Raw genomic sequence first — 288,358 nt, forward strand, 5'->3', positions numbered from 1 at the left:
AAGGTGTGTCCTTAGATTGTCTATTTGTGCTCTTTCAGACTTTCCAATGTCGGCATTTAATGCTATGAACTTTCCTCTTAGCTTTTGCTGTATCCCAGAAGTTTTGATAGGTTGCGTCACTATTATCTTTCAGTTGAAAGAATTTTTTCAATTCCCATCCTGATTGCATTGTTGACCCAATGATCATTCAGGAGCAGGTTATTTAATTTTCATGGTTTTGAGGGTTCCTTTTGGAGTTGAATTCCAATTTGATTCCACTGTGGTCTGAGAGAGTACTTGATATAATTTCGATTTTCTTAAAATTTTTGAGACTTATTTTGTGGCCTATCATATGGTCTATCTCAGAGAATGTTTCATGTGCTGATGAATAGAATGTATATTCTTTAGTTGTTGGGTAGAATGTTCTGTAAATATCTGTTAAGTCCATTTGTTGTAGGGTATAGTTTAGGTCCATTGTTTCTTTGTTGACTTTCTGAATTGATGACCCCTCCAGTGTTGTCAGTGGAGTATTTAACTTCCCCCCTATTATTGTGCTGACATCTATCTCATTTCTTAGTCCTAGTAGTCATGGTTTTATAAGTTTGGGACCTTCAACGTTAGGGCCATATATATTTAGAATTGTGACATTTTCTTGTTCGACTAGTCCTTTTATCAGTATATAATATCCCTTTTTTTCTTTTTTTCTTTCTTTTTTTTTTTTTTTTAGACAGAGTCTCGCTCTGTTGCCCAGGCTGGAGTGCAGTGGCGTGATCTCAGCTCACTGCAACCTCCGACTCCCAGGTTCACGCCATTCTCCTGCCTCAGCCTCCCAAGTAGCTGGGACTACAGGCACCTGCCACACGCCTGGCTAACTTTTTTGTATTTTTAGTACAGATAGGGTTTCACCGTGTTAGCCATGTTGGTCTTCATCTCCTGACCTCGTGATCTGCCCGCCTCTGCCTCCCGAAGTGCTGGGATTACAGGCATGAGCCACCATGCCCAGCCCCCTCTTTGTCTTTTTAATTGCTGTTGCTTTAAAATTTGTTTGATTTGATGTAAGAATAGCTACTCCTGCTTGCTTTTTGTGTCCATTTGCATGGGATCTCTTTTTCTACCTCTTTTTTTTTTTTTTTTCCAGGTGGAGTCTTGCTTGTCACCAAGCTGGAGTGCAGTGGTGTGATCTCGGCTCACTGCAAACTCCACCTCCCAGCTTCAAGTGATTTTCATGCCTCAGCCTCCTGAGTAGCTGGGATTGCAGGCATGCACCATCACACCCAACTAATTTTTGTATTTTTAGTAGATATGAGGTTTCACTATGTTGGCCAGGATGGTCTCAATCTCCTGACCTTGTGATCTGCCCATCTTGGCCTCCCAAGCGTTGGGATTATAGGTGTGAACCACCATGCCCAGGCTCCACCTCTTTACCTTAAGTTTATGTGAGTCCTTATGTGTTAAGTCTCCTGAAGACAGCAGAAACTTGGCTGTTGAATTCTTATCCATTCTGCCATCCTGTATCTTTTAAGTGGAACATTTAGGCCTTTTACATTCAATGTTAGTGTTGAAATGTGAGGTACTATTGTATTCATCGTGCTATTTGTTGCTTGAATACCTTGGTTTTTTTTCAGTGTGTTATTGTTATATAGGTCCTGTGAGATTAATGCCTTAAGGAGGTTCTATTTTGGCATATTTTAAGGATTTGTTTCAAGATATAGAGCTCCATTTAGCAGTTCTTGTAGTGCTGGCTTGGTAGTGGCAAATTTTCTCAGCATTTTGTCTGGAAAGGACTGTATCTTTCCTTCATTTATGAAGCTTAGTTTCGCTGGGCATGAAATTCTTGGCTGATAATTGTTTTGTTTAAGGAGGCTGAAGATAGGGCCCCAATCCCTTCTAGCTTGTAGGGTTTCTGCTGAGAAATCTGCTGCTAATCTGACAAGTTTTTCTTTATAGGTTATCTAGTGCTTTTGCCTTACAGCTCTTAAGATTCTTTCCATTTTCTTGACTTTAGATAACCTGATGACTATGTGCCTAGATGATGATCTTTTATTATTATTATTATTATTATTATTATACTTTAAGTTCTAGGGTACATGTGCATAACGTGCAGGTTTGTTACATATGTATACTTGTGCCATGTTGCTGTGCTGCACCCATCAACTCGTCAGCACCCATCAACTCGTCATTTACATCAGGTATAACTCCCAATGCAATCCCTCCCCCCTTCCCCCTCCCCCCTCCCCATGATAGGCCCCAGTGTGTGATGTTCCCCTTCCCGAGTCCAAGTGATCTCATTGTTCAGTTCCCACCTATGAGTGAGAACATGCGGTATTTGGTTTTCTGTTCTTGTGATAGTTTGCTAAGAATGATGGTTTCCAGCTGCATCCATGTCCCTACAAAGGACACAAACTCATCCTTTTTTATGGCTGCATAGTATTCATGGTGTATATGTGCCACATTTTCTTCATCCAGTCTGTCACTGATGGACATTTGGGTTGATTCCAAGTCTTTGCTATTGTGAATAGTGCCGCAATAAACATACGTGTGCATGTGTCTTTATAGCAGCATGATTTATAATCCTTTGGGTATATACCCAGTAATGGGATGGCTGGGTCATATGGTACATCTAGTTCTAGATCCTTGAGGAATCGCCATACTGTTTTCCATAATGGTTGAACTAGTTTACAATCCCACCAACAGTGTAAAAGTGTTCCTATTTCTCCACATCCTCTCCAGCACCTGTTGTTTCCTGACTTTTTAATGATTGCCATCCTAACTGGTGTGAGATGGTATCTCATTGTGGTTTTGATTTGCATTTCTCTGATGGCCAGTGATGATGAGCATTTTTTCATGTGTCTGTTGGCTGTATGAATGTCTTCTTTTGAGAAATGTCTGTTCATATCCTTTGCCCACTTTTTGATGGGGTTGTTTGTTTTTTTCTTGTAAATTTGTTTGAGTTCTTTGTAGGTTCTGGATATTAGGCCTTTGTCAGATGAGTAGATTGCAAAAATTTTCTCCCATTCTGTAGGTTGCCTGTTCACTCTGATGGTAGTTTCTTTTACTGTGCAGAAGCTCTTTAGTTTAATGAGATCCCATTTGTCAATTTTGGCTTTGGCTGCCATTGCTTTTGGTGTTTTAGACATGAAGTCTTTGCCCATGCCTATGTCCTGAATGGTACTACCTAGGTTTTCCTCTAGGATTTTTATGGTATTAGGTCTAACATTTAAGTCTCTAATCCATCTTGAATTAATTTTCGTATAAGGAGTAAGGAAAGGATCCAGTTTCAGCTTTCTACTTATGGCTAGCCAATTTTCCCAGCACCATTTATTAAATAGGGAATCCTTTCCCCATTTCTTGTTTCTCTCAGGTTTGTCAAAGATCAGATGGCTGTAGATGTGTGGTATTATTTCGGAGGACTCTGTTCTGTTCCATTGGTCTATATCTCTGTTTTGGTACCAGTACCATGCTGTTTTGGTTACTGTAGCCTTGTAGTATAGTTTGAAGTCAGGTAGCGTGATGCCTCCAGCTTTGTTCTTTTGACTTAGGATTGTCTTGGAGATGCGGGCTCTTTTTTGGTTCCATATGAACTTTAAAGCAGTTTTTTCCAATTCTGTGAAGAAATTCATTGGTAGCTTGATGGGGATGGCATTGAATCTATAAATAACCTTGGGCAGTATGGCCATTTTCACAATATTGATTCTTCCTATCTATGAGCATGGTATGTTCTTCCATTTGTTTGTGTCCTCTTTTATTTCACTGAGCAGTGGTTTGTAGTTCTCCTTGAAGAGGTCCTTTGCATCCCTTGTAAGTTGGATTCCTAGGTATTTTATTCTCTTTGAAGCAATTGTGAATGGAAGTTCATTCCTGATTTGGCTCTCTGTTTGTCTGTTACTGGTGTATAAGAATGCTTGTGATTTTTGCACATTAATTTTGTATCCTGAGACTTTGCTGAAGTTGCTTATCAGCTTAAGGAGATTTTGGGCTGAGACAATGGGATTTTCTAAATATACAATCATGTCATCTGCAAAGAGGGACAATTTGACTTCTTCTTTTCCTAACTGAATACCCTTGATTTCTTTCTCTTGCCTGATTGCCCTAGCCAGAACTTCCAACACTATGTTGAATAGGAGTGGTGAGAGAGGGCATCCCTGTCTTGTGCCAGTTTTCAAAGGGAATTTTTCCAGTTTTTGCCCATTCAGTATGATAATTGAACTCTTCTCTGCAGCAAGCAGACCTAATAGACATCTATAGAACTCTCCACCCCAAATCAACAGAATATACATTCTTCTCAGCACCACATAGCACTTATTCCAAAATTGACCACATAATTGGAAGTAAAGCACTCCTCAGCAAATGTACATGAACAGAAATTATAACAAACTGTCTCTCAGACCACAGTGCAATCATACTAGAACTCAGGACTAAGAAACTCAATCAAAACCGCTCAACTACATGGAAACTGAACAACCTGCTCATGAATGACTACTGGGTACATAACGAAATGAAGGCAGAAATAAAGATGTTCTTTGAAACCAATGAGAACAAAGATACAACATACCAGAATCTCTGGGACACATTTAAAGCAGTGTGTAGAGGGAAATTTATAGCACTAAATGCCCACAAGAGAAAGCAGGAAAGATCTAAAATTGACACTCTAACATCACAATTAAAAGAACTAGAGAAGCAAGAGCAAACGCATTCAAAAGCTAGCAGAAGGCAAGAAATAACTAAGATCAGGGCAGAACTGAAGGAGATAGAGACACAAAAAACCCTCCAAAGTCAATGAATCCAGGAGTTGGTTTTTTGAAAAGATCAACAAAATTGACAGACCGCTAGCCAGACTAATAAAGAAGAAAAGAGAGAAGAATCAAATAGACGCAATAAAAAATGATAAAGGGGATATCACCACTGACCCCACAGAAATACAAACTACCATCAGAGAATACTATAAACACCTCTACGCAAATAAACTAGAAAATCTAGAAGAAATGGATAATTTCCTGGACACTTACACTCTTCCAAGACTAAACCAGGAAGAAGTTGAATCCCTGAATAGACCAATAGCAGGCTCTGAAATTGAGGCAATAATTAATAGCCTACCAACCAAAAAAAGTCCAGGGCCAGATGGATTCACAGCTGAATTCTACCAGAGGTACAAGGAGGAGCTGGTACCGTTCCTTCTGAAACTATTCCAATCAATAGAAAAAGAGGGAATCCTCCCTAACTCATTTTATGAGGCCAACATCATCCTGATACCAAAGCCTGGCAGAGACACAACAAAAAAAGAGAATTTTAGACCAATATCCCTGATGAACATCGATGCAAAAATCCTCAATAAACTACTGGCAAACCGGATTCAGCAGCACATCAAAAAGCTTATCCACCATGATCAAGTGGGCTTCATCCCTGGGATGCAAGGCTGGTTCAACATTCACAAATCAATAAACATAATCCAGCATATAAACAGAACCAAAGACAAAAACCACATGATTATCTCAATAGATGCAGAAAAGGCTTTTGACAAAATTCAACAGCCCTTCATGCTAAAAACGGTCAATAAATTCGGTATTGATAGAACGTACCTCAAAATAATAAGAGCTATTTATGACAAACCCACAGTGATGATCTTTTTGTGATGAATTTCCCAGGTGTTCTTTGAGCTTCTTGTATGTGGATGTTTGGATCTCTAGCAAGGCTGGGAAAGTTTTCCTTGATTATTCCCTCAAATATATTTTTCAAACTTTTAGATTTCTCTTCTTTCTTGGAAACACCAGTTATTCTTAGGTTGACATTTAACATAGTCAAAATCTTCTTAGAGACTTTCTCAGTTTTAAAAATTCTTGTTTCTTTGTCTTTGATGGATTGGGTTAATTCGAAAACCTTGTCTTTGGGCCCTAAGGTTCTTTTTTCTGTTTGTTCAATGCAATTGTTGAGACTTTCCAGTGCATTTTGCATTTCTCTAAGTATGACCCTGATTTCCAGAAGTTGTGATTGTTTTCATTCATGCTATCCATTTCACTGAAGAATTTTTTTTTTTCATATTGGGTAGTATGTTTTTGATTTATTTAAGTTGGACTTCACATTTCTCTTGTGCCTCCTTGATTAGCTAAATAATCAAACTTCTGGATTGTTTTTCTGACAACTCAGAGATTTTGTTTTGGTTTGGATCCATTGCTGGTGAGCTGATATGATCTTTTGTGCATGTTAAAGAACCTTGTTTCATCATATTACCAGAATTGTTTTTTGGGTTCTTTCTCGTTTGAGTTGACTATGTCAGAGGGAAGATCTGGGATTCAAGGGCTGCTGGTCAGATTCTTTTCTCCCATGGGGTGCTCCCTTGATGTGGTGTCCTCTCCTTTCCCCTAGGAATGGGGCTTCCTGAAAGCCAAATGGTAGTAATTGTCTTTGCTCTTCTGGGTCAAGCCACCCAGTGAATCTACTGGGCCCTGAGTTGGTACTGGGAAGTGTCTGCAAAGAGTCCTTTGATATGATCCATCTTCAGTTCTTGAGGCCATAGATACCAGCACCTGCTCTGGTGGAGGTAGCAGGGGAGTGAAGTGCACTCTGTGGGGATCTTTGGTTGTGTTTTTGTTTAGTGCACTGGTTTTGTGTTGGTTGACCCCCAGCCAGGAGGTAGCACTTTCAAGAGTGCCTCAGCTGTGGCCCTATAATGAGGATGCAAACTTGCCATAGCAATACCTAGTTAAGCATTCAGGTTTATCAGGTATTGGGCAGGGCCATAGAGCTCCCAAGAGATTATGACCTTTGTCTTCAGCTACCAGGGCAGGTAGAGAAAGAGCACCATGGGGGGACAGGGATAGGTGTGTTTAAGCTCCACATCTCCTTGGGCAGGGCTTGCTGTGGGTGTTGTGGGGGATGGGGATGTGGTTCCCAGGCCAATGGAGTTATATTCCTCAGGGCATTATTCTGCTACTGCTGAGTCATACAGGTCTCCAGGGAAGTGGGGAAAAGTTGGCAGTCACAGGACTCACCACACTCCCATGGAGCCCATAGTCCTAAAGGCCCCAGTCTCACTCACATCGTGCCCCACCCCCCAACAGGACCGAGTCTATATTTCCAGGCAGCTGGTGACCAGGGCTGAGAACTTGCCCCAGACCACAAGCCTCCTAACTGAGAAAGCAAGCAGACTCAGGTTTTTGGCATCTCGGGGAGCCTCCAGCAGTGATCTAATTCCTTCCTTTGAAGGGTCTGTGGATTCTCTTGGTTTTCTTGGTATGTTCCTGCAGTAGTTCTTGTAACAAAAGTTCACGATTAGGAGTCTCCACATGCTGCTCTGTCTATCCGAGCAGGAACAGCAAGCTAATCCTGCCCTCTCTCTGCCATTTTAATCCCTGTCTTCATATTTCTTTTTAAATTTCTCATGTGAATTAGATTCTCTTTAACAGATGCATTGCAGAAAACAATGTTGCTGAATTGTGGTGAATTTATTCTTTAATATATAGCTAAATATTATTTGTAAATGTATTATTTAGAATTTTAAAATTCATAACCTTTAAGGTAGGCTTATAATTTGTATTTTTGTGCTAATTAATTGTAGTATTTAGTTTTGTTATTTCACAAATAATTGGCACCCACTTTGCTACAGTCATTATGCTGTGTATCAAGAGTACAGCGGTATCAAAACGAATGTGGTTTCTGAGCTCACAGGGTAAGGTACAATTGGAACCATGATACATTTTAAAAAATAGTTTACAATGTCATAAGAGGACACAATAAGAGAATTTGACCTAGTATGGAGTTTCTAAATGTTTAAGATGTCTTTTCTAAGGAAGTGACAATTGAGTGAAAGCTAAAAATTGAGTAGATGTTAATGTGTAAAAGGATTGAAGCGTCAGAAAAAACCTCATGATTACAGAGTCTGTGGCAGGAGATACTAGGACACATAGAATAAGAGAGAAGGTAATGCATCTATAGTGCAAGTGGCAAGCTCTGGCAATTCTTTCAGCCGTTACTTTTGATGTTTGCCTCCATATCTATAGGTCATGCATTTATCTGGCTGCTTCATTATATTTTTGTGTTTTTTTTGTTGTTGTTGTTGTTGTTTTTTTTTTTTTGAGACGGAGTCTTGCTCTGTCGCCCAGGCTGGAATGCAGTGGCCGGATCTCAGCTCACTGCAAGCTCTGCCCCCCGGGTCTACGCCATTCTCCTGCCTCAGCCTCCCGAGTAGCTGGGACTACAAGCGCCCGCCACCTTGCCCGGCTAGTTTTTTGTATTTTTTAGTAGAGACGGGGTTTCACCGGGTTAGCCAGGATGGTCTCGATCTGCTGACCTCGTGATCCGCCCGTCTCGGCCTCCCAAAGTGCTGGGATTACAGGCTTGAGCCACCGCGCCCGGCCCATTATATTTTTGTTATCTATTAACTTTCCACTCTTCAAGATGAGTATTATTATATTCTCTACCGCTCTATTACTCACATGCATAAATCCTGTCTCATGACTCCAAGTTGGTTATATCATAAGACTGTTTGCATTATTTTTATTTTTACATATTTTGACTATGTAGAATGAATTCACAGAAGACCCATGTTGCACAATGTGATATAGTATAGTTTGAAAACTATACTTTTCTCCTGAAGTTAATAATTATCCTCATCTATATCTATGTAGTGTGTCCTTTAAATCTCTTCCACTTGCTTAAATTGCCTCTCAATGTCTTTAAACACAGCAGTATTTTACTAATTTCACTTTCTTCCAGACATCTTTCCCAGGGACTCATGGCCTGATCCAATCAAGACCAGCAGTTTCCTATGACACCTGCAAGGCTATTTATTATCTTCTTTTGCCATTATCCATTTTGTTTGTCTCTTTTAAAGCATAGAGGATCTCTCGTTTTCTGAACTCCATGTCTTCCGCTTTCTTGATCTCTCTCAGTTTCTTCCTTAGAAAGGTTGCATGGAAGATAAGATTTTGGAGGAATTGTGTATCTGAAAGTGTTTTCTATTCTGCTCTGCCATTTTTGTATTAGTTGGGCTGTGATAGAATGCTAGGTTTGAAATATTCATCCCTCTAGATTTTTAAAGGCAATATTATGTTGTCTTTAAGCTTCCAGTGTTGCTGTCGACATTCGGATTCATTATTCTTTGTATCGTACTTTTTAATTTTTCTTCTATGTCTCTTAAATTTTAAAATTTTATGAAGATGTACCTTACATTTTAAATTATTCTGAGAGTGTGTGAATTTATTTTTTCCATTGTGCTTAGTACTCAATGGATCATTTCAAAGTAAAAATTCATAATCCTACTTCTGGGAAATTTCTTTGATGATTCCCTTTCCCAAATTTCTTTATAGAACTCTGATTTGCATATTGGATCTACTGAAGTGAGCTTTAAAAATATTTTTACTACCTTTCTTCATTTTTAAAATTGTTATCTGCTTCCCAGCATATCATCTTAATTTATCTTCCAATCATTCTATTGTTTTCTCATTTCTGCAAACATGTTTATGATTTCTAAACGTTCTTCTTTCTCTAATATTCATTTATTAAGGCACCTTGCTTTTGTTCAACGGGTGCAATATTTTAGAAATATTGTGCAGTCTGTTTTACCAAGTACTGTTTTCCTCTTTGCATATTTGCTTGTTTGTCTTGGTCTCCATTTCTTATATTGGAGGACTACATTCTTGTGTGTGTCTGAGGTAGCTTACTTTTTTTACATTTGAGAGGACATAGAGCTGATTGACACATTCTATGCATAAATGGGCTTTGTAGACTTCATGGTAGGTTCTATCTATCTCATTAGGTTTCTAGTAGAGAAATAAGTGCTACAGAATATTATTTGAGTGACTATTTTTTTTAAATTCTTTCAAAGGAAGCTATACAGCTAGTATCATTCTAAATGGAGAGATGATAGGCTAATTATTTGTGTATGACAGAAACCCTAGAGAATTAATGATTAATTCTCCTATGGAACATACTTTGAGAAGGATTACTTTGACCCCGATGTATCTTTATTAATAGAATGTTTTTCATAGGCTGGTTAGATTTTTCTGAAAAATAATTTTTCAATGAGCTATCTAGAGGTATAAAATGCCAACATTATGGCAGCTGTATGTGTGGAAGTCATGCCAGATGTTTCAATACTTCAGTGAGTAAAGGTTCACTAAGGCCCCTGTTTGCAGTGAGTGCTGGACTCTTACCCTCAACTGTGCTAGTGGTTCCCAGGCCAGAATTCTGTTATTTTTGCTAGAAAAAAATCTTCAATCCATAGTAAAAGAGATGAATGGGAAGGACTATTCTGCTCAGAATCAATGTGAGTACTCAAGAGTGTAACTTATTAGTTGCACTTTTAACTGATCCATTAGCCTAAATTTTATCCGCACTTACAGAGCTGCATGATGCCATCCGTCTTCAGACTTCAGAAATTTCTGCAGTGTAATAGAATTTACTCCAGTGCCTGCTTACAATTCACTTTTATGGGGTCTTCTAAGTTATTTACCACTCATTTGCTGCTAAACATCTCAGATTTTGTTTCTATTTTCTCCTCTTCCAGTCTCTTTTCTTTCTGGAAGTTTGTGACAAAAAAAACCAAAACACAACACAATATATTTTTACTGTTATTTCGAGGAGTTTAGAAAAAACAGAGGAAAATACATATGCTTGGTTCACTATTTATAACCAGAAGCCTGATTACTTTTTCTTTATATTACACTTTAATATTTTGCAGAGATAAGATTGTCTCATTCTTCACTGTTCCAGGAAAAAAAAAAAGTATTTGCTTTTCTGTTTATTCCTTCCTGATAGACTTCAAAGTAATGAAAAGCATGTATCTATAGTAACGCTATTTGCAAGTACATTACATGTTTATAAATATTTGTTAAGAATAATTTTTATAATATCATGATTTTATTTTCAAGAAAATAAGCCTCTGTTCCCCACTTTATATAAGTCTCCTTTTAAGACTTTGTAGTAAATATTTTAGTTATTTATATATGTTTCTTATATTTCTTGTTAAGATGATTACAGATTATTTTAAATAACTTCATAGATTTTTAAAATACAATATTTGGCTGGGTGCAGTGGCTCATGGCTGTAATACCAGCACTTTGGGAGGCGGAGGCAGCTGGATCACTTGAGCCTAGGAGTTTAAGACCAGCCTGGGCAGCATGGCAAAGCCCTATCTCTACAAAAAATAAAAAAATTGTCCAGGCATGGTGGTGCATGCCTGTAGTCCCATCTACTGGGGAGACTGAGATGGGAGGATCCCTGAGCCCAGTGGTGGAGACTGCAATGAGCCGTGATGGAGCTGCTGCACTCTAGCCTGGGTGACAGAGTGAGACCCTGTCTCAAAAAAAAAAAACAAAAAAAACCCAACAAAACAAAAACAAAAAAAACACCCATCCCTTTTACACAATATTTTATTTCTTCCTTAAATTTCCTGAAATTATTCAGTGTATAAATAAATTTTAATTTGTGAACATTTATTTTGTAACCAGGGAGCTACCTGTATTTTTTTCCTTCTAATAAATTTTAGTGAATATTGCTCTTGTACCTTAAAAAGACAAATAGTATTGGGAAATAATTTTCTCACTCTTTACAGTGACTATTCTTATTTTTGAAACTCTAAAGCAATCTCATTAATTTGTGCTTTCTTTTGTTTGTCTGTACTGGAAGCATTAACAGCTTCTTTTCTATTGTCCTACAATATTACTTTAGTTTAAAAGTTTTCTTGTGAAGTAATGCATGCAATTTTATATTTGTGTGCAACCTTGACTTTATAAGAAATATTTCTGTGAATAATATATTTTCATAACTTTATACATCATCTGCAATTATTTGTATTAGTTTTTTTATCCATTATTTATAGGAACAGCGTTTGCTTTTTAAGTAACTGAAATTACTTGCATGAACTTTCATTATTACATTTTTAAATTACTCTGTTCAGTAGGTATCTAACACTGGTGGCCACAAGGCTGCATTCCACCCATGGACATATTTTGTTTAGAAATTTTGTTATGTCTGTGAATAGTCTTTAAGATGCAATGTAACTATATAGGAATTGATTATAACTCTAGAAATTCAGCACTTACTGTTTTATACCTGACCAATTTCACACACCCTATGCAGATAATTGTCCTTTTAAGCTCTAATTTAGGAAATTCAATTTTATTTGTGATTATCTCATACTTAGGCTAATGGTTATTTCATATTTAGAGGAAAGAAAAACAAACTTTAAATTTGTTCATGACAATCAAAGAATAATTTTCAAAAAATTTTATAAGCAGTATGATAAAAGGCAAATTCTATGTACTAAGGGCAAAATAGTTAACCTGATATTGTTTTTTTTTTAATATAACTGCATTGGATCATAATTATGATTGTTACTTTCTTTTTCTTTTTTTTAAATTATACTTTAAGTTCTGGGGTACAAGTGCAGAACGTGCACATGTTACATAGGTATACCTGTGCCATGGTGGTCTGGTGCACCCATCAACCCGTCACCTACATTAGGTATGTCTCCTAGTGTTATCCCTCCCCAGCCCCCCACCCACCGACAGGCCCTGGTGTGTGATGTTCTCCTCCCTGTGTCCATGTATTCTCATTGTTCAACTCCCACTTATCAGTGAGAACATGCGGTGTTTGGTTTTCCATTCTTGTGATAGTTTGCTGAGAATGATGGTTTCCAGCTTCATCCATGTCCCTTCAAAGGACATGAACTTGTCCGTTTTCATGGCTGCATAGTATTCCATGGTGGATATGTGCCACATTTTCTTTATCCGGTCTGCCACTGGTGAACATTTTGGTTGGTTCCGAGTCTTCGCTATTGTGAATAGTGCTGCAATAAACATACATGTTCATGTGTCTTTATAGTAGACTCTGTCTCCAAAAAATAAAAATAAAATAAAATAAAATAATAGCCAAATTCTACCAGGGATATTGTTTTGTTTTATTTTATTTTATTTTTATTTTTTGGAGACAGAGTCTTACTCTGTTGTCCAAGCTGGAGTGCAGTGGTGCGATCTCGGCTCACTGCAACCTCCGCCTCCCGGGTTCAAGCGATTCTTGTCCTTCACCCTCCTGAGTAGCTGGGATTACAGGCACGTGCCACTATGCCTAGGTTTTTTTTTTTTTTTTTTTTTTTTTTGTATTTTTAGTAAAAAAGGGGTTTCACCATGTTGTCCAGGCTGGTCTTGAACTCCTGGCCTCAAGTGATCTGCCTGCCTCAGCCTCCCAAAGTGCTGGGATTATAGGAGTGAGCCACCACGCCTGGCTCTGATATTGTGTTAATACCTCTAAGTTTTGTCTAACTAAGCAAGATGAAAGAATTGAGCTAATAAATTCAGCTGTATCCTAATTAGCAAGCTGTAGAAGTAAAATATATCAATAGAAAATATGCCTTCTACTGCAGAGGTAACTAACATAGGGAGACAGAGGAAGAGCGGCCACACTTTTTCTGTTAAGGACTAGATGCTAAATATTTTAAATTTTGCCGCTTGTGTTGTCTATATTGCAGCTACTCAATTGTGTTGTGGTGTAAAAGAAGCCGTAGACAACATGTAAATTAATGTGTGTGGCTGTGTTCCAATATAACCGTTTTTTTGGTTTGTTTTCTGTTTTTGTTTTTTGGGGGAGAGTTGTTGCTTTGTTTTGTTTTAAAACAAGTGTTAAGCTGGATTTGGCCTATGGGCCATATTTTGCCAACTTTTGGGATACAGCAATTTAGCAGGTCTCACTTATACAGACAGAAGTTGGGGAAAACTCTAAGGATGGCCTGGAAATTATATGGGCAGGAGAAAGGGAAATACTGGGTAGAAGAGGGTGGTTCTCCAGCAAAGGCCCCACTCTCAAGCCTGAAGTTCTGTGGCCCTAAATGAGAACAGGCATTTCTGTTTTCACAGAAGTTGCCTTTTGGCCTGCTACACCCCCATCCTTCCCCCATATAAACCTGAGACCTTAGCGGGCACAAACACAAAGGGCTGAACATTGGCACCAGCAGACCAAGCCACTGCGGAACAATGCAGCAGAAAAAGAGAGAAGAGTAGGGACTGGATGTGAGGGGAGTTCAGCAGCGGACAGGCGGAGAAGAGTCCGGCCGCTGGGCGGCCCAACTCCAGGGAAAGACCACCTTCCCACTCCATCCTCCAATTCCAGCTCCGCATCCATCTCACAGAGAGCCACCTCCACCACTCAATACAACTTTGCATTCATCCTTCCAGCCCACGTGTGATCTGATTCTTCTGGTACACTGGGGAAGGACTCAGGATATAGTATGCTGTCCCACTGGCCCCCTGCCCTTGCGATAAGGCAGAGGGTCCACTGAGCTGATTAATACACAAACCCTCTGCAGACCGCAAGTCTGAAAGAGTTTGGTAACACACACCCACTTGGGCTTGGGGAATCGCAGACACCCACTCTTAGACACTGTCTGGGGTTGGAGCCCAAAAGCGCTCCCACCTCCCACGGGCCTCTGCGCCTGCCAGTCCGCATGCTCCCCCCAGGAGTCTGAGCTGCTGCGCGACCAAGCTGGCCACACCCACCCTTGTCGCACTTCCTGCTAGGGGAATCAGGGAAGTCTCTCGTTTAAGAACCTGGTCATGGGAGTTGCATGATGGTTTTGTCCTTCAGTTTTCCCACTGACAGAGTAACTGAGAATGGGGAGATCAGTCAAGACATGGTCTTTCATATGTACGTGCATTCAGTCTTTTTCTACGTACTACACCCAATTTTTTCTTTATGGTTCTGGTATGAGAGTGACAATGATTTTCATGTAGTTCAATAAGTCTAGCTAAATTAGGAGTAAATTGAAATAATTATGATTAGAGAATGAAGTTCATCTATTTTATTTTCATATTGGAATTTGTTCTTGTGATGCTTGCTATCTGCTGTTTGACCTGACAGATCAGATGTGCACACTTTTCTGCATTACATGTCTCACAGGAGGCTAACTTGTATGGCTATAATCTATGGTCCCCTGAGCCCACTGGCTGCTGACTGTCTTTACCCATAGAGGAGCAAGGAGTAAACTCCTCTGGAGATAAAAGAGAGAGAAGAGGACGATTAAGGTATTTATTCCCTTGGCTCCTTCCCTTTTTTGAAGGTTACAACATTTTCTGGTAGTTCTTTCAGGGTTTTGCAGGCTCCCTTCCCTCACATTTTCAGGAATCTGGAACTAGCTCCTGGATGGTGCATCCTCCCTGTGGTTTCTCTATATCTTGACCTTTTCTTTGTAAATAGCCTGTTTTTAAAACTCCTCTCAAATTAACTATCTTTTGTGTGCAATTTGTTTCCTGCCAAGACTCTGAATGATAGAGTTCACAAAAAAATGATCAATACCTTGGTTGCATAAGGAAATGGAAAATCTCTATTTATAGAAAAAAAATGTACATTATGTTGATTATTTATGTATTTTTTTTCTGAGATGGAGTCGCTCTCTGTCACCAGGGTGTAGTGCAGTAGCATGATCTTGGCTCACTGCAACCTGAGTCCCAGGTTCAAGCAATTCTCCTGCTTTAGCCTCCTGAATAGCTGGGACTACAGTCGTGTGCCACCACGCCCAATTATTTTTGTATTTTTAATAGAGACAGGGTTTCACCATTTTGGCCAGAAAGGTCTCGATCTGTTGACTTCATGCTCCACCCTCCTCAACCTCCCAAAGTGCTGGGATTACAAGTGTGAGCCACCATGCCTGGCCTACATTGCTTAATTATTTTACTTAATTAAATTTTGTCTTATTTAAATTTTTATTTTTGTAATCTATAGAGAGTTATATTAAAGTGTTACCTACAAATATATTTCTATAACTTTCTTATATTTTATGTAATTTTATTTAATTGCCCTTAAAATTTGTAGACTTTAGTTTCATTTAAGTAAAATGACTTTCCCTTTTCCATTCAATAATTTTTCATCTTTAATATCGCACTCTTATTTAAATGTAGCTGATCCAGCATTTGCTTACATTAGATTGATAACATTTTGCCTTTAATTTTTATCACATATAAAATATTTATTCTTATTATTTAAGTAATATAATTTCATAACCAAGTGGAGAAAACACCAAATATAACTTAAAAAGAGATCATTAATAATCTCAACTTCATAGCCAGCTACTGTTAGTATTTTCATATTTGGCATATTCAGGATAAGTAAGATGAAATAGTTGGTAAAAGCTAAATGTAATAAAAGTAAAGTATCCATGTCTAAATTTTCTTTTAACTTAAAACTTATAAAAGTGCATTAAAAGGTAGTAGTTTTGTATGTACACTAAATACTTTTCTGTATGGAACCATAAAAATAGGATGATGATGATGGTACTCCCTTTCTGAACACTTTTCATTTTCTCCTTTTGCCTATGAAATTAAATGTCAAAAAATGTGCTTTCAGGTAGCCTTTGTAATAATCCCCTACCTTCTTTTAAGGGGCCAATTCCCAGGCCCTGTATTTCAGCAATTCTTATTTATTAGGAATGGAGAGGGATTTGGAAGTTTGGTTAGGAATGGAGAGGGATTTGGAAGTTTGGATGTTTAAGAAGAACTCAAGGTGCTTTAGGTACATGAGGCCTTTAGACCACTATCAGAAAAATTGTCTTGATGTGACCAGCAAGGCCCTCATAGCTACTCCTGACTGTCTCTATCACTCACTCTCAAAGGAACTCTCTCTATTGGCTTCCCTTCAGCCATACTTAACTATTTGAAGTCTCTGAATGTTGCCAGGTTTGTTTATGCCCCATAACTTTGTTAGTAGTGCTCTCTTGAGCTTGTCTATCTGTAACACCAGTTTATTTATTGGCTCTTATCTCCCATCCTATTTACAGTCATTGTGAGATACACTGTGTCAGGGAAAGGCTGTCTCATAAGCCATCTTACTGATGCTACCTTACTCTTACTCGTATGAACATCCTGTCCTCTAAGACACTATCAGGACAAACTCCAACCCGTCCCATGCTCATTTAATTTAGACACTGGTACATTTTTGCAGTTCCATAGTCACCATTATCAGTGGAACACCTACCTTTATGGTGCGCTAATCTGTGCACTCCTCCTGTGCTATCCAAGTCTGTGTTCTCAGAATTGCAAATGAATGATCAGCCCTGGATCTTCAGCCTCCTTTCTGAATATCTCTTCTACCTTCAAATCTTAACTAAACTTGGCTATCTCATGAAGACTGCATTCTCAAAATGAAGCATTCTAAGATAACAGCTTGGGTCAACAGCTTCTTTGCAAGCTGAATTTTTTGGAAACTATTATTTTATCTTTCTTTGCTAGAAAGAGCCACTGCTACATTGAGGCTAACACCATCACAATTTACCATCTTGCTATTCCCTCACCACTGCCAGGTGGTTTTCTCCCCATCATTAACTAAAGACATTAGTCTCCTTATCGTAAACCAAAAAGTGACTGAGGCAGATCTCAACCGATGTAGAGGTTTATTTTGCCAATATGAAGGACATGCCCAGGAAAAAGAAACACAAGTCAGTGTAGGATCTGTGTCCTATGCTTTTTCAAAGAAGGTTATGGGACCTTCTATATTTAAAGGTAAAGAACATGTGAGAAAGAAAAAAAAAAAAAGGGAGAGTCGACAATGAGGCAAGTGGTTATTTTCTTGTAAGGCTCTGATTAGTGCTCACTCAATCTACATTTTACAAGCGAAAAGAAGTGGGTAGAGGGAAAGTCAATTATGCATTAATCTTGTTCTCAGTAAATCTAGATTTTTACCAAATACAAGTAACCATGTAAAATTACAGTCATGGCTTTGGGAACAAAAGGAAGGTACTTTTTATGTGACTAAGTTACCAAGATTAACTTTTCCCTTTGGCATAGGTAACTTCAGTGTCCTGAGACTATTTTCCTTTCACATTATCAATCAAGATATCTATTATGCATTATTCTGGCTTCATGAAACTTGTAGGTCTAATACAAACACTTACATATGGCATTTGTTATTATTAGGCATGGTAGGTAACAATCTCTTCATATTAGTAAGAGTACAAAAATGTTCACCTGCATGTTTGTTTCCATTTATCTCAGTACGCTTCTGGAGTTTAGTTCTGCCTAGTCCTTAATATAATTGCAAATTTATAATTAATATAACTGCAAATGTATAATTAATATAATTGCAAATGTATAATTAATATAATTGCAAAATGTTTTATATACTGTGGTTACATAGTGTTCATATTCTGTGGTTACATATTCTCAATATAAAGTATATATATAGTATATATATCATATATGCAAATATATAAATGAATATAAAATATCTATGCATATAATCTATTTATATATCAAGTATTATATATAGGCTATTCCCTATCCTACTTTGTATGTTAAACTGTTTTCAGAAAAAGGGTCATGATATCTATTAAAACTTGTTCCCAGATTTCTTCTTTTCCCACAGAGCCCTGACAGATGAGAAGCAGGAATTTTTTGTTGAAGAGCTTTTATCCTTTAGTCATAGAATCATGAAATTATTCTGGAGCATTTTTTCCTTTTCTTCCAAGTGTTCAAGTAATAAGAAAGACAGCAGGATCTTTTATTTCGGAACAAACATGAAGTTATTTAAGATTATGTTATTGAATAGTCAAAAGATTACTACGGAGACTAAAGAGTGCTTTCAACCTAGAAAAATGACTTTGAATTAAGAAAAAAATACCTTAAACCCCTGTCCTAGATAAGAGCCAGTGTGAATTGCCTAAGCACTGACTATGTGATTTTTCAGCATGTTATTTTGCAAAGTCATCCCACAGCCAGATTTCTAAACATAGACCTTGTAAATCGGAGGGAAAAATTCAGAAGACATTTTTGTACACTAGGGTCAGATGAAACTTTCCACTCTATAGTACTTTGTCCTCTAACAACTTTATCTGCCCTTTATTTTAAATTTTGGAGAATGGGGATAGAGGATTAATTAAGAAAGTCAAATATTTATAGAAACATTAAGTAATCAAATTGTTATTATTTGTCTTGACATCTGGTCTTTCCCATCTTACATCTTCCTAAGATGTACTCTCCTCTCTCTCTCTCTTTTTCTTTTTTTTTTTTTTTAACATTATCGAACATGCTTCATAAGGTCAAGACCATAAAAAGCTTTTCTTCCTTAAGAAAGTGACTATCTAGAAAGCAGCTGAGGTTAGGGGTTGCAGTTAACTATTGCAGTCAATTATGGAATTTTAGGAATAAGAGCAAAAGCATAGAGCATGAGATTAAAGAAAGAATACATTTTTTAAAACACCATAGTATCACTAGCCTATAACACAAGCTGCTCCCACATTGGCTACTGAAAGGCAACACAAACAATTGCTATTATCTGGCAGAAGAAAAATTACTTGCAGCTACTTTCAGCTACGGGCATGTTCTTAGCTAGGCACACTGCACTGGAAATACATGGTGAGTTTTGTCAATCCACGTGTAGTAAAAGCTTAAGCTATTATTAAAGTAGCTGAAGCAAAGGAGTGTAAAATTAGCATTTATTGAATTCAGGATTACAGATTTGGGACAGTGGTGAAACAATAATCAACAAGTTTCCATTCTATAAGAGGGCTCTTGCAGAGCGACACCTAATTCAAAAGAATGCCTCCTACACTGTCCTGCACAGACATAATTATAAAATATTCTTAGTCGTAAAGAACATTTACCAAATAAATATATGTTTAATAACTACTCAGAATAAAATATTTCTGTGATTTTATAGTTCTGATCTGTGATATGCAATTCTAATGATTACTGCTTAAAAGAGTGTTTGCATTTGGGTGAAAAACTATGAATCAATCTATTATTCTGTATTTTAAAATAGACTGAATTTCTGTTTTCAGGAAAGGAAACATTTATGTTCTTATGTGCTAAGTATGCAGGGATTTAAGTTTATATTTACTTTTTTTTTTCAGCATCAATAGTCCATGTTTTGAAGTATTATTTGTGTAACACAGTGTAAAAAACATACTGAATTAAATTCTCCCCTGAGTGAGAAACAATTTAGAATTAGTGGTTATTTCATTTGACAAGTGAAGTCTACATGTAAGCAGAAAAAGAAAATGTTAAAGCAATGTTTAAAAGAATGTTAAAGCAACAACAAACTTACAATTTCCAAAAGAGTACTTTTTAATGAAGTAGATATCTTTATCTGAAAAAGAACAATCAGAACCAATTTTGCAGACCAAATAGTTTTTCATTTTTCATCTGCCATGTTTTTGCCATGTACCTAATTTTTGAGGGGAAGGGATTTTTTTTTTTATATAAAATAGAAAGAATAATATATACCTACATTTTCATGATGGGTGATATTGTATTTGTTGCTTTTTTATTGCATGTATACCAATTTGGAACAGAAAAGGTTTAATAAGTAACATACTCATCAAATGTCAGATACTTTTATGGATAGACTCAATTTTAGGTTCAAGGTTTGGTTTATATACTGAGCTAATAATCAAGAAGCATTTGCACATCACATTTGGTCAAATCTGTTAGAACAGACTTTCTATAATTTGTGAAAAAACTGATGCTTCTTTGTGTTGTCTAATATGCCTTCTTATAAATGGATCACACTGATCTGACAGAAAGTTGATCAGAACACTCTTTTGAAGACTGTACAAAGCGGCATAAATAAGATGCACGCAACAAGTATGACACGTGGATATATATCCGAAACGTCATTCATACATCGGGCTCCATTTATATTATGTTACATTTGTTGTGTCAAGAATATGCATATGTAGGATTCATAATCACTCAAATGTAGATTATTATGTAGTAAAATGTAGATTTATTCAACTGAAAAATAATGAACTATGATAAAAAGCAAAAACAAAACCCAGAACAGGTCAAAGGCAAAAAGGCAATCTTTCCTTCATTATATTTGCAAAGGAAATATCAGTATGACACCTCAACAAATTTTGTCCAGTGTTTTTCTCAAGTGATAAGACACTTAGTCCACTTAATATCAGGGGTCTACAAATTAATAGACTTCAACAGATCTGCAAGAGACTACATGGTTTATATATTCCTCAATTATATTAGCAATAAGAAATATCTCTTGTATCATATTTACTCATTGTAAACATGCAATAAAAAAGTTGATAGTGCCTGTTTGCATCCATATGACCCAAATAATTTGAATATCTTTTTATCTATATGTTCTTCATTTGGTTAATATATTAGAGCTCCTTGAGGATATAAGAGAAACAATAATAATAATATTGCCCTTGTTGCCCATCCTTCATCCGTATAGTGTTATTTTATTTTAGTGATATAAATTTAAACAGGTTAATAAAAAATACTCTCCTGAATATACTTTGAAACAAATATATAACTTTTATACTTTGTTATTGTGAAATTTAACACACATGCCAAAAATGCAACCCCCAACAAATGGTCACATTTATTATTATAAAATGAGCATCTGTGTAGCTACCACTGATGGTATCTACGGCCTGTCTAGGAGCAGGCTGCCATGATGCCGGCTGCAGTCGGGGAGACTCTGCCGGGGCTGCATGATCCAGGGAGCCAGCAGGAGCCGGAAACAGGTGGAAGCCCTGCCCTCTTCCAGGTTGGAGAGGCGGGAGCCCCACCCTCCCAGGCACAACTGCAGCCACCCAGCCATGGCTTCAGACCTAGGCATCTCTACATTCTTGGGGGTCCAGGAAGCCTCCCTGCCCCTGTAGACACAGACGTACCTGCTCCTGCTGCCTGGCCTCTACCCACTCCCAGTGCCCACTCCAGTTTCAGAGCAAAATTGTGACTGAGCCTAGGCACTGTCACAACCCAGCCAGGTGTGCATATGCTGGGGGCAGTGCTGACACGCCAGTCCCCTGCCACCTTGGCTGCCTCCAGACTTTGGGCATCTATGAGCACAAGAGGGACCCCATGGGGGGGCTTAAGAAAGGCTCAGTATGGGGCTGCAGACACCCCTCAACATGGACTAGGTACTGTGGGCACTGTGGATGCCAGGTGAATGGCAACAGGAGGCAGACAGGCTCCTGGGCAGAAAGGGGAAGGTACTCTGTGAAAACCCACCTTCAGGCCAGGATGGCCTGGGGCCTGGGGGCTGGACTGCCAGTTTTGTGGACTGGAGTGAGAACTTAGGGTGCTTTTTCCACTCATGGGCCAATCAGCATGCACTTCCTCCCCTCTGAAGCCCATAAAGACTCCAGAGTCCCCTAGACTTGGGCAGACAATGGGACAAACTGCCTGCAGAGAGGAGGTACCCACTGTGGGTCTCCTCTCTGCTGAGAGCTGCACTTGTTGGGATGACTTGCCTGTGGAGAGGAGCTACCCACTGCAGGTCTGCTCTGTCACTCAATAAAGCGCCTCTTTCCTTGCTCACCCTCCACTTGTCCGGATGTCTCATTTTTCTTGGACCCGGTACAAGAACTCAGGACTCGCTAAATGGTGGGGCTGAAAGAGCTGTAATACAAACAAGGCTGAAACACGTCCCCTAGTTGCCACATTGCAGGTGACGAGAAGAAGAGCTGAGGCCCTCTGGGGAGCCCAGACCTAGGAGCTCCCTGAACGAGGGCTGTGACACCCTCTTTGTGGCTCTGTGGTTCCTGGTGTCCCCAAGCTTCCAGGTGCCACCGCCTTCCCTGGTGCCTGCTGTGAAAGCCACTTGCAGTAGGCCTGGTCCAGCCACAGCCTCACAGGGAGCCAGCACCCATGTCATTACCTGGAGCTGCCTGCCCCACTGCAGCCAACATGCCCAACTCTGTGCAGTGACCAGACCCCATGCTCACTAGCTCACGCACCCCTCACTGTTCCACACCTGGCTCGCCCTTGGCAGGTATGGGATGTGGGCTGGTAGTGCCAGCCTAATGCAGCCTGCCAGGTCGAGTGGGTGGAATGAGCCCAGTGGGCCCAAGTAAAACTTGGGCAAAAGCACCACTGGCCAGGGAGGTTTCTGGCTGAAGAAGTGGCACCCCAAGGATCCCATGACATCACTCTGGTCAAGAGATTGAACATTATCAGTACTCCAGAGGCCAGCTTCTCATATTCCCCATCCCCAATCCTATGTCTCCTTCCTTCCCCTTAATTACTATCCTGATTTTTATATAATCACTTCTTTTATTTTCTTAATTTATAACATGCTCTTTGGAAGAGCTTCTATAGAAATTTAAATTTTGCCAATTTAGGTAGTGTGTATAAATGAAATCATATAGTACATAAATATTATTTTGTATATGGGATCTTTCACTCAATGTTATCTTTATATGATCATATCATTCATGTGGCTGCAGTTCATACTGCATTGTATAAATATATAAATTAATTCACATTTTACTGTTGATTATTTGGGTTGTTTCTATTTTATAACTATTGTGAACAATTTCATTATGAACACTCTTCTAAATAGTTTTTAGTGTCCTGCTGAACAAGGAAATATATAACTTTTATATATGTATACAATGCAGTATAGAAGTGGAATTGCTTGGTCATAGGGAATGCACAGTTTAAACTTTTTAAACTTTAGTAAATAATGCCAAACTGTTTCCCCAATGGTTGTCCCATCATCAGTATATATGAGTTTCTGTAGCTTCAATACTTGACAGCAGTTGGTGGTATTGCTCTTTTGTGTTGTATCTATTTAGTGGGCAGTGGTTGCTTCTCCCTGCGGTTTCAATGTGCATTTTTTAAAATTTCTCTTCAGATGGTTACATTTTCATATTTATGAGCTATTAATATCCCTTTATATAAAGTGCCTGTTCAAGTCTTCTCTTTCTCTCTTCCTCCACCCCGCCATCTCTCTCTTTTATGGCAAATCTGTCTCTTATGTTTTTCTTATTGATTTGTAATTCTTTACAAAATCTGGATACAAACTCCTTGTCAATTACAGGGTTACAAATTTTTCCTGATATGTGGCTTGCCTTTTCATTCCCTCACTGTTGTTCTTTTTAAAAGTTCTTAATTTGAATGTGGCCAAATTGGAAAGGTTTTTCCTTCGATTGTTAGTGTGCTTTGTGTCCTATTTAAGAAATCTTTCTCCAGAATGATGGAATGAAGATATTTGCTTATATTATCTTCTGAAAGCATTATATTCTATGCTTCACATAAGAGTCTATAATGTGTGTGGAATTTATTGTTAAGTGAGTGATGTGATATGGGGTCCAATTCTGTTTTTATCTAGACAGATTTCTAAATGTCCAAGCACAAGTTTTTGAAAACAGTCGACTTGCTCTTCCTCCACTGCTCAGCTGTGCCATCTTTGCTTTGAATCATGTATCATTATATGTGTGGGTATTCTCACTAGGTTTAAAATTTTTGTCTTTTCTTGAATCCATGGCCGTACTTAATTACTCTAGCATTTTTTTGTAAAATTGAATTTAATTTTTACTTTATTTTTGATTCAGGGAGTACATGTACATGTATCTTACATGGATATAGTACGTACTGGTGGAGATTGGGCTTCTAGTGTACCCATTATCCAGAGAGTGAACATTGCACATATTAGATAATTTTCCAGCTCTCACCCCACTTCTACACTCCTTAATTTTGGAGTCCCCAGTTCTATTATTTCCATCTTTATGTCCATATGCACCCATTGGTTAGCTCTTCATTTTTGGTATTTACCCAGTAGGATACTAAGAACTATGTAGAGGAGTGTTCATAATGGAATTTTTCACAAGTCATAAAACAGAAACAACTCAAATAATCAATGGTATAACGTGAAAACAATCTTTATATATTTATAGAATGCAGTATGGATGAACTGCAGCCACATGCATGGTGTGATCATATAAATATAACATTGAGTGAAAGATACTACACAGAAAATAATATGTATGCACTACATGGTTTCATTGATACACACTACACAAATTCTACATTTTTGTTACTAGAATGTGAAACAACATTGACTTTTAATTTATTTCTATGTATTTATTTTTTAATTTTCATGAATTTGGGGTACAAGTGCATTTGTTTTACAAGGATATATTGGGTAGTGGGGAAATCTTGGCTTTTAATGTACTTTGTACCCAACAGGTACAATGGAATAATGTACATTGTACTCAATAGGTAGTATTTCAGTTCTCACCCCATCTCATCCTCCAATCTTTTGGAATCTTCAGCATCTATTATTCCACTCTACATGTTTGTGTGCACCCATTGTTTAGATCCAACTTATAAGTGAGAACAGGCAACTTTTAACTTTCTGCTTCTTAGTCATTTCTCTAAGGATAATTATGCCCAGCTCCATCCATGTTGCTGCAAATGACATGATTTTATTGTTTTTGTTTGTTTGTTTGTTTGTTTGTTTGTTTTAATTTCCAACTTTTAAGTTGTAGGGTACATGTGCAGGATGTGCAGGTTTCTTACATAGGTAAACGTGTGTCATTGTGGTTTGCTGCACAGGTCATTCCACCACCTACATATTAAGTGCAGCTTCCATTAGCTATTTTTCCTGAAGTTCTACCTTCTCCCATTCCCACCCTGCGACAGGCGCCAGTGTGTGTTGTTCCCCCTCTGTGTCCATGTGTTCTCATCATTCAACTCCCATTTATAAGTGAGAACACATGGTATTTGGTTTTCTGTTTCTGCATTTTTTTTGCTGAAGATAATGACTTCCAGCTCCATAAATGTCCCTGAAAAGGACATGATCACGTTCCCTTTTATGGTTCCATAGTATTTCATAGTGTATATGTAGCACATTTTCTTTATCCAGTCTACCATTGATGAGCATTTAAGTTGATTCCATGTCTTTGCTATTGTGAGTATTGCCACAATAAATATATACATGCATGTATCTTTATAATAGAACAATTTATATTCCTTTGGTCATATATCCAGTAATGAAATTGCTGTGTTAAATGGTATTTCTGCCTCTAGGTCTTTGAGAAATCGCAACACTGTCTTCTACAATGGTTGAACTAATTTATACTCCCGCCAACAGTGAAAAAGTGTTCCTTTTCCTCCACAACCTTGCCAGCATCTGTTGTTTTTTAACTTTTTATTATTATTATTTTTTATTATTATTATACTTTAAGTTCTAGGGTACATGTGCATAATGTGCAGGTTTGTTACATATGTATACTTGTGCCACGTTGCTGTGCTGCACCCATCAACTCGTCAGCACCCATCAACTCGTCATTTACATCAGGTATAACTCCCAATGCAATCCCTCCCCTCTCCTCCTCCCCATGATAGGCCCCGGTGTGTGATGTTCCTCTTCCCGAGTCCAAGTGATCTCATTGTTCAGTTCCCACCTATGAGTGAGAACATGCGGTGTTTTGTTTTCTGTTCTTGTGATAGTTTGCTAAGAATGATGGTTTCCAGCTGCATCCATGTCCCTACAAAGGACACAAACTCATCCTTTTTGATGGCTGCATAGTATTCCATGGTGTATATGTGCCACATTTTCTTAATCCAGTCTGTCACTGATGGACATTTGGGTTGATTCCAAGGCTTTGCTATTGTGAATACTGCCGCAATAAACATACGTGTGCATGTGTCTTTATAGCAGCATGATTTATAATCCTTTGGGTATATACCCAGTAATGGGATGGCTGGGTCATATGCTACATCTAGTTCTAGATCCTTGAGGAATCGCCATACTGTTTTCCATAATGGTTGAACTAGTTTACAATCCCACCAACAGTGTAAAAGTGTTCCTATTTCTCCACATCCTCTCCAGCACCTGTTGTTTCCTGACTTTTTAATGATCGCCATTCTAACTGGTGTGAGATGGTATCTCATTGTGGTTTTGATTTGCATTTCTGTGATGGCCAGTGATGATGAGCATTTTTTCATGTGTCTGTTGGCTATATGAATGTCTTCTTTTGAGAAATGTCTGTTCATATCCTTTGCCCACTTTTTGATGGGGTTGTTTGTTTTTTTCTTGTAAATTTGTTTGAGTTCTTTGTAGGTTCTGGATATTAGGCCTTTGTCAGATGAGTAGATTGCAAAAATTTTCTCCCATTCTGTAGGTTGCCTGTTCACTCTGATGGTAGTTTCTTTTGCAGTGCAGAAGCTCTTTAGTTTAATGAGATCCCGTTTGTCAATTTTGGCTTTTGCTGCCGTTGTTTTTGGTGTTTTAGACATGAAGTCTTTGCCCATGCCTATGTCCTGAATGGTACTACCTAGGTTTTCTTCTAGGGTTTTTATGGTATTAGGTCTAACATTTAAGTCTCTAATCCATCTTGAATTAATTTTCGTATAAGGAGTAAGGAAAGGATCCAGTTTCAGCTTTCTACTTATGGCTAGCCAATGTTCCCAGCACCATTTATTAAACAGGGAATCCTTTCCCCATTTCTTGTTTCTCTCAGGTTTGTCAAAGATCAGATGGCTGTAGATGTGTGGTATTATTTCTGAGGACTCTGTTCTGTTCCATTGGTCTATATCTCTGTTTTGGTACCAGTACCATGCTGCTTTGGTTACTGTAGCCTTGTAGTATAGTTTGAAGTCAGGTAGCGTGATGCCTCCAGCTTTGTTCTTTTGACTTATACTGTAGCCTTGTAGTATAGTTTGAAGTCAGGTAGCGTGATGCCTCCAGCTTTGTTCTTTTGACTTAGGATTGTCTTGGAGATGTGGGCTCTCAGCCAATATCATACTGAATGGGCCAAAACTGGAAAAATTCCCTTTGAAAACTGGCACAAGACAGGGATGCCCTCTCTCACCACTCCTATTCAACATAGTGTTGGAAGTTCTGGCTAGGGCAATCAGGCAAGAGAAAGAAATCAAGGGTATTCAGTTAGGAAAAGAAGAAGTCAAATTGTCCCTCTTTGCAGATGACATGATTGTATATTTAGAAAACCCCATTGTCTCAGCCCAAAATCTCCTTAAGCTGATAAGCAACTTCAGCAAAGTCTCAGGATACAAAATTAATGTGCAAAAATCACAAGCATTCTTATACACCAGTAACAGACAAACAGAGAGCCAAATCAGGAATGAACTCCCATTCACAATTGCTTCAAAGAGAATAAAATACCTAGGAATCCAACTTACAAGGGATGTAAAGGACCTCTTCAAGGAGAACTGCAAACCACTGCTCAGTGAAATAAAAGAGGACACAAACAAATGGAAGAACATACCATGCTCATGGATAGGAAGAATCAATATCGTGAAAATGGCCATACTGCCCAAGGTTATTTATAGATTCAATGCCATCCCCATCAAGCTACCAATGAGTTTCTTCACAGAATTGGAAAAAACTGCTTTAACTTTTAAATAATAGTCATTCTGACTGGGAGATGGTATCTCATTGTGGTTTTGGTTTGCATTTCTCTAATGATTAGTGATGTTGAGCTTTTTTTCCCATATGTTTGTTAGCTGCATGAATGTGTTCTTTTGTGAAGTATCTGTTCATGTCCTTTGCCCACTTTTTAATGGGGTTGTTTGCTTTTTCCTTGTAAATTTGTTTAAGTTCTTTACAGAGGCTGGTTATTAGACCTTGGTCGGGTGGGTAAATTGCAAAAATTTTCTCTCATTCTGTAGGTTTTCTGTTTGCTCTGTTGACAGTTTCTTTTGCTGTGCAGAAGCTCTTTAGTTTAATTAGATCTCATTTGTCAATTTTTGCTTTTGTTGCGATTGCTTCCACTGTCTTCACCATGAAATATTTGCCCACCCCTATGCCCTGAATGGTGTTGCCATTTCAACTCATTTCTTCTAGGTTTTGATTTTACATTTAAGTCTTTAATCCATTTTGAGTTTATTTTTATATATGGTATCAGAAAGGGGTCCAGTTTCAGTTTTCTGCATATGGCTAGCCAGTTCTCCCAACACCACATATTAAACAGGGAATCTTTTTCCCATTGCTTGTTTTGTTAGGTTTGTTGAAGATCAGAGAGTTGTAAGTATGCAGTCTTATTTCTGGATTTTCTATTCTGTTCCTGTTGGTCTATGTGTCTGTTTTTGTATGGTTACCATGCTGTTTTGATTACTGCAGCCTTGTAGTGTAGTTTGAAGTTGGGTAGCATGATGCCTCCAGCTTTGTTCTTTTTGCTTGAGATTGCTTTGGCTATTTGGGGTCTTTTTTGGTACCATATGAATTTTAAAATAGTGTGTTTCTAATTCTGTGAAGAATGCCAATTGTAGTTTATTGGGAATAGCATTGAACCTATAAATTTTGGGGGGCTATATGGCCATTTTCACAATGTTGATTCTTCCTATCCATGAGCATGGGATATTTTTTCATTTGTTTGGGTCCTCTCTGATTTCCTTGAGCAGTGGTTTGTAGTTCTCCTTGAAGAGGTCCTTCACTTTCCTTGTTAGCTGTATTCCTAGGTATTTTATTCTTTTTTTGACAGTTGTGAATGGGCGTTCATTCATGATTTGGCTCTCAACTTACCTGTTGTTGGTGTATAGGAAAGCTAGCAATTTTTGCACGTTGATTTTGTATCCTGAAACGTTGCTGAAGTTGCTTACCTGCTTAAGGAGCTTTTGAGAACCTGGTGTGGTAACTTACACCTGTAATCCCAGTAGTTTGGGACGCGGGGGTAGGTGCATCACTTGAGGTCAAAAGTTGGAGATCAGCCGGGCCAACATGATGAAACTGTGTTTCTACAAGAATTGCAAAAATTAGCCAGGTGTGGTGGGTCATGCTTGTAATCCAAGCTACTTGGGAGGCTGATGTGGGAGGATCGCTTGGACCCAGGAGGCAGAGGTTGCACTGAGTCAAGTTCGTGCCACTGCACTTCAGCCTAGGTGACAGAATGAGACTCCCTCTAAAAATAATAATAATAATCATAAAATAAAAAAAATAAAAAATAAAAGAGAGAGAGAGAGAAGCTGTTGGGCTGGGCTGAGATAAAGGGGTTTTCTAGATATAGGATCATGTCATCTGTAGACAAGTATCGTTTGACTCCCTCTATTCCTATTTAAATACACTTCATTTCTTTCTTTCGACTGATTTTCCTGGCCAGAACTTTCAATGCAATGTTGAATAGGAGTGGTGAGAGAGGGCATCCTTGTCTTGTGCTGGTTTTCAAGGGGGAATGCTTCTAGCTTTTGCTCATTCAATATGATATTGGCTGTGAGTTTTTCATACATGGCTCTTATTATTTTGAGGTATGTTTCTTTAGTATCTAGTTTATGGAGAGTTTTTAACATGAAGAGATCTTGAATTTTGTTGAAGGCCTTTTCTGCATCTATTGAGATAATCGTGTGGTTTTGTCTTTAATTCAGTTTATGTGATGAATCACATTTATTGATTTGTGAATGTTGAACCAACTTTGAATAGCGAGGATGAAGCCAACTTGATCGTGGTGGATAAGCTTTTTGATGCGCTGCTGGATTCAGTCTGCCAGTATTTTGTTGAGAATTTTTTCATCAATGTTCATCAAGAATATTGGCCTTAAGTTTTCGTTTTCTGTTGTATCTCTGCCAGGTTTTGGTATCAGGATGATGATGCCCTCATAGAATGAGTTAGCGGGGAGTACCTTCTTTTCAATTGTTTGGATTAGTGTCAGTAGAAATGGTACCAACTCCTCTTTGTACCTCTGGTAGAATTCAACTGTGAATCCATCTGGTCCTGAGCTTTTTTTTCGGTTGGTAGGATATTTCTGCCTCAATTTCAGAGCTCATTATTGGTCTATTCAGGGATATAGTTTCTTCCTTTTTCAGTCTTGGGAGGGTGTAGGTTTGCAGGAATTTATCCATTTCTTCTAGATTTTTCTAGTTTATGTGCATAGAGGTGTTTACAGTATTCTCTTATGGTTGCTTGTATTTCTATGGGGTCAGTGGTGATATTACCCCTATCATTTCTGATTCTTTATTCTTTTTATGACTGATTAGTATTCAACTATACTTACAATTAGTATACATTTATACCACATTTAAAAAACCTATCATCCTCTGATGGGCACTTACTTTGATTCTATAACTTTGCTATTGTGAATAAGTGCTGCGATAAACATATGAGTCCATGTGATTTTTTGATAAAATTCTATTCCTTTGGGAAGACACTCAGTAGTGGAATTGCTGGGTTAAATGGTAGTTATATTTTCATTTCTTTGATAAATATCCAAGCTGTTTACAACAGAGGTTGCACTAGTTTACCTTCTTCCCAGCAGCAGATAAGCCTTCACTTTTTCAACATTCTCTCCAACATCTGTTGTTTTTTGACTTTTTCATAATGGCTATTCCAACTGGGTGTGAGATGGTATCTCATTGTGGTTTTAATTTGAATTATCTGATAATAAGTAATGTTGAGTTTTTTTATGTTTGTCGGCTGCGTGTATGTCTTCTTTGAAAAATGTCTGTTCATGTGTTGTTGTTGTTTCCCCCCCCCACTTTAAAACAGGGTTATTTAGCTTTTGTTGTTGAGTTGTTTGAATTCCTTTTAGATTCTGGATATTATCCCTTTGTCAGATAATAGTTTGCAAATATTTTCTCCCTTTAGATTATTTTCTTTGGTATGTTATCTGTTTACTCTTTTGATTATTTGTTTTGCTATACAGAAGCTTTTTGGTTTAAGTCCTATTTGTCCATTTGTGTTTTTGTTGTGTTTCCTTTTGAGGACTTAGTAATAAATTCTTTCCCTGGGCTAATGTCCAAAAGAGTTTTTCCTTGGCTTTCTTCTAGGATTTTTATAGTTTCAGGTCTTACCTTTAAGTCTTTAATCCATCTTGAGTTAATTTTGGTATATGGTGAGAGATAGAGGTCCAGTTTCATTCTTCTGCATTTGGGTAGCCAGTTTTCCCAGCACCATTCATTGAATAGAATGTCCTTCCCCTATTGTTTCTTTTTGTTGACTTTTTGAAAATCAGTTGGTTGTAGGTATGTGTCTTTATTTCTCAGCTGTCTATTCTGTTCCATTTATCTATGTGTCTATTTTTTGTACCAGTACCATGCTGTTTTTGTTACCATAACCTTATAGTATAGTTTGAAGTCAGGTGATGTGATGCTTCTAGCTTTGTTCTTTTTGCTTAGGATTGCTTTGGCTATTCAAGCTCTTTTTTGGTTCCATATGAATTTTAGAACTTTTTTTTCTAGTTCTGTGAAAAGTTATATGAGTAATTTGATAGGAATTGTGTTGCATCTGTAGATTACTTTGGGCAGTATGGTCATTTTAACAATATTGATTTTTCCTATTTGTGAGCATGGAATATTTTTCCATTTGTTTGTGTCGTCTACAGTTTCTTTCATCAGTGTTTGTTGTTCTCCTTGTAGATATTGTTCACCTACTTAAATGTATTCCTAGGGGGGGGTGTGTGTGTGTGTGTATGTGTGGCTATTTTAAACACAATGAATTCTTGATTTGATTCTCAACTTGAACATTGTCGATGTATAGAAATGCAACTAGTATTTGTGTGGTAGTTTTGTATCCTGAAACTTGACTCTGATGATCTTTTGCATTTCTGTGATATGTGTTGTAATGTCACCTTTATCATTTTTGATTATGCTCACTTGAAACTTCTCTTTTTATCTTGGTTAATCTAGCTACTTGTCCATCATTTATCCTTTCTATTTGAAGCAAGATAATTATTTATATTTTCTCGAAAGATCTTAAAATAGGTTTATTCATTTTGTCAAGAAGTATATTTTGGCTTTATTTATTCTCTAGTGTATATTTATTTTCTATTCATTATGTTCTGTAGTTGTCTTTATTTTTTTCTTCTTTTTTATATTTAATGTGTCTTTTTACTAAATTTTTTGAAGTGAATGACAAGGTCATTAATTTGAAGGCTTTCTTATTTTCTGACACATGTATGTTAAACTACACATTTTTATATAATAACATTTATATAAAATATGTAAAATTATTTTGGTCATTAGATTTAGTTTTTCTAGTTTTCATTATGATTATATCTATGATTCATAATTAAACTATAATTCTCAGTTTTCCAAAATATTGGTATCATCTGATAATTGTATTATTATTAATTTCTAATTTAATTTTATTGTTGTGAGGACATGAACTGGGATTCCAATGCTTTGAGCATTCTCAAAGACTTGCTTTAAGTCTCAACAAATGTTCAACATTTAAATATATTTCATATATGCTTGAAAATAATGCAGATTCTGTAATTTTCCAACTATGTTCTGTATAGCCGTGAAGCAGTTTTGTAAATCTTTTGTTCAAATATTCTAAAGATTTACTGAGTTATAGTCTTTTCATTTTACGAGTTACAAATAGAAGTACATTAAAAATTCCCAATAGGATTGTTGATTTAGTTTTTACCTTACAGTCTGTGAATTTTCAATTGTGAATTACACACCACACATATACACACACACTCACACACATAAAACCATATATATATATTATATTTGTGTCATTTAATTCATGTGTAGAAATTTAGAATTTAAAACTCCTGTATTTTCACTGTGAATGGATTCTGTAATGATTTTAATTGTCTCTATTTACCACTGATACTCCTTTTCCTTAAAGTACCTTTTTTTCCCCAAATACTACTATAGCTGAACTACCTTTATTTTAGTTAATATTTGCATGGTATTTCTTCATTATTCTTCAGTTTACTTATGTTTTACATGTGTTTCTTACACATAGAATGGAGCTTTATTTCCAGAATATAACATTATTTGTAAAATTCACCTAATTGTCCAATTCCTTTCATTGTGATTGCAAATGTTAGTAATTAGTGAAATACTAATGTTCATCGTGTTAGTGAATACTTTCTACTTCTTGTGACAGTTCTATAATCCATGTTCATAATGTTCTTAACTTCCTTTAGGATGATTCTGTATTTTTTATTAATAATTTGATTTGCTTTGTCATTTGTAAACTATAAGTTACTTTATTATTATTTTAGTGCTAATTCAGATTACATGTCCTCGGTTAATTGAAATCTACTGTTCATTGTCAATACTTTCTTCTTTTCAGCCAACACTAAAACCTTATAATGTTTTAGTTTTATTTACTACTTTTATTATTTTTAATTTATTTTTAATAACACTTATGTATACTCTTTGTTGTTAATATGCTATTACAAATATTATGATTATTTTATCTGGTCAGTATTTATTTATGTTTATCACACATTTACCATTTTTTGGTTTCCTTTTATTGTTTCCTGAGTCTTTAAACTTCCATAATATTTATGATTTGTTTCAGATGAAAAATATCTTTATTATAATATTTTTAGTGCAATGTCTGCAGCATAGTATTTGTTTTTGAGTTTTGGAACAGAACATTCTTTCACTTTATTTTTAAAACTTATTTTTATTAGTATAGCATTTTTTTCTGGTAATGTTTTCTTTCACCACTAGGAATGTGTCATACCACTGTCTTTGGCTTCCATTTTTTATATAGAAGTGACTGGTAAGTTACTCTTTGTAGACTATCTCTTTTTTTCTGGTTAGTTTGACTACTTCTTATTTGTCTTTGGTTTTCTGTACTTTTATTATCGTATTTCTAAGTGTGAATTTCTTGAACCTGGAGGTTAACTTGAATTTCTTAAATATGCTTGCCAAATGTGTCGCTTGATGTCTTTTATTAAATTGAGAAAAATTTTAGCCACAACTGTACGTTGATTCTACTCTCTTTCTTTCTTTCCTCTTTTTCTGGGATGCCAATTATATGTATGTTATATCTTTTTACCATGTTCCTCTTTCTTTATTTCATCTTTTCTGCTTCTTTGTGCTTTTACTTCTACTTATTTTCTTCTAACTTCATTTTTTAGTTTCATAAGTAACTCATCAATGCTATGATCTCCCTTACAACCTTCCTAATTTCAGCTACTATAGTTTTCATTTCCATATTTTTGGCTCTTTCCACAGTGCTCTAATTCCAGCTGTGTGCTTTAATTTTCTGTTCTAATTTTTATCTCCCTAATGTAGTGATAACCTTATGTTAAAATCTGTATCTGATTATTTTAATTTCACTCTTAAATAACTTGCTTTGCTTTGTCATTTGTAAACTATAAGTTACTTTATTATTATTTTAGTGCTAATTCAGATTACATGTCCTTGGTTAATTACTCTGTTAGTTGTTTTACTGATTTTATATCACATTGCATATTACATTTATATCTCCTTTAATTTTTCATTTTTTACTGAATAGTTTGTTTGAATAGAATTAGAAAGATATTCTAAATAAAAACAATATCATTTTGCTCCAGGAAGGATTTTGTTTGTTTGGCACTGACACCACTAACAATGTGGTATCATTATAATTCAATTTCAATAATTCACATTTTGGGGGCATATCCAGATGATTTGAAGTTTAGCTATGGTCTGTGCAAGGACTGTTGCATATTAAATTTTTGTTTATTTCCTGAGTGCAGCCTTTTGCCATTCTAACTACACATAGAAGGTGGGTTGCTAGACATTTCACTCTTCATGGGCCCTGTGCTTCAACTTTGTGGCTTAGATCCATGGAAGTCAAAAATGCTGCCCAATTTATTACTTGGTTTCTCATATCAATAAGTAAAAATGTCAGGCCTCTTTCTTGGTCTGCTGTTTCTCGCCACAGTGTCAGTTCTTTGACAATTTCTGGCAGATTCTATTAAATGTCTGGATTCTAATTTTCATTATTAGCTATTTTGGTCCAAATTATCTAAGTTTTCTGTTATCTTAAGTCAGTGTCTTATATATTTTATAATTCAACCTAGATATCTATATGTCCCAATTATCTATTAGAGAAGCTGCATAGAAGTGAAGTTAAGATTATAGCCTGTGGATCTTGATTGCCTGGGTTCAAATCATACTCTGAGACTTCCTGGCTCTTTGGACTTGAGAAATAACTTCATCTCTCTATGCCTTAGTTTCCTCATCTGTAAAGAAGGCACAAAACTGTATTTCATTTATTAATATTTATGAAGCATTGAAAACCATTTGACATATGACTTAAAATACCGCAGAATACTGTAAAGTTAATACTTGATCTGTGATGACTGCAACATGTTATTTTATGTATCTTTCCTTCTTAATATTTCGTTTTGGCCAAACTTTTTTCAAAGTTTTGTAACTAAATCTTGCCTTCCATAACCCAAAAAAAAGAATTACAAGATGTTTTTCTAAAAATCAACAAAATAGCTGGGATTTTTATGGCTGGTACTACATCTGGACATATAGATGTGTATGTTATTAGAGATATATATATATAATAACATATATAATGCTATACATATGTGTGTATATTCTAATATATATCTCATATATACATATGTGTATATATTTGAATATATATGTATATATGCATATATACACATGTATATATTCGAATATATACACATATGTATAGCATTATATATACAGATACACATATGCTTACATTATATATGTATATGTATATATATCAGATATATATACATTGGATGTATATACATTGGAATATATATGTATATAATGTAAACATATGTATATATGTATATATAATGTGTGCATATGTATATATATTCCAATATATACACATATCTATATAGCACATATATACATATTTACACAATATATACACACATATATATGTATATGTGTATCTGTATGTGTATGTGTATTCCAATGGTTTTCCTTTTGTTATATGTAAAATCATATAATGCTAGAGTTAGAGTTAGAGGGGACATTTCAATTCAGTAATTCCAAAACACTTCTTCAGCTATGTCAGGATACTGTGAATGATTTTGTGAAAATCAGTCTGGGAGCAGCTCATTGAGGACATTAAGATGTATTAAATCTGGAAGAGTTTTAGAGAATTGAATGGCGTAAACCCGGGAGGCGGAGCTTGCAGTGAGCTGAGATCCGGCCACTGCACTCCAGCCTGGGCGACAGAGCGAGACTCCGTCTCAAAAAAAAAAAAAAAAAAAAAAAAAAAGAGAATTGAACTCTAATAAATACTGTTTCCATTATACTAAATCAAGCTGCCTTCCCACCTTAATCCATTATGACTTTTATTATTTTAAAGTTTAGATACCAGTTAATTTTAGAAGCAAAATACACGTACTTTTTTGTTGAGAAGATAGTGTATTGTCATTCTCATGCTGTCATAGTTTAGTATTTTAAACCTCTATATTTAAATTATTTTCACTTCAGTGTCAAAATGTGGGAAAAGTGTATTCTGATTTCCCACAAAATTGTGGGAAAAGTTTATTCTATTTAACTTTGTAGCATGAAAAAGGCTTTGAATGAATTATTTACTCTTTCCCTTGCTCTACAAAAATAAAACCCCACAAGGAATTACTTGATCAATTTTGAATTCTATAAACAACATTCCTATGTACACATTTTAAATACAAGAGCATAAAAATGATAGTGTGTTCATTAAGAATGTATTTACTTTTGGCTTAAGTCATACTTCTTATTACCTTAAAAGCTGATCATGGTTTTCTAATCAGGTTTGGGGAAACACAGTAAAAGAACAAAAATAAATGTATGCATTTTACTCACATCGTATGTCAATCCCCTGAAGCCAGGTTAGAGTTACTTAAGACAATGTAGCAGAAGCATTTTTTTTTTCTCCCACACTAAGAATGCATTTAATGAAAGGACAGTCTCAATGGTTTTCCTGACAGGTCTTGTCCTGCCCGACTTGTTCAGTGCTTTCGTATCAGGTAGTATTTATCCTTCAGGGCACTTATCACAGTTGCAGCTGCTCTGCATAATTATTTGCTGTCTTTTCCAAAAGACATTAAACATTAAGAGAATGGAAACCTAATCTTATTTGACCGCCACTTATCCTCAGGACCCGTCAAGTGTCAGCATATGGTATGTGCTCAATAAATAGTAATACAATTATTTTTGAAAGCAAGTGCTTGAATGAATCAATAAATGCACTGGTTCGCCTATATCAGAAAATCTGTATTTGCCTGAAAGAGAGTTATTAGCTAAAGTTCAGGTAAATTATTGTATATCATGTATGTTTTTACTTCCTTATAAACATTTCTAACGAATGAAAGCCAGTATTTAAACTTACCTTTAAATCACAAAGTCTTTGGCCTTCTTGTTTGTTTATTTTTAAAACCAGTGCATATTTGAGATCTTTTCTTGAGATCTTTTACCATGTTGTTGGTGACAATTATAAAGCAGAATTGGAATAAAGACAAAGGTCATAATGATTTAGGCTAAAAAGCATACCACATCATGTATTGAAGAAACATAGCAATTAAACTGATAGATAAATAGGCAGTTCAGTAACATTTATATGCATTGTAACGAACCCAAATTTTTCCTCTCTGTTGATTGTCTCATTTGTCACTTTTGAAATAAAAAATGTAAATTTTGAAGGTTATAATTAGCCATTAAAGTTGAATAATTAAATCCTCTACTATAACGGAGTTTTTCTATGGAGATGGGGTAATGACATTGCTCCATGATTAGAGATTAGAGTTTAATCTAACTTAAGATATTTGTCCTTCCTTTTGAGGCTACTGAATATATCAAGTTTCATTCACTTAATTATATTCACATCTGCAGCAAGAGATAAGTTTCAGAGAATATTTATGCATGCATATACAGAGATATATATATATATACACACATCCATACACACATCTATTAAACATATATTTTGGAAGAGTAAAAACTGTCAATTTACTAAACTCAGTTATATGGCAGATGACAAAGCAACACTTCCAAAGTTCTACTGCTAAAGGGCTAATTATACTTCTTGATGAATTTTTATCCCTCTATGGTGAAAACAGTCATCATGGTCTGTATCAGTGTCCCTTTGTGCTCAGTAAGCTTCTAAGTGTTTCATATTTGTTAACTCATAATTTCACAGCTTGTAAAGTAGGTGTTATCATTATCTCTACTTAACAGCCTGAAGAAAGGCAGGAGTGAAGAGGTGAAATAATTTATCCAAGATCACAAAATAAGAAAGCAGTGAAGCCAAGATTTGAATCCAGGCAGGTGGCTCCAAGTCTATTACTCTTATCTACCAGATCACCGAACATAATTCTGCCATATCCCGCCCTATCAAATGACCTCTTCTTACTGCTTTCCCAACACACTTTGTGACTCTCTCAGATTACTTATCATAACCCTCCCAGTCATCAACGTTACTAGATTGCAATTTCCAGGGAGTAAGAAAGTTCTACATTTTTATGTCTAAAATATTTTTATACATTTAAAAGTAATGGAAATATACAGGCAATAAGATGTTAAACATCCACACCCCTACCACATTTGTCAATTTTAGTGCTGAAGTGTTTAATAAGATAAATTCAATACTACAAATAAATGAAGTTCTTTATTTTCAACTTCCCAGGCTCATTCTCTGGCTTCTTTTCTTCTTCCTTGGAAACAAACACTATTATGAATATCATCTCAATTTTTCAAATCTATTTTTAAAAGTTTTAACACAACTTACATACATATGTATGCATTATGTGTGTATGTGTATACACACACTTGGACTTAGCATTATGTGTATGGTATTTATCTCTTTCTTTAGTATGAAACATTTGTTCTCTCAGTAGCATTTCATTGTATTAATGTATTGCAATTTATTGATCCATTCTATTGCTGGTTATATTTGGGTTATTTCCAGTTTTCTAATATTGATGGGAATGTAAATTGGCATAATTGCTTTGAAAACTGCTGGGCTGTAATATGATCTGCTAAACTAATCTACTAAAGCAAAACACATAATGCCTTCTAAACCAGGAATTTCACTTTCAGGCATTAATGTGTATAGATGAGTACCAAAAGTATATGCACCAGAATGTTCAATAGCAAATTCTTTATAATAGCCAACATATATTTTTTCAGTTCTAGGCTGTTGATACATGGATACAATTCTTTCATTTAAACTGCTTTAGGTATTTTCATTGTGTGACTATTAAGATTTTGTTTTTGTTATTATAAACAATATTGCAATGTCTCATGATACACTTGCCCAAAATTTCTCTAAGGTATACAAATACACAGAAGCTCAATTTCTTGGTGTTTTAAAATTAGCTTATTTGAAATAGTTTTGAATATTCACAAATCACCGTGAAAAACAGTTTATCCTGATTTGTTTTCATCAGACACTGTCAGAATTCTTGTATTCTACATGTTTAATAACATTGGGAATTGTCAAGATTGCTCTTGTAAGTATAATATATTCTGTGAGTGAAATTGACTGTTCTTGCTTTAACTTGTGTTTTCCTAATTATTCGTAAATTTGGGTAGCTGAATATATATGTTATTTTTGGTGAGGGAAGGGGCATGTGGTGTATTTCTGTTAGGAATCACTTAACACATATCTCAATTAGATTGCTGTTTTCTTTTGGATATGAAAAAGTTCTTCATCTATTTTGTATGTACATTCTTCCTATTATACATATTATAAACATATTTTCTAAGACTGTCTTGCCTTTATACTTGGTTTATGGAGTCTTTTATAAGATAGAAAACTTTTGTTCTAATGATGTCATACATATTAATTTTTTTTCTTTCATGTGATTTGTTTGCTATCATCACTAAATATCCCTTTGTATCCCAATATCATAGGATACATTTCTCCTGTATTACAATAACACGGGATAAATTTATCCTGTATTATTTATCATAGTTTATCATAGTTTTAAAGTCTTGTTTTCCAATTTAAGTCTTTAACCTATTTGAATTGTATTTTCCAGGTATAGGGATTTTTTTGTGTGTGTGTATAATTCAGAATGTCATTTGTTCCAAAAACATTTATCAAACATTCCATTTTATCTGATTTGATTCAGATAGTAATCTTGGCTACATGCCAAAATAATACACACAATGTATTTTCCTCTCTTTCTAGAAAATTAAAAACCCCTGTGAGAGGTTTTGCTGTGAAATGGAGCAAAGGAATGAGGAAATAGCTGGACTGAAGTATAGAGCCAAGCCATACCTATTCTGGCTCCAGAAAAATCTTGTCTATTATAACTCCTCCATGGCCACAATGCCAAGACACTCTAGAAAGCATATACACAAATTGAAGGCATGTGTCCATTATCCAAGATATCATCTTCCACATGAACAACTAGCTACCTCACTTGATTGTCTTCCATTTTGCATTTTGACTTGCTTTCTCATTTTCACTCCCACATTCTCTTACACTTATAGTTTTAATATTTATCACATAATAATAAGGTAAACATAATGTTAGATTCAAGGCTGATTGGTCCAGCTGCTAATGAATGCATCAAGAATCCAGTTGATTCAATGTTGCTCTGAAATTCACTGAGTGTCATTTTTAAGGCTAATTCTCTTTGTGGTCATAAGGTGGCTGCCTGTTTTGATCAGGTATGCTCCAATAAAAGAAGCAGCAAATTTATTCTTCGCTTAGTAGCCAGAAGAGTTTTCAGTCACTTAAACTAGTGATATTAAGCAGGACGTTTGTGCTCTTAACCAACAGGGGACATTTGGAAGTGTTTGGAAACATTTTGGTTGTTATAACTGAAGAAGGTGTTAATGACATTTGGTGTATAGAGGCCAGGGGTCCTACTAAAAATCTTAAAATGCAAAGGATATCTCCCTATAATAAAGAATTATCTGATTCAAAATATCAATAGTGCTGAAGCTAAGAAACTAGGTTATACAAATCACATCAGTCTCTCTGTAGAGAGTGCTGATGTTTTCCCATTGTTCATCAAAGTAAATTGTTATTCATGCAATGCAATGTAAGCCACTGCATGACCTAGTCTCTACTGACCTCTCCACTTCATCCTTTGTCACTCTCAACTTTGCTCAGTATTTCAGACACAAAGCCCTTTACAATTTTCTCCTCAGGGACATCTCCTCTAACTACCCTATCCACTGCCACAATTTTCGTATACTTCAGTGCCTTGTTTCCTTAATAGTAAATCACAGTTTGTAACTATATACTTATGTGTTTATGACTTATTAATTTTTCCTCCTTTACATCTAATTATATTTTAAAATTCCAAAGTATGACTGTTTTCTTGGCCTCATAACAACTTTATTGTAACTAAAACATAGATTCATGATAATCTTCTTTTGATATATGCATGTATAGAAGGACACATAAAGATACCTCCACATACTATTTAAATATGCATATATAGGCAAATAATTTTGTAAATATATAAATAATATTTCTGAATAGTGAGATTACTAGCAACTTTTTTTAACTTTTTGCTTATAGGTATTTTCTAATTTTTCTACAACAACTATGTTATTTTTGTCTTGAGAAAAAATAAATGTGAAAAAAAGAACAATTTCTCGAATTATTTTGGCCTTAAGTCTTAAAATAAATATAGTGCATAGTAACTTTACAGATTCAAGAAGCTTTAAAATATCCTCTAATAGGCTGGGCGCGGTGGTTTACACCTGTAATCCCCAGTACTTTGGGAAACCAAGGCGGGTGCATCACGAGGTCAGGAGTTCACGACCAGCCTGGCCAAGATGGTGAAACCCGTCTCTACTAAAAATACAAAAAAATTAGCCGGGCATGGTGGCATGCACCTGTAATCCCAGCTACTGCGGAGGCTGAGACAGAGAATTGCTTAAACACCTGGAGGGGTGGAGGTTGCGGTGAGCCGAGATTGTGACACTGTACTCCAGCCTGGGCGACAGAGCGAGACTCCATCTCAATAAATAAATAAATAAATAAATAAATAAAAATATCCTCAATATATTAATGGAATTGGTTCCATGAAACTGTCTGAAATGGCAGATTATGGAAACATTTGTGGTTGTTTAGTACTCAATGGGAATACTTTTTCTTTTGGCAATGAGCAGACTGCAGTTTTGATGTTGTTTTCATGTACTTTTCATGAAATTATATGTAAGTACATATCAGTACATGTTTTCTCACAATAACACAGTTTATCTTTTAAAATCAGAAAAAGAATGCATTTTTATTATATACATAATTTAATTATGTCACTAAAAATGACTAACACTTCGGTATCAGTTTTAACCAGATTTTAGAAAATTCAATGATTGCTTTTCTAAAGTAAACAGTGTTAGCATAAAACGTCATTGGGAGCAATTTTATATGTTTACTGAAGTGACACTTTTTTAAAAAACACAATTTACAAAGTAAAGCAAAGACAACTGTATGGAGCACAGTGTTAAGAACTAGGGGGACAAAAAGAGGAAAAGTACAAATGTTTGGAAGAGTAAAGGGATTTCTACAGAGCTATACACACTTGATCTGGGACTTACTGAGTCAGGGGTACAGGGTAGGATGAGAGTAGCTGAAACATTGTGAGGGAGGCAGTGGTATTTAAAGCAAACATAGTCTATTTAGAGGCTTGTATTAAAGTAATTATAACCTGGATTCCACCATGACTTATACAAGCTCTTGGATACAGATGTGTTTCAGAATTCAGATCTTTTTTCGATCTCACAAACACAGTAAGGCACACATACTCTATAACACTCAATGGGATCTGATAATGTACCCTATAATCAAATGAATTAATTTTTCCAATAAAATAAATAAATATTTACACTATGTGGAATAAATATAGACTAGATACACTCTAAAGTCAGTCCAAGTCAGGCTTTGCTGTCAAATGTGTTGAGGTCAGGTCAGAGTTTGTTATAAAAGAAACTACAAAGAAACATTCAAATTCGTAGCTTTGGAATTGTAGAGAAAGTGTTGTCAGCCTTATGTAACATTTATTGATAAATTATTATGTGCTACACAAGTGCCTTACATGTTTTAACAATGGACGAATAGTAAGACTGCTAAGACAACACAGCTAGAAGGTCACATAGCTAGAAAGTGATGGGGCAGGGATTTGAATTGAGGCAATTTTTGATATATTACCTCTCTCACAATATACTCCAGCAACTTATCTGTAGCTGCATGAAGGATTGAATGAAGGACAGGTTGGAAATGAGGCCAAAGAGATAGGATGCAGAAAAACTTTATGAGTGAGGGGAGGGACACAGTAGAAATTAAATATCCAATGGTTATCCTCAATGAGATTTTTCTAATCTGTGGATTATCAGTTATTTTCAAACTTTTTTCATTTTTGATGTGCAATGAAAATATTTCCTGGAAGGTATATCTGCAGAACAAATAAGCAAGCAAGCAAGCAGTATTTGACTGTTAATCCTTATTATTCTTAAATGAATTTCACTTAACAATTCTTAAATCCTAATCCTTCCACACCCAAAGGAAGCAGTTTAAATCACCTTCATGAAACTAAAGCTTCCCAGTATCCAAAAACAGTTTTTGAAAACGTAAAATGCGCTTGAACAACCAGTGTACTTTTGCCAAGAATGTAAGGCAACCTTGGAGGCTCAAGGCGCTGGTGCTCCTGCTTGGTTATTTTTCCACACCCAAAAAGCCATCTCAAGCTTCTGGGAGTTGGAAGCTGCTTCTTATCCTACACTACTTGTAAGGAGATGCAACAACAATCAATGCTTGCCTTTGGAAAGCTGTTTTGCTAGCTTCTTCCATAGTTCAGGATGGCAGGCTGTCTGACCCCTCAGGCTAAGACGTGGTATAATGGAAAGATGCAGGATCCACATAGTTCAGGATGGCAGGCTGTCTGACCCCTCAGGCTAAGATGTGGTATAATGGAAAGATGCAGGATCCAGAAAGAGAGGAAGCCTGATTTCTAACCCCAGGGAAGTCCTTACAGAGTGAGAAGACTAAGCTCTCATTTCTCTTCTCTCACCACAAGGTCCTCAGCTTTTGAATGAGAGACTTGTCTAGCGGTATGTTTTGGGTTTTTTGTTTGTAGTGTTTATTATAATCATTTGATCATAGTATCTTCTATATTATAAATATAGAAAATGTAGAAAATCCAGATTTCATCATTGTCAGGAATATAAATATTTATTCACATAAATATTTCTTGAGTAGCTACTTTTAGGCAATCTAGATATTATAAAAAACAGATAAAGATGTACAGAGTTTCTTTCCTTGTGGAAATCTAACCTAGTGAGAGCCATAATGACAATAGAGGGTAATTTGTACTGTGATGACTCCTGTGGGAGTGACGAGGAGGCACCTAACTCAGAATCAGAGCAAGGTTTTTTTTTTTTTTAACAGAGTGAAGAAAACATTATTTAAAACCCAGAATGCCTTTGTTCTCCACTGTCTTCTATTTGAAGCAGGGTAGTTAACATTAGTGGGAAGTTAAATCACTTTAGTATATTATTCTCATCTATCTTGCAACAGAGACTGATAAATATAGAATAAAAGAAAAAGAAAGCTTTGAGTAGGTCTTCTGTGCTAGCAAAGACTTATGTCTGGAGTGGATGGTCCTTTATGTTAGCAGGCAAGAGTGAACCGGGTAGCAGGAGCTAATGTTCTGCATAATAATGTGAAAAGCATTGAAATGCAGAAATTTTGCAGAAGAAAGATTCCTGCACAGCTTGGCAGAAAATGAAAGCTGTATTTTTAAAGAAAGATGGTTAAGTCTTAAAGCCCCATATTTTTAATAACTTTAAAGCTTATCTTTTACTTTAATACTTAATGAAGGCTGCGACATATTCAAAAATAAATACAAATGAAGTCATCTTGGGGTGCTGTGATCTGAACATGTCCCCCAGAATTCATGTGTTGGCAGCTTAATCACCAATGCCAAAGGTGTTGGGAGGTGGTGGGGACTTTAAAGAGATGTTTAGATAATGAGAGCTCTGCCTTCGTTAATAGAGTAATATCAATATAAAAAATGACTTTCAGGAGGGAGTTTTCTCACTCTTCTGCTCCTCTGCCATGCATGGGCATAGCATTTATCCTCTTTTCCCTTTCTGCCTTCTGCCATGTGAGGGCACAGCAAGTATGCCCTCACTAGATGGTGGAGCCTTGGTCCTGGACTTGTCAGCTTCCAGAACTGCAAGAAATCAATTTCTGTTCCTTATAAATTACCCAGTCTTAGGTACTCTGTTATAGTAGCACAAGGCAAACTAAGACATAGGGGAAATCAAAGAAAAGGAATAGGCATAGAAGTTTGTGGTGGCCAGGGAAGAGAAGGGGAGAAACAGCAGTAGGAGTTGAAAAATGATTGAAATCATGGGTTCAGCAAGGGTAGTGGTTCAGGATCAGAAGGCACCTGGTATATTTAAGTGCCTAGTGCATCACAGAAATCTTGATTAGGTCACTGGACTTCCCTTAGAGTGTGGGATAAGAACTTGAACTAATATAATTTAAATTTTTCAGAGAATAGGCAGCCCAGTGTCAGAGTTACAGTGTTATACAGAAATGTGAACACAGAAAACTTGACAGTCAGACATAAGATCCCAGGGGAGGCTGGATTCTGCCTAATGTCAGTCTTCCTTTTCTCTACCTCAAAATGATTCACAGAATAGAAGAAAACAACTGTGTTCACAGAAAAAAAAAATCAAAAGAATAATTCTATTTTTTATCTTCCATAAAATTATAAGTATCAGATTCTTAAACTGACTTAATGTATATTATGTATTGTTTTATATTACATTTATTTTCTTTCAGTTTATATTCTAGAACTCTTGATTTTCCTCATAAGGGAAGTGAGATCATATAAATTAAGTCATTTGTTGGCATAGGCTGAACCAAGATGACTTGGTACTGAAGTCACCTTATGCTGGGGCCCTAGGTTGAGGCTAAGTGCTTGTACTTTCCTCTACATCATGTTCCTTATGGAATGTAGGTCAAGGAGGACAGGCGCAATGTCTAATTGCTTCCCAGCTATGAATATCCTCAATTCTTAGCAGAGTGTCTGTCACATAGTAGAATACTTTTGTTCATGCCTGTATAAAAGTAAGATGGGCATTTATGTAATAATGCTTATGAACTCTCACACATGTATTTGTGGTTATGGTTTTACTATGAGTATGCCCTCTATCTGAGATTTTTTTTCTCTTATAATGATGAAGTTGAATCAATATATTTAATATATATTATTTATCACACAGATTTACTAATATATTGTGAAGGAGTGAGGCTGAGGTCCTACGGTCACCTAAGATAAGGAATTTGAACGAAGCTATCTGACCTTGCTGATCCAGGAACCAATAAGCTTGTTTTTTGAACAAGTGACCTTCGCAGCAATACAATGAAGTATTTTGAACTATATAGCAAGATAAGTTGTAAATTCTGAAATGCAGTGACTTTCAGAATTTCAGTTTAGCAGTTATCAAGTTTTTGATAATGATTCTACTATGCTTTATGCCCCCAATTGAGGCTGCATATAAAAGTACGTGTTAAGACTGAAACTGTCAGTATCTTCACACCTAGTTGTCCAAAAAACTTTTACTGGTTAATATATACCTTAAAACTAAGAGTGTAAACTGTGAGGGGAATAATCTTGCTACTTTTATCTTAAATAATTTAAAAATCCTGATGATAGATTTTTATTTCAGTTTTTAAAGACATGCTTTTCCCCAAGGTCTAAATGTGTATTTACATAATTTACAAATATAAATTATTAAATCATTGCTGGTTATGGATGTTCAGTCAAACATCAATGCATTGCTTTTTGACTTTTCGCAGCAGAACATCTCCATGTGAGTCTTTTCACCTCTTTTTTCCCAGTACATTGGGGTTATAAAGCACCACAGCACCAAATAAGGCCATGATGGAAAGGCATTTTGACATTTAAAAATGTGTTTTGACAGATCAGGTATTGCTTTTGAAGTGAACTTGAGAAACTTATGAATTTTTGATGGTTAACTGCATGCATCATGGTCTGACTATCAAAGATAAACATACTTGTAGAAAAAACACTAGGTAGATGGAAGGGAAACAAAAATAAAATGCATAGATATTTATAATCAGTTCAGAACACTTCAAGTTACTTCCAGTGTCATTGTAGCAGGGCAGATACTTGATAAAAATATATAAGAAATGCAGAATCACCTGGATAATAAAACTGTAAATAATCTAATATGGCTTTCAAATTAGCACCATATTATATAGCCTCCAGCAATTAAATGGATATAAATGTTGCTAGGCATCTCATCTGCTTTAATACTTGATATTGTATGAACATAGCTGCATCCTTATAAATCAAAGTGAATAAATAAATGTAGATAAAATTAAGAAATTACAATTGATGTGACTAGCAAACCTGATGTGTCTAAAGGTGACTACTTGATTATTCTTATTTCTCTGACTCCCATATTTCTGCATCTGCTGGTATTTCTTGGTGAGTGGCTAGTACACATGATGCACATACCTGTTTTTTCTATTGTTCTGTCTCTTCTCTATTTCCAGACATAGCCCCTACAGCAACACATCTTCCTCAGCAGATTCTCAACTATTTTCAGTCAGGACTTGTTTTAACCAATACATGGGAGAACAGAGAAGTGGGTTTGAGATTTTGATTTAAAAGAGCTATCTGAGAATTTTAGGGTAAATAGTTGTTTTCAAAAATGTCACAGAGGAAAACAAACAAACAAAAATGTTATCTTCTATTTTCATAACTCTCACAACCTACCTCTACTTTTTTTAGAATGATAAATTTTCCTAATTAGACAGATTTTCTTTGAGAGAAAAATCCTGTTTCATTCCATTTTGCATCTCATTGCTTAACGAAGAGCCTGCCTCAGAGTAGGAGCTCCCTGCATAACTGTTCATCATAAATGGAAGATGAAAGGATGGATGGATGGATGGATGAGTGGATCCATGTATGGAAAGAGGACTTCAGAGGCATTAAGAGACCCCCTGAGTTTCCACAAAGCAATGTGAAGCTGATCTGAATGTTTTCTTTTGCTTTATTTGCCCTTAGCTAAACAGTTGCATTCCTTCTTCTTTTCTTGTCATGTATTAACAAACACAACCTAGCAACACTAGAGCAAAAACAAAAATGTCATTACTGTTTTAGTTACACATTGCTATATAACACACCACTTTAAAACTTAGTGGCTTACAACAATTTATTAATATTTCTTACTGATATTTGGGTTGGCTTTGGGTCAGGCTCAATTGTGATCTTCCTTGGGATCTCTCCTTCAGCTGCAGTCAGACAAATGGTGGTTAAGGTTTGAGTCATCTGAAGCCTTGGCTTCACTCGGATATTCAAGAGTAGTTTCACACAGCTGGCAATGAACTGGAGCACTTACATGGGGATTCTCCATGAGGTTTACGTGTCTCACTGCACTGAGGTTTGAAAAAAAAGGACAGAAGCAGCTGTCTCAGTTGTTAAGTACTCTGCCTGGAATTGGGTCCAGGGTTCACGTATTTTCAAGGAAGTAAAGACATACACTTCATACATCGCTGTGTGTTGCCTCCTACTGGAGCACATATGATTAGTATTGTCCTTTCACCTACCAGTAGTCTGCCTAAGATTGTAAACTGCTGCTCCCTGTTGATTGCTCAGCTCCTATTAGAATGTCAGGTAGGTAATAGATAATTCATAAATAATTCATTAGATTAAAAAAACTTATTAGAAAAATGATACACAGTAGAAAATATACTAGATGTGGGAGTAATCTGATAGTTCCCCTATTTCCCTGGTATTTCTTGGAGGGTAGCTAAAAGGCATGATGAAAAAGAGGGGAAGAGTCTATTTTGTTGGCACATACAGTCCAATATTGCAAATAGAAAATAACAGAACACAAACAAATACTGAATTTGGAATTGCTAAAGATGAAAATATGCAGGACCAGCTATATAGAGAATAATGGAGGAGGGTCTTATTTCAGATAGTGTGTTCAGAAAAGGCTTCTTTGGGCAGGAGATCTTTAAGTTGAGAGATGAAGCAGGAGAAGAAGTTAGCAATGTGAAAAACTGAAAGCATATGCATCCATTTCAAGTAAATGGAAAGAAACCAAGGCAAGATGGATGGTTCCAAGAAATGCAAGAAGTTAGTGTGACTGGAAAAAGTTTATTAGAAATGGGAAATGAAAGGGTAGCCAGACCATGATCAGATTGTGTCATGCTTTGTAGGATGAAGAGAAATATGAATTTTATTCTAAATGCAATCAGAAGCCAATTAAAAACTTGTAAGTAGGAATAATTTATGCTTTTAAAATGTCATTCTGGCTGTTTTGTGGAGAATGGTTTTGAAAAGACAAGAGAGGAAGTAATGAGAAGAGTTACAGCACTTTTATGATTGCCCATGGGAGAGATGACAGTGATTTGGAGGGAGTGAAAGTAGACGTATTTTTGAGGTAGAATAAAAAGGACTTGAGAATGAATTAGGGAGGAGTAAAGTAATTCCTCAGCTTTTGCCTGAAGCACTAAGATAGACATAGTGACTTTCACTAAGGTGGGACACACCCAGGGAGAAATGCATAGGAGAATAGCAAGGGTTCCTTTTTAATATACAAAATTTGAGGTATTTATGTGATAGCCAAGAGATATCCAGTAATCACTTAGACATACAAACCTTGAATTTGTGAAAGAGGAAACACAAGGAGCCCACAGCATAGGCAAAATATTTAAATCTTATCCATATACATGGATGAGATTCCCTGGGATTAAGATTCTAGATGAAGAGAGAAGAAGGCTTAGGGCTAAGCTTTGAGGCAAAGAGGATTTAGAAGTTAAGACAAAGAGAAGCCAAAACAAACAAACACAACTGAGAAGGAGCAATCAGAAACCTAACAGTGAATCAGAATAGTGTGGTGCCCTAGATGCTGTGAATGGGAGAGCTTCAATAAGGAATATGCTTTTATTTGGTCAAGAGTTGGGGAGAGAGTTCATGGGAGATGCAGACACAGACGTATATACAATTTTGGTGAAATAGAAGTGTCTTTGACAGTAGATGCAATAATGCATTGGAAAATAACAGAGCACAGGTGGGAAAGGGATAGTAGGAGTAGAGAAGGGAGGAAGTGAACACCTATATATAAACATCCTTTTTGTTATTGCTGTCTTCGCTTTTTTTCCAAAGATTTGTTTTTATTTGTTGATGTCGTTTATTGTAATTTCATACAAGAGTCAAAGAAAATTTTTTTTAATATGCTGTAAGATAACTTCAATATTTCAATGAAAAAGGGATTCCAAACAGTTACATTGTTTTAAAATCAGAAAGAATAATGTGGTTTAAAAACTTCGTATTTTTTTTTTCTTTATTATACTTTAAGTTCTGAGGTACATGTGCAGAACGTGCAGTTTTGCTACATAGGTATACATGTGACATGGTGGCTGGCTACACCCATCAACCCACCACCTACATTAGGTATTTCTCCTACTGTTATCCTTCTCCTAGCCCCACACCCCCCAACAAGCCCCAGTGTGTGATGTTCCCCTCCCTATGTCCATGTGTTCTCATATTTCAACTCACACTTATGAGTGAGAATATGCAGTGTTTGGTTTTCTGGTTTTGTGATAGTTTGCTGAGAATGATGGTTTCCAGCTTCATTCATGTCCCTGCAAAGAACAGGAACTCATCCTTTTTTATGGCTGCATAGTATTCCATGGTGTATATGTGTTACATTTTCTTTATCCAGTCTATTATTGATGGACATTTGGATTGATACCAAGTCTCTGCTATTGTGAATAGTGATGCAATAAACATACATGTGCATGTGTCTTTATAGTAGAATGATTTATAATACTTTGGGTATATACCCAGTAATGGGATTGCTGGGTCAAATGGTATTTCTAGCTCTAGATCCTTGAGGAATTGCCACACTGCCTTCCACATGGTTGAACTAATTTACACTCCCACCAACGGTGTAAAAGCTTCCCTATTTCTCCACATCCTCTCTAGCATCTGTTTGTTTCCTGACTTTTTAATGATCACCATTCTAACTGGCATGAGATGGTATCTCATTGTGGTTTTGATTTGCACTTATCTGATGACCAGTGATGACGAGATTTTTTTCATGTGCCTGTTGGTTGCATAAATATCTTCTTTTGAGAAGTGTCTGTTCATATCCTTTGCCCACTTTTTGATGGGGTTGTTTTTTTCTTGAAAATTTGTTTAAGTTCTTTGTAGATTTTGGATATTAGCTCTTTGCCAGATGGGTAGATTGCAAAAATTTTCACCCATTCTGTAGGTTGCCTATTCACTCTGATGATCGTTTCTCTTGCTGTGCAGAAGCTCTTTAGTTTAATTAGATCCCATTTGTCAATTTTCACTTTTGTTGCCATTGCTTTTGGTGTTTTAGACATGAAGTCTTTGCCCGTGCCTATGTTCTGAATGGTATTGCCCAGGTTTTCTTCTAGGATTTCTATGGTCCTGGGTCTTACGTTTAAGTCTTTGATCCATCTTGAGTTGATTTCTGTATAAGGTGTAAGGAAGGGGTCTAGTTTCAGTTTTCTGCATATGGCTAGCCAGTTTTCCCTACCACATTTATTAAATAGGGAATCCTTTCCCCATTGCTTGTTTGTGTCAGGTTTGTCAAAGATCAGATGGCTGTAGAAGTATGGTGTTATTTCTGAGGTCTCTGTTCTGTTCCATTTGTCTATGTATCTGTTTTGGTACCAGTACCATGCTGTTTTGGTTACTGTAGCCTTATAGTATAGTTTGAAGTCACATAGTATTATGCCTTCAGTTTTGTTCTTCTTGCCCAGGATTGTCTTGGCTATGCAGGCTCCTTTTTGGTTCCATATGAAGTTTAAAGTAGCTTTTTTTTTTTTTCCAAATCTGTGAAGAAAGCCATTGGTAGCTTGATGGGGATAGCATTGAATTTATAAATCACTTTGGGCAATATGGCCATTTTCACGATATTGATGCTTCCTATACATGAGCATGGAATGTTTTTCCATTTGTTTGTGTCTTATTGCCTTGAGCAGCAGTTTGTAGTTCTCTTTGAAGAGGTCCTTCACATCCCTTGTAAGTTGAATTCCTAGGTATTTTATTCTCTTTATAGCAATTGTGAATGTGAGTTCACTCGTGATTTAGCTCCTTATTTGTATGTTATTGGTATATAAACATGCGATTTTTGCACATCGATTTTGTATCCTGAGAATGCTGAAGTTGCTTATCAGTGTAAGGAGATTTTGGGCTGAGACGATGGGGTTTTCTAACATACAATCATGTCATCTGCAAACAGAGACAATTTGACTTCCTCTCTTCCTATTTGAATACGCTTTATTTCTTTCTCTTGCCTGATTGTCCTGGCCAGAACTTCCAAGACCACGTTGAATAGGAGTGGTGAAAGAGGGCATCCTTGTCTTGTGCCAGTTTTCAAAGGGAATGCTTCCAGTTTTTGCCCATTCAGTATGATATTGGCTGTGGGTTTGTCATAAATAGCTTGTATTATTTTGACATATATTTCATCAATACCTAGTTTGTTGAGAGTTTTTAGCATGAAGGGCTGTTGAATTTTGTTTAAGGCCTTTTCTGCATCTATTGAGATAATCATGTGGTTTTTGTCGTTGGTTCTGTTTATGTGATGGATTATGTTTATTGTTTTGCATATATTGAACCAGTCTTGCATCCCAGGGATGAAGCCAACTTGATCGTAGTAGATAAGCTTTTTGATGTGCTGCTGGATTTGATTTGCCAGTATTTTATTGAGGATTTTTGCATCAATGTTCATCAGGGATATTGGCCTGAAATTTTCTTTTTTTGTTGTGTCTCTGCCTGGTTTGGTATTGGGATGATGTTGGCCTCATAAAATGAGTTAGGAAGGATTCCCTTTTTTTCTGTTGTTTGGAATAGTTTCAGAAGGAATGGTGCCAGCTGCTCTTCATACCTCTGGTAGAATTCGGCTCTGAATCCATGTGGTCTTGGACTTTTTTTGGTTGGTAGGCTATTAATTGCTGCCTCCATTTCAGAACTTGTTATTGGTTTATTCAGGGATTTTACTTCTTCCTGGTTTAGGCTTGGGAGGGTGTATGTGTCCAGGAATTTATCCATTTCTTTTAGATTTTCTAGTTTATTTACATAGAGGTTCTATAGTATTCTCTGATGGTAGTTTGTCCTTCTGTGGGGTCAGTGGTGATATCCCCTGTATCATTTTTTATTATGTCTATTTGATTCTTCTTTCTTTTCTTCTTATTTGTCTGGCTAGTGGTCTATTTTGTTGATCTTTTCATTTTTTTTTTGAAAGGTTTTTCTTGTCTTTAATTCCTTCAGTTCTGCTCTAATCTTAATTATTTCTAGCCTTCTGCTAGATTTTGAATTCATTTGCTGTTGCTTCTCTAGTTCTTTTAATTTTGAAGTTAGGGTGTCAATTTTAGATCTTTCCTGCTTTCTCTTTTGGGCATTTAGTGCTGTAAATTTCCCTCTACACACTGCTTTAAATGTGTCCCAGAGATTCTGGTACATTGTGTCTTTTTTTCGCTGGTTTCAAAGAACATCTTTATTTCTGCCTTCATTTCATTATTTACCCAGTAGTCATTCAGGAGCAGGTTGTTCAGTTTACATATAGTTGTGCAGCTTTGAGTGAGTTTCTTAATCCTGAGTTCTAATTTGCACTGTGGTCTGAGAGACTGTTTGTTATGATTTCCATTCTTTTACATTTGCTGAGAGTGTTTTACTTCCACTTATGTTGTCAATTTTAGAATAAGTGCAATGAGGTGCTGAGAAGAATATATATTCTGTTGATTTGGGGTGGAGAGTTCTGTAGATGTCTATTATGTCTGTTTGGTCCAGAGCTGACTTCAAGACCTATATATCCTTATTAATCTTCTGTCTTTTTGATCTGTCTAATATTGACAATGAGGTGTTAAAGTCTCCCGCTATTATTGTGTGGGAGTCTAGATCTCTTTATAGGTCTCTAAGAACTTGCTTTATGAATCTGGGTGCTCCTGTATTGGATGCATATATATTTAGGATAGTTAGCTCTTCTTATTGCATTGACCCCTTTACCATTATGTAATGCCCTTCTTTGTCTCTTTTGATCTTTGTTGATTTGAAGTCTGTTTTGTCAGAGATTAGGATTGCAGCTCCTGCTTTTTTGTTTTCCATTTGCTTGGTAAATATTCCTCCATCCCTTTATTTTGAGCCTATGTGTGTCTTTGCACATGAGATGTGTCTCCTGAATACAACGTATTAATGTATCCTTACTCTTTATCCTATTTGCCAGTCTATGTCTTTTAATTGGGACATTTAGTTCTCTTACATTTAAGGTTAATATTGTTATGTGTGAATTTGATCCTGTCATTATGACGCTAGCTGGTTGTTTTGCCCATTAGTTGATGCAGTTTCTTCACAGTGTCGATGTTCTTTACAATTTGGTATATTTTTGCAGTGGCTAGTTCTGGTTGTTCCTTTCCATGTTTAGTGCTTCCTTCATGAGCTCTCGTAAGGCAGGCCTGGTGGTGACAAAATCTCTCAGCATTTGCTTGTCTGGCTAAATATTTTTGATTTCTCTTTTATTGCTTATGAAGAGACTTCAGTTTCCCGGCTGGTCTCTATATGATATCCCAGCTCTGGGTTGAAAAGGCGGAGCTTGCTGAGCTGTCTTTGGGTGACAGAGCAAGAAAAAAAAAAAAAAAAAAAAAAAAAAAAAAGAATATTGAATATTGGCCCCCACTCTCTTCTGGCTTGTAGGGTATCTGCAGAGAGATCTGCTGCTCATCTGATGGGCTTCCCTTTGTGGATAACCCGACCTTTCTCACTGGCTGCCCTTAATATTTTTTCCTTCTTTTCAACCTTGGTGAATCTGACGATTATGTGTCTTGGGGTTCTACTTCTTGACAAATATCTTTGTGGTGTCTTCTGTATTTCCTGAATTTGAATGCTAGCCTGTCTTGCTTGGTTTGGGGAAGTTCTCCTGGATAATATCCTGAAGAGCATTTTCCAACTTGGTTTCATTCTCCTCATCAGTTTCAGGTACACCAATCAAATGTAGATTTGGTGTTTTCACATAGTCTTATATTTCTTGAAGCCTTTATTCCTTCCCTTTTTATTCTTTTTTTCTCTCATCTTGTCTTCTCTCTTTATTTCATTAAGTAGATCTTCAATCACTGATATCTTTTCTTCCACTTGATCCATTCAGCTTTTGAAATTTGTGTATGCTTCCTGAAGTTCTCATGCTGTTTTTTTCAGCTCCACCACATCATTCATGTTCTTCTCTAAACTGGTTATTCTAGTTAGCAATTCGTCTAACCTTTTTCAGGGTCCTTAGCTTCCTTGCATTGGGTTAGAACATGCTCCTTTAGCTTGGAAGAGTTTGTTATTACCCATCTTCTGAAGCCTACTGCTGTGAATTCATCAAACTCATTATCTCTCCAGTTTTGATCCCTTGCTGGTGAGGAGTTGTGATCCTTTGGGGGAGAAGAGGCATTCTGGTTTTAGGAATTTTCAGCCTTTTTATGCTGGTTTCTCCCCAACTTTGTGGATGTATCTACCTTTGGTCTTTGATATTGGTGATCTTCGGATGGGGTCTTTGAGTGGATGTGCTATTGCTTTCTGTTTGTTAGTTTTCCTTCTGACAGACCCCTCTGCTGCAGGTCTGCTGGAGTTTGCTGGAGGTCCACTCCTGACCCTGTTTGCCTGGTATCACCAGTGGAGCCTGCAGAACAGCAAAGATTGCTGCCTGATCTTTCCTCTGGAAGTTTTATCCCAGAGGGGCACCTGCCAGATGCTGGCCAGAGCTCTCCTGTATGACGTGTCTGTCAGTCCCTACTGGAAGCTGTCTCCCAGTCAGGATACTGGGAGTCAGGGACCCACTTGAGGAAGCAGTCTGACCCTTAGCAGACCTCAAACACGGTGCTGAGAGGTCCACTGCTCTCTTCAGAGCTGTCAGGCAGGGACATTTAAGTTTGTTGAAGCTGCACCCACAGCTGTCCCTTTCCCCAAGTGCTCTGTCCCAGGGAGATGGAGGTTTTATCTATAAGTTCCTGACTGGGGCTGCTGCCTTTTTTTCAGAGATGCCCTGCCCATAGAAGAGAAATTTGGCAGTCTGGCCACAGCAGCCTTGCTGAGCTGCAGTGGGCTCCACCTAGTTGGAACTTCCCACCTACTCAATCCTAAGCAATGGCAGACACCCCTCTCCCCACCAAGCTCGAATGTCCTGGGTTGATCTCAGACTGTTGCTGTGCTGGCAGTGAGAATTTCAAGCCGGTGGATCCTAGTTAACTAGGCTGAGTGGGGTTGGGACCTGCCAAGCCAGACCACTTGGCTCCCTGGCTTCAGCACCCCTTTCCAGGGGAGTGAATGGTTCTGTCTCACTGGTGATCCAGGCACCACTCCGGTATGGAAAAAAAGAACTCCAGCATCTAGTTTGGTGTCTACCCAAATGGCCACCCAGTTTTATGCTTGAAACCCAAGGCCCTAGTGGGGTAGGCACCGGAGGGAATCTCCTGGTTTGCACGCTTGCGAAGACCAGGGGATAAGCGCAGTATCTGTGCTAGAGTTCCTCAGGCTCAGTCCCTCATGCCTTCCCTTGGGTAGGGGAGAAAATTCCTCTACCCCTTGAGCTTCCTGGGTGAGGTGACACTATACCCTGCTTCAGCCTGCCCTCGTGGGCTTCACACACTGTCCAACCAGTCCCAATGAGATGAACCGGGTACTTCAGTTGGAAATGCAGACATCACCCGCCTTCTGTGTGGATCTCACTGGGAGCTGCAGACCGGAGCTCTCCCTGTGGCTATCTTGCCACAGGATCATCGAAGATTTTATATGCATATACAAACACAAATGTACAACCTAGTTTCTCTTGTTTTACCTAAGGCACTTGAATTTTGATTATTTTATACTTAGCAACATAACTTGAATTTTTTTTTTTATATTAGCTTATACAGAGTTTCTTTTTTTTTTTTTTCAGCTGCATAGTGGATCAGTCCATTGTGTGATTCTATTATACTTTAGCCATTTGGGGTATATCTTATATTATTATACATGATGCTGCAATTATATTTTGGAGTTGCTATATTAAAATGCATCGCTCCTCCTTGACATTTGTCCTAATCAGCATTTCTAAGAGCAGTGTATAAATATAACTATTTCTTCACAATTTAGTCAACTTTGTTCATTATCAAACTTTTGTATTTTTCAAATCTGATAAATTAAAAATGGTATCCCAGCATAGTTTATATATATGTGTGTGTGTATATATATGTATACACATATATGTATATACATATATACACACATATATACATATCTACACACATATATACATATATTTGTGCATATATGTAATTAAAATTCACATAACATAAAATTAAACATTTTGAGGTGACAAATAAAGTGAAATTTAATACATTTACAATGTTGTGTAATCACTTCTTTTATTAAGTTTCAAACATTTTTATCACCCCAAAAGAAAACTTCATACTTTTTAATCAGTCAACTATCATTTTCCCCTCGCCTCAGCTCCTAGCAATCATCAATCTGCTTTCAGTCTCCATGGATTTATCCAATCTGGATATTTCCTATAAATGGAATTATACAAAATAGCTTTTGTTTGACTTCCTACACTTAGCAAAATGTTTTGAGGTTCATCCACATTGTGGCGTATATCAGTACTTCATTCCTTTTTATGACTGTTTAACATCCCATTTTACATATATACCACAATTTGTTTATGCATTGATCCATTTATGAAAAGTTGGATTTTGTTCACCTTTCGCCTATTATGAACTTTTGCTGCTACAGACATTTGTGTGTAAATATTTGAGTACCTATTTTCAATTTTTAGGGTATATATGTAGGAGTGAAATTGCTGAATCATAAAGTAATTCAATGTTTAGCTTTTTGAGGAAATGCCAGACTGTTTTCCATGACGACTGGATCATTTTGCTTTCCAACAGCAATGTCTGGGGATTCAAAATTCTTCACATCCTTGACAATACGTAGTCCTTTTCCCTCTTTTTTAAAAAAATTATAGTTATTATGGAAAACAGTATGGAGTTTCCTCAAATAATTCAAAATAGAACTTCCAGATAATCCAAAAACTTCACTGCTAAGTATATATCCAAGGGAAATGAAACCAGTATGTTGAAGAGATATCTGCACTCCATGTTTATTGCAGCACTGTAACAATAGTCAAAATATGGACTCGACCTGTGTCCAGAAAGGAATGATTGAAAAAAAGTGGCATATATACAACAGAATACCATTCAGCCTTAAAAAAGAGTAAAATCCTGTCATTTGCAACAACTTAGATAAATCTGAGAATCATTATGTTAAGTAAAATAAGTCAGACACAGAAAGATAATACTGCATGTTCCCACTCACTTGTGGATTCTAAAGGAGTTGATCTCATAGAAGTAGAGAGTAGAAGAGTGATTACCAGAGACTAGAGAGGGGAGGCTGAAGGGGTATATATGAAAAGGATGGTCAAGCAGTAAAAGTTACAATTAGAAAAAAAGAATAAATTCTGGAGTCCTATTGCACAGTTGCATGACTACAGTCATCAGAAAGGTATTGTATATCTCAAAATAACTAGAAAAGAAGATTTTTTTGTGCTCACACCACAAAGAAATAATAAATGTTTGAGGTGAAGGATATGCTAATTATCCTGGTTTGATCATTATACAATATATACATGTGTTGAAACATCATGTTATACCCTATAAATATGTACAATTATGTGTCAATTAAAAAATAAAAATAAGTGAATATATATTATTGAAAGTATGTTGATTAAACTGGCCCCTTTAACAAAATGAATTTCCACCATTTTTTTGTTCAAGCCAGCCAACTTAGATGGCTATAGAAATTATTGCTTCCTCTCGCAGAACACACTTGGCATTTTCCTATCTATTACCATTTCCTTCCTATACTTGCTATTTTGTGCTCAGTGACACCTAGATCTCTTCGTTTTTTCATTCCCTACTATCCTGCCATTTTTTTTCATCCCAAGCATACTGTGCAATTCTATCCAATCATCTGCCCTCACTTTAGAGGGTTCATTCTACTTCCACTTCAGAATATTCATTCTCAAATGTGAAAATTTGAGGACTGTTGAGAAAATAACTATGGTCTATCATAAACTTTAGTCCTTAGGTTGAAATTTTTTTTTTTTTTTTTTTTTTTTTTTTTTTGAGACGGAGTCTCCCTCTGTTGCCCAGGCTGGAGTGCAGTGGAGCCATCTCAGCTCACTGCAAGCTCCGCCTCCCAGGTTCACACCATTCTCCTGCCTCAACCTCCCGAGTAGCTGGGACTACAGGCGCCCACCACCACGCCCGGCTTATTTTTTTGTATTTTCAGTAGAGACGGGGGAAATTTTTTTAATGTAATGGTAAAGTGCAAGTACTCTTAATTTATGTGATCACATCACACTAACGGGACTGTTGCTGAAAAACAGAATGGAAATTATTTGGCCATCCAAAAAAGGTTATGCTATTGGCCGGGCGCAGTGGCTCAAGCCTGTAATCCCAGCACTTTGGGAGGCCGAGACGGGCGGATCACGAGGTCAGGAGATCGAGACCATCCTGGCTAATACGGTGAAACCTTGTCTCTACTAAAAAATACAAAAAACTAGCCGGGCTAGGTGGTGGGCGCCTGTAGTCTCAGCTACTCGGGAGGTTGAGGCAGGAGAATGGCGTGAACCCGGGAGGCGGAGCTTGCAGTGAGCCTCATCCGGCCACTGTACTCCAGCCTGGGCAACAGAGCGAGACTTCGTCTCAAAAAAAAAAAAGATTATGCTATTTAACAATTGAAAAAGTTATTGGTTTACCAGTATTCACAGCCTCTTCTCATTCTTACTTTTGCATGACTCACCAGCTGAGCATTCTCGCTTCTTTTCTTAGTGCTTACCTTACAGATTATAGTGTTTATTTACATGTGTCAAAGTGCTTTCACATTTGATTACTTTGGGGATGTGGGCAAGAGATACTAAATGGGAGGAGGAAGTATTTACCTGTGAAATTGTTAAGATTCAGTTATCTGAAAAAATAAAGGAGAGGAAATAAAGAAGAGAGGAAAGGGAAAGGGGAAAAAAAAAGAATCATTATATGGGCAGGAGCTTAGAGAAGGATTAATAGTAAAAATTTAGAGACAGAGACTGAAGGATGTAAGCAATATTGAAAGCTAGAGAAACAGGAGAGAGAATTTTCAGAATGCATTATTTTGGATTTTAAATGAGATTGATTTCAAGGTCCTTTTGACATGTCAAAAAAGGTTAAATGTATTTTAAATTCTTTCAGTTGCCGTGTTTGTTATGCTAAATGCAACATCCCATGGAAGGTGAAATATAAAAAGTCCCAGCTTATTTTTAGATTGCTTTTATTTTGTTGTCTTTTGGGACTAATTATTGAAATGAAAATACAATATTAACATAAAATTCTGGTAGTAATCTACAAATCCTGAAAATACATTTGCTAACCCCAGTTTGAGAAGTTTATGGACTTTCACACTCAGTGCTCGTGACAAAACTAACTGAGACCCAACTTTGTGAAATATAAAAACTGTTGAAGGAAAAAAGTACAGTTCTCCCATAAAACTTTAATGCATTTTACTGCATTTTTTTGTTGTTGTTATTTAACAAGACACCTTATATTACTCTGTAAAGTCTGCATGAAAAGTAGAAGAGTTAGAGGAGTAGCCTTCCTTAGTGAGTGAGGGTTCTCAGAAACACAGGGGCTCTGAATTCCAAACCTAAGTGGAAGAATGGTTGTAAGATAAGTCTTCAGAAATAAAAGGTCGATATCTATCATGATGAATAAAAATTATCTATTCTTTAGAAAGATTTTTCTCTCTCCTAATATTATGTATTTTTTCTTCTTATATTTTCTCTGCTTCCTATCATTGTAAATATATTTTAAAAACAAAAATTTTAAATACCAAATGATTTCTCTTTATGGTTCATCTTTTTATTTCCGCAAGAACCTCAATTTTGTTTGTTTGTTTTTTGTTTGTGTGCATCTATGTATATATAATATTTTAGTTAAAAACAATCAAATAAAAAACAAGCAAATAAAGTGAACAAAATATGAAAAACTCTTGTCCTACAATGACAAATATTTACCCTTCAAGCCGAAATTGTTTCTTAAAACTTCCTTGCCTTTCAAAAGTTATGAAAATATCCATTCCTGTTTATTTTTAACAGGTGAAAAAAGAATAAAGAAAGATAGTGCTTGCCAATTAGAGTGTATGTTGAATCCAACTTATCAAAAATAGCCACTTGTGACTGCTATATTTTTTCATTAGTCACCTATCTTCTCCTTATAAAAGAAATAGTACTTTAAATTATTTTTCCAATTTGTAAAAGTGTGTTTGTTGCCAAGACTTCTGAACATATGATTAGTTCTAATCCATCAAAAACATAATATCTAGTAGCAAACCATATTATTCATAGCACTAAATCAACTGTCTTTATGACATGAGTTCTACATTCCGAGCATTAATAGACATGCCTGTTTTTGCTTGCCATCAAAGTGCAGATTTGGTATTACCCAAATGAAACAACTTCATAGAGCCATAGAATGTTTTCTCAGTTTGAGAATGCCCTGAAGAATCATTTCCTTCATTCATTTTCTTTGTTCACTCTTTTTAGTATATATTTATTGAATCCTCTGTATTCCACTTGGCAAATAAATAAATACATATAATTTTCTACAGAAAGGTTTGTAAACATTAAGTTTAACAATAACATAACACTTAAATAACAAATATGGCAATTGTCACGTGACAATTTTTTATGAGTGTCTAATACATTTTGGCATATTCTAAGAGGATTGTGAATGAGAATGGTCAAGGAAGCCCTCAAATTTAAGGTACAGCGTGAACTGGAAACTTGTAACAGTGCAAGAAATCAATCTTAAGAGAAAAAAGAATATCCCAAGAAAGGGAAGAGAGAAAAGAACATGCCAAGAATGGGACCTAAGCAAAAATGCCATGGTAGGTAACAGAGGGTAAACGCCTCTTAATGCCCTAATTCAGTTAGTAGTATTAGAGGGATTAAACAGGCAATGCAAGAATGTCACCATAGTAGCTTTAATTTACAAAGTATGAAAGAGCCTAACATTAAAACAATCTACATATATTCCTATTTCTAAATTAATTGAACAGATAAGAAACATTCCTTATTTAAAATAGTGAAATATTTAGTTTCCTTTTGAATGTACTTTGTATTGAAATTCAAATAAAATTTGTTTGATGTGACATTGAGCAGATTGGATTATGGAAGGGCTATGGAGCATTCTCTAACTCTTCGTTCATCTCCATCTAAAAGATGAACAGTACTTCCTAGGTATGAATGTGGCAAAATCTAAATCACATTGTTTCTCTTAAAATTTCTAGAGTAGACATTCTTCTGAAGCTAGAGTACATTAGGCATGTTCCAAGATGGCTATGTCTAAAAACAAGTCCACAAAGAATCCTGTTGCTTACATTGGATGAAAATACATTGGGTAATAAGTTAAAGAAAAAACTTTTCTATAATAAAATTCACTTTAAAATTTTGACAGAAAAAGTAGTTGCTAAATTCATTGGAGTATAATTTATTATTACTAACGTCAAAAATGTTGTGACAAATGTTTGCTTATTTTATAAGTGATTTAATTTCACACTCTTCCACTTACAACTGCAACCTTAAAATAAACTGAGAATACTAACAGCATGTTAATTACTGAAGAATTATATAACTATGGTATCAGTCCATAATGAAGTATAATAATCTTCAGTCAAACCTAACTTTAAAATTTTAAATGACTAAAGACTAAATTAAACATGTTTTTAAAAATTAAACCATTGCATCATTAATTGGATATTAACAGGAACCTAATCTTCAAGGTATTTTAAAATTACTGGCCATGAAATGACATTTGGATTGTATCTTACACAAATTTTATATGCAAAATTAATACAGTTCAGATAATTCAGATCTAAACTTGAAATACATTTCATATCTTAGTTTTCTTTTTCAAATGCACTAGGGCTAATTGTGTGATCTACTGATAGTAATGTTTTTCCTTTAAAATTTAACCAGAATAAGATATTAGAATATACTCAGTAAAATTTATCACCATCAAAACACATTGAGAATCTATCTTCATAACATGCTTTGTTAGTTGTTGTGCACAGCAAGTTAGACAGACATAATCTGTCCTTGAGGAATTTACAATCCAACACTGATAATGCTGACACAGGTGCTGCCAAGGCAATTCAGACAAAGAAATCAGCATTAAACAGATAGATAAATAGGTGAATTCAAATATAGCTAATAATAAATAACTCTAAACACAATAATTTGTGCTCTGATACTTTGAATACGTTTTCTTTCCATAACTCAATAGTCTCTCAATACTTGTGACACAGGAATGTATATGAAGGTACAACGGCATAATAAACACTCGTCAATGAAGTTGCATGCTTGGCTGGAAGAACCACAGAAAAGAGCAAAACAAAACAAAACACACACTGGTGGGAAATTTCAAGAAAGAAAAGGAATTGGCTCAGTATGTCTCAGTGTCAAAAACTGGACTAGGAATGTGAATTTGCTCTTTGGATCCAAATAGAAGGAATATTTAAAGCAAGTATTGATCTTCTCTCAGTTCACTCCTGCATGTCATGTGCTTGAAATAATTCACTAAAATAGTAAAAGAGAAACAAAAACCTCCATGAATTGAATGTAAAAGGGATGAATTACTCCAGCAACCTGATCAATAATTCCTAGTTTCTGTTGCTGGGATCAGAAAAATTTATCATGATCTTAGAGTAAAGGAATATCTGTAATATTTATTTTGTTCTTTGTTGAAAATAGTCTTTATAAGAAAACAACAAGAGTTTATGTGCTTTGCTGTTGTTTGGTTGTGGTACATCTTTTTCCCAAACAACGTATTCTACATGGTTGAGGAAAACAAGCATATGTTCAGACAAAGCTAAATAAGTATATACATTTTGACTGGGGGGAGGACATTTTGGCATGGTACACAGTGTTTAAGGTGACTGAGTTGTGATGACAGTGGGGAGCTATTGAATCTGCTCTACTGTGCCCTATTTTCTTCATGGAAGCCAAATCTGATTCAAGAAGAGAGAAAATGAAGCTAGGTTGCAAGCACTGTTGAAATAACCTGGCAGGATTTTATTCATCCGGTTTAAAGAAAACACTAAAGTCTGAATAAGATTTTTCTTTTTCAGAACAACAAAAAAATTCTCTTTCAAATGTATAAAAGATCAGACTTCTAAAAAATGTACTCAATGTCCTCATTAAATACAGTTAGTTTGGAATCTAAAGTTGACATAGTGGCATATTTAATGTTTTAAAAATATTTAGCAAAAGGTTCAATGTTTCAAAAAGGTTACCACTTTTTTATTTGTATAAATTTATGAGGTACAGGTATAATTTTGTTTCATGAATATGATGTGTAGTGGTACAGTCAGGGATTCAAGTGCATTCATCACCAGAATAACCTACTTTGAATTCATTAGGTAATTTCTCATCATTCAATTCCTCCTATCCTCTCACCCTTTGAGTATTTATTGTTTATCATTCCATACTTTCCATTAATTTGTACATATCATTTAGCTCCTACTTATAAGTGAGAACATGTGGTATTTGTCTTTCTGTGTCTGAGTTGTTTCACTTAAGATAATGGCCTTCAGTTCCATCCATGTTGCTGCAAATGACATTATTTCATTCTTTTTATGGCTGCATAGTATTACATGGTGTATATATACCATATTTTCTTTATCCAATCATCAATTGATGAACACTTAGAGTGATTACATATCTTTGCTATTGTGAACAGTGCTGTGAATAAACATACGAGTGCAGGTATCTTTTCGATATAAGCATTTCTCTTCCTTTGGGTGGATACCCAGTTGTGAGGTTAGTGGATCAAATAATAGCTCTGTTTTTAGTACTTTGAGAAATCTACATCCTGTTTTTCGTAGAGGTTGTACTAATTTATGCTCCCACCAACAGTGTGTAAGCGTTCCTTTTTCTTTGCTTCCTTACCAGCATCTGTTATTTGAATGTGTGTATATTAAGTATACTGTTTTGTATTCTTATATTAATCACAGATTAATAAACATAAAAGAACACAAAATAAAAATTAAGAAAAAAGACAAAAAGTAATCAAGTATATGATGAACACGATCTAAAATTATTTTAGGGGAAGTCTTGAGAAAGAGAGAAACATTTTAATCAATCAAAAGTGACAAAAGGGAAATTCTCACAAACAAATTTTTTAACAATTTGGAGTGCTGTATTTTTCTACATCTTAAAGAGCAGAAGCATTGAACAAATATTTCAAATTATCATCCTCTGGTAGGATTTCTCTAACTTAAAAACAAAAAGCATTCCCACAGAAAGGAAAATATTTTTTCTTTCTTTCTAAATGATATTGGAAATCCCACTTCTCTAAATATGTCAGAGAAAATGTTAAAATAGAAAGAAACCCTTGATTGAAGGAATTTCTTCTAAAATGAAAGCAAGGACATGAAGAAAATCTTCATAGACAGATATGTAGACTAAACGGAATGAAAAAGAAAGATTATAATTATGACTAGTATAAGAGATGGGAAGGTAAGGATAGGACCACTCCAGAAGTTATTTTTTTTTTTTTCTGAAACAAATCGATGGCTTAGAAAAATTAGTGAGAACTGTTACATATTGAAAGACATATAGAGATGTAAGTGTTCCACACAAGTGTCAACAATGTGTGGAAATTTGGAGATCTTGATTCAAACAAACCAAATGGTACAAAAGAGTTTTTTAAAAATCTGGGGAAATTGATTATGTGCTTGATATTATTTGGTATTAAAGAATTATTGCTAATTTTGTTATGAATGATAATAACATTGTTTTTATACAAGAAATCGCTCATACTTTTTGGAGATGCAGACTGAAGTATGTAGAGGCAAATGATGATACTTATGATTTGCTTTAAAATAAATTCAACATTGAAAAAAGAAAATAAAATAAGGGATAGATGAAGCAATCTAGGGAAAATCTTAATTATTAACAGGAACTGGTGTGTGAAGCTTGATTGGACTTTTCTCTTAATGTATGTTTGAAATTTTTCATTACAGAAATGTTAATATTTTATGATGACAAAATAATATACATATGTTTTAGAAATTTTGGAAAATACAGTAAATTATAAATAAAATAAAATTCAGCTATGGTTCTATCATCAGAAATAATTTATCTTAAGGGTTTGAGATATTTATGTTGTAGAAGCTATTGATAGAGAATTTTTATTATTTAGTTTTAATCATAGTAAATATACAGTGAATTATATAATGATGTCTTGATCCTTTCATTTTTCTTTTAGCTCCTTTCTAAAAGAGTCTCATAAAATCCGTTTAATGTTAAGACTAACCATATTATATATAAACATTTTAAATTTCAGGTTTTATAAGTAACATTTTAAAGTTGTTCATGACATTTAAAAATCTACCTATCCTTTTGTTAAGTTTATAAATATTCTGTTTTTAATTCACAACAAGAGCATCTGTTGTATTATTTTGTTCACATCGAGTATATATATTCTACATCAGGAAAAAATGATGAGTTCAGTAAAAAGCTTTTTCTAAATAATTTCTGATATGAAGTTGGTGCGAGGTGAGTCACACGTTGCTGAAAATTCAGTGAACACAGGCTACTCAAATTCTGTCAGTTTTAAGAAGTGAAGACATGTATATGCCAGTCCAGAACTCCTAGGGTGAAATGAAGATGAGACCTTCCCTGACTATCAATAAGTAATTTTTACTTACTGAGAGATGGGGAAAGACTAATTCAGGTAAGGCAAAATGCAGATTATTATTTGACACACATTATTGCCCCTCTCAATAATTATTTGACACACAAAGAATATCCTGGACTGTAAGTTGCCTTTCTCTATCAAAATGGAAACATTGAATGGAATAATATTAATTACCCATCATATTTGCTTATTACTAGATTGTAAGTTTCTTGATGGTAAAGACAGTATCTTTTATTTCTGAAAGACAAATAAATAGGCACTCAGAATGTAATTAAAATATAGATAGAGAAATTGTTTTCCTAAAAGTTTATGATGTGGTCATTAAGAATGTCTAAAATAATCTAGATGCAGACTTAAGATTTCATAAGAATAGAGAAATATAATTCAAAGCAGAAAAAAATTATTAACTACTTTTAAGTAAAAAAGTCAGATGAGAAGATAGATGCTCTGGTGATATCTCCATTCCATCTCATATCCTTTCTGTTTCTGAGGCTTCAATTCCTATCTTTCCTTCAAGAGCCAGGTAAAATTAATCTGCTCCAAATATATACATAATCTCTTTGGTTAAACTATCACTATGTCTTATCTAAACATACTAAGACCTTTTTTGCTTCTCGTCTCAAAACTTAAGCATCTTGATTTTATGGCTATAATTTTATTTATATTTGTTTTACTTAAATTGCTTAAAGTATAATACAAACTATGTATTTATGTGTTGAATACATATATGAGTAAATGGATAAACATCATAATGTACTCTACTATTAATCAAAGCAAGCATAGGATAATAAAAGAGATTCTTATTAAATAAAAAAGGAATGAACTACCTATTGTCATGGCAGCATTATTAAACTCTTTAGGAGACTGGTATAAAATGACCAGTTGGATTTTTCTTTTGCCCTAGAATTATCACCAAGGCCCAAAGCTGGAGACCAAAGGAGGTATTACAATTAGTAGGTTCTGAGAATTACTTGAGATTAGGGCCAGCCACCCCTTCAAAAAGAATTATTGAGAGGGTCAAGCTCAGAGAGTAAATTCAACCATGTATGATATTCAAAATATTTACTAACCAGTTTGGCACAACACTGACTAATTCAACTTGATGCCAATTGTAAACAACCAGTGTGGCTCTAAAAGCTAATACTATTTTCACTTTTACCCTCTGATAATGTCAGAAGACCAGGAGAACAGCTCTGTAAAATGCAGTTCCTTCTCATCAGAGAGGTTGCTTTCACAGATTGAAGACTGGCAATGATATGCCCATTGACTTGGAAACATCATGGTCTTCCCTGGTGCTATTGGAGGAACATCAAAAAGAAAGGTAGACTGCCTGTAGAAAGGGGACAAGTACTGTTCCTCCTTAATTTACAGATTACTAAGAGAAACAGGAGATAGATCTTTCACCTTCTTATATGTCCGAGATCTGCCAAGGGTCTAGCAAGCTTGTCCAACCTGTCACCTGTGGGTCACATGCGGCCCAGGATGGCTTTGAATGGAGCCCAACACAAAACCATAAATTTTCTTAAAACATTAATGAGATTTTTTTTGGTTTTTTGTTTTTTATTTTTTTGTAGCTCATCAGCTATCATTAATGTTAGTGTATTTTATGTGTAGCCCAGGACAATTCTTCTTCCAATGTGGCCCAGGGAAGCTAAAAAATTGGACACCTCTGAGTGGGGGAGGGAGGTGGAAGGGTGGAAGCATGAGGGAGAATACAGTATTACCAGTACTGCCACCATGTGGTTCCAAATAGTCATACACACCAGAAGTAGCCAGTGGGATGCCATCCATTTGAGACCAAGGGAACACCCCGGACTTAAACAAACTACGCATAAATGAACCTCCTTTGCAGTAGGACAAGTTGGCCCTTCACCTGTCCAAGTCAAATACCAGAAAAGTAATGCTAACTTTATTAGAGACCTCTACTTCCTACTGCTTCAACCCTCTTTTAGGCTTTCGGTGTTAACATCTTTACTGTCTCCTATCTTTGCCCCCTCAGTTGACCTTTTTCCCCCCCATCATTACATCTTGCATTTTAGTAGCCTAAGAAATGTTGCCTCTTTATGCTCTTTTACACCTTATTCCCAGTAAAGGATCCTTTTTCTTGTTCTTTCCTCTCAGTGCCTCATACTCTATTAATTCCTTATAGCACATCTTTTTTTTTTAACATTATATTAAATAAATCATCTCTTCTAGTTTGAAAGAGCTCCATCAATTCATAACTTTGCAATCAGAGAATGGATTGAAGTTCAGCAATCATTCTTTCTTCCTGGGAATCTTGCTACTGTAAAATCCCCACACAACCATATGTGGCAGGCAGGTTTAAAATGCTGTAAAAGAAGATAAAATGAAAGTCATTAAAACAACCTTCATAAGAAACTTAAAACCCACAGAAACAGCGTGCAATATGAAGTTGCTGTAGATTTTATGTATAGTTAAAAGAAACAAATAGGCTTTTCATCCAATCAACCATTTGGCAATCTGACCATTAGAATAATTGTTTTTTGGTGAACTGATTTCAGCAAATTAATTTCCATGGAATTGACCTTGAGCACTGCCCCAACTTCAAAGGATAAAGTTAGTAAAAGAGAAAAAGAAAGTGCATGATAGAAGCTCATGTCTCTTTCACTCCATTCCAAGATGGTAAATGAATTTTGGGGAAGGAATAGAAAGCGTGTTAAATCAGACAAGGTAATGAGGTTTAAAATGAGGAGGACCAACTCTAAGCAACTAAAATGAGTTTGTTTAAATACTGAAAGAGATGGAAAAGTCATGAAATACGTTGAGATGCCATTAAAGGAAACATTATTTAGCTGCTTCATGAGGCTCAGAGGGTGCAATTAAAATCAATGATTGAAAAATGATTCAACCTTTTTGTATCCACAAAAGCTAAGATTTCTCTATAATCAAAAGAAGTCATTTGGAAGTGGGAGCAAATGTGATTTGACCAAGTTTAGTAGAGCAAAATTCAATGATTTGTAAAAAAAAAAAAAAAAAAAAGTTCAATTCTTTTATTTTATTTACTAAATTTTGATACCTTAATAAAGTATCATGTTTCATTGCAATTTGAGAATTGTTTAAATGTACTTATTAATTTAAGATATGAAGAAATAGGCTGTTTCTGCTTATTATCCCTTAGAGGTGATGCAGAAAAATCCCTTTTTCCTTGTGCATTCATCTCTGCAAGGCCATTTCTGTGGTACTTCTGCCAGAGTTTTCTAAAAGCAAGATAAAAGGTATTGTTGGACTGCTTCCCCACTGCAGAGATGCACAATGCTCAAGCTGGTGTCAGTACTCGCTGATGTCAGTACTCACTCTTGTCATATATTTCTGCATTACTAAATATGCATAATTGTGGTGATAGGATCATCTATGTATTTAGGTCTGTTTTTAATTGTGTTATAAAATTCAAGTGGGTGGGCATAGTGTCATTATGAATTATTATCTAACATCTAACATATTAGCAGATGTATGTACTTACTTAGCTTTATGTTATCAAACTGCTGTCCCAGAATTTAAAACTTTTAAATGTTATGCTTTGTCCTCATTTCCTTAATACAAGTAATTTAGCCAAGAGAAAAGTTTTATAATTTGACTTGTCATTTGGAAATGTACCCAAGGCCAGGGGATCAGTTTTGGCTTACAGGGTGTCTTTGTAGCTTCCCTGGGGAGTTTTTCTTGGTGTGTGGGAGAGGCAATGATTTTTTGGGGGAAATCTGTAACTTTATCTTTGGTTTATTCTCTTCTCTTAATTGATCTTTTGCCATGCTTTCTCCATTAAAGGATTCTCCATCCTCGACATTGACTGCAAAGGACTGGAGAAAATGCATCCCTCTATTTGCCAGTTATAACCTTGATCACTTTAGTAAATACTCATATACAAATATTTCAAAGAAGTTCTAAGGATCTGTTTATTTTAGGTTTCCAGTAATAAAATTAAAATTGCACTCTGTGAAGGATCTCAGATATGAAAGCCTACTATTGAATAATTATTCTAACCCTCAATCTGTAAATGATTGCATAGCTTCACTGGCTACACTATTATGATGTCTATACACAGATGTTTTCTAGGCCAGGGGAGTGTCTTCCACTTGAATAATTCTTTCTTAGGATTACTTCTGCCTACTACCTCCCATCCCTTGCCTTTGATTTTTTAACTTCCTCTCACATCACAAAATCTCCTGCTTTTCAGGCCCAATATTCTTCCAATTAAGAGTTAACACTATCCAGCCTCTATCTGGAGCCTTTACAGTTTACAACTTGCATCATCCCAGCTTGTGTTGTTAGTCAGAGATATTTTATCTTCTTATGACCTATATCTCTGAGAGAAGGAGTTCATGACAAACTTTGAATGCCAGGAAAGGAGGCAAAGAGAAAAGACAGTGTTTGTAATCCTGCACTATGCACTGCATTTTATGTTCTTTTTAAAAAAATTTTGGTTACCCTGAATGTCTAGATAGATCAAATATATCTTACACAGATCTGATTAGTCTCTACTGGCTTTTCAAATAAGACTCATAATCCCCTTGCTATTATAAAATTGGCCTCATTATGTTCAAAGAGTACTGAAGCCCTTCCCGACCTTGAGCTCTCTTTCGGAGTATTTTCTGTTAACTTGGTATAACAATTTGCTGTGCTCAAATCCTAGTTCCCAAATTTCTGCCCTGCCTACCTGGCAGAGAGTGGGTATGAATGTCCTTCTTAAACAGTCAGCTGAATGTGCTGCATTTAAAAGTCTTCATGTGTTTTTAAGACTTTTTCAAGTTTCTTACATTACTGCAGCCAACAGTTGAGGTCATGTTGAAAGAAATTACAGAGGAGGATGTTTTGATTCTTTTCCATTTCTGTTAGCAGCAGCTACAGCACTGGAACATGAGATAGAAGCTCATTGAACTATGCTAATCAACTGAGGAAGGCTTCTTCTTCTATAATTATCTTTCTTATTGATCAAAATTACCTGCTCTCTATATAAAAGTCCTAGTGTATGAGGAATGGAAAGCCATTCATTTTTAGCAAGAGCATGTTTTATTGTGCTCTTATTTTGAAATATCATCCCTCCTAAAAATAGGTATTGAAATTTTTCTGGTTGAGATGATTTTGTAAGCACAAGTGCTTAATATTCTACCTCCTAGATTCCTATGAAAATTTTTACCAAAATTTGAACAGAAAATATATAAAATGATAATAAATACTCAAAATCTTAAAGAAAGGCATTTATCTCTCTATGGTGAGATTACTATGAGTTTCATCTCCCTTTTATTTTATTTTGAAAATTTTCTACTTTCATAAAAATAAGACAAGTCCTCTTAATGCTAAGACATGGATTTAAGAATCATTAGAAAGTGGAGAAAATAGTTGCCACCAATTAGATAGAACCAATATACTCATATTGTTAATGCATAAAAATATTAGCACAAATCAACAAAATGTATGGATACCTTATTCAAAACTGTATAAAAAATAGGACTTTGTTGCGAAATAATGACTATAAGTGGGTATATTTTCAACCTCAGGTATAATACAGTGCTAATTAAAATGATGTATTATTATTTTTCAAAAATTATTTTCAAAATTTTAAAAATTTGTACCCAGTATTGTGGGGATGCAATGAATTGTCATACTCGAACTGTAACATAAATTGATCATAGTTTTTGGAAGGAAAACTAGGCAAACTACTGAAAGACTTAAAAGTGATCATAAACATTTCCCAATAGATAAAACTCTACGATTTTATTCTAAAAAGGTAATTAGAAAAATATACAAGAATAAACCTAGACACATTTGCATTAAGTACAAAAATGTACCAACTTTCTTGGTTTTTAAGACATGAGTTTTAAATAAAATATAATAATGATTTTATAGATTTATTTAATCAATAAAAATATTGTTTTAAGACATGTGGTATGGAAAATATTCACAATATGATAAAAAATGAAAAAACACAAAAAGTAAACATTTACTATGTATGGTATGATTCAATTTTAGGGGTATTTACTCAAACAGATAGAAAAAGAAAAGACTGAAACATTACATACGGTTTTCTATGAGTGATGACGTGGATTTACGGATAATTTTGTATATACTACAGAGATAATACAAAGAGTTGCATTGTGAAGTCAGATGCACATAAAATCAGAAGTTTTACCCAATGTCAAACTCAAGCGGTTGTGAAGCACAGACCAAGCATGAAGAGTCCAGTGTTGTCAACAGAGATCCCTTTTATCTTGCTGTTCTAGTAGGTGCTGTAATGTAGATTTAATATATGAGGCATTTAAAGGCTATATATGGCCATCACTTACACAAAAAGAAACTGTTTTAATCATGAAAACATCTCCATTTTGTACTCCAATATTTACAAAGCTTATGTGACATTTTCCAGGGAACCATACTTCGTAAGTCAATAGATTCCAGGATTTTTCCTATAAATAATATTACACAGATCTGGCACATCCTGCCGAAACCGTTCCATAAATGTGGACAATCTCCTAGTGACTATGACATTTGTGTGTTTGCCAAAAGATTTTTAGTTGACTTGCTTACAAGGAGATTCTTCTGGTTTTCTTTTATTTGTTTTATGAGACATTCACCAGTAAAAGGCATGAATGGATTGCATGCCTGCAATCCTTTCTACAATACAAATAATTAATTAAAATTTTTTCCAGTGATAGGCACTGTAATAAGTATTTCATATATAGACTCTCATTTACCACTCATAATAATCCTGTGGTGGAGGTACTAGTATTTATCTCTATTGGAGATGAAGAAGCTGATGCTTGTAATGATTCATTACTTCTAACATGATCACAAATCTAAAATGTTTTGGAGCTGGAAGTCAAACAAACACTGTCTTATCCCAAATTGACATTCTTGGCCATTGTGGTCACTGTTCATTTTATTTATTTGAGAAAAGTTCACGGCATATTTCTATTTCTGTGAAGATGAAGTACACATATGTTTCCTTTTCTTCTAGCTAAACACAACTAAAAACTATGGATGTTATATATAAAACAAATGTTAAGAATACTCTGAAATTTGGAGAGAAGGCTGACCAGCTAGGGATCTTTGGATTCAAAGAATGATACGATGGTGAATTTTCTCAGTTTTATGTTTGCCCCATATATCCCAGACTGGGTGCTGGAAAAGCCAGCAACCTACATAGGCCAATGAATACAGACAAAAAAAAGCCCAAACAAAATTTTCCTCTCTAGCTGAGGACCAAAACTTGTAAAAACAGCCTCTCTATTCCAGCCTAACATCACAGGAAAAACTCTAGCCTCATTATCAAACACATTAGTAAAGGCTAAGTGGATAGCCACATTTCTACCAGCATATAAGGTCGTCCAATGACAATATTGGGATGGGGTCAGAGAAGCCTGAATAGAGGGCCTGGATTCATCCTCACAAGGATGAAAACCCTCCTCACTTTGGTGTCAGTGGAGACCACATGGGGTTCTTGAATTTCCATCTCCAAAAGGCAGCAACAACTGCCTCTTTCCCTAATCCCCCACAACACATGCACTGCTGGGATGATGTCTGAGGTGGTCAAATACAGAATCAGGAATCTCTCCACTATTCAATGATAATAAGACTGCCATTCACTCCACTTCCACAGAGTCAGTTGGGGCCACATGAGAAGGAGCAACAAGACACCTCATCTATCCCAACCAGGATGACATTGTGGAAGCCTAGTAGGAAGCTAAAACACGCCCCAGCACTCTTCTCTCTCTCTCTCTCTCTCTCTCTCTCTCTCTCCTGGTAGCAATTTAAAGTCTCCCAACTTGGGTGTAAACAGAGGTCAAGTGTTGAATCTGGACTTCTAACTTCACATGGCAATAACAAGGGGCAACGCCAATCCTCTGCCATAATAGTATCAGAAAAGTCAGTTAAAATAGGTTTCAGAATGACCAAGAGCTTCACAATATGCTACCAATAATGTTGAGGTTACCACTGAAAATCCTTTATTACACTAAGAACCAGGAAGATATAAATCTGAATGAGAAAAAAAATCAATTGACGCTAACATTGAGATGACAAAGACATTAGAATTACCTGAAAAGTATTTTAAAGAAGCTATCATAAAAATGTTTTAATGAGCGACTAATACATTTTAAACAACTGAAAAAATAGAAGGTCACAACAAATATATAAAAAATTGAAAGTCAAATCAAATGGGAAATTTTGCAACTGAAAAATGCAATAAATTAAATTCATAAAGTCAGTGGATGGGCTCACGAGCAGAATAGAGGGAACAAAGGAAAGAATCAGTAAACTTGAAAACCAAATAATACAAATTATCCAATTCGAACAACACAGAAAGTAGACTGGAATAAAAAAATAAAGTCTCAGGGACCTATGGGTATATAGCAAAGATTTAACATTCATGTCAGTGGAATACTAAAATGAAATAAAAAGGAGGTTAAGGCTGAAAAATCATTCAAATAATTAATGGTTTTAAAGTTTTCAAATTTAGCAAAAGAAATAAGCCCACAGATTCAAGAGACTAAGTGAACCTCAAATAATACAAATGCCAGTATTTCACACCCATGCACATAATAGAAAAACTTGTGAAAATAACAAAGAAAAATCTTAAGAACAGCCAAAGAGACACAATCTTACGTATAATAAAAAATGATTTCAATAACGTCAGATTTCCTATCAGAAATCCTGGAGGCCAGAACAAAGTGGCAAAACATTTTGCAAGTGCTGAATGTAAACAACTAATCGAGAATTTTATGTCTAATAAAATTATATTTAGGAATAAAAGGGATATCAAGACATTCTTAGATGAGGAAAACTAGATAATTTGTTATCAATCAGACTTACTATAAAGAAATGATTAAATGAAGTTTTAAAAACGAAAATAACATTATAATAGAAGACATTTTGAAACATTAAGAAAGAAGAGAGACAAATGGAAGGAGAAAAAAATATGAAGAAATACATTACCCTTTTTTTTCTGAGTCTTATAAATATGTTTGACAGTTGAAACAAAATATATAACACTGTCTGATGTGGTTCTAAATGTATGTAGAAAAATATTTAAGCCACTTACATTATAAAGGGTGCAGGGAAAAGAGACGCGAATGGAAATTTATAAAAGGTTAAAGGGCTATAAAAGTTTTTCACAATTCATTTGAACCGACAAAATGATAAAACCAGTCAACAAGAATGTTATGTAATACCCAAAACAGACAAAAATCCCTTAAAAAGAGATAGCTTAAGTGTACTATAAATAAATCAAAATGCAATTCTGAAAAAAAAAAAAAAAAAAAAAGTTCAAGGGATCAATAGGGAGGCAGGGAAAAACAACAACAGAGAAATAAAAACCAGTGAGAACAAACAGAAAACATCCAAAAAAAAAAAAAAGTGACAGGATTAAGCCATAACACGTCAAGAAGTATACGACGTGTCAATAGTCTAAATAACACCAATTAAAAGATGAAGTTGATTATAAAATATGATCTAAATATGTACTGTCTATTAGAAGTTCTGTTGAATATAATGAAATATATAGGTCAAAAGTAAAAGGATAAAACAAGATATATTGCAACCAGGCGGGGTAGCTCTTGCCTGTAATCTCAGTATTTTGGGAGGCCAAAGCAGGAGCATTGCTTGAGGTCAGGAGTTCAAGACCAGCTTGGCCAACATGGTGAAACCCTGTCTTTACTAAAAATATAATAATTAGCTGAGCGTGGTGGCCCATGCCTGTAATCCCAGATACTTGGACGCCTGAGGCACAAGAATCACTTGAACATGGGAGGCAGAGGTTGCAGTGAGCCGAGATCGTACCACTGCACTCCAGTCTGGGTGAGAGAGTCAGACCCTGTCTCAAAAAATGAAAAAAGATATACTGCACAAACATTAAACAAAAAGAGACTATATCAATGTCAGATTAACTAGACTTCAGAACAAAGAAAATAACAAAAGACAGAGAAGGATGTTATATAATTACAAAAGAGTCAGTCCTCCCATAGAAATTCAAAATGTTAATGCACCAATTAACAGAGCTTCAAAATATGTGAAGAAAAAACTGAATGAACTGAAGGAAAAAGTAGAGGAAACCAACAATTACATTTCAAGACTTCAACACCTTACTTTGTAATTGATAGAACTAGTAGACAGTAAATATTACTAATATAGTTTAGTAGATGTAGATATATATTTGTCTTATATATCTCTCATATATAATATATATTTTTCATATAATATATCATATATATCATATATGACATATCTCATAAAATATATATAATATGTCATATATCCCATATATCATGTATGTTTATGATACATACGAGATATATATGACATATAAGATATAGATATAGAAGATATAGATATAAGAGAACTCAACAAGACTATCAACCAACAGGATCTAATTGATATTTATAGAACACTTCACCCAACAACAGCAGAATAGAGCCTTTCTAGTGTCCACACAATGTGTCAGAAGAACCACCACATTCTGGTGTATAAAAAAAGGCTCAAAAAATTTAAAATAATTGAAATCATTTAGAATTGTATTTTTTTCATGTATTTGTGACTAGAATAAAAACAAACTAGATATCAATAGCAATAACAAGAACAACCAAAAAAAAAAAAAAACAGAAAAATCTGTAAAAACTGGAAACTAAACAATACACTTACAAATAATCCACGTCAAAGAAGTCCCAAGGGAAATCAATTTTAAAATACATTGAAACTGAAATTATTAATGCAATATACCAAATTTGTGTGGCAAAGTTAAGGCAGTGCTGAGAGGAAAATGTATAGAATTAAATGCACAGATTAGAAAAAAGAAAAAAAAAACTTAAATAAAGAATCTAAGACTCCATATTAAAAACTTAGAAAAAAAAGATCAAACTAAAGGCAAAGAAAGAAGAAGAAAGGTAATACAAGCAGAAATCAATAAAATTGAAAACAAAAACAATAAAGAAAATCAATAAAACAAGAAGTTGGTTATTTGAAAGTAGAGTAAGGTTGACAACTTCTAGAAAGACTGACAAATAAAAGAGATAAGACACAAATTTGCCAATATTAGAAATGAAAGAGGGGATATCTAGAGTCTGCAGAGATCAGTATGATAAGAAATGATACTACCAAAAAAAAACAAAAAAAAACAAAAAAAAAAAAAAACTCTACACCTGAAATTAGACCACTTAGATAAACATCAATTAGTTCCTTAAAAACACAAATAGCTACAATTCTCCCAATATAGTAATTTGAATAGTTCTAAAACTATTAAAGACACACAAATGTTACATTTCTAATTTAAAATCATTCCAAAAGGAAATATAGCCAAGATATTTCATTGGAAAATTCAACCAACAGCTTAAAGAAGAATTTCTATACAATCTCTTTCAGATAAAAGAAAATGAGGGAGCATTTTCCAATTCATTTTATGAAGCTATTAATGCACTGATTCCAAAGCAGACAAAGTCAGTATGGAAAAATAAAATTGCAGACCAATGTCCTTCATAAATATAGATTCAAAAGTAACAAAAATAGAAGAAATAGAATTCAGCAATATATAAAAAGAGTTATACACCAAGATCGAGTAGATCTTATTTTAGGGATGCAAAAATGCTTCAATATTTTAAAATCAATCAATATAAGCCACTATATTAATAGGCTAAATATTTTTTTGAAAATCACATGATTGTATCAATTCACACAGAAACAATATATTTCACTTAATTCAATACTCTTTTAGAAACAAAATAGAAACAAAACTCTCAGAAAAATAAGAATAGAGAAAACCTCTTCAACTTGATAAAAATATGTAAAAAATATTACAACTAACATTGTATTTAATGGTGAAATAATGTATGCTTTACTTCTAAGATGAGAAGCAAGGAAAAGTATCTGTTCTCACTACCTCATTCAACATAGTACTGGAAATTTGAGCATGGGCAATAAGGCAAGAAAATAAAATAAAATACATATATCAATAGATTAAAAATGAAGAAAAAATGATCTCTACTTGCAGATGACATGATTGTTTAGGTAGAAAATCCCAAGAAGTCTATAAAATATTTCCTAGGGCTAATAACTAGGTTCAGCAAGACTTCAGGAACACAAGGTAAAAATACAAAAGTTAATAATATTTCTATATTCTAGCAATGAACATGTGGACAGTGAATTTAAAAATAAAAATAGCATTTACAATCTTAAAAATTAAATTAAATCCTAAAAATAAATCGAGATTGATATATTTTGAAGAGAGAGATACTTGACCTTAGATTCAATATTCAATATTTTTTTAACTTTTGTTTTAGGTTTCGGGGCACAATTGAAGGTTTGCTACATAGGTAAACATGTGTCATGGGGGCTTTGTACATATTATTTCATCACCCAGGTATAAAACCCAGTACCAAATAGTTATCTTTTCTGCTCCTTTCCCCGCTTCCACCCTCCACCCTCAAGTAGAACCCAGTGTTCATTGTTTCCTTCTTTGTGTTCATAAGTTCTTATTATTTAGCTCCCACTCATAAATGAGAATGTGAGGTGTTTGGTTTTCTGTTCCTGCATTAGTTTGCTGAGCATAATAGCTTCCAGCTCCATCCATGTTCCCACAAAAGATAAGATCTGGTTCTTCTTTTATGGCTGCACAGTATTCCATGGTGTATATGTATATTTTCTTTATCTCATCTGCCATCAATGGACACTTAGGTTGACACCACATCTTTGCTATTGTGAATAGTGCTGCAATGAACATTTGCGTACATGTGTCTTTATGGTAGAATGATTTATATTCCTCTGAGTATATACCCAACAAAGGGACTATTGGGTAAAATGGTGGTTTTGCTTTTAGCTCTTTGAGGAATCATCATACTGCTTTTCAATGGTTGAACTCATTTACACTCTCAGCAATAGTGTGTAAATGTTCCCTTTTCTCAGCAGTCTTGTCAGCATCTGTTATTTTTTGACATTTTAATAGCCATTCTGATTGGCTATTCGAATTCATTTTGAGAAGGTGTTAAACTACTTGTAGATTATCTTCATCTCATCAAGTCTCATTTGTGAGATTTAATAGAGCAGGCCCAGGGTAGCCTTTGCTTTGGGATAGGTTAGCCCTACTTACTAGAGTGCTAACCTCTGGTATTATTGGGTGCTACAAGAATTAAACTACATGTTTCCACCTTGGTTCACTAGAAATTAAATATCCACTAGCCCTGTATGAGCTGTAGGGCCTGTTTAGTTAACAGGTCCCCAGTCACACCTTGCCTGTCCTTATAAACTTTCATTCAATATATATGTGGCTCAGAATCCACAATAGTTTCACTGTAACCCATAGGCAGATTTCTAGAGCTTTTTCTCAGCATATATCCCTCCCTTCTGGTGTTGTGCTACATACATCATCTTAGCCTTCAAACACTTGATCTTTCTCAAATCAGTGAGGCTAGCATTCTCTGCTTAGATTGCCTCTCTCTACGTTGAGACCTGAAAGTGCTTCAAAGGATAAAATCAGTGTTATTTTAGAATTTACATTGTTTTACTTCTCTCAGGTAGGATACTGCAGTGTTGCATGCTGTCCAAAGCCTGAAAAAAATATTTTTATATATTTGGCTTAGTATTCTAGTTGTTTATGGCAGAAGAATCTAATAGCAAATCTAATATTATGGCCATATGCAGACTTTCAGAGGTTGTTTTAAGTAAAATAAAATTAAATGCTAATTATTAAAACGATTAGAAATGTGCTTGCTTCTTATTAGTGTAAAATTACTAATCAGATTTTTTTATGGCAAGAAAAATTGACTCATTTTTTTCAGTATAAATATCTTGAAAAGTGAGAAGAGACTTTATGAAGCCTAATTGGAGAGCCCTGAAATTTTACATGCAATTTTATTTTTATTCCTAATGTGGATATATGTAGATTTAGAGCTGCATATTCTGATATCAGTCTGAGTGCCTTCAGGAGGTAGAATCTCCATAGCAGATTAAACAGGGAAAAGTTAATATAAATAATTATTTAACTATAATAAAAAGTTAACTATATGATATAAGAAAACTCAATATGGTACCCTAGGGATAAGGGAGAGTACCTTAGGAAGGACAAATTTCGAAGATATTCAGTACTTGCTGGAGAAGGCGTGATTCCACGCATTGGGCAGCTAATAGTTTTGCTGGTTTGGCCAAGCTGGAGTTGGTTTCCAGTCATTGGGTGAGCAGAAAGTAAGCGCAGCTAGGGAGAAGAGGGGTTGGAGCCTTTCCAGAACACAGGCAAGATGTGCAGGCTCTACAGAGGGAGCAAAGTCTCATTGGACACCTCTTGGAGGGAAGAAAGGCCGACTGTGAGTAGGATTGCCCTAGGAATATGGGTGCCATCATGGGCGAGATGTCTTTGAGTGTGTAGCGGGGAGTACGTTTGGGTAATTTTTTGGACAGGAAGGCTTTGGGTGATGGTTTTGGAATGAGAGGGCAGCTGAAAGGTTATTGTCAAGTTAAATGTCAGTGTTACTGATGAACCATGCACTTCGGGACGTCGCTCTGGCGTAGAACTCCACTGAATATTCTTACACCCATAGGGCTAACCCATGAAGCAGTAGACAAAAAGAGGAGTGTCACTTCTTCCTGCCATGTCCCACCAGCGACCCCTACTGAGAAAGTTTAACATCGCACTCACTGTAAAGGAGAGATGTTTAAGAGTTTCTTCTATTACAGGACAAATATTGAAAGGTAAATTGATATCTGAGAGTCAATACACTTATAACTGAAATACCTGGTTATTTATTGAATATGTAGGTCAAAAGTACACTCTTTTCATGCCAAAATAAATTGTGAGCTCTGTGGCCTCGACCGGTGGTGTTTAGGCTACACATTAAAAATGAGACCTACATTTATCCACCAGAAAGCTATCATGTCATATTTATCAGGTTTCTATTATAAATTAGGTTATAGCATATGATCTTTTTTACTATATAATCCTTTAAGCAGCAGCTATAAACTTTCAGCACAGATAATTTTTCTGTTAAATTCATTAGAGTCTTTGTGTGTGTGTGTTTTTCAGTTTTTTTGTTTTTTAACTTAAAATTTTCTCACACTGTAGTAAACAAATCAGTTTCCAAAATTTTATATAATTCAATAATTATGTTTGTGGGGCCCCAGATTAATTTGCCTTTTTTAAAAAAATAAGGATCATGAGAAATGAATTTTATTTTTCATGTCGATGCCTCAAGTTTCCTTTTGAGCTTTTGCCCAAGATCCATTTAAGTAGGATTATGCAAAGGCACAGAATAATGTGGTCCAGTTTTGAAACAGGCAATATAAAGAATCATAAGGAACTCCTCAGAGTGGGAAATAATTTTTTATGCAACAGATAAAATAGCTTTAAAAAGAGAAAGGCATTATTTGGTACATTTAAACTGTGAGTCATGTTTAAGCATCTATATCTTCCGTATAAAAACAAATATAATTTTATATTTTGTATAGAATTACTTGAAATGTATATTTCATTTGGCATTGCTTAAAGCTGTGTTCTTTATGTACTATTTCTACCAAGAGTTTAATTCAACATACTGAAGCTTATGTTTGATATATACTATAACCATTGCTCAAATGATATAAAATTCTAGCAAATTAAAAGAAAAATCACTCTTACAGCCTTAAAACTGTCATTCCAGACCGGACTTTTTTACCTTCTGTTTTGGTAGTTACATTTCTCACTTGTAATATAAATCTCCAATTCTTTTAGACAGGTCATTAGCTTCAACACAGATAGCATCATTAGGATAATTTATCAACCATCCAAACCAAAGGGAAGTGAGAATTTGTAAGAAATTGGACTGAGTTAGGGATGAAGAGCAGGTCTGATGAAAATTGATTTGAAGCGTGAAAAACTGCTAGAAATTTTAATTTGTCAAATTAAAATTAGATTTGAAGACTTTTCTTAAACCTAAAGAAAATGAAAGTAAAACAGAATCACTGGCATTACTGGAAATAACTGAAATTACTCATTGTAGTCATAGAATGAAAGTTTCTTAACACTGACCATCTAAAGTAAATTCCTTTCAATGGAAATGTTCATTGAGATGAATGGAATTTTTCAATAGACTATTTCTAGTCTAAATCTAGTAATTCTTCAGGAATGTAAGATCTAGTAAGTAAGTGCTGTTTTCTTATAGCAAATAGTTTTTGTTTGTTCTATTTGTCTGCGTCTGTGTGACAGAGAGAGATTGCATCTTATGTGTAACATTTACTGATGATCCTGCTGTTGTGTGGCTTGTGTGGTTTTGGGCTATGAAATCTGAGCAGGACCATCACTTGTGCATCCTGTGTGCACATCATTTAGAAATCCAGTGCCCTATTGGGCACTCTAATCACATTAGATCACAATTAATTATTTAGCCACGTATGGATAATAAAAAATACTCCTTCAGGCACTTTTTGTGTGTCATTTGCTTATATCACTTAAGATTTGACAATTCAGAAGACACTTGGTTTATGTAATATGAAATCTACTTGGTTTTACTCAAGGAAACAAAAATACTGAGTAATGCAAGGGGCAACTGTTTGGGGGCACCATACCTGGAAACATACGTTTAAAATAAAGGCATAAGCTGGGTCTTGTTTGCTCATTTTGTCCTGCAGTTGACAAAGGAAATGCTAACTTTGCATACCATCAGTTCTTCTGGGAAAGAGCTGCTCTTCCTATCAATGCTTAGTACCTAGATGGACATCAATAAATATGTATGAGTTAGGAATGAATGAATATCTCTTTTGAATCATATTTGATTTTTTTCTCCATAGCAGTAGGGATAATTTTGTACTGATTCATTTACAACGTCACATATATCTTGTGACCAATTGTTTACACTTAAATATACAGCAAGGTTTGAGATTTATTCTATTATCTGGATTGCAGTGAATTCAGTATCTTGGGGGCCATTTGATCTCAGTAACAGACTTAAACAATGTTTTAAGGGCACTTTTTAAACACTCAGGATATCTAAGCATTTCACAAGGATTAATTTCATTAATCCATATAAAAAAACCCATGATATAAGTACTATTATTATTATACACATAAAAACCAATGTACAAAATTGAAGAAGCTTTTGACAACAGCACAGCTGGTATTGTGGTGAATCCTGTGTATGAACTGAATGGTCTGACTCCAGCATCTGCATATTAAATACTCCATGGTATTGCCTTCTTGGAGATTGCTTCAGAGAACAGGCCATGTGCCCTCTTCTGAAAAGAATTGCCTCATAAAGTGCCACATGTAGACATTTGTGGATTTTAATAACAATTAGGTTATATCTCTACCTTTCATCTGTGTTCACTCATCTTTTAAAACTTCAGATTCCATAAATTATAGCTATGTAACACTCTTGTGGACTTTTAGAAACTCAATGTTCTGTGTGAAGCAAGTGTTAAAACCTCTCTATTCCTATCTGGGTGAACTCTATGTAGAAGGTAGAATCTTTGTGACTGGATTATTAGAAGAAACAGTTTGTTGTTGTTGTTGTTGTTGTTTGTTATTTTTTGAGATGGAGTTTTGATCTTGTTGCCTAGGCTGTAGTGCAATGGCATGATCTTGGCTCACCATAACTTCTGCCTCCCGGATTCTAGCGATTCTCCTGCCTCAGGCTCCCGAGTAGCTGGGATTACAGACATGCACCACCATGCCCAGTTAATTTTGTATTTTTAGTAGAGACGGGGTTTCTCCACGTTGGTCAGGCTGGTCTCGAACTCCTGACCTCCAGTGATCTGCCCACCTTGGCTTCCCAAAGTGCTGGGATTATAGGTGTGAGCCACTGCACCCAGCCAGAAGAAACAGTTTTAAGCAACGTCCTGTCTCTGTGATTTAGTGAAATTTGAAATGAATGCAGAGAATATTTCTACACTTAAGTGGAAGAAAGAAAGATACCATTAAAAAACAGAACAACAACCTAAATGGATTCAACTGGATACATAGATAGGTAGGCAGATAGATAAATGGAAGTTGAGAGAGAGAGAGGACCCAAGTTTGATAAGTAGGCACAAAGAAAGGAGAATAGAAGGTGGGGGGTGGTTTATAGCAAGTCAAAAAGGGGAAAAAAGTATTTGTGTTCTAAAATTATTTTCTCTCCAGATTGCTGAACATATTTATTTTCGGTCTTTATTCATGAATTTTAATTCAAGGTGCCCAGATTCCTGGAGACTTTAAAGAGCATAATGTCTATCCTTCAATAAGAGAAAGCATGTGGTTTCTATTTCTGGTTGTGAACCTGAGGAAGTTACATTGCTGGCGTGTTTCCGTGTGAAAACTAGTGATTTAGAAACATTCTGAAAACCTCAGCAAGAGTCATCAGAACAACATTAATTACCAGATTGACCCTTCTTATTTTCTTTTGCCTTAGGATCCAACTTATTGAAGTAGAATAGCCTCCTACTCCCAGCCTCAGGGAGGAGACTGCTTCCCCCAAAACTTTTAGTATGGCTGTGCACAGCAGCTTCTCCACATGGGCGGTCACGCATTTGGAGAATTACCAGGCCCAGGATTTAAGGAAATTTTAAAGTCCCACTGAACCAACTCACTTTTAAGTGCCATACTCGGTCCCTGGCCTATGCTAAGGGCTATCTTAATATGTTGTGGCTGTCTTCCTCACTCCTGAACTGAGGGAGGACTTTTCATCTTTGGGAGAGCTCTGATTTCTTGGAAAGATTTTCTCTCGTTACATGGAAATCTGTACTCCTGTGAGTTTCACTCACCAGTCCTAGTTTAGTCCTCAACTACATAAGGTAATCCTAATTTTTCTTCCATCCACCAGGTGTTCAAATTTTGAAAAGAAGATATTAGTGTCACTTGATAAGCATTAATTGAGAACATTCTATGTGCCAGACACTGCAGTAAGGACTAAGAGCTTAAAAATAAAGAAAACACAATCCCTTTCCTGAAAGGTATCATGGGGTAAGGTAGGAGGGGGAAAAGTGACCCACTATAAAAATACAGCCTGGGCCTGAGCAAGTGTCCTTTGTCAGAGGGCTTCTAAGAAGAAGGAATGCTTGAGCTGAATTGCAGAAAGCAGATGATCTATTTGGACAAAAATTTTAGCATCAAATAAGCTACTCTGAGCAAAAACATGCAGTCGCGAGAACATCTGGATTAAAGTGGTTAATTGTAGCTTTCCTCGTTGAGAGAAAATAAGTTAGGGAAAGGTCTGATTATAGGAGAAAGCAATAAGTTGACTTTGTTCTATAAGCATGAGCAGTCTTTAGATTGTTAAAAGCAGAGAAGTGACACAGTGAAATCTGCCTTTAAGTTTCATTTAATTCCATCACATAGTCATGCCTTATCTTTCTTGGATTAGATATACCCAGTTCTTTAACCACTTCCCAAATGACACAATTTGTCCTCTCACCATTTAGCCACTCTTTTTGGAAAAAAAAAGTCTTTATTTATATAACTAGTCTGGAAAATCAAATCCCTTCAAGGTGTAGGGAAATATAAGAAATGTGTACAATGGTTGTAAATGAGACACTAGAGAGTGGTGAGGTTCACGGGAATTTTAATGCCTGTATTGCCTAAAGGTATGAATGTTTCCACTTTTTCATTACTCTCTTGGCTGAGTAAATCCCGTGTGGGCTGGATTTGACTGGGCCTGCTATCTAATAATAATTTATGATATAATTTTTCTAAAGCAGAAGTATCAGAACTTGACACAGTATTCTTATTATGGTGTGTACAACACAGATTAAAAGCAGATATCACCTCCTTTACACTTATCTATGTTTCTATTAATCTGGCCCACTGTTTAATGAACACTATACTTTCATGTTGTGCCATGCTATTTTTTCATTTCTCTCGCAGCACCGTATCTTCCCATACTCTGCTGGAACAGTTCATTTTCTCAGTTAGAATTCAATAACCCAGTATAATGGGGAAAACATCTAACTTGTAGTAAGAAGACCTGGCCTCTAGTTTTGATTCTGCTGTTTACAGGCTTTTTGATCTTCAAAAAAAAAAAGGGGGGGGGGGGGGGGGGTGGTTGCTCTATGAGATGCCTCATTTTAAAAGATTATCTGGTACCTTCCTTGAGTCACTATATGTAATTGTTGTATGAGTGAAATAACATGTTTCGTATGTGGTTTATAAATTGTGAAGTGGGTCACAAATACTTCTCATTTTACTTATTTTTCTTGGTTAAATCTCCTCTATTTGATTTAGCTAACACTCCAGCTTGCCTTAAACAAACAAACAAAAAAAATCCTCCCTTTCTACCTTTCCTTTAGTGAAACAAAAAGACAAAGTAATTTGCTGACCTTATGAATTGACTTTTTGGCTGTGGCTATTTGAAATCCCTGAGCCTATCATTACATACCACACACATTCTGGATCATCTGGGTATAAAAAGTGATTTTTTAAAAACAAATAAAAAGTGCTATTTGTTCATTTTGTTTTATTTACAAAAATGTTCATAATTCCTTAATACGAAATGTCACAAAACAATTTTGCAGATTCATTTCTGACTTAATTGAAATTCTGTTTTTAATTCACTTTATAATGTAAACCTATATATGTTCGGTGTACAGGATTTGCTTTGTTTTTGTTTTTGTTATTCATAGGAAATATAAGAAACAAAAATCCCTTTTGTCATGCAGATATATGGAGTTAAGTACAATTACAGAATTGTCCAATTTAAGTGAATATGCTAACATTATTATGAAATATTCAGCATTGTCTTAGGGTTCTAGCATAAATTTATTTCTTATATCTTTAAGATGAGTTTTCCATTCTTGTCATATCATAAAGAGAATGCTACTAAAGGAATCTAGAATAAATATGATATTTCTCGACAACATTATTTTATGAATTTTCTATTGTTACAGTTTTATTTCATATTAGAATAAAATGGAAATTTATCAGATAAGACTGTCATAAAGGTTCATTTAACACCCAAAATGATATAACACAGTAAAGGGGAAAATATACATTTGATTATTGATGCTAGTATTTTGGTGTGTTCCCTAGTTTATAAATACAGCAGTTGTCTTTTATATTGTCTTTATTTTAAAATGCCCCATAGGAAATATTGAAGTTGAATCATGAATAATTATGTATTTTAAGCATGCAATGTCTAATTTCAAGTCAATTTGAGAGGATACAAAGTTTAAATCATATAAATAGGTTAAAATGAATGTTATTCTCAATTTTAAACCATTGAGGGTTTAAATAATGCAACTTCCAAGGCCTAAAGAAAGGAATGACTTCCTGGCTACCTTACTAAATTCACACATTTGTTATACATTTAAGGTAAAGGTAAGAAAGAGATTTCCGTGCAATTCCTCCTTTAAAAAAAAAAGCAGCTAGTTCTACATAATGCCTCTCAATTATTTATTTACATACTCATTCAACAAAGAATTAACAAACACCTATTATGTGCCAGGCACTCTGCCAGGCACTGCAGACTTTCTCATGAGGAAGACATACACTTTTTTTCCTCATGAGCTTCTTTTCTGGCTAGCGAGATTGGCATTAAACAAATAATCCTCATTTCATTGTGACTGTGATAATGACATGTAAGAGAATCTAAAGAGTGCTACATAAGTGTAAATTAGGCAGACTTGACCTTGTTTGCATGTTAGAAAGACTTCTTAAGGAAGAGACCTTTGAGCTGGAATTAATGAAGGTGAGAGGTGAAGAAGCAATAGTCTTAATGTGGGGATGAGCATGATAAATACGAAGAACCAAACAAAGCCAGGGTAGCAGAGATCAAAGTCCACATGGGGAGGATGGCATGAAAATGCATTTATTTTGCTAATCTAAGGTTTAACTTAGTTCCACTCTGGGTTAGCTCTGCACAAGGTCCTAGAAATAGACTGATTATTAACATAGTCCATGGGGGAAATATGTCAAAACAGAACCCATTTTTAAGACAGCAATAACTTCTATTTCTGGCAGTTTGGTGGAATACATATATTGAATTACCCTCTTGTGTGAAACAATTAAAATACTGAGCTGACCTGGCACAACAAAATAAGAAAAACTCAAACTTGAAAAAAAATATGAGATTGACAACCTCGGAAGATAAATTAGTCTTTCATTTTGATGGCTTCATGGGGTAAAGATATAAATAAAGACTAGGATGCTGGCATGATTCAGGGTTGGGGATCTAAAAACAAACTCCTGCAATAGGTACTAGCAGGCTGTCCCCCCAGTGTAAGATGATGTAACCCCTGCCAAATGGAGAAATAGAGGCTGATATGGCTTGGAGTTGTGTTGAGGAGATCTATATTGAGAATCAATAACACGGAGTATCTTTCAAGAATTGTGTTCTGAATTCACACACCCAGAGTAGACTGATCAGCCTCAAGCTAATAATTTAATTGCAAACTGCTCTGAATCAGAGGCTGCTCTAGAGACTGACTGAAGAAAGCCCAGAGTCTCTCCCAGGAACTCAACCTCAGCTTAAATCTCAACAAATTCTCATAAACAAGGTTGAAAGAAAAATGCTTCACTTATAGTCAAAAATCACAAAACAGGCTGGGCACCGTGGCTCACACCTGTAATCCCAGCACTTTGGGAGGCCGAGGCGGGTGGATCACCTGAGGTCAGGAGTTCAAGACAAGCCTGACGGACATGGAGAAACCCCATCTCTACTAAAAAATACAAAATTAGCCAGGCATGGTGGCGCATGCCCGTAATCCCAGCTACTAGGGAGCCTGAGGGAGGAGAATCACTTGAACCCAGGAGGCGGAGGTTGCGGTGAGCTGAGATCACACCATTGCACTCCAGCCCGGGCAACAAGAGTGAAATGCCACCTCAAAAAAAAAAAAAAGTCGTAAAACAAGTTCCTAAGAGTGAGAACCAGCAGAAACAACACAGAACTGAAACAGACCCACAGAGACTTCATATATTAGAATTATCAGACATGAAATATAAAATTATTATGCTAAATATTCTTAGAGAACTAAAAAGAATGAAAATGTGACCATAGAACAAGGGACCACAAAAACAAATAAAAATGACCAATCAGATTTGAGAAAGGAACAGCACAACACTACTAGAAATGATGCATATGGTAATTGAAATTAAAAACCACATGGACAAATTAAACCAGCAAATAGACCCACCTAAAGGAGGGAGGAGAGGCAGTCCAAAGTGTTGCTACACAGTTAGACATAGATATATCTGTCTCTCTCCATCTTTACATGTTTGTCTCTCTTGCCCTTGACCTAGTCTTACATGGTTCTATCCTGTTTGGCATTGGCTTTTCTTTGGGCTGAGGAAGCTACTTTTGCACTCAGGCTGAGTTGTTGAAGTAGGGATGGTTCTGCCACAGTTCTGCTCTGCTTTGAGGTGCATGAGTGAGTATTACCAGTCTCTGCTTACCATCAAGAACCTGAGCCATTAGTGTCCTTGGGTGACAACTGAGTAGCAGAACTAAACGAGTCCTGTGGAGAGCTGCCCTCTTCTCCTGCTTAAGTGAGAGAAGAATTTTCATCCTATATAACCTGACAGGAATTTTCCCTCACAGGGTTTTGAACAGACTGATCCATGACCCATGGGACAGAAAACTGTGACTGACGGCTGACTCACTGTGATGTTTTTATGTACACAGTGGCCCAAATGCATTTCATGCTCTATTCTGTGCTGAGCTATTTTGAAAACCTGAATAAATAGGGCCTCTGTGGGAGATTTTAGGATCCTAGAAAATAGCATTTTGAATTATTACCTACTTTTATAATGTTCATGAGTTAATGTTTCTCAAAGGATCTAAATTTTTCTCTATAAGTATTTTCTGCTAAGTCGGAATCTGTTCTTGCATTGTCATATTTTCTTTGGCCAGAAGGATTCTGGGGGCAATTTGAAACCAATGCTTATATTCAGAGACCAGACTAAGACCACCAAGTATTTGAGAAACCTGACTTTAACCAGCAGATGCCCATTTGATCCCTTAAAGATAGTATGGATTTTTTTTCAATTAATTTCTAAGCTAATTTACTAATAATGCTATAATAAAGCCAGCCCATATCCAAAAAGGGTAGAATAATTTGCCAATTTATTTATTCATGTTCTGTATGCAGTTCAACTGACCAGTACAATTATAAGTTGCTTATTTTTCAATGTGGATATTTTTTAATATGTAGAATTATTGATAGACTTGTTTCAAGAGAGCCTGGACTCATGTGATTGTAATCATAAGGGTCTATGCTTCCCTGACTATGGATACTTATGTTTGAAGGTCAAAATGCAGTTAACCATAAGAAATATCATTAAGTGTTACTAAATACAAAGCCTAAATCAGGTACTAGCAGTGACTCAAAGAAACACTCCAGCCTTAAAGTGCTCAAGTACCTGACAATCTAATAATAGAACAATTTAAAATACATGTGATTAGTTGTGGGTTTTAAAATATCGTTTTTAAGATTTTATTCATGTATTTAACTTTGTTATATTTAGTTCATCTTTCCATTCTTCTCCTTTCACCGTGAGTCCATTGAATATCTGGCCACTTCCAGATATTAGCAAGATCACACAAGCAGAAGGTGAGGCAGAATTTCGTGTTATTAGACCAGGAAGAAGTGCATGTGTCTTTACCTGATCTTGTGTTAGGTGCTTCGCCACCCGCCCTCATCCCCAGCCTCCTGATGGAACACATGGGAGACCTGCTTATAGAGAATGCATTCCTTGAAGAGGGGCCAACTGGCAGCTTGTTCAGGGAAAACAGGTGATCTATTCAAGCAGCAAAAAGCTGATTGATCTCCTTGCTATTTACACCCTTTTACCATCTGTCTCTGCCAAGAGATCAAAGAGTCATGAAAAAAGAAGGAGTTGGAGTGTAAAGTTGTCCTTTAAGTATTGGGGAACCTGCTTTCTAAAAGAAGGAATAAGCCTGTTAGACCCACTTATAGAAGACAAGGAGAGCCAAAGAGGAGTTATAAATAGGGAGACCTGAATTTAAAAATAAAAAATAAGACATTTCCCATGATAGAAGCTTTCCTTTTAGCCCGCCAAGAAATTAAGTAAACCACATTTGCCTAGAGGCATTGAACTAGGATCTGAGTTATCATATGATAGGAATACTACAGAAGGCATTCTAATACTAGGTAGAAGATGGAACTGGATAAACTTCTAATTTATTAGGTAGAAGATGGGACTGATAAACTTCTAAATTTAAAGTTCTACAATGTCTTTTTTTAAAAATAATATTTGTATCTCCCATTATCAAAGTCAAAAACAAAAGACAAAGAACAAAATAAAAATGTCCTTAAAAAAATCACATCCCTTAAAAACAGTATTGTTACAATTGCTGTGTATCATTCTACACTTTTTCCCCTGTGCATTTCACTGATGTAGAAACTCCGCATATAAAAATTCTTTTCAATAAAAATGGATTTTTATGACATTAAAGCTAATTTTTTACTTAAAATGTAATGTACATCTTTCTTGATGAACAAATGAGCTCCACATCAAATAATTTAAATAATGCATAGAATTCCATGTGGTGAAACAAACTATTTATTTGCTGTTTTTAAACTTGTTTTCTATCTGCATTTTCCTGGAGTTTACAAATAATAATAGGATCATTTTCTACAATAAAATAATCTTGCACATTCTTTGTAAGTTTTAAGTGGTTTGATTTGTTTTCCCCAAATCATAAAATATAATCTCATGATTTGGTGCTTTTAGAGCAAAATGAAATTCTTCTTTTTTAATGACTAAGGGATACACTTGAAGGCAAATAGTACCAACCCATTTCAGATTGGCAGATGCTATAAAAGGGAAGACTATTTTCTTTGCCTTCTGATTAATTGCCTAAGAGTTATATATTTTTCAGAACTCCATCTTACCTTGTATTTAATAACACCTCTATCCCTTTTAGCTAAATGTACTAAAAAGAGACGATGTAGTGTCTAGGAATTTGATATTATTCTCAAATGGCATTGAATCTAAAATGGAAAGCTTTTTTTGAACAGATATGTTACATTTCTGGACTCTTCACTAAATCCTGGCCAGTCTGGAGGATGTGTAACAGGAAAGTATATATGTAGCACAAAGAAAAATCAATAAGCTGGGGACTTGGAATTGATTTTACTTTGCTACATTTCTAGGAAAAAGCAAAATCATTGGCAGTAGTCCTGAAAGAGAGTGTCTTAGCTGCTTTGCGTTGCTGCAAAAGAATGCCTGAGGCTGGGTAATTTATAAGGAAAAGAGGTTTATTTGGCTTATGATTCTGAAGGCTGTGCAAGAAGCATGGGCCAGCATCCGTTTCTGGTGAGGGTTCAGGCTGCTTCCACTCATGAAGGGAAGCCAGTGCATGCAGAGACCATATAGCAAGAAAGAAAGCCAAGAAGGAGAGAAGGGAGGTGCCACACTCTTTTAAATAAATAGCTCTCGCAAGAACTAAGAGAGTGAGAACTCATTCATTACCATTAGGATGGCACCAACCCATTCATAAGGGATCCACCCCCATGACCAAAACACCTCCCACTGGACCCCACCTCTAACACTAGGGATCCAATTACAACATGAGATTTGGGGGAGTTAAACAAACTATAGCAGAGGGACTTTACATTAAAATATGTATCCTACTAAAATTATATAATATTTGCAATATTCTTAATTCTTGTAAAATAATTCAATGTAAAGGCTTGAAGCAATTTACAAAATCTAAAATCATTCAATGTTTGCTTTGTAAGGATGAACTGAAGAGATATTTGTTATGCTTTCTTTTTTATGCTGCTATATTTTTTCTAAAATTCTCCCTAGAATGCAGCATACTGTTTTTTAAGGATCTTTCGTAGTTTTTCTGTTTTAGTTTTAATTATGTCTTTTATCTATATCTGTATGTTACTTCCCTAAACTGTACCACTCCCTTTTGTTCCTTTCAAAAACTGCTTTTTATCTTTCTATAGTCAATGAATATGATTTTACTTCCCAGGTTGATATATTTCCTCTGGCAACTTTTAATAACCTGGTGAAATAATACCTCTTCATAATTAGGACATAAATAATTTATTTATTTAAAAATTCTGACAAAAATGGATCTACAGTTACACGGTGGACTATGCAAAATGTTGCTAATAAAGACCCAAGAGTGCTTATTTTGGTGACCATAGGCAACTTTTATACTTTTCAAATGTCAAAGGTGTTAATTAATTTTACTCTTTCCAAGATAGAAAATAATGCCTACTGCTTTAGGGTTCATTGCTTGATACAAATCAGTGCAATATCAGGAAAACATGAATACACATAAGGGAAAGAAAATCTTGATTACGCAGATGGATATGTGGAACACAGAGATCAATGAGGGTTTAGGAGTTACCACTGCACTAAGAGTTGCCCTTTCCCCTTATGCTTACAATGTTAGCACAGACAAAGCCTTCTCTTGAATTATTTTACCTTAGCAAATTACTACTTTCACTAGTATATGCAAAACTTGCTTGTTATTTTCTGTTCCTTCTGCACATTTTTGCATTCTGTTCTTGTTCTGTCCCACAGGATTAGTAGCCAGGCTACTCTTTCAGTCAAATCATGCCCCTAGTGTAGGTTTGTTACCATCGTGTTTAACAGCCTTCATGTCATGGTATGAAAAATTCTTGATCCAAACTTTGCTTTTCACTCATGCTAGTTGTCATATGAAAAATACCTTCATCTGCAAATAAGAAAAAAACCTGTAACAGTAGCTTAAACAAATAATGAGTTTGTTGATTTCCACTATTTTGACCATGCATGCTCTTCTTTCACAGGATTGTTGCTTCATAGTCCCAAATGGCTGCTACAGTTTCGGACATCACATCTACATTTTAATCACTAACCCTTATGTAATTACCCACTATCTTTGTACAACTCACCTCATTTCTTTATTTTTAGTTCTAAGCAGTCATTTATTTCATATCATTTATTTCATGTCATTATTTCTGTCATTATGCCAGACCTTACCCTTCTTCTCAGATTAAAGTCATTTCTACATAAACAGGCAAAATATCTGACAATTTTATAACATTTTGTTGTGTATACTTTCTAAATGCCAGACATCATAATTCTAAAGATAGTGCTATTAGTTGATTCTTTTTACATAGATACACCCACAGCTTTTTCGAAGCACCAAAATAGTAAAACAGAAAGGATCCCAAAGTAATTATTTCTTCAAGCATAAAGATACACTTAGACATCTTAAGTGATGTAAGTCTGTGTACATATACAGTTTTAGGCATCACTGTTATTACAGTGCCAATTTCTAGGAGGACAGGTTCTTATCATATTTAACACTTTGTCTTCAACAACTAAAACCTCCTGGCATATTATAGGCCTTATAAAAATGAATAAATGTATCATTTTTCATTTATGCTTTGCATTATCATTTTTTGTTTGTTTGGTTTACAAGTTTATGTATTACAAATAGTTCAAAGGGCCATTTATTTTTACTTCTGAAGTCCTGATATTCATTAATAGACTTATTTCCTAAAGGGATATCTAACCACTGTGGACAAAAAACATTAAATTTCAAGGTTTTCCTGACTTTGAAACATCATGTCTATACATTTGATATATGAAGGCAAAACTATTCCCTGTTATCTGGTGGGCACAGCCCATGGATACTGAATTTATCATCATATATTGAAAATTATTTGAGTTAAAATATAGAAAGGTAAGTATTCATCCTAATTTCAATTGCAAACAAAAGCAGTATGAATATGCTATATGTGAAGAAAGGAAATTATTTTTCACCTACTGCATGGTAGGCTAATTTTCAGATCAAAAAGATCATACATTTAAATATCCTTCCTGAAGAGTACAGGAAATTGTGTACTTAAAGTAGATATAATTTAAAAAATACTGACTGAGCATGTTAAGACTTTATTCTTCATGCCATTTTTATTTTAGCGTTTTCTACTTATATTCAGCTTGTCCCATTTTCTAGCATTTTCTACTTATATTCAGCTTGTCCCAGTTTGACTTAATAAAATTCCAGTGGAAACCATTTTTTCTTCAGAATAGTGCATTGGAACCATCAAGAGATCTACTGAGAATCCCTCTAGAGAGAACACTGAAGAGATTGAGAAAGAACTGGCGATTCACACTTAAATACTTGTACAAAACATATAGAGTTTTTCCTCTCTTACGTGCTGATAAAAGTGACATTCTGCATACTCTCAATGTGTGTTCTCATTTACTGGCAATATCTTCTTATGGAACTATCAAAAGCAAGGCAAAAGAAATAAACAAAAACACTTTTAATAAAAATGCAAGTGAAATATATCTTCAGGCTTGAGATTTCTTCTACTTGAAGATTAACATGATAGTTTCAGCATTTGTTCTCTGCATCAGCATTTGTTTTGCATTGCAAATAATTGGTAGTATATACTTAGGAATTTTGGAAATGAAGTAATTCGAAGGAGGCATTACTACCATCATCATTGTCTGCTTGTCAGTGATGCCCGGGGACTGACCAGCAGAAAGTTTGGTCTTTTCTTTCCATTTCCCACAGCAAAATATACATACACTTTCATGAGTAGAAATTTAAGATATGTTTTAAGAACAATTGCTAATATTTTGTGATGGCTTACTGTGATTCAGGAACTGTCTTAGCAAAGGACTTTCCATATAATTATGCTTGCAAAAATTCTAGTGTAAGTATTGCCTTGTCTATATTGTGTGACTAAGAAAACTGAGCTACAAGATGATAAAACAGCTTGCCTAAGGTCATACAGTCAGTAATCAGAAGAGAACTTTGAATAGAACTCTGGGTTCTTAATTTCTATTCTGCAGGAATGGGTGAACCTCACATAACTACTAATTCCTTTCAGGAAATTTTAAGATCAAAATATTTCTCTGAGGTTAAGCAAAGTAATATATATTTTTAACAGTTTTTTTCATAGTATAGATAAAACTTTATATTTTTATGTATCGTATTAGTTTGTTCTCAAACTGTTATAAAGAACATAACTGAGGTTTGTTCTCAAGTTGCTATAAAGAACATAACTGGGTAATTTATAAAAGAAAGAGGTTTAATTGACTTACAGTTCCACAGGGATGGGGAGGCCTCAGGAAATTTACAATCATGGTGGAAGGGGAAGCAAACACGTTCTTTTATACAAGGCAGCAGGACAGAGAAGAATGAGTGCCCAGTGAAGGGGGAAGACCATTATAAAACCATCAGATCTCATGAGAACTAACTCACTATCACATGAAGAAAATGGGGAAACCACCCCCATAATTTAATTATCTCCACCTGTTCCCTCCCACAACACATGGAGCTTATAGAAACTGCAATTCAAGATGAGATTTGGGTGGGGACACTAAGCTTAACCACTATTCCTCCCCTGTCCCCTCCCAAATGTCATGTGCTCAAAATTCAAAACACAGTCATGCCCTTCCAACAGTCCCCCAAATATCTTAACTCATTCCAGCATTAACTCAAAAGACGAAGTTCAAAGTCTCATCTGAGACAAGGCAAGTTCCTTCCGCCTATGAGCCTGTAAAATCAAAAGCAAGTTAGTTACTTCCTAATACAATGGTATTACAGGCATCAGGTAAATACAACCATTCCAAATAGGAGAAATTGGCAAAAAACTAAGGGCTACAGGGCCCATGCAAGTATGAAATCCAATAGGGTAGTCATTAAAGTTCCAAAATTATCTGCTTTGACTCCATGTCTCACATCCAGGTCATGCTGATGCAAGAGGTGGGCACCCACAGCTTTGGGAAGTTCCACCCCATGACTTTCCTGGTCATAGCCCTCCTTCTGGCTGCTTACATGGGCTGGCATTGAGTGTCTGTGGCTTTTCCAGGCACACGTATAAGTGGTCAGTGAATTTACCGTTCTGGGGTTGGAAGGACAACAGGCCTTTTCTCGTGACTCCACCAGGCAGTGCCCCAGTAGCACCTCTGTATGGGGGCTCCAATCCCATATTTCTCTTCTGCAGTGCCCTCGCAGAGTTTCTGCATGAAGGCTCTACTCCTGTAGCAAATTTCTGCCTGGTCATCCAGGCATTTCCATACATCCTCTGAAATATAGGTGGAGGTTCCTAAGCCTCAATTCTTGACTTCTGTGTGCCCACAGGCCCAACACCACATGTAAGCCACAAAGGCTTGGGGCTTGCACCCACTGAAGCAATGGCCTGAGCTATACATTGGACCCTTTTAGCCAAGACTGGAGCTGAAGCAGCTGGAATGCAGGGCACCATGTCCTGAGTCTGCATAGAGCAGGCGTCTCTGGACCCAGCCCAGGAAACCATTTTTCCTTCCTAGGCCTCCAGGCCTGTGATGAGAAGAGCTACTCTGAAAGTCTCTAACATACCCTGGAGACATTTTCTGTATTGTCTTGGTGATTAACATTTGGTTTCTTTTTACTTCTGCAAATTTCTGCAGCTGGCTGGAATTCTCCCCAGAAAATAGGTTTTTCTTTTCTATGGCATTGTCAGGCTGCAAATTTTCCAAACTTTAATGCTCTTCTTCCCCTTGAACACTTTCCTGCTTAGAAATTTCTTCTGCCACATACTCTAAATAATCTCTCTCAAGTTCAAGGTTCCCCAGGTCTCTAGGGCAGGGGCAAAATGCCACCAGTGTTTTGCATAGCAAGGGTGACCTTTACTCCTGTTCCCAATAAGTCCCTCATCTCCATCTGAGACCACCTCAGCCTGGACTTTATTGTTCATATCACTATCAGCATTTTAGTCAAGCCATTAAAGAAGTCTCTCGGAAGTTCCAAACTTTTCCACATCTTCTGTCTTCTGAGCCCTCCAAGTCTCTAAGAAGATTCAAACTTTTCTACATTCTTCTGTCTTCTTCTGAGCCCCCCAAACTGTTCCAACCTCTGCCTGTTACCCAGTTCCAAAGTTGCTTCCACATTTGTGGGTATCTTTACAACAACACCCCACTCTCTGTGGTACCAATTTACTGTATTAGTCCATTCTCATGCTGCTATAAAGAACATATCTGAGACTGGGTAATTTATAAAGGAAAGATGTTTAATTAACTCACCATTAGCATAGCTGGGGAGGCCTCCAGAAACTTACAATCATGGCAGTTGGGGAAGCAAAGGTGTCCTTCTTCACAAGGCAGCAGAAGAGGGAAGAATGAGTGCCCAGCAAAAGGGGAAACCTTTAAAAGGGTTTTACACAAGAACAGGTTGGGGGAACCACCCCATGATTCAATTATTTCCATCTGGTCCCTCCCACAACACATGGGAATTATGGGAACCACAATTCAGGATGAGATTTGAGTGAGGACACAGCCAAACCATATCAATTATTTATACTAGAAATTATAGTAGAAATTAGGCTGTATAGTTTGAATATTTGTCCTCTCCCATATCTAATGTTGAAATGTCATCCCCAATGTTGGAGGTGGGACCTGGTTGGTCATGGCGGTGGATCCCTCATGGCTTGGTGCTGTCCTCAAGTTAGTGAATGAGGTCTCATGAGATCTGGTTGTTTAAAAGTGTGGCACTTACCCTCTCTGTCTCACTGCTGCTACTTCCATGTGAGATGTCAGCAGCTTCCTCTTCACCTCTGCCATGATTGTAAACTCCCTGAGGCTTCACCAGAAACAGATGCCAGCACCATTCTTTCTACACAGACTGCAGAACCATGAGCCAATTAAAGCTCTTTTCTTTATAATTTACCCAGACTCAGGTATTTTTTATAGTAATGCAACAATGGCCTAACACAAACTGTCAGGCACACTGGAGAAGATAGACATAAAAATGATAGAAATAATGTGGTAGTTAATAATAATGTCAGGAAGCATCAAGGGGTTCAGCATAGCAGCCTTGTGCAAAAACAGATTAGTGTTGTAAAGAGGACTAGGTTGTGATGTAGAAATCATGCAAACTTCTGTTAAGTGCAATTTTGCTAAGACTGATAAAAATATATGTACTTTAGGTTGTGCCATTGTTAGTCTTCCTCATAAAAAGCTGGAGAATTCTCACTTTCAATTCATATCATTTTACAAAAAGATTTCTGCTATTTACAAATTGAGCAACTTGCTATGGCTAAAAGTCAGGTTCATTTTTATAGCAATTTGCTTATTTTAACATTTACTGATTTCTTACATGCATGCAGGGATAAGCTATTTTTTCTTGGAATCTTGTCATATAGTAAAATAATAATGTAGTATCCATGTTACTTTATATTTTACCTTAGAGAAGACATTACCAGAGAAACCTGGAGGTGATTAGAGTTGACGTTATTTCAGTTGATTCAAAGAGAGAACATATAGAATATCTTTAAATTTTCAAGTTTCCTTCCTCACTTATATCAATCAAAGTGAACCCAGTGATAACCCTTTCCTTTTTAAATATTTATACTTCACTTCTAAAGTATCCCAAAGAACAGAGCAAGTTACATGCAAAGTTCAGCATCAGCAGTCTGAAAATACCCAAAAGAGCCTCATTGTCTGCACAGCATGGAGACTTCTGCTGACCTAAATGGATCAAGAAAAACCAAAACTGCAAATATTTTTTCAGAGCCAACTATGTACTGGATTTTGCTAAGAAATTTGATAATTAAAAATATTCTTTAAGCTATAGCCTTTACTTTCAAAGAGCCTGCAATCTAAATACAATCAAAGTTTACTGAAGCGTACACTGACACACATAACACCACTTGTTTTTCTTTTTTAATTTAGTTACATGACACTGACCTCTTCTGGTTTTACTATGAAAAAGGACATCCTTGCTGCCTCTTCATGGTGTAGCTTCTCAAAGACTGGTACTCTCTTTTTCCTGTCTTTCATTCTCCCTTGGTAATGTTTGAGTGTCGCTGTGGTAAGTCTGTGTGTATGAGTGTTAAATGTTAAGTTCAAATCCAGGCCTGTCTGTGAACTTCATTCCTAAATGTCTGAGAGCCTCGTAGACATCACCACACAGGTATCTCATTAGCTTACCACCACCAGTTTACATAAAATGACTTTTTCTCTGCTGTACCTAATTAAATTGTCCTTAACTTTCCCATGTCTGACAATGTTTTCAACTTCTTTCAACCTCTTTAGCTCCATCCTTGATTTTCCCTTTGATTTATCCCTTGACCTCTTCCTCAGATGAAAAATGTACTTTCTATGTGCTTTATTCTCTACTTTCTACCATAGCACCTTAACAAAATCAGGCTATCTTTTACTCAATGTATCATTCTAGTCTCCCATCTGATCCCTCTGTCATTGCTTCTCAGATATTTTCATGGCTCTCTATTTTCTACTTACTTGTTAGTAATTAAATTTAGCTGCTACAACCTAAAGAACAATGTCTTAAACAAGATGAAAAGGTATTTCCTTGTCTCATAAGTCTGGAGGTAGGCAGTTTACAGGGAGAGCAGTGGTTCCATGATGTTGTCACTGATCCAATCTCCTTTGCTCCTCCTGCACCACTAACCTTAGAGCATGATTTTTATCCTCCTCGCAGCAAGATGGTGGCTATAGCTCTAGACATTATATTTGATTTCCAAGAAGAAAGAAGGGGAAATGGGAGAAGATAAACGGCAATATGGGTTAACAAAATTAGTCCATTTCAGGAGCTTTCTTGGAAGCTTCTCTTAATATCTTTACATAACATTGGTCACCCAAATCTTCAAGATAAATGAAAAAATAGTTTTTAGGTGGGTAAATTGGCACACTCAAAACAGATTTCTGTTAGTGAGGTGAGGCAGAGGAATAGATATTGAGTCAGTGACTTACGTATCTGGTTTTTTTTTTTTAGCAAAGATAATTCAAGGTGTTTCATAGAATGTAAGTTTCATGAGTAGGAGAGAAGGATTGAGGCATTCACTCCCTCTTATTCCCCACCTATCTCATACCACCGTTTTTCTTATCTCTGTGGTATCCCCTTTACTTTTTCTATTTTCCTTCCACTTTCCCCCTACCTGTCTGAATTTTATGCATCTTTTAAGATCAGTGCAACCATTTTTTCTCAAAATTTTTCATTTTCTACACTAAATTTGGACTAATCTCTTATAAACCTCTCATTTTATTTTTGATTTTAAGATATCGCTTACAATATTAGAAATATATGATATGTTTTATTGTTTCCACTAGATTATAAGATATTTGAGCAGAAAAATAATGTCTTACTCATCTATTTCCCCAGATCCATAAATGATTTCCAAAAGATAGTGGGTAGTCAATAAATGTTTGCAAATGATTGAAGACAGCATGATTGCATAAGGTGCTATATCAGGGAGCTCTGTTCTAAGATTTAGCTATTGCTGATTCATTTGTTCACTTGTTGACCTTGCCAAACAATTCACCTTCTGGTCAGCAACCTGAGAATATAAGAAGACTGTATTAGTCTGTTTGCACACCGCTGTTAAAGACACACCCAAAACTGGGACAAAAAGGTTTAATTGGACTTGCAGTTCCACATGGCTGGGGAGGCCTCAGAATCATGGTGAGAGGTGAAAGATACCGCTTACATGGTGGCGGTAGAGAAAAATCAGGAAGAAGCAAAAACAGAAACCCCTGATAAACCCAGCAGATCTCATAAGATTTATTCACTATCACAAGAATAGCATGGGAAAGACCAAACCCCATGATTCAGTTGGCTCCCCCTGGGTCCCTCCCACAACATGTGGGAATTCTGGGAGATACAATTCAAGTGGAAATCGTGGGGAAGGGGGGTGGGGAATACTGCCAAACCATATCAAAGACCATGGTGTTCTTTCCTAAATTGATATACCAGATATTTGTTGAACTTCTATGTTTGATTTCAATGTGTCCCCCAAAAGCATGTGTTGGAAACTTAATCTCTAACGCAACAACATCAAGAGGTAGGACCTTTGACAGGTGATTAGGCCATGGGGGCTTCACCTTCATGAATAAATGAATGTCAGTAATAAAAGAGTTTCAGTCACTCAGTTGGATCAGAGGTAGAAGTCTCTTGCTATGGGATGATGCAGCAAGAAGGCCTTCACTAGATGTTGGTACCTTGATATTAGACTTCCCAGCCTCTAGAACTGTGAGAAATAAAATTTTTCTCTTTATAAATTACCCAGTTTGTGACATTCTATTATAGCAATGCAAAACAGATAAAGACAATCCACATATCAATAATTATGCTCAGTTATGGAAAAGCGAACATGAATAAAACATGAATTCCTCCTTAAGAAGAGTTCAATATGTAGTGGAAAATAGAAGTGAAAATGGAGAGAAAGAGACAGAGAGAGAGAAGGAGGAAGAGAGAGAGAGAAAGAAGAAGAGAGAGACAGTGAGAAAGTGGGAGGGTTAGAGTTCAGGACGAGTGGAGTAGAGAAGTTTTTAATAAATTCATGCATCTGAAAAAAAAGTAGGTTTTTGCTAGATATACAAAAGAAAAATACTTTTTCTTTTTGCAGGGAAATCAGCATGAACAAAAAAGTAGAAATATGAAAGAGGATAGCAGTTTACAAGAATCACTGTACTTTTGCCTGGTGCCTGTGATAGACAGAAGATAGTGAAGCAGTTTGTCAGAAGTGGTAGACAAGTAGACTCATGGACAATACTAAGGGAATTAGAGTTTATCTCAGTAGTAACAGGAGATTTTTTTCTATCTGTTTGTATGCTTTCTAGCTGAATTTGAGGTACAGGATGTTGGGATAATTATTCTTCTCAAATCAAGATGCCTTCGTCTTCAGGCAACACTTCTAACTTTCTCCCAGAGCAAGATCCCACCTAAAGATATCAATAGTAATGTAGTATTATTAACTAGAATGTAGCCATATTTTAATTTCTCCAGTTATACTATAAAATCTTGTATAGCTATGTGAATTTGTGTGTGTGTTTTCTGATTCAGTGGCCCTTTAAAGTTCATGCAATGCATCCTCATATTCTACTCTTGAAATCCAGAACTATCTTCACGCTTTAGTTTTGTTTTTTAGAAAATAAAATCTTTGAAGAACATAGGCCAGCTGCCTTCTTGAAAGTTCACATCCTTAATTTTTTAATTGTTTCCTCATGATTAAAGTTAAACAAGAATATTATATAGTTAATATTGTTTTATATGTAATATACATATATACATACATACATACATATTATATATAGTTCTGTTTCTCACTCATCTCTTTCAACATAATATTTATTAAATCTACCATCACCACTCTCTATACCTTAGTTTCCCTATTTCTAACCACAGGACAATAATCTTCAGTGGGCTGTAGCTTTCCACATATCACCTATTCATAGCTCCAGAGATAGAGACGCACACTGCATCAAACTAATGGTGACCAATGACAACATTGTGTGAACATTTGTGCTCGTATGCCAAGAACATAATGTTTGAACAGACTAGTGATGTGATCAGATATGCATTTTTGAAAGATTACATTGTGCTAGTATAGAAGACCAATTAGAGGAGGAGAAAGTGGAGACAGAAAGGCAATTAGAAGATAAATAACAAAATTTAAAAGAGAAATGAGGAAAGGTTGGTTTGGGATACCACTAGTAGTTGTCATAGTAAAGAGCAGGACAGATGGACATGCAAGAGATAGAATCAATAGAATTATACTTAAGGTTATTGGCATTTGTTAAAGAACATTCCCTTTCCCATATCATCCATATCCCTTTGTGATGTTGAAAGGGAAATGAATATTGTTAATAGAATTTCAGGAAAAATGAGAATACCTAGTAAACTTTATTAATTATTTACATAGTTAGACCTATTTTAATTCTAAGAGAAAAGAATGATCATGGCAAGGCAGTAGAGTAGCATGAACAGAGAACTGGGAAATTGAAATCCTTCCTAGGCTAACAGAGCAGCTTGAGTCTTGAGTGTGGGCCACAGAGTCCTTGCTGATCTGATTTATTTTGAAAAGTCCAGACAATATTTTTATCCTGTGTATCTCATATATCCAATTATAAGAAAGCCAACTGGAAAATTTTGTTCAGGAGAGGAAAAAATACATTGATAGGAAATTATGGTGTAGTGGTCAAGAATATATCCTCTAGAGAGTAATTTTAGGGAAGATGGCAAGGTAGGAAGAACCAGGAATCCAACTTCCCATTTAGTCAGCAATTATAATGGCAACATCTCTCCAATATAACAGTATTGGTACTGTGGAGCATATTAAAAGTTTTTGACTTCTAAAGAAAGGCTTGGATGTTAAATTGCAGTTAATGTCAGCCAGGTATAACTCTTAGTGCAGTAGCAGCTACCTATCCTCCATTTTACAGCTTTATGGGAGCTGACTGTGCATATGTTTATGGAAGAACTTACAAGTTACTTGTGGGAGTCAGGATGGGCAATAAAGACCCTACCCTTTAAATATTAGGGACTTGCTTTCTGATAATTTATTGATGGTTCCGATTGTGGAGATGCAGACACAAAAGTGGGCAGCCATCATTGCATCCCCTACCACAAATGTTGGAAGTCACTCTCTTTCTCTTTATGGTTGAAGTGATATCTGGGAGATTTAATGGCCCAGCATATTTTTCCTCCTTCATTTTCTTTTTTTCTCCTTGTGGGAGACAGACAATTAAGGACTAGACTATTCAAAAGCAACCATATATAAAGGATAATTTAGGAAGTCACATCACATGTCTAGGGAGAGACATACAATCAGAAAACTGAGAAGACCATAAGTTTACACTCAGGCTTGGCACCGAGAGCCCCTACAACAAATCAAATGACAACTACCAGTAAGCCCTGGGAAAGGGGGATACTCTCATATCTGAAGTTACTACATTAAAAGATTAATATATCCAATTTTCAACAAAAAATTATCAGTCTTACAAGGAAACATTAAAGTAGACCAATTCAAAAAAGATTTTAAAAGTCTACAAAAATCATCCCTGAGAAATACCAGATGGCAGCCTTACTAGAAAAATATCTATAAACACTCAAGAGTTAAAAGAAGATTTTTAACAAGGTCAAGAAAATAATAGATTGACAAAATAAAAATATAAATAAAAAGAAAACGTAAAAAGGACCTACCATTCCAAATTCTCCAGTTGAAAATTATAACAATGGTTATTAATAATTAACTTAGGAGTCTCAGAAACACAGCAGGCAGGAAAAAGAATCAGTGAATTTGAAGACAGAACATTTAAAATTACCAAGTTTTAGGAACAAATACTTTTTTAACAAATGAAAAGTGAACAAAGCCTAGGGGTCTGTGGGACACTGTCAAGAGAAGCAACATACACATTGTGAGAATGTGTATGGGCAAAGAAAAGAGAAAGGGGCAAAGAGATTATTTCAAGAAATAATGATTGAAAAGTTCCCAAATATAGTAAAAGACAAAATATAAATATCCAATAAGTTCAACAAACTCCAAGTAGGATAAACTCAAAGAACTCCACACCAAGACACATTATAATCAGTCATATCCAATGACAAAGGGAGAACCTTGAAAACGGCAAGAAAGGAGTGACTCATTACATAGAAGGGATCCACAATAATATTATTAGCACGTTTTTAGCAAGAAGCCCTGGAAGCCGGAACACAGTGGGTTGATATATTCAAAGTGCAAAACAAACAAACAAACAAACAAAAAACACCCAAAGAGCGAGAACTCTGTATCTCAAAAAACTGTCTTTTAAAAGTGAGGGAGAAATTAATACTTTTCCAGACAAACAAAAGTTGAGGGAATTCATTAAAACTAGGCATGCCCTTTAAAAAATAATAAGGAATTCTTTCAGGTTGAAATAAAAGGACTGAGACAGTAACTCAAAGCTGTGTGAAAGATGAAGATTTCTGGTAAAAATAAATTCATGGATAATTATAAAGGTAAGTATTGCTTCAACTTAGGTTTATACTTTCATCTTTTTTACATTATTTAAGGTACTAATGCATAAGAACTATTCTAAGTAATTTTATGACATCAGTAACTGAAAAATGTTATAAAGAAGCTATATTGAAACAGAGCATTAGTATTTTATTGAAACTAAGATGGTATGAGTTCAAATTAAATTGTTAAAACTTAAATATCCCCATAGTAACAACAAAGAAAGTAGCTATAGAATATATATAAAGGAAATGAGAATGTAAAAGTTTTAGTACAAAAAGTCAGCTAAATGCAAAAGAAAGTAGTATGCAGAAGAAAGTTGGGTGGGAGGAATCCCAGTAGGGCATATAGAAAACAAATAACAAAATGATAGAAGTAAGGCCCTTCTCATTAGTAATTATTTTACATGTAAATAGATTCAGTTCTCCAATCAAGAGATATTGGAAGAATACATTTTTTTAAAAATGCTTCAATTATATGCTCTCTACTCATTTTAGATCCAAAGACACAAAAGGGTTGAAAGTGAAAGATATAAAAAGACATTCATGCAAATGGTAACCAAAAGACAGCTGGTATGACAGTATTAATATCAGACAAAATAGACTTTAAATCAAAAATGTTTACAATAAAAATGGGCATTACATTTTAACAAAAGGCTCAATGCAACAAGAAATGTTTATAATATAATAATTATAAACATTTATGCACATAATAATAGGCCATCAAAATATTTGAAGCACTGACTAGTCAAAAATTTTCGGAAGCAAAAAAATGATATAATTGAAGGGAGAGATAGGCAGTTATACCATAATAGTATTACAATTCAATACCTCATTCTCATTAATGTATAGGACAGCTACACAGAGGTAAGTAAAAAAAAAGGTAGGGGGAAGCTTGAATAGCACAATAAAATTAACTGTATGTGACAGATATACAGAGAATACTGTACTGAACAACAACAGAACACATTCTTCTCAAGTGTACACGAGATGTTTTTCAGAATAGACATGTTAGGCCACAAATTAAGCCTCAATGGGTATAAAAAGATGTATACTAAGTAAAGTATGTTTTCCAACCACAATTAAATGAAATTATAAATCAATAACTAAGAAAAACTGAAAAAAATTATAAATTTGTGGAAATTAAACAAAGCATGCTTAAATAATAATAGGGCCAAGTAATAAATCACAGTGAAATAAAAACACAATATAACAAAACTTGTGGGATGAAACAACAGTGATACCAAGGAGAAAATTTATAGTAATAAGCATATTTAAAAAGAAAAAAAAATTCCAAATTAACAACCTGACTTTACAACTTAGGGAAATACAAAAGGAATAATTATATTATTAATAATATTAATAATAATGAATAATATAAAATCTACAGCTAGCAGAACGAAGAAAATAATGATTAGAGTTGAGATCTATAAGGAACAGAAAACAATAGAGAAAATTCTAGAAACCCAAATTCGATTCTTTAAAAATGATTAGAAAAATGGAAATTCTTTACCTAGACTGACTAAGAGAAAGAGAGAATATGTAAATTGTCAAAATCAGGAATAAGTGTTGAAACATTACACTTATTCTACAGAGGTAAAAAGGTTTATAAGAGAGCACCATGAATAATTGTATGCCAAAAAATTGCATAACCTAGATAAAATGAACAAATTCTTAGCAATGTTAAACATAAAAATATGAATCATAAAAAAATAGAAAATCTGAATTGATCTAAAATTAGTAAGGCAACAGAATCAATAGTTTAAATATCTGACAAACAAAAACCCCTGGACCTGTTGAATTTGCTGGTAAATTCTAGCAAACGTTTAAGGAAGAACCAACATACTAGTTTTTCTAAAAGTATTCCCAAAAACCTGAAGAGGAGGGGGCATTTTCAGACTCATTAGATGAGGACAGCATTATGCTGATACCAAAGCCAGATAAAGACACTGCAAGAAAAGGATGCCACAGATGAATATTACTGATGAATATTGATGCAAAAATTCTAAAAAAAATACTAGCAAACCAAAATCAACAGCATATTTAAAGGATTATATAACACGACCAACTGGAGTTAGTTCCTGGAATACAAGAATGGTTCAATTTCCAAATTCAATCAATTTAATACACCACATTACCAGAATGAAAAAACTAAAACATAACAATGACGTGATTATCTCAATTGATAACAGAAAAAAAGTGACAAAATTCAACACTTTTTCATGATATGAACACTCAACAAGCTAATAATAAAATGAAACGATCTCAACATAATAGAAGCCATTATGAAAACAAACACACAGATAACATCATTCTCAATGTCAGTATAAGTATGAAAGTTTTTCCTTTAAGATAAGAAAAAACACAAGGATGCCTGCTTTTGCCACTTCTATTCAACACAGTATTGAAAATATTAGCCAGATAAATTAGAAATGAGAAAGAAATTAAATTCATTTAAATTGCAAATGGAATAAAATTATCTATGTTCACAGATAATATATTATACAAAGAAACCCTGAGAAATTCCAGAAAAATAATTGTTACAAATAATAAATTTAGCAAAGTATCAAGATGCAAAATAAACACAGAAAAATCAGCTAATATGTTTCTATACACTAACAAAGAACAATCTGAAAAGAAAATTAGAAGACTGTTCCCCTTACAATAACATCCAAGAGAATAGAAATACCTAAGAATTTACCAGGGAGGTGAGAGCCTTATACATAGGAAACTACAAAACATTTCTGAAAGAAATTAAACAAGACACAAAGAAATGGAAAAATATATCTCCTATTTATGAATAGAAAGACTTAATATTGTTATGATATTAATCCCCTCAATGTTCTACAAATTTATTGGAAGTCCTATCAAATCCCAGTGCTGTTGCTATGATTTAAATATGGTTTGTCTTCTCTGAAACTTATGTTGAAACTCAATTTTCTTTTCTGTTTTCTTTTTTTTTTTTTTTTTTTTTTAATGGTAGACGGGGTCCAGCTCTAATGCCCAAACTGGAGTACAGTGCCTCAATCATGGGTCACAGCAACCTCTGCCTCCCAGGCTCAAGTGATCCTTATGCCTCAGCTCCTCCCAGTAGCAGGGACTCCAGGCATGCACCAGCCTCCCTGGCTTATTTTCGTATTTATTGGTAGAGACAGGGTTTTGCTATATTGTCCAGGCTAATCTCAAACTCCTGAGCTCAAGTGTGTTCTGCCCATCTTGTCCTCCCAAATTGCTGGGATTACAAGCATAAACCACTGTGCCAGGCCTGGTCTCAATTTTCAATAAGGTGTTGGGAGCTGGGGCCTAATGGGAGACATTTTCGTCATGACGGCAGATTTCTAATGAATGGATTAATGCCCTCTTGTGGAATTGAGTTCTCCTTCTCAAGGTACTTGATGAGTTACCCTGGGAGCCAATTGCTATAAAGCAAAGTCCCCCCTAGTGATTTTTCTTTTTGCCTAAGTCTTCCCCTTCTGCTTTCCACCATGAATTTAAGCAACACGAGGCCCTCACCAGATAAGCTTCCCAGTCTTTCAGTCTTCAGAACGTGAGCTAAGTAAACCTCTTTTCTTTATAAACTACCTAGTCTCAAATATTCTGTTTTAGCAACACAAAATGGACTAAGACAGAATGTTTTTGTTTTTGTTTTTAAGAAATAAACAAATCAATCTTAAAGTTCATGTGGAATCTCAGGAAAACCAAAATAGTCAAAACAATCTTGTAAAAGAAGCATAAAGTTCAGGTCTCAGACTTCTTGTTTCAAAACTTACTACAAGGCTACGGTAAACAAAATAATGTAGTACTGGCATAAAGACAGACATATAGACCAATGGAATAGAATGGAAAATCCAGAAATAAATCCTTGTATGTGTGATCAAATTATTTTTGATGAAGGTACCAAGTCCACACAATGGAGAGCAGACAATCTTTTCAACAAATGGTTTTGGGATATCTGGACATCAACATGCAAAAGAATAAAGTTGGTCCGTTACCTAATACCACATACAAAAATTAACTCAAAATTGAACAAAAACCTAAATGTAAGGGCCAAATTTATAACAACTCATAGAAGAAAGGCTTAAGGCAAAATAATAAAAAGTTTCATGACACTGGATCTGGCAATGTTTCTATATATAACACCTAAAACACGGTTTGCAACAAATGGAAAAATAGACAAATTGGACACGAAAATTTAGAGCTTTTGTATGACAAAATACATTATCAACAGAGTAAAAAGACAACCCATAGAATGGGAGAAAATATTTACAAATCACATATCTGATAAGAATTAATATCCACAGTACAAAAAGAATTCATGAAACTCAACAACAAAAAGCAAATCATCCTATTTAAAATGGGCATAGAACTTAAATAGGAGTTTCTCTAATAAAGATATACAAATGGCCATTAAACACAGATGCAAAGCAAATGCATGAACACATCAGATACTTTAAAAAGATACTCAACATCAATAATCATTAGGGAAGTACAATCAAAACCATAATGAGATACCAATTTATATTCATTAGAATGACTGTCAGTTTAAAAAGCAAACAATATATAAGCAGTTTTGGTGAGGATTAGGATAATTTGACAACCTTGGACACTATTGTAGAGATGTCAAATTGTGCATCTGCTATGCTGCTAAAGCTGCATACTGCTAAAACAGTATGGCAGTTCCTCAAAAATTAAAAACAGAATGACCATATGATCCAGCAATTCCACTTCTAATACATACCCAAAAGAACCGAAAGCAGCAATCTTAGATATTTGTACACCCATGTTCATAGAAACATTATTTACAAGAGCCAAAATTGGAAGCAAGTCAAGTATTATTGATGGATAAATAGATAAACAAAATGTGGTATACATATACAATGAATATTGTGCAACCTTGTAAAGGAAGACAGTTCTGAAATATACTACAACATGGATGAACCTCGAAGACATTATGCTGTGTGAAATTAGCTAGTCACAAAAGAACAAATATTGTATAATTCCTCTTACATGAGGTACCTAGAATAATCCAGTTCATAGAGATAGAAAGTAGAATGGTATTTCAGCAGAAAGGGATTGGAGGTAGGCGAGATAAGGAGTTATTTAACAGATAGAGAATTTCAGTTTTGTAAGGTGAAAAGAGTTCTGGAGATAGATGGTTATGGTTGCACAATAATGTGAGTATACTTAATGCCACTGACTGTACACTTCAAAATGGTTAAAACAGTAAATTTTATGTTATGTGGTATATTATCACAATATTTTAAAAAAGAACATAATCTCTAGAGCCTGAGTGTGTGGGTGTGACCCTGGCTCTGCTATTCAGTGGTCGAGTGATCATAAGCACATTAATCTTTCCCCTTCTGTTCTTCTATTTGTCAAATGGAGATAACAGTCTTTGCCTTACAAGTTGTTGTATAGATTAATTGTGATAAAATATGGAAAGCACTTAGAATAGGGCTTCACCCATTGTAAGTGCTCATAAAGGGCTACAAACTATTATTATTCAAAGGTATCTTTCTAATAAAAATGCAGGAAAACAGAAAATTGCTAACAATTTAATTTATTGTAGCAGGGGTTTTAAAATTCTACTTTTCCATTGTGAATATTTACAGACAGGTATCTTACACAAAAATTGACTTTAATTTAGACAAGTCTTTTTCTGAGATAAGATTTAGCTACCATTTGTCTGTAGAATTGATTGCAATGTCAGTTCCAGCACTCCTAATATCTCATGGCTCTGTAATATTGGTTTCCCTATTTAATATTATTTTTCTTAGCATCAGTCATTATGAAAAACAAAGATGTTTCTCTATATTCTCAATCTCTTCAAACTTCCATAGAATGGTATTTTCCAAATTGTAGACCTGAGTCCTTTACAAGTGATTGGTACAATAATTGTTTTTAAATGACAGGATAAGAAAATCATGCTTGTGTTTTTAGTACCACAATTGTTCGTTTTTAAGAGATCTTTGAAAAAAAAACTTAGTCTATTGGGATCTGATTAACAAATATGCAGGATACAGGTTATGAAAATGGGCTATATATATCTTAGACCTGCTCTGAATATAGGCTTTGCCATTTAATAGTTCTATGGTCAATGAGTCTCATTTTTTATCATTTAAATAGGGAGAATAATACTTAACATCAGCATGGCTTTGATACTCATATTAAATTATGTTTGTATGTTAAAGCACTGAGTTAGGCTGCAGCATTTTTCACAAATATTTGTGATTCATCACTGAAGATGAATTATGCTTCCCCAACTCAATAACATCACACTTAGATATGTGGTTTGCTTTGGCTAATGGTATGGAAGTAGAATGATGTGTTTCATTTCTAGACAAAAGACTTAAGTTATCAGCATATAGTCTTTCCATGACCTCTCAATTTTCTGTGTCACAAGAAAGAATGATGTTTAACATAGAACTTATTCCATTAGCTAGGTTCTTATTGAAGACAATATGTAGCAGAGTCACAGCTGACTTAGAATGTACACTTAATGTGAACAAGAATTAAGGTTTTGAAGATATGAAAGAACAATCAAAAAGTAGAATAGAATAGAAAATAATGGAAAACATCAGTTGATGTCAATATGTGGGGCAAATATTGTTCTGGGATGCTTCTGTTTTCATGTCAGCTGTATGTGTGTATTGTATCAGGATGTGATGAAAAATGTATATCTTACTGTGTGTCAGTTTTAAGAAAAGTATAGCGCAAGATGGAGTTTTAGAAGTAAGGAAGAATTGTTTTTATTGCTAATGTTGTTTTAGAAAGCAAACAGAAAGTGTGATTAATTCTCCCAGTATTAAGTATTAAATAGTACATGTATTTCAGGTAAAGCCATATATTTTAATTCATCTATTTTGGTAATTGCCTCAATAATTAAGTTTTGCCTCTGTACATTAAAATGGATTTTTGTCTACCCCTCAATATGTAATGTTAATACACATATGATCTGTTTGGCTTCAGTTATTACACATAGATTTGGTTAGTTATATTCTAAAGATAAGAGATACTACAGCCTGCATTTTCTTCCTTCAATGAACATGCTCCAGAAAGGCCTGGATGGCCTTTTGCTCTGGCAGTGCAGAAGGGATTGTTCTATGGAAACTAGAAGTTACTAGCTGACTTTTGAAGTCCTTTCTACCTGTCGGATCCTAGAATTCTGTAGGTTTGTAGGCTTCTGGCCTTCAGGAGTGAGCACATTTGGGCTTGTTCTCTCGTTGACCTCTAGCTTCCTGTGACTTTATGTTATCCACACCGACTTTCAATTTGGTTTCACAACTTGATGGCACACTGTTTCCAGTCTCTTGGCAGAAAATGCCAATTCCTGTGCATCCATTTTCCACTTCTTAGTTATTTAGGACATGACTAAATTGTGTGAAGCTCAGGGGAGAGAATTTAAGGAAAGCATTCTGTATGAGGCTGACACACAGAAAAACTAGAGGACTGAGAATCAGGAGAGAGTAGCCACTGAATCCACTCCTTATGTGCAACACACTGAGTAGGGTGCTAGAAAGCATCTCACCAAGAGGCAACATTTATTGGTGCTGAGATGCAGGTCTCCCTGTAGATAACCTAAGTGGTTTCTGTGACCTAGTTCCCTCTGTACCATGTAAATCTGGCCATCCACAGCTGGAAATATAAGCAAAGCACTCCGATTTTCTTGGAGGAAAAAAAAAAAAAAAAAATGAGGCAGACACAGGCAGGAAGTATTCTATTATTTATATAAGCATTTGAATGGCAAATCGAGTATGATCACAGCTCCTATCCTGCAGCGTAAGGTGTAATTCAAGGCAGAAAACATATACTAAGGGTCTTACGATGTGCCAGATCCTTTAATGAGTGCAGTATATATAAAGATGAAGGGATACTGCATCTGTCTCCATGAAAGAGTTTATATTCCAGATGGGGAATCGGGCTCAGAAATAGACAATTTCAGTATCATATAGCAAGAATTAAGATACAGATGTACATAAAGTGCTGTTGTAGAATATATAAATCGAATTTGAACATTCTCATGTAAAGCAAGTCTGCTTAACCTCCAATTCAATTTAAAACCAATGTTCCTTTTCCTTTTGAAGGCAAAAGAACATGTTACTACATAAAACACCTAAGAGCTGTAAGGAATTAGAGTTAATCAACTTCTTGGTTAATTCAGGTAAGAATCTTAATCATTATTTGTAAAATATATTTTAGTTATTTCCTGATATATTTCCAGATAAACACAATTGATATTGTTCTCTTAAACACAGTATTTAATGAGCCAAATAATGACATGTGTAGTTCTCTGTAACTAAAAGACATTACAGAAATATAAACAAATTTTGTTAAAATTCTGTGCCTATCACAGACTCAGAAAAACAGAATGTCCAAAGATCAGGTTAAGATATATTCTGAAGCATGAATACTTCTAACTAGTGAAACCGTAAGCTCCAGATGGACGAAAATTGTTGTCTATTTTCTTAGCACAAAGAACTGTGCTTGGCATATGTTGTTGCAGAGTAAATAGTTGAATGAATAAACAGCCTGTAATTACAACTCATAGAGTAGCATCATTTAAAATAGATTAACATAGACAGTTTTACTTCATCCTTGGATACTAAAAGATTGTCTAGAATGATGATATTTAGTGTATATGAATTTCATGTCCAAACTTCAGGTGTTTATCAAGTATAGCATTTAATACTTTTCTAACTACAGCTTATATCACATTATTATTATAAGTATTCTTATTCACATTCTCACTTCCATTACTCTTCTTTCTTCCTCAACTTATTTAATGTACTTCAGTTATAAAGACCAAAGGGAGGAGGAGAGGGAGGACTAAGGAAATATTGTCCATATAAGTTCTTCTGGAAAAGGTTTCAAACAAAATTCAGCTGAACAGATGTTCTGAGGAAACCTCAGCAAAAAATTTAAAAATGCTGCAGAGCATTGAGTATTTAAGCTGAAATACAAGAACAAGTAAAGCTTGATTAAGAGTGACAAAATAAAATAAAAGTAATTGCAAAAACTGCAATTACTTTTGCCCCACCCTAATGTTATATATTTCCACAAAGAAGAAATAAAAACAGAGGAAGACTGGTTAAGTCAAATTGTATAGTTAATTTCTAAATCTTTAATAACAGTCAAACAGCATCAATTAAACCTAATAAATGTAGCAGTAGAAGTTTAGAGTGCAATAAAATGAATAACATTATTGAATAAAATTGGGCAATAAAGAAAGAGGAGATAAAAATTTTATTTTTGCTTGAGTGGGGAATAAATAAGAATTATCTAAACTAAATACCTAATTATCTAAATTAATTGTCTAAATTAAAAAGATGCTTAGGTTACATTCAATAATAATATAATGGTTACCACTAAGAAAGAAGTCAAGCATACACACACACACAGAGCAATGTAAGCAGACAAGGCAATGAAAATCTTAACACTGTAAAAAAATTATAAATTATATAATGTGTGAGAGAGAAAGCCAGTGAAATGTGATTCAATACCTGTAATTAGGTTTAATTAACCTATTAAAATAAAAAATTTCATATTGTATCACAAAGCAAGTGACAACTGTGTTGTTTATATAAATGGCACAGTAAACAAAGTTATTTCAAAATGCTGAAATAAAATTTTGGACAGCTGTATTTCAATAAAATAGAGTAAAACAAAGCAGAAGTCTTTCTCTACCAGACATGGTAAAATTTTGGCTAAAACTCATTACATAAGAAAAACACAAATTATTATGCCAAAAGGTAAGATTCATAATATAAATGTAACATTTGTAATTATCTTTTTGCCAAGCAATATAACAATAATTTTTATTAGGCAGAAATTACAAGAGATAAAAAAATTACACAACACTAATATTAGACGGTCTGAGTCTGTCACATTCCAAGACAGACCAAGTGAACAAAAAAGTAAGATTATCAAAGACTTATATATTCAAATCAATATGATAAATCTAAGGAATATATATTTAATATTTTACCTTAATGGAACCTATACTTTCTTTTTATCTGCCCATAGAATATACACAAAATGGACCAACTATGAAAAAAACACAAAGCCAACTTTAACAGATTCCAAATAAATAAAAATAATAAATACAAGATTCTTGGATCACAGTTTAATTAAAATAGAAATTACAGTTTTAGAAGTTAGAAAAAATAGTTTCCCTGGCTAAAGATTTTAAAACTTTATCTTAAGAAATTCTTGATTCAGGGGAGGTTCAATTAATATCATAAGATTTGCATGTAAGTACAAATGAAAGTACAGATAAAATAATACTAATGGGAACATTCATAATATTAAATTTTGTTATGTATTGTTATGAATTAAACTTGATGTTATCCATACATATATAAACTAAGCATCTGATTTTGAAATGTTAAAAATAAAATAAATGAAACAAAATATTTTATAAAAATAAAATTATTAGAAAAATTATAGAACACATTTTTAAAACTTTATTCTTTGGAAGTCAGTAAAATAGTTAAGTCATTAGCTAATTTAACTAAGGAGTAAATAAAGGAACTCACAGCACAATAGAAGTGACCAATGGGGAAAACAATCACAGAAACTGAGATAAAAATTTAAAATAATAAAATACCACTTTGCACAAATCTGTAAAAAATATCTTGAATGAAATGGATAATTTTTGAGAAAAAATGGAATTCATTAAAACAGACTTTATTTTATAAAACAGATTAAAAGTTATAATTTCTGCAATAGAGAGAGAAAGTTGCAAAGGAGCTAAATCCCTTTCTTCCCAAGAACTGGGTTCTCATGCTTCCACAGCTACCTCTACTAAACTTATAAAGAGAAGATTTTTATGTATGCTAAGTTTTCTCAGAGTGTAAAAAAGTAAAAAAAAAAATTAAAATTCCAACTCCGAGATTGCTTTTATAATACAATTTTGATATCAAAATTTCTAAAATAAATAAACTATAGGTCAATTTATGCAAAAATTCTAAGTTAGATATTTGCATATATTAATATAATTCAACATCACATTGTATAATAAAATACCATGGTATGTGGATTTTTTAGAAATGTGAAGATGTTTCATAATTGAAATACTTAATAATGTTTTTATATTTAATGCAGTGAAATAGAAAATTTTATAATTTGCCTCATATTGAATAAAAATGCACTTAATAAAGTTTCAATACCCACTCTAGAGAAAAAAGCATTTAAAATATTAATAAATATTTCCTTAAAATGTGTACATAAATTACATATGCATTTGTTAACATAATTTTATATAGGTATATATATGAATGTATATGTGTGTGTTTATATAATATACATAATATATATGTGTATATATATATTTGTTTACACTCAAAAACCAGTCAGAAGATACAACAGAAGGCATTCTAATACTTACAATGGCAATCCAAGAAGTCAAAACACGTACGAGTGAATTTACAAGAAATATATAAGACTTCTTTGAAAAAATCTTTATAATATTTATGTTGGACATAATGGTAGATATAAATCAATAGAAAGCTATATCATTACCTTAAGAACAACCAGCTTCTGCAAAGTGCATGTTTTTCCCAAGATAATTTCTTTCTGAAATTCAGTAAAAATGCCAATTTTTTTAAATTATAAAAGCTGATTCTGAAGTTTATATTAAAAGTTAAATAGGAAAACTTGGGAAAAGAACATTAGTGAGAAAAGACTAGCCCTATCAAACACTGACCCATACTTCCAGCCTCAATAAATAAAATGGTAACTGGCCAATGAATACACAGATCAATAGAAAACCAAAGAAAGTTCAGAAATGGACTCAAATCCTACAGAAGTTCAATATATGATAGATAAGTATACCAAACGAGAGAGATAAAAATTTACTTTTTAAAAGTAATGCTGCCACCTCATACCTATTAGAATGACTAGTATTAAACAAAACAAAACAGAATACAATTTTTGGCAAGGATATGGAGAAATTGGAACCATATACATGGCTGGTGGGAATGTAAAATATCGCAGCCACTGTGGAAAACAGTGTGGCAATTCCTTGTAAAATTAAAAATACAATTACCATATAATCTAGGAATTCAACTTTTGGGCATATGCTTTAAGGAATTGAAAGCAGGAATTCAAAGAAGTATCTGTACACTCCTGTTCATAGCAGCATTATTCAGAGTAGCCAAAAAAGGTGGGGAGTCTAGTTCCACAACCACAGCTTAGAAGAAAGCTGGCTGTACTCCCTCACACAGAAATCCAAAACCAAATGTACAGTGAGGGGATTATCACCATCAATATCCCAGAATTCAAATAGGAAAGTGCACAATTTCCCAGAACTACAGAGAAGTAAACAACCTTCAAATAGCTCATTAGAAAACAAGATTTTCCTATCCACAACAACCCTTTTCTCAACCAGCCCGTCACAAAGTACATGGAAAATTTCTCCCAACTCATGGTTTCTGCACTGGAAAAAGCATGATTGAAGTGGGAAACTAGCTTCCCCACCATCATGGGTTCCCTGGCAGGAGCCCTGTTCCTGCCTGACCCTATGGGAAGAATTGCCAGTGACTGAATGGAGTAATGTTCCTGAGAACAGCCTAAGATAAAGGAGGCAAGTGGCACTACCAACCATAGTCCTAGCAACTGTGCTCTGCCACTCTGCCAAAGGAGATGCCAAATTTCATTGACCGTTCAGCAGCTACTTGCTATAGGAGGTATGATCCACAGGTCCTTTCAGCACAAATCTATATCCAGCCTTCCCACACTGCTAGGAATATGCACCTTGGGAATACCGCCAGTCAGTATGAGCAGTACTCTAATCATTTGCTAGAGGCAAGGCTTCAGTAGCCATCTAGTGCCAAAAAGGAGGCAGTGAACCAATGGAATTAAAAAAAAAAAAAAGAAAGAAAGAAAATCAACAGGTAAATTACAAACAATATCTAAGCAAACATACCCAATAAAAACCAAAACAAGACAGAGAAGAATGGAATAAATAACTAATCATTCAATGCAAAGTCATACAGATACATTCATATGAAACAGTAGGGAACAGGGAACCATGACCTCCTCAAATGGACAAAGCAAGAAACTAGTGATAGACTCAAACAAGACAGAGGTATGTAAACTCTCTCACCAAGAATTCAAAATAGAAGTCTTAAGGAAACACAGTATCTCCAAGTAACACAGAAAACCAATTCATAAATTTATCCATGAAATTTAAACAATAGATTAAAATAATTTTAAATATTAAACAAAAATCCCAGAACTGAAAAGTACATTTACTGAATTGAAAAATTTACTACTCTCAATAGCAGAACAAATCAAGCAGAAAGAAGACTCAGTGAGCTTGAAAAACGGCTATTTGAAATTATACAGAGGAGAAAAAAGAAAAAGGAACAGGAATCATCTAAAAGATACAGAAAACTACCTCAAAAGACCAGATCTAAGAATTCTTAGTTTTCAAGATGGACTTGAGCAGGAACAAGGGGTACAAAGCTTATTCACAGATATAATAATAGGAACCTTCTCCAAACTTAAGAAATATAAAAATACCAAGGTAAATGGATATCAGAGATGGATTCAAACCAAATAAGACTACAAAAAGATACATAAATATCAAACTTTCAAAGGTTTTTGAGGATCCAAAGAGAGGATCACTATAAATTGCCCAATCTCAAGTATTTTTTGATAGCAATGAGAGAGCAGACTAATACAGAAAATTGGTACCAGGAATGGGTATCGCTATAAAAATACCTGAAAATGTGGAAGCAACTTTGGAACTGGGTAACATGGGAGGATTGGAAGAGTTTGAAGAGTTTAGAAGACAGGGGAAGATAAGGGAAAATTTGGAACATCCTAGAGACTAGTTAAATGATTATGACCAAAATGATGATAGTGATGTGGAGAGTGAAGTCCAGGCAGAGGAGGTCTCAGAGTGAAATGAGGCAATTATTGAGAATGGCAACAAAGGTCGTCATTTTTGTTATGTTTTAGGAAAGGGCTTAGCTGTATTGTGCCACTACCCTAGGGACCTGTGGAACCTTGAACTTGAGAGTGATGACTAAAAGAATCTGGCAGAAGAAATTTCTAAGCAGCAAAGTGCTCAAGATTGACCTGGATCCTTCTAACAACGTATGTTCATATGCATGAGAAGAGAAATGACCTAAAGTTGGAGCTTATAATTCAAGGGGAAGCAGAGTGTAAAAGTTTGGAAAATTTTCAGCCTGGCTATGTGGTGCAAAAGAAAGCCCAATTTCTGGCGAGAAATTCAAGCAGGCTGCAGAAAGTTCCATAAATAAAAAGGACCCAAGTACTAATAGCCAAGATAATGAAGAAAAGGCCTCAAGGGCATTTCAGAGACCTTTGAGGCAGCATCTCCCATCACAGGCCCCGAGGACTAGGAAAGAATGGTTTCCTGAGCCAAGCCCAGAGCCCTGCTGCCCTACAAAGCCCAAGAACACTGCTCATGGCATCCCAGCTGCTCTAGCATCAGCTGTGGCTAAAAGGTGCACCAGGTACACTTCACGTTGCTGGTTCAGATGAAAGCTGTAAGCCTTGGCTACTTCCACATGGTGTTAAGCCTGTATTTGTGCAGAGTGCTAGAGTTGAGGCTTGAGAGCCTTTGCCCAGATTTCAAAGGATATATGGGAAAGCCCGTATGTCCAGGCAGAAGCCTGTTACAAGGGCAAAACCCTGCTGGAGAACCTCTACTATGGCAGTGTGGAGGGGAAATGTGAAGTTAGAGCTCTTTTAGAGTCCCCTCTGGGGCACTGCCTAGTGGAGCTGTAGGAAGAAGGCTACTTTCCTCCAGACCACGGAATGGTAGATCCACTGGCAGCTTGCACACTGAGCCTGGAAAACCTGCAGGCACTCAACACTAGCCCTTTACAGTAGCTGAGGGGACAGAATTCTGCAGAGCCCAGAGGTGGAGCTTCCCAAGTTTTTGGGAGCAAAACCTTTGCATCAGTGTGGCTTAGATGTAGGACACAGGGTCAAAGGAGATTATTTTATAGCTTTAAGATTTAATAACTTCCCTGCTGGTTCTGGATTTGCATGGGGCCTGTAGCTCCTTTCTTGGCCAATTTCTTCCTTTGGAATGAGAATGTATACCCAGCACTTGTACTCCCATTGTATCTTGAAAATAACAAACTTGTTTTTTGGATTTTTACAGGCTCATAGGTGGAAGAAAATACCCTTATCTAAGATGAGACTTAAATTTGGACTTTTGAGTTAATGTTGAGATGTATTAAGATTAGAGGACTATTGAGACGGCATGATTGTATTTTGCAATGTGAGTGGAACATAAGATTTGGGGGACCAGGGGTGGAAAAATCTGGTTTGGATTTGTGTTCCCACCAAACCTCAGATCAAATTGTAATCCCCAAAGTTGGAGGTGGGGCCTGGTGGAGGGTAATTAGATCATGGGGGCAGATTGCTAATGAGTGCTTTAGCACCATCTCTTTGGTACTGTGTCATGATTGTGATAGTGAGTTTTCATGAGATCTGGTTGTTTAAAAGTGTGTAGCACCTCCTCCCGTTTCTCTTGCTCCTGCTACGTGAAGTACCAGCCCCCACTTTGCTTTCCACCATAATTGTAAATTTCCTGAGGCCTCCCTAGAAGTCAAGCAGATGCCAGCATGATGCTTTTTGTATAGCCTGTGGAACCATGAATTAATTACACATATTTTCATTATAAATTACCCAGTCTTAAGTATTTATTTATAGCAATGAGTAAATGGACTAATACAGATTGCTTCGAATATTTGGGGTCTTTTTGTTTTTGGTTCAATGTGAATTTTAGAATTTTTTTTCTAATTCTGTGAAGTATGATGTTGGTAGTTTGATAGGCATACCGTTAAATTTGTAGATTGCTTTGGATAGTATGACCATTTTAATGATACTGATCTTTTCTTAAGACCTTTTACTTTCTTGGTTAGCTGTATTTCTAGGTATTTAATTTTATTTGTGGCTATTGTAAAGGGGATTGTGTTCTTGATTTGACTATTAGCCTAGACATTATGAGTGTTATATGGTTTGCTGTGTTCTCACCCAAATCTCACATTGAACTGTAGTTCCTATAATCCCCACGTGTCAAGGGAGGGACCTAGTGGAAGGTAATTGAATCATGGGGGTGATTACCTTCATGCTGTTCTCATGACAGCGAGTGAGTTCTCACAAGATCTGATCACTTTGTAAGGGGCTTTTCCCCTCCTTCACTCTGCACTTCTCTCTCCTGTCACCATGTAAGGAAGGATGAGTTTGCTTCTTCTTCCACCATAGTTGTAAAGCACCTTCAGTCACTGACAAGATTCTTTCTGTTTTATCCAGTTGACTGTGGTAGTTACTGGGTTCCATACTTTGCTCTCCTTCCCAAATTTTGAAAATTAATTCTGAAAAAATTAATTTTGAAAAAATCAGCTCAAGTTAGTTCATCTACTTGACAGAAATCTGAAGTTAACATCTTATATAAATCAATGGGCATTAAACTTTAGTTATCATTGGGATTTCTGCTACCCTACAGTTGTATAAAATCACTAAAGCATGAAGGAGACTCCGTTAGTGGGGGCTTAATTGCCAAGAATATTCAATACAATGTGTTTGCTTTCTCTGGACCACTACATGGAACACCCATCTTTAGTGATGCTGGAAACCCCTAAGCGAATGTCTAGGCTTCTTGGTGTCCTACCTTTTCAGGTGCTGGTCCCAAGAGGGGACAGACAGACCTCTTGAGACTGAATGAATCTTACCTTTACCTCTCTGCTTCTTAGAGGTACTGTGCCCTTTGTCTTCCTTTGTGGTACTCCTAACACAATCCATGCAAGGACTCAAGCTCTAGAAAAACGAAACTCAGAAATGAAAATATTTTGAAATAAATTCTGCTTTTCGAAGAGCAAAATTCTCTAAGACAATGAGTTATAAAATGTCTTAGAACATGGGTGATATATGTAAATACACAAAGTTGATATATTAATAGATTACCCTGTAGATGTTTATCTGATTCTTAGCAAAATTAGTTAGAAATATGTTCATATAATTTTTGAGCACCTATTTTCTTTCAGGCTCTGAATTTTATGCTTTCAACTGCTATATTTACTTATAGTTTTTTATTAATTTTTTTCTTCCCATTCCTATAATTATTTAAGCATCTTTCTGATAATCCTTTGGTTTCCAGCAAGAAATCTGAGATAATATCTTAAGATGGGGTTGTGCAAATTGCATTATTGAGGTCATATTGGTCAAATTTAAACTCTACATGTTATATTTTTAGGTACAGGTAATTGAATATAAATATAAAATATGACATTTGTCTTGCTGCTTTAAAAGTTAGAGGTAGGTCATTTTACTGATTTTAGTAAAATTTAGTTGTTTGCTAGAATATGCCGCCATATACAAGGAGAGGTCACTGTGGAAGGTTGTAAAAGCAAATTAAAATGATGCAGCATTTTCTAGTTCCTTTGTAGCCTTTTTCCCTCATTTAGCTTTTATTCCTAACGCTGAATTACTGTATTTTGAATTGTACTTTGACAGAATTTAGCAATAAAGATTTTATGAAAGATAGAGTTACTAAAACATTTTGAATCCTGATTTATAAAACACAATTTTAATTGGTTTTGCTTATAGAATCCATCTTTGAAATCTAGTACAGATTTGCTTTTACATAGAGATCTGCATTTGTATTGCTTCTTACTTGACCTACACTCTATTTTGGAGAACTGCAGAGACCAAGGACTCAGATAGCAATCACAAAATGTACATTAGAAGCTTGGAGAAACAAAATTAAATTAATAAAAATGTACATCTAATTTAGAAAAACTGAAGCCAAAATTTCTATATTGGAACTAAAATTATCCAATTTAATTGTCAACAGTAGTCAGTTAATGTGATCTCCAAACCTATACTTTTGGTATTCATGTCAACTGGTCTTAAGTTCACTAATACATAAGGCACTGCCATATGATAGTTATTCATAAAAGTGATCTTGCTAAAACTGAAGTTAGATCATGTCATTTCTCTGCATAAATCCCCTGAATAGCTCTGCATCATAGAGTAAAAGTCCAAGTCATTAAAATAATCTCTAAGGTTATGCGTGGTCATAACCTTATTCATCCCCGGTCCTCTCTGAACTCATCTCTTGCTTGCTCTAGAATACTAGATGGCCTTAAACATGCCAGACACACTCTGTTCACAGGGCCTTTGCACATTCTGATCTCTCCACCCAGAAGTCCCACCAGAATGACTAATTCTCCTTATATGTACTTTTTTTTTTTCATATTTATCACCCCCACTGGATTGCAAATTTTAAGAGGGCAGAGATTTTTGTCTGTTTTCATCACAGCTGAATCATAGTGCTAAAGGTATTTCTAACACAATAGTAACTCAATTTGATGTGTTTGAGCAAATTAATAAAACATTAATTGAAGACTCTATTTCTAGCTGTATGACAGATCAAATGTCCTGAAAATCCTCTCAACTCAAAACCTCAAAATACAGGAGGTAATATAGCAAATGTTGTTTACATACATAGCCAAACTCAAAAGAAAGTAAGAGGTATCTTCAGGAGCTAAAACAGTGTCTGTAGCCATATATCAATGAAAAGCATTTGCCTTTCAAATTAATCAAGAGCCTTGGTTTTAATTCTTTATAGGACCAGAGACCTAAAGGCAGGTAAGCTAGGGATTCCAAATAGTAAAACAATTGACTATCTAAATGCACCCACTGGCAAACAAACTTTGTTAGTTTTGTTTTTTAAAACTTCAAAGTAACATTGAGAATAAATCAAGTGGAGGAGATTCACAGTCTAAGAGAAGGATAAAAAATACGTTCTAGATAAGAATAAACATCCTCTCAGAAAACATGTCAGGACTGATCTCAACTTAAACATTAATATAAGTTTTAACATATTTATCAACTGGCGGGATGTGGCAGCTCACGTCTGTAATCCCAGCACTTTGGGAGACTGAGGCGGGTGGATCACAAGGTCAGGAGTTTGAGACCAACCTGGCCAACATGGTGAAACCCATCTCTACTAAAAATACAAAAAACTTAGCTGAGCGTGGTGGCACACACCTGTAATCCCAGCTACTCGGAAGGTGAGGCAGGAGAATGGCTTGAACCCGGGAGGCGGAGGTTGCAGTGAGCCGAGATCATGCCGCTGCACCCCAGTCCTCCAGCCTGGGTGACAGCAAGACTCCGTCTTGGAAAAATGAAAAAAGAAATATATATATATATATATAGAGAGAGAGAGAGAGAGAAAGAGAGAGAGAGCATGTATATTATATATACTATATATAATACAATATATAGGATATATTATACATAATACAATATATGGTGTATATATAATATATATATAGTATATATATCAACTAAGAGACATTTGCGTCACAAACAGAAAGCTTAGTACCTCACATTTACAAAGTCTATCTTTAGGTTAGCAAATTACGGATACATTTCTAAATTATTAAATAATGTTTCTTTCTCTTAAAATAAGTTCTAGAAATATTGCAACCTTATCACACTGAGTGGGATGAATATTAAAAAAAGGAAGGCCAGTCATAATGATGGCACTAACTCTTCCAGTTTGACCTACAGAAAGAAGTAGTTCAGATAGAGAACACGGGAGACAAGATAGTGTAGGAGATCACTGTGGATGATAAAGCTTTTCTTTCTGGTCCATTTATTTTCAGAACATTTGTGAAAATCATTTGAATAATATAAGCCTAATAATGAGTAACAAATGGGATGTGTTTTGTTTCTTTTTATTTCTTGAAATGTAATTAGCTTTATCCTGAATTCTCTCTACATTAATATATTTCATCTTAATCATAGAGATGTCAATATCAACACATCCATCAGAGAAACCACATCCAAACCTAATTCAAAGATCATTGCTTCCAAATACCATTGTAATGGGGTTTAGAGCTTCAGCATTTAAATTTTGCAGGGAAACAAACATTCAGTCCGTAACAATGGTAATAGAGAACTCCATGTCTTATTGTAGCAGGGGAAAGCAGCATGGCAGAAGAGTATGGAGAAAAGGGGATATTACTGCAACCATTTTTGGAAAAATATAAACTGTTAAGCGACTTGGACCATTGATCTTTATAGCTGTCTCCAGAAAATTCCCCAAAAATCACTTGTTTCAAAGATCCCAGCAGGTGTGCTCATCCCTGGTGTTTTTCTGTAGTTTCTGCCATGTGTTAACTAGCTAAACAGTGATGGTCAGTGGCAGCTTCCCTTGATGCTGGCTTCTTTAGCTTTTCAAACATTTAAAAACTCCCATCTTACAATTAAAACATTTCATCTCATGGAGATACAGTGGAATGACACTGGAAACTGTATGAAGGTAAGAGGGGAAATAAACAGAGGTTAGTTAATGAGTACAAACTTACCAATAGAGAGAAGAAATAAGTTCTAATGTTAGATTGCAGACTAGGTTGACTATAGTTAGCAACAATATATTGTATATTTCAAGGCAACTAGAAGAGAGGACTTGAAATGTTACCAGAACATGGAAATGATAAATACAGAAGGTGATGCACACCTCAAAAACTCTATACATCCTATACATGTGAAATATATGAAATATCTAAAATATAAAATATAATATGAAATATATAAAATATATTTTATAATGAAATATATAAAATATAAATATGTGAAATATATTCACATGTACCATCTAAATGTATAATAAATTGAGAAGAGTTTTTGCTTATTTTTTTGGCAGACATTACGTTAGTATTTGATTTCTATAATTTTGAAGATTGGAAAAAAGTTTTAAAACTCATTATTTAGCTATTAATCAACAGGGATTTGTGTGTGTGTGTGTTTGTGTGTGTGTGTGTGTGTGTATCTGTATCTGTGTTTTCAGAGAGAAGAAATTCTTTAAAAGCATTTTTAGCCTTCTTAAAACAAATGTAAAACAAATTAAAGAGAACCCTGGGATGACAAGAACATTGGTGGTATTTACATTCTCTAAAATTGTTTAATTAATTCACATTTTTGGGTGTACTTTAATAGACCTTTGTTTGCAAACACATTTTTAGAATTGTTAAAAGTTGCTTAAAATTTAACTTTTCAGAATTCCTTCTATAGCTATGATTATTCTTCTGTAAATTGTATTTCTAAACTTTTTTTTTTGCAATTTACTTCTTTCTTGCATAGGTTGGCAAAAAAAAAGTATCGTATTTCACTTCTGGTGGATTTTTTTTGGATTAATTTACAAATTTTATTTTTGTTTTTGTTCATATTATCTTTATTTTTTTCTCCCCATGATCCTTTGTTTTATGTTGTCTAGTCTAACTTCGTGAATTGAATTCTGAGTAATTTAATTTCATTTCTTTATATTTACTAATACATGCTTAAATAAGTTTAATAACAAATTTTCTATAGCAATCCCTAGCAGCATTCTATATTTGGATATGTTCCTTTTCCATTAATATTATTTTTGGCTATCTCTGACTGAATCTGATTTCCTTTCCTCACCTAAGAATTTTAAAGGAAGTGTTTTCAAAATCCAGTTGCTTAAAGTATTTTTATTTCTACATTTTCACTAATTTATAATACCAACTAATTTTGTCAAAATATTATCTGTATTTAAAATTTAAAATGTATTTTTTGTGTTCTAATACATAATCGCTTTGTTTATGTAAAATTTGCTATCTATAAAGTTATTAAAATTAAGTTATATTTATTCAGATTTATTGGTTACATATTTCAGATTCCCAACATTTTTATATGGTTTGTCTATATGACTTGTTATGATTATATGAATAAAAATTACCTACTATTATTATCTGTTGATATCTCCTCTCAGTTCACAAAATTTATATTTCGCAAATTTTGTTATTAATATTTACTAATTTATTAATTAGCTGCAGTAGACCACATTGTGGAATTTTCTTTTGATTTGATACCTTTAATGGAATGAACCTTTCAGCATATTTATATAATAAATGATCTTTATCTGGTTCCAGTATCACAACCACAGCATTCGATTAATACACCTTAGCTCTTTCTTTTTTTTTTTTAATTTAAGTAGATGAGTTGTAACCATTTACATTTGTTGTTATGCTGTATTATGTTGATTTAATTGTGTGCTTTGATTTAATTGTATAAATTTAAGGGGCAAAAGTGCAATTTTGTTACATGAATATATTGCGTAGTGGTGTTTAAGCCTGAGTTTTTAAGAGTGTTCATCACTGAATAATGTACCCATTAAGTATTAAGCTCCCACCTTTAGGTGAGAACATGTGGTTTTGTTTTTCTGTTTCTGAGTTGTTTCACTTAAGATAATGGCTTAGAGTTCCATTAAATGTTGCAGCAAAAGACATGCTTTTATTCTTTTTTATGGCTAAGTAGTATTCCATTGTATATGTGTACCACCTTTTCTTTATCCAATCTGTTGACAGACAATAAGGTTGTTTCTATATCATTGCTATTGTGAATAGTGCTGCAATAAATATACAAGAACAGGTCTTTTTGATATAATGATTTATTTTCATTTGAGTAAATACTCAATGGTGAGATTGCTAATTCGAATGGTAGAAATCTCCGTATTTTTCATTAGGTTGTACTAATGTACATTTCTACCAACAGTGTATAAGCATCATCTGTTATTTTATTTTTATAATAACCATTTTGACTTGTATAATATGATATCTCATTTTGTTTTTAATTTGCATTTCTCTGATTATTAGTGATGTTGAACATTTTTTCATATGCTCTTTGGTTATTTGTGTGTTTTCTTTAAAAAATGTCTATACATATCCTTTACCCACTTTTTAAAGGGACTATTTACTCTAATGTTGTTATTTATTATGTTTTTATTTTCTGAGAGTTTTTATACTATAAAAATAATTTGGCAATTCTTTCCTATGTTTTTGGATGTGTATGCATATATGAGTGTGTGTGTTTTAATTCAGGCAATTTGGAAGAGATGCATTTTTTATACTTCTATTAGTTATAACTCTGTGCAACATAATTGCCATGAAAATATCTTATTTTTCCTAATCATAATTTCTTCTTTGTGGGTATAACAGCATCCTCTTGTCCTCAATGGGCCACCACTGTCTTACTCTCAGTCTAGGTGGTTTGGGTAAAGCTGACTTCCCCATAAGCTTTAAAAGTGGCATATGATAATAGGTACATGCATTGAAAGGGTTCCTTATTTTCCACCTTTCTATGTAACTTTCTCATTATAATAAAAATGTAAAAGGAAACAAAAGAAATTAAAAGATAAATCAATTTAAATGTTTTTGACTATAAAATTTATTTTTTTTAGAATGATAAAAGATGCCATGTTGTACCTATTTTTGTAACTGTGGCACCTGTCTTTGCATTGGTCTTCTTATTTCTTTATCAGCTGTCCTGAGGACTATTCTAGAGAGTTTAGAGATGGTCATCTGCATTGGGTTATGTAACAAAACAAGGATAATTAACTTTATCAGATTTTGGACAGTGCAAAATGGCATAAAATTCTGAAAATATGTATTCTAAATTACTTGCCAAAGAGCATACATGAGATAACAATAAGAATACAATAGGAGGCTGGTTGTCGTGGCACACACCTGTAATCCCAGTGCTTTGAGAGACTAAGGCTAGAGGAGCACTTGAGGCCAGGAGTTCAACAACAGCCTGAGCAACACAGTGAGACCATATCTTTACAAAGATTTGAAAAATTAGCTGACTGTGGTAATGCATGCCTGTAGTCCTAGCTACTTAAGAGACTGAAACAAGAGGATTGTTTGAGCCTGGGAGTACGATACTCCTGTGAACTATGATTGTGTCACTGCATTCTAACCAAAAAAAAAGAAAGGGAAAAAGAAAGTACAATAGGAGTATAACTCTAGCAAAATAAGTATGGTGTGGGAAATTTTTTTTAGAAATTCATAACACATACAAAAAATAAAATGTGTTATTTTAAAATCCATAGACAAGAAGCCTACTAATTTGATTTAACTCCATTTTGACTGTGATCCAAATATACATTTGGAAATATATCTTAACATCTCTAGGTACATGATTCCACTTAATTCTGATATATAATTTAACAAATGCTGTTATAACTAACTAAGCCATAAATCATTGTTACTATATAATATTTATTTTTAAATACATAACAAATTAAACATATTTTCAATACACCTTTTATGGAGAGAATTAGGGTAGGATTTACTTTTGTATATGATACATCTATAATGTTATTCTAAGGATAGAAGATGTTTTATTACCTCTGTGTTGTGGCTCATCAATTTTGACTGGGAAGCTTCCACTGTCTTCTGGATGACTTTGGAATTGATTCTTCTTCTTGGATAATATTTACAATTCCGTGTCTCTCTTAAATGTCTCTCTCTACTTTTATGAAGAAATAGGAAGCATGGAATCAAGACTCATTATAAAGAAATCCTCATTTCATCCTCTTGGGAGCATGTGTTCATGTCTAGACATCTTCAAATGAGGGAAACAGAAGGATTTGATGTATTTTCATCCAGTTGTAAAGACTGGCTATGAAAACAAGTACTGGTATGAGACTGCTTTTCATAAAATGTTAGGCATTTCAGAAAATGCCTATCATGAGGAAAAATATAGAAAAGCTGTGCTGTAACCTTCTTAACAAATTTTTGCTCAAAGGAAAATTTCAAGGAAAGAAGAAAGTATAACTGACAAAATAAGCTATATTGCTTTAATTTAAATTATGTTACAAGACTATATCAATAAATCCCAAGTTAATATCAGTCATACCAAAGCAATAATTCAGCTAATTTTATTAATTTTTATTACTAATCCAGTCGAGATATTATTTGTTTATCTATATTTTGCAATAAAAATGTGAGTGAAACTTTAGAGCATAGCCTTTCCATTACTTAAAAGTAAATTACTAAATGGTTCTTGAGAAAGAGAAGAGCATTTTCCCCAGCGGGATTTCATTCTGGTAGCAGAGGGACAATGGTGTATTTTTAGCAGAATACAAGTGCTTTTAGGTGATATCTGGCTATGTATTTGATAGATGATGCATTTGTATTATTCATATTATTTTTCTGATACTTCTTACATAAAAATTCTGTCAAAATAGTTGTTTTTGACTTTTTAATGCATATTTGCAATCAACAAATAAAGTAGCTAATCTATTTCAGCCTATAGATTATGAATGTTTATTGTTAGGAATCCATAACACTGATATAGTCAGTATAAATTAGGTACACAAATTACAATTTGAGGTTTTTAATATACTAGCTACTGTATCCCAAATATAAGTATTTGATATTAGAAGGTAATTGTTTCAAACTACTTCAGTGTCAGTGCCCTTGTCCAGTCACCCCTCGAAACATTAAAAATGTTTTCAAAGATTTGGAAATTACCAACAAATGTAACTTTCAACTCACACATTATAAAATGGTTTCTTTTATGATTAGTAATTTAATACTCTGTTATTACACGCAAAGGATGCCATTAGGAAATACTGGTGAAAAATAAAAATTAGAAATAATTATTTAGTTAATGGTGATAAGAGAATAGTATTTATTTACACTGTATTCATTCATTCATTATCAGTTTAATTATTCAGGAAGTATTTATTGAATGCTTGACATATTTCCACGGGTACATATATTATTATTATCATACTTCGTAAGAGTTTTTCTTATAATAGAAGAAATATAACAAAATACTAATTCATATAAAGACAAAGAATATAATATAACTGAAAATATTGTATTTGTTAAAAAATAATTGCTTTAAGAATTTAAAAAAGATATTTCTTTCTGAGTTATTAAACAAAATGACCATAGAATAGATAGCCTCTTTTCTTGGTCATACAGAGATGGCAGATACAAAGTCCATCCCAGATATATATATCTTTGCTTTTCCAAAGATAACTTTTTAAAAAAAGTTTGAAGTAAATAAATTATTTTTTAATAGACTGAGAGGATTATAATATATGAAAGAAATATTTAGAAATAAGTTTTTAAGATTGGTTGGGGTCAGAATATTGAAAATTTTGAATACTTATCTAAGATATTTTGTTCTACTCTATAGGCAGCAGTTGAGAAATGTAAAGCAAGATTTAATTAAGAAAATATTGACAAATATTTAAGGCTGTTATTAAAAATAATCTAAATACAAAAGCACATCTGAAATAAAACAGATGAAAACCTCCAATATCTACTCCTCCAAAATAGAAAAATGAGGGCACTTGCAAAAATTGTCAAAATCAATTTTTTTTTAATAATTCAATTCCAAAATAAAGAATTCTAGGAATAAGCCAAGGGTTGAAACAATTTGGGGAATAATTATTCAAGAAAAATTTGTGTATCTTAGTAAGAACAGTGAGTTTTGTGGTGTTTTACCTTACCCTGTTCTTATTCCCTTCTTTCCAGTTCTATGTAGACTTGAAAACCAGTAACTTTGCAAATACAGGAGTTGTGAAAACCAGCATCCTAGAAGTCATTGTAAGTGCAGAATGTGTTTGGAGAAAGCCCCATTCCCAGAAAATTGCCACTATATAGCCCATCTGAAAGTTGCATAAAAAGCTCTACTATCAACATTTGTCTTTATTTGAGCTGATTCAGAGCTTGCTTTGTGCAAATAGCACAACCCATCAGAGGCAATTGCTTAATATTGCAGCTGCCTTCAGTGGAGATTCCAATTGGGACTAACAAGAAGCTGTTTTAGAAAAATAAAATACCCTTAAAAATAAAAACTAATATATTCATGGAAACCTAGAAAATTATGCATATGATTAGGATTGTGAATACACTTAGGAAAGACGTGAGAGGGCCCTAATCTCTCACAGCTGGCTTGATGTAACCAGGGAGTGAAGGCAAAAGTAGAGAGGTAAACTGTCCCATGAAGTGTTGAAAGGGTCTCCCAATATACACAGGGGTCCTTTGACAAAGGCTGGGAGATTTATTTGTTCAAGGCACTTAAGGAAATCTTTGTCCAATCACTAGGTGATGAATAAAGTAGCCAAGAAAGACAAGTATTCACACATGAAAAAGAATACAACACACTTTACAAAATTAATAGTCATTATACAAACAAACAGCAACAACAGTAACAACAACAAATAGAAACAGCACATCTTGGTTTGGTGGAAAAGTATTCTGAATTACAGATTTGCCACTAGATACTCATATTTGAATGTCTAGTTTTTAACACAAAATTATGAGGCATGTAAAAAAAGAGAAAATTAGTATGGCTCATACACAGATAAAAAAGAAGCAATAGATGGTGTGTCTGAGGAAATCCAGATGTTAGACTTATCTGAAATAGACTTTAAATGAGCCATAATAAATATCCTGAAAACACTAAAGAAAAACACATGTAATTAAACACAAGTATGAGAATAATGTGCCACCAAATATCAATGAGATAGAAATTATTTAAAAAGAACCTAGTTAAAATTCAGAAGTTGAAAAGTATAATTACTGAAATGAAAAAAAAATCTCTAGAGGGAATCACAACCAGACTTAAACTGTGAAAAAAGATAGGCACAGTGCACTAGAAGATAGGTCAGTGCACTAGAAGATAGGCACAGTGCACTAGAAGATAGGCCAGTGCACTAGAAGATAGGCGCAGTGCACTGGAAGATAGGTCAGTGCACTAGAAGATAGGCACAGTGCACTAGAAGATAGGCCAGTGCACTAGAAGATAGGCGCAGTGTACTGGAAGATAGGCATAGTGCACTAGAAGATAGGCACAGTGCTCTACAAGATAGATCAGTGGAGATTATTTAGTCTGAGAAACAAATGAAAGACAAAAATATAAATAGAAAGTCAGATTATACATCATGACCTGGTTTGATTTATCAAAAGAATCCAGGGTTGGATTAATATATGAAAATCAATTATTGCAAAATAGCATGTTAACAGAATAAAGGACAAAAGCACATGATCATCTGAATAGATGTAGAAAGCAATTATTTAACAAAATCCATTATGTATTTATGATAAAAACACTCAACATACTAGAAGTAGAAAGAAATTATCCCATCATCTTAAGTATATCTATGAAAAACTCACAGCTAACATATTTAATAAAAACAATGCTTTTCTCCTTATATCAGAAACAAAACAAATACATCTACTTTTTTTATTTCTGTTCAACATTGCACTAGGAGTTCTAGCCAGGGCAATTAGTTAAGATAAAAAATTATAATTGGCATTCTGACAAAAAAGGAAAAAGTAAATTTTTTTCTCCACAGATGAAATGATTTTTTTATGTTAAAAAAACCCTAAGTAATTCACACATTTAAAAAGTTAGAATTAAAAAACAGCTAATCAAGTTTGCAGGTCCAAGATCACTATAAAAAGTCAATTTTGCAGACACACATCAACAATTAACAATTGAAAACTAAAATTAAGAAAGCAACCTATTCACAGAAGTATCAAAATAATGATATATTTAAGAATAAATTTGACATAGTATAAAATTTTAGCATTAAAACCCACAAAATATTACTGAAAGTAATTAAGAAATATCTAAATAACTGGAGAGACATCCTATTCCATGAGTTGAAAAACTTAATGTTGTTGAGATTAAAATACTCTTCAAATTGATCTATGGATTCAACACAAAGCCAATCAAAATTCTAGCTGCTTTTTACCCCCAGAAATGTATAGGCGAATCCTAGAATTCATATGGAAATGCAAAGGATCCAGAATAACCAAAACAACCTTGATAAACAAAAGTTGAAAGTCTTACATTTTCTGATTTCAAAACCTACTACAAAGCTACAATAATGAAAATAACGTGTCCTGGTATAAGGATAGACATAAAAAGTCTATGAAATGTGACTGATAATTCAGAAATAAAACCTTACATTAACAGTCAATTGAGTTTTGAAAAAGATGCCAAGACAACACTATTGGGGAAATACAGCCTCTTCCAAAATGATGCTGGGACAAATGAAATGGATATTCACATGGAAAACAACACAATTGAATCTCTATCAAATGCATTATACACAACTTAACTCAAAATGTAACAGAGACCCAAATGTAAATAATAAAACCATACAATTTTTAGAAGAAAATGCAGAAATAAATATTTTTAACTCTAGGTAATTGTTTTTAAATTAAGACAGCAGAAACACAAGCAACAACAACAAAAGTAGATAATTAGCCTTCTTTAAGATAAAACACAAGGCAAAAATACATATTCTCTCCACTCTCGTTCAACATTTCACTAAAGTTCTGGTATAATATAATCAAGTAAATAATAATAATTTTATACAAAAATTGAATAGAAAACTTCCTGTTTGCAGTCAAACCAGATTTTTTAGATTGCAAGGAATCAACAAACATCATTTGAGAATAAATAGAGGCATCCACTAACGTTAGAAGACATACAGAACATAAAATAGGCATAAAAAAATCAGTTTAAATTCTGTGTATTAGAAAACATGGTCACTGAAATTAAGGATGCAATGACATTTAAAATAGCTAAAAACAAAATGAAATATCTAGGTGCAATTATAACAAAATATGTACAGGCCTTGCATACTGAAAATTAGAATACACTAATGAAAGAAGTCAAAGAAGATGGAAACAAATGGAAAGATGTACAGTGTTCATGGATTGGAAGGCTCAAAATAATAAAGATGTCAAATATCTTCAAATTCGTAAGCAGGTTTACCACAATACCTATAAACATCTCAGCAAGATTTTTTGTAGATATAGACAAGATTGTTTAAAATTTATATGGAAAATCAAATGATTCAAATAGCTAAAACAATTTTGAAAAAATAAAGTGAGATAAATAGTTTAGCTAATATCAAGATTTATTATATATCTATAGCTATCAAGATTCTAGTGGTATTGGCAGATAAATAGACAGGTAGATCAAAAGAAATAGCAAACTCAGAAATAACTCCATGTAAGTATCTGGTTTTTGTTAAACGTGCAAAAACAATTTATTAGAATATTGAAAGCCATTTCAGCCATGGGTCATTGCTAGGCAAAAGAAAAATACAACAAAACTTTGGCTTAAGACTTAAAATCTCACACTTTATAGAAAAAACTCACTCAACATGGATCACAGACGTAATGTAGTATATAAAACTATAAAGCTTTTAGAAAGAAACAAAATCCTCAGAACCTATTCCTAGGCAAAGAGTTATTAACATCAAAAGTACAATTCACATAAGCAAATTGTTTATAAATTGGACTTCACCAAAGTACTTTTGCTCCATGAAAGACCCTGTTACAAAAATGAAAAGCCAAACTACAGACTGAAAGAAAATAGTTGCAATTATATCTGACAAAGGCCTAGTGTTTGTAATACATAAGAAACTATCAAAAGTCAACACTGAAAAACAAAAACAAACAACACATTTTAAAAATCCCTTTAGAAAATGGCAAAATAATGAACAGTTATTTCAACGAAAAGGATATACAGATGACAAGCACACGAAAAGGTGTTCAACATCATTAACCATTACAGAAATACAAATAAAAATCACAGTTGTTTATCACTACACACCTATCAGAAAAATTATAGTAAAAAGTAGTGACAACACAAAATGCTGGTAAGGAAGTGGTGAAACCGGCACATGTGAAATGGTACAGCTACTCTGAAAAACTGTTTGTCAGTTTTTTAAAAAAATTAAATATACAATGGAGAAATAAAATTTTATCTTGACAGGAAAACTTATACATACATGTTGATAGCACCTTTATTCATAATAGCCCCAAACTGGAAACAATCCAAATGTCTTCCAGTGGGTGAATAATTAGACAAACTTTGAAACAGTCATATGATTCAATACTAATAAACAATAGAGAAAGACCAAAATGTTGAAATGCACAGAAATTTGGACAAATCCTCAAATAAAATGCTGAGTGAAAAAAAGCCAGTCTCCAAATATTATATACTACATGAGTGCATTTAAATGATATGCTTGAAATTTAAAAAAAAAAATAGTGAAAGGAGAACAGATTATTGGTTTTCAGGCTTTAAGTAAGTAGAATGAGGGAGAAGAAAAAGGAAAATTAGCATGGCTATAAAAAGAAGAAAAAAAATGAGTAATCCATATAGTGATGGTAATGTTCTGTCTCTTGATTGTCTCTTGATCAAAGTAAATATGCTGATTGTGATACTTTACTATTGTTTTGAAAGTTTTGCCATTGTGGAAACTGGGCAAAGTGTGCATGAGATATTTTTGTACTATCTGTGACAACAGCATGATAATCTGTAATTATTAAACATAATAAGTTTAATTGAAAAATATCCTGCTTATTAAAAAGGAAAGGAAATAAAAGTTCACAGAACTAAAGCACTGCAAGACAGAACAGGAGGAATTTGATTGTAGGAAAGAAATGGAGAAAGGGATATTTCTGCTGTTTTCTACTATTTTCAGTTAGATAGTCTGTAAAACATTTAAAATACAATAATTATTATGTACTTATTTTTACGACGCTGACTCTTACTTTAGGAGTACTTTGCTTTATAGTTAGTTATATTTAAAAAAACAGCATAAGAGGTGGAGCAAGATGACACAATAGAAGGCTCTACTGATTGTTTCCACTACAATGACACTAAATTAACAACTAGCTATGCAGAAAAAAAACCTTCATAAGAACAAAAAATCAGATGAGCGCTTTTAGTACCCAGTTTTAACTTCATATCACTGAAAGAGGCACTGAAGACATAGAACAGTCCAGAATCACTGATGCTGCCCCTCCCCCACCCCTGGCAGTGGCCCTGTGGTGCAGAGAACCTCTCTGGGTGCTGCGGGAGGGAGAACACAGGCTTTCTGAGGCATTGAGCTCATTGCTGTTCTGTTAGAGCAGAAAGGAAAACCAGATCAAATTCAGCTGATGCCTTCCCAGAGAGGGAGCATTTAAACCGGCCTTAGCCAGAGGGGAATCACTGATCCTAGTACTTGATACTTGAGTTCTGTCAATCCTTGCCATCAAGGTCTACAGTACTCTGTGTCTCCAAGTAAACTTGAAAGGCAGTCTAGGCCTTAGGATCTGCAAATCTTAGGCAAGTCCTAGTGCTGAACTAGGCACTGAGACAGTGAACTTGGGTGGAAGGGAGGGGCATGTGATCTACTGTGACACAAGCTAAGGCTGCTAAGGGAGTGCTGGCATCACCTCTCCCCTAAGGCAAGGCTGACCAGCCTGTGGCTCCAAAAGAGACCCTTTCCTTCTGCTTGAGGAAAGAAGAGGTAAGAGTAGGGAGGACCTTTTCTTGCATCTTGGATACCAGCTCAGCTACAGCAGGATAGGGTACCTGTCAGACTCATGAGGCCGCCATTCCAAACCCTAGCTTCCAGACAACATTTCTAGGCACACTCTGGGCCAGAAGGGAACCCACTGTCTTGAAGGAAGGACCCCAGTCCTGACAGCATTCATCATCTGCTAACTGAAGAGCCCTTGGGTCCTGAATAACCAGCAGTGATACCCAGGTACTACGTTAATGGCCTTGGGTGAGTATCTGAGACGTACTGGCTTCAGGTGAGACTAAGGACATTACCAGATATGGTGCCTATGGGACAAAATTTCTTCTGCTTGAGAAAAGCAGAGGGAAGAGTAAAGAGGACTTTGTCTTGCACATTAGGTACCAGCACAGCTACAGGGGTGTAGAGCAACAAGCAGGCTTTTGGGGGTCACTAATTCCCGGACTTGAGTCTTAGCATTTATGGACCTGCCCTGGGCCAAAGGGGAGCCCACTGTCCTGAAGGGTGTGTCCCAGGCCACACAGTATTTACCACATGCTGAGTTAAGAGACTTTGGCCCTTATGGGAACATTGGCTAGCCAGTCTGACAGTAATGCAGAGAGTCTCTCTGGGCACTAGAGGAGGGAGAACGCACTAATTGTGAGTCATTGAACTCACTGTGGCCTGGGGTGGCAGTGGTTATGGGGTAAGGCTCCTCTGCTTTTGGAAAGGGGTGGGAAGAATGGGAAGGACTATGTTTTGTGGTTTGAGTACCACTCAGCTGCAGTACAATAGAACAGCAGGGAGACTTCTAAGGTTCTTGACTATCGTTTCTGGCTCTCAAAAGGTATCTCTGGACCCACCCAGGACCTGGTGGACCTTGCTGCCATAAAGGGAAGGACATAGGCCTGGTTGACTTTGCCACCAGCTGAGGCTGATTGTAGAGCCCCAGTACTCTGAACAAACATAAGCTCTAGCCAGGGAATGGTTACAACAGGCCTTGGGTGAGACCCAGTGCTGTGCTGACCTCAGGTCTGACTCAGTGCAGTCATAGTGGTGGTGGCCACAGGGGTGCTTGTGTCACTCCACTCCTAGCTTTACGTGGCTCAGAACAGAGAAAGACACTCTGTTTGAGAAAAGTAAGGGAATAGAATAAAAGTTTCTGCTTGGTAATCCAGATAATTCTCTCAGATCTTGTCCAAGGCCATTAAGGCAGTCCCTCTGTGAGTCAGCAATAAACAGAGTTGCTGGACTTAAGGTGTCCCCTAAAGCATGTACAGCTTAGATCACAACACCCAAGTCCTTTCAAGTATCTGGAAAGCCATCCCAAGAAGGTTGGGGACAAATAAGCCCAGACATTGATGACTACAATAAATACCTAACTCTTTAAGTGTCCAGACACTGACGAACATCCACAATCACCAAGACCATCCAGGAAATCATGACTTCACCAAATGAACTAAATAAGGCACCAGGAACCAATCCTGGAGAAAGAGATACATGATCTTTCAGAGAGAGAATTCAAAATAGCAATGTTAGGGAAACTCAAAGAAATTCAAGATAACACCTAGAAGAAATTCAGGATTCTATCAGATACATTTACTGAAGAGATTAAAATAATGAAAGTGAGTCAAGCAGAAATTCTAGAGCTGAAAAATGCAAGAGGCATACTGAAGAATGCATCAGAGTCCTTTAATAGCAGAATTAATGGAGCAGAAGAAAGATGTAGTGAACTTGAAGACAGGCTATTTGAAAATACACAGAAGAGACAGAAGAAAAAATAATAAAAATGAAGCATGCTTACAGGATCTGGAAACAGCCTCAAAAGGGCAAATCTAAGAGTTATTGGCCTTAATGGGGAGGTAGAGAAAGAGATAGGGATAGAAAGTTCATTCAAAGGTATAGTAACAGATAATTTCCCAAACCCAGAGAATGATACCAATATCTAAGTATAAGAAGATTGTAGACACCAAGCAGATTTTGCCCAAAAAAGACTACCTCAAGGCCTTTAATAATCAAACTCCCAAAGATCAAGGATAAAAGCGGATACCAAAAACAGCAAGCGAAAAGAAACAAATAATGTACAATGGAGCTTCAATAAGTCTGGAGCAGACTTTTCAGTGGCAACCTTACAGGCAAGGAGAGAATGGTATGCAATATTTAAAGTGCTGGAGGAAAAGCACTTTTACTCTAGAAGAGCATATCTGGTGAAAATATCTTTCAAGCATGAAGGAGAAATAAAGATTTTCCCAAAGAAAATCAGAGGGATTTCATCCATACCAGAGTTGTCCTACAAAAAAATACTAAAGGGAGTACTTCAATCAAAAAGAAAAGGACATTAATGAACAATAAGTGACCACTTGAAGGTAAAAAACTCACTGGTTCTATTAAGTACACAGAAAACCACAAAATACTACTGTAACTGTGGTGTGTAAACTACTCTTGTCCTAAGTAGAAAGACTAAATGATGAATCAATCAGAAATAACTACAATAACTTTTCAAGACATAGTACAATAAGACACAAATAGAAACAACAAAAAGTTAAAAAGTGGGAGGATGAAGTCAAGACATAAAGTTTTAAATCTTTTTTGTTGTTATTGTTGCTTGCTTGTTTATGCAAATAGTGTTATCAGGTTAAAATGATGGATTATGAGATAGTATTTAGAAGCCTCATGGTAACCTCAAAGCAAAAAACATACTGTGCATACATAAAAATAAGCAATAAACTAAATCATATTACCAGAGAAAATCACCTTCACTACAAGAAGACAGGAAGGAAAAATGGAAGAAAGAAGACATAAAACATCCAGAAAACAAATCACAAAATGTCAGGAGTAAGTTCTAACTTATCAATAATAACACTGAATGTAAATGAACTAAACTCTCCAAAAGACAGAGACTGGCTGAATGGATGCTAAAACAAGACCCCAATCTGTTGTCAACAAGAAACACACTTCACCTATAAAGACACACATATACTGAAAATAAAGGGATGGGAAAAGATATTCCATGATAATGGAAACCAAAAAAGAGCAGAAGCTATCATGCTTATATCAAACAAAATTATTTCCAAACAAAAACTACAAGAAGACACATAGAAAGTCACTATATAATGATAAAAGGGACAATTCAGGAAGAGGATATAACAATTTTTAATATATATGCACCAACAATGGAACATTCAGATATATAAAGTGAATATAATTAGAGTTAAAGAGAGAGCTATACCCCAATAACATAATAACTAGAGAATTCAACAACCCACTTTCAGCATTGGACAAATCTTCGAGGCAGAAAATCAACAAAAATGCCAGACTTAATCTGCGCTATAGACCAAATGTATCCAGTAGACATTTACAGAATGTTTCATACAGAAGCTACAGGATACATATTCTTTTCCTCAGCACGTGTATCATTTTCAAAGACAGACCATATGTTAGGTCACAAAACAAGTCTTAAAATATTGAAAAAAATGAAACAATATCAAGCAACTTCTTTCACCACAATGGAATAAAACTAGAAGTTAATAATAAGAGGAATTTTGGAAACTATACAATACATAGAAATTAAATGATGAGTGAGTCAGTGAAAAAACTAAGAGAAAAATTGAAACATTTATTGAAATAAATGATAATGAAAATACAAGATACCAAAACCTATGAGATACAGCAAAAGCAGTACTAAGAGGGAAATTTATAGCTGTAAGTGCCTACATCAAAAAAGAGGAAACACTTCAAATGAACAATCTAATGAGGCATCTTAAAGAACGAGAAAAGCAACAACAAACCAAACCCCAAATTAGTAGAAATGAGGCATCTTAAAGAACGAGAAAAGCAACAACAAACCAAACCCCAAATTAGTAGAAAAGATAAATAATAAAGATCAGAGCAGAAATAAATAAAATTTAAAAACAAATGAAAGCTCAATGAAACAAAATGTTGGTTTCTTGTAAAGTTAAATAAAATTGACAAAACTTTAGCCATAAGAAAAAAAGAGAGGACAGCAGGGACATGGATGAAGCTGGAAACCAGCATTCTAAGCAAACTGTCACAAGGACAGAAAACCAAATACCACATGTTCTTACTCATAGGTGGGAGCTGAACAATGAGAATACATGGACACAGGGAGGGGAACATCACATACCGGGGCCTGTCAGAAGGTAGGGGGTGGGGGGGAGGGATAGCATTAGGAGAAATAACTAATGTAAATGACAAGTTGATGGGTGCAGCAAACCAACATGGTACATGTATACCTATGTAACAAACCTGCACGTTGTGCACATGTACCCTAGAACTTAGAGTATAATTAAAAGAAAAAAAGAAAAAAAAGAGAGGACATACAAATAAATAAAATCAGAAATGAAAAAAGAGATGTTACAACTGGCACTGCAGAAATTCAAAGGATCATTAATGGCTACTATGGGCAACTATATGCCAATAAATTGGAAAATCTAGAATAAATGGATGAATTCCTAGACTCATACAAACTACCAAGATTGAACAAGAAAGAAATCCAAGACCTGAACAGACCAATAACAAGTAATGAGATCAAAGCTGTAATAAAAAGTCTCCTAATAAAGGAAAGCCTAGAACCCAATGGCTTCACTGCTGAATTCTACCAGACATTCAAAAAACTAACACCAGCCCTACTCAAACTATTCTGAAAAATAGAGCATGAGGGAATACTTCAAAACGTATTCTATGAGACCAGTATTACCTTGATACCAAAACCAGGCAAAGATACATTCAAAAAAGAAAACTACAGACCAATTATCTCTGATGAATATTGACGCAAAAATCCTCAACAAGATATGAGCAAAACAAATTCAGCATTACATCCTTTATGACCAAATGGTATTTATGTCTGGGATACAAGGACAGTTCAACAAGCCAATATCTCTGATGAACATTTACGCAGAAAGCCTCAATGAGATATGAGCCAAACAAATTCAACATTATATTAGAAAAATTATTTATTATGACCAAGTAGGATTTATGCCTGAGATGCAAGGATGGTTCAACATAAATCAATCAATGTGATACATCTTATCAACAGAATGAAGGTTAGAAACCATATCATCATCTAAATTGATGCTAAAAAAGCATTTGATGAAATTCTACATTTCTTCATGATAAAAAACCCTCAAAATACCTGGTGGTAGAAGGAACATACCTCAACATAACAAAAGTCGTATACACCAGACCCACAGCTAGTATCGTACTGAATGGGGACAAACTGAAAAGCTTTCCTCTAAGATCAGGAACACAAAAAGAATACCCACTGTCACCACTATTGTTTAACATAGTACTGGAAATCCTAGCTAGAGCAATCAGACAAGAGAGGATATAAAAATCATCCAAATTGAAAAAGAAGAAGTACAATTATCCTTGTTTGCAGATGATCTTATATTTGGAAAAACCTAGACTGCACAAGAAAACTATTAGAACCAATAAATTCAATAAAGTTACAAGATAAAAAATCAACATACAAAACTTAGTAGCATTTCTATATGACAATAGTGTACCATGTGAAAATAAATAAAAAAGTAATGCTATTTACAATAGTCACACATAAAATTAAATCCTTAGGAATTAACTTAATAAAAGAAGTGAAAGACCTCTATAATGGAAATTATAAAACACTGATGAAAGAAATTGAAGAGGACACAAAAAATGGAAAGGTATTTTATATTTAAGAATTGGAAGAATCAATACTGTTAAAATGTCCATACTATCCAATGCAATTTACAGATTCAATGCAATCCTTGTCAAAATACCAATGACAATCTTCACAGAAATAGGAAAAAATACTAAAATTTTTATGAAACCCCAAAAGACTCAGAATAGCCAAACCTTTCCCAAGCAAAAAGAATAAAATTGGAGTAATTACATTACCTGACTTCAAATTATGTAGCAGAGTTATAGTAACCAAAATAACATGATACTGTCAAAAACAGGCACGTAGACCAATAGAACAGAATAGAGAACCCAGAAACAAATTCACACACCTACAGTGAACTCATTTTTGACAAGGTGCCGAGAACATACACTGGGGAAAAGATGGTCTCTTCATAAATGGTTTCTGAGAAAACTGGATATCCACATGCAGTAGAATTAAACTTGAGCCCTATCTCTTACCCTATACAGAAATCAAATCAAAATGGATTAAAGACCTAAACCTAGGACCTCAAACTATAAAATTACTACAAAAAAACTTTGGAGAAAATTTCCAGGACATTGGTCTGGGCAAAAATTTCTTGAGCAAGACCCCACAAGCACAGGCAAATCAAAGCAAAAATGGACAAATGAGAGGGATCCCATCAACTTAAAATGCATCTGCATAGCAAAAGATACAATAAACAAAGTGAAGAGACAATCCACAAAATGGGAGGAAATATTTACAAAGTACCCATCTGACAAGGGATTAATAACTAGAATACATAAGAAGCTCAAACAACTCTATAAGAAAAAATCTAATAATCCAATCAGAAAGTGGGCAAAAAATCTGAATAGACATCTCAAAAGAAGACATACTAATGGCAAACAGGCATATGAAAAGGTACTCAATGTCACTGATCATTAGAAAAATGTAAATCAAAACTATAATGAAATATCATATCATTCTAGTTAAAATGGTTTTTATTCAAAAAACAGGCAATTAGAAATGATGGTGAGGATGTGGAGAAAAGGAAACACTTCTACGCTATTCGTAAGAATGTAAATTAGCATAACTACTTTGGAAAACAGTTTGGAGGATCCTCAAAAAACTAAGAATTGAGGTACCAATTCTTACACTCAGTGATACAGCAATCCCACTTCTGGGCATATACCCCAAAGAAAAGAAATCAGTATATTGAAGAGTTATCTGTTCTCTTATGTTTGTTACAGCATTGTTTACAATAGCTAAGATTTAGAAGCAACCTAAGTGTTCATCAATAGATGAATGGTTAAAGAAACTGTGGGAGATATGCACAATTAAGTACTATTCGGCTACAAAAACAAGTAAGATCCAGTCATTTGCAACAACATGGATGGAACTAGAGATACTCATATTAAGTGAAATATGCCAAGCACAGAAAAACAAATATCACATGTTACCACTTATTTGTGAGGCCTAAAAATCGAAACAATTACACTCATGTTTTTCAAAGAGTAAAACGATATCTTCTAGAGGCTGGGAAGGGTAGTTGGAGGGCTAACAGGGTAGGTTAGCTAATGGGTAAAAAAAAAAAAAAAAAAAGAAAATTAGAAATAATATATAAAGCATGCTATTTGATAACACAATTGGGTGATTATTGTCAATAATAGCTTAGTTGTACATTTTTAAATAATTTAAAGAGTCTAATCGGATTGTTTGTTGTAACTCAAAGGATAAGTGCTAGAGGGGATGATTACACCTTTCTCCATTGCATGCCTATATCCAAGCATCTCATGTACACCATAAATATATACACCTACTATGTACTCACAAAAATAATAAATAAACAGCACATAAATTCCTGAGTTGCTCGAACCATCAAATTTTATTTAGCCTCATCTGAACACTTTCTAAATTTACAAGACATAATATTTTACAACAAAAATCGGCCTTCAGTTCAGTGACCCTGTACTCCACCAGAATCTGATCAACAAATAGAGAATAAAATAAGGTATGATAAGATTAGAATAATGAGTATATTGTTTTTTATATGATAATTACTTGAACACATTTAAATTGAATTATCTCTCTTTTAGTCAATGATTGCCACTTCTAGATCGTCTTGAATACATAAACATTGTTATAGTAAATAAACTCTTAACACATTTCAGCAGTTTAATTGGCTTTGCTAGCACGTTCGAATTTTATTTTAGTATATGCTGTTGTCAAGTCCTTAATCCAAACTGGGAGACTTCTTTTAGGTTAAACAATCTCTATACATGCTGACCATGGCAGTGATTGGGTTGTCACTGTGGAAAAAGCAACTGAAAAATTAACCAAGACTACCAGCCACAGTAATTAATTGTCAGAACCCAGGCTCTGTTGCTGGGGAAAAGGTCACAAAAGCACAAGAGTTCAAGAAAAAACAGTGTTAGATGAGAACTGATGTCAAGTTGAAACAAGGCTTTTGATTAAACATTTAAGGGATGGCCCAATAGGATATAAGTCTGAAAATTGATTCCAAACCAGGAGATCTGTTCTCAGTGAAAAAATACTTACAAAAACCTCAAGTGATTTCCCAGAACCAAGGTGTCTGGTCAGGCCCTCCACGAGACCAGCAGGCCTTTAAGGAAAGTTTGTCAAGAGATGGCAGTGATAATCTCGAAGTGGAAACTGGTAGCAAGAATGTCACTAATGCCGCTTTCTGGCCTTTGAGAATTACAGTGTCTGATAGAATAAAAGAGCTTGAATTTGAGAGGCCTGCAAAGAAAGTGGTGTTTTTAAGGAAAAGTTAATGAAAACAAGGATATTTTTATTTTACTGGAAAATATAACTCAAGTTTCATAGCATGTGGCAGACGTATAGAATTATGAGGCAAAGGAAGCAGAGTTTTATAAATCTGTGTAATGATGATGACCAGGGAGGTGAAGCTTCTCAGGATAGCTGAGGTCAAAAGCCATGATGAAAGTATGATGGAGAATAAATGGCAGGTGTATTTTGTACTATCAACTCAGCTACTCCAAAGTTTTGGCAGTTTATTAGATGGTGGTTTCTTGACGACTGTTTTGAGTAATGACATGACATTGTAAAGAAAGAAAATAGAGTTGCTTTTGTATAAATTAATTCACTCAGCTTTATGCAATACGTTGATTACACTAGGCACTGAGGATTCAGTAGTGAGGTAATCGGACAAAATCGTTACCTTCAAAAAGCTTGAATTCTATTACAAAGGAAATGCAGAAAGGGCACAGGTTGGTATCAAGAACTACTTCATGTCTTTAGGTAAGGTTTGTGCATATTTTATATCAGTATATACTTGTCTTTGTATTATTACAACAATGAGAGGAGATAGGGAGAGTATCAGTGCTGTCTAAAGTGAAACAGGACAAATATTTAACAGCTACAGAAGTCCAAAAGAATTCTCCTTGGGCCTAGCAGAATTTTGTTTCTCTCTCTCTCTCTCTCTCATCGGTCTGTAACTTCATATGATCTAGTCTAATTTCTGACTCCCTGAATTGAATCTAACACCACACTTGCTGCCGTGCCAGTTAATTCTTGGTACAACTCAATGTATATTTGTGGTCTAAACTTTTTATGCTTCTATAACCTTTCTTCTTCTACTTCAGCCTATCTGAAGTTTTATATCTTTATTTATGTCCTAGCCTAAAGTGTATTCATAATCTGCTCAGTTCTAATTACAAGGTATCTTGCTGTTAGATCTTAATTTTGTGCCAGCTTTTCTAATTTTGGACTGACTGACATCTATCTATTGAGGACTAATACTAAGAAGCATACAAAAGACAGATACTTATAATAAATAAGCACTTTTAAATTTAGAACCTTCCTCACTTTGGAATGACACTGGATGGATATAGATTTCCATAGAAAATTGCCTCGTGATTTTCCTTTGGATTTAATTAAGTGATTGATTGCTTCAGAATGCACTGTTATTTAAAACAGTCTCTCCCAAACTCCCTCAGGGGAAACAATACTAATGATAAATAAATTTAAGGACATTTGCTTCTTTAAAGCATAAAGACTAATTTGCTGATGGTGGTAACAACTTTGGAAAATCACACAGTAAACCAAGTCTCTTGGACAAGTCAGCATCAAGCTGTGCCATTACAGACCCTTTCATTATTCTCATTGCCTTGGTGTAGAAAAGGGAAAGGTTTTTGCAGAAGTTGAAAAATTCTAATATTATTGCTTATAAATCTGGGTGAATCATTTGAGTGCATGTGTCCCTCATAAAATCTCTCAAGATTCTTCCAGTCAGTAACAGTTTCAATTCCTTGAAGTAATACCAAAAATGTCCACAGCTCCAAAATGTCCACAGCTATTAAAATGAGGGTTAGGTGAGGTGTGAATAGAACCTGTATACATATGCAGGCATTCTATATTAGTCAGGGTTATCCAGAGAAACAGAAATGATGGATATATATTTAGAGTGTTATGTATTACTGTCATCTGTCAGTGTACACATGGGAGATTGATTCCAGGACTTCCTGAGTATACAAAATTCTGCACATACTCAAGTCCCACAATGATCCTGCAGAACTCATGTATATAAAAAAAAATTGTCCCTTTGAATACACGGTTTTCGCATCACTTGAATACTGTATTTCCGATCTTTTTGGTTCAAAAAAAAATATGTGTATAAGTGGATGTGGCCAGTTCAAAGCCATGCTCAAGGATCAACTATATAAGAAATTGACTCATGTGATTATGAAGGCTGAGAAGTCTCACAATCTTCCATCTAAAGTAGGAGACCCAGGAAAGCTGGTAGCGCAAATTCTAGTCCATGTCCAAAGGCCTGACAACCTGGGGAACCGTTGGTATAAGTACCAGTCAAAGGGCAAGAGCAGACTGACATCTCAGTCCAGACAGTCACGCAGAGAGGGAATTCAACCCTCCTCTGCGTTTTTGTTCTATCTGAGCTCTGAAGGGGTTGGATGATGTCCACTCACACTTGGGAGGGCATTCATCTTTCCTCAGTCCACCAATTTAAATGCTTATCTCTTCTGAAAATATCTTCACAGACATATCCAGAAATACTGTTTTACCAGGTTGCTGGGCATCCCTTTGGCCCAGTAAAGATGATGCATATGATTTATTATCATATGTCCACTTTCAGAGTGAATAGCTATCAAACCCTTCTATGTTATTTATGTCGCTGGGCCTTTTATCAAGTTTGTTACAAATCCAAAAGTGATAACGTGACAGAAGTTTAAGTGGTGTCCAAACATAGCGACATCTGTCAGGAAGAAAAAAAATCTGACAATGGAATGTGTAAAAGAGGATGTGGGATGGGATTAAAATGAAGAAAGAAAGAATAGATAAGAGGCTGGTGAAGGAAAACTTAAACATTCCATCTCAGTTTATGACCACTGCTGCCAAGGCAGATAGGCAACATCTATTCTCTACCCTGATGTTAAGCATCATTACTTGCTGAAGTTGATAGCAGATGAGAGATGTGTTCTAATTTGCAGAATAAGAAGGATATCACACATACAAGTTATACAAGTTAGATGCTGGAGGGCCATCAATGTCCTAGTAATACTACCTAATTCATGTAATCAGTTTCCTTAACTGGATTCTGTTATCACATTGAATTAAATCAGAAAGTGTTAATGTGGAAAAATCCATCAAGAAATCCATCTGAAAACTTTTGATGACTAAGGGATAAGAAAAATATCTAGAGTCACAGTATTTGGTAGCTGTACCATTTCAACAGTGGGAGTCCACAAAGCAATCTACCAAGGAGGTTGTTAGAAATACGAACTCTCAAGCCTCATCAGTTTCCTGAATATGGATCTCCATTTTAACAGCTCCCCAGCTGATTCATATATATTAAAGATTGAGATGCACTTGTTTAGAACATTAACAATGGAGTCAGTTTTTTTCATGTGTGTTTTTAAATACTAGCTTTGACACTTGTTAAATGGATAACTTTGGGCAAATTCTTAAACTCTGCCTCAGTTTCTTCATATTGCAAATGAGGTATATATTGGATATACTTCCAGGGGTCATTGTGATGGTTACATTATTTAGTGCATATTACAGATTGAGTATCCCTTATTCAAAATGCTTAGGACCAGAAGTGTTTTGAATTTTGGACTTTTTTTTCAGATTTTGAAATACTTGTATATATATAATAAGATATCTTGAGGATGGTATCCAACTGTACACAGGAAACTCGTTGTATCTCATATACACATTGTATGCATAGTCTGAAGCTGCTGTTATACAATATTTATAATAATTTGTGGATGAAACAAAGTATGGGTACACTGAACCATTAGGAAGCAAAGGTGTCACTACCCCATCAACCCATGTGGATAATCTGTGGCTGTCTGGCATCACCATCATTCCTGACTCTGAATTGATGTGCTACCAATAATCAACCAATTTTTTAATAACTGGTGGTAAAAATATGACATACCATTAATATAGTGGAAAACAATATTTTCAGGGCAATGAAGCAGCCCAGTAGCATCACCAGAATACCTGTATCAGCTGTTAAGCAACAGCAGCAACAAACAATGGTAGTCTTTCAGTCTCCACTTACAATGCTGTGTTTTGATGTAGGGTTAACTATATGCTATATTTTAATTTTTTTTTTTTTTTTTTTTTTTTGTTAGAAGAAACATCCAAAGCATAGAGGAAGTGGGTCCTTTAGGAATAAGAAGGTATTTTTCTGCATGGATTTATTAAATGTTTCGTGCAGAGTCATCCGCCTCATTAACAATGGCTTTCATCTCAGTGATCTCTCTTTGATTTTATAAACTGACATAATTTCTTGTTGTTACAAATGTATGCTGTTCAATCACACATTTTCACTGGGTCATCTATAGACACTTTTTCTGCAGTAGTAGCATCATCTTCATCATCAGTATTATCATAATCAGCTTGATTCAGAACCATTACAGCTATATTACCATTGGTCAATGAATGAATAACTGGAGCCTCATTATCGATGTTAAAATATTCTTTGATATCTATTTCTTTCAGCTTACTGGTGGATTTTGAAGGTATATGTTTTAGATATGTAAAGAGGTCGATATCATTTCTTTTCACTTGATATACAGAATCCTTCAAAATCACCACTTTGTTCATCATCATCACTGAACATAGTCACAGGCTGGAGGTTGTGCCAGGTATGCCCAACTGTCTCTAGTCACTGTGTTCTAAGTGTTGGCAACAGCATATTTGGCATAAATATGCTAAACTTCATGATAAACTCCTTTTGAAAACCTTCCCTACCCATCATCTGTTCACTGCTGCTAGCATGCTAGCATGTTCAAAATTTTTTTTTTATATTTCTCTTTGTTGCTATAAGGATACCCTGGTTACATGGATGAATTAATAAAATCACGTTTTGGGGAAAGTATGGAATAAATGGTTTTTAAGTGAGAATTTTAGCTGTAGAATGAGCAGACTGTTTTAAAGGAATAACAGTCTTACAATTGTCACCTAGTTCACCTTCCCCGCAATGAGCATGAGACAATGGTACAAAATGTTTTTGAAACCAATCAGAAAATATGTTGCTGGTGGACTATGCCTCTTTGTTACCATAATAATGGACTGGCAAAAAGTTCACCCCTTGAAGATAGGAAGAATACAAGCTTTTGCCTATCAGAGCAAATTTACATTTATGCATGCCTACTGCATTAGCACATCCCAGCACAGTTATCCTGTGCTTGGCATTCTTAATTACTATAGGGGCTGTCTAATTAGCTGTAGTTAATGACTTTCTGGGACAATAATGCCAGAACAGAGATGTTTAATCAGCATTTCAGATTTGTTCTGGCATCAGATTTTCATCAGCGATAACCTTGGCAAACTTGTCAATGAATTTCCCCACTGCTTCATGATCAGCAGATGATTTATACCGCAAATATTTAAAAATTTAATGTTGTGTCTTTTCAGAAGTTTCTGCAACCAGCCTGTTGAATTTTCACGATTTCCATTAATTTTCAGTTCATTGCGACAGATCTTTTTTTGTTTTATGATCAGCATACCGTTGAGTGGCATGTGTTCACTGTGATGTTAACAGGTCCATTCTAGCAATACACGATAGGGATCTTCATTTTTAACTTTAAGTTTATGAAATGTTTTATAAGCTTGTGTTCATTACTTTCAGCATACAACTTCAAGAGTTTATTCTTCTGTTTCTTCAGGTCACATATGGTGATCATTCTACTACCCTACTCTGCTTTTGAGACTCATATCACAGTCCAGGTTCTCTAACAGCTTGACTTGTTAGCTATAAATAGACATAAATCCTTACCCTGTTTCTAATGACTGCTCCCCATGTGATGTCTGCAGACCTTTTTTGACATTTTCAGCAATATCTTTACACCACAAAGCCCGTAATAAGCAAAAGACTTCACAGTGAGTAAAGCTTGTAGATCTTGGCTTCATTTGGGGCATTGTTGAAAATCTGCCTTTGATGTGTCCATCCTGGGTACCTACCATTTTATAGCCCTTCATGGATGGGGGTGCTTATGTAGAAAATTCTGGGCATGTGTAGAAAAGATACATTGCAACTGAGAGGGCTGGAAGGTCTTTTTTTTTTTTTTTTTTTTTTTTTCCTTTTGAGGATACTGAATAAAATGTGTGTTGTGTCACTGAATTTTGACTGAAACCTGTCAAATGAGATAGGGTGTAGAATTTTCCACTTGTGGCATTACATTGGCACTCAAAAAATTTCAGATTTTGGAGCATTTCAGATTTTTGGATTAAGGATGCTCAACCTGTAAGTAATTTTTAAAGTGCCTTTCATACTGTAAATGCCAAATAAGAGTTTATCATGATTATCACATATGGTTCAACTATTTATTCTCAGACATAAAACTGTTTTATCCTTTAGTAAGAACTTACTAAATAACTACAAATTACTTTATTCTGTGGATGGTCAATTTCAATATAAATATATCACTGTTCTCTACTCTGTATTGACTAAGTCTATTTTTTATATTGACTGACTCTAAATACCTGTTTCAGTATTATTGGAGAATAGAAGGATCATCATTGAGATTATGAAGTGTCAAAACATAATAAAATACTTACCTTAAATAACGTAAAAGGAAAATGGTGTCTCCAATGAGTCTGTGACTTTAGGTGAAGAGGTTGTAAAACAGAATGTTAGTAGCATAGGTTAAGTACTATTAGCTACATTTGAAAAAAGTGTGTTCAGAAAAATAGTAGCCATTTTTCAAGGAGAAATTAAAAGGATAGAGAGGGTCCAGAAATGTAGTATTAGGTGGTCTGGAAAGGAAACTTCTCAACATGGATTAAAACATGATCTCTATAGAATTGATCAAATCAGGGATGTTGCATTAATGTAGTTACATTCTCTGTGTATTAAGATTGTGTTAAGTGATGCCCAGAGAGAATCAGCTAGTGCTTTAGCTAACTTCTGGAAACCTGAGAGGTTCAGGATACACACAATTAAGTCTACAAAGGTAGGCGTATGACTAAAAGGATTATGAATTTGGCTATAGTACATGGAGTTTACTAGGATTAAGCAGATAATTGACACAAAAAAATGTTTAAATTACCTAGGAATACAGATAACTGGTGATTCAAAAGATCTCTGCAATGACAATTATAAAACACTGCTCAAAGAAATCAGAGAAGATACAAAAAAATGACAAATATCCCATGCTCATGAATAGGAAAACTCAGTATAATTAAAATGACCATGCTGCCCAAAGCCATTTACAGATTCAGTGCTATTCCTATCAAACTACCAACAGCATTCTTCACAGAACTAGAAAGAAACTATTTTAAAATTCATATGGAACCAAAAAGGAGCCCAAATAGCCAAGGCAATCCCTAAGCTAAAAGAACGAAGTTGGAGGCATCACGTTACCCTATTTCAAACTATATTACATGGCTACAGTAACCAAAACATCATGGTACTGGTACAAAAACAGGCACATAGAACAATGGAACAGAATAGAGAGCCCAGAGATAAGGCCACAGACCTATGACTACCTGATCTCGACAAAGCTGACAAAAACAAGCTATAGGAAAAGACTTTCTATTTAATCAATGGTGCTGGGATAACTGGCTAGCCATATGCAGAAGACTGAAGCTGGACCCCTTCCTTACACTATATACAAAAATCAACTCAGGAAGTGTTAAAAATTTAAATGTTAAAACTGTAAAAATCCTGAAAAAACCATTTTGGATATAGGAATGGGCAAAGATTTCATAATGAAGACACCAAAGGCGATTGCAACAAAAACGAAAATTGCAAGTGGGATCTAATTAAACTTAAGACCATTTGCACAGCAAAAGAAACTATCATCAGAGTGAACAGACAACCTACAGAATGGGAGAAAATATTTGCAATCTATCCATCTGACAAAGGTCTAATAGCCAGCATTTATAAGGAACTTAAACAAATTTACAATACAAACACAAACACCTCATTAAAAAGTTGACAAAGAACTTGAATAGACACTTTTCAAAAGAAGGCAAACATGCAGCCAACAAGCATATGAAGAAAAGCTCAATTTCACTTACCATTAGAAGGACGTAAATCAAAACCAGAATGAGATACCATCTCACATCAGTCAGAATTGCTATTAATAAAATGTCAAAAATAGCAGATGCTGGCAAACTTGTTGAGAAAAGGGAACACTTATACACTGTTGGTGGTAATGTAAATTAGTTCAACCACTGTAGAAAGCAATATGGTTATCAGATTCTCCAACGTCAATGTGAAAGAAAAAAATCTTAAAGGCAGGAAGGTGAGGTCACATACAAAGGGAACCCATCCAGACCAAGAGCAGACCTTTCAGCAGAAACCATTTAAGGCACAAGAGATTGGTGGTTTTTATTTAGCATCCAAAAAACAAACAAAAAAAAAAACAAACAAACAAAAACAAACAAAAAAACACAAGTAAGAATTTCACATCCAGCCAAATTAAGCTTCATAAAAGAAAGATAAATAAAATACTTTTCAGGCAAGGAACTGCTAAGGGAATTTGTTATCACCAGACCTGACTGTAAGGTAGGTAAAGATGTCATTAAGGGAGTGTTCAACATAAAAGCAAAAGACCAATACTTGTCACCATAAAACCTAACAGGTAAGTACATAGCACACTGACACTATAATGCAAATATATGATCATGTCTACATAGTAATCAGCTAAAAACCCAATGACAAGATGAAATTCTCACATTTCAATATTAACCTTGAATGTAAATGGCCTAAATGCCCCACTTATAGACATAGAATGGTAAGTTGGATAAAGAAGCAGCACTCAACTGAATGCTGACTTCAAGAAATCCATCTTACATACAATAGAAACCATGAACTTAAAGTAAAGAAATGGAGAAAGACATACTAAGCAAACAGAAAACAAAAAAGAGCAGAGGTTGCTATGCTTGTGTAAGAGAAAACAGATTTTAAACCAACAAGGATCCAAAAGGACAAAGAAGGGCATCACATGATGATAAAGAGTTTAATTCAAGAATACTTAACTATCCTAAATATATTTACATCCAACACTGGAGCATCTAGATTCATAAAACAAGTTCATAGAAACCTATGAATAAACTTAGGTAAATCACACTCAATAAAAGTACTGGACTTCAATATTACACTGACAGTGTTAGAACATTGAGGCAGAGGACTAGCAAACAGATTCAAGATGTAAATTAACACTTGGTCAAATGGACTTAACACATATCTACAGAATACTTTGCCCAACAACTACAGAATATGCTTTATTCCCATCTTCACAAGGCACATACTCTAAGGTACACCACACACTCACCCATAAAGCTATTCTCAAACCAAAATTTTTTTTAAAAAATTATACTAATATGGTTTGGCTGTATCCCCACCCAAATCTCATCCTGAATTCCCATGTGTTGGGGGAGGGACCCGGTGGGAAGTAATTGAGTCATGGGAAGTGGTCTTTCTTGTGCTGTTCTCATAATAGTGAATAAGTCTCATGAAATCTAGTGGTTTTAAAATAGGTGAATTTCCCTGCACAAGCTCTCTCTTTGCCTGCTGCCATCCTCGTAAGATGTGACTTACTCCTCCTTGCCTTCCTTCATGATTGTGAGTCCTCCCAGCCACGTGGAAATGTGAGTCCTATTAAACCTCTTTCTTTTGTAAATTGCCCAGTCTCAGGTATGTTTTTACCAGCAGCATGAAAACAGACTAATGCAGCAAATTGGTGCCAGTAGAATAGGGTGTTGCTGAAAAGATACCTGAAAATGTGGAAGTGACTTTGGAACTGGGTAACAGGAAAAGGTTGGAAAAATTTGGAGGTCTCAGAAGAAGACAAGAAAACGTAGGAAAGTTTGGAACTTACTAGAGACTTGTTGAATGGCTTTGACAAAAATGCTGGTAGTGATGTTTTAACAATCATGTGCAAGCTCAGGTGGTCTCAGATGGAGATAAGGAACTTGTTGGGAACAGGAGGAGAGATGATTCTCGTTATGTTTTAGCAAAGGGACTCATGGCATTTTTCCCCTGCCCTAGAGATTTGTGGAACTTTGAACTTCAAAGAGATGATTTAGAGTATCTGTTGGAAGAAATTTCTAAGCAGCAAAGCATTCAAGAGGTGACTTGGGTGCTGTTAAAGGCATTCGGTTTTATAAGGGAAGCAGAGCATAAAGGTTCAGAAAAATTGCAGCCTGACAATGCTATAGAAAAGAAAATTCCATTTTCTGAAGAAAAATTTAAGCTGGTTGCAGACATTTTCATAAGAAATATGGAGCAAATGTTAATCTTGAAGACAACGGTGAAAATTTCTCCAGGCCATGTCAGAGGTCTGTACAGCAACTTCTCCCATCATAGGCATGGATGCCTAGTAGGAAAAAGTGGTTTTGTGGTCCGTACCTAGGGTCTCCATGCTGTGTGCAGCCTAGGGACTTAGTGCCCTGCATCCCCGCCACTCCAGCCATGACTGAAAGTAATGAACGTGGAGCTCTGGCCATGGCTTCAGTGGGTACAAGCCCTAAGCCTTAGCAGCTCTTTCACATGGTGTTGAGCCTGCAAGTGCACAAAAGTCAAGAATTGGGGTTGGGAAACTCTTCCTAGATTTCAGAAGGTATATGGAAATTCCTAAATGCCCAAGCAGAGGTTTGCTTCAAGGGCGTGGCCCTCATGGAGAACCTCTGCCAGGGCAGTGCAAAAGGGAAATGTGGGGTTGGAGCCCCCACATAGAGTCCCTATGAGGGCACTGCCTAGTGGAGCTGTGAGAAGAGAGCCATAGTCCTGTAGACTCCAGAGTGATAGATCAACTGATAGTTTGCACTGTGCACCTGGAAAAGCTGCAGACACTCAATCCCAGCCCCTTAAAGGCAGCTGAGATGGAGCCTGTACTCTGCAAAGCTACAGGGATGGAGCTGCCCAAAACCATAGGAACTCACCTCTTGCATCAGCATAACCTGGATGTGAGACGTGGAGTCAAAGGAGATCATTTTGGAGCTTTAAGATTTGACTGCCCTACTGGATTTTGGATTTGCCTGGAGCCTGTAGCCCCTTTGTTTTGACTGATTTCTCCCATTCGGGGTGGCTGTATTTACCTAATGCTTGTACCTGCTTTGTATCTAGGAAGTAACTAACTTGCTTTTGATTTTACAGGCTCATAGGCAGAAGGGACTTGCATTGTCTTGGATGAGACTTTGGACATTGGACTGTGGACTTCTGAGTTAACTCTGAGATGATTTAAGGCTTTGGGAGACTGTTGGGAAGGCATGATTTGTCTTGAAATGTGAGAACATGAGATTTAGGAGGGGCCAGGGGCAGAATGATATGGTTTGGTTGTGTCCCTGTCCGAATCTCATCTTGAGTTCTCACATCTTGCAGGAAGAACTCAATGGGAGGTCACTAAATCATGGGGGCAGGTCTTTCCCGTGCTTTTCTAGTGACAGGGACCAAGTCTCATGAGATCCGGTGGTTTTAAAATAGGGGAGTTTCCCTGCAAAAGTTCTCTTTTTGCCTGCTGCCATTCATGTAAGACGTGACTTGCTCCTCCTTGCCTTCTGCCGTGATTGTGAGTCCTCCCTAGCCATGTGGAACTGTGAGTCTAATTAAAACCTCTTTCTTTTGTAAATTGCCCAGTCTTGGGTATGTCTTTATTGGCAGCACAAAAATGGCCTAATACACATACCAAACACACTCTCAGACCACAACACAATGAAAATAGAAACCAATAGGAGGAAGTTCTCTCAAAACCATGCAATTACATGGAAATTGAAATGTATGACTTTTGGGTAAATAATGAAATTAAAGCAAAAATAAAACTCTATTTGAAAAAAATGAAAACGAGGGTAACATCTCTGGGACACAGCTAGAGCAGTGAAAGGAAGTCTTGTAACGCTAAATGGCTAAATAAAAAAGTCAGAAAAATCTCAAATTAACATCTAACATCACACTTACAGAAACTGGAAAAATAAGAGCAAACTAACCCCAAAGCTATAAGAAAATAAATAAACAACATCAGAGCTGAAGGGAATGAAATTGATATCCAAAAATTCGTACAACAGATTAATGAAACCAAAAGTTCATTATTTGAACAATAAATAAGATGATAGATCAGTAGCTAGATTATTAAAGAAAAAAGAGAAAATATTCAAATAAACATAATTAGCAACTGCAAAGGGAACATGACCACCAACATCACAGAAATACAGAAAACCCTCAGAGACTAGTACAAACACCTCTATGTACAGAAACTAGATAAACTAGAAGAAAAAGATGAAATCCTGGAAAGGTACAACCTCTCAAGATTGAACGAGGAAGGAACTGAAACCCTAAAAAGACCAAGAATCAGTTCCAAAATGTAATCAGTATATAAAAATACCTATCAACCAGAAAAAGCCCTGGACCAGATGGATTCACAGCTAAATTTTACCAGACGTACAAGGAAAAGCTGGTACCAATCTAGTGAAACTATTCCAAAAAAATTGAGAATGAGAGACTCTTCTTTAACTCATTTTATGAGACCAGCATCATTCTAATATCAAAACTTGGAAGAGACACAATGAAAAAAGAAGCTTTAGGTGAATATCCCTGATGAACATAGATGTAAACATCCTCAACAAAATGCTAGCAAATCAAATCCAGCAGATTAAAAAGTGAATTCACCATGATCAAGTAAGCTTCATTCCTGAGACACAAGGTTGTTCCAACACAAACAAATCAAGAAGTATGATTTATCACATGAACAGAACTAAAAACAAAAACTGCAAGATTATCTCAATAGATGCAGAAAGTGTTTTTGATAAAATTAAATATCCCATTAAAGTTAAAATTCCTCAAAAAACTATACATCAAAGCAACATACCTCAAAATAATAAGTGCCGTCTATGACAAACCCAGAGCCAACATCATAATGAATGGGCAGAAACTGGAAGCATTCCCCTTGACAAGTGGAACATAATACCGGAATACATCAAACTCCTATTAAACATAATACTGGAAGTCCCAGCCAGGGCAATCAGGCAAGAGAAATAAATGAATGATATCCAAATAGGAAGAGAGAACATCGTAAAACAAGTTCTTAGAGACCTATGAATAAACTTTGATAATCATACATACTGCTAGACTTCAACACCCCAGTGACAGTGTGAGGTAGATCACCGACACAGAGAACTAACAAACGTATTTACGTATCAAAATATCTCTGTTTGCAGATAATATGATTCTATACGTAGAAAAACCCATAATTCCTGCCCCAAAGCTTCTAGATCTGATAAACATTAGCAAAGTTTCAGGATGGAAAGTCAATTTACAAAAATGTGTAGCATTTCTATACACTTACAACATCCAAGATGAGAGCCAAATCAAGAACGCAATTCTATTCACAATAGCCACAAAATATCAAATATTTAGGAATGCAGCTAACCAGGGAGGTGAAAGATCTCTACAATGGGAATTACAAAACACTGCTGAAACAAATCAGAGATGAAACAAACAAATAAAAGAACATTCCATGCTTATGGATAGGAAGAATCAATGTTGTCTAAATAGCAATATTGTCCAAAGCCATTTACAGATTCAGTGCTATTCCTGTCAAACTACTAATGACATTTCTCACAGAATTAGAAAAAATAAAAATAAAAACTATTCTACCATGCATATGAAACCAAAAAAGAGCCCAAATGGCCAAAGCAAACCTAAGAAAAAAGTACAAAGTGGAGGCATCACATTACCTGACTTCAAACTATACTACAAGCCTACAGTAACCAAAAAAGCATGGTACTGGTACAACATAGACACATAGACCAATGGAACAGAATAGAGAATCCAGAAATAAAGCTGTACACCTACAACCATCTTTGACAAAGTCAACAAAAACAAGCAATAGGGAAAGAACTCTCTGTTCAATAAATGGTGCTGGGATAACTGGCTAGCCATATACAGAAGATTGAAACTGACCCTTCCCCTTCAAAATATATAAAAATAAACTCAAGGTGGATTAAATACTTAAATGTAGATCTAAAACTATATAAGCCCTAGCAGAAAACCTAGGATATACCATTTTGGACATTGGCCTTGGCAAATATTTCGCGATGAGATCCCCAAGAGCAATTGCAACAAAAACAAAAATAGAGAAGTTGGACTAATTAAAGTAAAGAGCTTCTGTACCAAAAATGTATCTATCTATCAACAGAGTAATCAGACAACCTACAGAATGAGAGAAAATATTTACCTACAAAATGAGAGAAAATATTTGCAAGCTATACATCTGGCAAAGGTCTAATATCCTGAATCTGTAAGGAACTTAAACCAAGAAACAAAAAGCAACCCCATTCACCAATGGGCAAAGACATGAAAAGGAATTTCTCAAAAGAAGACATACATGCAGCCAACAAGTATATAAAAAATGCTCAATATCACTGACTTCCACAGGAGTGCAAATCAAAATAATAATGAAATATCATCTCAGTCAGAATGTCTACTATTAAAGAGTCAGAGAATACAGATATTGGTGAGGTTGCAGAGAAAAGGAAATGCTGCTAGTGTGAATGGAAATTAGTTTAGTCACAGTGAAAAGCAGTTTGGAGATCTCTCAGTGAACTTAAAACAGATCTACCTTTTGACCGAGTAATCTCATTACTGGGTATATACCCAAAGAAATATTAATATTTCCACCAAAAGACACATGCTCTTGTGTGTTTATTGCAGCACTATTCACAATAGCAAAGACATGGAATCAACCTGGATTGTCCATCACTGGTGGACTGGATACAGAAAATGTGGTATACATATAATATGGACTAGTATGCAGCTATAATTAAGTCATTTCCTTTGCAGCTACATGGATGCAGCTGGCAGCGCTTATCCTAAGTGAATTAATACAGGAACAGAAAACCAAATACTGCATATTGTCACTTATAAGTGGGAGCAAAACATTGAGTATACATGAACACAAACAGGAGAATAATAGATACCAGGGCCTACTTGAGGGTGGAGAGTGGGAGGAGTCTAAGCATTGGAAAACTTCCTATCAGGTACAATGCTCACTACCTGGATGATGAAATCATGTGTACACCAATCCTTAATGACATGCAGTTTGCGCACGTAGCAAACCTGCACATGTACTCCTTGAAACTAATATAAAAGTTGAAAAAAATAAGAAAAGAAATGCATCAGGTGACAATATCCTCTTCATTCTCACGCAGACACATTTAACATTTAAAGATTTACATTTTAGGGCTAAAATTTGGAAATGCATTTCACATGAACTTTATGAATACATGCAAGGTTTGTGAATATTACACTAAGTAGTTTCATATATAAATTTATGATACCCCGCTTTTTATTCTTTGAGCCACATTTTCTGCCACAATTCTGAGTGATGTGTTTCTGAGCTTCCAGTTTCCTTAGATTTTATTATAGGCTCAACAAATCTAGGACATGCCATGGATATCAAGGGACTTGTTATGTTTATGAAGCCTTCCTTTTTCTGTCTCATGATGCTTATTTATTTATTCTTCAAGATTCTATTTACATTCCAACTCAGCATAACATTTCCTAACATCCTAGGGCAAAATTAACTGATCTTTCTTCAATGGTTCCATGGTATTTTGTTCATGGTATTCCTATAACTTCACATGTTATTACACTCCATCTTATACCATGAGAACTTTGGGGGTAATTACTAAGTTTTTCTTCTCTATGGGGGGATAGTACCTAAAATAGTACCAGTCTCGTGATGTAATTCAATTTATGTTTGTCAGATCAATGGATGATTCTATAAATAATGATTTTGTATGTGGCAAAGACTGCTAATTATTCCTCAACATCATTCTTCCCTCTTCCTTTACCAATAGACATTGCTCCCTGACTTTCAGCTGGGCATATGGCTGCTTGGTTAGAAACAAATTTTCCCATGTACTCAGTTGAATAATGTGAATACATGCTTATAAAAGGTATGTGAGCAAATGTGATGTGTGCAAATTCTGAGTCACTTTAATGGAAAAAAAAAATATGTTCTTTCTGTTTATTCTCATTACCTAAAAACCTGACAAGGCAGCTTTGGCATGCAGACAAGAGCCACACCCTGAGAGATGGAGGAGCAACAAGTTAGCAATAATCTGGGCACCTAGAAGACCTCATGAAACAAAGCCACCTACACACAATCCATATCATTTTGGTCTGTGATGAGAGAGAAACAAATTTCTATACCATTTGAGATTCCATCTCTGAGATGTCTTTTAGAGAAGCTAAGCCTGTATCCTATATCCCATGTAATCTACCTCGTCTGTGCTGGGCAGTTGGTCCCATTGCAGATATATTTAGCAACTTTCAGTTCTGATGGATATTGTCACATCCTCTCTCTACTTGCAGCAGCTCCGTTAGCACACAATGAACCACAGAACCAGCAACCCAAGCCAATAACAGTGGCAGCACAACTCCAAACAGTAATAGGAGCTCTAAATAACTTTAGAGCTGCAACTAGTGGAGTTGCAGCCAGAGCCAGCAACTCCACTAGTTCCCAAGGGTTGCTTCTGTCAGCAGTTTCACAGGATTTTTCAAGTTTGTTTCTTTGCCCCCAGATAGCTAAGTGTTACCTTCTCAGCATCTAAATGGCTGTATCTACTGATGTGTTGTAAATGTTTAAGTGACTCTGTAAAGCAAACAAAATAGCTCCAGTTTGTTTACTAATTCCTACGTGTAAATACTCCCAGCATGAACAATTTTATGCTATTAATTGCAATGTGAATTCACAAAACATGAAGTTAAGAAGAGTTGCACACACGTGACTTTTTTTGACCTGTTAGGAGCTGCATCCAGCACACCACAAACTTGACAGTATCAGTTTTCTGTTGTGACGTAATGAACTACCCCATCGTATCAGCTTTAAACAACTGATTATTTGCTTACAATTGTTGGGTGGCATCACTGGGTGGTTCCTATGCTGTTTTTTTTGTTTTGTTTTGTTTTTTTCTGGAATCGCTCACTCATATGGTGGTAGACAGTTGACATCTCAGTAGGGCCTGGACTAAGATGACTTCACTCACGTGTCTGACAATTGGTGCTCACTGTAGGCTGAGATACCTTAAATCTCCTCCACATGAACTCTCACACCACAGCAGGCTAGTGTGGTGTTTTTTCACTTGGCAACTCCAGGGAAGATTTTTAAGAAGGTAATAGAAACAGCTTTAACACCTATTGACACTCTGCTCTGATGTTTCATAATATTCAATTTCTTTTCCATCCTATTAGCCAGCAAAGTCACAAGGCTATCTCAAATTTGACACGATAAAACATTTTGATGAAACAAGAGAGCAGTTTAACGGTGATATTTTCCTTTTGCATTTATCATCCTATTTGTATTTAAGCAGAGCTTTGGCATCTTACACTCAATGGGTTGGCTACTATATAAAACAAAATGAGAAAAGAGAAAATACAAGTGTCGGTGAGGATGTGGAGAAATTCGAAGTTTTATATACTGGTGGTAGGAATATGAAATTGTACAGTCACTGTAGAAAATGTTATAATAGTTCTTCAAAATGTTAAAAATAGAGTTATTATATGATTCAGCAATTCCACTTTGAGGTATATACCCAAAAGAATTGAAAACAGTGTCTCACAGAGATTATTTGTATACCTGTGTTCATAGCAACATTATTTGCAATAACCATAACACAGAAGCAAGCCGTATCCATCAAAGTATGAAGGGATAAAAATATGTGGTATGTGCATGCAATTAAATATTATTCAGCCTTAACAAAGAAGGAGATTTTGACATGTGCTACAACATGGCAGATCATGAGGTCATAATACTAAGTAAAACAAACTAGTCACAAAAGGATAAATACTATATTATTGTACTTCCATGAGGAACGTAGAAGTAAGCAAACGCATAAAGGCATAAAGTAGAATGATATTTGCCAGCAGCTAGAAGGAGGCAATGTGAAGTTGTTATTTAATGAGTACAGTTTTAGTTTTTTAATATGATATGGATTCTGGAGATTAACAATGTGAGTGTACTTAATGCAACTGAAGTGTGCACTTAGAAATGGTTAAGACAGCAAATCTTTTATTTATTTTACCACAATAATAAAAAACACAAGCATAAATTATTTGACATTGTTTTAGAGGCAGACTCTGCATCTTCTCCTCTTGAATCTAAGAGGAGCTCCTGACTTGCTCGAAACCAATAGAGGCTGAAGTGAGATGCATAAATTCTGATGCTATGTGGAGAAAACAATAATTTTGTGTTCCTTGCTGCAACACTTGCTTGGGGAGCACTGAATTGCCATATAAGAAGTCTGATTGCTGTGTGGCCACCGTGCTGTGGTGAGAAAGCCCAGAGCACATGAAGAGGTGATAAGTAACTGCTATCAACAGTCCCAGCTGAAAGTCTCAGAAAACAATCAACATCAACTGACTGACACAAAAGCGATGATGCTTCTAGATTATTCTAGCCTCCAGCCATAGAGCCACATACAGTCCTTTGAGTCTTTCCAGCAGAGGCTCTGGACAATATGAGACAAAGGCAAGCCATTCTTACAATGGCTGGCCCAAAGCACACAGATTCTGTAAGCTTTATAAAATGTTTTAAGTCTTTAAGTTTGCTATTATAACAGCTTTTTGGAGAGATATAACTCGCATAACATAAATTCATCATTTTAAAGTACGTATTCACATAGTTGTGCAATGATCACCTTTGTCTATCTTTTTTTAACATTTTATCACCAAAATAGAAATCCCATAACCATTAGCAGTCACTCCCCATTCTATTCTATTCCAATCCTACTACTATCCTAGAAATTCCGCATAAATGGAATTATACAATATGTTGCCTTTGTGTCTAGTTTGCTTCACTTAGAATAAGATTTTCAGAGTTCACCCATGTTGTAGTATGTATCAATACTTCCTTTCTTTAAAAGGCTTAGTAGTATTACATAGTATAAATATACCACATTTTGTTTATTCAATCATAGGTTGATGGAAACTTTTGATGTTTTCTACTTTTGAGCTATTAGGAATCATGATGCTATGAACATTCATGTACAAGGTTTTACATGGACACAAATTTTTATTTCTTTTGGATATATATTCATGAATGAAATTTCAGGGTCATACAGTAACTTTTTGTTTAACATTGTAAGGAATTGCCAATATGTTTTCCAAAGTGGTTTTCCCATTTTTTTCAGTCCCACCAGTGATACGTGTGGGTTCTAATTTGTCAGCATTCTTGCTAGCACTTTTTTCTTTTATTTTAGTTATCCAAGTGGGTGTAAAGTAACATGTAACTTTAATCTTTATTTGCATTTTGCTAATGACTAATGATGTTGAGCAACTTTCTATGTACTTGCTAATGATATGTGTGTATTCTTCGGAGGAATATTCATCTCCTAAAACTATTGAAATTAAAAAAAAAATGTAGGATGAATAAGTCAAAAGATTTAGTGTGCAACATGAGGACTATAGTTAATAATAGTGTATTGCATTGAGAATTTTTGTTAAATGAGTAGACTGTAGTTGCTCTTACCATGGTGGGGGAGATGGGTAACTTTGTGAAATAATGGATGTGTTAATTTTTTTCATTATGGCAACCATATTATGGCATATATATATCTTATAACATCACGTTATATGCTCCAAATATACACAGGAAATGTTTCAAACAAACAAATATATTGCCCATTTTTAATTGAGCTATTTGTCTTTTTATGATTGAGTTGTGAAAGTTCTTTAGCTGTTCTAGGTATAAGTCCCCTATGAAGATATATGACTTTCAAGTATTTTCTCCCGTTGTGTGGGTTATCTTTTCATTTTCTTGATGGTTCCCTTTGAACCATAGAGAACAAGATTGATTTTCTAGGTATTTCCTCTTATTATTTGCTAATATATGTACTGCTAGCAGGTCATATGGTCAGAGAAATAATTAGATTAGAAAAGTATTTTTTTTTTTTTTTCTGAATGGCTTCTTCAGGAGGAGTTACTTTTCTTTATTTATTTTTGCCCAAATTGATAAATTTATATTCTTATTAATACTACATCTAAACTATTAATAGTTAGCATTCATAAATTAAGAGAAATATAAAATACTACATTTGCTTTTCTAGCTTTTGAAAAACTGCAATAATAAGTATTTAGGTTAAATGTTGTTCCCCTAATGGATGATAAGCTTGTATATGATTCCATAATAATGTAATGTCAAACATTGTTTTATAAAACAAACCTTTAGAAAACACCTTGTATTAAAAGGCCTAGACTGGGCAGAAACAAGGAGATGAGTTAGTTACTCCCCTCAATCTTCTTTTTATTTTAAGTGGTGAGTTTTTTATTTTAAGTGGTGAGTTTTTAATATCATCTTTGCAAAGGAGATTCTTATATCAGGACAGATGATATTCAAATAAAGAAATCTAGCATTTTATAAAAGATAAGCTTTCAACTTTCCACAAGAAGTTCCTTTTTAAATATTTTATATAAAAGGTAAGTATACTACATATTGCTGTATTGTAAATGATAAATGAATATGATTTTCATTACTATAAATTAATTTGAACATTGAAAAAATTGAAATGTTATGTTTTTGCCAAAAATTCAAATTTCCAGGATTAGAAGCCAGTTACTATTTGTTATATAATTAAAATTTACCTAAAGGCCCACTGCTATGATTTGAGTATGGTTTGTTTGGCCCCCACCAAGTTTCGGGTTAAAATTTGTTCCCCAGTATTGAAGGTGGGGCCTGATAGAAGACGTTTTGAGTCATTGGGGCAAATCTCTCATGAATAACGTGGTGCCATTCTCTTTGGTAATAAGTGAATTCTCCCTTTTAGTTTCCATAAAAACTTGTTGTTGAAAAGAGCCTGACATCTACCCACTGCCTCTTGCTTCCTCTCTGGCCATGGGATCTCTACACACAGTCTCCCCTTCACCTTCTGCCATAGTGGAAGCAGCCTGAGACCCTCACCAAATTCAGTGGTGCCATGCTTCTTGTACAGCCTACATAACCATGAGCCAAATAAACCTTTTTTAAAATACATGTATATTTTTTGTTTCATATGAAATTTAAGTAGCTTTTTTAATTCTGTGAAGAAAGTCAATGGTATCTTGATGGGGATGGCATTAAACCTATAAATTACTTTGGGCAGTATGGCCATTTTCATGATATTGATTCTCCCTATCCATGAGCATGGAATATTTTTTCCATTTGTCTGTATCCTCTCTTATTTCCTTGAGCAATGGTTTGTAGTTCTCCTTGAAGAGGTCCTTCACATCCCTTGTAATTTGGATTCCTAGGTATTTTATTCTCTTTGTAGCAATTGTGAATGGGAGTTCACTCATGATTTAGCTCTCTGTTTGTCTGTTATTGGTGTATAGAAATTCTTGTGATTTTTGCACATTAATTTTGTATCCTGAGGCTGCTGAAGTTGCTTATCAGCTTAAGGAGATTTGGGACTAAGACGATGGGGTTTTCTAAATATACAATCATGTCATCTGCAAACAGAGACAATTTGACATCCTCTCTTCCTATTTGAATACCCTATATTTCTTTCTCCTGCCTGATTGCCCTGGCCAGAACTTCCAACACTATGTTGAATAAGAGTGGTGAGAGAGGGCATCCCTGTCTTGTGCCAGTTTTCAAAGAGAATGCTTCCAGCTTTTGCCCATTCAGTATGATACTGGCTGTGGGTTTGTCATAAATAGCTCTTATTATTTTGAGATACGTTCCATCAATACCTAGTTTATTGAGTTTTTAGCATAAAGGGGTGTTGAATTTTATCAAAGGCCTTTTCTGCATCTATTGAGATAATCATGTGGTTTTTGTCATTGGTTCTGTTTATGTGATGGATTACGCTTATTGGTTTGTATATGTTGAACCAGCCTTGCATCCCAGGGCTGAAGCCAACTTGATCATGGTGGATATGCTTTTTGATGTGCTGCTGGATTTGATTTGCCAGTATTTTATTGAGGATTTTCACATTTATGTTCATCGGGGATATTGGCCTGAAATTTTCTTCTTTTGTTGTGTCTCTGCCACGTTTTGGTATCAGGATAATGCTGACCTCATAAAATGAGTTACAGAGGAGTCCCTCTTTTTCTGGTGTTTGGAGTAGTTTCAGAAGGAATGGTGCCAGCTCCTCTTTGTACCTGTAGTAGAATTCGACTGTGAATCCATCTGGTCCTGGACTTTTTTTGGTTGGTAGGCTATTAATTACTGCCTCAATTTCAGAACTTGTTATTGGTCTATTCAGGGATTCGCCTTAGTCCTGCTTTAGTCTTGGGAGGATGTGTGTGTCAAGGAAATTATACATTTCCTCCAGATTTTCTAGTTTATTTGTGTAGAGGTGTTTGTAGTATTTTCTGATGATAGTTTGTATTTCTGTGGGATCAGTGGTGATATCCTCCTTATCATTTTTATTGTGTCTGTTTGATTCTTCTCTCTTTTCTTATTTATTAGTCAGGCCCAGTGGTCTATCTATCCTGTTAATTTTTTCGAAAAACCAGCTCCTGCATTCATTGATTTTTTGAAGAGTTTTTCATGTCTCTATCTCCTTCAGTTCTGCTCTAATCTTAGGTATTTGTCTTCCGCTAGCTTTTGAATGTATTTGCTCTTGCTTCTTTAGTTCTTTTAATTGTGATGTTAGGGTGTCAATATTAGATCTTTCCCACTTTATCCTGTGGGCATTTACTGCTATAAAGTTCCCTGTAAACACTGCTTTAGCTGTGTCCCAGAGATTCTGGTACGTTGTGTCTTTGTTCTCATTGGTTTCAAATAACTTGTTTATTTCTGGCTTAATTTTGTTATTTACCCAGTAGTCATTCAGGAGCAGGTTGTTCAGTTTCTGTGTCGTTGTGCAGTTTTGGGTGAGTTTCTTAATCCTGAGTTCTAATTTGATTGCACCATGGCCTGAGAGACTGTTTGTTACGATTTCTGTTCTTCTGCATTTGCTGAGGAGTGTTTTACTTCCAATTATGTGTCAGTTTGGGAGTAGAATAACGAGAACACATGGACACAGAGAGTGAAACATCACACACGGAGGCCTGTCGGGGTTGGGGGGCTAGGGGAAGGATAGCATTAGGAGAAATATTTGTTGTAGATGATGGGTTTATGGGTGCAGCAAACCATCATGGCACATGTATACATGGCACATGTAATAAACCTCTACGTTACATGGCACATGTAATAAACCTGCATGTTCTGCACATGTATCCCAGAACTTAAAGTAAAATGAAAAATAATAAAATAAAAATAAAAATAAATAAATTACCCAGCCTCAGATATTCCTTTATAGAAATATGAACAGACTAAGGCACACATGTAATTTGTCATTATCTTGGCATTAAACTTTTCAAAACCTTTAACTTTTACTGGTATTTCAGTCTTGCCCAAACAAACAATAAGATAAATATATAATAAGTTATAATCCTGAAAACATTTTATATTTATTAGCATTTATAATGCAAGAATAATTCAAGCGTAGGAGGAGATTTTAAGGTATTCCACTTGCGACAGGAATTGAAGACATTAAAAAAATCAAATGAGGTTAATTGCTTAAAGATATTACTAATGAAAGTGGCACTTTTCATTCTAACTGTCTATAATATACAGCAACTTTTGACAAGATAAATTAATAATTTTCCTAATATCTAACCAAGGCCACAGCATACCTTCAGTGATTTCCCAGATGCTTACTGACGGATTAGGAGACAGTGTTTCATAACACTTTGTGAGCAACAGTTCTTTAATACTTTTTGTCATGTCTAATGTAATAGCAGTAGTTTCAGTCAATAATTCTAACAACTTAATAGAAAATTCTATTCCCCAATAATTCTACTGGGAGTGTATTTTTCTTTACACACATAACAAACCTGATATTAAAGTTTTATTTTGCATAATTTTAATAAACAGGGTCAATTCAGTCAGATGTGTGTTCAAAAATCAAATTTTTAAGATAATATTTTTGAATTAATTAAAACAACTCTATCACCAAATCAAATAGATGATGTTAAAGTTTGTGTGATATAAGAAATTTTTTCTTTAACACCAGTACAGGTAACTTACTACATGGTGTTATAAATTATAAGAAAACAAACAAGGTAATTAGAAAACAAAACCAAAGATACAGGTTTTCTAAATGCTAGCCTACTTGGTGTCAGTGAAAACAGATTTTTATTTATTGGGCTTTTTATTATTTGTTCTAGTGTGATGTTGTCTATGTAAATTAGGTGCCACTTACTGCTGAGAATGTGAACAAAGATGGGATATACCATAACTAACAACACAAATATGTCTTCAAGATTATTTTTTAACAAAACTATAGTCTATAAAAGACATAAGTAGGGTAATTTGAAAGGAAGTGCAGTTTTTCATTAGATGATGATGTCTTTGGATCCACTGAGGTAGTCAGGGAAGATTCTGTTTTACTTACAGGAATTTTCGTTTTTAAAAATTAAAAGCTCCCTGTCTCTTTCTCCCTCTCCCTCTTTCTCTCCTGGCAACAATAGGTCAAGTCTGTTTGGCTGTATCATAATTATTTTCGTAAGGTTAACTACCCTGAGGTTGCTTGAGGTTGTTTTATATTCACCCTTTCTTCAGCTGCTGCCCAAATTCTTATCATTGCATAGTGTAAATATACACAAATGAGGAGTTCAGTAACAGTAAATCAAGTACCGTACATAAATAAATAGAAACACTGTAAGAGTAATAGTCCGGCATATGTAGGAATAAATAGGAAATGATAGTGGATATTCAGAAAACAGTTTGAATCATGGATTGTTCTAAATTCATTGCAAGTTAACATCTGAGATGCTGAATTTGTAACATAGATGAATGATTACAGAAAGCTTTACTGGGAAATGGATCTTAGATAAAATTTTGCTAGAAAGGGAGATCCCAGGAGTGTGAGATGAAGTGGCATGCATAATAAAGTGGAGGAGGTAGGGATTCTTGGTGTGGTGCATATTGGTAGGGGTGGTTTCTTAGCCAGCCTCAGTGGAATACAGTAGGAAATCTCAGCCACAGATGTACGGTGGAACCATCTGGAGAACTTTTCAGCCCCATGTGTTCTTTGCCCAAAATACACTAATAAAATCCATGGGAGCTTGTCAGGCAAATTGGCAAGCTATAGCTGCCGACAGAAGTAATTGTTCTTGCATTTATCAAAAAAAGCAAGACGAAGTCACCTTCCATATGTGGGGTCCATTGCTTAAAACTCTTCTGGTCCTTATAGCCACACCATCAGTGGGGAAGCCTGATGTGGCAGAGAGAGAGATACAACACACGTGATCATTGAACACGTCAGGATTCAGTTGTGAGTCCTTCCTGCTTGTATGTTATTATGAATGTGATAATCCATACATCTGTTTCTCTTTGCTTCTCACTGTATGTTTAACTTGATTTAATAACCAACTCATTCAAGCGTTTTGGTTTGGTCTGTGAACTTTTCAATTCTGTGACCTCTTAAACAGCTTGCTCAGTGCATACTTGGAGCCCACAACTGTGACAACATAATTTCCCACATGATGTAACCTATTTTTAAAATATTCCACAAGTGGTTTTAATATGCAGCTCAGTTTGAGAACTGCTGGGATAAAGAATTTGAAGATCCAAAGGAAAATTACAGATGGTGAAGGACTTCAGATGTGATGTTAAAAAAATATTTATATTTTATTATATAGGAAACCAGGAGTCCTCTAAATACAATAATAAAGATATAAAATTTGCGCATCTTTAAGATTGAATTGATAGTGGCATGCAAGTAGGACTAGATAAGGGGGTGACTAGATGCCTAACAGGAAATTAGAAGTGTTGAAAAAAACCAGTCTGGTGAAATAAACCTAAAATAGGATGATAGAATCTGAATGAAAAGGAAGAGGATATTTTGGTTGTCTTAGGATATTTTGGTCATATTATGAAGGCAGTATTAACCAGGTATAAAAACCAGACACAAATATCCTAAGAAAATAAAACTATAGACCAATATCTCCTATCAACATACATGCAAAGCTCTTTAACACAATTCTTAACAAACTATCAGCAAACTAAACCTGGAAACATAAAAAGTCTATACCATGTACAATGGTGGTTTATACTAAAAATGCAAGATTAACTTAACTTTGGAGGTTTTTCTCAGTGTTCTACTCCATGCTTAGTTTTCAATAGTCCCTGCCCAGCTGATTGGGTCATCAACTGTCCCACCTTGCCTGGGTCTGTTCCAGTTTTTTTTTTTTTTTTTTTTTTTTTTGAAACGGAGTTTTGCTCTTGTTGCCTAGGCTGGAGTGCAATGGCACCTCTGGAACCTCTGCCTCCCAGGTTCAAGTAATTCTCCTGTCTCAGCCTCCCGAGTAGCTGGGATTACAGGCATGTGCCACCACGCCCAGCTAATTTTGTATTTTTAGTAGAGATGGGGTTTCTCCATGTTTGTCAGGCTGGACTTGAACTCCTGACCTCAGGTGATCTGCCTGCCTTGGCCTCCCAAAGTGCTGGGATTACAGACGTGAGCCACCGACCCTGGCTGGGTCTGTTCCAGTTTTAACACTCCTACTTTCCAGAAACACCTCCCCAGGAAGCAGAAAATTTTGGCTTTTTGGTGATGGGGCAAAAAAAGTGATGGAAATGTACAAAACTCATGCTGTAGTTCCCAAAATAGTGGCTGAAAGCACCCATGTTTTTAGTTTCAAGTGGATACTAGAAAATACAGCTTCTCTAGTTACTTTCATTGTGTTTTGCCCTTTCCATTAATGTTGGCAACCATGATTTGCAGTTCATGACGATGGGTCATCCATTATTCATCACACTGATTGATGTGACTTAAATGTGCAATTTAATAATTATGACTGTTAGCAGTTCATCTTTGATTTTGCCCAGGGATTGACTGTTATGCTTAGTGCTACTTCAGTTTTTAACATTGTGAATATTGTGACCATGTTTTCTAAGTGTTAAAATTATGAAGCAATTGCAATATCAAAACCAGCATGCAGAAGACATCACAGAAAAAGTAGGATAAATTCCTGGGCAATTTGAATAACAAGTGAAAGGATGCACACGACTGGAATAAGGGGGTAAATAATCAAAACAGAGCATAATGTACAATACCTAAAAAAGAATTTGGGCTTAAACACAGGGGAGAAGAGGACATGAAAGCACACAGGAAGATAGAAACTTTCAAGTCCAATATGCACTAGGCAAATACTTCAAGCCAAGAAAAGGTTTTTAGCCTCCCCAAAATTAACCAATGCTCAGATAAAACTAAGGATGACTGAATTTGTTTGGGGATACTATATGATCAAACATATATGAAAGTACTGTTCCTTTGATTGCTCTATGAAACTCATTAAATACACATTTCCTTATTCAAAACTGGCAATTAAAATGTTCTGTGGAAGTACAGAAGAGAAAATTTTAATAACAGATGTGATGCTCCCTTCAGTGTGGAGATTCCTTAAAATCTTAACAATGATCATGTTTTCCAGAGTATATAAAGTGATTTTTAAAAACTTTTATTTTAAAAAGTTCAGGGTTACATATGCAGGTTTGTTATTACATATGTAATGTGTGCCATGGGGATTTGCTGTAGAGATTATTTCATCTCCCAGGTAGTAAGCCTAGTACCCATTAGTTATTTTTCCTGATCCTCTCCCTCCTCCCACCATCCACTCTCCAAAAGGCCCCAGTGTGTGCTGTTCTCCTCTATATGTCCATGTGTTCTCATCATTTAGTACCCACTTATAACTGAGAACATGTGGTATTTGGTTTTCTGTTACTGCATTAGTTTTTTTTTTGAATCACAGCAACAAGAATACTCTTTTCAAACTATTAGAAGTACCATTTATTTGAATGATAGAGTCTGAAATCACCTTTTTTATTTCTATAAAGATTTAAATGAAATGTAAGAAAATATATAAATAAAGATTATGGATATTTTAGTCCAAATACACAGTATACTTTTCTTCTCTCTCTGCATATTTGGCAAATAGTAAAAATGTAAATTTTGGCAGATGTAATTAAGTCTATAAAATTCTTCATCAAGGAAACCTGAAAGGTCTTATCTACTAAATGTTCTACACACCTGGTACACGACACTCCCTAAAGGAGTATGACTTGTTTACCTGTGATTTTGAGGTTTTCATAAAATTTTTGTTTAGTTTTTAGCTTCCTCAAAACGCACAGAAGCACTTAATGAGATTTTTTAACTTTATTAAAATGAAGATAGTCTCCTTAGATATATGTTTACAAAATGCTTGTTATTTTCTGCCATAGAAAATATTTATAAATATTGTTCTGCCATAAATTGACATTTTTAAACTGTGGGACAAGAATAGTGTCTTCCAATTAAAAATTTAATGGATATAAGAATCAAGTAAATGATTACAGAAAAACAGAAACTTACATTATGTTTCTCCAAAGTGGATGATTTTAAGGAGGCCGTCACTTGCCAAGAAAAGGATGAACTGACTATGCTTGTGTTGTTTAATGTTATGTTTAGGTTGTAATAGAAACTCACACACACACAAAAAAAAAAACAACATTTTTGGAAATAAGATTGCTTCAGAACTCAAAAACATGTCACCAGATAAGAGCAGCCAAATTAAGCACAACTTTCACACTTCTTTACTAAAACTGTGACTTTTTTAGAATGCAACTTTTACATTTTTGAATTAACTTTGTGTTTTAAAACCATTTCCCTGAGAAAGAGAGGTTTAACTAATGATAATATTCAAAGTGCTTCAGAGTATTTAAAAACTATTGAAAATTTTTGACATGGGCCACTGATATGATGACTTTATAGACCCAAAGGACCTAATTGACAGACAGCTGGTCTACCAAAACAACCTTGTAGATGCAAAGTGGGTGACCATTTCTGGAGAGCTGGAAACTAATACGTCTAAAAGTTAGTTAAAATTTTTAGTGTCCGATATTCAAATGCTTTTGTCGAGAGGACATTTTGTTCAAAGTCATTATATTGGACTTCGTATCAGAAGGGCGTATGATGTAGACTTGATCAAAACAGAGCTACAAGTCAGAATAAAGTTTATTATTATTTCAACTTTGCCACTATATAAAAGAAAAGAAAGATGTTTTTAAAGGCTGCAGGCTGTTTGAGAAAGTATTATCAGAAGGAAAAATAAGTAAAATTATCTCATTGTACTATGTGATCAAAGAAACATATCACTGCTATTTTTATTAAAGAAACAATATTTGTGTAATTTATGCTCTTTTTTAAACTTATATAATTTAATTTCTTACTTGATTGAAATGGAAGGGAATAGTCCCCTTAGACATGTGCCTACATATTGCTATTACAAAATAATATAGTCTGCAAAATTTAAATAACCCATAGTTTTAAGAGTTTAAATGAATTGCTGTATCAGGCTACATAAATATCATAAAAATATTACATTTTTCTCACACCTAAATGTTTTATTCTTTTAGAATTATTCTGTTAGTTTTACTATTAATTACTAATTGTCACTGTGGGATAGTCCTATAATGGTTTTGATTAATCGATAGTATTTATGTAACAGAAAACGAAAAAAATACAGAACCTTACATAATTTCAAACAAATACCTGTTTGTCATATTCTTATGTTAAAATATATAATAATCACTATATATTATAGTATTATATTTATTTATTTATTTTTGTTGTTGTTCTGGTATGGCATTGTTATGGTTGACTCTGTAATTTGGTTTATCCTACACATGAGCCACAAAGGGAGTCTTGCTTCATGGTCTTACCCTTCTCCCAGCAGTGGGCTGTGCTAGCTTGTTACTTGGTGCTAGGCTTTTGAAGGAGGCAGAAAGTTTCTCTGTGGTTTAGATCCAGCCTCAGACCAAGAGCAACTATGTCCTGGTTCTAGTTTTGTTTTTTTCCCTTAGCTTTTCTGCAACTCTATCCATTGCAGCAAACCATGCCTATAATCTGCAGCTGGCTCATCTTTGGCAAGAAAGTTTTCCTGCTTTTCACCTAGAGATGCAGATGTTTGCTTGGCATTGGGACAGGATACTAGACACATAATGATTTTCCACAAGATGATTACATTGTGATATGTAATTAATGTGAGCCACTGGGATTTGGGTGTTGCTTATTACAGAAAATAACCTATGTTATCTAACTTTACTTTTATTTTTAATTTCTATTTTTTTAAATCCACAGTCAATTTTTTGTCTTTGGTCTTGTTGCTCTAACACTAAGACTTCCAGGAGTGTATTTTATTAGGGTTGTTTGAATGTTAGGTAATTTTTGCATCAAGATCAATCTTTCTGTTATTTTGACCTCTATGTTTTGTTTGTATCCAGATGTATTTCTGTGCAAAACTTGTCTCCAAGGAAGACTCTAATCTTCTAAACTCTGGATTTATATGATTTCTCAATATGCTACATCAACCTCACTTTGCTAATAATGATACAGGAGTGGGGCAGGGAAGTTCTGGGTAGGGAAGGATGAAGTCCCTGGTGAAGGCTCCACCCTCAGGCCTGAGCCCATGGACCTAAGTGTGGACAAGCACTCCTGTTTTTGCACCCAAATGCATTTTCTGAGACCACTGTGACCCAACACATGCTCCATCCTTATAAAAATGCTTATAAAAATCCCAAGACCCTAGCAGGCACACACAAAAGCAGCTGGACATTGAGAGGAGCAGAAGAGCACACTGACAGACACCAGCAAATGCTAGCAGGCCATCGATGGCAGGATGAGGATGACTTGGAATTTGGCAGGGGATGATCAGAGGAGAGTCTGGCCACTGGGCAGCCGACTCCACATTCCCACTCCATCCCCCTTCTGTCCTCCCCATCCACCTTGCTGAGAGCTACCTCCACTCAATAAAATCCTGCACCCATCCTCAAAGTCTATGTGTGATCCAATTTTTCCGGTACATGAAGGGAAGAACCCAGGATACAGAAAGCCCCCTGTCCTTGTTGAGCTAATTAACAAAAGCCACCTGCAGATGGCAAAACTGAAAGTGCACACTGTAACACATACCCACTGGGGCTTCAGGAGCTATAAACACTCAAGCCTAGATACTGCCATGGGATTGGAGCTCAAAATGCTTTCCACAACCTCCCTGACTGCATCCCCACCCACACTTGGGGTTTGAGCAGAGGGGCGCCAAAGAAGCCAGTCATACCCCTGATGCAGGCCCTGTGAAGGGGATAAGGGAATTTTCTTGTTTCAACTGGGGGCTTGTCCAGAATCCCGGAAGGTGAGTGCAAATGTGAAACTATCAGATCTGCCTCTTTTCCAAAACTCAGCCACCTCTCTCTCGTTCCTGTGGGTAAAAAGCTGTTTCCCTTCATGGAGTTTTAACTGCCCTAACCGGGCTGGTCAAAATCCCCAGACTTTGTATTTTTTTTCTCTCTGTCACTGTTTGAAATGGCTCTTATATCTTCCTTTATAATGTTAAGAGTTTTGCTACAGGGTGCCAAAGGTGCAAATCAGACCAACTGTTCCTAGAGGTGTCATCTCTACCTCCAAACGGACAGTGGCAGGCATGTGCTGCTCAGGGCACCTCCTTTCCTCTCTCTTCTCCCAGCTTGAGCACGTGGGCACATTCACTGCATGCAAAGTCCAACAGCCACAGGTGGGGGCGGGAGAAAACCACAGCTGGTAGCCAGGACCCCACAGGGCCAATGGGCAGGTGCTTCTCGCCCACCTGGCCAAGGGAACTTTTCTCCCCTGGCCAAGAAATTTGGCCCCAGTACAAACCTGGGGACGGATACAAGCACTAAAGGGACCCATTTGCACTGAGCAAGGGGTTCTTCCCCAAGGACCTCCCCATTTTTCTCTATAAACTGTTTTTCTCTTTTTTCCTTTTCTAGAGGCCTCCCCTTCCCAGCACTCTGTTTCTGACAGAGAAATTAATGGAGGAATGGCCCCGCTGGCTGATAACAAAAAATTTGGCAGGGGTCATTTGAGACACTGCAGATAGATACAAACAGCCTCTGAAATACCTTTTCAGTTCCAAACTAGATTCCAAGCTTCAGGCTGAGACCCTAGAAAGGAAAATTAGGTCTGACAGATCTAAAGCTAGGCAACAGACAGAATGTAAATGGACACGACCAATTCCTGCTGACTGAACCCCCCATCCCACGGAAGGAGGCCATGCTCCATGGCATGGACAGGCTCAGGGAACTCAAAGGTTGTCAACAGCAGGAGAAAATGGAGGTGTAGGTGAGGGTGGTTAATTCCCATTCTCTAGGTTTTCACTGCTTCATGGGTACATACCACATTGTAACTATGACTGGCACCTGCCAAAACTCCTGGGACTCAGGGATACAAATGTGGGAGGGAAAGGAGGATGCTCACTTTCTCTCTCTGTCACACCCTGAGTTTTTACTGAAAGAAAGAAGGGAAATGGGGGACGCCTCTATTCTCTGTCTTTCAGAATGGGCAACCAGCTCACTTCACCACCCTCAGCTTGTACTCTTCTGGAGTGTATCCTGAAACATTGGGTCTGCTTTGACCCTCAGAATCTGGAAGAAAAATGCCTCATAGCCCTCTGCACAAAGGTGTGACCAAATTATAAAGGACTGATTTAGCCCCAGGAAGGAGCCATTCATTTCAATACCATCCAGCAGTTGGAACTTTTCTGTAGATGTAGGACAGATGGTCTGAGGCCCTGTATATTCAGGCTGTCTATACCTCGCAAAGCAATTCAGACCTTTGCCAACAGTGTAGAACTGATCCAGCCCTCCTGTTTGCTGTCTCAGGGAATGCTGCAAGGGGCAAGCCCAGGGAATTAAAGATACGAATCCCAGAGGCATTCCCAGCAGAGAAGCCAGTCCCTTGAGCCTTGCTCCTCCAGGTTCACCCTGACTTCCCTATCCAGTTTCGGCCTCTCACTTAACCACTCCTAGAAATCCTCATCCTAAACAAGTCCCAGTCTCACTCTTGTCCCTCTAACAGATGTCCAGTAATTTTGGGCTCAGTAAGGTCTAGGTCCCCTTCCCCCTACAAGACTTAAAAGCAAATTAAGGGAGATCTTGGCAAGTTTTCAGATGACCCTGAAAGATATTTAGTGGCTTCCCAGAATTTCGCCCCAGTACTTGAACTCTTCCCTAGAGCCGTTATGTTACTTTTGAATCAGACCCTGATGGACAATGAGAAGCAGGCCACTCTGCAAGCAACAGAGAGATGTGGGGATGAGCTTTGCATCATATGTAGTATCAGAGAAGGGGTCAAATATTATCCAACTAGAAGAGAAGAAGTACCTGTAAATGACTCTAAATGGGATCACAAAGACAAGATGGAAGACCGGAAGAGGAGACACTTTCAAATGTGCATAATGGAAGGCTTATGTAGAACTAGGACCACGTCTCTCAAGTATACTGAGTTGTCCACAATTGACCAGTGGTTTAATGAAAATCCCACTGTATTCCTGGAAAGGCTAAGAGAGGACTTGGTAAAGCACACCTCTGTATCTCCTGATTCAGTCGAGGGACAGCTAATCCCAAAGAATAAATTTATTACTCAGGCAGCTCTTGATATCAGGAGAAAGTTGCAGAAATGGGCCTTGGGACCAGATAGTACATGAGAGGACCTCCTGAAAGTGGTCACCTTGGTCTTTTACAATAGAGAAAGGGAGACATAAGAAAGAAGCAGAAGCTTTAATAATTACTGTGCAAGCCCACCGACCCCAGAAACCCCATGGTACACCTGTTAACTGCTAAAGACATAACAAGAACAGTTATCTCTCTTCTAAAGTTGAACTTCTCACATACGAAGTTTAATTTCTTTCACCGGGGTGAAACAGCTCAGGGTACAATGTTGTTGTTAGTATATTTCACTTCTTATCTCTGTAATCCTTGGCACTAGATTCTTTCCTGGTTTAAATACACATGTTTAACCCATGCATACTAAACCTTATAAAATTTGTTTCTTTTCTCTCAGTTAGAGGCCATCAAACTCCAAACAGACAGGCAACTGGAGCCTCGGACGATGGCTCTCCTTTGCCAGGAACCCTTAGATAGACCTCTGGGAGGAATCTGACTGCCATTTTCCCCAAAACAAGACCTCCTGTCAGCAGGAAGTAGCTAAGACTGGTTGTCATCCATATTCTAACGGGGGTTAGATATGCCTCTTCAGAGGGGAGAAATGATATAGGAGAGGGGCAGGGAAGTGCTGGATAGAGAAGGGCAGGGTCCCTGGCAAGGGCTCTACCCTTGGGCATGTGCCCACAGACCTAACGGAGGACAGGCACTCCTGTTTTTGTGCCCAAATGTTGCATTTTTCAAGACCACTCTGGCCCACCAGGGACACCCCCTCCCCTGCAATTCTGTGCCTATAAAAATCCTGAGACCATAGTGGGCACACACACAAGTGGATGGATGTCAAAAGGAGCAGAGGAGCAGAAGGGCACACCAACAGATGCCAGCAGATGCTGGCAGTCCATCGACAGTGGGAAAATGTGGAATTTGGCTAAGGGATGGTCGGAGGAGAGTCCGGCTGCTGACCCCAAGGGAGGACCACTTTCCCACTTCTTCCCCCTTCTTGCCTCCCCATCCACCTCACTGAGAGGTACCTCTACTCCATAAAACCTGCACCCATCTTCCAAGCCCACATGTGATCTGATTTTTCTGGTACACTAGAGCACAGAAAGCCCTCTGTCCTTGCCATAAGGCAGAACACCTAATTGAGCTGATTAACACGAGCTGCCTGCAGCAGGCAAAACTGAAAGAGCACTCTGTAACACATGCCGACTGGGGCTTCGGGAGCTATGAACACAACCCTAGACACTGCCGTGGGGCCAGAACACAAAACATTCCCCACAACATGTCTGACTGCATGCTCCCCCTAGGGGTTTGAGCAGAGGGACACTAAAGGAGCGAGTCACACTCCTATTGCACACCCTTCGAGGGGAAAAAAATGAACTTTTCCCACTCAATAAAACTAGCACATACAATTCTCATACCTATATCTCATCCCACTTCCACCTTTAACGTCTCTCATTCTAACACTTAGTTGCTCTTTGATCTCCATCATGAAGTCTTATTCATCTAAACCATCAAGTTTATCAGATCCTCCAGTTTGATTTTCATTTCACAACATCAGGATGACTTGTGTATTTATCTAAAATGCAGATTCATGATCTTTGCCCCATTAAATTTGTATATGAGAGATTTTGAGTAGGGGAAGTGATCTATATTTTTTAAAACCTCCCCAGGTGAAACAGAAACATATTTGAAGACAGTGCTTAGTTCTCCCCTCCACCACGCCCAGTTAATTTTCTTGTTTTTGGAGATCCAGCCTTGAATGAATTCCCCAAGAGTGAGACCACCCCAGACATTTAGGATAGTCTCCTAAATGCACAGGGTTTGACCGCATCAATTACAAAGAAGCCTGGACTTCTTGACATGTGTTTATATGTCCCACCATAACATTTTGGATCAACAGTGTTCAAAATATATCCTATTTCAGACCCTTGATGTCTATCCTTTTGCTTTCTCTTGTGAAGTCCTGCTGGTAGGACATAAAGCTTAGGGCATCCTCATCACCTGCCTGACCCTAATGGCCTGTTCCTGTCTTGGTCCCATGTTGCTACATCCTGTCCAGAATTAAGAGATTTTCCTAAGCTAATAGACCAAATGAGATATGTCTCAATAAGACTGTATGCCAGAACTCCAATTCCTCCAAAAGATAATTTTCAATTAGTTCATGTTGTACCATGTAAGAAAGTCAGTTACATTACAAAATTCCCTAGCTCTTCAAAATCAATCTGAATGATTCTTGTATACTTAGTTTTGAGATTCTTTCTAGAATAATTTCCCAAATTGATGAGTTTATCATTTGATCCACCAACAAGGTTAGATTACTAATTAATTCCCTTGTGCCTTCTACGTCATTTTGAAGATCTAGGTTTTGTCAGGTGTCACCTCTTCTTTTTATTATTTTTAAGTCCTTTCTAGGACTCATATGTTTTCCTCAAGAAGATGAATTGTTTTAGTAAAGTTCAGTTTGAATCCTTTTTACAACATTGTATTTTTTAGTCCCCAACTATGTTGTTTTTCTTCTTGAGATATTTTACTTGCTGTCAGTAGGCATTCTAAGCAGAGGTTTAGCTGATAATTAGCCATTTCTTTAGTGACACATCTCACTTGACAAAGAGGGTTAAAAAAGATGATTTCCTTTGATTGTACTTTTTAGTTGTAATGATATATTCCATTATTTACTATTTAAACCGATATGCCTTAGCTCAGCACTAGGTTTTGTATCATCAAACTAAAAAACAAATTTAATAGTTTTTTCTCCTCTTTGAACCAAAACTTAAGAAGTTTATGGAAATGTGAAAAGCTAGAATAACAAATATGCAATTAAGTGCAATCCTCTGAGTAATAGAAAATAGCAATAATTATTTAGATTATAAGATTTAGGTTCAATATTCCATAAAACAAAGGTATTATTTAGATTTATTTTTGTTTCCTTACAGCTAAACTTAACACAGGATTTTATAGAAATTTAAAAATATTTATGTAAAAGGACAAGGGACTATTAAGAAGGAAGATAAGTATTTCATGTAGAACCTACTACATCAGCTTTCTTGAAATAATTAACTGGTAAGTTCAATTTACCCTCAAATCAATTAAGATTCAATAACAGTTTCAACCTTTTCCCCTTTTGGTTGAAGTTCGACTAAATTGATTTTGTTATTTTGACAGACTGTGGTCATAATCAAACCACTTGAACCTCTTTGTGGCATCATAAAGGGATCCTTTCAGAATATTAAGAAGAGCATCCATAGCATTATTATACTTTTTGTCCGCACATTATTTGACATGCCCTCTTTTTCACATGAATATGTAAAATGATGTAATCCCAATTAGGGTCATCATACAAATTTTTAATAGTGAAAAGGAATGACAAATTGAGGTCTCTCTAAAGTTATTTATGAATTGCAAATTTGAGGATTATATTTGAGAAACAGTTCTTTATGATCATTACAACCCGGCTACTCCAGATTTTTCATGGAAGTTATTTTAACAATAAAAAAAGACTGATATAATTTAAGATCTCAGTGAGGCGAAGCATGGGTGGATCAGTAACAACAGATGTTATATAGATTATATACCAAGTTGAAGTTGAAGGTTCACGAAGTATAGTTTTATCATCCTAGCACATACATATGCATTTACCCCTATTAATTCATGCACATACTCTCAACCACTCCTATTATTAATATCTAATACATCTGTGGGCCATCTGTCTTCCCTTCCTACCTCTAACACTACCATACATTGCAGTTTGCCTTTTTTACATGCATGTGGATATCCAGTCACATATCCAAAATCTTTTTACTCACCCTTCCCAAACAACTGGCAGCTCAAAACATCCTCAAGAAATGTGACTTGGGAGAGAGAATGAAGACTTCATTTACAGGTTAGCAAGTTTGTTTAAAAAGATATTTCTGAAGTTCAAGCTGGGATGTGAACTCTGATGGATCCAGATGGATATATCTTAGTGATTCCAGGGACTCCTTCACCCTGGGGTGGAATGCAATTAGTGTGAAACAAAGTGGGTCTCTTTAATGCACAGGGCCTAGATTAGGGTCCTCAAATGCCTGATGTAGTGGATATTTGTATCTGTCTACTATATTGCAGTATGTGGAGAAACACAAGGTGGCCACTTTTAGTAAAAGAAAGAATACTTCCTGTATGAATGGTTCCGTTGATTGAATGCCTCTGAGAACTGTTATTTTTACAGAGATTTTAACCTAACCTTGAAAACCTGGTAACTCTCCCCTTCTTTGGCAATCTGGAAAACCTGCTGCTTAAAATGATATTGTCCAGACTCAGCATATTAGACATCAAGGAAAAGTCCTAAAATAGAAGATAGTTCCCAGCTGATAAAGAATGGTCTTTGGCTGTCCTGACAGTGCATTCAAAAGGCTTCATATGTTTTAATCAAGAGTTCTATTGGAACTCTTTTTGGATCACACTCTTGTTTGGAGACTTAAACCAAAACATAAAGGTGCACAAATTTTGTTCCATAGTCTACCGGCAATTTTTCCAAAATTTTAATTTTATTTTTTTAAGTAGTCTGGTGGCATAAACCTGTCATTTAGCTTTTTAATATTGATGCAGGCATATAGAACCAAACCGAACTTACAGTCCAATCTTGGCTCAACTCAGTTTTGACATTAGGGACTCAGACTTAATTCCTTTATCTGAAAATAAGAAATAAAGTATCTAGTTGTTATGTTAGTTCATAAAATTAAATGAAAAAATATGTATATTTTCTTTCTGCTATAAAATAAGTACTCAATAAAATGGCATTACTTTCACCACCTCCGTGGTTTCTAACACTGGTAAAGGATTAGAGCATTGCCATTGGACCATTAATTGATATAATTATCTTGATTGCTTGAATAACTTCTATTTGTAAAAACTATTTAGTCAAACCATTATTAATAATCTTGCCAAGGGCATACTTAATCTACACTGTGCCAATCGTAAGTACTAAAATACATGTTCACTTTAGAAGACTCCCTCTTTAAGAAATGGCATCATGTCAGAATTAAGCTTTTGATATTCAATGTTTAAGTCTCTTTACCACATAATACTAGACTTTTTTCCTCCTTCTTTCCTCTCATAACATGAGCAATTTTCCCACATACCTTTTTTGGATAAGTAGAGCCACAACCAAAGCAAGGGTGAGGATTTCTGAGAATCAGTATCAGTTTTGGTAAAGGCATAATATGTCTAAAGGTTTCACTATGTGAAGATGAGGAGAAAGTTGTGACATATTGTCTTAAGGGAAAGCTCAATTAGATGCAAGGTAGACTTTCTTAACAAGTTCTCTAATGATCCTTTAAATTTGTTTTTAATACAGTATGATCTCTGTGGCAGCACTGCCCATAATTTGAATATGCTAAAGGTATTTCAGTCTTATTTAATTATAATAAAGCAAATGGTCAAAAGAATTAAAGTAACTGATGATTGTCAATCACAGGTTTTGGTTCTCTACATTCTCCCAGAAGATTGGTCTCTAAATTCAGCGTAGTCCTTGCAAGAATTAATAAAATCATATGTAATGAAGCTATAATCATACAGACCATGCTTATGAACACCAGTACATTGCTTTGGAAACTTAGATTAACAACAAAAATTTACCAAAATATACTTTGTAGAAAGAAACAATAAGGGATTAAAAAAAGAGTGAAGGTTCCAAGCCTATTTTTAAAGTACAAGGTATTGTAGAGCTCTGTGGGCAACTATGGATGTTGCAAAATGTCTAAAATTATTAAAATACTGATTCGTAATCCCAGAAAAGCAGATGTGTTTTAAATGTTAATCTATGTCAGTATACAGAATTAAAAACCCAGACCCTCAGAAGACTTTTAAGAGCTTGGATTAGAATGGGTACAACGTAAGAATAGAAACACAAAATGGACAGCTGATCCACAAAATGATTTCATGGAGCAGCTCTAAGACAGTCAAGACAGACTGAAGGAGAGTGCAGCAGCAGTGTATAGTGTGTAGAATAATCAGGAAGTAGAATGTGTATTTCTTTAAAATGTGGATAGAATAGTGAGATTTAAGGCCTCTGTCATTTTCTACAGCGATGTAGCGTAAGGTTAGAGGAAGCTCTTTGGAGCCAAACTAATCTAGATTTGAAGCATCATTCTTCCATCATTCCAAATTGCCTTGGGCAAATTACTTACTTGTGCAATAAGGTTACTTTCCAGAATTTTTGTGCGTTTTAAATGAGATTCCATATGTAAAGGGCTTAGCACATATGTGGTGCACAGTAAGCAATGAACAAATAATATGTTTTTCTAATAGTGTTACTACTATTTTTCATCTGATTATGCCAAGAGTAACAATGGGGGTTTTATATATGTACTTTGTATAGGACCTTTGGGAAATTCAAGCAAGTCTCCGGGAATTTTATTTTCCCAAAGAGTTTAAGACTTCCAAGGAAGAATGTTATTAAGAGAAAAAGGACTGACAGATACACAGGTCATAAACTTCTACGATTAATGTTTTAAAACATAATGAATCAAAACCATAAACAAACTTTCTAGGAATATTGCACCAGTAGGAACAAGAAAGGCTTATATTATTTCTGTTCCTTTTTCTCTCCTTTCTTTTGGGATAATTTAATTTAAAAAGTTATTTTAAAGTTTTAAGTAAAATTTTAATAATTTTAATGTTTTATTTTATATCCTATATTAATTTTATAATATTTTATAAAATTCTAGATTATGTTAGAAATTACAATAAAAATTCTTAACTTTCCATAGTCTGCTAGATTCAGCATAGTACTACTTCACAATTCACTCTTCTGAACTGATCATTTAATAATGTGTTATTTAAGCCCAGTTTTCCAGTGGTGTCCGATGTGTTGTTCATTAATATCTGTGCATGTCAAATTGAAATGTAAGAACTTAATAAAAATTGGCTACTCGTTTTTATGGCAAAAATAGAAAACAACAGTACAGCAGACTTAAAAATAAATAAATGATTATACTATATATAAATGAAATAATAAAATGCAGTGATTATCTTAATAGCATTTTAGCCTACATAGGATGTTTGTAAGAATTACACTTTAATTATAAAAATGAAATCCAATTGAAACTAAAAGTATAGAAAATCATATATGCCTTGACTTGCAAATACTAAAAATAAGAAAGCTGCTGTGGTCATATTAAAAATTACAGTGAAAATTAGAAAACATTTTAAAGCAATGAAAATAAAAATTAGAAAAAGTAGACTTACAAACCAAATATATTACTAGAGATAAGGAAGTACAATGCATGCTGATAAAAATGATAAATTCAATAGGAAGATATAAAAATGTACCTGATAAAAGAGTTTAAAAAATACATGAATTAAAAACTGACAGAACTAAAATGAATAAATAGATAAATTCACAATCATAAGTAGAGATTTTAACAACCATGTCTTAGTAATTAATGTAATAAGTAGGAAAAAATTAGTAAGGATATGGATTTAAATAACCCTGTCAATCAAATTGGTCACATTAATATTTACCAAATATTAAGCCCAACACTATTAAATACACAGTTTTTTTTAAGTACACATGGAAAATTCACCAAGAAGAGCCATATGGTAGATGTCTAGAAATGTCAATAAATTTCAAAAAATGAAAGTTTTATAAAACATGTGTTCTGACTATAATGAAAATAAAATTCAGTACTAATAAGATATCTGAAAAATCCATAAATAATAGAAATTAAACACACACTTAAATATCTTAAGGATTCAAGAAAAAATTACAGTGAAAATTAGAAAACATTTTAAAGCAATGAAAATAAAAAGACAATATATCAAAATTTGCTGAATGCAAAGTAGTGCTTAGAAGGAAATATATATCATCAAATGCTATTAGAAAAGAACAAAAGTTTTAAATTAGTTATCTAAGTTTTCTGAGGTTTGAAAAGGAAAACAAATTAAATCAAATTAATAGGAGAAAGAAGACCACATATATAAGAGCAGTTGTAAATGAAATACCAAAAAATAAATACATTTAACAAAGCCAAAATATTATTTTTTGAATTAAGTTTAAATGAATAAATTCTTAGCAAAATTGAATGGGGAAAAAAGAGGTGGAACACAAATTATCAATATTGGCTATAAAAGACAGAAATACTGTCAAAACCTTAGATATTGAAAGGATAATAAGGGCCAAATATGAACAATTGATAATTTGTTCTAAAAGGCAATTTAATAATACTGAAGAGGTAATAACATGTGACTAGTTCAATAGCTGTTAAAAAATTGAATTTATAATATGAATGCCAAAAAGAAAACACCATGCTCAAGTCATTTTACAAGATGAGTTCTATCAAATATTAAAAAAATATCAATTTTGCAGACACTTTCACAATACAGAGGAGGAGAAAATACTTCTCAGCTTGTCTTATGAGGTTAGCATAACCCTGATAATAAAATCTGAAAAGTAATTAATTACAATAATTCTAATAACCATAAAAATTAATTGCAAGCCAATAATCCTAATAAATATAGATGCAACTATCATCATAAAATATTAGAAATTAAAATTTAGCAATATGTAAGGAGCTTAACATATCATGACCAAGTAATATTCATCGCTAAAATGCAACATTAGTTCAATATTTGAAAATCAATTAAGTTGTTCAACGGTATTAATCTAATTAGGGATATAAATTATATGATTGACTCAAGAAATACAATAAATTACATGATTAACTCAATAAATACAATAAATTATTTGATAATGTTGAAAATGTTGGAAAGCTGAAATGAAAACTGTCTTTATTGTGACATATTTTCTACATAAAACATATCAAGAAAGCTATAAAAGCTCATTAAATTTATTAAGCAACAAGGTTGAAGAATATAAACTTCGTATAAAAAGTAATTTTTATTTTGATAAGCTCACACAAACAATTGGTAAATAAAACTTAACAAATTTTCATTTACAGTAGTGTGGAGGGACTCTAGACTGAAAGCTAGAGTTGTTGAGATAAACTAAACATCGTTGAGATAAACTAAAATGTGTCAAATAAATGAAGAAATACGACAAATTTATGAACTAGAGATACTAATTTTCCCAATATTGTTAAATAGATTAACATAATCACAAACCTAACACCCAGCATGGTTTTAATGTATAGAATTTGACAAACTGATTTTAAAATTATTGGGAATTTCAAGAGACCTGAAACAGCAAAATCAGTGTTGCAAAAAATAAAAATAACAAAGTTTGAGAACTCACCCAACTTGATTTCAAGGCTTCTTATAATTTGGTAATACTCAAGACTGTGTGATAGTGGTATAAAGATAGAAAAAGAAACTGATGGAACAGTTTATAGAATCAAGCAGTAAATAAACATATGTGTAATGATTTTATTTATACCAATAGCCAAATTGATTACAAAGAAAAGAGATAATGTTATCAACAAATGGTGCTGAATCAGCTAGATATGGTTAACTATAACTTAACCCTAAATTAATGTCATACACAAAAATTAATTTCAAGTTGATAATAGGCAACATAAATCATAATCTGTTAAAATTTTAAGAAAACAGAAGAAATCATCATGACTTTGGATTAGGCAAAGATTTCTTAACTCATATCTAAATGGAAAAAGTAATAAATTAAACTTCATCAAAATTTTAAAATTCTACTCTTTGAAAACCACCATTAAAAATGAAATGGTATTCTATAAATTGGGGAAAAAAAATATCCAGTATACACATCTGAGAAAGGACTTGTATCCAGACTACATAAAAAACCTTTTTAATTCAATAAGAGAAACAGAACTATTTTAAAAATGGGCAAAAATCTTAAATTTACACAAAAGAAGACATTTGAATGGACAATAAGTAAATGGAAAGATGCTTAACAACTGCAGCCATCAAGAAAATGCAAATTAAAGCTACAATGAGGTTCAATTTCACACTTATTTGAATGAATAGCAGTAAAAATATTGGCAATATCAAATGCTAGCTAGGATGTGGAGCAGCAGTTAACTCACATTATTATAGTCTGTGTTAAATGGTACTGCTACTTTGGCAATGTTTTAAGAGTTAAATGTATGCCTAGCCTAATCCTCAACAATTCTATTTCTAGCTACTTTTCCTAGAGAAATGAAAACACAAGCCTTCAAGAAGTTATGCACATTGTTTGGTAAAGCTGTATTTATAAGAGAAAAAAATGGAAACATCTCAAATGTCCATCAGCAGATGTATTAGAAAACAAATTGTGGCAGATTCACACAATGGAATGCTAATCAGGATAAAATTGATTAAATTGCCAATATATCCAACAGCATGAGTAAACCTGAAAGAAAAAAATTGCTTACTGTATGAATTTATTCATATAAGATTTTAGAGCAGGTAAAACTTACATTGGATCAATTAGCTTAGGAAGCGGGGAGATACTAATTGTAAAGGGAAATGAGGGAGCTTTTATTCTATGTCTTGATTAGTGTGGGGCCACACAGGTGAGTTCATTTGTCAAACCCACCCAACTGTACAATTAAACTTTGTAAATGTTATTATCTGTACATTTTACCTCAATATAGTTGATTTTAAATTATTATTTTAAATGGGAAAGAGTACTTGCATAAAATTAATTTGTATCTCCAATGAATAAGAATGAAACTAGAAGTGAACATAGAAGAGATTGTCAGCATCAATTTTTAAGTGCCAAACAGTATGCTGTATTAGTCTGTTCAGGCTGATATAACAAAATACCATAAACCAGGTCACTTATAAACATAAATTTGCTTCTCACAGCTGTGGAGGCTGAGAATTCAAGATCAAAGCACCAGCAATTTCATTGTCTGGTGAGAGCTCAGACAGCTTATAGATTGCAATATTTTTGCTATAACCTGATGTGGTGGAAGAGGTGAGGATTAACTCTGGGGCTTCTTTTCCATGAGCATTAATCCCATTTATGAGGGCTCTGCCTCATGATCTAATCACCTCCCAAAGGCCTAACCCCTTTTCCTCATATCATTACATTGGGGGTTAGAATTTCAACATATCAATTTGGGGGAATATGAACATTCAGTTCATTGCAGTAGATGTAATGTTAAGATGTAACAATAGCTAAAAGTAAAAGATCTCTGTAGTAGAAAGATAAAATTGATTTATTTAAGCCATTGTTAAATAAACTGTCTTATAAGTAAAGAGAGAAAGTGGCTTTAAAAAGTAAACATTTTGTATTTTCTGTGCTGTGTCATTACTCCAATTACTACTTAGAAAAAAGTATCACTCCCTAAACTACTTAGAAGTAATAAAATGACATATAAATTCAGTACATTCTGTAATCCATCACTATCATTCGTGCCAGAATGCCTTGGTACTTCTAGTAGGGTAACATGTAAAGCCAATTGGAATGACATGATACTAAGAGATAGTTTTTTGGAGGCTAGGAGAGATGTCAACATAGGTAAGAAAAGCACACAGCAGAGCAAGAGCCAAGCCCATAATTTTTTGCATTTACTTTAAGAAGAGTTTATTGTTCACCTAGTCAACCATGTTTTATATCAAGCTCCTTTTATGTTCTGGGATTTAGCTTGTATTGATTTGTTTTAAAAAGTACTTACCCTCAGGGTACTAACAGTCTAAAGAGAGACCAGGCAATGCTTTTCTTTAGATCTAAGTGAGGGAGTTGTTGAGTAAAAGTGAAGCATTAACAATTTTTCCCAGCTGGGCACTGTGGCTCACATCTGTAATTCTAGCACTTTGGGAAGCTGAGTTGGGCAGATTGCTTGAGGCCAGGAGTTGGAAACCAGCCTGGCCAACATGGTAAAAGCCCATCTCTACTAAAAGTACAAAAATTAGCCAGATATGGTGGCACATGCCTGTAATCCCAGCTACGTCAGGAGGCTGATGCACAAGAATTGCTTGAACCCAGGAGGCAGAGGTTGCAATGAGCCAAGATCACCCCACTGCACTCCAGCCTGGACCACAGAGTGAGACTCTGAAAAAGAAAATCCCACTAAACTTCAATGGCATTATTTATTTTTGACATTTTATTCATTCATTTATGGATGTATTGATTACTATAGCAAATATTTCAACATTTCACTCCTATGTTCAGGGCCTATGACTCCAAGATGAAAACCCAGAGCTCCTATTCAAGTGGTGGCGCATAAGGGGGTCAATTTGCCCAAGAGCACTTTTGAACAGTGTCTTAGGACATTCTTGATCACTATACCTGAAGGACAGAAGGTGCTACTGGCGTGGAGTAGATAAAGGCCAGGATACTGTCAATCTGCTACAATGAACAGAACAGCCTATCACAATAATTATCTAGTGTAAAATGACAACAGTGCCAAGGTTAAGGAAACGTATTATAAGAAGTTCATTATCTGTGAAGAAAGACAAACACATATTAAATAATTTTAATTCAATCTAAGAAAATTATGAAAAGAGGAGTTTGGATGTTGTGATAGTTAATTTTATGTGTCAACTTGGCTGGGTCACAGGTTGTCCACAAGATTTGTGTGACCAAATCTTATTTTGGTTGCCTTTGTAAGGGTATTTTGGATGAGGTGAACGTTTAAATTTCATAGACTTTGAATAAAGTACATTGCCCTCCATTATGTGTGTGGGCCTCATTCAAACAGTTGAAGACCTGAGTGAAACGAGAAGACCAGCCTCCACTGAGGAAGAGAGAATTGTCTAGCATGCTTCCTTCATACGTCATCTGCAATGTAGGCCTATACTGATTCTATAGAAGACTGCCTTTAGACTCAAACTGGAACATTAGTTCTCCTGGGTCTCCAGACTGCCAGCCTCCGTACATTGATACAGCTATAACATTGGTGTTCTGGGGTCATTAGGCTGCTGGCCAACCCCACAGATTTTGGAATTGCTAACTTCCATAGTCACATGGTCAATTCCTTGTAAATCTTTTTCTATATATGTGCACATCCTATTGTCTCTGTTTCTCTGAAAAACTCAGACTAATACAGATGTGATAGAGTTGAAGATTTTGAGAAGTGCTTGAAAGAGAGAAGAACGTTGTAAAGCTAATAATTGTTTGTACATAAATGGTTCCTAAAATAACCATACAAATGAGATTAAAGGTTTATAATAACAGAAAATTTGAGATATAAACTTTAAAAATTAAATTTTGTTACTCTTAGTGGTAAAGACTGCTGTGCTCATAAGTACCCAAATCCTTTCTTTTATTTATTAGGTTTTCTGCTGTATTTTAGTGACAATATAAGATGAACATAAATAATAGGTGTCACTTTGGAGACAACACATAAAACATATGGTCTATAACATTGGCACATTCTTTTCCCTGCTCATGTAGCTAAAAGAGAGGTAATTCCAGATGGCAGAGCACAAAGTGGAAGAAGCCCAATTCTTGCACTCTCTTTCAGTAGGAGTGCTACCTAGAAGAGTCAACTAACTCAGTATTGACTACAAAATGAAAAGCCTGGGACCAGATGGCTTCATTGGTGATTTCTACTGAATATTTTAAAAGAATTAATGCCAATTTTTCTTAAATTATCTCAAAAAATATTTAAGAGGAGAGAACACATCTAAACTCATTTTATGAAGCAAATATAATGTTAATACCAAAGTCATAAGACATGAAAAGGAAAAAAAAAGTATGTCATTTCCCAAAGGGAAGAAAAAGAATTTTTTTAATAAAAAATAAAAGTTTTAAAAATGAAACTAAAACTACAAGTCAAAATCCCTGACGAATACAAAAAAAATGCTCAGCAAAATAGTAGCAAACAGAATTTAATATCAAATTAAAAGAATCATACACCATGACCACGTGGGGTTTAATCCTGAGATGCAAGAGTAGTTCAACATATTAAAATCAATTAATTTGATACATCACAATAAAAATGAAGAATCAAAAGAATCACATGATAATCTCAATAGAATCAGAAAAGCATGTTACAAAATGCAACATCCTTTCATGATAAAAGACACTCAACAAACTAGCCTTAGCAGGAAATTATATGAACATAATAAAGGCTACATATGAAAAGCCCACCACTTAACATATTCGATGATAAAAATCTGAAAGCTTTTATTCTAAAATCAGGACCAAAGGTTTTACCCTGAAAACAGTATTACTCTATTCAAAACAGCATTACTCTATTCAGAATAGTTATAGAAATACTAGTCACAGCAATCAGGTGATAAAAAATAAATTAAAGGTATTTAAATTGGAAAGAAAAAGAGAAATTATCTCTATTTGCAGAATATATAATCTCAAATGTAGAAAACACTGAAGATTCTGCAAAAATACTATTGGAACTAATAAATTCAGCAAAGTTGCAGGATACAAAATCAACATACAAAAATCAGTTGTATTTGTATGTACTTACAGCAAATACACTGAAAAGGAAATTGAGAAAACAATTTCATTTACAATAGTGCAAAAAGAATAAAAATACATAGGAATCAACCAAGGAGGTAAAAGAGTTGTACACTAAAAACCAGGAAAACATTGCTGAAAGAAATTAAAGAAGACACAAATGAATGAAAAGAAATCTCATGTTCATGGATTAGAATACTTACTATTGTTGAAATGTCCATAATACTCAAAGTGATCTATAGATTCGATGCACCATCTGCTAAAACTTCAATAACATTTTTATTCTACAGAAATAGAAAAAAATTCTTAAAATGTATTTGTAGGCACAAAGGACTCAAAATAGCCAAAACCATCTTGAGAAATTAGTAAAAGATAAATACTACATATAGCCTCATTGCAAAACCTATTACACAGCTATAAATAATCAAAACAGTATGGTACTGGCATATGATAGACATATAGACCAATGAAATGGAATATGGAATCTAAAAATAAATCCATTCATACATGGTCAACTAATTTTCAGTAACAATACCAAGATTACCCAGTGCAGAAAGGATAGTGTCTTCAACAAATGGTGTAAAGAAACGATACCCACACACAAAAGAATGTAATTGGAAACTTACATTACACCAATACACAAATATCTACTAAAAATTGATTAAAAACTTAAACATAAGACCTGAAACTATAAAACACATTGAAGAAAATATAGGGGAAAATCTTTTTGACATGGTCTTGGCAATGATTTCTCAGATATGACACCAAAAACAGAGGCAATAAGAGGAAAAATAGACAAGTGGGACCACATCAAACTAAAAAGTTTCTGCCAGCAAAGGAAATAATTGACAGCATGAAAAGGAACCTAATGGAATAGGGGAAAATATTTGCAAACCATCTATTGTTAAAAGGTTAATAACCAAAATATATAACAACCCCTTAAAACTCAATAGCAGAAAACCAAACAATCCTGTCACAATATAGATAAAGGACTTTAATAGACACTTATTCAAAGAAGATATTCAAATGGCAGACAGGTATATGGAAAGGTAGTGCACATTATCAGTCATCAGCAAAATGCAAAGAAAAACTGTAATGAGGTATCACTTCACAACAATTCAGATTACCATTATAAAAAACAAAAACAGGCCGGGCATAGTGGTTCATGTCTGTAATCCCAGCAGCTTAGGAGGACAAGGTAGATGGATGACTTGAGGTCAGGAATTCGAGATCAGCCTAGCCAACATGATGAAACCTGATCTCTACTAAAAATACAAAAATTAGCTGGGCATGGTGGTGCATGCCTGGAGTTCCAGCTACCTGGGAGACTGAGGCAGGAGAATGGCTTGAACCCAGGAGGCAGAGGTTGCAGTGAGCCGAGATCACGCCACTGCACTCCAGCCTGGGTGACAGAGCAAGACTCTATCTCAGAAAAACAAAACAAAACAAAACACCAGAATATAACAAGTGTTGCCAAGGATATGAAGAAATTGAAATACTTGTGTACTATTAGTGATAATGTAAAATAATGAAGGTGCAGCTGCTATAAAAAACAGTATAGAGATTCCTCGAAAAATTAAATGTAGAACTACTATATGATCTAGCAATCCTACTTGTGGCTATGTATATTAACAAATTGAAAACAGTATCTTAAAGAGATGTCTGCACTCTGCTGCTCATCGCTGCATTATTCACAATATCTTAGTTATGGAAACAATTTAAATGTCCATGGATAGATGAACGAATAAAGAAAATGTGGTCTGTCTATACATACAATGAAATATTATTCAGCCATAAAAAAAAAGAAAATCCTGTTGTATGCTACAACATAAATGAACCTTGAGCACGTGATACTAAGTGAAAAAACTTGGGACAGATGTACAAACACTGCATGAATCCACGTGTATCAAGTATCTGAAGTAGTCTGACTCATTGCAGGTAGAATGGTAGTTTCCAGTGGCTGGGAAAAGGAATAAATTTGAAGTTGCTGTTCAATATTTGTAGAATTTCAGTAATGCAAGATGAAAAGTTCTAGAGATCTGTGGAATAATATTGCATTTATAGTTAACGATGCTGTTCTGTATACTTAAAATTTTGTTAAAAGGATATATATTATATGTGTTTTACCAAAATAAAAATAATCAGAGGTAATAAAATAATTAAAATGAGATAAATATTGAAATGTATTTATTTTATTCATTTAATGACAGACCAGTTTATTAGACAGTATTGATATTTTTAGAGGTTATTTTCAAAAAACATTTCTAAAATAATAAGAACTTATGTATTAAAACAAAAAATTTAAAGCTTCTTTTATTTGATTATTGGAACTTTAAGAAAATAGCACAGCAGAATAGGTATTATTATTATATTATCACATATTTTATTCAGTTACTCAGCCATTTGCAACCTTTCTTTCAGTAATTGCAATTTCTTAAAAACTTGAAAAGTTGGAGTTTGGACATTTTAATTGCTTATTACAGATTTTTAAGTGAGTTTTGAACAATGATCAAATTTTTCAAAACATTGAAGATACTGGTACTGTATTTAATGTTTAACGGTAACATTTTCGAAGCAGTTATTCAAAGGTTCAATTATTTTTAAAAATCATATTTGTGGCAGGTAGCAAACAGAGAAACTTTTGAAATGTTCTTCTGCTAATGGAATCAATGAATTAAAGCTATTACTTCCCTTGATATGCATGTACAAAAATGCTTGGAATAAAAAATATGTGAAATTAGTTAAGGGAAACTTATTTTATCTGAATTAAAAATAAGGATTCAAATAGTGATATGAAATACAACTTTTATCACTTTTTAAAATTATTGTAAAGCTCTAGCTTTTAAAATATATATATTTTAGGTAAATCGGGGTCTTCTGGTTATTATGTAGTTAGAGCTATTACTAAGCCTCCGTGTAGAATGTTATTAAGTTACTTTGAAACACATCATTATATGAAGTCATTACTTCTAAAACTCTGATTAAAACATTAATCATGTTAAAAGGTAACTAGAATTCCTATTTTTTTATGGTGGTGTTCTAGCTCGTATCAGACCTTTTTGTGAATAACAAGAAAAAAATATATAATTATTGCAAATTAAATTCTATTTGAGCATCACCAAGACCTCAAGATTTTGAGGGGTCAAGATTCCAAAGCAAAGTTTAGGAGTCATACTGAGATTCAGAGCCATTGTTTCTCTCGAGATGTTTGCCAAATTTTAAACAATTACAACCTAAAGGCTAAAAGCGAACTGTTGAATAAATCTAGTAGCAGAGGATTTAGGTGGCAGCAGAGCCATACAGCAATCAGAGGTTGGGAGGCTGAAAGATGAGCCATTTTATAGGAATTTGGAATTGAATTTTCACAATTGAGCCAATCGTAGTAAAAAGAATCTTATAAACACCCTAGGTTTTCAATAGAAACAGGTTGAATCTAGAACTAGATCCACCATTACAAAGTCTGAAGACTTGTCACAAATTACCACAGTCTCAAACTGGTTGGATGTGAGATTTTTCAAGTCTAACAACCTGCCATTTACAAAAGAATTCTCGGTAGCAAAATAGAACATCTAGATTCTCAAAATATTCCTACAGACTTTCAAACACTATATCCAGCATTTAATTGAAATTATCTAGCATACAAAAATGACTAAATGCAAAACATTAAGTAACATTGCAAACACAGGAAAATGAAATACCGATCGTGATATTAATCAAACATGTAATTTAAATCAATATGCTCAAGAGATGGAAATCAAGATAGATAATTTCAGTAGAAAATTTGAATGTCTAAAAGAGAAATCAAATATAATGTATGGAACCAACAAATATAATAATTGTAATTGAGAACTCAATAGTTAAGGTTAATATCAGATTCAATAATTGAAGGAATGATTTGTGAACTGTAATATAGGTCAGTATAATTGAAGAAATGATTTGTGAACTGGAATATAGGTCAGTAGAAAATGATAAGCCATAGTAAAAAGAAAGAAAAAGAATGAAACATATGGGAAAAAGCATAAGAGATACATAATACATATTTTAAATGACTATTGATGGCAGTGGAAGCCAGTCTGGAGTGGTCACTGCAACGACGCTGGCTGCAGGGGGTCTATGTGAAGCCAGCAGGAGCAGAAACAGGTGAGATCCCTGCCCACTGCTGAGTTAAAGTGGTGGGAGCCCCGCCCTTCAGGGCACAGCCTCTCAGCACTGACTCAGAACCCAGGCATCCCTGTGGTCTCCGTGGCCCAGGATGTTTCCCTTCACCTACAGGCTCAGAAATTCCTGCTCCCACCCCTTGGCCTCTTCCCTCTCCTGGCGCCCACTCCTATTTCAAAGCAAAGTTGTGGTCAAGCTTGGGTGCTGCCGCAACCTCGCTGGGTGTGCACATGCTTGGCGCAGTGCTGACACACTAACCCCAGCCTCCTCAGCCCTTTCTGGACTTTAGGCACCTAGGAGCATGGGAAGAAGGCCGGTGGGGTGGTGGGCAGGGGGGCGCTGAAGGCAGCTTAGTAGGGGCCTGCAGATGCCCCTTGGCATGAACAGCCTGGGTGTCTGGATGATATGTTGATGGTGGGAGGCAGACAGTTTCCTGGGTGTAAAGGGGTAGTTCTCTGGTGAAGCCTCACCTTCAAGCCAAGGACAGCATGAAGCCTAGGGGCCAGACTGCCAGTGCCAGGTAGAGTTTGTAGCCCAAAGTGAGAATTTACGGTGCTTTTTCTGGGTCTAATCATGGCTGCCCATGGACCAGTTAGAACATGTTTCCTTCTTTCTGAGCCCATACAAACCCTGGACTCAGCCGCACTCAAACAGATGTTGAGACTACCAGCTGTAGGAAGGAGCTATCTGCTTTGGTCTCCTTGACTCATTGGGATGATCTGCCTGTGGAAAGGAGCCACCCACTGTGGGTTCCCTGTCCACTGAGAGCTGGACACTCGTTGGAAGGAAGCCTGTGGAAAGGAACTACCCACTTGGGGCTCCTGAGAGCTGTTTTGTTGCTCAGTGAAGCTGCCCTCCACCTTGCTCACCCTCCAGTTGTCTACCTACCTCATTCTTCCTAAACATGGGACAAGAACTTGGGACCTGCCGAATGGAGGGACTGGAAGAGCTGTAACATAAACAGGGCTGAAACACGCCCCCCTGCTCTCCATGTTGCAGTCAATGAGGAGAGAAGAGCTGCCGCCCTTCAGGGAGCCCAGAACTAGGAGCTCCCTGAACCAGGGCTGTGACACTCTCTGGGCACCACTGTGTTACACTCATCCAGGGGCGGATGCCTGTAGTGGAAGCTGCATGCAGTACATCTGGTCTAGCTGCAGCCTCACACAGAACCAGCACCTCTGTCAGCATCTGGAGCTGCCGGCCCTGTCACAGCAGCCAGAATGCCTGGCTGTGCACAGTGGCTGGACCCTTGCTCACTCACCCACACACCCCTTGCCATTCCATACCTGGCTCACCCTTGGCAGGCGTGGGATCCAGGCCAATAGTGCAAACTGAGCACAGCCTGCCAGGCCAATTGGCAGAACGTGCTCAGTGGGTGCAAGCCATACTCAGGCAGAAGGCACTGCTAGCCACAAAGATTTTAGGCTGGTGACACCCCAAGGATCCTGTGACACTATAGTGTATGTAATTGTAATCCAAGAGTGGGAGGAAAGAAGAATAGGCAGAAGCAATATTTAAAAGTTGAAAGCTAAGAACTTTTTACAATTGACCAAAATTGTAAAAGTATCAAGCTACAAACTCAAGAAGTTCTACAAACAGACAACAGAGTAAACATAAAGAAAACTAGGTCTGGGCAATGTAGCAAATCTGGTAAAAATAAACAATGAACAAAAAAAAAATGGAAAGCGGTGAGAAAAAAAGACACATTTCCTTCAACAAAGTGACTGTAATAGACAACTGAATTCTCATCTAAGGCAATGAAAGCAAATTATACCATTCCAGAATTTTATAAAAATATCCAGTAAAAATATTCTTCAAAGATGAACAAATAAAGACAATTTCAAATAGAAAATACAGTACTGTGTAAACAGCAAACCTGCACTGAGATAACTAACAAAAAATTTTAAGAAAAAGTATAAATAATCATAGATTATGGAGATGAAGCAATGATATTAATGTGAATAAGACATTGGAATATTGTATAATTAAAAGATAATGCTTCCTAGGGCTTATAAAATTTAAAAGATTAAAATATGTTACACAAAATGTAAGTAACATAATGTGATTTCAAGTACCTTAAAGTTCACGCATTGCCCAAAAAGTAGTACATGTGATTGTCTTCAAATTCAATAATTTATACTTATGGATGCATATGTTGTAATCTTTAGAATATGTCCTAGAAGAATATTAGAATAATCTTGCTAACAAATTAACAAAAAAGGAAATAAAATAATGAAACATTGGGTTTACTTTAAAGCAAAATGTATTAGTTTAGTATTGCTGCTCTAACAAATGATCACACATTTAGTAGCTTAAAACAATACAAATGTACTTTCCTAGATTCCTGGAGGTCAGAAGTCCAAATGGGTCTCAATAAGCTAAAATAAAGATGTTGAAAAGGCAATTTTTCTTTTCTGAAGGCTCTGTGGAAAACCATTTTCTTGCCTTTTCCAACTTCTAGAGGCTAACTGCACAACTTGTCTCTTATTTTTCTTTTATCTTCAAAGTCGGTGATAGCTGGTTTAATCTTTCTCTCATGATATTACTGTGTTCACATACTCACATAGTATGACTCTGCTTCCATCATCACATCTTCTCTGGATTCCCTGCCTCCCTTTTTTACTTATAAAGATCCTGTGATTATAGTAGGTCCTTGTCCTTGTGATATAGTAGGCCCATATCTCAAGGGATATACCTTGAGATAGGAGTAATTCAGGATAATTTCCCCATCTCAAGTTTCTTAACTAGCTTCAAATTGCCATCTGCCATGAAAGGTAACACATTTCAAGAATTGCAAATATGCCACCTAAAAAGTCAATTGACTCTTTTGTGAAACATAGCAAAATTTGCTATCAGTTTTCTGAAAAGAGAAAAGTGCACAGATTGTGAGCATATAGCCCAATAAATAGTTATAATGTCATATATGTACTGTAACTTTTGTGATGAAATTCAAGTAAGAATTTATTTATGGAGGAGACTTTTAAAATTTTCATTTGCCCTGATATTTTGTAGGAAGTTGAGGGGTTGCAATGGAAAAATAAATGTCTTTTAGGGGTAAATAGAGGGATCGTAGAGGAAAAGGTTTGAAGAGAAATATATCAATGTATTGAAGGGAACTGAAGGAAGGACTGAAAGTGGTTAAAAGGAGGAAGGAGATATGGAGGTAAAGAATTGAGGTGAGGGAAACAGAGGAGTCTTAGATAAGCAATTTTGGGACGATCTTAAGTTTCCCAAGAAGGCAATGATATTCCATATTATCATTAGTAAAATCATGCCAACAAGAAAGGGGGTGGACAAGTGCCACAGTGGTGGATGATATGGTCAGCAGGGGTTAGAGATCGGTGATGTCAGTGCACTGAGAAGCTCCCATGTTTTTAACTAATGGTATGTCCCAAACAAAGAAGCTCAAGACTCCAAACCAGTCTCAGAGTGTATGCTCGGAAACTCTAAATCTGTTATTGCTGTGCTTCCGCAAAATATTATCCAGAGCACTGGACTGGATCAAAAGCAAGACTCACCAACAGATCCCTAATCAACTGCTAAGGAGTAAAGACAAAGGCTTCAAAGATGTGCACTTGGGAGCCTTAGTGAGAGGTCCAGGGGCCAATAATGAATCTGATTCTACATGGGCACCATGCTGTTAAAGAAAAAATTATTTGGAAACTTTTTTCAAATGGTAAGGAAATGTTTATTCAAGAGTATTGCAATAGAGATATTGCAATAAGGGAGTGATTTGGTTCCTTTCTGAATACAAGGACAATACAACAATTGTCCAATTGCAGATTTTTTTTTTTTTTTGAGTTGGAATTTCACTCTTGTTGCCCAGGCTGGAGTGCAATGGCACAATCTCGGCTCACCACAACCTCCGGCTCCCAAGTTCAAGTGATTCTCCTGCCTCAGCCTCCTGAGTAGCTGGGATTACAGGCATGTGCCACCATGCCCGGCTAATTTTGTATTTTTAGTAGAGATGGGGTTTCTGCATGTTGGTCAGGCTGTCTCAAACTCCCAACCTCAGGTGATCCGCCCTCCTTGGCCTCCAAAAGCGCTGGGATTATAGGCATGAGCCCCTGCGCCCAGCCCAATTGCAGATTTCTAACCAAGGAACAAGGTGTGGAGGTCAGTGGATGGAAAATTACTAACAGGAGACATCAAGTATTGTAAATGGATTTTTGCTAAAGACAGGTCAAGGACTGAGACATCAAAGGTGAATGATAAAGAATCTGATCAGATATTAAGAGTCATCAAGTATCAAGGATTGGGTGATTCTCACTAAACTGACTTAGCAGTACTCTTTGCTAAAACTGAGCTGGGTAGGCCAAAGACAAAATAGAGGCCAAGGTTGAGGCCTCATTGAGAAGAGAGCTCAGAGGAGTTTTACTAAAGTTTGGCCAAGGACAGAGTTTTTGTCAAACTCAATAAATGGTGGCTGGTTGGCTTAGCAGATTAGTGAATGAAAAATTCTAGAAAACATTGGTCAATAACTCCTTCAGATTGTTGGGGAGAGAAAAGAAAAGAAAACAAAAAGCTTTATTCAAAGCTAATTTGTTAGAATGAAATGTTCATATTACAATTGCCAAAAATAATTAGCATGACAGACAAATATGAAATATCACCCACATAATTTCTTTCAAGAAAAAGTTCCTGTCAAATCCCCATGAAACACTACATTTAGAGAGGATACACTTCTATCTAACCAAGTAAAACCAGGGATTGCAGCCATGGGACCTTAAAAGGCATATTTATTAAATAGCATTGACACAGAACAGTTAAAAATAATAACAGCTACTCATTACTTAGAATGTGTCATTCAGGATTTTATATTTTAACTACACTCTAATTTGAGGTATAATCTCATGCATAGTAAAAGAGATTTTTCTCATTTCCCTGTTTCGTATTTTTTTTTTTCTGCAGCCTCTTTTTGTCCCAAAGAAAGAAAGGGAAAGGAAGAAAGGAAGTAAGAAAGGAAAGAAGCAAATAAGAACAGACTTATTTCAAAAGTTCATTAGTCATCTACAGCATGTAGCTTTTCTCTGGCAGTCAAAATATGGGAATGTAATTATTTTAAAGACCTGCTGGAAGCAGCTGATTAGAATTGCCATTCTAATTATTTGTTTCCATAGTCACCACTTTTAGCTCATTCGTGAAAATTGATTTCTTTTAACAGCCACTTATTATTTGTTTAAGCCTACCAACTTTTACGTAGTCAATCTGTTCTTTTGCAGCTTCCAGTTTCTTCAATTTGACCCAGTTACATACAGAGCATTCTGAAAGAGTTTGGACTGGTGGCAGTTGTATGACTCACCAGCAGAAATCTCCCTGTACCTTACTTTCCTAAGTTCTACTTTCTCACATGTCTGAAAGTGGATTTGAAGAGGAAAGATCCTAATCTGGAAGCTGTATATTCCAAAGGCTTTTAGAAATAAGTGTTCCCACTTCCAGTGTCCTTAGCACTGCATTTGTAATGTCAGGAAAAGATGATCTTCATTTAATAGCTCAAAAAGCAATTGAGGGAAGTCATTCATGTAGGAAAAAATGGCTTATTTAGAGTTTTATTCTCAACAAAGAAAAGAATAATAGTAACAGGATTATTATTAATAATCCTAGGAACATGTATTAACTTTCAGAATTAAGAAAAAATAATAATCTGCCTACAAAATTATCAGAGAATGATGAGAAAATAATGAAAACAGAAGAAAAATGTTGACCTCAAGAAAATGCGGCATATTAGGAAGGAAAAAGCAAATTCTCCTAATTGACGATGTGAAGATAATGACAATAGTTTGCATCTGAATGCACGTCCCGTGATTCAACCATCATCCTCATGTAATAGTTATTAAGTACACATTATGTACAAGAAAGATACTTATAGCAGGAAGGCCATCATGGAACAGAGTGCCTAACAGGAAACATGATTACTTTGGGAAGATCTTAGGTGAAGTGAAGGGACCCAGGAGTATAATCGTTTAATGATAGGCAAGATGAACTAGGCTCCATAAGAAAAGGCGTGAGGTGGACTTCAAAAAAACAACAATGTTGGCTTGGTGGAGAGAACCCTAGAATCTCATGAAGATCTTGAAGATCTTAGATCACTTTCCAAACTAAATGACAGGCATTCAGTGACTAATTTGGCTATGCAATAAATCAACCAATTCTTAATATTTGTATCCATTTTATGCACTTTCCTACAGAATTGAGGATACACAGATGTGAATCTTGTACTAGGTATTAAGTAACAATGTTCTGAGACATTTAAAACATTTACTTGCAGATATATTTTATTCAAACCAGAATCTCCTTATGCTTATTTTTGTAAATATGACACAGATATTCAGAAAAGTGAATAGCGCACTTGTAACACTTTCTCATAAATACTAAATGAATTAATCTACCTATTTAATAATTCAACAAATAGACTGAATTTCTCTTTGTTTCCAGGAACCGTGACAGGGTGCCACAGTTGATGCAAAGCCACGACACTTGTAATGCTGTCATTTTAGGGGAATGATAAATTCATGAGCAATTAAATTCAATATGAACAGGGCTATAACAATGAAAGAGGATGTACTTTAGAAGTACAGGAAATGGAACAAAAATATTTTAAGTGTGACATTTATTATCAACAGAGCATCCGTTTTCATAGCTTTATAGTTTCATTGTAATTTAATTCCATTGATTCAAGAAGCATTTATTAATATCTGGGAATTTGGCAGAGAAACTTCTGATATATTCAGGCAGACACATTCTCTACCCTAATAAAGCTTCCATTCTGGTGAGGAGAAACTGGCAATGAAAATGAAAGCAAATATATAAGACAAATCCAATGGTATTAATTACTAATTTTTTAAATGAGACAGTGAAAGAGATAATAAAAGATGGAGTGCGCCCTAGGATCGACAGGGAGAGCTTGATGGAGAGAATGAGCAATGAACTAAGAGCTGAAAGATGAGAAGAGACCTCTCCTGTGAATATTTTGGGATAGCACGAGGTGGGCAGAGGAAACAGCAAGAGAAGGGGCCATGAAGCTAGAGTGAATTTGATTCACATAATAATGAGGTTTAGTGCCTACTCTAAGTGGAACCATTGTTAGAAAAATGCTCATAACAACGTAATAAAAATTAGACAAGGGACATTCATGGGTGTCTTCTACTATCAGCTACCTCTGCTTGGAAGCTATACAAAGTTGAAATTTCTTTGTTAGGAAAGTGGAAGAAGCAGCTCTTTAATGGGAATCTTGTTCTCTTCAATTCTTTTGGTATTTTCTTATGACAAACTACACATTGCAGAGATCTTTGTGATTCTATTAATATTCCAAAATAGCTTGCTTGAGGAGCAGCAAGGTTAGTTGGCTAAGATGTCTTTGTCAGGCTTCAAGCACATGGATTGGGTAATGTGTACAGGTCAGAAAAAAAAATGTGTCTCAAGAGAAAAACAAGAAATATCAACAGAGTGTGGCAATGACATGAGGTTGAATTCTCTAATTTTAGGTCCTGAACTTTGGTCAACATTTGGAGAAGGGTATAGAGGTCATAAAGTACATGAACTCCTGCTGGAAAGATCAGCTCCCAGAAATCTGTCAGCTGTTCCATTTAATGACCTAGTTGGTAAGGATTGCTCGAGGACTGCAATACCTGTGGCTAGTTTTTTCCATAACTATTATGAAAGACCCCATAATGTTTATTAAAACTTTAGTGATGGGTAGACAATGAGGGAGAAAGCATGTCCCTGGAGAAACACAGCATCCCAGGGGTTGAGTGAACCAATGAGTGATGTGTGGCAGAGATTAGGAATTCAACTTTTCCTAGCTAATTTAGAATTTGTTCAGAAATAGGTAATAGGTAGTAGAAACTATTTAAACAAATGGGATATATGAATATATAAAGCAACTATTATAGATGGAAATATAGGTGTAACTAGCTAGATCATGGTCATGTAATCTTGCCACTTCCAATATAATAAGACAATACAAAATAGAATCTAATTTATTCAAACAGATCTGCATCAATGTTGCTCCTATAAAATGAGGGAGAAATATTAGATATTCTTGTGGTAATATTGGCTTCAAACAAAACAAAACACAACATCACAAAATGCTACATATCATAGTTAATTGCATTAACCTATCCTCTTCATACTTCAAAGTAAGAGTTATGTAATGGAAATGTTAATGTTTCTCCTAAATGTTAGGCTATAAATTTGGTAGCTATGTATGCTAATAACCCAGTAAAATGTGCATTTAATGTCCTTTAGCAATCTGTCACTCATTGTTTGAGCAAGATCTGTTTTGGTAATTTCTGAAATTGATTTCACTATTTTATTTCCTCTTAGGTTTTATCTCAACAAAAAATTAACACACATAAAAATATCAATTTTATGATTTTACTTGAAAAAAATAGTTCAGAAAGGTTTTTTAAATATATTTTCTGTCACTGGCAACTTATTAATCAATGATTTGAATGGTTGTATAGAAAAATTTAAACTTAGTAATTAAAAAATAAATTTAGGCTATTTTAAACGTTTAAAAAATCTTTAGAAATGTGAAGTTTCATATTATTCTTGAAAGAAAAAATATATTTTAGTTAGTTATTTGGGGATTTATAGAATTTGAATATAAAAAATACAAATTATATTCTCTGCAAGATTATCCAGAAACTTTTTGAAACGTAAGACAATCAAATTAAAGCTGGAAATATGAAAGAACATAAGCAGGGTTCAAAACATACATATTGGACACAGTCCAGAGATGTCTAGAGTGTAGCTTTAATAAAATAATCCAAGTTATTTTGAGAAACAAATAGATTTAAGTACCAAATATATGGGATAATATTAATAAAGAAAATCATTATAAATAACTGAGAAAATCTCAGGTATCTGGTAGAAAAAGAAATCTATTTAGAAAGCTGCAGAAATTTTCGTATGAAGATGGAGGTCTTGGTTTTCAGGATTGACAGCAATTTCTGGCCACAGTAGACACTGGATAAATTTCTAGATGTAAACAAAAGATGACAGCTCTAGTACACATTCATAATTTATGACAGATAACACAGGAGATTTTAAATGTTGCTACTTTGTTTTTTAATGGTCATCCTTTAATGTATCATAATTTCCTGTCTAAAGTTGATCATGTCATTAAAATCTCAAATTTCTAGTTGAGGAAAATAATTTTTTAAGAAGTGATGCAATGTTTTGTTTACATAATTTATTAGATCTGTGGTTGCATAGTCTAAGTGCAAAGTGCACTGAAAATATATATTTAAAAATTTATTAACTAAATCTACTACTTATCATCTTCTACTTTATAAAATGCCTTTGAAAAGTAGGCATTTCCAGAATGGAAATGTGAAATTTCAAATACTTAGTCTAATTAGTTACTATCATCTACTGTTGCAAATACAAATTAATTAATGCTGTTGTTTACTAAAATGTTTTGCTCTTGTTTAGGTATTTTAATTTAACTGTGACATAATTATTATTGAAATGTTCATCCTAGTTAGTTAAGAAGCTGCTAAAACTGTAATACTATTCACAATTTTCTTCTGTAGATAGTGATGGGTAAACTTTTTTCAATTTGGTTGACAGTCAAAAACAAAAAAGCAAAATATGCACAGAATTTATGACATCGATTTGACTCCCATATTTCAAACTCAGAATGTATAAACTTTATAATAACCTTGTCTTCAATATTAAAATTTGAAGATCATGATTACAAAGAAGTGTATTAAACCAGTTAATCTACATTTTTCTGATGAATGTCATTGTTCTTATTAAAATATAATGTATTTAGTGGTAATTGCTACCCACTTACTCTTTTTTAGCTAATTATTTTCTTTTGAAGCCATTATCGTGAAATAGTATGTACAAAGACTGCAGAAGGGAAGTTATAACACTGCCTCGGAAGATTTGCTGCCATCCTGTACCTGATTGGAAAGAGTAGAAGTTGAAATAGAGGCTGAGCTATTGCCACAAATAAGGTCTGATATAAGATAATCGAAAAATGTACTGGTACTATTACTCGTGAAGTTCAAGATGACAGATTATTACACAATATATGACATGGATAAAACATATTCTCAGGTCAGATCATGTTATGATGGAAAGAGCTTGATTTTCCTTTCACCAGGACAACTTTGGCATAAAAAAATAAAACTGGCCTTAAAAGTAACTTCACTTGTAAGTTTAAGAGGGAGGGGAGTTGAAGAGTTTAAGAGGGAATGGTGAGGTTTTACTTTCTGGTTACCTATGAAAAGTGTTACATAATTTGAGTAGTATAATCTAGGACAAATTAAATACATTTATTTCTGATAATTAGATTCACTTTTTGAATTACGTAACTTTAAATAAGTAGAAGTATTTGAAAACTGCGCAGCTGTTTATTCATCTGTCCGCTTTTTTAACACCTTACAAGATAAATGAATACACACAAGGTAATGAGCATAGTCATATAGCTTAAGTGCATTTCCTATATGAACTTCAAGGAAGTTGAAAGACACCTTAGACATTTTTATAGTCCAAATTAATCTTCAAAATTGCTCTTTGACTTATGTCAAAACAATTTCTTTTTAGAAAAATTATTTACAATATTAAATTGAGAACAGTGGATGCAATATATCAAATTTTGAAATCCCTTTCAAGTTAACAGAAACCCTGCAAGAAGATGCCCTATAAAATATCAACTATGTATCTATAATCTAAACTAAATATTCAAGTTACTAGTCCAGTGATTCTTTTTGGACAGCTATTGCACTCAGCCTACTGGCTTGATGGAGAGTATACATAGTGATGTAAAACATACCTCTTATATTCCTTTGAACCTAAAAGCCCAAAAATTACAACTATGAGAGAGAATATTTCCAATCCTTAACAAATATTTATGGAAAATGGATTGGGTGTTAAACACAGTGTTTGGCAGTTTGGGGAATGATATGATTCAAATTCATGAAATAAATATGATAATATCTCACTTTGCAAGAAATTTCTTCTCCTGTAACTTCATTAAGATTATAGCTAACCAGAAAATAAAAAGTCAGCACCTTCACAACTTCATATACTATAGTCAACACGAATCCAAGCATTTCTATCATTAGACAGAACTACAAGATGATTTATTAGACAGCAGATTCAATTCACAGCAGATTGGAAACAGCTAACTAGATGGTGATGTTTAGGAAAAGATTATTGTTACAGATACTGTTCATTCAACATATTTATTTTATGTAGAGTTTACGCATGCATAAGAAAACTTTCTGGAGTGATGGAAGCGTTCTAAATTAGATTGTGGTTCAAAATGGATTAAATACTTAAATGTAAGATCTGAAACTATAAAATTACTAGAGGTAAACATAGGAAAAAAACTTCATGGCCGGGCGCGGTGGCTCAAGCCTGTAATCCCAGCACTTTGGGAGGCCAAGACGGGCGGATCACGAGGTCAGGAGATCGAGACCATCTTGGCTAACCCGGTGAAACCCCGTCTCTACTAAAAAATACAAAAAACTAGCTGGGCGAGGTGGCCGGCGCCTGTAGTCCCAGCTACTCGGGAGGCTGAGGCAGGAGAATGGCGTAAACCCGGGAGGCGGAGCTTGCAGTGAGCTGAGATCCGGCCACTGCACTCCAGCCTGGGCGACAGAGCGAGACTCTGTCTCAAAAAAAAAAAAAAAAAAAAAAAAAAAAAAACTTCATGACATTTTTATGGGCAATAATTATTTTGGATATGACCCCAAAAGCACAGGCAACAGAAGTGAAAATGGGCAAATGGGATTGCATATAAATAAAAAGCTTCTGTACAGCAAAGGAAACAATTGACAGAGTGGAGAGAAAATTCACAAAATGGGAAAAAATTTTACAAACATACTTGTAATAAGGGGTTAACGTCCAAAATATGTAAGGAATTCAACTAAATAGTAAGAAATCAAATAACCTAATTTTTAAAGTGGGCAAATAACCTGAGTAGACATTTCTCAAAAGAAGATATACAAATAGCCAATATAAAATGAAAATGTATGAAAATGCTCAGCATCACTAATCATCAGGAAAATGCGCATTAAAACAACAATTAGATGTCCTCACACTTGTTAGTATGACTATTATTAAAAAGACAAAGTTAATGGATATCTCTGGGGGTGTTAAGAAAAGTCAACCCTTGTACACTGTTGGTGGGAATAAAAATTGGTACAGCCGTCATGAAAAAATATAAAGGTTCCTCAAAAAATTAAAAATAGAACTACATATGATCCAGCAGTGTCACTACTGAGCACATATTCAAAGAAAATAATATCAGTACGTCAAAGATATATCTTGACTTCCATGTTTATTTCAGCATTCACAATATTTAAGATATGGAATCAACCTAAGTGTCCATTGATAGACGAACGGATAAAGAAGATGTGGTAAATACAGTCGTCATTGACATATAAAAAAGATTGGTTTCAGGACCCCTTGAATATCAAAATCTGTGGATGCTCAAGTCTCTCATATAAAAGGGTATAGTCAGAGAAATGACAGATACTTGAGGTGATGGACACCCCAATGCCCTGACTTCATCATTACACCATCTTTGCATGTCACAAAATATCACATATACCCTGTATCACCTGCATTAATATTATGTATCCATAAAAATGGTATAATTTTGCATATTACCTAGGGACATTCTCCTGTAAATTATGTGTATATTATTTATAATACCTAACATAGTATAAATACTATGTAAATAGTTCTTACACTTGTTTTAATTTGTATTTTGTATTGTTTTGTTGTTATTTTTAAACGCCTTTTCCTAATAGTTTTGATCTGGGTTTGGTTCAATTGTGGACATGGAGTCTGAAGATACAGAAGATCGACTGTGTACACGATGAAATGCTATTCAGCCTTTAAAGTGAGCTAAATTTGTTGTGACAACCTAGAAGATATTATGTGAAGCAAAATACCCAGACACAGAAAAACAAATACCTCGTGATCTCACTTGCATGAGAAATCTGAAAAAAATTGAACTCCAAGAAACAGATATTAGAACGGTGGTTACTAGGGGCTGGATAAGGTGTTGGTCAAAGATACAAAATTTTTGATAGATAAAAGGACTAAGTTCAAGAGATCTATTATATAACATGGTGACAATAGTTAACACAATTTATTGTATTCTTAAAAATCATTAGCACAGTAGAATTTAAGTGTTCTTACCAGAAAAAAACAAGTATGTGAGGTTATGAATATATTATTTAGCTCGATTTAGCCATTCCACAATATATACATATCTCAGGTATTTTGTACATGATAATATGTACAATTTTTTGTCAATTTAAAATAATAAAAATTAAAACTAGATTGTAGTGATAGCTACATAATTGTATAAATTTGCTAAATTTCAGCAAACTGTACAGTTATAGTGAAGGAATTTTATGTTATGCATGTTTATATGTAAATAAAATTATAAGAACAGATATTTGAAGAGTGTTGATGGATAGATAATGGTATGGTTAGATGATGACATATGCAGTAAAATAAGCATATAAAATGTTGATGGCAGAATCTAGATAAAGGGTTTATGAATTGTCACTATATATTTTATCATTTTTTGCATGCTTGAGAAATTTTATAGTTTTTTTGGGAAAATAAAGCACAATTAGTAGCAATTATTAGGAATAATAACTCCATTTCATGGTTTAAACCAAGTGGAAACTCTACAGTAAATCAGTTACTTAAAAGAAAATCAGTGTGACCGCTCTGGTTGAGTTTCTAAAATAATGTTTCCTATTAAATATCATGAAGTGTCAGGACATTTTTGAGAACGGTCTGAGCCTGGTCTGTGGCAGGAAATGTAGAAGATGAACCTGGAAGATCTATCCCAAATGACAAGGAACCTATTGAAAACTACTATAGCCATATCAAAATAGCAAAGGTTTACCAAGTCTAGCCAACTGGAAGAGGGCCTAGTGGCCACATATAGACCAATTTTTCACGTGAATATGAAATTGTAATAGGTTGGAACTCAGTAAATATGTTTAAACAAACGACTATATATATATATAATTATATATATGTAATTGTATATCTATATAATTGTACATATATAACTGTATATCTATATATAATTGTATATCTATATATAATTGTGTGTGTATATATATGTAGCATGTGTGTGTATATTTACCTATGTATACACACTTCTTATCTTTTGAAGATAATAAATCAATACATTCTCTCGAAAATTCGGTAAATAAAGGAAAAGTAGCAAGATTTATCTTGTGTTTCCTACATGAACTGTACCACATGGTAAGCAAATAATATTGGGGATAAACATAATCTTTCAAAAGTATTTCTTCTATAGTAAAAACACAGTGTTTGAATAAGAATATCACTGATCAATAAAAAGTCAATGAGCTTAAACATAAATTATTTCCTATGATTTTTCTGTAGCATTCTAAATGCTCAGTTCTGTCTTACTTTGCCTTATGTCAAATTTAAGATCACTCTAACCAGAACATTAAATTTGATACAGTGCTTAAAAGGCACTACTCTATTTTCTCATATGGTTGACACCCCTTTTGGGAAAAAAAGTTTATATTTATTACATGTGAAAATGTTATTATTTTCTACTATGTGACTGTGCTTATAATGTAGTGGTATATCAACCAAATGTATGAATGATAAGAAAAGTTAAATCAATATGTATTTTAGATATTGGGGCATGTTTTATGTTTTAATTCAAGTATTAATGTTTTTTATACATTCAAAATAGCATTAATTATGTATTTTTTTAAAATAAAAGTTTAAAAATGTTTGAAAGTCACATATTTTATTTGTATTTTTCTAGTGGTTCCCTTAAACTTACTTTTTTTAATATTAAAGACTAAAAGTAGTATCTATTTCTATTGTCACCCATTACTTCTCTTCATCCACATTTATTTTACAATAAATATTTGTTTGTATTTAATATTTTTTTAATTTTTTATTGTGTTTTGTATTCCTAGGTAGACAAGTGTGTGTGTGTGTGTGTGTGTGTGTGTGTGTGTGTGTGTGTGTGTGTGTATTTCTTGCTGACATACATTTGCTGGTCATTCTCTTTTAAAAGGGATTGGTAGGAGTTATTGTGGACAATTCTCTAGGACTTTTTTATTTCTAATATTCAGATATGATTGGAGGGCTGCATATAAGATAAAACACAAATAACAATGGCCGAAATAAGATTTAGGGTGTTACTTTTCTCTCAAATAGCATAAAGTATGGCAACACCAGGGCACCCCCTGGGAATTCAGGTTTCTTCTATATGTCCAGTTTGTCAACCTTAAAATATTATTATCCTACTCCTACTAAAAGGTACCTCATGGTCCAAGATGGTTTCTGGAAATACAGCTATTACATTTACATTTCAAGCAAGAATTACGGTAAGGGAGGAAGGGCTAAAAAGAGTGCTTATCAGGTATCTTGTCTTCCCACTAATGAATTTTCCTCAGAGTCCTATCTATTAATCTCTCCTTATAGCTCCTGTCCGAGAACGCAAAGGTATCTGGGAAAAGTTGTATTTGAGCTATGTATATTGCCATCTTGAATAAAATTGTAGTTTTGTTTCCAAGAAAAGTAATACAATGAATATTATGTGAGCAACATTATAGGAGTTTTACTTTCTCCAGCTTAGGCAAACTTGCTGGCTAGTCCTGTCTGTCTTTTGGGTATTCTAAAAAGATGACATGAAATACCCCAAAAAACACGCAAAGGAAAAAGATGTTTGCAGGTTTGTGTTAAGGACGTATCAAGCACATTTGCAAATGCCATGTCTTTGTTCAGGAGTCCTGCCTTTATCTATTTGCTCTTCTCTCCTTAGGAAAATGCTTTTGTTGTCATTGCCGTTGCTGTAATATAGCCTGAGCAAGTATTTTTCCCAGCAAGAAATAATGGGATTAAATCCCAGGAGACTGTGAATAAATCTGGTTCTTAAACCGCAACATCTATCCCCTCAGTCTCAAAAATAGGCTATTAGGGCACTTAGCCCAGTTGTCAGGTTCTTAGGATCTGGTACTTCCCCGCAGAATTCAGCCTTAAACTTTGTGCACTGACCGTATCTGTCTGTTCTTAACATGAGCAAGGAAACTCAGAGACTCACGACTGCTCGGATTTCTTTTCTTTTCTACCTTCAGGAAGGAGTAATATCTATGTTTTTGGGGGGACATTGTGACAATAAGAGAAAGATTTTATGAAACCCTGTTAGTGGTTTCTATCTTTTTGTGTCCTAATATTTCCATCTAATATAATGATGAAAAAAATCAAAATATAGTTTGGCATGGAGTAGAAATTGGCAAATCGTTTTCTGTAAAGGTCAAGAGTAAATATTTTCAGCTTTGCAGGCTATACAATTCTGTTGCAACAACTCAACTCTGCTATTGTGTTACTTTACAAAAGCAGTCATAGACAATTCATAAACAATGAGTGTAGTTCTATTACAATAAAACTTTATTTATGAAAATAGGCAGTGGGCCATATTTGGCCTGCAGGCTGTATTTTGCTGACTACTGGCTTAGAAAATTGGTTTCTTCCTAATTCAGTTGATATTTCATAATTAAAATGTTAGCAGTGAAGGGAAAATAGTTGTTTTTGGTATTCAACGATGTATTTGTTTCTCAGGGATATGGAAAAACATCCTAAAAATTCTCAGGCTTAAAACAACAGAAATTTATTCTCTTGGAGTTTTGTGTCTCTAAGTCCAAAATAAAGGGGTTGAAAGGGCTGTACTTTTTCTGACAGCTTTAGAGGAAAATCTTTCTTTGCCTCTTTCTAGCTTCTGGTGTTTTCTAGGAATCCTTAGAATTCTTTAGTTTGCAGATGTATCATTCCAATCTTTGCCTCCATCACAATGGCATGGCTATTTTCTCAGTGTCCCTGTGTCTAAGTTTTCCTCATCTTACAAAAACATCGATCACATTGGATTAAGGGCTCATGCAACCTGGTATGACCTTATATTAATAAATTACATCCACAATGACCCTATTTTTCAATAAGCCCACATTATGAGTCATTGAGGGATGGGACTTCCACATATCTTTTTGAGGGGTCACAATTCAATCTATAATAAGTGGTATTATCATTTGGAACCAGGGAGTAATAAAATCCTGTCTTGTCAATTGCTATTCCTTACAATGAAGTCTAAATGATATACACAGAAGGAAATTTAGCTCCTGGGAAAATGTGAAAGATTTTAAGTTATACCAGGCCGGCACATCATCATGTCCACATGCACTCATCTACAGAAATCTGCATTGGAGTATGCGATTTATGTCAGAGTCTAAGGCAAGGCCTCTACATCCCCCATTTCCTAATTTTCTATCTCATATGCATACTAATTCCTGACTAGTGACACAATACTGAAGAAAGAGAGAAGAGGGCTTACTTGTCAACTCTAATAAGAGCAGTGTAATATAAATGAGGCTCATATTTTTTGTTTTTTCTTCTTTTACTTGTATTGCTTCCATTCTCTGCCTGTTAATGACTTTTCTCTAGTTACTACAACACATTCCAAGTTTTTTAACTTTCCCTATAAAAAGGGAGATAAAGAAGTGCTAAAATCCACAAACAATTTTCTCCTTGATTAATCACAAAAATAAAGAAATAACAAAATTTTAATATAGAGAGCTCTGTAGATGAATGAATAGTCATGCAAACCATTATATATTAAGAACAATTGCTGGAATGGGAATCTATTTCTTGTGTCAGGTGGTGGGGCGAGTTAATCAATTATACGGAGTTTCTTGCCTCTTCTAAATGAAATCGGACTGCCCTTTCCTTTAATACTTATTTTATTGATTCTTATTGTTTCTTGTGTCTTCTTTCCTTGTCAGTCATCGTGTGTATGTATAACCAAATGAACAAAATTTTGCAGTCTGTGAATATAAAAGTACCACACTTACATAAACACTACAAGTAGTTTTGTTTGGAATCCTTACCCTCTGCATAGAGGAAGCCCATATTCTTCCAGAGTCCTTTCTTTGATAGTCCCATGAGCTCTTAGGGTTGCTTATCTACCTTATCAGATTATTTCTAGCCCCTCTCCCCCAAGCAGTTTGTGCCTCTTCCGTTATTTATGAGTTTCTAGGGGAGAAAGGTTTCCTTGCTGGTAATCAGAGATGCCATCTGTCATTCTGTAATCCTGCTCCACTGCCTATTATCAATCTGTTCTTCATATGTTATTGCACACATTCTATCTTCTGTTTGTATTGCTTTCTGCTTCCTCTGATCCATTGAGAGTTTTGCTTTTCTTCCTGTTCAGAGAGTTAAAGAAAAAATCTCAATCTCATGAATATCTATCTCTTTTCTAGGGTGTTCAAGATCTTTTGGAGCCTTTTTGACAGAATTCCCTCCCTTGTCCCTAAGCCACCCTCTTTCAAGAGAGTTCAGATATTGGTAAGCAGAGTGGGGAGTGTATCTGAGTTGAGGAATGGTCAAGAGGAGACTCACCCTGTACCAATGGTTCTATCCAGAATCCACTCTACTTCTCAGTACAGTTTATTATGCCAGACTGGGCCTTACTGCTGATGATTTTCCTTCATAGTGCCTCCTCTTTCACTATTGCCTCAGGTTTCCTCTTTTTATTGTGGGCAGGGATTTTTGTTATTTCTTATAGTTCCCATCTTCTTTTCCAAAAGGGCAGCATTCAAATTTCCTTTTCTTAGAGCTTAGTTTCACAAATCAGTACCTTTGTCTTTCTCACTACGAAATGAGAAAATTTAACCAAATAATCTCTGAATGAAGCAGCATACTGGAAGATAATTAATATTATTTTAGGAGGTAGATTACATTCCTAGCCTGGCTTTGCTCAGAGCAGACTGTCTTGCTTGGGTAAGTCCCATAACCACGTTGGCCTGAACCTCTCCTCTGCTAATAGAGAGGGTGAAGCTAACAGATACGTAAGGTCTCTAACTAAATGTCGATTTCATTTATATTTTGTGTCTCTTGCATTTAATATATTAATCTTAAACTCTTTCTTGGATCTTCTTCTGTTGCATTCTCTCTTTTGCACTGGCTGGGCTTCTTGAGCTTCTCTGGTCATTGTGCATTAGAGCTTTCAGTTACTTGATAAGTTTCATTAAGGAGTTACATAAATTAGGACACTTTCAAGATTCAATGGTGTTTAACCATAAATTCAAAAATACATAAGGAAAGACCAACGGTGTAGTCACAGTTTTAGTTTATTAATTAATAAAGATAATAAAACTAGCATTAAATATGACTGCAATTTGGTAAACAGTAAGAAGGATAGTTCTTTCCAAGAAAGAACATTTTGCGGTAACATTGGCTTTTGGCCCCTCTGTAAACATGAAGTAGGACCAGCAATATATACATTGTTCACACCCTTTAAAATGGATTACTCTTCTAGGTACTTCTCGCAGTTAAGATCTTTCATAGAGGAAAAAGTCAAGTCAAGTCACATATGCTGGGTGTATGTGAATGTCATGGTAGGATGAAGAGAGAAAACACAGTCACAGCTGAGTTGATTCCTTATTTCCTTGAGCTAGAATGTCTCTCTGGGTAGGTGTGCTTTTAGATTATTTCAAATGTGCTAATGTGAGAGGAGGACAGAGTGGGGGCAAACCCAAACTTAGTTTAGGAAAGGCTGGTATGGCCTTTGTCTTAAATGTAGAAGCATTTAATAATCACCATGGAGAGATCTTCAACATGTGTTCTTTTAGAGAGCACATAGGCTGAGCCAGTGGAGGAATTTGGTATCTTATCTATAACAAAATCTCAGAGATTCAATTTATGTCACTATACCAGATGTCATGCCTCATCCCATTCGTTATTTGAAGAGCTGTTCTACCACCTTTACTTTAGAAATTGCAACACATGCCACCGAATATTGGTCAGAATTTATTGGTTTTTAAATGGTAATATGTGTCTAATTGCTTTATTTTACCTTGAATTTTCCCTATTATCAGAAATAGTTTCACTTTTGCTTTGTTTGTGTTTTAAATCACCCAAACAATTACCTCAATTTCGTTCTTTTCAGTAATGTGCATGCTCTGTTACCCCTGTGTTGGTAATATCCTATTGTAACTGTCTCTGTACTTCCTGAACTCTGGCTAGCCAGTTCTGATACTTTTTTACAGAAGGTCTGATTACTGAAAATCATTTTCTTTTGTTTGCGATAATGCTTCCATAATTGCAGTTATAAATGAAAGGCTGGAGCAAATCCCTTCTCATCTGGAAACTCACAGATTTTATTATCTTCTGCTCAATCGAATTCAATTTTGCTTCCAGTGCTTTTCACACCCGGGGTCACATAAATGAAGCTCATGGTTCTGCGTCTCATTTTTACTCCCCCTTTTTAAATCCCACTTACCTAAGGGAGATGATATTTCTTAAGGCAATCTTTTCTTCTTAGGAAGCAAGATGCAAAACTGCTGACAGTCATGGTCATACATCCAAAGGCAGACCACACCATGGATAGAATGTCAAACCTAGATGGCTCAGTGGCTGGCAAAGAAACATGGCTTCTCTGAAACCTGACAGCATTTTTTTTTTAATCGAGTAGTATTCCCAAAGTCCTATTACTGATCTGATTGTTTCAGAAAGCAGTGCCCTATATTAAAACCTTAACTGATGAAAGGAATTCCAAGAAAGAGTTATGGAGGTAGACATTTTAAACATCTTGAACTTAAACACAGGGCTTTGGCTGTTTTGTTAAACATCTCTATGGCAAATTTTCTGGGAAAAATATCAGCCTACTCTAAAGAGAACACTGTGGCAAATCAATTATTATAAAAGCATTTTTAAATAAAAAAACTAAGTATTTTTATGGAAAAATATACCAACTCCCAAAAATTAGCCTCCATTATCAGTCTAAAATTGTAGAGTTCATATTTTCTGATGGTATTTTAAGCCTTTGTTTTGGATTGACGAATCTCTCCACTCAGTTCACCTTGATGTTTGTTATCTTAAAACAGACCAAAAAAGAAAAAATTCAGTGTCTCTGCATTCCAAATTTTCACAGTCCTTCTGCTAGGTCAAGTGGTTGGGTTTAAGAAAAAAAAAAAAAAAAAGAATGACCATCTAACCTCTTGTATTCAATTATTTTATTGGCAATGTATTTTATCTGATTACATTTCCAATTATAGCTTTCAAAAGTTTTCCTTACACTCTTTATAAATTGATATAAATAAAGAAAAGAAAGAAATATCCAAAATAGCCAACAGGTACTTTTAAGGTCATGTTATCTTATCAATTTTGTAGTAAATACATACCAGATTTTCTCTCTTTGTCTCTCATATATATAATATATATATACCAATTTTGTAGTGTATATATAAAATATGTTTTATATATAGTGTATTATATATACACTATAAAATTGATATATATTATATATGATATATAGTATATACACTACAAATTTATATATATACATATATGTTATATATATTATATATACACTACAAAATTGGTACATATATATAGGAGTGCATATATATATTTATATAAAATCCCTTTCATCAGTTAAGGTTCTAATACAGGGCACTGGTTTATGAAGCAATCAGATCAGAGGTAGAATTTTGGGTAGTACTTCTAGATGATAAAAAATATGGCTGTATATTAAATAAACAGAAAATGAAATTATAAATAATTTTCCAAAAACATTTTATCTTCTGACCCACTGTAATATTTTACAATAACACTCGCCCTTACAAGCAAATATTTCTGTCTCCTGATTCCAGAGCATTACTTCATTCATTTAGTAGTGTGGGTTTTAATTTTGTTTTGTTTTTTATTGAGCACCTTTTATGTATGTATTAGAAACTAGGCAAGGCATGGGGAGAGGAAAAAAAATGAGACATACTCTATGCCTTGAAACTCACTGGAAAGTCAGACACATGGACAAACCTCTATGAATAAAGGAGATACATAATTTAAAATTAACTTATAAAGTCTGTACATTGAGAGTTCATTTAAGAGGTTAATTAATCATGTTAATTCATTAATAGGGAAATTAGGCAAAGCTCCCTGTTCAGCCCTCAGAAATTTTATGGGTAGAACTTGTGACAAAAGACACTATTAGCCCTCCATATTGGAAGTGTAGGCTTTCACTCAAAAAAGAGATTTGATCCAATATACTTAGAACAGCAATATGCTCTGGGATGGAAAGCTTAACTAATCATGTTGGTAAAGTCAACAATACTAGACCTCACACTATGGGTAAATCTGAAGACTTAATATTTAGGATATAGATATTTCCTATTTGGTACATAAGGAAAATAAAATAGTAGAACAACAGATTTCTGACACTGATAACATTTGCCATTGAGATTGTGTGTGTGATTCAAACTGAATTATCCAGTTCATGTTTTCCTGATGATTAGATATAGAATCAAGAAGTTCATTTGGATGTAAAAGAATTTTAAAATTGGAGAAACATTCAGTGAGCTGATTTAGAGCTACTTCCCCTTCCCTTTGTAACATATCTTCCTTAATACAGACTTCATTAAGAGTATTTTTAAGGAAGTGGCAATTTCTTTTGAAATACATGCTACTGAATATCTTCTACAGATCTCTTATTTCTCCAGAATTAGTTGATAAAAGTGTCTACTGGGTGCTGAGATTGCTCTGTCACTGGACATGCTATTGGGTGCTTTTTCTGTCCCTACATTCTTCAGACACTCTTGAAATAAAAAAAAAAAACAAACTAGTCTTTTAAGTGGGAAGGATTTCTTCTTATTGAGATCCAAGATTATCACAGATTTACCTAATGAGTGAAAGCTTGCCATAATTGCAGTATGAACACGGTCACTAAGATGTAAGCTCTGGACATCAGAAACCATGTTTGCTTTTCTCACTACTGTATTCTCACTGCCCTGAACAGTGCCCAACTCATAGCAAGTACTCAATGGATAATTGTTTACTATTGAACAACTGAAGATCAAGTATCCCCATAACCAAATAACTCGGTTATTCAGATAAAAGGAGTCATATTCTTTTAAACTCCTCCACAACTGGGATCAGATAAGTTGCAGCCAACATGAGTTTGATTCTCACATACGTTTGGAGCTCATGAACAAATATCTATGAAACCTAGAATGGGGAACCCAATGAGAAACAACGTATAATAATTTTTGTTTTGTGTGGCTGAAATTTTAGTATAGAAGACAAACTACGAAGATAGAGGTAAAAACAGGCAGGTCAAGAAAATGATGAGTTGTATTCCATAGAGAGTGTTTAGGAAAGGATCCTAGACAATATTTCACCTAAATAGAGACTTGTATTAAGTAATTTGTGATAACATTGGGAAAGATCACATTAGGCAGAGGGAACAGATTGTGCAAAACATTGAGGCAGGAATAAGCTTGGTGAGTCCATGGAACAGCATATAGGCTAGTGTGGTTGGAATGCAGAGAGTCAAAAGGAAGGAGACAAGAAATGACTTCAAAAAAGATGTCAGAGGTGAGATTATACAGCACCTTTTTGGTGATGATGAAGAATGGATTTTATTTTGACAGTAGACAATTTTGAATACGGAAGTGATGCAGTATCTGTTTTATATGTAAGAACCTAGTAGCTGTATGGAGACAAACAATAGTGGTAGGTGATGAATGTGAGCAAGATATTAGGGTTCATTTGTAGATACTAAAGTGAACCCTACAGCTGGATTCAAGGGTAAGACAATGTGAAGCTTCATGATCCAAGTCTTAGAATGGAGTATGATTTGGAATTTAGCAGGTGTTTTCATTCACTTCAGGCACCTACAGGTTTAGTACTGAAAAAGTCATAGTTGTCTGTAGCTCTGTGTTTTTAATAATCCAAATTTGAATTTTTTCATGTGTATTGCAATAACTTCTCTACCATAGCCAATGGCTACTCGAGGGATTCTTATGGTGAATCTTCCGGGACTTCAGTAGTTGAAAACGAAAGGGAACATTGCTCTCCCAAGTTGAGAATGAGTGCTGCCGTCAGGATACAGGCATATGAATGGTCCACCTGATAACTTTGTTACTACTCTGAACTTTCAATTAGGTTTTGCACCAGTCTATGATTGCAATCACCACTGCAACATGAGCTGCCTAGGTAAAGATTAATAAGCTGCCTGGAGAGTTGATCCTCAGGGATATCTTAAATCTTGTTTTCCTGACTCAATCCGTACAGACCTCTGCCACAATGCAATTAAAATCATTAAATAAATACTAGCAAAAAATAAAGGGGCACACTGCAAATGCAGATTTTCAACAAATAGCTTCATGAGTGTCAAGTGTTTTGGCTTCTTTCCCAGCTCAGTAATGATTAGTGAAGTCATGTGTAGAAAATATCTGCAGTGTGCACAATTTCTGAAGCTGTTGCTAAATCAAAAGTGAATGCAAACAATGTGTGGTTTGCAAAGCTCAGAAGTATGACTATTTGAATTGATATGACAGGATCCACTTTTAAATTGTGATAGCCCAGTCCTGTTAAACTATTAAATAAATTATCCAAGTATATAATATTTAGAAAAATTACCTTAAAGTTAGAATTATAGCATTCAATCATTCAATTCTATAAACTTCTTTGTATGCAGCTTTTTCCTAGTTAATACATGGAATATTTATCTGCTGATTTTGGATATTGTGGTATTTCTTTGTTACACATCACAATTGATCTCAGGAGAGATATAGCTCTGCATCAATCCTATTGACATTCAAAATTATTCTTATACAATGTATTTAATTTGACAAAATATTTCCAGATAATTTCCAATCTTATCAGTTCCTGCCATCAGAAGAGAGAGACCTGAGACTACTTAGAAAGATGATCTCTAAGGCAAGTTGTATCTGAAAGACACATATGAATGATATAGAAGAAGACTTGGATGAACAAGACCACATATTAAAAATATATAATGTTATGAGTATGTAATTTCACAAAATAATGTGAAGTGGCAGTTCACGAGGTCAGGAGATTGAGACCATCCTGGCTCACATGATGCAACCTCATCTCTACTAAAAATACAAAAAAATTAGCCAGGCGTGGTGGCGGGTGCCTGTAGGCCCAGATACTCGGGAGGCTGAGGCAAGAGAATGGCATGAACCCAGGAGGTGGAGCTTGCAGTGAGCTGAGATCGGGCCACTGCACTCCAGCCTGGGTGACAGAGTGAGATTCCATCTCAAAACAAAGGTTTCAAAGTGTTATTTTATTAAAATTGATAAGGTATTCCAGTTGTTCATATATAAGAATAAACAAACAAGAAGGGTCTCTCAAAATGTTGAGAAATAAGAATAATTAGTGGGGCTATTACCCTTCCAAGAATTACATATATTAAACCTCTTATATTATAAAATGTAGTCAACAAACTTTGCCACAGAGCAGATAGCAGAAAACAAATAATCCTAGCTCTGTAAGAGGTTGAGATAGGATTTTTATCCCAAATTAGTGAAGAAGCAGCTAAACAAAGACTCATTGGAAAAATATAATCAAAACTTTACCCTTATAACTTAAAATATGAATTTCAGATGTATTGATTGAGTTAAATGTATAAAAATAAACTTATTAAAAATTAAAAGTATATGTGAATATATGTCTCTTTTGAGGATAGGAAAATACATTGTAAGCACAATTTCCACGAATTAAATTCACCACTAATTATCTTATAAATTTAATGCAATTTGATCAATTGCTCAGAAGAATTTTTCTTGAGAAATTTAGCAGACTGATTAAAAACATGGAAAAAGCAATCTGCTAAGATCTAAGGCAGTTTTGCAAATGAAGAAGTAAAGTTTGGGAATGCTTGCCCTTCTAGACATTATAAAGCAGAATTGATTAAAACTGTGTTGTATTAACATGTGCACTTACAAATGGAGCTGTCCAACAAAGTAGTAAGCCTATAAAAGTATAGAATAGCATCGCTAATCAGTGCAGCATGAATTGACTATGTGCCTGATGGTGTAAGGAAAGTTAGGTTATGATCTGAAGAAAGATAAAAGTTGGGTTTCTACATCACGCAATAGATAGAAATAACTTTTAAATGTGTTAAAATTGTAAATGTAAGTGTAATAATACTAGAAAAATTATGAAAGAAAATCTATTTGTGACCTTGGGGTAGGGAAGAAGTTTTCAAGACCCCAAAAGCATAAGCTACAATGAGAAAGTCTGGTGGATTTCACTGCATCAGAGTCAAAGGTGTTTGTTCCATGGATAACACTACACACTACATGAATAAAACGGTGACACATAAGAAGATATGTTTGTAATATCAAAAAAAAGATAAGAAATAATTATCATCTAGAATATATAGGAGTTTTTGTAAATCAGCAAGAAAAATAGGAAGCTCAGAGGAAAAGTGGGATTAAGAGTAAAAACACACATTTCACAGACTAGAAACTCAATCAGCTAAGAAGAGTAGGAAAAAAATATAGCTAACTTTACCAGTAATTAGATTTACACAAATCAAATAGCAAAAAAAACCCACTGGGTACCCACAGCATGGCAAAAACTGGAAAGTTGCATGATATGAATTCCTGGTAAGGATGTGGGGGAGAAAGAGAATATAATGTAATTGGGAAGCAATTCTCAAAAGTAATCTGAAGCACAAAGTAAAATTACATATTTATGTACTACATGGCCTTGGATAATACACCTAATATCTCTATAACTGACTCAGGGGTAATATAACCCACAAAAATTCCTGCATAAGTTCATGAGAAAATGTACAATTACATTTATCACATGTGTTTTTTTAAATGGTAACAAAGTTTTGGAAACAATCTATCAGCCAACCACAAAGAATATAGATAAGAAAAGAGTGACTGCCTTACTAGAGCTGCTTGCTAGGGTTTTCTCCAGAGGCAGATTTTGAGACAAGCACTGAGGATACCAAAAGGGTGTCAGCACAGTTTTAATAAATTATGCTTTATAATGTGTAGAAGGGCAAGTATTCCCAAACTTCCTCAGGGAAGTGGGAAGGTAAAACAGTAAGGGAAAGCAGCCAATAAGAACTTTGTTCTTAAGACAGCTACTACCGTGGGCAACTGAAACTTAATCAGCAGACACGCTGTGGAAAATTGTGAAAAACACACATCTCAGAACAATCTCAGCCAATGGAGGAGCAAAGGTATTTATACACTCCCACCCAGTAGCAATTGTGAAGAGCTGCCCAGTGGATGTGAATTTCCAAGTACTCTAGAATGCTATGCATTTCAGCAAAGTGAATTCCTGCGGGTCAACGGCAAACCACTGACAGACCTCAAGTACTAGTCATTGGAAATCAATCTGATAAACACAGAAATAGCAAGGAAGTCTAAGGGGATGGGGAGAACACCAACAGCATCTGCTACTGTGATTTAAACATGCGATTTAGTGCTACACTGCCATTACCTATTTGCACATTGCATGATACATAGATTTCAAAATCAAGATAGAGACAAAATTAATAAAAATAACATTTTAAATAAAACATATATGTGAAATAAAACACTGTATGTTTTAAGCTATGCATACCAAATACATATTAAGGAAGAAAAAGGAGAACATTTTGTAGCTTGATAAACACAACATGTAATAAACTTAGGGTTATAGTCAATATATGTATGGTGATCTGAAAAAAAAAAACCAAAATTCTCTATATGTCAAAGTAAATAAAAATATACATGACAAAGTCGAGAAATACCACAAATGTAACAGGATTTAATATAATTAACTTATTAAAAATGCTGATAAATTAAAAAAACAATAATTTAATTTTAAAAGGGACAGAGATATAAACAAATAATTTGAAACATAAGAAATCATAAATAGATTTATAAAACATAGTAAGCATGAAAACTGCACAGTTCATTAATAAAGTAAAACAGCCCCCACAAAAAAGCAATGAGATTTTCTTTATTTTGCTTCTCAAATTAGCAAATGTTTTAGTAGTAAATACTCATAATACAAATTTTCTAGAAAAAAATAGACAATATTTATCAAGAACCCTAAAAATATATTGACACTTCTACTCAGTAATTAAGTCGGAGTTTAATCCAACGATAAAATCAAGACAAATAAAAATAATCTTGTAAAATGATGTTAATCACACTGTTAGTTTTAACAGAAAAAAAGGGAAACAATAAATTCCTTGAAAATCAAATCGTAAGGGGATGATGAGATAAACTTTGTTGCATATAGATGCTGTTGCTTCTTCATTATCTATGGTGTAGAATTAGAATTGGTCAAAGACCCTCTCCTATCCCACCCTGGTCTAGCCCTCTTCAGCCTGGATGATTTTGTCTGTCATTCGTTGAATAGCTATTTATCAATTTTCTATTAAATACCAGATCCTATGTTAATTGTGGTGATAAATAAATGATCAAAAGAGATACATTCACTATTCTCAGAAAACTTAAATTGCTGTGTGTTTGTGAGAGGAGAGAGCTTAAAAAAATGCATTGCCATGATTATTTCACATAGTGGTTAGTACCATGAGGAAAATACAGGAAAATGTGACAAAGGAACAGCATGGAGATGAAGGTGGGCTACTGTTTCAACTGGGACTCACGGACAGCCTCCCTAAGATAACTTTGAGTTGAGGACCTGATGATGAGAAATTATTTTTTTACATTCATTCAAAGAAGCCTATAATCAAATTAATATTTATGTGTCCAGCAAAAAGATAATTTTCCTACTATCGTTTCAGAATGTTCTACTTCGTATTTAAATGTGATGTGAATTTGTCACATTAAACAATGAAAATAAAGCATTCTTCAGAAAGCTATTTGAGAACAACTTTTCTGTCTTCTAAAACTAATCCACTGAGTTTGGGGTCTGAGTAAAAGAGTCAAATTTTTAACTCTGTCAATTATTACTTATGTGACCCTGTGCACATTTTTAAACTCTCCGTCTCTGTTTCTTTATTTGTGAAGTGGGGATATAAAATAATACCTATTTTTCGTCAGCAGAACAGTGCTTCCCAAAGATGTCTATGTCCTAATTTGTGGAACCTGAGAGTATGTTATTTTATATGGCAAGGAGGAATTAAGGTTGTAAATAGAATTAAGTTTGCTAATTAATCAACCTTAAAATAGGAAGATTATCCTAGATTGTTCAGATAAGCTCAATGCTCACAGGATCCTTAAAAGTGGAAGGGCCTGGTGTAATGTTTTATGACTGTAATTGCAGCACTTTGGGAAGCTGAGGTGGGGAGATTGCTCGAACCCAGGAGATCAAGATCAGCCTGGGCAACACAAAAAGACTCCATTTCTACTAAAGGCATGGTGGCACATGCCTGTAGTCCCAGCTACCAGGGAGACTGAGGGGAGAGGGTCGCTTGAGCCTGGGAAGTCAAGGCTGCAATGAGCTTTAATAGCACTACTACCCTCCAGCCTGGATGACAGTCCTAGACCCTGTCTCTAACAGGGACAGGGTCTGGCTCTGTCAAAAGAGAGAAGAAAGATTTGACAATGGCAGCAAGACTGAAGTGAAGTAATATGATGATTCACCTCACCATTCCTGGTTTTGAAAATGAAAGCAGGCCAGGACCCAAGGAACATAGAAGACTGTAGAAACTAGAAAAGGTAAAGGGATAGGTTACCACTGAGGGCCTTCGAAAGAGAAACAGCCTTGCTGACTGAAATAGGTTGGATTCATGTCTCTGCCCAAATCTTATGTTGAATTGTAATCGCCAATGTTGGAGGTAGGGCCTAGTAGGAGGTAATTGGATCATAAGAGAGGATTTCTCATGAATGATTTAGCACCATCCCCTTGGTGCTGTTCTCATGATAGTGAGTGGGTTCTCATGAGATCTAGTTGTTTAAAAGTGTGTAGCACTTCCTGCCACACTTTCTCCTGCTCTTGCATTTGCCTTGTGAAGTATCTGCTTCCTCTTTGCCTTCTGCCATGAGTGAAAGCTCCCTGAGGTCTTCCCAGAAGCAAATGCTACCATACTTCCTGATACGGTTTGGCTCTACGTCCCCACTCAAATCTGAAATTGAATTATAATTCCCAGTGTTGAAGGAGGAGCCTGGTAGAATGTGATTGAAACACAGAGGGGCAGACTTCCTCCTTGCTTTTCTTATGATAGAATTCTCAAGAGATCTGGTTGTTTAAAGTGTGCAGCACCTCCTCCTCCTCTCTCTCGCTCTCTCCTGTCACGATGTGAAGACACGCTTGCTTCCCCTTCGGCCTTTGTCCATGAGTATAAGTTTCCTGAGGCCTCCCAGTCATGCTTCATGTACAGACTATGGAACTATGAGTCAATTAAACCCCTTTTCTTCATAAATTATCCAGTGATATGGTTTGGCTCTGTGACCCCACCCAAATCTCATGTTGAATTGTAATTCCCAATGTTGGGGGAGGGACCTGCTGGGAGGTGACTGGACCATGAAAGCAGATATCCCCCTTGCTGTTCTTATGATAGTGAGTGAATTCTCATGAGATCTGGTTGTTTAAAAGTGAGTAGCACTACTCCCTTCACTCTTTCTCATTCCCGCTATACCATATGAAGAAGGTGCTTGCTTCCGCTTCACTCTTTTGCCATGATGCCAAATGTCGTGAGGTTTGCCCAGTCATGCTTCCTGTTAAGCCTGTAGAAATGTGAGTCAATTAAGCCTCTTTTCTTCATAGCTTACCCAGTCTCAGGTAGTTCTCAGTAGCACTTTGAGAATGGACTAATACAGAAAATTGGTAACAGAGAGGTAAGACATTACTATAAAGATACCTGAAAATGTGGAAGTGACTTTGGAACTGGGTAACAGGCAGAGTTTGGAACAGTTTGAAGGGCTCAAAAGATGACAGGAAGATGTGAGAAAATTTGGAACTCCTAGAGACTTGTTGAATGGTTTTATACACCAAATGTACCAAAATGCTGATAGTGATAATGGATAATGAAGTCCAGGCTGAGGTGGTCTTAGATGGAGATGAGAAACTGGAGTAAATGTCACTCTTGCTATGCTTTAACAAAGAGACTGGCAGCATTGTGCCCCTGCTCTAGACATCTGCAGAACTTTGAACTTGAGATTGATGATTTAGAGTATCTGGTGGAAGACATTTCTAAGCAACAAAGCATTCAAGATGTGTCCTGGGTGCTTCTAAAAGCCTATTCTCAATTGCAAAAGCAAATAAATGACCTGAAACTAGAATTTATATTTAAGAGGAAAGCAGAACATAAAAGTTTGGAAAATTTTCAGCCTGACTACATGGTAGAAAAAAAAAACCACATTTTTCTGGGGAGGAATTCAAGGCTGCAGAACTTTGCTAAGTAAAGAAGAGCCAAATGTTAATAGCCAAGATGATGGAGAAAATGCCTGCAGTGCATTTCAGAGACCTTTGTGGCAGCTTCTCCCATAACAGGCCTGGAGATCTAGGAGGAAAAAAATGCTTTCACGGGCCAGGCCCAGGGCCCCACTACTCTGTGCAGCCTCAGGACACGGCGCCCTGCATATCAGCCACTCCAGTTCCAGCCATGGTCAAAAGTCCACAGATACATCTCAGGCCCCTGCTCCAGAGAATGTAAGCTATAAGAAGCCTTGGAAGCTTCCATGTGGTGTTGGGCCTGCAGCTATGCAGAAGGCAGGAGTTAAAGCTTGAGAGCGTCCACTTAGATTTCAGAAGAAATACAGAAATGCCTGGAAATCTAGGCAGAAGTCTGCTGCAGGGGCAGAGCTCTCATGGAGAACTTCCAGGGCAGTCTGGATGGGAAATATGGGGTTGGAGCCCCCACAGGGAGTCCCCACTGGGTCACTGCCCAGTGGAGCTATGAGAAGAGGGCCACCATCCTCCAGACCCCAGAATGGTAGACAGATTGTACCAGGCACCTAGAAAAGCCACAGACACTCAATGCCAGCCTATGAAAGCAGCAGAGGAAACTGTATTCTACAGAGACACAGGGGCGGAGCTGCCTAAGGCATTGTGCTGCTGATTTTTAGGAAGGCCTCAGGAAACTTATACTCATGGACAAAGGCCGAAGGGGAAGCAAGCGTGTCTTCACATCGTGACAGGAGAGAGCGAGAGAGAGGAGGAGGAGGTGCTGCACACTTTAATGTTTTTAAACATTTTCCATGTTTCTGGTTCCTTCACCTATGGTAAGGTTACATATTTTGTCTCTCAAACCCATGAGAGCATTGCATACTCATATTTAAATGTTATCACTCACCAGTCACCCAAATAGGTAATAATAGAAGTTAACATTTATTGCAGCCTAATTACATATTGCAGGCCTTAAGCCTAGCACTATATGATGGCTAACTTTATCCTCACAAGAATCCTGTAAAGCAGTTGTACAAATAGGGAAACAGAGATGAGGTAATTGCCTGAAGTTGCTCATCTAATAAATGGTGGAGCCAGCGTTTATTCTTGGGCACTCTGAACTCAAGGAAGTTACACTATACATCTTCATTATAAACTGATGAGCACACCCAGGAAGAGCAATCTCACATACTGGGAAAGCATTTAGCTATAACTAAAACATATAAACCCACATGAATACAGCTCAGAAAGCAGGACTGTGCCACAGCCCTTCCTCTCTCAGATTTGAATGCTTCAGCTTGAGTTTATAGGATTTTGTGAGTGTAATTCACAGTATTTCACTGGATACAGATAAATTTGACACTCCACAGACTCTGCAATAGGCCAAATTTCATGAATTATGTGAGATATTGAAATATTCTTTTCAAATACCTTGTTTCTTTATACTTAAAGTTGTAAGGCCAATCAGAACTTGGAGGGATGGGCTAGTCCTTTTTTTCACAGCTTTCTTATGGTAACACACTGCCTTCAAATAAGATTCAGGAAAATGGAACATGTAGCCTTAAACCTGGTTTCACACCATTTCCCATGTGTCAGCTCAAGGCTTGATCCTGATTGACATCATGTAGCTTGCCACTGGGCTGTCTGCTTTGGAGTCAGCATAAGAGAGGAAGGACTGTGGCACAGTCCTGCTTTCTGAGCCGTATTCATGTGGGTATCTATGTTTTAGTTATAGCTAAATGTTTTCCCAGTATGTGAGATTGCTCTTCCTGGGCGTCCTCATCAGTTTATAATGAAGATGTATAGTGTAACTTCCTTGAGTTCAGAGTGCCCAAGAATAAACGCTGGCTCCACCATTTATTAGATGAGCAACTTTGGGCAAGTTACCTCATCTCCGTTTCTCTACTTGTAAAACTGCTTTACAGGATTTTTGTGTGGATAAAGTTGGTCATCATATAGTGCTAGGCTTAAGGCCTGCAATATGTAATTAGCCTGCAATAAACGTTAACTTCTATTATTACCTATTTGGGTGACTGGTGAGTGATAACATTTAAATATGAGTATACGATGCTCTCATGGGTTTGAGAGACAAAATGTGTAACCTTATCATAGGTGAAGGAACCAGAAACATGGAATGTCAACAGCACAAAGCCTAAATCTACAAATGTATGAGCACTTTAGATAGGAGAGACTACGGTGACATTGTATACCAGATTTTGTACAATTTTAGGGTGAAAAAATGTAAAGTCCAAGAATTTCATTTGACATCTACTGTTCAAAGAACATTATAGTATTTCCTTACAAAAGACAATGACAGAAATAAAAATTATGGCCTACAGGGGACACTTACAGAGTGATAGATTTAAATCTCAAAAGGAAGCATGCCATTGTTTATTGTAATTTTTTTCCTTTAACTTCTTCAGTCTTTATCTTCAGTATCACCCTTACATAGGGTTTCTTAGAGTCTCCAGCTAGAGAGATCTTGACCGACCTGCACTGGCACAGTGTATATAATGCTATTCTCCTCTAAGCTCGATTCCACTTGTGAACTCAGTTGTATTTGAGACCTCAAATCAGGAGCATGTTTTGTTTAAATTGTACTGACAAACACCAACATCATGAGGATCTTGAGTCCTAAAACTTGGAATTTATGGGACTATGTTAGGGACTGAGAATCTAGGGAAGAGTGACACGGTCCCTCTACTGCAGGAACTCATTCACCTCTAATGAGAAGCAGGCACCAAACACATGGCATTATTACAGCATAGGGAGTGCTGGATAGAATGAGGGAAAATGTCTTGGGGACTCGGAGAAGAATCAATAAACTCTTTCTAGAAGGTAGAGGAGGAAGTCCTGGGATGCTGCAGCAAGAGCAAACATCTATCCTAAGTCAAGGACACACCAAGGTCCACAAAAGAAAAAGTTTAACAGACTGCATGGAAGATTACATTTTCATCAGATTCATGGCCTGCATTCCTGATGCCCTTTCTATGGCCCCAAATTTGGCAAAACCTGAATTAGTCAGAGGGGGTTAGCTCCCCATGAGTGTCTGTTCCAAGAACATTAATAAGTCCTTTCTCAATGAATACAGTCTGAGACTCAGTTCAGACTCAGTTCATGAATTCCACTGACGAAATCTCTTAGGCTATTTACTAAGAAATTTCTTTGAACTAAATCTCTTAAACTGCAAATGTGTTTATTCAAGGATATTTTCCTATAAATGCTAGTGTTTGTGCATGTTAACTCTGGAGTCATTTTTTGTGGCCTAGGGCATTCGGGCAAGTTTTTTAGCTTGTTTCTGTCTGAGTACTTCATCTGTAAAATATAGAAAAGATAGAATGTGTCACTCAGGGTTGATTGAGGATTGAATGCATCATACATTGAAAGTAGAGTGCCTGGCACAGTAACTGCTCTATAGTTGTTCTATCATAATTCACACAACTTTATGCTGTTGAATTTATTCTTTGAAGACAGGGAAAAGGAGAAGGAAGAGTAAGCTTATTTTACAATATTGCCTAAGGCCAGCCTAGAAAGCATGTTTTTTTTTTTTCCCTGAAAAGTGATAATAATTATGACAATAATTATGACAGTTATTTTAAAATTTTTGCTGCTCTATTATATATTTAATCAAAATGGGAAATGTTTTGTCACATGATAATTGATCATGAGTCTGATGACAAGTGGCTCTGGGCATCTATCAAATGAATGCTAATACATAATACATTTTTTAAGTCACCAGATAAGGGTCTTTAGATTACAATTTCTACATTTTCAGATTTGTTTATCTTTGTGTTCTCTCAGTGAATTTGCACCTTCATTGATCGCTTTGTGTCAAAATAATTGTGCTGGTATTCTAGGCCTTGTGTGGATAAGAGACATACAAGGAAGGGCTCTGGTTCTGGAGCTTCCAGCCACTGCTCTGTCTTCGCCATATGGGTCTAGCACCACTCTCTAGGGTTTCCATGTAGAATGCTTCAATATTTCAATCTAATGGTAGACCTTTCTTTCAACCTAAACCATTTCCAGACATACAGTCTTAGCCAGCCAAATGTCATCTTTTCTGAATAGGTCAGCCTGCGGCTGCAAAGATCTCGAGAGCTATTGCATCCTGGAGTGGCATGACATTTTGTGGATCACTGCAGTTAAATAGAATTCTCAGCAGCTGAGTTCAAAAACTCAGTTATTGGCTTGACCAATCCTGGCTTTACACAAATATTAGCAATTTACACTAAAAAGGCTAATATTACCACTGAGGATTTAGTGTATCTGAGTTGATTCTCAACACTGGAGCAATTTTGGAAAATAATTCATGGAGAAAAAACACTTACAAATATAATAAACATAACCTTTAATCATCATCTTTATAAATATAAAAGCATATTATAAAATATGTGTATTATTATGATGAGAGTAGTGTAAGCCTAACAAGAAATTATCTTGTGAGGTCAATATTTTCTCTTTCATTTGCAATTCTATGCTTATTTCATTGCTTAATATACTTTTTGAATTTTCCTTTTGGTAAATACTTTTTATATCTATTTTCTAGCTGTATTTATAATAATTTTACTGTTACAGCTCAGCAAAAAGTTAAATTATATCGTTCACCTGTATTCTTTTACTTAGCCATTCATTTGTTCTCTTATTCAACAAACCTTTATGAAGTCTTCTACATGCCATGCCCAAATTTAGCACTAGAATTCTAAAAATCAACAAAGAGAATTTTTTCCTTAGCGGGATGGGCTAATGAGAGTGTTGAAAGGGTGTATTTCTAAAATAAATCCCACTCAAAAGGATTATGTGCTACAACACAGAATATTCAGAAACATTTGTCTCTAAAACTAAATCTAATTCTGTAAGTGTAATCCCAGGTAGAAGTTCCAGTTAAGGATATCCAAACATTATAGCCTTCCAGGGTGACAATTTTGAAATTAGTAGGTACATTCTGGAATTTTTGCCCCAAATACTACTTCTTTATACCCGCACTTTCACTTTTATACATGTTTTATTTCTCCAGAGGTGCATAACTTGAAAGCCCAACAGATATTTACACAATTTTGAGGAACAGAACTCATAAGTCACATTTCCATTTATGTGGTGGCACAAGTTAAAGAACTCACTGAAAAAAGGATAATAAAGGTAATGATGAAACCACAAATACAGTCTCAATATGCATCTACAAAACACGCCTGACTCTTACAGCAGAAGCTGCAAGTACTCATGCATGAAATTCTACTTGAATTCTTCAAAGATTCAGAGATTGCAAGTTTACAGTTATTCTTATTATAGAAGTATCGCACTATCTGTACAAACCAACCAGATCCTCATGAATTTGTTATGTGATATCATAGATGGATAATATTCTATCAGCTTTATTGTTTAAAAAATGGAAACTAAGATTAACATTTACTAAAAACTAATGTTGCTTAAGATATGTAAGTGAAGACCAACAGCATTAGATTAGAATAAATTCTAATCTTTTTGGAGGAATTTAAATTAAACATTCCAAATAAGATATTCTATCACTTACAAAAAAACTCTGAATGAGGCCGGGCGCGGTGGCTCAAGCCTGTAATCCCAGCACTTTGGGAGGCCGAGATGGGCAGATCACGAGGTCACAAGATCAAGACCATCCTGGCTAACACGGTGAAACCCCGTCTCTACTATTGCAGCACTATTCACAATAGCAAAGACTTGGAATCAACCCAAATGTCCATCAGTGACAGATTGGATTAAGAAAATGTGGCACATATACACCATGGAATACTATGCAGCCATAAAAAAGGATGAGTTTGAGTCTTTTGTAGGGACTTGGATGCAGCTGGAATCCATCATTCTTAGCAAACTATCACAAGAACAGAAAACCAAACACCGCATGTTCTCACTCATAGGTGGGAACTGAACAATGAGATCACTTGGACTCAGGAAGGGGAACATCACACACCGGGGCCTATCATGGGGAGGGGGGACGGGGGAGGGATTGCATTGGGAGTTATACCTGATGTAAATGACGAGTTGATGGGTGCAGCACAGCAACATGGCACAAGTATACATATGTAACAAACCTGCACGTTATGCACATGTACCCTACAACTTAAAGTATAATAATAATAAATAAATTAAAAAAAAAAAATACAAAAAACTAGCCGGGCGAGGTGCGGGCGCCTGTAGTCCCAGCTACTCGGGAGGCTGAGGCAGGAGAATGGCATGAACCCGGGAGGCGGAGCTTGCAGTGAGCTGAGATCCGGCCACTGCACTCCAGCCTGGGCGACAGAGCGAGACTCCGTCTCAAAAAAAAAAAAAAAAAAAACTCTGAATGAGAGCTGTTAATATTTGAATGCACTTGTGAATTGCAGGGTATGGAAGATTAGGGGAAGAATGTCATTAAATTGAAAATTTTTATTCTGTGGTTGAGCTAGAGACTGTGAGCTCCAAAGCCACTGTTTTGTAAAAGGGTCATAATATGCAAACTGATCCCCAAACATGGAAGGAGTCTAGAAACTAAAGAATTAGTCAGAAAAGTTGTTTGTTGACAAAGAGTGATTTATTGGGGGAATTTACAGACAGAAGCATGGTCTTGGGCAGCAGCAAGACAGGTAGGCCTCAGCACCGTTACTCTCTAGACCAAGGGCCTATATACCATGAGTGCATGGGGTCTATAGAGAATATGTGAGACAATTAAAGGCAACCCTCCAGAAAAGGTAAAAATGCTATGTGCTTCATAGCCTGTATTTTCTGTGGTAACATCAAGATTGCTTCTATCTAAAGGCAAGATTTACAGTAAATACATGTTATTACACTAAAGACAGTAAATAAAATAGGAATCAGGAGGCATTTGTGGGACTGGGGTTAATCAGAAGTCCAAATAGCAGACTAGCATCCAAGGTGGCATCACTTTTGTCTCCATAGCCTCCCTTCTATAGTCTGTGTTTTGATGTTGAAGCTAGGGCTTTTCAGTTCGCATTTCCGTTTTGCCAAGTTGGTCTGTGTTGGACTCTAACAGTTGAGCACTAGATGAAGACTGCAAGGTTGAAGGAAGAGGAAATCTGTTCCTTCCCATTTGTTTTCTCCGGGCTTCCTGCCTGCTTCATGTGCCTGTGAATGTCATTTTAACAATATTGTTTCATACTGCCAGTACAGTTCCTTCCTGTAGCAACAGATGAATTTGGACTTCTAACACTTGTGGAACTACTCTCATTGCATTCCCCCTCCACCACAGAAAACCAGCACTAGTCCATAAGAGTTCCCCACTCAGACACTGGATCATCAGATTCACAGAGGCTGCTTCTTTGAGCTGAGATGCCAGTGCCAGTTGCCTCTTATGAAGGATCTCAGCCCAGTGGAGCCCATCCTCCATGTTCAGTGTCACCAGTATCAGCTCCCAGCATCCCTCTTCTGTTGGTCTGGTTTCCTCCATGGAATCTTTTCATGCTCCTAAGATTTAATAATTTAGCCCTTGGAGTGGAGCCGATTCTTACGGTTGTTACGTCTGTAATACCCTAGTGTTTTCTTTTTGCCTTGGCCGGGCGCGGTGGCTCAAGCCTGTAATCCCAGCACTTTGGGAGGCCGAGGCGGGTGGATCACGAGGTCAGGAGATCGAGACTATCCTGGCTAACATGGTGAAACCCCGTCTCTACTAAAAATACAAAAAACTAGCCGGGCGTGGTGGCGGGCGCCTGTAGTCTCAGCTACTTGGGAGGCTGAGGCGGGAGAATGGCGTGAACCCGGGAGGCGGAGCTTGCAGTGAGCCGAGATCACGCCACTGCACTCCAGCCTGGGAGCACAGTGAGACTCCGTCTCAAAAAACAACAACAACAACAACAACAAAAAATGTATCTATGTAGCATCTTTAATTCGACTTAATTCTCAATCTTACATTCTATCTGTTAAAATGACAGTTTTATCTTTTTCTTCCTCACTGGACATTGACTGGTGGAGATCTGGGTAGGGCCTTGATATTCTGCATGTCTAACGAGCTCCCAGGCGATGCTGATATTGTTGGTCCATGTGTCACAATCTGATGAAGCAGAATGGCAGGAAGACTTGTGAAACATTTTAATATATGGTATTTTCATATAATTCAATGGTACATGTGAACGCTGAACATTTGTAAATGAAGAGATTAATTACAGATATAATACTAATAAATGCTTTAAATGAAATAGCTATTCTCCTTACAGATACCCTGACATGAGAACAACATGGGCACCTTGAGCAACATCTTCGTATCTTAAGATAAATCCATGCCAACTGAGAAACAGGAATCATTCTGACCTAACACTTGCTTTTTATGTTCTGGTTGGAATGTGTTGGTGAGTGTTTTAGAAAAGGATATAATTTGAAAACTGAAAAAAAAAATCCACTGACTGCCTGTCTTAACCTGCTACATTGATACAACAATGATTTGAAACATCAGCAGCATTTGCTTGCTTTCTTTTTCTTTTCTTTCTTTCTTTCTTTCTTTGATTTTTATTTTTATTTTCTTTTTTTTGAGACAGAAGTTTCTCTCTTGTTGCTCAGGCTGGAGTGCAGTGGGGCAATCTCGGCTCACTGCAACCGTCACCTTCCAGTTTCAAGCGATTCTCCTGCTTCAGCCTCCCCAGTAGCTGGGATTACAGGCACCCGCCACCACGCCCGGCTAATTTTTGTATTTTTAGTAAGGGCACGTTTTCACCATGTTGCCCAGGCTAGTCTCGAAGTCCTGACCTCGTGATCCACCCTCCTTGGCCTCCCAAAGTGCTGAGATTACAGGCGTGAGTCACTGAGCCCGGTTCTATTTTTTTTTTTTTTTTTTTGAGACGGAGTCTCGCTCTGTCGCCCAGGCTGGAGTGCAGTGGCGCAATCTCGGCTCACTGCAAGCTCTGCCTCCAGGGTTCACACCATTCTCCTACCTCAGCTTCCCGAGTAGCTGGGACTACAGGTGCCTGCCACCACACCCGGTTAATTTTTCTGTATTTTTAGTAGAGACGAGGTTTCACCGTGTTAGCCAGGATAGTCTATCTCTTGACCTCGTGATCCACCCTCCTTGGCCTCCCAAAGTGTTGGGATTACAGGCGTGAGCCACCACGCCCGCCTTTCTTTTTTTTTTTTTTTTTTTTTTTTTTTTTTTTGAGATGGGATCTCACTCTGTCTCCCAACCTGGAGTGCAGTGGCACAATTATGGCTCACTGCAGCTTTAATTTACCGGGATTAAGGGATCCTTCTACTTCAGCCTCCCCGTAACTGGGACTACAGGCACACACCACCAAACCAAACTAATTTTTTCTATTTTTTTGTAGAGACAAAGGTTTCACTATTTTGCCTAGACTGGTCTTGAACTCATGGGTTCAAGTGATCTGCCCACCCTGGCCTCCCAAAATGCTGGGATTATAGACGTGAGCCAGTCCCTATAGCCAGCATCATTTGCTTTTACATGTCAATAATGTGCTTGGCATAATCCGTCAAACCTAATACATATAGATTGAAATAGTTAAGATTCCAAAATACATAAACGATGATATATTGAGAAAGAACTGTCCAATTTATAGGGATAGGGTTTTACACATATTTGAAATCTGATCTCAAGAGAGATTGTCAGAACCTAGCAACAGCTAACATTGGCTTCTGCTTCAACCTGGCGAATGAACAAGTTCAGAGATGTGTTATAATGGCTCGCAGAAGCCGCATGTAAATAAGAGGCATAAGAGGCATAGGTATGAATAATACCATGGCAAAATGCACTAGTAACCTAATCCAGTGGATTCATTGTTTGTACCTTTCTGAAGCAGGCCAGCAGAAATACACATGAACGGGATTGCCAAGTACCTCTCCAAACACCTAAGAATGGCCTCAGAAATATAAAAAATAACGACTCATCCATTAAAAAAAAATAGATTAAGCTTCTCAAAAAAACTGAGCAGTACTATTACTCTAGTGAGGTGGTTATAGAGATTGGGGATCTATTGCAAATAAGAATAATGCTGCCTTTACAGTTACAAAAGCTAATTATAAGAATTAATACAATTTATCTGTGACTTTTGTCAACTTTACTTCAATCAAGTACACTTCTGGCAACTACACAAAATCCCAAAATTTAGGGATGCTTAGAATTTAAGCATTCATCTGTAGAAACCTATACAAAGTACGATTAAATAAATTGAATCTAAATATTTGCCTAGACAATTAGTATAATGAAATCAGTCACTTTGGAGTTTGTATACTTTAAAAGGGATCAAAAGTCACTTAACACCTCTTTAACAGTCTGTGAAGATGGTGTTCATCCTGTTTTTCAAAACATTGGGCCTGGTGCCTGCAAAATTATAAACATTCAATAACTAAGCTTTTAAAAGTAGTTAAATAGATATTCAATGAGTTTTGTTTGTTTGTGTGTGTGTGTTTTGAGACACAGTCTTGCTCTGTCATATAGGCTAGAGTGCAGTAGTGCAATCTCAGCTCACTGCAACCTCCACCTTCCAGGTTCAAGCAATTCTCCTGCCTCAGCCTGCCGAGTAGCTGGAACTACAGGCACACACCACCACACTCAGCTAATTTTGTTTGTTTGTTTGTATTTTTTGGTAGAGATGGGATTTCACCATGTTGGTCAGGCTGGTCTTGAATGCCTGACCTCAAGTGATCAGCCCGCCTCAGACTCCCAAAGTGCTGGTATTATAGGAGTGAGCCGCTTTGCCAGGCTAAGTTTTGAGTCATGCTAGTTTAAGGAATAGGTGTTCTGTAAAGTAATCGGATGTTGGTAATCTTAGGGAGTAAGTACCGTAGCACAATGGAACCCAGGGAATTATAGCTGTACACAATTTGCACTGAAATGTATTAGTGATGGCTACCAGGTTGAAAGGATATGGCCACGGGCAAAGGATACCTCTCTTACAACATAAAGTATTAAAAAAAATAAAAGTAATACAAAAAAAAAAAAAGAAAAGATGTCAGAGACTAGAGACTAGTAAACATGACTTTAGAAGAACAATTTCACAGTAAATTAAAGGAGAAAGGCACTGTACATTTTATCTTTTGATAGAATCATACCTGCAATCCAGAAAATTGTCCAGTTTTTCAGAACATCTTGAAATATGAAATTGCCTATTTCATAAATAACTCTTATTATTTTGAGATACATTCCATCAACACCCAGTTTATTGAGAGTTTTAACATGAAGGGGTTATTGAATTTTGTCTAAGGCCTTTTCTGCATCTATTGAGATAATCATGTGGTTTTCGTGATTGGTTCTGTTTATGTGATGGATTATATTTATTGATTTGCATATGTTGAACCAGCCTTGCATCCCAGGGATGAAGCCGAATTGATCGTGGTCGATAAGCTTTTTGATGTGCTGCTGGATTCGGTTTGCCAGTATTTTATTGAGGATTTTCACATAGATGTTCATCAGGGATACTGACCCGAAATTTTGTTGTTGTTGTGGTGTCTCTGCGAGGTTTTGGTATCAGGATGATATTGGTCTCATAAAATGAGTTAGGGAGGATTCCCTCTTTTTCTGCTGTTTGGAATAGTTTTTGAAGGAATGGTACCAGCTCCTCTTTGAACCTCTGGTAGAATTTGGCTGTGAATCCATTTGGTCCTGGGCTTTTTTTGGTTGGTAGGCTATTAATTACTGCCTCAGTTTCAGAACTTGTTATTGGTCTATTCAGGGATTTGACTCCTTCCTGGTATACTGAATTGGCAAAAACTGGAAGCATTCCCTTTGAAAACTGGAACAAGACAAGGATGCCCCCCTCTCTCACCACTCCTATTCAACATAGTAATGGAAATTCTGGCCAGGGCAATCAGGCAAGAGAAAGAAATAAAGGGTATTCAAATAGGAAGAGAGGATGTCAAATTGTCTCTGTTTGCAGATGACATGATTGTGTATTTAGAAAACCCAATTGTCTCAGTCCAAAATCTCCTTAAGCTGATAAGCAACTTCAGCAAAGTCTCAGGATACAAAATCAGTGTGCAAAAATCACAAGCATTCCTAAACACCAATAACAGACAGAGAGTCAAATCGTGTAGCAATTCACAATTGCTACAAAGAGAATAAAATGCCTAGGAAAACAACTTACAAGGGATGTGAAGAACTTCTTCAAGGAGAACTACAAACCACTGCTCAAGAAAATAAGAGAGAACATAAACAAATGGAAAAACATTCCATCATCATGGATAGGGAGAATCAATATCATGAAAATGGCCATACTGCCCAAAGTAATTTATAGATTCAATGCTATCCCCATCAAGCTGCCACTGATTTTCTTCACAGAATTGGAAAAAATTACTTTAAACTTCATATGGAACCAAAAAAAGGAGCCCACATAGCCAAGACAAACCTGGCAAGACAACAAAGCTGAAGGCATCATGCTACCTGACTTCAAACTATACTACAAGGCTACAGTAACCAAAACAGCATGGTACTGGTACCAAAACAGATATGTAGACCCATGGAACAGAACAGAGACCTCAGAAATAATACCACACATCTACAACCATCTGATCTTTGACAAACCTGACACAAACAAGCAATGGGGAAAAGATTCCCTATTTAATAAATGTTGTTGGGAAAACTGGCTAGCCATATGAAGAAAACTAAGACTGGACCCCTTCCTTACACATTATAAAAAAATCAACTCAAGAGGGATCACAGACTTAAATCTAAGACCTAGAACCATAAAAATCCTAGAAGAAAACCTGGGCAATACCATTCAGGGTGTAGGCATGGGCAAAGACTTCATGTCTAAAACACCAAAAGCAATGGCAACAAAAGCCAAAATTGACAAATGGAATCTAATTAAATTAAAGAGCTTCTGCGCAGCAAAAGAAACTATCATCAGAGTGAACAGACAACCTACAGAACAGGAGAAAATTTTTGCAATCTATCCATCTGACAAAGGGCTAATATCCAGAATCTATACAGAACTTAAACAAATGTACAAGAAAAAAACGACCCCATCAAAAAGTGAGCAAAGGATATGAACAGACACTTCTCAAAATAAGACATTTATGCAGCCAACAGACATATGAAAAAATGCTCATCATCACTGGTCATTAGAGAAAAGCAAATCAAAACCACAATGAGATACCATCTCACACCAATTAGAATGGCGATCATTAAAAAGTCAGAAAACAACAGATGCTGGAGAGGATGTGGAGAAATAGGAATGCTTTTACACTGTTGGTGGGAGTGTAAATTAGTTCAATCGTTGTGGACGACACTGTGGCAATTCCTCAAGGATCTAGAAGTAGAAATACCATCTGACGTAGCAATCCCATTACTGGGTATATACCCAAAGGATTATAAACCATTCTACTATAAAGACACATGTACACGTATGTTTATTGTGGCACTATTCACAATAGCAAAGACTTGGAACCAACCCAAATGTCCATCAATAATATAATGGATAAAGAAAATGTGGCACATATGCACCACGGAATACTATGCAGCCATAAAAAAGGATGAGTTCATGTGCTTTGCAGGAACATGGATAAAGTTGGAAACCATCATTCTCATCAAACTATCACAAGAAAAGACAACCAAACACCACATGTTCTCACTCATAAGTGGAAGTTGAACAATGAGAACACATGGACATAGGGAGGAGAACATCACACACTGGGGCCTGTCAGGGGGTGGGGGCTAGGGGAGGGATAACAGTAGGAGAAATATCTAATGTGGGTGACGGGTTGATGGATGCAGCAAACCACCATGGCACTTGTATGCCTATGTAACAAAACTGCACATTCTGCACATGCACCCCAGAACTTTAAGTATAATAAAATAAATAAAAAAAATTAAAAAAAGAAATTGCCTATTTTATAAAGTGGTCTATTTTGTCGCTAACCACTTCAAATTATTAGAAATTTTTCCCTTATGGAAGTCCAGATATGTTTCTTGGTATTCTTTGGTACTAGTTCTGCTTGCTAGAGCAATTCAGAGTAATCAGCTGTATCCCATCACAAGCATCATATCAATATTTGAAGACAGCTGTAATGTTCTGAAGAGGGAAACCTTCTCTCCTCCTAGTCACTCACTGCTGGAACCTTCCACCAAAGAACATGATTTCTGCATCCTTCTCCACTTTGGGCAACAAATTTTACTTTGTCAGTTTGTTTTCTAAATATAGAACCATTTCCAGACTGAGTGGAACATTGAATCCAACATGATGTTCCCTTGAAAATTTCAACTGAACGTGAGATTGACATATTTATTTATTTATTTATTTTGGAGATGGAGTCTCACTCTGTCACCCAGGCTGGAGAGCAGTGGCGTGATCTCGGCTCACTGAAACCTCTGCCTCTTGGGTTCAAGCAATTCTCCTGCCTCAGACTCCCGTGTAATCTGCACCACTATGCCCAGCTAATTTTTTAGTAGAGATGGGGTTTCACCATGCTGGCCAAGCTGTTCTCAAACTCCCGACCTTATGATCTGCCCGCCTTGACCTCCCAAAGTGCTGGGATTACAGGCGTGAGCCACCGCGACTGGCCTGAGATTGACATATTTCTATAGCATTAAAACTGTATTGCGTTAATTTTAATTTAGTCTGTTATTCAGTATGTGTATTTTGGAAGTAAAGAAGGGTGTATTTTAGTTTACTATTTTTAACATGTATGGAAGTTGTTAGGTGAACTGGATTTATTTTGTGCAATTTAATTGTTTACATGCAGCTCAGATTCTTAATCTGAAGACAACATTTCATATGCATACTAGGTCTTCAGCATAATTATTCAAAATAAAGAAGTGGGGACTTGCACTGAACTCAGAATCCTCTGAAATTTCAAAAGTGAACATTTCAATAAGATTTCAGAGAAGAATTGCTAAGAAGGTTTTTTGCTAATCAAAGTATTAGAGGTAGACATGATAATGGACTTTTTAAATTGTAAGTCTACATGAATGGTGGTCATAAGAAAGTAGCATAAACCCCCCCAAAGGCATTAACCATAAAGTTTACATCTTCGTCTAAGATTTTATTTAGTTTACTATATTCTGAAGAATAAAATCTTTCTTGAATTTTAAAAAATAATAAGAAAAGTGGCCTATCAGACTCGGCTTATTCTAATGCACTGCATATTTCAAACATCCCATGATGGACTAATATTAGATTTTTATTTAGTCACACTGAATTCCTTCTTTTTTGAACTCAATGAAGTGGGAGACCCATTAAAAGTTCTTACACCTGCCAAACAATGAATTTTCTCAAACTCTTTTTTATGAATGTTATCAGTGGCTGCTATTTTGCCTTAGGTATAACAGTTTGATTTATAATATATTTGAATTTAGAAGCCATGAGCCTTCTTTTGGGCAGTGAGGAAACATCTAAGAATCTGTGAAATCAGTGACTATATACTGCTTCCTTTATATTTGTTCCTTCTTGCCAGGACATTTTTTCTCATTACACAGGTTTTGAATGCCTTAAAGCATGATAATAATATAATTTGTACTGCTGTCACATCTTCAAGTGCTTAGCAATGGGAGTTATGTTTCAGGGACAAACTGAGTTATACCAGTAAACAACAATACTAGTGGTAAAACCTAGCAACCAGAAATTGATCATTTTTCAAACTTATATAAAACACTAATGTTGCAAACAGCATTCCAAAGATTTTTAGTATAAACTAATGATAAACCTTAAGGAGTCTAAAGTCATACATCAGCTTAGCAAAAGCAATCTCACCCATTCTTAAACCTTTTACTGGAAATATGTAGCTATAACCATTACATTTTTATATTTCTGCACTTCAATAAAAACAAAAACTCAATCACGGAAGCTTAAATGTCCCTTGAGATGGGAGGGTAGAAAACAGACTTCACCCCTAGGTGAACTCCTGAAAGAGAGGCTTCAAATTGGTAGTCCACTGATCAAACTTAGTCCTTGTCTTTTTGTTGGGCTTGCAGCAAGATTAAAAGATTCTTAATTATTTGTAAACATTAAAACATTAGGATATTTCACATATAGTAGCAGATTTCTCTTCAAATAAAGAAAGATCTGGCACTGCACATGCAACCGTCTCCTAAAGTAGCATAGGAATATAGGCTTTAGACTAAATGGGTCATTTAATTGGCCATCTTTATTTATTCAGCTTACCTCCCTTTCCTTAAAGGGTAAGGTAAGGGAGAAGATGTCAAAGTCAGTTACAGACTACAATGACTATGGCTGTAAGGGGGAAGTTTTGGTTAGATTTTTAGGGATGCTGATTCTGGGTTGCACCAACCTGTGCATACATTTGATTTAGGGCCATCCATAACCTACATTTATGCCCAAGAACAAGACACTTTGGTATGGTTTAGCTCACTGCAAATTTTGCCAAATTGATTTCATCTCTCCAGTATTACCTTGGATAATAAAGCCAAGTGAGAGTCTTTCCTGCAGAAGGAGGCAGAAAAGGTCCCAGAGGCTTTGTCAAGTCAGGAGGAGCACTCCAAGTATGGTTGGAGGTTATGGCCATAGGACAGGGGTGTATAACTATGATGGAGTGAAAGCAGAAGGTAACCAGCTATGAGCAATGTGGAGGTTAAAAGATGATACAGCAGGGGTATTACAGCAAATGCAATGACCAAGACAGATGAGAATGAAGGAGAGGGTGTGAGTTGAGCTGTTTAGAAACTTGGCTGCAAAAGAAAAATACGTACTGGTGGCAATTTAAGGGATGCCTGGATTAGGTTCCAAATGCCCATCTGTATACTAAGGAATTTGGCCAGCTGAACAGCTGCACTAGCAGACTGAAACTAGATCAATCTCCTAGGTAGACAAGAGGAAGGGCAGACAGGATAGGAAATAAGCCATCGATCTTTTTACATTTACAGTTGCACTTTCCACCCAATATTGAAACAATACAAAAATCAGCATTTTTGTAGCCAACTACAAGTTTTCTGAAATGGTAAAAATCAATCATAACTTGCTGAATTAAATTCATAGGTGAATAAAAACAAATAGTTATTTTACTTTGAAATTGGTTTTATTCCTGAGATTTACAAACATGAAAATTACAGTATGGACATTACATTTAAATAAAATATTTTACCCGGGTGGTTGAATTGTGGCAAAGGAAACCCAGAAAAACATGCAATTAATACTAATAATATTAGTAAAATAAATAATTATATATTATGAATAAGGTGTATGGTGTGCATTATATTATTTTATCCTTGACACAAATTTTCAAGACAAACATGTTATCTATAATTTACAGCTGAGGAAGGGAAAGATAAGACAGAGAGCCTATAAAGCCAGTGAGTGTTAAAGCCAGGTCTCCAATCAAAGATGGTCTGATTCTACCACCATACAAATACATGGTGGGTTTGGTATGTTAATCTATCTCAAAGGTTACTGTCAATTTTCATTGTTTTCTTAATATTATCAGTATATTAACGTACACTTGAATATTTTAGAGTATGTTTTACAATTATTTTGAAATAAGAATCTGTAAGCAATAACTTTTTTTTATTTTCCTTGCCCAACAAAGCTGCCTAGGACCTTCAGTATAATTACAGAGAAAAGTAGTTAAAGGAGACACCTTTGTTTCATTTCTGATTTCAGCATTATTTTTTAACACTTAATCTCTAAACGACATATTTGCTCTAGGTTTTTGTGAATACCTTTAAATAGGTTAATAGTGTTTTTATTAATATTTTATTAATATTTTGCTATAGATTTTATTGTAAGGGGATGTAGAACTTTTTTCTATTGCTTTTACTGAAGCTAATAAGATATAAATTATAGTTTTATTTATATATTTATATATTTATCATTAAACAACTTTCATTCAGAAATTAAACTATTAATATATTGATAATGGTAATTATGTTTGTTATATATTATTGCATTCAGTTGATTAAAATGTTGCTCAGTATATTTGTATCTGAATCCATGAGTGAGATTTCCCAGTGAATTTCCTTTTAGAATTCTCCTCATCAGGATTTGGGAATCAAAGTTATGCAAGTCTAAAAAAAAATGAGTTAATGAGTTGTCTTTCTTTTTCTACATTCAAGAGTAGTTTTATGACAGTAGAATCATTTGCCAGAATGGAATTTACTAATAATTGTTTAATAATATTCTTTGTGCCTAGAGTTCTCTTTGTGGAAAGAGTTTAAATAATTTAATTTCTTCAATAACTCTGTCTATCCATATTTTGTTTTCTTATGGTAGTTCTTTGTTATACATTTTAGTTATATCTGTTTTATTTGCTAATTCCACATAAATATTCAAATATATTGAAGCAATTTTTTACTATCTTTTTAATGTTTGCCACATCTGTATTCATGTATGATTTTTAATTCTATTTCATCTCAAGCCCTCTTTTTTATTTTCTTAGTCAATTTTTAAGAAGATTGATCATTTATGAAGCTTTTTAATGAACCTCCTATTGCTTTTTTCATTTTCACTATTATACATTTGTTTTCTATGTAATTAATCTTTTCAGTTTTAATCATTTTATTCCTTCTATTTTATCCATGTTTTCTTTTGGTCTTTTTCAGACCCAAACTAGATAATTCAGTCATTGATTTTCTTTCTTTTTTTTTTTTTTAATCAGATTTTTAAGTCTCCAGCCTTCCACTCAAGATACTAATTTAACTGTATCCAGTTTTCTGTAAGTAGCATTTTAATCACTCAGCTTGAATCATTTTCCTTTTCCCATTTATTCAGAGATTATTTGGAAGTAATGTGTCTTAACATGTAAACACACAGAAATTTTGTTCTATTTTAATTATGTTATAGCCAAATAATGTATTTATGATACAAAGCTATTGAAATGTATCAACTTTATTATTCAATACAAAATCAATTTTTAAGTGCTCTCTGTGTGATTGGAAAGACTGTGAATTACACAATTGCTGTATACTATTTATTATTTGTACATGAATATCCAATTGTTCCAGCAACTTTATTTGAAAACTGTATGATTTCCCAATGAGTTCACTTATAGCCTTTGTTGAAAATCAATAGACCTTAAATATAATGATTTCTTCTTGGACTCTCAATTAAATCAGTATAGATATCTTGATCCACATGTCTAGTCTTATGCTAGTACCATCCTGTCTTGATAACTACAGCTTTAAATTGCTGGGTGTGGAGTGGAAGTTCTCCAACTTTATTTTTAAAAAATTGGTTATTCTAGATTATTTTGTACCTTCATAGAAGTGTTTGGATCAGCTTGTAAATTTCTATAAAAATTTCTATAAAAATTTCTATAAAAAAATTTCTATAAAAAAATTTATATAAAAAAAGGTATTATGTTGAATTTATAGATAAATTTGGGGACAATTACCATCCTGAGTCCTCCAACCCATGAATACAAAATAGTCCTTCATTTATGTAAATATTCCTTTATTTAACTCAACAATATTCTGTCACTTTCAGTGTAGAAGCGATAAATTTCATTTGTACTTTGTGTTAATTTTGTTGCTACATATTTTACTCTTTTCATGCTGTGGTGAATTTAGTTGTATTCTGTATTGTTTTGGGATTGTTAATTGTGTATAGAAATACAACTGCTATCTTTAATCATTTCATTTTGAGATAATTGCATATTCACATGCAATTGTAAGATGTAGTACAGAGAGTTGTTTTGCCCCATCTCCCCAGTTTCCCAAATGGTTTCATTTTGCAAATTATACTGTACTATCACCATCAACATACACTGATACAGTAAAGGTACAGAAGAGTTTCATCACCAGAAGGTAACTCATGTTGCCCAATTTTAGCCACATCCACTTCCCTTCTCTTCCTCCTTAGCCACTAGCAACTACTAACTGTTTTCTATTGCTGTAACTTTTTGGAAGAAGATTTTTTAATACATAATATTTTGCATATCTATGTGCTACATATGACTTTTGTTACATGCATAGAATCAGAATGATCAAATCAGGGTATTTGGGGTATGCATCACCTTTATATTTTTATATGTTCAGAACATTTCAAGATATCTTCTCCAGCTACTTTGAAATACACAATATGTTGTTGCTAACAATAGTCACCCTACTCTGCTATCGCACATTGAAACCTTTGTCTTCTATCTAACTATATGTTTGTACCTATCGATAAACCTCCCTTCACACCCTCACCCCCACACATACTCTTACCTTCCTCAGATATCTGTTTACTCTCTATGGTAACAATTTTTGTATGTTGACTTTGCATCCTGCAACTTTACTGGCTCATTAGGTTTTTTGCAGATATAAGACCATATTATCAGTAAAAAGGAAAAGTTTGACTTCTTTTCTAATTTGAATGCCATTTATTTATTTATTTATTTTGCCTGATTGATTTGGCTAAGACTTCCAGTACTTCGTTGAACTAAAGTACTGAAAGTGGGTATCCTGTCTTGTTCCATTCTCAGGATAAAGACTTTCAGCACTTCCTCATTTGGTATGATGTTAACAGTGGATTTGTCCCACATAGGCTTCATTATGTTGAGCCATGTTGTTTCTGTGCCTAGTTTGTTGAGAGTCTTATAATGAGAGGATGTTAAATTTTATCAAGTGCTTTCCATATGTCTACTGAGATGCTCATGTTTTTGTTTTCTTCATTCTGTTGATGTTATGTATCACATTTATTGATTAGAGTATAAAACTTGAATAAATCCCACTCGATCATGGGGTATTACGTTTGAGTGTGCTGTTGGATTCATTTTTCTAGTATTTTGTAGAGAATTTTGCATCTATATTCACCAGTGATATTTCCTTGCAGTTTTTGTTTTTGTTATGTCCTTATTTGGTTTTGGTGTTAAGGTAATTCTGACCTCATAAATTGAGTTAGGGATAATTCTCTCCTCTACATTTTTTTGGAACAATTTGAGGAGATTTTGTGTTAGTCCTTCATCGAAAGTTTGGCACAAATCAGTCGTGAAGCTCTGTGATCCTGGACTTTTATTTGCTGGAAGACTTTTATTACTGATTCAATCTCATTACTCATTATTAGTCTGTGCAGGTTTTCTGTTTCTTTCTGATTCAAATCTTAGCAGAATGTATATTTCCAGGAATTTATACATTTATTCTAGGTTTTCCAGTTTGTTAAGTATGTAGTTGTTTATCATAGTCTCAGATGTATCAGTCTGTGTTATCAGTTGTAACACCTCCTACTTCATTTCTGATTTTATACGGGTCTTCTCTCTCTTTTTTGTTAGTTTAGTAAATGGTTTATCCATTTTGTTCATTTTTTTCAAAAGCAACATTTAATTTAATTGATCCATTGTTTGGTGTTTTGTGTGTATTTTATTGAGTTCTACTCTGATTTTTATTATTTCCTTCCTTCTACTAATTTTGCCTTTGATTTGTTCTTGCTTTGCTAGTTCCTTGAGGTGCATCATTAAATTGTTTATTTGAAATCTTTCTACTTTTTCGATGTAGGTGTTTATTGCTATAAACTTCACTCTTAGTACTGCTTTTGCAATATCCCATAGTTTTTTTGTATGCTGTGCTTTTATTTTAGTTTGTTTCAAGAAAAATTTTTATTTACTTCTTAATTTTTTCCTTGACCTAATGGATATTCAACAGCATGGTGTTTAATTTCCATGTACTTGTACAGTTTGCAAAGTTCTTGTTATTGATTTCTAGCTTTATTCCATTGTAGTTTGAGAAGATATTTAATATGATTTCAATTTTTAAATATTTGTCCATGTCCCTTACCCGCTTTTAAATGGAGTTGTTTTTTTCTTGTAAATTGGTGTAAGTTGCTTATAGATGCTGGATCAAAACAAAGACATATGTGCACTCAAGAAGCATATAAAAAAGTTTAATATCACCGATCATTAGAGAAATGCAAATCAAAGCCATAATGAGATACCATCTCACATCAGTTAAAATCGCTATTACTAAAAAGTCAAAAAATAACATGTGCTGATGAGGTTGTAGAGAAAAAGGATTGTTTAAACACTGCTGATGGGAACGTAAATCATTTCAATCATTGTGGAAAACAGTGTGGTGATTCCTCAAAGACCAAAAAACAGAACTACCATTCGACCCAGCAATCCCATTACTGAGTATATACCCAAAAGAATATGAATAGTTGTACCATAAAGACACATGCACACATATGTTCATTGCAGCAAGATTCACAATAGCAAAGGCATGAAATTAACCTAAACGCCCATCAATGACAGACTGTATAAAGACATGTAAATACTATGCATCCATAAAAAGAATGAGATCATGTCCTTTGCATGAACATGGATGGAGTTGGAGGCCATTATTTTTAGCAAAGTAAATGCAGGAACAGAAAACCAAATAATGCATGCTCTTGGTTATAGGTTAGAACTAAATGATGAGAACTCATAGAGGGAAACAACAGACACTAGGGCCTATCAGAGGGTGGAGCCTAGAGAGTGGCCAGAGGGGAGAGGATCAGGAAAAATAGCCAATAGTTACTAGGCTTAATACCTGGGTGACAAAAATAATCTGTATAACAAACCCTGATAACACAAATTTACCTATGTAACGAACTTGCACATGTACCCCTGAACTTAAAAGTTAAAAATAATAAAAATAAAAAATTCATGAGATTTGTTTTGTAGTGTAACATATGATTTATCCTGGAGAATTTTTTATGTGCTGATTACAAGAATGTGAATGTGAATCCTGTAGCTGTTAGATTAAATGTTCTATAAATATTATTAGGTCCATTTGGTCTAATGTACAGTTTAAATCCATTTTTTCTTTGTTAACTTTCTATCTAGATGATCTGTCTAATGCTATGAGTGGGGATGTTGAACTCCTCAAGTGTTATTTTATTGCAGTATATTTCTCCCTTTTGATAAAATTATATTTGTTTTATATATAGGGGTGTTCTGGTGTTGGATGCATATATGTTTAAAATTGTTATATCCTCTTACTGAATTGATCCTTTTATCATTATATAGGGACATTCTTTCATCCTTTTACTGTTTTTGACTTAAAACCTGTTTTATCTGTTATAAATATAAGTACTCCTGCTCACTTTTGATTTCCGTTTGCATAGAATATTTTTTTCCATCCCTTTACTTTCAGCCTGTATGTGTATTTACGGATGAGATGAGTTTCTTGTTGGTGGCATAGGTTGGGTACTGTTTTTTTTGTTTTGTTTTGTTTTGTTTTGTTTGAGATAGAGTCTCATTCTATGGCTCAGGCTGGAAGTGGCATGCTCGGTTCACTGCAAGCTCCGCCTCCCGGGTGCCTCAGCCTCCAAGGAGCTGGGACACCACGCTGGCTAATTTTTTTGTAATTTTAGTAGAGATGGGGTTTTACCATGTTAGCCAGGATGGTCTCGATCTCCTGACCTCGTGATCCGAGGCTGGGCACTTTTTAACAATCTGTTCAGTTAGTGTGAATCTTTTAAGTGGAAAGTCAAAACCATTTACATTCAAAGTTATTATTCGTATGTGAGGGCTTATTTCTGCCATTAAAAAATGATTTCTGGTTGTTTTGCATATCATTTGTTCTTTTCTTTCTCTCTCATTGCTTATCATTGTGGTTCTGTGGTATTCTATAGTGGTAACATGACTTTCTTTTTTTCTTTCTTGTGTGTTTGACCAACCGCTGGCTTTTATATTTTCATGTGTTTTTAAATATAAGTAGTTATTTTTTTTTATTTCTGGGCATAGGGTTCTCTTAAACATTTCTGGTAGGGTCAGCCTAGTAGTAATAAACTCCCTCAGCTTTTGTTTGTCTGAGAAAGCTTTTGTTTCCCCTTCATTTATGAAGAATAATTTTTAACATTCTTGACAGGTAGTTGTTTTCTTTCAGTACTTGAGTATGTCATTCAATTGTTTCCTGGCCTATAGGGTTTCTGCTGAGGAATTCAGTGTTTATCTGATTGGTTTTTGTTTATAAGTGACTATATACATCTTGCTTGTTGTGTTTAAATTATCTCTTTGTCTTTAACTTCTGGCAGTTTAACTAAAATGTGCTGTTAACAAGATTTTTTTGAATTGTATCTCATTAGAGATCTTTGAAACTCCTGTATCTGGATGTCTAAATCTTTTGCTATACTTGAAAGTGTTTTGTGTATTACTTTGTTAAATAATTCTTCTAATAATTTTATTTTCTTTTTACCTTCTGGGATAGTACAAATTTTAATATTTGGTGACTTTATGGTGTCTCATATGTTACAGAGGCTTGCTCATTCTTTTTTACTTTTGTTCCTGCTTAAATTTTTTTCTGATTGGGTTATTTCAAAAGGTTTGGTTTTCAAGTTCTAAGATTCTTTATTGTCCCTGATCTAGTGTATTGTTGAAGCTTTTAGATATATTTTCTCATTCAATAAATTCTTCGGTTTCCAAATATCTGTTTTCTTATTTTTCATGATATCTATCTACTTGGTAAATTTATCATTCATAACCTGAATTGTTTTTATGTTTTCTTTGTACTTTTTTCAGGATTCTTTTGTATCCCACTGAACTTCTTTTAAAAGTCAATGTTTTAAATTCTTTTTCTGTGATCTGTTTCTTGACAATTATTGTGTTCCTTTTAAGGTGTCATATTTCCTTGCTTATTAGTGTTTCTTGTGTGCTTATGTTGATATATGTGTATCTGGTATAATGGTCAGTTTTTCCAATTTTCTGGATTTGCTTTTGTAGAGGAGGATGTTTTCTTGAAGATGTATATATATCTTCAAGATATATGTACGTGTGTGTGTGTGTGTGTGTATATATATATATATGGTTTTGATGAGGTAGGGCACTTTGGCTTTGATTCTGAGTGCATGCAGTACTGTAGTCTTTGTCTGATTTGTTCACCTGTAAATTGAATCAGTGGTGACTGTAATTTCCTCAGTGGCTTAGGGTGTAGTTGTTAGTGGAGGCTGTGTTGAAGTTTTGCTGGGGACTTTGATGCCTGGTGGACCAGTCTTCAGGCCCCAGTGGTGTCAGCAGTGAGCTGAGAGTGCCTGTTCTTGGGTCCCAGGTTAGCATATGATGGCACTGGTTTTAGTGGGTCCACCCAGGATAATTCTTGGGCCAGGCAGGTTGGCAAGTTCTCCAGCCCCTGGTCAGCAGGCATGGTGTGGACAATAGTAGTAACAGTGACAAGAAAACCCTCTGAGACCCAGGTGGTCTGCACTGATGGTGGTGGTGTCTACAGAGAGCTGTGTGCACCAGTCCTCAGGCCCACAGGTGTTGGATGTAGTGGTTTGCAAGATGTGGTGGTAGTGACAGGTGGCATGGACCTGACCTCAAATGCTGAAAGGAATACTCCGGTGCAAATTGTGGGCTGGGCTAGGTGATCCCCAGTTCCTTAGTTGGCATGTTCAGATACCTGGTGGGGGTGGAGCTGGGCTGAAGAGACTTACCCTCAAACCTCTCAGTGGTGCATGTAAGGACTGCCTTTTAAAGGCAGGAAGAGGGCAGTCCCAGGCCCCCAGTGGAGTGCTCAGTTGGGGGCAGCAGCCACTGTTCTGTGGTTCTATTACTGAGGAAGGCAGAGTTGCTTGCAGTGGGAGCAGCAACATCAGCAGATGTCAACGAGGCACATGCTTCACTCATGCCTCAGCTTCACAGAAGTCTGTAGCAGTGGAGGTTATAGGCAGTGGAATTTGTCCTCAAGGCATTTGAAAATGCATAGCTGCCCTTATGCTGTAGGGGGCTAGATTACTGCCAGTTGGCCCCAGTGGTGGCAGCTGTGGTCAGGGAGTGTCAACGGGGCTCTAGGGATGTAGAGATTCAGAGGATGTTGTATCCCAGGGCAGGATGCAGTCTAGTGCAGGATGGGCTCTCAAAATGGCACCATACTGCTTAGGACTTGGGAGTTTGTGGGACCGAGTATGAGCTATCTCTGCAGCAATACCTTAATTTGGTCTCCAGGCAGCTTCCTATGTTAGACTCAGGTCCCATGAAGGTCAAGGGGCTCTCTCATGGCTAGGATTGTAGGAATCATAGTTGGAATGTAGATGACTGGGTGTCTTTAACTCACCCTTTTCCTGCATTAAGGAGCCCGTCCAGAGTTCCAGCCAATCCTGGCCAAACAGGCTTCCTTCCTTCCCTCTCCTTCCTTGTTTGTGGTGCTTCCCATTACTTTTCTGTTGAATTTCAGTGTTCTCTTTTAGATGATCTGTTTACAGTGTGATTATCTATTTACTGTTTTGGTTCCTCTCTGTGGAAGAGGCAAGTACCAGATACATTTAGTCAGCCATCTTAAAGCCCCTATCACTCTCACAATTTTTTATTTCAAGAATATTATATAAATTGAATTGGATAATACATAATTTGTTGTTATTGACTTTTATCATTCATCATAATTCTCTGGAGATTCAACCTATTTGTTGTGTTTATCAATAGTTCCTTCCGTTTTGTTGCTGAATTGTATTTAATGTTATACCATAATTTGTTTAAACATTTCTTATTTGTTGTTAGTTTTTGACTATTACAGGTTTTCATATAAACGTAATCTTCATTTCTCTAGATTAAGCTCAGGAGTTCAATTACTGTGTCAAAGGATAATTGCATGTTTTTCTTTAGAATTTGAATTTGCCAAATTGTTTTCCAGAATGGATGTACCATTTGACTTCCTCACAGCAATGTATAGATAATCCAGTTTCTCTTCATCTCCACCAGCACTTTGTATTGCCGATATTTTTTGCTTTAGTCATTCTGATAGGTGTACAATGATATCTCATTATGATTTTGGTTTGAATTTCTCTAATAGCTAATGATATTGTGCCATCATTTTAGGTGCTTACTAGATAGATTAGAAGATAAATGGATGGATAGATTGATTGATTGATAGAAGATAGATAGACCGACCCTCGTTCTTCATATATATGGTTTGCAAATCCTCTCTCCAAGTCTGTAGCTTGTTTCATTCTCTTAACAAGATCTTTCACAGAGCAAAATTTTTAATTTTGATAAAGTTCAATTAATCAATTTTTTCCTTTTATGAATTTTGCTTTTGGTGTCAAGTCTTAAGAATTCTTTGCTTAGTCCTAGATTTTGAAAGTGTTCTAACTTTTTCTAAAAGATTTTTAGTTTAAATTTACATGTTCAATTCATTTTGCATTAATTTTTATACAAGGTGTGAGATGTAGGTCAAGTTTAGTTTTTGTTGTTATTGTTGCTTATGAATATCCAATTGTTCTCTCACAATCTGATGAAAAAGCCACTTTTCAGTGTTCCAAGTGTTCCACTGACTTGCTTTTTCATCTTGCTATATCTGCATGGGGCAATTTTTGGCTTCTTTCAAAAGTATTAGTATTCAAGTTCTGAGATTCTTTACTCTGTTTGATCTAGTCAGTTGTTGAAGTTTATAAATATATTTTGTGTTTCACTCAATGAATTCCTAAATGTCAGAATTTGAAACTGTTTCATTGATATATTATATATAAATTTCCACAAATACCATACAATATTGACTACTGTAGTTATATAGTAAATCTTGAAAAATGGGAGAATCATTTCTCTCACTGCATTCTTCATTTTCAAAATTGTTTGACTATTCCAGGAGTTTTTTCTGTCATCTTTTTCATATGAATTTTATGATAATCTTATTTATACTTAAAAACAATGCTGTCATTTTGACAGACATTTTTCTAGGATTTTTCTTTAATAGGTATACCAGCTAGCAGAGAATTGAAGTCTTTACTATGTTGGGTTTTCCAAAATATAAATACAGTGGTACTTTCCTTGATTTATTTCACCAGCTTTTTGTAGTATTTTTCTTTTGTGAAGGTCACTTATGTACATTTTTCATTAGATTTATACATATTTTTTCAGTGATTGTAAACTCTATTATATTTTTAATGTTTTGTATATGTACTTAGTGCCAGTATATAGTAATGAAATCAATTTGTATGTTTATCTGAGTTTTTTAAATAAAGCAATGATGAATTAATTCCAATATTTCTGTGTGAATATAATAATATATTATTTCTTTCAACTGTTAAATGGTAGATTACTTTGATTGATTTTCAAATATCAAACCAATGTTGCATTCTTGGAATAAACACCACTTTCTCATGGTGTATAATTATTTTTATATATTGCTAGATTCTATTTGCTAGTATTCTTTTAAGAATCTTGAAATTATCTTTATGAGAGGTATGTATCTACATTTTTTTTTCATACTATCTTTATGTAGTTTTAGTATAAAGGTAATACTAACTTCATAAAACCTATTGAGAAATCTTTCTTCCTCTTTTGTTTTCTTCAGGAGGTTGTGTAGAAATGTTAATTCTTCTTTAAATATATAGTAGAATTGTCCCATAAAACCAAGTGAACCCAGATAGTTATCATTTAAGATATTTAAAGTTAAAAATTCAATGTCCTTATTTGTTATAAAACTATTTGAAGTTTTGTAAATAGATATTTATTTTGTAATGGATGAGTTTTGGTGGTTTGTGCTTTTGAAAACTGTTCATTTAAAACTCATGTGTAATGTCATCTGTAGTATTTTCATATTATTTTGATGTCTGCTGGGCCTATAGTATTGTGCTCATTTTATTCTTGTTGGTAATCTATATTTTATGTATTATTATTATATCAGTTGTCTTGGAAGTTTGTGTTATTCTTTCCAAAAAAAATGAGGGTTTTGTTTCATTTATTTTGTACTGCGTTCTGGTTTTTAATTTTACTAACTTCTGCTCTTTTTATTTTACTTCTGCTTATGTTAATATTGTTTTGCCATTCTAATATTAATTCTTGGAGGAAGAAGTTTAGGTTATTGATTTTACACTTTTCCTCTTATCTAATGTATTTGATTCTATAAATTTCTCTCTTGGCACTGCTTTAGTTAAAGTTCACAAATTTTAATATGTATTTCTAATTGAATCTTATTCCCATTTTCATTATGAATTATATTCTTTATTTCATTTTCAGACTATACATTGCTCATATGTAAAAGATAATTGTTTTGTTTACTTATCTTCTGCAACCTTGTTGTAGTTGCTTATTAATCCTAGTAACTTTTCATGGATTTTTAAAAAATAATCTACAAACAAGATCATGTCATTTGCCAGTGAATACTGTTTTACTTCTTAATTCTCATTCTGGGTGCCTTTTATTTCCTTTGCTTCTCTTATTGCATGCAGTGAGTCTTCCAGTACAAAGTTTAATAGGAATGCAGAGAGCAAATATCTTTGCCTTTTTTTCTGATTTATGGGAAATGTATTCAATCTTTCACCACTGAGTATATTTGCTATTGTTTTTTTGTAAGAGCCCTTTATGTCAGAGAAGTTCTCTTCTATCCCAACTTTGTCAAAAATGTTTTTTTTAAATTTTGTTTGTTTTTAAATCATGAATTGATGTTTCATTTTGTCAAATGCTTTCTCTGTGTCTATTGAGATGATTAAAGCCATTTTTCTTTACTATATTAATATAGTATGCTACATAACTCATTTTCTGATGTTAAACTAATCTTGCATTTCTGGGATAAGTTCTGATTAGTCATAGTGATAATCATTTTTATATATCATTAAATTTTGTTCATAGAAATTTTGTTGAATATTTTTCTGTCTACATTTAATAGAGTTATTTGTCTGTCATATTCTTGTATGGTAGTGTTTATCTGCTTTTTGTATAAGGGTAATACCGTTGACATTGAATTAACTGAGAAGTGTGTCTCATTTTTATTCTGAAAGAGTTTGTGGAGTATTGTAATGTGTGGAGTATTGCATAATTTCTTCTTTAAATGTTTGCTAAAGTTTGCTAGTGAAACCATCTTGGCCTGAATTTTTCTTGGTGGGAAGTTTTTTGGTTTCTAATTCAATTTTTTTACCTCTGTTCTAGCTTTCTAAAGCAGTTGGAAATGTATACTTTGGTATCTCATTGTTGTTTTAATTTGCATTTCTCTAATAGATTATAACGTAGATCACCTACTCATGCAATCATTTGCCATCATATATCTTCTTGATGCAGTGTCTGTTCACATATTTGGTCCATTGTTTATTTTTCTTATTGATGTGCTTTGATAATTATTTCTATAGCTTAGATACAACTCCTTTGTCAGAAATATTGTATTACTACATTTTTGTACTGCTATAATGAAATACCTGAGACTGGGTAATTTATAAAGGGAAGAGATTTAATTGACTCACAGTTCCACATGGCTGGGAGGCCTCAGGAAACTTACAATCATGGAGGAAGGTGAAGGGGAAGCAGGTACCTTTTTCAAAAGATGGCAGCAGGGAATGAGAGCAAAGGAATAAAAACTGCCATGTATAAAACTATCAGATCTCATGAGAACTTACTCACTCTCATGAGAAAAGCATGAGGAAAACCACCCACATGATCCAATTACCTCCCACCAGGTCTCTCCCTCAACACCTGGGAATTATAATTTAAGATGCGATTTGGGTGGCAACACAAAGCCTAACCATATCATTTTACCCTTGGCCCCTCCAAAATCTCATGTCCCTTTCACATTTCAAAATCAATCATGCCTTCCCAACAGTCCCCTAACATCTTAATTCATTCCAGCATTAACACAAAAGTCCACAGTCCGAAGTCTCATCTGAGACAAAGCCAGTCCTTTCCACCTGTGAGCCTGTAAAATCAAAAGCAAGTTAGTTGCTCCCTAGATACAATGGTAGTATGGGCATTGGGTAAATTCTCCTATTCCAAATAGGAGAAATTGACCAAAACAAAGGAGCTACAGACCCCATTCAAAATCAAAATCCAGTGGGAAAGTCATTAAAACTTAAAGCTCTGAAATGATCTCCTTTGACTCCACCTCACATTCGGGACATGCTGATGCAATGGTTGGGCTCCCATGGCCTTGTGCAGTTTCTTCACAGGCTGGAATTGAGTGCCTGTGGCTTTTCCACATGCACAGTGCAAGCTGTCAGTGGATCTACCATTCTGGGGTCTGGACGATGGTGGTCCTCTTGTCACAGTTCCACTAGGCAGTGCCTCAATGGGAACTGTATATGGGTGCGCCAACCCCACAGTTCTCTTCTGCATTGCCCTGACAGAGGTTATCCATGATTATATCAGCAGTAGACTTCGTCCTGGACATCCAGGCATTTCCATACATCCTCTGAAATCTAGGTTGAAGTTTTCCAACCTCAATTCTTGACTTCTGTGCACCCACAGGCCCAACACCACGTGGAAGCCACCAAGACTTGGGGCTTGCACCCTCTGCAGCAATGACCAGAGCTGTACCTTGTCCTCTTTTAGCCAGGACCGGACCTGGAGCAGCTGAGACACAGAGCACCAAGTCCTGAGACTGCACAAAGCGGAGGTCCCTGGGCCTGGCTCATGAAATCATTTCCGCCCCCTAGGCCTCTGGGCTTGTGATGGGAGGAAGGATGCTGTGAAGGTCTCTGACGTACCCTGGAGACATTTTTCAGGATACGTCATTGCCTTGGAAATTAGTATATTTTTGGCTCCTTGTTACTTATGGAAATTTCTTCAGCCAACTTGAATTTCTCCCTAGAAAATGGGATTTTCTTTAAAACCTCATGATTGGGCTGCATATTTTCCAAACTTCTATGCTCTGCTTCCTCTTGAATGCTTTGCCACTTAGGTATTTCTTCTGACAGATACCCTAAACTATCTCTCTCAAATGTAAAGTTCCACAGATCTCTAGGGTGGGGGTAAAATGTCACCAGTCTCCTTGCTAAAGCATAGCAAGAGTGTCCTTTGCTCCAGTTTCCAATAAGTTCTTCATCTCCATCTGAGACCACCTCACCCCAGACTTCAATGTCCATACTATCAGCATTTTGGTTAAAAGCATTCAACAAGTCTGTCTCTAGGAAGTTCCAAACTTTCCCATATTTTCTTGTCTTCTGAGCCTTCCAAACTGTTCCAACCTCTGCCCATTACCCAGAGCCAAAATCACTTTAACATTTTTGTGTATCTTTATAGCAATACCCCACTCTCCATAGTACCAATTTAATATATTAATTAGCTTTTGCACTGCTATAAAGAAATACCTGAGACTGGGTAATTTATGCAGGAAAGAGGTTTAATTAACTCCCAGTTCTAAATGGCTGGGGTAGGCTTCAGGAAAATCAGAATCATGATGGAAGTTGAGGGGGGAGCAGGCACCTTCTTCACAAGGCCACAGGAGGGAGTGAGAGCAAGGGAGGAAAAATTGCCACTTATAAAACCATCAGATCTCATGAGAATTCATGCATTATCATGAGAACAGCATGGAAAAAACCACTTCCATGATCCAATCACCTCCCACCAGGTCTCCCCAACTCCCGGGGATAACAATTTATCAGGATGAGAGTTGGGTGGGGACAGAAAGCCTAACCATATCAACTATAATTTCCAAATATTTTTCTCAGAGTATGATTTGCCTTTTCTTTCTCTAAACAGTTATCTTTCACTATGCCAAAATTTGTAATTTTAATGAAGTCAAATCAATTTTTTTCTTTTATTTCTCATGCTTTTGGTGTCATGTCTAAAACTCTTTGCCTAACTAAAGTCACGCAGATCTGTATCTATCTATATATCTATATCTATCTGAGACGGAGTCTTGCTCCATCACCAGGCTGGAGTGCAGTGGCGCGATCTCAGCTCACAGCAACCTCTGCCTCCCGGGTTCAAATGATTCCGCTGCCTCAGCCTCCCAAGGGCTGTGATTACAGGCATGCGCCACCACACCTGGCTAATTTTTTTGTATTTTAGTAGAGATGGGGTTTCACCATGTTGGCAAAGATGGTCTCGGTCTCCTGACCTCATGATCCACCTGCCTCAGCCTCCCACAGTGCTGGGATTACAGGCGTGAGCCACTGCGCCCAGTCTGAAGTCACACAGATATATTTCTATCTTTTATTCTAGAAGTTTTATAGTTTTAGATTTTATATTTAGTTTTATAATCTATTGTAAGGCATCTTGTCTAAGATGAGAAGTATAAGCTAAGATTCTCTTTTGGCATTGAGATTATGAATTATTCATTTTTTATTCACTGAATTACCTTTTCATGTTTGTTCATGTCAGCTTGCTGTATTTGTATAGGGCAGGTTTTTGTTTCTCTATTCAGTTCCACTGACTGATGTGTCTATTCTTTTTAGTATTTATTTACTATTTTTTCAATATGGGATATTGCTATGTTGTCCAGGCCAGTCTCAAACTCCTGGGCTCAAGTGATTCTCTCACCTCAGCATCCTGAGTAGCTGGGATTATATGTTCAAGCCACCATGTTCGGCTCAGTGTGTACATGCTTTAGCCAATACCTACTGCCATGATTACTATATCTTTATGATAAGTCATGAAATTGGGTAGTGTGAGTCCTTCAATTTTGTGGGTTTTTTCTCAAAATTATTTTGTCTACTCTCATTCGTTGTCATTTCTCTACTCCCCTTTCTCTTTCTATATATACATATGTATTAGAAATAGTTTATTAACATCTACCAAAATAATTATAGAAATTTGATTGTGATTGCATTAAATCTATGAATTCTTTTGAGGAGGGCTGACAATATAACACTTCTAATCCGGTAATTGAATAATATCTACTTTCATATATGACTTTCATTTTTTAATCAATATTTTTTACTTTTCAGTATATAGATCCTTCAAATGTTTGTTAGATTATATTGAAGTATTTCATTTTAGAGAGTACTATTATAATAGTACTTTTTATAAAATTTAAATTCTAATTATTTATTACTAGTATGTAGAAACACAAAGGGCTTTTAAATTAGATATTGTAGTCTGTAACCTTTCTAAACATATTATTTGTTACAGCAAATTCTTCCAAGTTTTCTACGTATACTGCCATGTTTCCTACAAAAAAGAGAAAATATGTTGATTTTTTCCCCAATCGTCATCTTTCGTTTTTATTTTTCATAGCTGATTTTAGTGGTTAAGACTTCCAGCATAATGTAAATAGGAGTGGTGACAGTGGACAGACTTACCTTATTCCTGAGTTTAGAGAAAAAGAATTCATTTTACCATCATTGTTAATTGTAGGATTTTTATAGATACCTTTTTATAGATTAACTTTTGATCTTCTTGGCACAAATTTCACATATTGTGTTAAGAATTTCCACAGATAAAGGATGGGGGAATGGGAATTAAGGCACACACAAAAAAAGTCATTTAGGAAAGAAAAATACTTTACCCTGGTGTATAGAAATCACTTAATGAAAAAGTGAACTATAGTAATTTCTACACCGGTGATGCATTCTTAAAGTGTGATTCCCTAGAACGGCAGCAGAAGCATCACTGGTAACTCAGAAATGCAGTCTTGGACCACACTCCAGAAGCCAGTCTCTGAATCAGAAACTGGAGGTGGAACCCAGCAGTCTGCCTTTTAGCAAGTCCTCCAGCTGATTCCAATGTACACAACAGTTGGAGTACCACCAATCTAAACCATACGCTGCAACTCATGACATGTTTAAATACTTAACAAAATGGCACAGCACATTAGGAAAACTTGTTTGTCAAATAAGAGCACATTCTCATCAGCTCTGCAACCAAGAACAGACCTTAATCAGCTTGTGCTCATAAAATAAAAAAACCTACACCCTGGGACCAATCTAACCGGAACATACAGAACAAAGTCAGTTCCATTTCATGGTGCTCCAACTGATGAAACTTTACCTGTCTGCTTAGAGTGTAGAACTTTATTCTGCTCTAACGTTTTATGCCTGCCTGCTCTGTAGCAAAGGATTTCCTATTTGAGTTCCTGATCACCTTCTGCTCAGACCTGGCAGTCACACCTGTCAACAAGGGCCGCGGGTACTGGCCTTTGGATTCTGGCAGAACATCAAAACTGCTGAGTAAGTAATCTCCCAATAGTTTATAACTGTAGTTTTCAAAATTCTGGAATCAGCAGAATTACTTCTTCAAATGAAACTTCACAAGAATTTCAATTTATAGAATGAATATATGCTGAGCCATTGTTAAGAAATGGAGGAGCTGAGTGGCAGCTAAGGCAGGAAAGAGGTAATCCTAGGTTCTTTTCCTGTTTTGTGAGCATTTTCGACTTTATGAGATGAGAATTTTAGGCTTCATGAAAGTCACTGATTAGATAATCACTCAGAACTGGGAGACCCTGAAAGCTGAAAAATTGGAATACCTGGACACCAGTAACTTTCCAAGTCCAATATTTTAAACCAAACATGATTTATACTTTTTGTGAAACTCGTCAGTTAAATGACCTTCGAATTTTACACTAAATGGGATGTTAAAAAAAAGAAAAGAGTGACAAATTTATTTGGTCACAATCAGTAAATACATTTCCCACTTTCAGGGTTGTGTTTATGTTTCCTAGACTTGCTTCTTCAGGGATAAGGGTGGGGTAGATCTTGTTCACTTTATTTTCCAAGAACTCTTGCAAGCATGCCATTTATATGTTCACATCAAATAATCTTCACAGACTGCATGAAGGTTAACTACTAGTAAATTACCAAATTATATTAACCTGAAGTTAAGTGACCAGAGCTTTTATTCTTCTTTTTTTAAGTTATTTTTCTAAAACTCACTTGGAAAAAATAATGATAGTGAAATAAGCACAAAAGCTATGAGAAAACGACTATGGCCAAAAAAAGAATATGATGATAGTTGATATGATTTGGCTATGTCCCCACCGAAATCTCAACTTGAATTGTACCTCCCAGAGTTCCCACGTGTTTCAGGAGGGACCCATGGGGAGGTAATTGAATCATGGGGGCCTGTCTTTCCCGTGCTATTCTCGTGATAGTAAGTCTCTGATGGGTTTATCAGGAGTTTCCACTTTTCTGCTTTTGTTTCTCTCTCATTTTCTTTGTCCTGTGCCTTGTAAGAGTCTTTCACTTCCCACCATGATTCTGAGGCCTCCGCAGCCATGTGGAACTTTAAGTCCAATTAAACCCTTTTTTGTTCCCAGTTTCGGGTATGTCTTTATCAGCAGTGTGAAAACGGACTAATACAATACTGTTAATGACAAATCTATTGTCTTTTGCTTAAATATTCAGTGAAAAATGTCTGCACAGTCCTCTCTCAAGCATTTTGATGAAAGCTACTATTTACTTTAGGGAAGTGAAAGTGTATTTATTATGGAGGAGCTTTCTTTTACTTTCACCCTGTTAAAACTGTGTAGAAAATACACATTTAAAAGATCATAACAAAGAGCAGAATTACCAAAAGAACCGACTGGCTAACCACTGAAATTTAACTGTTTCTTCAGATATTCGAAAATAAATGCGTAATTTACTTTGATTCCCAAAAGTATTAATGACTATCTTCATCCTCCCTCATTGTCTGGAGGAGAGTAACACAGAAATCACTAGTAATTTTCTCATTTCTAATTATGTAAGCAAATATGCATTTACAGTTTTGAGAAATATTCCTACCTAAGTAATTATAAGTATCAATCACATTCTGTTTTAAATTATTCCAAAAGTTAAAATCATGGGATAAAATTTTCCTTAGTATTGCATGAGTCATCACTGTCCTAACACAATTTCTCAGATATGTATTCAATGTATTCATGAACCTCTATTTTAGGACAGAGTTTATATAACACACAACATTTATCATCTTACTTGTCTCTTGTAGAACAACAAATGGGCATGTTTTCTAAGTGTTTAAATAATGATTAGAGACAGATTCTCATAGGATCTCTTCAAGGTATATAGTAACATCTTTCTCCTAGCAGTAAGGAAACAAATGAAATCCCAAGATAGATCAAAGACTTGGTAAGAGACTGTAAGAATTTTTCAGGCCTCAGAACTACGTTATCATTATTCACTGAGAAAACTGTAGACAGAATATGAATACATTTGGTGATAACACTGAATTGAGCATTCTCGTTCTCCATTTGAAGTTATAAATTAAATTACTTTCTCTAGGAAACTGTATATTTACTGCATATCCCACATTTAACTCAAATCAGAACTTGACCTGATAGGCATATAAAAATGACATCAAACAGTTACTTGTTGGAAAGACTTCTAGTTCCAAAATAGTGACAAAGAAGCAAGCTGGCTTAACTCTCCCCCACGAAAACCAAAAACAAATATATAGTACTGAGATTATCACCAGCAATATCCCAGAATTCAAATAAGAGGATAAGACAGTTCCCAGAGCCAAAGGGAAGTGAAAAGACTCGAAGTACATGGAAAGAGAATCAAACCTCTATATCCATGATGCCCCTGTCCCAAAAATGCCCCACATCAAGTGCATGAGAATTTTATGACTCATGATTTCTAGAGAGGGAAAAATGAAATTAAGATGGACTACCAGCTTCCCCAATATTTTAGATTCCCTGGCAGGAGTCCTGTCCTTACTTCAACCCACAGAAATCAGCAACATTGTCTGAAGGGAGGAATGTCCCTGAGACTCACCCTAAACAAAGGAGGGAGGTAGGACTACCATCCCCTGCTCTGGAAACTCTGCTCTATAACTCTGCTAAAGGAGTTGCCAAATCAGAGTGGCTGTTCAGAAGCATCACATTGTAGAAGGTTTGTTCCACAGGTCTCCTGAACACACATCTGTAGCCAGCCTTCCCACATTACTGGAATACCCACTTTGGGACCTTCCCATTCTGACCTTCAGCATTCTGATTGTTTACTAGAACTGAGCCAAACCTAGGCTTAAGGCCATCAAGTGCTGAAAAGGAGGCAGTGACGTCGTTGGGGTAAAAATAAAAACATCAACCTTGTTGATGTTACAAAAAAAAAAAAAAAAACTAAGCAAACATATCCTATAAAAAACAAAACAAAACAGACAGCAAAGACTAGAATAGGTAACTAATTATTCAGTGCAAATATATAGACGTACATCTACAAGAAAAAAAAAAAAAAAACAAGGAATCATGAACTCTTCAAATGAACAAAGCAAGGAACCAGTGACTGACTCCACTGGGATGATGACATGTTAATGCTCTTAATAAAATTCTAAATAGCATTTGTTTTGTTTTGTTTTGTTTTGTTGAGACGGAATCTCGCTCTTTAGCCCTGGTTGGAGTGCAGTGGCGCGATCTCGGCTCACTGCAAGCTCTGCCTCCCAGGTTCACACCATTCTCCTGCCTCAGCCTCCCGAGTAGCTGGCACTACGGGCGCCCGCCACCACGGCTGGCTAATTTTTTTTTTTTTTTGTATTTTTGGTAGAGATGGGGTTTCACCGTGTTAACCAATGTGGTCTCAATCTCCTGACCTCGTGATCCGCCTGCCTTGGCCTCCCAAAGTGCTGGGATTACAGGCGTGAGCCACCGCACCCAGCCCTAAATAGCAGTTTTAAGGAACCTCAGTGATTTCCAAGATATAACACAGAAAAGCAGTCCAGACACTTATTAGACACATTTAACAAAGAGATTGAAATATAATTTTTAAAATCAAACAGAAATCTTCTAAGCAAAACATTTGCTGAACTGAGAAATACATTAGAGGCTCTCACCAGCAGAATGGATCAAGCATGACAATGATCAGTGAGCTATTCGATAATATATGTAAGACGAGAAAAAACATGAATGAAAAGGAACAAAGCTTACCTACAAGATATAGAAAACTACCTCAAAAGATCAAATCTAAGAATTATTGCTTTTTAAGAGGGAACTGAGCAAAAACAAGGGGTAGAAAGCTTATTCAAACAGAAAACTTTCCAAAATTTGAAAAACGGACAAATATTTAAGTACAGGAAGGTTAGAGAACACTACATAACTTGACCCAAATAAGACTACCACAAGGCAGGAATTAATCAAACTTTCAATGGTCAAAACAAGGAGAGGATTCTAAAAGTAGTAAGAATAAGAAGAAAACAAGTTGTAAAAGAGCTCCAATTCATCAGGGAGCAGATATCTTAATGAATACCACACAGACCAACAAGGTAGGGGAAGGCATTTTCAATGTACCGGAAGAAATAAACTACCATTTAAGAATATTTTATCCAACAAAGCTATCTTTCACATATGAAAGAGGAAGTCTTCCCAGACAAACAAAAGCTGAAAAAAATTGCCAACACCAGACCCTTTTATAAGAATTACAAAAGGGAGTTCTTCCATCTGAAAAAAATCTAAAGAAAAAAAAAAACCACCAACACTGAAAAGAAAACATTAGAAAGTATAAAACACACTGGTAAAATTACATACATGAACTAACCCAGAATACTCTAATACTGTAATTGTGGTGTGCATTTCACTTGTAACTCTAGTATAAAGCCCAAAGACAACTCTATCAAGAATAATAATAGCAACAGCAACCTGTGAAGAGATAGGCAACATTAAAAGACATGAATTGAGACAACGTAAAGTCAAGGTATAGTTAAAAATAAAGTTGGTGTAGAGTATTTATTTCCATTATTTTTGTTTTTGTGATCTAAGATGGCATCTTTAAAATAACTTGTCATATCTATAATAGTTATATGATGTTTCTTATAAGTTACATGGTAACTGCAATGCAAAACTTGTAATAGATTCATTAAAAATCAAAAGCAACACATTAAGACATACTACCAGAGAAAATCACCTAGCCACAGGAAACACAGTAAGCAAAGAAGAAAGGAAGAGAAGAGTTACAAAACAACCAGTAAACAAAGAACAACATGGCAGTATTAAGCCCTTACTTATCATTAATAACACTGAATGTAAATGGATTCAATTCTTCAATTAAAAGACATAGAGTGGCCGAATGAATAAAGAAACAAGACTCAACTATATGATGCATATTCCAAAAAAATAAAAGAAAGAAAGAAAGCAACACTTCACATATAAAGATACATTTAGACTGAAATTGAAGGGGTGGAAAAAATATTCCATGCATCTGGAAACCAAAAAATAGCAGGAGTAGCTATTCTTATACCACATAATATAGAATAAAAATCAATAACTTTAAAAAGATCACTATAAAATGATAAAGGGCTCAGTTTATCAAGAGGACATAACAATTTTATGTATCCATATGCCCAACACCAGAGTTCCCAAGTATATAAAGTAAACATTAATAGATCTAAAAGAAGAGATCGATTACAATACAATAATTATAGGAAACTTCAACACTGCACTCTCAATAATGGGAAGGTAATACACAAAAAAAATCAACAAAGAAACATCAGAATTAAACTACACACTAGATCAAACAGGACTAGTGGACATTTATAGAACATTTCACTCAACTGCTGCCCAATACACGTTCTTTTAATGAGGACATGAAACATTTTCTTGAATAGACCATATTGTCAGCCACAAAATAAGTCTTGACAAATTTTAAAAGGAAGAAATCATGTTGATTATCTTTTCTGACCACAAGTGAATAAATTTAGAAATCATTAACAAGAGGAACTTGGAAAATATACAAACACCTAGAAGTTAAACAACATGCTCCAAAACTAACAATGGGTCAATGAAGACATTAATAAGGCAATTAAAAAAATTTTAAACAAATCAAAAAGGAAATACAATATAGCAAAGTGTACACAATACAGCAAAAACAGTACTAAGAAGTAAGCTTATAGAAATACACTTCAAAAAATTTTACATCAGAGTTTACAAGAAAAAAGTGAAAAGACTTCAAATAAACAACTCAATGATTCACCTCAAGAAACTAGAAAAGCAAGAACAAAGCAAATTAAAAATTAGAAGGAGACAAATAATAAAGATAAGAGCAGAAATAGCTAAAGTTGATACCTTATAAAAGAAAATAAAACAGAAACAGAAGACCAACTAAATAAGTTCGTTTTTTGAAAAGATAAACAAAATCAACAAACCTTTAGCTAGATTAAGGAAAAAAGCAGGAAAATCCAAATAAATAAAATCAATAATGAAAAAGAAGACAACTCAGACCACAGAACACAAAGATAAGTAGATACCATTATGAACATCTACATGTCAACAAATCGAAAAACCCGAAGAGATGGGTAAATTGCTGGACATGTACAACCTACCAAGATTGAACTATGACAAAATAGAAAACCTCAGCAAATAAATAATGTGTAATAAGATTAAAGCTATAATAAAAAGTATCTCATCAAAGAAAAACCCAAGACATGATGACTTCACTGTTTAATTCTACCAAACATTTAAAGGAGAATTAATAACAATTCTACTCAAACTCTTCAAAAAATTAAGAGAAGGAAATGCTTTCAAACTTGTTATGGAAAGTTAGCATTTTTTCTGATCCAAAACCAGACAAAGGCATAACCAAAAAAGAAAACTACAGGCCAGTATTCTTGATGAATATAGTTCCAAAATCCTTAACAAAATATGAGCAAATATGATTTAACAACACATTAAAAAGATCATTCACCATGAACCAGTGGGATTCATCCCAGGAATGCAAGCGATGAATGCAATACATGCAAATCAATAAACATGATGCATTATGTTAATAGAAGCAAGAACAAAAACCATACTATCTTCTCAGTAGATGCTGAAAAGCATTCAGTATAATTCAACATTCCTTTATGATTAAAACCCTTCAACAAACTGGGTATAGAAGGAAAATAACTAAAAATAATACAGGCTATATATGACAGACCCATGATGAACATTGGACTGAACAGGGAAAAAAATGAAAGTCTTTCCGCCAAGATCAGGAACAAGACAAGGATGGCCACTTTCACCACTTTTATTCAATATGACACTGGAAGCCTTGGCCAGAGCAATTAGACAAAAGAAAGAAATAAAAGGCATACAAATTGGAAAGGAAGGAGTCAGATTAGCCTTGTACTCAGATAACAAAAAGTAATACTTAGAAACACCTTCCACCAAAAAAAAAAAAAAAACTGCTAAATATGATAAGCAATTCAGTAAAGTTCAGGATACAAAATGAACATTCAGAAATCAGTACCATTTATATACACTAACAGCAAACAATCTGAAAAACAAACCAGAAAAGCAATCCCATTTGCAATAGCTAGATAGAATATAAAATATTTAGGAATCAATTTAACCAAAGAAGTGAAAGAGCTTTATAAGAAAAACAATAAAACACTGATGAAAGACATTGAAGAACACACAAAAAATTGAAAAAATATCCCATGCCCATGGAATGAAAGAATTAATATTATTAAAATGAAAATACTGCCCAAAGCAATATATGGATTCAATACAATTTCTATCAAAATACCAATGTCCTTCTTCATAGAAATATGAAAACAATTCTAAAAATTATATAGAACCACAAAAAACCTCCTATAGATAATCCTGAGCAAAAAGAACAAAGCTGGAGAAATCATACTACCTGACTTCAAAATATACTACAAAGCTATAGTAACTAAATCAGCATGGTACAAGCAAAAAAATAGGCACATAAACCAATGGGAAAGGATAGAGAGCCCAGATATAAACCTATGTATTTATGGCCAACTTATTTTTTTTTTGACAAAAGCACCAAAAAATAAACATTGGGGAAAAGACTGTTTCTTCAATAAATGGTGCTGGGAAAACTGAATAATCATATACAGAAGAATGAAACTAAACTCGTAGCTCTCATTATATACAAAAATTGAATGAAGATGAATTAATTAAAAACTTAAATCTATGACCCGAATCTATGTAACTCTTAGAATAAAACATTGGGAAATGCCTGTGAGATTGGTCTGGGCAAGGAATTTTTGTATAAGACCTTATAAGCATAAGCCACCAAAGCACAAATGATAAATAATATTATATCAAGTTAACAAGCTTCTTCGCAGCAAAGAAAACAGTCAACAAAGTGAGGCCACAACCCACAGAATGGGAGAAAATATTTGCAAATTATTCGTCTGACAAAGGATTAATAGCCAGAATATATAAAGAGCAAAAACAACTCTATTTGGAAAAAAAATCCAATTAAAATTGGGCTAAGAATCTGAGTAGACAGTTCTCAGTAGAAGACACACAAGTGACCATAAAATATATGAAAAATGTTCAACATCACCAATCACCAGAGAAATGATTACCACATAAAATATCATCTCATATTGGTTAAAATGGCTTTAAAAATACAAGTAATAACAGATGCTGGTGATGATGTGGAGAAAGGAAAACCCTTGTATACTGTTGATGGAAATGTAAATTAGTACAGTCACTAAGGCAAACCATATGAAGGTTCCTCAAAAAACTAAAAAGAGAACTCCCATATGATCCAGTAATTCCACTACTGGGTATATAACAAAACAAAAAAAGAAAATTAGTATATCAAGGAAATAACTGCTCTCCCATGTTTATTTCAGCACTATTCACAGTGACCAACATATGAAATCAACCTAAGTGTCCATGAATGTATGAATGGATAAACAAAATGTGGTATATATACACAATGGAATATTTTTTAGCCATAAAAAAGAATGAAATTCTGTCATTTCCAACAACACGGATGGAAATGGAAGTCATTAAATAAAATAGGCCAAGCACAGGAAGACAAATATCATATGTTCTCACTCACATGCAAAAGTTAAAAAAGTTGTCTCATAAAGACAGAGAGTAGTGGTAATTACCAGAGGCTGTGAAGGGCAATGGTGAGGGACGTTGAGGAGAGGTTGATTAATGGGTATAATTACACAGTTTGACTGAAGAAATAAGACCTAGAATTTGATAGATCAGTAGGGTGACTACAGTTTACAATAATCTCTTGTATATTTTAAAAGAGCTAAACGAGAATAATTTGAATGGATTTAACATAAATAAAGACATAAATAAAAGTGGTAGAATCCAAATTACACTAATTCAATCTTTAAACATTTTAAGAATGTATTAAATTATCACCTGTACCCAGAAGATATGTATATCTATTATGTATTAATTAATTTTTTAAAAAATTACTGTTACTTGTTGAAATCCACAGAAGCCTTGCATGAATATAGACAGTGATGAGCACTAAAGATTCAACCAGTTATGAAAAAGGCATGATAAAAGCATTTTTATGAAAAAAAAATTCTCTTTAGAGCAGAAGGGTTTAATCAAAATATTTAATTAATGCTTTTGAAATTAGCATTTAATTTATAATTTACTTAGTGAGTTTATTGTGAACAAGGCTGACTTCACATATCGAAATAAAATATTTTCCTCAGCAAATTGGCCCTTGAGAGATGAAAAATTGCAAAATCTGAATTGATTTTTTTAATGTACATCTTTCAACTGCTGCTTTTACACAGAACCTGAAGTCCATTCCCATACTCAGTTTCTTCTCTTATTATTTTTACCGGATTCTTGTCAATTTTATTTTATTCACCTGAAAAATTCTCAGATTCACACCTCTTTGGAGCCCATAAGGAAGAACACTAGCATGTAAGCAGCAAACCCCAAGCTGGGTTGGCTCATACCTGAGACAGGCAGCAAGGGCCTTTCCAACTGACAATAGAAAGCAACAATGGGAAAGGCGGCTTTAATAAGGAGACATCTTCAGCTCGGGCCTGATTCAATTTATATTTACCACATAATACCATAAAAATCTATAAGCCACTTCCTCTTTTTGTGAAAAAAAAAAAAAGGTTCTCATAAACTAATGGGGAGTCATAAGCTTTTAAAGGGAGCCACACCATAGGCTTTGATTTCCATTGTTTATCCATCACCTGTAGTTTCAAATAATAATGTTACTATTATTAAAAATAGATAATATTTAGTAAGTTCTTGCCATGAGCCATATAGGAACACTATATAAACCATAGAGGTAGTAAAATAAAAAATGAAAAGTTTAGGTAACATAAGTAGAAAGCCTACTTTTTAAAATAGGATTTTTACTAAATCTAGGTAAGAAGACATTTTGTACTTCACAAAAGGTATCCAAGAGAGGACAGTTCAAGTGGAATACAAACGGAAGCAGGCTTTAAAAAGTTTTTTGGTAGACAGTGAAATATGGTACAAGTGCTATCCAGACTACCAGTACTAGCACATGATCAGGGATCAGAAGTTAAGAGAAAGATGAGGAAAGAATGAGAACCAGCAGTTACTAGAGTATATATGTATTTCATTCAATGATAATTTAAAAACACAGGAAGTAATATTATATTCCTCATCTTATAGATGAAATCCTCAAGATAAGTTTAAAAGGGCCAGAACTAAAATTAAAACTTAGCTGGGTTTTATTCCAAAGCCCATGTTTGGCTCTTAGAATTATCTGCCTCTGCACACCAGTCAGAGCAAGATGCTGCTCTAGCCATCCCTGGATGGTGTCCTCAGCCCAGTGTTAGTGTAGATGGATTCTGGCAAACATGCAAACCTATATTATAGTTACAGGTGTCACATTAGGATGTTAGTGGGTCATTTTTTAGGCGCTCTAGACTGGCTTTGGGTCTTTGGGTGAAATTTAACCAAAAGATTATTCAACTGGAATCAGGTTTTCTAAACTGTTACAAAATTGGATTAAAGCAGATCATGCTAGTTGTCACCAAAGTACAACCTCCTTAATTGGATATCACATTAATTGGGAATCCAGCAATATGAAAGTCCACCATGCAAATAGTATTTCAGTTCATCAGGCCACAGACCTTGAAATTATCGTTGACAATTCTCTTTCTCTCACACCCATCGTTCAATCTCTGAGAAAACCCTTTCGTCTCTACCTTCAAAATATATCCAGAATCTGAGCTTTCACACCATCTTTACAGTTACCACTCTGTTTTAAGCCACCATTATTTCCCACTTGAATGTTTCAATAGCCCCCTAACTGGTCTTTTGCTTCCATTCTTGCCCTTACCTACTGTTCTTCACAGAGAGTCCAACTGATCCTTTTAAAACTCATTTGCTCCTCAGTTCAAAATCCTCCATTGGCATTCTATTTCACTCAGGATAAAAGTCAAAGTTCTTATGAGATTTATTTATTTATTTATTTTATTTATTTTTTTTTTTTTTGAGATGGAGTCTCGCTCTGTCGCCCAGGCTGGAGTGCAGTGGCGCGATCTCGGCTCACTGCAAGCTCCGCCTCCCGGGTTCACGCCATTCTCCTGCCTCAGCCTCCCGAGTAGCTGGGACTACAGGCGCCCGCCACCGCGCCCGGCTAATTTTTTGTATTTTTAGTAGAGATGGGGTTTCACCGTGGTCTCGATCTCCTGACCTTGTGATCCGCCCGCCTCGGCCTCCCAAAGTGCTGGGATTACAGGCGTGAGCCACCGCGCCCGGCCCTTATGAGATTTATAAAGCCTGACTTGATCTCCACCTCCACTCTCTTTACTCTCCAGCCCCCTCTCCAATTACTCTCATTGTTGCTCATTCTGTTTCAGTAATGCTTGCTATTTCTTAATACCTGAGCCATGCTCCTTCCTTGGGGACTCTGTAAGAGCTGTTTCCTCTCCCTGGAATTTTCGACCCCCAGAGTCAATGTGGTTGCCTCCTGTATCTTCTTCCCACTTTTGTTCAAATGTCACCTTTTTAATATGTTTTGCCCTCACCACCCTATTTAAAATGACAACATCCCTTAGTTAACATCCTCCTTATTATGCTATAGTTACTTTTTCTTTTTCAATCTCGGATCGGTAAAGGAATTTTTTTACAGAGATCCAAGAGCATACTTCAAGCATTTTTAGAGAGATGTAAACCAGATCAACCTAGCCGTACCCCCTGTTCTGCTACACTTTTTGGCTATAGCAGGGAAGTATTCCCTTTGAAAAACAGCACCCCTAGTGGAATTGTTCCTTATACTAAGATTGGGAAGCCAATGATCTCATTCTTCATTAAAAAACACCAATTTTCCATATCAGGATGATGTTGGCCTCATAAAATGAGTTAGGGAGGATTCCCTCTTTTTCTATTGATTGGAATAGTTTCAGAAGGAATGGTACCAACTCCTCCTTGTACCTCTGGTAGAATTCAGCTGTGAATCCATCTGGTCCTGGACTTTTTTTGGTTGGTAGGCTATTAATTATTGCCTCAATTTCAGAGCCTACTATTGGTCTATTCAGGGATTCAACTTCTTCCTGGTTTAGTCTTGGAAGAGTGTAAGTGTCCAGGAAATTATCCATTTCTTCTAGATTTTCCAGTTTATTTGCGTAGAGGTGTTTATAGTATTCTCTGATGGTAGTTTGTATTTCTGTGGGGTCGGTGGTGATATCCCCTTTATCATTTTTAATTGCGTCGATTTGATTCTTCTCTCTTTTCTTCTTTATTAGTCTTGCTAGTGGTCTGTCAATTTTGTTGATCTTTTCAAGATCTTTTCAAAAAACCAACTCCTGGATTCATTGATTTTTTGGAGAGTTTTTTGTGTCTCTATCTCCTTCAGTTCTGCTCTGATCTTAGTTATTTCTTGATCATCCTGATACCAAAGCCTGGCAGAGACACAACAAAAAAAGAGAATTTTAGACCAATATCCCTGATGAACATCGATGCAAAAATCCTCAATAAAATACTGGCAAACCGGATTCAGCAACACATCAAAAAGCTTATCCATCATGATCAAGTGGGCTTCATCCCTGGGATGCAAGGCTGGTTCAACATTCACAAATCAATAAACATAATCCAGCATATAAACAGAACCAAAGACAAGAACCACATGATTAGCTCAATAGATGCAGAAAAGGATTTTGACAAAATTCAACAGCCCTTCATGCTAAAAACGCTCAATAAATTCGGTATTGATGGAACGTACCTCAAAATAATAAGAGCTATTTATGACAAACCCACAGCCAATATCGTACTGAATGGGCAAAAACTGGAAAAATTCCCTTTGAAAACTGGCACAAGACAGGGATGCCCTCTCTCACCACTCCTATTCAACATAGTGCTGGAAGTTCTGGCTAGGGCAATTAGGCAAGAGAAAGAAATCAAGGGTATTCAGTTAGGAAAAGAAGAAGTCAAACTGTCCCTGTTTGCAGATGACATGATTGTATATTTAGAAAACCCCATTGTCTCAGCCCAAAATCTCCTTAAGCTGATAAGCAACTTCAGCAAAGTCTCAGGATACAAAATTAATGTGCAAAAATCACAAGCATTCTTATACATCAGTAACAGACAAACAGAGCCAAATCAGGAATGAACTTCCATTCACAATTGCTTCAAAGAGAATAAAATACCTAGGAATCCAACTGACAAGGGATGTAAAGGACCTCTTCAAGGAGAACTACAAACCACTGCTCAGTGAAATAAAAGAGGACACAAACAAATGGAAGAACATACCATGCTCATGGATAGGAAGAATCAATATCGTGAAAATGGCCATACTGCCCAAGGTAATTTATAGATTCAATGCCATCCCCATCAAGCTACCAATGAGTTTCTTCACAGAATTGGAAAAAACTTCTTTAAAGTTCATATGGAACCAAAAAGAGCCTGCATCTCCAAGACAATCCTAAGTCAAAAGAACAAAGCTGGAGGCATCACGCTACCTGACTTCAAACTCTACTACAAGGCTACAGTAACCAAAACAGCATGCTACTGGTACCAAAACAGAGATATAGACCAATGGAACAGAACAGAGTCCTCAGAAATAATACCACACATCTACAGCCATCTGATCTTTGACAAACCTCAGAGAAACAAGAAATGGGGAAAGGATTCCCTATTTAATAAATGGTGCTGGGAAAATTGGCTAGCCATAAGTAGAAAGCTGAAACTGGATCCTTTCCTTACTCCTTATACAAAAATTAATTCAAGATGGATTAGAGACTTAAATGTTAGACCTAATACCATAAAAATCCTAGAGGAAAACCTAGGTAGTACCATTCAGGACATAGGCATGGGCAAAGACTTCGTGTCTAAAACACCAAAAGCAACAGCAGCAAAAGCCAAAATTGACAAATGGGATCTCATTAAACTAAAGAGCTTCTGCACAGCAAAAGAAACTACCATCAGAGTGAACAGGCAACCTACAGAATGGGAGAAAATTTTTGCAATCTACTCATCTGACAAAGGCCTAATATCCAGAACCTACAAAGAACTCAAACAAATTTACAAGAAAAAAACAAACAACCCCATCAAAAAGTGGGCAAAGGATATGAACAGACATTTCTCAAAAGAAGACATTCATACAGCCAACAGACACAGGAAAAAATGCTCATCATCACCGGCCATCAGAGAAATGCAAATCAAAACCACAATGAGATACCATCTCACACCAGTTAGAATGGCAATCATTAAAAAGTCAGGAAACAACAGGTGCTGGAGAGGATGTGGAGAAATAGGAACACTTTTACACTGTTGGTGGGATTGTAAACTAGTTCAACCATTATGGAAAACAGTATGGCGATTCCTCAAGGATCTAGAACTAGATGTACCATATGACCCAGCCATCCCATTACTGGGTATATATCCAAAGGATAATAAATCATGCTGCTATAAAGACACATGCACACGTATGTTTATTGCAGCACTATTCACAATAGCAAAGACTTGGAATCAACCCAAATGTCCATCAGTGACAGATTGGATTAAGAAAATGTGGCACATATACACCATGGAATACTATGCAGCCATCAAAAAGGATGAGTTTGTGTCCTTTGTAGGGACATGGATGCAGCTGGAAACCATCATTCTTAGCAAACTATCACAAGAACAGAAAACCAAACACCGCATGTTCTCACTCATAGGTGGGAACTGAACAATGAGATCACTTGGACTCAGGAAGGGGAACATCACACACAGGGGCCTATCATGGGGAGGGGGGAGGGGGGAGGGATTGCATTGGGAGTTATACCTGATGTAAATGACGAGTTGATGGGTGCAGCACACCAACATGGCACAAGTATACATATGTAACAAACCTGCACATTATGCACATGTACCCTACAACTTAAAGTATAATAATAATAAATAAAAAAAAAAACACCAATTTTCCATCTATCAAATTCATTTTTATTTCAGAGCATTCTTGTGAGGAAATGTGCAATGAGATTCTCATAACTGAGTATATTGATTCACTGCTATGATAACAGCACTTTCAAAATAGTCTCTGAGAATCAGAAAAAGAAAATATTTTAAGACTTAGGAATTCTGTAGGTGCAGAAAATATATCATTGCTTTGTGGATTTGTTCAAAATCCTCTTGACTGAGAGGGGAAATTTTTTAAAGAGGCCAAAATAATTTGTCTGAGAATGTAAGTGAAACAAACTTGTTCTGGTTGTTTTCAGGAGTTCTAGAAGCTTTAAAAAGTTTAGTGAAAAAATTAAGTATTAACAAAAATGAAGAGGATCAGGTAGCTTTTATTCTATGAAACTACATTTTCATTCTGTATAGCAATAGATGAGCTCTTATCAGTGGGTGCTTTCTAAACAGACGTCAACACTGTAAAATAGTGTCTCTGATAACAAGTTTGTAATTACATGAGAAATACTTCAAGTATATGGTTACTTCTCTCACAGACTTAAATTTAGGTTCCCTTAGATTCGAAGCGAATGGGAGAAAACTTCTACATTAGATGTGTTTATCCAGTCGCTGCAGCCCAACTAGGCTTTTACAGTAAAGTATAGTATAGCAAACTCCACAAAATTGCTCAAACTATTTGTCACAGCCGTAAAATGGGTCCTAAGTAGTTACTTCCATACTGGGAAAATTAGAGTGACCAACTGAACAATCATCAGTGCAGTTAATAGATTTCAGTGAAGTCAATACAGATTGATATTGATCGTTCTCTTCCCATCCTTCATCACGGTCTTCTTCATCCCCACCCTGATTTCAACCATTAGGGGGCTAGGCTTGGGGTTTCAGGGGTAGGTCCCCTCCCCATGCATTCCACTCCTCTCCCCACTTTACTCCACTCCTCCAGACTTTACTCCATCAGGATTTTTCCCTGGGATACAATTTCTTTCAATGTAGTTCAATTTAATTTTAGGTTTCTTCTTTTAGGATTTATTGACAGGAATGTTTTCACCTAATTTGTGACATGGACTGATTCTATTTCACATTTGAATTTTAGAATCAGTCTCTTGAGTAGCAATTTGGCAGAAATATTCTATTTGGATTAATCAACAATCCACAATTTGCTCTTGCTATTATTTTTAAGTCACAAACTCCCTGATCAGTGTTAAATAAATTGTTTTTCAAAAATACAAATAGGATTTTAATAGATGTAATGCCATAGTAGGTTCTGTGGACAAACATGTTTGGGAAATATTGGCTTAAGTCAAATTAATGGGTTTATTTCAGTTTTCCATTTTGTTTTGTTTTATTCATATGCTTGATGAATCTATTAAAGGTGATATAGTATAATTTCCAGAATTATTTAAACTAGAGCATATTTTAGACTAATATGAAAGAATAATTTTAAAAATTCTATCTTAAAGGACCAGTAATATAAATATTCCTTTTAAAATATGCATTTAGTTTTTTAAATTTCCTGATTAAGTGGTTAAAATGTCAGAGTTCTAAGAAAAATTTGTTTACAACATTAGGAAGGGTATGTAAGTACATTCAGATGTCAGTAATACTACTGTCTGTCATTTAAAAAAAAATGGAAGTTTAAAATACCCACCAGACACAAATTGAATTTTGATAGGATTTTCAGTGTTAGCCCTGTTAAATTGACTGACTCAAGTAAAAAAAAGAAACCCTTTCATAATTATTTTTTGTTTTAATTCCATCTTTTAAAAGTAAAATTTTAAAGAATAACTTTATTATTACTATTCATATTATCATTATGGTAGACAGAACTTTGAGCTGAGGTAAAAAGGCAAATTCAAGTATCAACTGACTTTTATCAGCTAGGAGATTGGTCCAGCAGAGTTTCTATGTCATCCTTCGAAGGAAAAATAATAGTAATACAATTTAATGACACTCAATATTCATTACTGAGAATTTACAATGGTCCAGGCCTTATGCTACATGGCAGGTACATAAAACGATGAACTCCAAAGTTTGCAGCAATCTAGTAGGGTGAAATAAACATAATTTTTAAAAAGACAACATAAAATAGTGAGAAAAAATATGGACCAAAATACAAATGTAACAGAGTTGTTACTAAGAAATTTGCATTATTTAATTAGTGTCAGGGCATTGAAAAGGAATTTAGCTAAGGCAGGAGAATCAGCCTCTGCAAAGGTGTGGTAATGTGGAAGAGTATGGCAAGATTTGGAAACCATGGGTGTCATGGATCTTTTCCATGATAGGCAAAGGCCACATCATGGAGACTCTCATTTACAAGCTAAGAAACTCAAACTATTTTGCCCAGGCAGGAGGGAAGTTTACAGGGTTTCAGCAGTGTGGTGACCTGAGCATGCATACACTTTTGTTAGGGAAACAGGAACATAGGAGAGCTAGGGCAACATCATTTTAAAATCAATGTCATCTTAAAACTAGCAAAGCATATTCCTTGTTAGTCATGAGCAACGGTCACTAGATGTTTACAACTACTGAAGCAGTTTAGTAATGCTTTCCCACAAGGACAAATTCTTATGACAGTGGAATGTTCAGATGTTCCAATATCACATAACAACGTATGCTTTTAAGACAGTTATAGTCATGTTTGATGTACTTAGGCACTATAATACCAAATATAACTTTCTTTAAATCAACAAAGTATTAAATTTTGTCATGTTGTCAGCTCATCTACAAGTAGAGCTAATTTAGCTTAGCCTTTACATAGATGAGGCCCCTATGTAAGAAGAGTTTTAAACAAAGATAACGTGTTCCTCCTCTTGCTTTCTGTAGCTGAGTAGATGAGTAGCTTTCAATAAACTATCTTTTCTCACTGAACTCTGTACCTTGCCTTGAATTCCTTCCTGTGCAACGTCAAAGAACCCTGTCTTGGGGTCTGAATCAAGACCCCTTTGTCCAGCAACCTTGAACAGGTTATACTGCCCAGGACAGGAAAAAGGTGATCATCTACTCTACTTCCCCATAAATTTGTTTGGAGGATCAGTTTCTTTTTAGAACATTCTGTGATACAAACACAAGATATTTGTAGGATGTTTCTCTCAGAGTAATGCTTTTACTAGATTTTACAACATAAACTCTACATTTAACATTTTAAAAAAAATGTTCTGTCCTAAATGGTGGATTCCTCCTAGATTTCCTGTCATGAAAAGGAATTCTAGACAAATGCCACAAAGTCATATAGCAAGATTTAGGGGTAGACCTCATGTGGAAATTTTACAAAACCCAAGGATAAGCAAGTGTAGGGATGATACAGTTACACAATCTTTAATTCCCTCATTGTCCCCCAGAGGTGTGTGCTGTGACCAGGATGCTGCAGGGCCTACAGTGTGGACACCTATTTCCTCCTTCCAGCTTTTCCCCCTTTTTAAAGGTCAGCTGGGGGAAAGCAGACTTGCCAATGAGGAGATTAGAGGCTGTCAAAGCAAAAGAGCCTGGGTCACTGTGCCAGCTCTTTGTAGGCATTATCTGCAATGTAGGCTGCCCAGCATCCAGAGACCTGAAGGTCTATGGAATATTGCAACGTCCTGCCATAGGGGTAGTCATTAGTCTGATGATAGCCTAAGCCTGGGGGCAGATCCCGCCTCTGAGGAAAATTGGACCTTACAGTCCAAGCTATCTTGCCCACAAAACCCTAGTAAGTTCCCAGGGTCATTTTTAGGTTATCCTGCTTATTTCTCTGTAGCTCTATATTGATGATTTAGAAGCTTAAGAAAATTTGTACATTTCAGAGGTGCTCATTGTAGTGTGACGTAGTCCATGTAGTCCCAATCACATGTAATGATATCTCCAACTTTATTTTTTTTTTTCCTTTTCAAGACTTCCCAGGCTGGGAAACACTAAATTAAGCATTAAATTGTAGTCTGATTTTTAAAACTGCTAGATTTTATTAAAGTACTTTGCATCATTATTTAATAAAATACTACATTGTGTGGCTCAGATAATTAAATCACAGAAAAACGTCCAATGTACAATAAAATACTACTAATGATGATAGACAGCAGACAGCCAACGGTCCCTGGTGAAACCCTGCCTTCAAACCTAAAACAGCCTGAAAGCTGAAAAACCAGACTGCTGGTCACAAATGAAACCTGCCCTTTCCCGATTGATTCTTTCTGAATAACGCCCAGCGGCACACTAGGAGGATAGGGTGGAGCTCAGGAAGTTTGCACAGTTTTTGGGAAGAAGGGTGTAGGGAGGAGCCTGACCCCACCACACCCTTGTGTGGTGACCTGGGATTCAATCTGTGAGGCAGGAAACCTTCTAACAGGACTCTCTTGCTTTGCTGAGAGTTATTTTTTATTTTCCCTTTTCACACAGTAAGTTCCATTTTCCTCGCCTTTCTATGTGTCTGTGAGCCCAACCTTTCCTGGTCATGTGACAAGAACCCTGTTTTAGCTGAACTAAGGAGAAAGTTCTGCAATACTTTCAGCACCCAGACATGGAGCTTGAGGAAGGAGGGTAACATACAAACCAAAATATCTTTTTTTCTTTCACTTCTAAGCTTTTTTTGTCCTCAGCTGCCTTCTGAGGGTAGAGGAAATTATGCCTCAGCAGACCACGTCACTCCTGGCGGTCAGAAATGTTGGCCATTTCTTTCTCTTTTCAGGATGGGCTGGTGAACTGGTAGTTCCCCAGCAACCTGTGTTAAATTTAGGAACCCATCGGCATAAGAATTAAAAGTTCTTCCTCCAGGCATCTTTCCAACCCTGCACTTTAACTATTTTTTTTCCTTTTCTCTACCTGTCAGAAGATAGCTTTTATGTGAAAGGCTTTTTTTTTTTTTCTTTTTAGAAAACATTTTACTAGGGCAGGACCCCAACTATCACTGTTTATATTCTCTGTAAAATTTTAATTATGAAAAAGGATTTGTGGGGTTGGTTTTAAGCTGTAGCGAGTCCAGTGTGCTTTGCCTTTCTTTATGTTCAGTAGCAAACTTTGCTGCAGGCCTCGGTCTTGTTTTACCATGATCTGTAACCACATGGCAACAATGTTTTGTTCTAGCCTCCACCATTTTACAATGGCACCTAGGTTCAACTCTGGCTTAGAGAATGAGTACTTTGGGTTGATATCTGTATAACTTTTGCCATTTGCTGATTCTCTTCACCTCTATGAACAACTTCTAGTCTTTTTCTTAAATCTTCTTTTCTCTGGGTTATCTTGAAAGGTTCTAAATTTTCTAAGAACTGCTTATGCCCTTTGGAAATACCTCATATATTCACAGTTAAATCATAAACTTAATTGAGGCTTGTTGGTTTTACCCGTGAGGTTACCTTTAGTAAAGTTTAAAAGACAAAAATATTGGCTTCCTGGTGCAGTTAAAGTCAGGTGGTAAGGGAGCTAAAAGGATTTTCTTCGAGAGTGATCAGCTTAATTACAAGTAAATATTCAAGTTATATGTGTATTTAAAAGGCCTTTATGTTTTTCTCTTCTGGGATCTTGTTTGTTGGAACAAGTTTTTTCCAGTTGACTGATTCTTTTTCAGTTGACTGAATTCTTTTTCTCCACCTTGTCTTGCCACTCTTAAAGTATGCATGAGAGGATAATAATCCAATTAGGAGATTAGCAAATGAAAAATCTCATAGCCACTGGATTTTCTTCTGCCAGTCTATGTAGTTTTATATGGGTTGTGTGTGATGTCTATAAAAGAGAGCTCTAATTAATTGACCTAAAGAAAAATAAGTACTTGGATCAAATATATTTGAAAGGAAGATAAAGCTGTGGTGCCTTATAGTTCATGTGACTTTAATCTTTGAAAAATAAAAACAGCCTTAAAAATTATTAGTAAAATGCAGAGGTCATCAAAATGTAAATAGGTGAACTAAATTATGCAGGTCAGGTACTAGGTTTGCTAAATGTTTTGGGATTGTAAACTGCTTTTTTGGTTTTTGAGAACTGTTTGACTTCCTGCCTAACAATTGGTAAGGCCTGGGAACATATGGAACTAATCACACAGTTATGCTGAAAGGAGTCAAACCTTCAAAACGTGGCTGCACCTAGCACACAATTAAAACAATTTACCAGGTTTTACATTAAAGTTAAAAATTGCTAAGTGTTACCGTTATAACATGTAATTGAAACTACTGGAAATATATTTATATGCAAGGTGTGTAAAAACAGTAAAATTTGTTTTTAATAAAAGATTTTTAAAAGGCAAAAAAGAAATAAATTCTTGTCTAGAGTTAAATAATTGTTTTAAATTAGGTAAGATAAAGCTATAAGTTCAAACAACTGGTGGAAGGATTGTAAAAATTAATATTGCAAAATAAATTCCATGTATGAGCATATTTACTAAATTTAATAGGACTTTTCTGTACATTGAGCATTGAAATAAAAGCACAACAAGGTATTCTTAAGGCACTAATCTGCTTTTAAGCAAAATTTGTAAGGGGTTATAAAAGGTTTTTGCTTTTTAATATTTCTGAGTCATCACTTTGGCAAAATAACTTATGGTAATCTGAAATTCTATTTAATAACATCAACTGTTTTAAACTTCTAGCACCTTTATCAGGCTTCCCAAAATCAAACTTCAGTTTCAAAATTGTCTTTCCTGATGCCTAGCTTTTGGATGCTACAGAGGGGCCCTGTAGTATTCACAAGAGAGATAAACAGGATTATTTGACATGTTTAGTTACGTGGACTTGCCAAAGTAGTGTTCAATATTCTTTAGGTTATATTTTGGTGAATAATATTAATATATGTTCTAAAATTGTAGGAGATTTCTAAAATTTTAATGTCTAAAGTATATGGTATCAATCATAATTAAGGTTGTTATGCTAAGTTATTGTAAACCACAGAGATAACCAAACTTCTTTGTCAATTGTGTTTCTAACTGTAACTACCTTGGACATTTTGTTATTCACAGACAATTGTTGCCTTGTTTTGATCCTTTTCAAAAGATGGTTTACAGCCATAGAACTCTGACAGGTGTTCTCAAATACAGGATTCTGATAACTTTGGAGACTGGGACATTGGAATAAAGGAAAAATGTACAGGACTCATGATGTACAGGACTTAAATGTTCATGAATATCAAACTAAACAAGAGTTAACTAAATGGACTAAACTCACAGAAAAATGAAACCATCTTTTTTACTTTTGTTTGGAATATTGCTGGTTCTTGTTTTGTTTTTTAGAGTCAAGAAAATTTATTTTGAACTATTTATGACCTTTAATTGTAGAGTAACATATACTCCTGTGAACAAAATTTGGAGCATATTTGTCTCTCTCTGCCTGGCTTTTCCAGAATTTGGAAACTAGTTGTGAGTATCCTTAACTTATAGCAATATAGTTGTTTGCATCAGTGAAATAAAAATCAATATTTTTTGCAACAAGGCACAATTGGAGAAACTGGTTGTTTTACCAGGGCTTTGACCTGAAGGGTGTGCCTCCCTTTAAGCAGTCAAGCTTGACTTGCAGAGCCAATAAAATCTCCTTGAGAAAACTGACCTCATACTCTTGTCAATGCAGTCCTGTAAAGGGTTCCTGACCTATAGTTAGTAAAGAGTGTCACTTTCTGACAGGCCCAGGAGCTCCAAGTTTATTTTTTGGACCTTAATGGGAGAGGATTATGCAACTCACAGGTATTTGAGGCTGCAGATCCATGGCTGGGCTTGGTTTTAAATAGTCTTATCTGAGATTCCTTGTGGAACAGAGTTTTATCAAAGCCAATCTAAAAGGCCTATGTATAAATAATTATTCCTGCTGCACTTTATGCAAATAATCAGGTCAATTATAAGACTAAAATTTATTTTGCAAATATTCAGGCCTATTATGATTTTTTTTGATAAAAATGAAGACTGGAGAGAGAGAAATTATGTTTCAAAATGTATTATACATTTGTCGTTTGATTCTAGACTCATTCGCTATTTTTAAGCTTTTGCCTACATTAGACTAACCCTGCGTTTTCCTGTGAACCAACCAGCAATCTCTGGCTGCAGCTCAGAAGGAACAGAAGGATTGGGTGGTATAAAACTCTGGATCAATTATTCTAGTTCTGAGCAATTGTCCTGCAAATCCTGCGGGGTAATGGGAATAAATAGGATGTCCATCACCTGGAGGATGACTTTTTGCAAAAGTAAGACCAAGGGAGCGAATGAAAGCCAAGCCCCATGCACCAAAATCTTAGCAAGCATAACTATAGCCACCAATTATCTGGCATGTCACAAGACATCCTTTTCTCTCTCCTGTTGGAGGAGGACTCAATTCCACAGCTTCACCTTAGCATTTGGTTTATGATAAGGAGTTCTTGCAATCCCTGGGACACATTGTATCCCCGAGTCACATTTGTTTCAAACTTAATTCCAAGCTTTGGATCAAAGTCCTAGGAAAGAAAACTGGATCTGAGGGATTCAGAGGCAAACAATAATGAGAGTTAAAAGGCACAGTGCAGGTGAGCATGACTGACTCCTGTAAATTAAGCCAAGTTTCCCATTTCATGGATAAAGATCATGCTAGTAACCATGGCATAAATGAGGTCTAGGGAATTCAAAGGTACTGAGCAGGGGAGATAGGGTGTATGTGGATAAGAGTAGATATTCCTACCCCCTAAACCCCCTGTTAATGTGGGTGAAAGCCATTTTGATACCTCTGAGTGGCACCTTTTCACAGTCATTAGGATGTAGATATAAGGACGGAGTAAAGAATGAGAGATGCCTTGATTTCTCTCCCTCATGTACCCTGGGTATTTGCTAGGAAAATAAGGGAACCAGGCAGGCCTGCTCGTCTCTTTCTAGATGAGTAGCCATTTGTCTTCAA

The sequence above is a fragment of the Macaca thibetana genome, chromosome 4, assembly GCF_024542745.1.
Source record: "Macaca thibetana thibetana isolate TM-01 chromosome 4, ASM2454274v1, whole genome shotgun sequence".
NCBI classification, from domain to species: domain Eukaryota; kingdom Metazoa; phylum Chordata; class Mammalia; order Primates; family Cercopithecidae; genus Macaca; species Macaca thibetana.